Here is a 288,358-nt window from a genome sequence, read left to right on the forward strand (position 1 = left end):
GGCAAAATGCCCATGTGCTATCTTAACTGAAACGCACCAAAGAGCTAGGTACAAACTAAGAATCTACTGGGTCCAAGGGCCTGTCTGGTTGAAATGATATTAACCCCAAAAAAAAAACTGCAAACAAAGTGTATAGCGACACCAGCTATACAGCTCTGCCAACTTCCCAATGACCCCAGGAGTGAGAGCACAGAGAGAAGGGGGGAGGGAGGACAACAGGACTGGACGGCAATGCATCGTAACGACGTAGGTGTTACGACGCTAACAAACTACTGAAGTGCCAAATATAGAGCTCAATAACGATATAGGAACTGGAATGGAACAAGGAAAGTCAAAAAAATGTTTTGAGCTAAAATAATAATAAACCCAGTCCAGGCTGTCAGAACTCGACTGCAGGTGGTTTGAAATTAGTAGGGTCATATTAGATTGGTCTGAATACATAATGCATACCCATCAATCAAGAAATAGGACAGAGATGAGGCTTTGATTTGCTTACATAGAAGGAAGGTTTTACCTACTTCTACGTCAAGAATGTGGGCTGGGCTCCTGGCAAAACAAAATAAAACGTTTCTCCTTTGGGTGGTAGTGTATGTCTTTGCATGAGTTTTGTTTTCATTTTCAACAGGACTAATGTGATGTATCAAAGGCGGCAGGATGTTCTGGAACTCAAAAATGTGATTTGGTGTTTATTAGCCCTTTAAACATTTGTGTATTCCAACTTTTGCTTATCTGAAGATGATATGAGCAGATACTTTTCTATGTTAATACAGCCCCTTTTAGCTTTTTACAATGGCAACAATTGTCACAAGTTTCATGACAGGAATGAGTTTTGGTGTGTCAAAAGCTCAGCTTTTTGTTCTGCTAACTGAACTCAATGTCAGTTAGCAGAATCACCTGTACTTTTAATTGCTGTCATTCACTCCTGCCGTGGGAAAATGCACCTCTTGCAGGAGTTTGACCAGTGATGTAGGCCTATGGCTAGCAGGCGATATCAGAAAATACTATGGGTCGGTGAACGACACCACATTAAAATCTCATTACAGTTCAATTCAGCACAGTGGTGAAAATCCATTGGTAGTGATTTAATGAATTAATGAAAATAAATACATTTGTTATTTGGAGAACATTTTCAATTCCCTTCATTATTCATGGTAAGGCACTGCATACCGTGCATACTGCAAGTCTTTGGTTTGTGTATGTATATGTGTGTGTGTTTGTGGGTGTCTGTGTGCGTCTGCGCATATGCATGTTGTGCATTGCCAATGGCTCTATGTTAAATGAAATTGATTACTACCAGGCCTGCTGACATGTTTGGCCGATGACGTAAACAACACGCTATTATCATGGATTCAGAAGCCCCTCTCCAAGACGCTGTTAGACTTTGAGTGGTGGCTGAGTCACTTACTTATATTAGAGAAGACCAGAGAGCCAGCTGAAGCTAGCGCCAGCACTTTGCTCCTGCCGCTAGCACATTAGCCGCTGACAATCACCCTGGCCATCTCATTAGCTCTTCCGGCTGGGCGGTGACTCTGTCAGGCACACCGACGTGATGTAGCTTATAGCACGTTAATGCTGAAAACCCCATTGCGCCCTCCAAATAAACACACACACACAAACACACACACACATTTTTTAAGTGATTCATAACATTAAGTGAGACTAAATCTGCTTCACTTCAGATGCGAACGGGACCCACACAAATTGCGCATCTGTAATCCCGTTGTTTCAAGTGACAGTGCATCTTGTGTTAAAATGGGTGTGGGAATTCAAAAGGGTACAGAGGATGGCTTCCAGCTGTTGAAGGCTTAATTGCAACAAAAAAAGCTGTAAATTAATAATAAGGTCTCGCAGTAGTGGGCCTCTGGTAGTCACACAGACTCATCCGTCTGGGCTCTTAGTGACTGCGGCTGTTTTCACACTCTTTGCTGCAGTATACACTCACCGAGCACTTTATTAGGTATTTATTAGTCTTATTTTTACTGCTGCAGCCTATCCATTTAGAGTTATGATGTGTTGTGCGTTCAGAGATACTCTTCTTCATACCACTGTTGTAATGTGTGGTTATTTGCGTTACTGTCACCTTCCTGTCAGTTTTAACCAGTCTGGCCATTCTCCTCTGACGTCTCTCATTAACAAGGCATTTATGTGTGCAGAACTGCTGCTCAGTGGGTTTTCTTTAGTTTTTTACACCATTCTTTGCAAACTCTAGAGACTAGTGTGCGTGAGATCAGCAGTTGTCTGCCACCAACAATCATGCAAAAAAAAAAAAAAAAAAAAAAAAACTGCACTTATGATGACGACTATATGTTTAGAACAGCAGTCCAGGTGTATTTTTCTAGTTCTGGATGTGATGCTTTGACTTGTGGTAGAACCTATGCACTTGTAAGTCGCTTTGGATTAAAAGCGTCTGCCAAATGACTAAAATGTAATGTAAAAAAATGTAAAAATGCCATGGTCAAAGTCACTTAGATCACATTTTTTCCCCCTTCTGATGGTTGATGTGAACATTAACTGAAGCTCCTGGCTCGTATCTACATGGCTTTATGCATTGCACTGCTGCCACACAATTGTCTGATTAGATAATCGCACAAATAAGTTGGTGTAATTAAGTAAAAAGTTCCTAATAAAGTGCTTGGTGATTATTATTATAACATACAGATTTATTGAGACCCAGCATGTACTACTGCTGAGAGAGAGATAGAGTGAGAGAGAGAGAGAGAGAGAGAGAGAGAGAGAGAGAGAGAGAGAGGGAGAGAGTGAGTGAGAGAGAGAGAGAGAGAGAGAGAGAGAGAGAGAGAGAGAGAGAGGGAGAGAGAGATTTGCCTCAGGAAATAGGAGGACATAAAGACAGTGAGCAAAGGTTATTCTGTTTTGTTCCTCTTTCTTCAATTTAGGCAGAACTTGGAGATATCCAATAAGGTAATTAAAATTAAACACTTCACTCTTCAGCACAAGGTCAGATGTGGCAGTAACACTTATTTCTCCGAAGCAGAGCTCCCCAGTGAGATAAAAATACAGAATACGCCCATTCTCAACCTCTAATTTGGACAATGAAAGCACATTTGAAGGAAATGATAATAACAATGAACTAAGTTCTGGCTAGAGTACAGTGCAGAGTGGAAGACATATCATCGTTTACTAGAACTGTAACGCCTGATAACTAAAACAGTTTATCTGAACATTTTACCCACATCAGCAAATATACTGTAAGTATATCCCATGCAAAATGTCCAGCTAAGATAACACCCTGTGAGCAAAAGCTAAAATCTAGACACCTAGGGGTGAAATTCTAAGCTGAGAGACATTTTGACATAAACGGACTAGGTTAACCCTAAAATAGCTCAGGTTTTAGTTAGCCAGATATAGCTAGATTCTAGATGGCTAGAACATTTTTACTTTCAACAAGATGTAGCCAGGTTTTCACCTTAATGCCAACACAGCTTCTTTTGTATTTATTTCATTCAAACGGCTCACATTGAAATGTATCGGTGGGGATGTAATGTGTGTAGTGTGTGTAATCCGTAGGGTGCCATTTTTCTCCACCAGTGGGTGAACGCTTTTGTGAAGCTGGGGATTAAATCCCCTGCCATGACACTTTCAGTCGTGTGATCCCATCTCTGTCTGTAACTGTCTGCTCTTGTCTTTATTGACTGAATAATGTGATGTTACATCCCAGTGTATTATAAGGTTAGATCTAGGGATGTAATTTTAAGGGTACTGTTTGGAGTTTTTGGCTGGGTATTGCCGCGTGCTGGTTTTTCCCTATACAGGTAGGAGTGCATCCTGTTGCCGGGTGACCTGCCTTGGTGGATGCCCATGACGACCGTCGCGGAGGAACCACCTGGCCATGCAGATGCTGCGGAGACCAGGATGCCTTTACGCCGCCCGGAGACGAGGGATCGCGGCGCGACGTGGGATTAAAAGATGCACGACTATATAACGGCTGGACGTCGTCATCTCATGGGAATCGCCATTTGAATAATCTTCTTGAGACTCATCTACTTTGAGCCATATTCTCTTCTCGCTCTCCCTTTTGGTTATTTAGGTTTACCACTTTTAGCTATTAATTATCAAGACTATAGGATACTTTATTTGGTCTCACAAGCCCAGCGTTTTCGGTTCTTCTTTTGGACTTACAAGAACCGACCATCGGACGACCTTGGACCGCTGTATGGACTGCCTGGTGAGGCTCTGTAAATAGTTTATAGTTTAGAGTTATAGGTTTAAGCTTAGGATTAAGACGATCATTAACTTGTAAATATTAAATGATTATCTAACCGATAAATCCCGTGTTTCGTTTCAGTCACGCCTTTACATATTACTGTGGTTGTGTGTTAAATGTTACGAACTTTTACACCCATTTGTCTTTGTTACATTGTTGGGTTTCCGTTTCGTAACAGATGGGGGCTCGTCAAACTTTGAACCCGACACTCCAATGAGCTATATTGGGTTTTGAATTGTTTAGGATTTTACCACGGAGTACAGACTTTGTTCTGTTCTCTTTCGCGCTGTTAGGCTACTCTGGGAATTAACGGTGTTACTTTACTTGGTAGCTACGTTTTTCGGTCCCGTGGGGATTTTCGGTAGTACCAGCTTTGGGTTTTGCAACACTGTTATTTTGCTGAGGCAACATTACGTCCCGTCGGTAGTAAACAGTTTTGGTATATCCTTTTGAAATTCGCTACTTCTCTCTGTAGCGATAGTTGCCACAACCACGATAGTAATTGTTTGTTGACGTTTCCGTGACAACCGCGTCTGTGGGAGAGCTTGATTCTTTTCTTGACTTTCGAATTTAGCATTAGTTATAACAACAGTTGCCATGGAGTTCGATCTCGAGGCGTTTGTAGACGCTCCTACGTTGGAACAGCTGGACAGCTTCAGAAAAGCTGACCTCTTGTCGGTTGCGGACTACTTCGGTATAGATGTGACCCGCTCTGGTAGGAAGCAGGCAATTAAGGACAAGGTGTTGGAGGTGTTACAGGAGCAGCAGGTGCTACCTGTGGGTGCTGACACCGGGGAATCGATACCTTATAAGGTCGAGTTGCCCACGGTTAAGACCGAGTGCTCCGTCACTGCCTCCCAACACCAGTTTGAGCTGGAAATGAAACGTTTAGAGCTAGATGCTAAAGCGAAAGAGAGAGAGCTAGATGCTAAAGCGAAAGAGAGAGAGCTAGATGATAAAGCGAAAGAGAGGGAGCTTGAGGCTCAGATACGCTTGAGGGAGAGGGAGATGGAGATGAATGTGCGTTTGAGGGAGCTAGAGCTGGAAACCGTTCGTGTTAACGGTGGCTGCAAGACGCAGCGGGCCGAATTCGATGTAACCAGGTATATTAAAATGGTTCCTCCTTTTCGTGAGGCAGAAGTGGAAAAATATTTTCCCATGTTTGAGCGGGTGGCTATCACGCTCAAGTGGCCCAAAGACGCCTGGTCACTGTTGTTACAGTGCGTGCTTGTGGGTAAAGCTCAGGACGCCTATTCGTCGCTGCCCTTAGAGCAAAGCCTCGATTACGAGGAAGCTAAGGCTGCTGTGCTCAGGGCTTATGAGCTGGTGCCAGAAGCTTATCGACAGAAGTTTCGGCGCTTTCAGAAGGTCGACAGACAGACTTTTGTCGAGTTCGCTCGCGAGAAGGAGAGTTTGTTCGACCGCTGGTGTGCTGCACAAGGGGTAAAAACTTTCGAAACACTCCGTGCTCTTGTGATCATGGAAGAGTTTAAAAGTTGTTTGCCTGAACGTGTCACCACCTACTTGAACGAGCAGAAAGTGACTCAGGTCGCTCAGGCTGCTGTTCTGGCCGACGAATTTTCTCTTACGCATTCAAACGCGTATGTTGGGAAACCTCCGGCACGTCATAATGACGTCACCCCTCGGAGGGAGTTCCCTCCTAGCTCGGCCGGGCCGCCAAAGGCCAGTGCTTCTGTTTCTGGTGCGGAACAGGATTCGTCGGGGAACAAGGCAAAAGTGTTATGCCATTTTTGTAAAAAGCCTGGCCATATGATGGCTAGCTGCTTCGCTTTTAAGAGGAAGAATAACCCTCCGAAAGGCGTCTCCCTGGTGAAAACCACGTCGCCTGCGTTTGCTCCCGGTGAGACTTCGCCTGTGTCTGGGCTTGGCGAGACTTCACCACTAGAGCAGAGTAGTGCTCTTCAGGATTATGCTCCATTCATTATGGATGGTATCGTGTTTTTAACTGGTGAGCCCAGTTCTCAGAGGCCAGTTAAAATATTGAGGGATACTGGTGCTGCACAGTCTTTCATTTTGGAGGACGTCTTGCCCCTATCCGAAAAATCCTCCTTACATACCAGTGTCCTTGTACAGGGTTTTGCGATGGGTTATACTAATGTGCCACTGCATGCTGTCTTCTTAAAGTCTGACCTAGTGACTGGTCGCGTCGTAGTGGGCGTGCGACCCAGTCTTCCGGTCGACGGAGTTTCTTTCATTCTGGGGAATGATTTAGCTGGTGGCCGTGTTTTAGTTAGCCCTGAGGTGACGCCAGTCCCTATTGTTGATCGCCCTGATGAACTAGCACAAAAATACCCTGATGTATTTATTGTCTTAAGGGTGGGGGTGTTACATCCCAGTGTATTATAAGGTTAGATCTAGGGATGTAATTTTAAGGGTACTGTTTGGAGTTTTTGGCTGGGTATTGCCGCGTGCTGGTTTTTCCCTATACAGGTAGGAGTGCATCCTGTTGCCGGGTGACCTGCCTTGGTGGATGCCCATGACGACCGTCGCGGAGGAACCACCTGGCCATGCAGATGCTGCGGAGACCAGGATGCCTTTACGCCGCCCGGAGACGAGGGATCGCGGCGCGACGTGGGATTAAAAGATGCACGACTATATAACGGCTGGACGTCGTCATCTCATGGGAATCGCCATTTGAATAATCTTCTTGAGACTCATCTACTTTGAGCCATATTCTCTTCTCGCTCTCCCTTTTGGTTATTTAGGTTTACCACTTTTAGCTATTAATTATCAAGACTATAGGATACTTTATTTGGTCTCACAAGCCCAGCGTTTTCGGTTCTTCTTTTGGACTTACAAGAACCGACCATCGGACGACCTTGGACCGCTGTATGGACTGCCTGGTGAGGCTCTGTAAATAGTTTATAGTTTAGAGTTATAGGTTTAAGCTTAGGATTAAGACGATCATTAACTTGTAAATATTAAATGATTATCTAACCGATAAATCCCGTGTTTCGTTTCAGTCACGCCTTTACATATTACTGTGGTTGTGTGTTAAATGTTACGAACTTTTACACCCATTTGTCTTTGTTACATTGTTGGGTTTCCGTTTCGTAACAGTGAACAAAAATATATAGGGCAGGCAGACAATTCACTCACTTTTAAAAAAAGAAAAAGAAAATGTCGGTGACAGGCACACAGATTCCTTGGGCAGAAGTAGGGTGTGAACCTCAGGCTTCACTGAGATATGATATAATGTAGATTCTTCAGGTGAAGGTTTAAGATTTGGCAATTTCACAAATTTTGCCACAATACTACGCACAACAATCCAGTATAGTAAGTATATGATCCTGTTTGAAAGTACACATACAACCAAAATGAGGATGAGTTCAGAGAGCAGATTATGGACATTTAAATAAGTATTTTATTATGATCTATAACGATACAGATCGATTTCTGCACGTTGTATTGACTGGATCTGATCGTTATCCTTTGAACCGATACAACGATTGGGATGGATTTATCATTACAGCCCTAAACAGACGCTCCTCTTCTTCAGTCTCTGTTATATACATATATATATATATATATATATATATATATATTAGACTTAATTGTTGATGCTGATGCTGTAGCATCTACTGAAGAGGTTTGACGCGTTGTGTGTACAGAGATGCTCTTCTGCATGCCACTGTTGTAATGTGTGGTTATTTGCATTACTGTCACCTTCCTGTCAGCTTTGACCAGTCTGGCCATTCTCCACTGAGCTCTCTCATTAACAAGGCGTTTTTGCCTGCAGAACTGCTGCTCACTGGATGTTTTTTGTTTTTCGCACCATTCTCTGCAAACTCTAGAGACGAGTGTCAGTAGATCCCAGGAGATCGGCAGTTTCTGAGATACTCAAACCACCCTGTCTGCCACCAACAATCATTCCACGGTCAAAGTCACTTAGATATAATTTCTTCCCCATTCTGATGGTTGATGTGAACATTAACTGAAGCTCCTGACCTGTATCTACATGATTGTATGCATTGCACTGCTGCCACACAATTGGCAGATTAGATAATCGCGTGAATAAGTTGGTGTAATAAAGTAAAAATGTTCCGTGACTGTATAAGGTGATTTCTAAAAGGAAAAAGGATAATAGATAGTATTCTCTGAAGTGTGGACAGAGTAAATGTTTACATTTTCATTATTATGTCAAATCTCAATTGTTAGGAGAGTTCTCACTTATTTTCTAATTGCACCATGTTCTGTGGCTCATTTACAAGACTTCCCAATCAATGACAACAATCAATGAAGACTTGCCAATCAATTCTCTGTCAAGTGTGTACAATTTGTGAAGATTTGTTGGTGTGTAGATCCTCACATGGAAGAAAAAATGCACAAAATGCTCAATTTTAGAGGACAATTTTTCTGTCTTCTCCCAGGAGAGGAGGCCACTGGACAGTCTGGCCTCAGCCCAGGACAGTTACAAATCCAGTCAACACCCCTATTATGCACAATTACTGGATGTTGTAAAACAGTTTGAATAGGTTGGTGTGCCCTTCATGAGAACACTCCTGTCAAAAGGTTTCTGCATGCTCTTGTTCAGCCTGGACACTGCACATAACGAGCCACAAGTTTCCCTATTACCCAAAGAACACAAAACAAATCTTTATGTGAATAAAGCTCAACCTTAGCATTATTCTGTTTTAGTCCCATTCAGGTGGCTTTGCTCTGTTTGTAAAATCCAGACCTCTTTTCCTAACTTCAGTGTATCCCAAGGGCTTCAGTAAGAACCTTGGCTGAAGAACGTTCCAAGCCAAGAAAAACAAGGCCTCTGCTTCACCCAGATAAAGTTCATAAAATCAAGACAACATCTAAACAGTTACCTGAATTGAATTTATATCTTTACTTTGTACATTAGCCCCAAGAAACTTCAGCCCCATTAATTTCAGAGGACAGGGCATCTTGTTTAGACACATTAACCATTTACAATTATTATATATTTATTTCTTTATTTATTTTCGAGGAGCACTTAATTTTCAAACTTTGATTGCTGTGAAATGTTGCAGGCCCTCTTAATATTCTTTTAGTACAATTTGAAAAGCCATTAGGAGTGTGGCAACCTTCAGGCGACCCTCGCAATCTGAAAGGTTTCTAATCTTGCTGCCCATGTTTAAGAGCTACAGATACACTTCTAAGATGTCCTACCATTTAACCTACTCCAGTAAATTAATTCATGGGGATATCAGAAGACCAGAGTAACATTTACTGTGTCTGCATTTTTTTCAGGCTCCATAAAATGCTGCATCAATTTGATCATACAGTTATAATGTAAGATGTATATAGCCCTCTATATAAAATTTCCTGGCTCATTTTTCATTTTTATTTACAAACACTCACACCTTTGCTTTTAGTGATTCAGTTCATCTGGTTAATTACAAACGAGCACTATCTGCTCAAGGCCACAGTCATTTAGTCCTCATTTAAATTAAACCAGAAAAGTATTCAAGGGGAGAACCAAAACCAGCACTCTATTCGTTTCACACACTTCTGTTGAGAAGACGGTTTGAATATAGTTCAACAGAAACTTAAATTGACCAATGTGAATTATCTAAATAATTAGCAGTTTTACTGGAATATGTATACCTTATAGTTTCATGTTTTATGTCACACACACACACACACACACACGTCTGCCTTGCACACATATGCAATTGCCTGCTCCACACACAACTGCCTACTCCATGCTGAGAATTGACTGCTCCGTGCACAGAATTACCTATGAATTCTGGAACTGGAAGGCTATGCTCTTTAAAAACTGCCTATTCACTCTGAGAGATAGCTAAGCTATCTAGGAACAGCACACTCACTGGGAAGAGATTCTATTCAGTTTGCATGACAATGACCATTATTTTTTGTTTTGATAGAAGCCCGCAGTCATTTTTCCAATTAGTCTGAGAGAGATTGTGTATAATATTTTTGTAAATTGATCTTAGACTGCTTTATAAAAAAAGTTTTTATTTTAGACTGCTAAATATTATAAAAGCACCAAACCAGTATGAGCACATGAGCATCACACCGAACCAGTATCCTTCAATTCAAACTATAATCAATATATTATGGGTATGTATTTAGAATTAGGTTCTTGGTTAATGTCTATAGTCAACGTGCACTGATGTTTTAATGTTAGGCTACTCCCAACCTCCTAACATGCTGTTCTGGGTCTGGAAATGTTGTTAGAAGGCTAATCAGGCAAAATTGGTGAATGCATTAGACAGCCCTATCCAGAGCGACATACATTGTACTTTGTTATGCTGTAAATCCCTCTTGAAAGGACCTTCTGCTAAATAAAGGTAATGGGTAACATCAGCTGTGAAGTAAGCTACTAGCCTAGGTAGGCAGATGTCATGTTCTTTTTTAGTGATTGGAGTGTAGCTCCCAAAAAGCTGCAAGATGACGTTGCTATGTATGTGGCATTCGCCAACAGCAAATGCCGCCATTCCATTTCCAAGTCTCATGCCATTTTAGCTAGCTACTTAAAGTTAGTCTACCATTTCTCCATTAAAAAGATTCATAGCTACGACCAAAGTCTGGCAACCACCACCCAATGCAATCAGAGGTGGCCACAGTGCATGGGGGTGGGGGACAACATGTTTACCATTTGCTTGTTTATTCTTCGAATGATTGAAGCACTGCAAAGGAGTCATCCACAGGCCAGAGAACACGGTTTGAGAACCAGGCGGATCATTTTACAATAGAAGCCACGTTTCAATCCCAACCACATCATTTCAGTGTTCATTGTCTTGCAGCTGTCCCTCCAAATATGATATTGTTAGATATGAATTGGCTGTGTATGTTCTCTGTATGAGTGCGTAGCCTACATGGCTGATTAACCTTTGCAGACTATCTTTAGGATGTGTAACCTGTTAATTAACATTTATTATGGCTAATACATTTGGTCCCCTAAAATGGGTGGACTATGTATAAAAAGGGATGTCATTCCTATGGGGATTGCCGTATGACAGCAATTTAAGCTCATTCATTATTTCATATCAAGTCTGATGTGCCGGAGGGCAGAGCCAATAAATTAAAACATAAATTATAGCACTGTCCAATAACATACATTCACAATACTGTTTGGTCATATAGGTCAAGTGGCTAGCTAGATGATTTCAAAACTTAAATTTCAAAAGTTGACACTGTACAACACACATATGTTAGCTACATGTTGCCATTTTGAATGTTAACATCAGCTATGTTTGCTGGCTTAGACAGCAAGCTAGCTAGATAGCCAATTCTCTTTGAACGAAGATTTGAATCTTAAAACATCTGCCCAGTCATGATACAGAACATTTTATTTCCTGCTCTTTGAGGCTTTTGACAAATGCAAACATTTACCTTAAAACATCGTTTTTCTTTCTGGAAAGACAAAACACGGTAGCTCACGTTAAGAGAAATGCCTAGCTATGTAGTTTGAGGCATCAACTGTAACAACTAAGGTGTAATTTCAAGGGGAGGCATCTTATATAAGGAAGAGAAAGTGATCGTCCTATCATTATCATGTCAGGCATATGCCATCGTGTAGCTGCTAGCCTATAATTTTCAGTCATTCGTTGTGGCATTTCCTGACTAATGCTGTATCAATCAGGTTGAGGAGCGGTATCATTAATTTAGGTTTCAAACTTTCAGCTTGTGAGGACCTGGAGACAACAGAAGCCCCGGTCAGGCCTGGCCTCACCAGGCTTACCTCTTCAGCACAGCACCCTGTGAGGCTGGAAGTAGGGTTGCCAGGTCCGTGGAAAGTCATTAACGTGGTAATGAAAATGACATGCTGTGAGTCACGTTTTTTTGTGGCTATTATTTAGCAAGTGTGTGTAAGCAAGAAGGCGGCAGCACAGTGAAGAGGAGCAGATGTATGGTACTTGCGTCATCTGAAACATTTAACATATTCTGAACAGATTATATGACGGTAATGCATAAGGACAACTACGTGAAATGCAACAGCTTTGTGTGCTGTTCCTGCTCACACATTTTGTGTTTTGTCATGTTTCTCACCTTAGCGCTTTTCTCATTGCCCCAGTAATAGCCTATAAAAAACTTGAGAAATAAAAATGTGGAAAAGTTTTGTGACATTTGGTTTCATAGTCTATTACAATAATTCTAGTGTTCAATAACATAATGCATGGCAAATACGATTAGTCTTTTCTCTTTTGAAAAAGAAAGATAATGGTGGCATTATCATCTTTTGAAAGGAGGCTGGATCCATAGTCTGCAGTGCATTATGCCGAAACTTGACAACAAACAAGACCTTTGTGCTGGATGCATTTTCCTTGCACTAAAGGTCAGTGTTTTCAATTGAAATCTTTAAGGAAATGTTCACGGTTTCACAGATCATTTTGTCAATCCTGTAATCGTCTTATTTTGGCAGACAACTGGAACTCGAGGAAATGTATACATTTTTCATAGATCTGTCAAGATTCCTGTGAGAAAAACGTGATTTGTTTTTAGCTTTCATTACGATTTTTTGGGAAGAGGCTTTTCTAGAAGGAAAAAAAGCAAAACTGCACATCTAACTTACGGAAATGTTTTGGTGACAAAGAAAGGCTGTACCTTGAGTGTAATTCCATAACATTTTTGTTTCAAGGGATGTAGCTTGGGAATTTGTGAGTAAATATGTTCATGCACTGTGTGTACATGTTGCGAAGCCAACGGACTGATTTTCAGAAAATGTTTTCTCGACATGGACCATGTCTTTGTACAAATTATGTTTATCGTAAATCCAGGGGAGGTCAGTGCTTGTTCACTTGTAATTAATCAATATTTCAGATAATTTTATGTTATTTAATTTGTGGACAAAGAACATCCCCGTCGCATATATTTGAGTTATGATGCTGGTACTCGATGGTGATGCAGCATGGATAAGCCTCATCCCATTGTGTTGCAACGTTAGACAATAGGACTGATATCAAAATGGAGTCCTAACATGGCTTGGAAAGAGGTGCAGAGACATGGAAACAATACAAAAGAGGTGTGGATGAAACAAGTATGCAGTCTGTTCATTGCAGGGTGGTGCTATGCCTGCTAGAACAGTGTGTGATAAGTCAGTTACACAGGCGGACAATGAAAGGACAATTCTTTATAATTACCTGTGCTAGTGCCATTGCCAAGAATGCATTGGGACCAAACCACTCATCTTAATGGACAGATGAGCATCTGTTGTGTGAGTCTGGCTTTCAAAAATATATAGTAATAATGAAAAAAAAAATTAACAACTGAAATTACGCACAGCCACATTTTATAAAAAAGTAAAATATAATAGAAATAGACTAAAATGAATGTCAGGCACGTTTATGAAATGCACCATGTTTGTTCAAGCAAGAGCTTACAGTGTGTTCATTCATGTCTCCCGCGAATCATCTTCCAATTTGCGCTTTAATTTATCTTCTAAAAGGAGAGAAATGTTTGCTGTTACGAATTCTCCAAATACTCTCTTAATTTGAATATCAATCACTTCAAATGATATCAATTAGCATGCGCTGCTTCAGATGTAGCAAAAAATATTGGGTATTCTCCGAGGGGCTAATGTGTTTGAGCGAAGAATCATCATTAAAAAAAAAAAACGTGGATTATTTGGTGTAATTAATGCACAGACATCTGTTATACAACAGCAAACACATAAGTGCAGTATCATCTTGCGTGATTTGTTGTGCAGTTAACAGGACTGTTTGAGCTTAGACATGCGACAGAACTTTAATTAGAATGACTGCCGGTAGGAAGCCATGGAAACAACACTCTGCTGTGTGTACATTCATTCGGTACACATGGAATGGCTCTTAAAATAGCTCTGAACATTTCCTGACTGTTTCAGCTGCAGGGAGGGATGGAGGGAGAGAGAGAGACAGAGAGGGGGAGAGAGATTTTCTTTAGAAATAAGGAGATAATCAGTAAGGATGCATATTCTGTTTTCTTCTTCTGTTTTCAATATAGAGGTAATGCAGGAGAGAGAGAGAGAGAGAGAGAGAGAGAGAGAGAGACTGCTGTTAGGATGAAGAAACTGGCAGCACTTTTTACTGTATCAGCGATGTAAGCTTGAGGAACAGGGATTTAATACTTCATGATATCCTCTGAGTTGTCAAAAACAAAGAAATATACTGCATGGCCTTAAACAGTAATGTGTCTGATGGGGAGAGAAAAATATGGTTGCTTTGCTACACAATCTGCAACATATAATACATAATACACACACTTGTACATTTACACTAGGATGCTGTAAGTCACACACACACACACCCACATCTGTTTTGAAAAAGAAAGTGTTCGTCCTTGTTATTTTCCAAATTTAAGGTGTAAATAAATGTCTGAAATGCATCCTATCCTATTCCCTTAAGCAGATTAAGGGAGAAAAAAAAATCCCCCATACTGGAAGGGTAAATGAATACATAAACAACTGCTGTTAGGTTTCAAATTCTACTGAAGTTGCTCACCAGCCAGAGAAAAGCCTTCTGTAGAGGAGGCAAAATGAACAATACGTTTATAATACGATTAGCTGGAGAGTCAGTCAATGTCTACCCAAACCAAACTCAGTACAGGTGCTGTCATTCAATCTGCAGTTAACAACATTACAGTTATGACTGCAAAGTCCTGATATTCGCTGCTACCAATTAACACATTCAAAATTTGTTTTCTTGGACAATTTCTGCAGTTGTTCAAGGCTTGATGTCTAATATACAAGTAGGGGGGATGGGATGTGAACATACAAATCCAAAAATGTCTTATGCCCTGTAATGTCAATGAACAGTATGGCAATAATAAATCCACATGACAACTTAATATGGCCAAGTAGATCATAAATGAAACAAAACCTGACAAATGAAACCCCCCATGTGCTGAACAATATTAATATTTTCAAAATGATCAGCTGCTTTCACATTTAGGAACAGTGGATTATGGTTAACCTAAGCAATACTTCATGACCAAAATGTTACTGTTTAGCTTGGCGACTTTGCTCACATCAAAAACACAATTATTGAGATGCACGGCAGTCAACTTACAGTATAACGCTAAGGCTAGCATCGGAGCTCTTCAGAAACCCTGCACCAATCCCCCTGGACAAGTGCTTTGTCAACTCATCATTTGAAGGGCAACTGGTTAGCCTTGTGTTGTGCAAGATTGTCAGCAATCTCTTTCGTATTCAGCTCCCGGGCTCTAATGTTCGCAGTAGAAGTATAGCCACTCCGTTCAGTCTCTCCTGCCAAATACTGCTCCTTACAACATTCTTGATTCATTTTAATTTAGAAAAATGAGTGCTCCACTGTTGCAACTATGTCACAACAGCAGTGCATATTTCCCAGAAATCTTTGCACGTCAGAACAGAAGACACTACTACAGTGAAAGAAAGTAGTAGCGATTATTTAATTAATCGTGCTTGCAGTTCATTATCTGCATAAGTTTGACATGTTCAGAGACTATTATGAATAAAAAGTGAGGAACCACAAAGTTGGCATGTTTGTTGAATCAAGGTAAATAATACACTCGCTTTTTACAGCTTGGATATTTCCTAAGTTGCTAAAATTTTGACCATAGTCTTTGAGTTTGGTCATGTGAGAGTCCATAGAAGTAACTACAGTTCTTCTTCAGCATGTCTGTTCTTTAGCCACGAATATCCCAAATATTCGTCATTGCTGAGTCGATGGCAATTGGTGGATTATATTTTTCCAACAGATCTATGAACAAATAGCTCTTCAAATGAATATCCATTTATGATGATGACAAGAACACAAATTCAACTGGACTAAACTGGAATGAGTGCCTTGCTTATGAGAAAGCATTTATTCTCAAATGGCAGTTTTTAGATGCTAAGCCTGAGGGTAGCTCACCCCTTAGACATTCAGCAAAAGCAAGTACAGTGCGCTGAAAGGTTAAGAAGGGATTGAACAGCATATTTTGGTCTTTGTACTTTCCTTCACATCATAGTCAAAAATACATGAGGATTACATATTCCCCTTGTGGAGCTGAGAAAGTTCTGGAATAATTCAGCAGACAAAGCTAAGCCCAGAGAGGAGGAAGACAAAAAGCCAGACAGAGGACCTGCAGGCCACGGGGAAAAGGACTGAATTAAATGTAAAAAAAAAAGAAGTTTAAAAAACGAGCTAACCCAAAGGAGCCGGAGTGTGTGACTGTACCAGCGTTAAAAACAACCCCTTCGCAACACTGGTGTGGCCCCCGCTCCTTCGTTCAGGCCTAGCAACCCAAGATAATGGGCAGCCCTGACTCTGTTCACTGCACCTTCAGATCCCACATGGATGGGGTGGATGATAATATATTCTTTCCAAGAAGTCTAACTTGTGCACAAACTTCAGGAAATCTGGTCACCAATAAAGGCCCCCTCACCCATAAAAAAACATTAGAATCACTATATTATTTATTTAAGGGCCTTTCGTCTGAATTTGCTTCAGAAATTACATTATTAGGAGTCAGTGGATATTACTCTGAAGCGATTAATGAGCTGGCATACAGATTGAGGTCTCTGTGGTTTCCCTCCGTTACTCTTAATTTAAAGTGGAATATAGATTTCGGAGCATAGGTGAACGCAAGACGCATATTTTATAGTTTTATAAAATGATGTGAGTCTCAATGCAATAAATACAGCTAACTGTACTTTGTTGCTTTAATTGTTGCGTCGGTTTCAAGAGTTAGGTCAGAGGGGTCTCGAGCTTTAATTAGGCTGTGACATTCTTAACTGTTGAAATGAATGTCTGAAGAAATGTAGACCTTCATACCTGTGAAGGTGTGCTCAAAATAAACGACAGAACAGAAGGTGCCAGACAAGACATGCTATCTTTGCATGGAACTGAGAAATGGCATAGAGAGGTTGTCTAAATCTAATTTTATATAACATGGCCCAGCCAATCACAGATTAGACTAAGCCACCTATTCCCGACAGCTCCAGCTTAAAGGTGTGTCAGGTTATTTACCCCTCTTGATTTTACTTTTGTTAAAAATAGCATTTGCACCATTCCTCGTCTGCACAGTACAATAGTTCAAGAAATATGAGACACATGTGTGTCCTCCATTTTGAAAAAATTATTCTGATTATGATGATGATGATGATGATTATTATTATTATTGAAAATCCTTTGGTATCAGATGTGGGTCAAGCCATAGGACAATTTAATTTTAGCAATCAAAGAAATGTGGAACATGCTGGTAGACTATTGACTATTTAACTGTATTTTTGGCACCACAGACATTAATAACAGACGTGCTGCATTGATCATATATCAGAATGGTATTGATTATTGCACGGAGCTAAAGGTGGGGGTGGGGGGGGGGGGGGGTGTCAATGTGCTTGTCGCGCAGGCTTTGAAACCTGGGCATGAGTTTCTAATTCAGGACGGGGCCTGTCACGGATGACTTCACTTTTCATGATAAAAATATTGATCTGAAAACATGCGGTGTGGTTCAGAGCAAAGTGAGCAATGGACCGTGTGTGTCTGTGTATGTGTGTGTGTGCGCGTGTGTGTGTGTATGACTGCAGCAGTTTATTAACGTAAAAGGAGTTTTATATTTAAGGGACATCGACTGACACTCTTTTGGGTTTGAGCTTGAGTTCAAGCTGTCTAAAACCCGTCTAGAACATTCTCTGACTTCCTTGTCATTACAGGTTTTATTTGAGGTCCTTTGCTTCATTTGCACTACACAAACATGCAGCGGTTCTCCGGAAATGAAGAAGAGCCTGTTTCTTAGGTGACGCTATCTACAGGAGTCTCAGACAGTGTATGGAGATATTCTCCCTGGGAGGCACTGTGAGCAGACTGAAATGAATCACCGCAGTCCACGCATTCTCTAATAAAACTTCTGTTACATTGCGCTGAGCCCTGTCGGTACACACACACTACACACACACACACACACACACACACACACTTTATTACAGGTAGAATATAGCATCAATAAAGAATAGGACCATTATGATGTAATAACAATGACAACAATTTGTTATTTAGCTGATGCTTTTATCCAAGCAGGGGACAATCCCCCCAGGAGCAAGGCGGGGTTAAAGGCCTTGCTCAAGGGTCCAACAGCTGTGCGGATCTTATTGTGGCTACACCGTGGCTTGAACCACCAACCTTCCGAGACCCAGTTATGTGCCTTAGCAACTAGGCTACAGGCTATCTGTATGGGCATGTACCTGTAGATATGTGCATTCTGTAATTGCTTCGCTATGCCCTATTTACCATTGGTGTTGTGGGGTTTGACAATCCCACCAAGTATCCAGATGTGATGAAGCAAGCAGAGGAACCTCCAAAATGTGGATAGAAAGCACCTACAATATGTATGTGTACAGTCTATACTGTATGTACACTATATTGCAGGGGCTGGGACCAAAATAGACGAACATGCAAATGGTATGGTAAATCTATAGTTTTACAGCTGTCTTGCAACAGGGCAATACACATACTCATTTATTTATACTTCAAGACTGCTACCATCAGTGCATTATAAATCCCACACTTATCAATACGCAATCAGCTAATGCACAAGTCCGATCAATTTCTGCAGAGCGGAGCAATGTTTGGGGCCACTATGAACTCCCCCCCCCCCCCCCCAAGCCCATCAGGGATGACCTACTTAATAAGAAACATTGCTTCCAGTCAACCCCATTGCCTGTGGTGGGAAACAGGGAAAGTGTCTTGCCTAGTGGGTGAGAAGGACCTCTTTTCAATTGCCATTAGTTAATCTGATCACTTCAGTTTTACCCTTACCTCTAAGAGATGTCTAAGGCTATCGCATTATCCCCCCCTCTCTCTCTCTCTTTCGCTCTCTCTGTCTCTATGTCTCACTCTATTTCTCTCTTGCTCATATATATCTGATTCCTTCGGGTGTGGAGGTATGCCACAAACATATAACTGAATACAGTGCAATGAAAAACATCGGCCAACACATTAGTCCTTAACCACTGTGGAATATCATTGAAAAGTTGAAAAGTAGAGTTGTAAAATGTTAGAACAAAATTAATTTAAATTAATAATGTTAAATGGAGGAAGTTTATTTCATGAAACAATATTCACCTTCTGCATTGGGTGAGAGGCAGGAACACACAGGCTAAACCAAATCAGGGCACTCACAGTTCACTACTATTAGCTTAACCTGCATGTCTTTGGACTGGGGAGAAAACTGGAATACCCAGAGGAACCCAAAGAGCTTGTGTGGAGGACCCACACAAACATGCAAACTCTGGCTGTGAGGCGACAGTGCTTACCACTGCACTACAGTGCACCTCCATGCACACTACAGTTCCACACATTTCTGAATGACTGAACTAAACTACAGTATATTGTAGTCTGTAAGTAAGGTAATCTTATTTTTCTGTTTGAAATCTATTTTTATTTAATTTCATATGGCCACTTTTGGTTGCAATGCAGTGCATCGGAAATGTCAATAGATCAATACATTTCCTGCCAATGAAAGCGAACACAAGGACATGCATAACCACTGTCAGTACGATTATTCATGCCAATAAGCATGACCCCATTTTGTTTTGTGGATATGAGGTCAATGGGGAGAGAGGTAAGGGTGAAGTCGATAATATATTTCTGTCATGGGCTGAACGGGCACATGATTGCAAACTCACATTCATACATTCCCTGACATTTCTTCTGATATTTTTTAACACTGTTTTCATTCATTTTTTGCATGTTTCCTCTGAAGCCTTGGTGGCCCTGCCCCAGGACCAGAAAGAGCGTTCAGAACTAACGCAGCGATCCCTCTTGGAGGAAGACAGATGGCCGGAGTCTCCTCGGAAGGAACGGGAGACGGCCGGGACGGGAATTCTGCGAACCCGTCGGCAGTTATTGATGACGGATCAGAGCGGACGCGACAAGCGTCGGAAAGAGACGGTGAAAGGTCCCTGTCTGAAAATCCGGAGAGAGAAAAAAGGAGAAGACGTCGCGTGAGGGCAATGTTTAAATTTGGAGAGCGTCGTCGTCGTTGTCGTCGTCAGGCCCGGGGGGGGGGGAAGCCGGGGCTGTCAGAAGATCTGCTGACCTGGCTGATGTTATCAAACTGCGGCGACATCGGCCCCGTCGTCATGGAAATGCACGGCGGCTGAATTTCTCAAGGGGAGAGGAAAGTTACCGCGGCCGAGCCTACAGGTGTTACGCCGTCCGACCCACCGACCTCGCCTCTGACTCTTTCAAATTTTAATTTAAATGATTTATCAAATGGCATCCTGTCGACCTCGTTACAGATGGTTATCGATTTTCCCCTTTATTTTGGGACGTGTGGTGAACTCACCCGTGACTCCTGATCTAAATGACTTCTCTATATATTAATGATCGTCGATCCATAACCGGGTTACGTGTCCCTAACTTACCATTTACCGAAAATAGAGACTAAAAGTACAGAAATAGGAGATGGAGATAAGTGTATTTGGCCCAGTTGCTCCTGAGTGTGCTTAGGGCAGCTGCCCTGAAACGGGGTATAAAAGTGCTGGACTGTAATTTCTTTATTACTTTAGAGGCTGCGGTCCAAAACAGGATTAGGTTTAATGTGCTAGCAATAAGCCAGTGACAATCACAGCAATTGCAATCCTTCACTATTAAGAAGGAGGGGATTTGCATTTTTGAATCAGTGAATCACATAGCATAGCAAATGGTAACCACACCGAATACTGATGATGATAATATTATTATTAGCATTATTATTATTATTATTAATAATAATGATAATAGTTAATATCGTCAACGTCATTATCATGATTAGGGTACTGGAATTGAACTCAAAGGCAGTGGGTTTGTTTCCCAGCTGTGGAGCTGCTTGTCACACCCTTGGTGCAAGGCACTTAACCTGAACTGCTTCAGAAAAACATGCAGCTGCATGTTTTTTTTTTTTTTTTTTGTAAAAATGCAATCTGTGTAATTTACTCCAGAAGAGTGCCTGCTGAGATGTAAATACCGATCATAGTTTCATAATTGCCTGCATATTTTCTTTATTTTTCAGCAGTAGGGAGGCGACTTCTCGAAATCTAATCTTGAAGTTTCTGGAAATCTATTTGCGTCGCTTAGCGGTACAGGAGGCCTGACCGGGAGGGACAGGGCCGATGTCCTTGAGGACTGTGCTGTTCTGTGCTCAGCACGTGGGCGATAATGCCTCCTCGTCTCGCTCCAGTGTGATTTGCAGGCCCCTGCTCATCCTGTCATTGACCTGTCATTGATTGTAGTGGTTAAGGTACATGACTGGGACCCGCAAGGTCGCTGGTTCTAATTCCGGTGTAGCCACAATAAGATCCGCACAGCCATTGGGCCCTTAAGCAAGGCCCTTAACCCTGCATTGCTCCAGGGGAGGATTGTCTCCTGCTTAGTCTAATCAACTGTACGTCGCTCTGGATAAGAGCGTCTGCCAAATGTCGTTAATGTAATATGTAATGTAATGTAAATGAAATGGTGTGACAACAGGCTCAACATCAAAGGGGCGACATTTACTCAGGCGGTAAGAGCAGTCGTCTGGGAGTCGGAGGGTTGCTGATTTGATCCCGTCCTGGGTGTGTCGAAGTGTCCCTGAGCAAGACCCCCAAATGCTCCTGACGAGCTGGTTGGTACCTTGCATGGCAACCAATCGCCATTGGTGTATGAGTGTGTATATGAATGGGTGAATGAGAAGCATCAATTGTACAGCGCTTCGGATAAAGGTGCTATATAAATGCCAACCATTTACCATTTACAACAGGGGGATAACAGAAAGAAGGCCTCACTCTGAGAAAGGCCCTGGTAAGGCTGCCCTACAAACGAAACGCCGTTGGGTTACGTTTCGAGAGGAAGTGTAAGCAGATGACCCGTTTAATGGGAAGGTGTCCAACATTCCACTTCTGTGATATCGATCCCGAGGAAAATGGAAACTGGATCGCTATTCCCGATATGCTTTGAGCAGAGTAACGGTTTCTGATTATTCTTTTTGACTTTGGAGAACAGCCAAGGGAAATTGCGATCTCACGCAGGTTCATTGATAAAAGAGGAGCTCCAGTCCCATGGTGCAACAGGTGTCGCTCCACGGTCTCGCCTGCATGTGGTAACCTAGGGATTGGAGTAATGAGATGAGGGGGAGGGGGGCTGATGAACACCTGAATATCTATATTCACCCGAAGGCAGGTCTCCCGTGGTGACACGCTGAGGATTTTAACAATGATGTGAAAGGAAATAGTGATGATTATCCTTCAGCAACTGGTCACCTGTTTCATGACTAAATCTGCTGCCTTAGGCTTTATTTAGAGGCAAATATGAACAACTTCTATGATGACCATTTAAAAAATGGAGTTAATTATCAAGAAAATAATAATAATAATATAACAAGATATTTTTTTGTCTGGCAAGTAATGGCAAACTCAGTCATCAGTACTCTCAGAGGTAAATGTATAAAAAATGCTAAAAAGGTACTAATTCTTGTCGCTGGGGCGGTACCCTATAGGTGTTTAAAATTGTACCCCTATTCAGCAATATATAACTAATTTTTACCTTTTTTGCTAGAAAAATGTACTCATTTGTATGCAAAGAGAACATGACTGTACTTTCAGGGTACATTTGATCCTTAAAGAACAAAACTTTACTCCACTGTCACTTTATTTCTGTGAAGACTGCAATCCTTAAAATAAAATAGTTAAAAATAGGCTTCTTGCTTTACATGGTTTGTCATTTTTGAAAGCCCTTCTATACATGCTTTCACATAAGGTGATGTGAATGAGGTCAACGCTTCACACACCGTCAGTACCCTTGAAACAAAATCGTAAACGCTCAGAGCCCTGAAGAGGCAAACGTGTTTTCCCCAAACCTTTTTATAAAGGTCACAATCTCTCAAATTCTGGAAGCAGCCCAGACATATGTCCCATCCGTTACGGGGAAAAATTGTGAGTGCAGGCAGGATAGTATAGCTGCAGGCTCCACAACACTACACTGCAATTAGATGCACAGTTTGAAAATCTAAACACAATTTCATTTCCTGCTGTCTAAAATAAAAATGAGAGTTGTTCGGTACCGCCAAAAAAAGTGGGGGAAATGACAGTCGTGGGTGCCACAAAACTAGCAAGGTTTTTCCTACTGTCTTGCTTTTTAATGTGTCACGTTGTGTGGAGGGGGGAAAAATGGGAAAGGTTTAATAATTGTCACCTGGGGTATGGGAATTAGAGTGACAATTACAGAAGCATGATGCGAGATAATTATGATTAGCAGGTGAGGACATGCACAAACTAACAAAGAAATGCCACATTTCAGTGAGGGGGGATTTTGAAGAAAAGAATAGACCACTTGTAGGGGTCCCCTATTGAGTAGTTGATTGTTTTGGAGTGATATCCTTACATGATAATACTTCAGCATAAAATAATCCCAGCAGCTGTTGATGGCAGCATATGTGTAAGTCATTTTTAACTAAGAATGGCAAGAGAGAGCATTTGTGTATGGATGCTAGGAGTGTGCAGAGACACCACTATTTGTATCGGTGTCTGTATTTGTTGAACTGATAAAAGTATTTCTATTTGTATTTGGACATAAACTGGACGAGGGCATAGTCTAACCATAAACTGGTAGCGGTGCTTGTCCGCTAACAATGGACAGACATTTGAAAATTCAAAGATAGATTACATGGGCACATTGTGTCTGTATCTGCATGCTACTCTGAGCAGGTTAGTTTCAATTTAGCTGATGAAGAGGTGATGTGTATGAACGCAACACCCGCTAGCTGTCTCCAAGTCACCTACAGGCTAGGCAAAGGCCTAAATACCTGTTCTTGTTATTCAGGCTAAAATATAATTGACAGCAATTATATTACAACTGTCTGAGAAACAAGGCTACCTTGTTACTTGAGGTAGCTGGAGACCAACCAGACATGGATAGCCCACACAGAAAACTTTCACAGAGACAACTTTTCCCTGCATGGACATATACACATGCAATAGCTGTGGCTCTCTTTCTCTCTCCCACCTCCTAATCTTGTCAGCTTGTGCTGTGGCAGCTCCAAAAATTTGATTAAAACAGAAACAACATAGAAACTGTATAACAAAGGAATCTGATCTGAATAGTTGTATTAATATTTACACATATTTATTATTTGTTACAATGTCATTACTTATGCATTTTCAAATAATGTATTCATATTTGGCCACACCCCTATGTAAATACTGAGAACTGATATCATATTAAGATCAAGTCTGATTCCATGGTAACAAATCAAAGTCAAATTTTCACAAATTCAAAAGTTTTTTTTTCTGTTCTTTGTACAGGATGACGGTCTCCAAGTTTGAGAGCAATTCCAGTCAGTCAATTCTAAGAAATGAAATTCATGAATGGAAAAAAATCCATTCTTCAATTAATTTAGCTAACCGGAACTGAAATGGAATTGACCCCATAGAAATTAATATGTTTTTTTAATCTAATGCAATAATTGTTTTGGTTTCATTCTCAATGTCATTTTGTCCTCAGCATTGGCTATATATGCAGTGGGCTCCATAATTATTGGGACCCTAATAAATAATGTAGATAATGATCTATATTTGTTCAAACATACGGGAAAACTATACATATTTTATTTCAATACATTTACTTATTTCAATGTTTTTTATTTAGTGATCTAATTTCTTCTGAAAGCCACATACGCGACCACACAAAATTATTGGCATCCCTAGCATTATTGGCAAACAAAGTGAAATTGCCAATACATTTTTTCCTTATTAACCCTTTCCACTTTGCCCCCCTAGAGGGCAATTTTGTACTAGTTAAGTATAAAGTATACAGTATAAAAGTGTATACTATAAAAAAAAAATCTATTTACTGCACACACATGGTTAAAGACTTATATTAAAGGAGAGGCTTGTTCCATTCAGAAAATGAATGGTGAGACAGAAGAAATTTATGTAAGAGCATCTAAATACAGTGTACACAAAACATTAAAATTAAAAATGGCATATGCTTTTATAGTTTAGCACTGAATATCTCAATTTCTAAGTCAAGGAACAACCCAGAACTACTTATATATTTGTGCACAGATTGTATGTGAACCTGCGTAAAACAAGGAGATTGACAGACATTCAAGAGTTTTCCCAAAACTGCACCAAATGTGTAAAACACCAGCATATATTTTTGTAGAGACACATGAATGATCAGAAAAGCTTATTTTTCTATTGACAGATTTTTTGATACAAATGTAAAGAAAATTAACCTTCACGTATTCACATATGAGAGTATGTTTTTATAAAGCATGTCCAAAGTGTCCAACAAGGAAATATGTTGGCCGGACGTGCAATGAAAGTGAGCTAATAAAAAATAAAAACAATGTATTTATCCAAGCAACTACTTAATTGTGTATTATATTTTGTTCTTACAATGGAACATGCCTTTTATAGTCTGTGGCGAGGTCAGGGTTGTAAACCGTGAGCATGACAAGAGGGAGGCTGGAGTTTTATTGTCTTGTTCTGCGAATGATAAGCATTTAAACTGCTGTTCTCGCTAACGATCTGGCTTCACCCTCATGCAGTTTTATTAAGTCACAGCTTTTATTATCTATGAAATATGAGCGCAACAATAATTACAGGACAGCAACAGCTCAATCACAAGGGGGCACAGTGGATGGGGTTAAACTCATAAGATAAGGTTAGGGTAAGTTCATGAGTTTTTATACCTATAAAAACTCAGATATTTAGACCAAAAGATGAAGCAGGGCGTAATAGGTCATTACTCCATCCAGCCCATTGGGCAGAACCTTTTGGTTGGATGGCTGATTGATGATAGGGGCGGCCTGTAGCGTAGTGGTTAAGGTACATGACTGGGACCCGTGTGGTTCGATCCCCACAATAAGATCCACACAGCCTTTGGACCCTTGAGCAAGGCCCTTAACCCAGCATTGCTCCAGGGGAGGATTGTCTCCTGCTCAGTCTAATCAACTATACGTTGCTCTGGATAAGAGCATCTACCAAATGCCATTAATGTCATGAATACTTCCTAATTTTAAAGATTTTTCTTTTGTTGTTTTATAACTCCCGAAACAGACTCACGATACATACAAATTGCTATATTTAATAATAATAAAAAAATACTTTTACTGCAAGGGTTGAGTGGGCCCTAGTGATCTTTAAATGCTTATACATGAAAACCATGGCATGTTGTAGGCAGCTCAAATGAAGAGAACATTTTCCCATCACCAAGATGCCATTGCTGTCATGGGACAGGCAGACTAGCTGATTAAAAGTAGCTGTTAAAAAAAGTATTTTTAAACCATAATTGCAGCTATTATAAGGATTTCATGTTTGAATCATTTCATAATATAATATATTATATTAGGATTGTTTTATCCACCAGATATGTGTTGTTTTAATGCAAATGAGAAAAAAGTTATTTACCTGTTTTCTAGAAGAATTTGGACAGTGTTTGTCAAGTATACCCTTGATTTACTCCATAACGTTCATCACTGCACAAAGACCATAATTATTATTGTCTAATTTTACTGTACCATTTTAACCATTGCCCTTATTTGCAGTAACCATTATTCTTATTTCTCCATTGTTTTTTACATTCCTGTGGCCCTCTCGTTCCACATATTGATTATTCTGGTAAAACTTTGGAAAGAAATGAAACCTGGCCTTCTGGCTGGTATTGACGTAGTTTCAAGGGTGATCAGTTTTTAAGCACATAAACAAAATGTCTTTTATTTGTTCTATATTAAATAAACACATGTACTAAATGTTAATAATGGATCTCCCTTGAACCTGCAGGTTCTATTTTCTACACCATTTCCTGTGTGCGCTTTGACTTCTTTTTGAGCAGCAATAGCAGGAAAACAAGAAATACATCAGACCTAAGGGTGGCTGTGATCTTCTTCTGCCTCCTGGCCCCCACCAAAATGGTCTCGCTGTTGACATCTGCCACTCAGCGCTCGATTTCATCATTTCCTGCATCGGTTCAGTGTCCCGTAATGATTCGCAGTGTTTCCAAACCTGATAATTAGCCTGGAGCGAGGGCCCACTGCAGCAGACGTAGCCATGCTTTTCTAATGAGCGCGTCAGTCGAAACAATTTCACCGCTATTTATACACCGAAGAGGAAATAAGCTGACAACACAGTTGAACGGTTGAAACTCACCTCAAAACTTTTCTCCATCATACTCCTATTGTCATTTTCAATATTAATTTTGGTCGTTGTCATATTATTAATGTAACTTCAGTGCCTGAGTGGGGTGACACAGGTGGCCTGGCACTTGACTAAGCCTCTTGACAAGTCATTATACGGATGCTGTGGCTAGTAGCCTCAGGCATGTATGAGGCTCCCCTCTTTGCCAGCCTGAAGGACCCCTAAAGTCGAGTATATCCAGGGTCAAGTATACAAGGTACAATTTAGGATATAAAAGTAAACACAGACACACCAACACACAGTTTGTACACAAAGCTGGTTATACTTCAGTTGAAAGCAGATGCTTTTTGGCAGTCCCATTTGAAACAAGTCTGTGCTCACTCAAAAAGTCTTTTTTTTTGGTGCAAGAAAGGTGCAAAACATCTTGCATCAGTTACAGTCTGCTGTTTGCTGCAAGTATAAATAACTAAGTACATGGTAAAGTAAAAAGGGGGTAAATGGCAAGAGTAATAAATATTGAATTATTGAACTATCAACGTTGAATGTTGATAGAGCCTTAAAAATAATCTGTATTGCTTAGCTTAGTATGAATGCACCCAAAACCATGGAATTAAGCTTTAATTAAGCATCTTCAAAAACACAAAAACTGCACATAAGTTGCTGCAACCCTCATCCATTGTAGGAAATAAGGCCAAACCCTGGTGGATTGTGGGTTTTTGAGTGAGAAAACCCACAACCTCCATAAAGAGGCCAGGCCTCACGTTCCCTTTGAGTATACATTTGATCACAAAAGCCAAAGATTTGTAGCCCGGCTTGAAAAAAAAAAGACGTGAATACACAGCATCCCGCCCTCCATCCTGCCCGCTCTGTCACTCCCCGGCAATGAATCTGTTCCATCCTCCCTCTCCCAGCCCTAATAAAACGGTTATCGCCCCGCTCATTTTAATCGATGTCACCGTGTCTCGTAAACGCACTTAGCGTAGTTATGCGCGTGAGCCTCCCGGTTAATAAGAGCGCTCCTGAGGGCACGCTCGCCGCGGTTATTAACTGCCGGTCTGAAGGAGTGCCGCCTTCACCCGCCTCTCCCGATCGCCCGTCAGACGCCCACCTGCCGCTGACCCCCGCAAATCAAACCAGTGCGAGAACGTGTACGGAAACGCCGTACGGAAAACCTGTGCCGATGGCCGCTGACCCTTACGGCTAAGTGACAAGCCCTGGAAAAAGATCACCTCCACGGTGATTCAGTATCTGTGCACGTAGTCGATCAACGTTTGTCCGACAGTCATTTGTCAAAGTTTCACAAATGCGATCATGCCACTCACCAGCGTTGACTAGCGTAATTACAGTATTGCATCGCATGCTGTAATCTTGTCCATTTAGAGTTCAACAGAAACGCTGAATGTCATGCAGTATCTGTCACAAGTCTCGCAAATGACATTTCTTCTTGCAATAGAACAATCTTATGAATCCTTTTGAGGAACAGTTTGATATATATTAATAAAGACTCATTTTTTGGGGGGTCCACCATGTATATATACTACACCCTTTATTCGGTACACCTTTATTGTACTGGGTAGGAGCTCCCTATGCCCCCAGAACCGCAGAATTCTTTGTGGCATGGACTCAACAAGGTGCTGGGAGCATTCATGGTCCAAGTTGATATCACGGCATCACACAGTTGCATAGTTGGTGACTGTGCAGGCCATTAGAGTACACTGAAATCATTGTCATGTTCCTGGAACGAGCTTGCGTTATCCTGCTTGAAGTAGCTATCAGAATGTAGGTAGACTGTGGCCATAAAGGCATGCACATGGTCAGCAAGAATACTCAGGTAGGCTGTGGCAAAATATTCCTCACCATTACACCACCAGCAGCAGCCAGCATACATTTCTAATTTTCCCTTTTTTAACCCCTCCCACCTGTGTTTCTGTGGTATCTTGTCTATTCCAATTGCCTGTGTGTTAGCTAGGGATATACCACCTACACCCCATCCCACGGAGGCCAGGATGGATCAGGTGATCCTGAGAATGACACGCGTTCTCCAAGCCACATCGTCCCACCCGTGACCGTGATTCCGAGGCGCCCAGGGTGCTGTTGTACCCTGCGATCTCACTAACCCCCCTTGCTGAGTCCTCCCCCCGCCCTCAGAGTGGCGAGCCAATTATGGCACTCCATGCAAGCCGGCCAAACTTAGCTTTGGCAGGACTGGGAATCGAACCCCACTCCTCTGTGTGCAAGTACAGTGAACTGATGCCTGCATCAAGGTCCGTTACTTTAGCTGTGGGGTGCTGCTGTTTTAACAGGCTATTAACTGTCAACCACATCAGACTGCGGGGAGCACTCTAACCGATCAGCTCTTTGACTAATGATTTATTGCTTTTGATTAGCCCTAGATCTCCATTTACCCTCGAGGACCAGAAAAAAATATCTTCAAGGACTTCTGGGAAAACCACAGATTCTTAAGCAGACTATGGTAGTGGATGAAAATCTTACTCCTCTCTCTCGCTCTCTCTCTCTCTCTCCCTGTTAAATACCACATTCTGGGATCTATAAGTGTATGTGTGAAACATAGCTATATACAGTATATGGACGTGGGTGTGCGCACATACATGTTCAGTTAACAAGTATGAAAATATGAATGTCTTCATTTATTTCCTCATTTTAGTCCTGAAAGCAAGGAAGTTTATACAAGGAAGCTAGGAGGGCATCTTTCAGCAGAAAAAAACATTTTGAGGTACTTGCCATTTTTCTTTTTCCCTTGAATGAAGTGAATGATATATAGAACCTATCCTTGCAGACACCAATTTCCACAAGTTTTCTTTTTTTATTTGTTTGTCTGTTTTAGTCAGAAAAGACAGCAGATGAAAGAGGCCAAGATACTCAACCTTGGCTAATATTTACACCCTGTTTCAAGAGAGGTGAACTTCAATAAACAAACAAGACAATAAAAACACAATCCATATCAAAGTTCCAAGCTGTCTGATATTTGAAAGGAAATCATATTACCATCAAAATAACTATAAAAAAAATAAACATTGAACAAATATATCATATATCCTTCAGGGATTTGAGAACTTACCTTGAAATCATTCATGAAGTTTTTTTTTTGTTTTTAATCTATAAGAGTAATGTTACCATACAAATCTGATTAATGATAGAAAAAGAGAATACGCTCCAATGACAAATGCTAATTAAATAAATAAATAATCAGAAATTGTCTCATATTGTAGCATAATATTGTCAGGAGAATAGCAATTTTACAAAGCTGCAGAATGCCTCTTTTATTTTTATTTTTTTTTACTTCTTAAATTTGCCCCTGTTCAACAATGCAATTATAAGTGCATACGGCAAGGTTTCCAGAAAACTCACTAAGCCGCCTTGTGTCTCCTAATGCCCAAGGTGTGTTATTATCTCTTCTTAGAGCACCACCTGCCTTGCCTTAATGATTAACTAATTGGCTCAGTGCGTGTCCGGAAATATTAAAGAAATTAGGAGCTTATTGATTCAGAAGCCTGTGCCTGACTCAAAAAGCATAACAGTTTCAGCAGAGAAACATTAATGGGGGCAGTCAGCCCGCGACATTCCAATTCATGGTGTTACTGCCCAAGTCCCGGTGTTAACCGACATATTAAGGATGTCCAAGTGAGGCAGAATTTAAATGTGAACGTCTCAATTTTAGAACCAATTTATGATGGGTATTGCTGAACAAGAAAGTCTCACGGATATTATGCTTCATTAAAAAAATTAAGATGCATTATATGCGCAATTACTTTACTCTGGCATGGCAACCGAATATTTTGCAGAGTTCTATTAGCTGCAGATAACCCCCAATAGGCAAAACAAAAGACACACTTTCGAAAGAGACTGCTGATCCGCCTTGATGACCAATTAAAGCCATTTAAGACAGCGAATATGATCCTTGTCATTAAATATTTTACCAGATAATGAATACCAGGCATCTTTAAGCATAAACTCATACACATAGAGGAGAGGTGGGGCAGAGAGAGGAGAGGTGGTGGACAAAGGAGAGGTGGGGCATATGGAGGAGAGGTGGGACAGAGATGGATTCTTGTTATCAATATTGTTACTTGGTCCAATATATATTTTGGAACACAAAAATGTGTGGAACAAACCATTTTAAAAAATATTTTCACATGTAAATCCTGCACCCCTATGAATACTGTTGAGGCAGCAACTACATTCTACAATTACAATCTACATTCTATATATTACATTACATTACATTAATGGCATTTGGCAGACGCTCTTATCCAGAGTGACGTACAGTTGATTAGACTAAGCAGGAGACAATCCTCCCCTGGAGCAATGCAGGGTTAAGGGCCTTGCTCAAGGCTACACCGGGGATCGAACCACTGACCTTGCAGGTCCCAGTCATGTACCTTAAATACTACACTACAGGCCGCCCAGAGCTTTATTTATTGCACAAAAGAAAAATATTTTTTTAAATAAAGGCATCTACATGTAATGGGTACAGTATAATCACTGCCAGTGTAGGTTTTAAATTGAGATTTATGAATGTACACTTACATTACATATATGGCTAATGTGTGCAATAGATACCACATATACAATACACACATACTGTATTTAGACATACTCTAATGAGATCCAGGAGTACAGTAGCAATGTTTGTGCAGTGGTCAGTTCTGTTGCTTCAAAGGTCCCAGTGCCATATGCTTTATTCACTCAAGAAATGAATTTACTAATTCAAACATAAATAAGTGAATAACAACCAGCAACATAAAAATGCATTTTGTTCTTAAACTGTTCCCGTTAGCCCTTCAGCTGTTATCATTTCCATTTCCGGGGGGGGGGGGGGGATCACCTAGTGGAGCACCTGGGCAAATGAAAGGTAATTCAACAGTAATAGATAGGAAAAAATGCATCCATCTGTCTCGTTCTCAGTTCTGCTTGCTTGCGTGCGGAGTTATAATTTGCCACAATTTTCTGATCAGAATCACATCATTCACCGATGCTCTTCTGTGCCAAGTCTCTTCAGTGAAAATTGTTTTCGGAATTCAGGGAAACCAAATTAAGTATACGGACCCTATTATCTACGTAAACTGCATTCATTTGTCAAGGTCTCTGGGTCCTTTTTCGTCATTATTCTTTGGAATACATCCCCTCAGTATGGCACTCTAGGAAGAATGGATTATTATGGACATAAAACAGTCATGGTTTTTGCTGGTTACAACCAGCCCTTAATGTCTTGGCACCGAACAGTATATCATTCTCCTCGTATTATTTGATGGTCCCTCGCACACGTTTTGATGTGCATAGAAAATATTTCCCCTTGAAATTCTCAATGTACTATACATTTGCTTTCTACCTGGGTAATATAGTAAATGTAGTGCATCATTATTTAACCATGTTCATATCAACATGCATCCTATTTACTCACTAAGAAAGATAACATGAACCGAAATACCTATTTCCCTCAACTGAACATGTTTATATGTCTGTTTTTTTCTACTTAGTTATTAACAAAATTATTGCAGAAATGTAATTATAAATAATTAAAGGATCAGGCACACTCAGTCCATTGTCTCTTCAGTGATGTCTGCTACGTGTGTGATAGCAGCATAAACAGGCACTTAGCATGCTAGTACCCACACCTCAGCTTAAAGAACCCCTCAACCCACCCACCCAAGATCTATCAGGTAGCATTTTTCAGCTGGCATTTTCCAGGGAGAGGGAGAGGGAGTTCACTGGAAGACATGAGAGGTGGGGACAGACATGCACTGTGAAAAATATTCTGTCATCAGAAAAAATGCTTCAGCAAAGTTTTGAAATGTACACACATATTTCTTTCTCTGACAAATACTGAAAAATGCAAATCCATCTGGGAGAGTTTATGTGAAACATTGGCAAAATGTGCAGTTATATGGTTCTATTACTAGTTACCAAGGGAGTAGCCAGGTGAACTAGTAGAGTAGTTACTACACAGCTCTTAGAGACAATCAATAATAATAATAATAATAATAATAATAATAATAATAATAACAATCATAACAATACTACTCATAATAATTCAATTATCACAGGATCTCATTGTTTTTCATAATGAAGGACATACTTGCACGCACACACATACCCCCTATTAAGATATTTAACTTGTCCTTTACAACAACTGAGAAAAAAATCTGTACACATGTTTTATGGCAATATAATGGGACTAGGCCCTTGCTTATTAATAATTATGACATATCAAGGCCAGAGAGTAGATATGGGGGACTGACTTGTTGTAATGTTGAATTATTTATGTAAGTGTTTGGTTATTAGCCTGGCAGACGTCTTTATCCACGATGGCCTGCATAGTACTGAAGCTCACAGATTACATTTTATGCAATTACTGCAGTGATTCCGGTTCATTACAAAAGCAGTTCACCTGGGAAACAATCCTTACGTCTCTATCTTGGACTTGGCACAATGCGGTGGCAATCCAAAGTGTCATTGCTATTTTCAGAGCGATGCAATTGTCCTTTTTCCATCTAGCGCCTGCCTTCACTGTTACAATAGCAAATGACCACGTGCCTATTTGGGAAGGTTGGTCTTTAAATGAGGTGGGGTCATGGCAATTATCGGTATATTGATGCAACTAAAAGTGATCACGTTATTACCAAATAAAACCGGGTCTTAAGTCATGTTGCAGTTCCATTGCTATTTTAACAGTGTATACCAGTAATAGTAATAGGCTACTGTGCAATGTGCGCACCCCATCCTGTCTGTTAAACAAGCAGGGACACAAATAAACATGCATTAAAATATCAAGATTACAATGTGAGAGATTATTATTGTGTATTTTTATCAAAAATAATACAAATACCACCTGTCATAATGGATGACCATAATATTGACCTGAATTAGACAATTGGTCAGTAATGACTAATAAAACTGACCAGTGACAAATTTTGATACAACAGCTATCCGTTAAAGACCTGTCTGATAACACATATATAGTGCCAGAATTCAATGGAAAACTCATGAAAACAAACAGTGTAGCCTAGAGAGGTTTCTACACTGAAAATGATTCTTTGGGCCTTTACTTAACTAAGAGGGGGGATCACATGACCTACTTCGAAGACGGTTGCCTAGGTGCTTCCGCTGTGTCCTCTCTTCTTTTATTGATTTATTATCACATACATAACCAACTTAACAGATCTCTCCCAAAAGTGTATTAGTACTATTGATCAGGATATCAGATATATCCAATTCTTCAACAAAGAGACTTTTGCCTGGGCCATATTCACCTAGAAAGGGTCACAACAAAGAAAACCGCGTGATGCTTGTGACTATCACTAAATATCCAAATGATATGGCGAGCAGCGATATTAATTTGCCGGTTTGCAAGCCAAAGTTAAAGAAGCCAAACAAGATCAGCTTCAGGCAAAAATGGCAGAACTAGAGGATAGGAACATCCGATGCAGCCTTCACATTGTTAACTTGCATGCGAATGCTGAAGGATACAATTTGGTAGGCTGGTGAAACTGGCGAGTCAACTAACCAGGAAACTGAGGAAGAAGAAGCGGGAAGACAAGACAATGGTGGAACGTATGGCGGCGTTCTGAAAGAATAGCGATACATTTCTAGGGTGATGGAAGAAGGGTAGGCAGTCGAAGTCGTTATAAGACAGTGTCGGGTTATTTTCGATGGGTGAAGAAGACGAGCCTACACATTTCTCTGAAGTATCACTGGAAAACAGCGTTGCCAGTGTACAAACGCCACGGTTGTGTCTCCCCCTCCCATTGTGAGTATTCCCTGCCACAAAACTTTCTCCGCAGCTAGCACTGGGCTCTAAGGGGAACGTATGCTGTTCGCTGGAGCAACGTTATTGTAATAGTTTTAATGAGAAGTGCTGGGGACGATAATAACATCGCGAACTAAAATACGCACTCATTAACTTCAGCCGAGTGAAATGGACGCTCCCCTTCTATTTTGAAAATGCAATACAGTCGTGACTTTTAAACTTATGAACTGTACTGAGGAACACATGGCAGTACTTAAATTAACCCTGTGCGAACAGACGTTTTGTAACTCATTCCAGTATTATTGTTAATGTGCCGACGTTGAATGTTGATGTGCTCATGTTAGCAATTTATTAGCCAAGTAATCGGTTTGATTCCTGGTGAAAACAGTTGTATCCTGTTGTAATCTGCGGTTCACGTTAGTTCTGGGGTTTTCAGTCCCGTAAAATGAGTAATTGAAGGTGGAAAGTAAAGGGATAATTAAAGGGAACATCGACTGAGATGTGAAAGTAAGTTCGATTTTGATTTATACATTTCTTCTTTTTGTATGACAGTGGGTCAGAAGTCAGTTAGGTTCTTGTGTAAGTAGACAGTTATACGACCGCTCGTGATTTAAGTTAGCCAGCGAAGCAGGTGGATCCTCCTACCCTATTTGGGATTTTAATCTTTTAATTTAAAAAAATACCAACGGTAATTGAGTATTGCTGTAAGTGATGAGAGTAGCTGAGAGTAGCTATAACTGTAATCAATTTATTTCTATCCATTTACTTTTTTTATTGCTCGTATCTGGCCTCTGTCTGGTCTCTGTGTTCCTATTTCATCTCTTAATCATTTTGTTTTTGATTCACTTGATCTTGCGTCTTCTTTCTTGACCGCCAGGGGGAGGGAGTGCGGGGGACTGCTAGGTGGGTTCACACGGACACACTCACCCACTAGGGCTGCACACTTCCTTAAGGTAACACTTCAGGTTAGGGCCGTGATATTGCAAAATCCTGAAGCTCCATCCCTCTACCCCTGTTTAGTGCAGCTTAAATCAGAAACAAATTGTGTTGGGGGGTCAGGATCCAAATCCTTGACTTTCCAGCCGTCTGGAGAAGCCTGCATTCACTACCCCTCTTCTGCAGTGCTACATACTGATGTCTACAGTTTTTTGGGTTTTAATTGGGTTTTAAATTCTCAATATCATTGTGCACACAGTGTTTATCCCTTGTGTGCATAATCCTGCTATAATAATATGCCAATTGATATGTGTACACATCTGTTGGGATGAAGTTAATGGTACATGTGGGTATGATTTGTCAACACCGATATATAGTCACTTGATACCGTGTAATGCTGTGTCTTTAGACCCATTATGACAACCATTACTTTAGTATCATGGAACATACAGGGCCTAGGCTCACCAAACGAGAACTAGATGTATGGACTTCTTATATAGGAGACATGTGGACATGGCATAGCATTTATTTATCTAACGCAGTCAGATGTTTCGCAAATAAATACTACTACGTTGAAGCTGCAGCAGCCGGTAACTCTAACCCCATATTCTCGCAGCGGTTTGGTCAAACTGTTGCTGGAAGTCATGAGCAACAAAAGTTTACCAAAAAGGTTGCTGGATCCTATTGCCGATTGGATCCTATTTAATGAATAATTACTTCCGATACACGTTTCAAAATTGTAGTTTCTCAGTTTATCATTGCTGTTACATTACAAGGAGAGCTACATAATGAGGTATCACTTGATGAGATTGAGTAAATATTTGTGGAGGTATTATTGTTTGAATTTAGCTTTTTTGTAAAACAGTTTTGTGACTACCATTGAAGGCAGGAAAAACACTTGTTTCGAACAGCAGAAGAACAAAGGGCTGTATCTCTTCATTAAAAAATTGTTTATAATAATACAAACTGTATTACGTTATCCTGCGACTTGTCATTCCAGTGACCAATAAAGTGAGATCCATCTTTCAAACTACGTATATCAATGACGAGCATGCAAAAGTTTGTGTTTATCAGAGTTTGTAAGTAGTCCCAATATTTTACAAAATGTAACATATTTACACAATTTTCTTGGTTTCTTCTTCTGCTTCTTACAACAGATTCTTTCTCTGATTCCATTGCACATGTACAAACTGAACTCCAGGCACTACTTAGAAACAGAGCCGTATTTTGAATTCATAAGGTCAGACGAAAATATTAGTTCTATGGTGCTAGACCTAGCCACTTCCTAGCTCTCAGGCTTCATCCAAATGAATGCTTTGCCCGTATAGCTTCAATTAGATCACAACAGGAGGACCTTCGAACCGAACCTCAAGAGATCAGTGCAGTTTTCTTCTTCTATGCAAAACCATACAATTCTGAAATTCACTTTGGTAAAAACCAATGTAAAAACCTCCTTTGCAATCTGAATCTCCCTGCTCTCTCTGTTGAGGACAATGCTAGCTTAAATGCCCCACTTTCTTTAAATGAATTGGAGAAAGCCCTTCAGGGGATGAAAAAGAGCAAATCACCTGGATGGGATAGCATACCTCCTGAGCATTATCTTAAATTCCGGGCTAAATCCGGTCCCTTCCTTCTTGATATGTTTAACGCAGCAATAGAATTGGGCGCATGACTCAAATTTGGCCATAATGTATTTTTAAAGAAAAATAAAGACCCCACATACTGTGCAAACTACAAGGCAGTTTATTTAATTAATTCTGATGCAAAGCTATTTGCAGGTTCTAGCGAAGCATTGAGAAATATGACTAAGCTCACAGATGACCGCAAACACATCATAACCAAACAGGTTTCATAAAATACCCACTTGCATCTGACAATATCCGAAGACTTTTGCACGTGGTTCATTCTGCCGGAGATGCCAACACCCCACGTGCGGTGCTTTCACTTGATGCCGAGAAGGCATTTGATCGGCTGGAATGGGGGTTTGGAACGCATGCGTTTTGGAACTGATCGTATTCCTATAATTAAAGCTTTGTATACCAAACCTTCTGCAATTTTAAATGCAATGGTTCTCACCAATAATATTTGGCATTTGCCATTTCCAGAGGCACTGTTTTAAGGGGAAAAAACTTAAATATTCTATTAGAATTTTTTCATTCATTCATCATCCTAACCTGCTTATCCTGAACAGGGTCACAGGGGGGCTGGAGCCTATCCCAGCATACATGTAATATAATTTTTTTCAAAATAAAAAACAATTGATCAAAATAAAAACCTCTAACCAAGACCTTTTTTGTAATGTGAATGTGTTGTTATTTTTGTATCTCTCTAAGTCAGTAAACAAATGTAATCCATAACCCAGTAATATTGATTTACAATCTTATGAAATCTTGCTATTCCACAGTTAGGACTGTCCATTGCAGTATCCCAGTTCTGCGTCGTGCAGGAAGAGTGAGAAGGAAATTGCTGAATAAATATTGAATTAGGCCTATATACACTTACTAATGGTTTAAATGTTACAGTAGTACATTGGGTGTAGCATTAACATTCATTTTGATTGCTGTTTAGTTCAGTGTGAATTACTGTATCACCATGGAGGAGAATGCTATGTGTGGATATAACTCCCTTGCATTGTACTTATTGAAGGCATCCTTCTTGCTCTTAAAACCATGTGTGTTTTGAAGTGGAAGTGGGGAGTTAAGGAAATCAGATGTTTGTTTCATGTCGAACTGCTGTCAGCCTGCATCTCATGACCGCAGAACCACTTATACTGTGTGTGTTTAAGGTTTTTATGATATAAAATATTAAGTTGGCTTTAAAAATCTAGTTAGGTTTTGTGTACTATATACACCATAATAAATATTAATTTAAAACAGAAAGTAATTAATAAAGTTATTGACTTATTGACTGCTTAGTACGTTGAATTATAATTTTCTATAATTTCCCAGACCCAATCCAATCACAGAGCAAAACCATTGTATTTTGGAACTGGCTGTGAAATTGTAGAGTAATCAAATGTCCTTCTATATACACTCAGTGAGCACTTTATTATGTATTTATCAGACTTATTTTTTAGACTTATTAAATCGTCTGCTGCTATAGCCTATCCAATTAGTGGTTTGACACTTTGTATGTTCAAAGATGTGTTCATTTCTTCCCCATTCTGATATTTGGTCTGAAAAACAACTGAACCTCTTGACCACGTCTGAATGCTTTTATCCATTTCGTTGCTGCCACATGATTGGCTGATTTAAATATGACTGAGTGTACGGCCTAGAATTTAGGAATGATCTCACATTAGATCGTCCAACTGAGCAGGAGGGAGAAAGAAGAACAGGGTATACAGCCGACCATCCACTGGGGATTAGAGGGGAATAGCAGGTTTGCTGAACACACATGAGTCCCCCCCCCCCCCCCCCCCCCCGACTCGGGCCAACTGTGATGACCTTTGCAGAGATTTAAACCTGAGGTTCAATACACAGAATTACTGACCTCTTTTGAAACTTTAGCACCTGTTCCTATGGTTATAGTGGAGCTCTTTGGTCTAGACCCGCTTTGCACTATACATTAGTAAAGATCCATTTTTCTGTGATCATTGTTGATGCTTTGAGTGATACTTTTGTCAGTGATTGTGCTAGTTTCTTTCATAATAATACTTGTGGTAGGTACTGTGCTTAGTAAGGGGAGACATTGGGTCAGGCGGTAAAAGCAGTCGCCTGGCAGTCGGAGAGTTGCTGGTCTGATCCCCCGCTCGGGCTGTGTTGAAGTGTCCCTAAGGAAGACTGAGCAACCCCTAAATGCTCCTGGCGAGCTGGTTGGTGCCTTGCATGGCAGCCAATTGCTGTTGGTGTGTGAGTGCGTGTATGAATGGGTGAACAAGAGGCATCAATCGTACAGCGCTTTGGATAAAGGTGCTATATAAATGCAGACCATTGTTATTGATTGTACTTATTTATTTTATTTTAAAAAAAATATATTTTTTAGGCCTTTTTCAGCTTTATTGGACAGTGTAGTATAGAGAGACAGGAAGAATGGGAGGGAAAGACATGCGGCAAATGTCAGACGGTCGGATTCGAACCGCCGACGTCGCGGCTCGCAATGAGCATGCGGTCAGTGCTCTACAGGCTGCGCCACTGAGACACCCATACTTATTGTACTTATGATGCCATTTTGATGCCAGGTTTTCCTGGAAGTTCATCTCACCAGTGATTTGATATTAGTGCTGGCTTGATCGAAAGACCTCAGTTTGGTTGGTTTGTTTGGAAATGACACTTCAGCTTTGGACAGGTCCTCAGTGACGTTGAGTTATTCTCAAGATAATGGCTAACACTGCCTTTGTGTAGTATCTGCTCGTAAAGTGTCTTCGGCCATTTTTATGACAAAATAGGTCGCTGGTATTGGATCCGTTTCACCTGACTGTGTAACTTCTACAATCAATTTGATTGGACAGATGGGACAGATTGCCAGGATCAGCACTGGTCTCCCTTCTGTGTCAAAATCAGAAACGATAACCCAGAGGAATAGGAAAGGAATAACAGATTTTAAAGGCCTTGCTTATGGTTCATGGCCAACTCGCATATCTTACTCGCTATGGGAAAGTAAACCATTATTATTTACAGCGATATGTTGATTCCAGGGTTTTCGACCTGATTGGTCTTCTGCTGCAGTACAACGTGTTGTGTCTGTGTTGCCAATAAGGACTTCGGGTTCCAGTTGTTTACCTTGCAAATCCTCCAAATCCTGACTTTGATCCGTGCACCTATGGCTCAAACCTGAATGGCAGTACTGTGCTATCAGGATCAGTAATGGATAAAGGATCTTCTACACATTCATCAGAGTCATCAGGGTTATTGATACTGCCCATTGTATGTCGGAATATGTAGATGCTGTCGATTTCTGTCATATTTTAAACCTAAAGTATGTTACCAGAGCTGCTTGTGTTCACAATGTGACAACACAGACCAGGCCAATTTTCCAGCCTGACTTCTGTCAGCAGCGGCCATTTTCTCAGACTTCTTTTACCATACTAACAACAATTGAAGAACCTCTGTAATAAAAAGAATTGGTCAAATATCTGTGGGGTGTGCCATTATGTGGTGCTTACCCTTTAAGCTCTGGGCCTGCATATTTGTTTTACATAACAATTTTTCAGGTACAGGTCTAAAGTGTGATAACCTAGTTTTTAGCCAAAGGATGTTTCACCTTGAAGCTAATAAATGTGCTGTGTTGGATAAACCACTATTGACAGCGTTTCTCTGTCATGTGCTTCAGAATTGACCACTGGTTCCCATTCCACCACTGGCAGAAATAAATAAATAAATAAGAAATACTCCTGCTGTTTTCCCTCTCCTGAGAATAAGAAGAATAATGCTTTCATTTGCTCCCGGGCTCCACGCTGTTGCAGCCACAGACACTGTTTTTATAGCAGTAGTATTTCTGATTGGCTTCTCACGACTTCCATTTGAATTATTTAATAGAAACCCTGTTTACCTTGTGAAAAAAGATGCGTGTGTGTGTGTGTGTGTGAGAGCGAGGGAAAAAAAGCGAGAGTGAGTGAGAGGATGAGTGATAACGAGAGAGGGGAGGATGAGAGTGGAGGAGAGCATTCTGTTTTCTTATTTGTTGTTCTGTTCTCATCTCCACAGCTAAAAAGCTCTATTTTGAAAACCCTAATACCCTTCCAAATCCATTTCTGGGGCCCTGCTGTTTGAAAAACAGAGGTCAAGACAGTGGCATTTTTGGCAAAGAAATTCTGGTGGGGCACCGACTACTTGTTAAACCTAGCAGTGACTGTTGTGAGCTTCAACCTTGCTAGGTTGACACAGTGATGAAACCCTTATAACACACTATCACTAGCTGCTCACTTGCAAAATACAAGAAAGTACCCTACCTGAGGAGCGCAGATAAATGACGTAAATTCGGGAGGAACATTAAATACACAATTTGTTCACAGTTAGGCACGATCATTGCCAATTCAATATTTGATCACACATGAAGGTAATCAGGGGAGCCGGCATAATTAACTGTTCGTCAAGTTAGCTGGTATAATTATCTTTTTATATTGTGGGGAACCTGATCTGCAACTGCTCCATGCTGTGAGTAAAAGGTGAAATAAAACGTGGACAATTAAAACAGCGCGCTTCATTACAGTCAAACTAGGCTACCACACAGAAGAGCAGCATGTTAGTCGTTAAATAGGCGAAAAATACCCCTGTTATGTGTAGGCTATGCCAACTATTTCCTAATTTCACAATAATGCAGCAAACATTAACACAACAATCACAGAATGATTCAATGAAAACGGGTCCAGCAGAAGGGGTGGTGCAAGCAATCTTAATTGTTTTATTGTTTTCTTTTTTCAATTTTCTCAATTTATCTTTCTGTACTGAAATTTAGAAAAGCACCACCTGTCGCTAGTCTAGCTAAAATGTAAAATTTGTCATTTAACCAAACGTAGACCACTATACTTACAGCAAGAGCGTTTTTTTGCACTGATAGCCAGTGTTTCTTCTGGAACAACACCAGATTAAAAAAGTGTTTTTTATCCTTTTCAGCTTGGGTGATGCTAATATCTTAATATTTCTGGATGGTGGGGTCCAAACCTTTTGATCGGCAGTTTCACTTCAAAAGGTAGAGAACTGAATTTGGTGGCTAAGAGGTTTTCAACCGCATTCATGGTGATAACTAAATATAAATATAGCTCTTCTATAATGCAGCTTGTAATTATAACACAATCTCACATTAATATAATGTGATCGTAACGAGACAGCTTTTACAACTAATATCGACAGCTAGCTTGCCAATTGACGCATAGCTATAATTTCTGTGCCCTGAACTTGACCTTTATGTTGGTATTAACAGACCTGGGGCTCAGACGATTGGGCTCCACAGGCCAACATAGAGAAAACCCGTTATGACATTAGGGGTTCCCTGTCATACTGCCAGGGCTATGGGTCATGGGGCCAGCCCCACTGACAGATAATCGCCAGCATCAAGTGCCGTACATTGCATAAACAATTCTTTATTTTTGAATTATGGATAATATCTATCAAAGATTGAGTTATTTGAGACTAATTTGCTTAATTGAGCTGAAGGTCTTGATATAAGAAAGTCAATGAGAGATGAGAACTAGCGGCAGGCCCGGCCCCACGGGCCCCTAATGTAGAGACGCCCTGGGTCGAGACCAAGCCAGATGAAAGGACTGGGCTGTGCATGTTAGTATTTCTGATCATTTCCTCTTATGCCACACTATGCGAATAGCTAAGTGTATTGTATTTTTTGGATTTGCACAACATTTATCTTCTATACCCCTGAGCACCCTTCAGCTGCATAATTCCCTCTGCGATGGGTCAAAGGAATAAAAACTATTTTTCAAAGGCTGAAGAGATTGAGCCTATGCTGTAGTTTATGGATATAAATATATGTGAAGAACAATGTACTAAAATGACAAAAGGAGAATCCTTCATTACCTGCTATATACTGTAGGCCCTAATGGGTGGGACACCATGTTTCACATTCCACTCCAATAAATGGCTTAATTAGCCCAATAATTAATGTGGTCTGACATTTATAGTACATTTATACAGTACTGTGAGAAAAGCACCCTAGATTTTTTTTAAATATAAATTAGTCTTAGATGGTTCTCTCTTTGGTGTCCGCATTAGTGCATCAGTAGAAAAGAGCACGTCTGACAATTAATTAAATGTTACACAGAAACTGTTGTATTTTCATTTCAAGTACTATACTACTTTTCAGATAAACTTGATTGAGGTTGTGTGGGATTACCTGGCGAGCCAGAATCAAGCGAGGCAGCCAAAGACGAACTGTGGCAAGTCCTCCAGTATGTTTGGAACGACCTACCAGCCGATTTCTTTATAAAACTACGGAGCCCCCCTGGAGACCCAAGGAGAAAAAAAATGTCAACTTGGAAATCTCTACTGTCGGTTTTGCAATTCGTGCCTTTGGTTTGCCTTGCAAAACCGAGGGTACAGAAATATTACTGCAATCCAGGTTATGAGTATACCTGCACTGGGTTATACGACTAATTGACTACATGACTGTTGTATAATTGGTGGTAAGAATGGCCACCATAGGCGTGATCCCAGTTTAATCATCAGTTTAATCACTTAAGAAATAGAAAGAAAGAGAGATGGCATTATTCAGATGCATAAACATCTGTGATAATGTTCAGGTCTGCATCTGCACCGTGTTAGCACACCTCCCACTAGGGACAGAATAATGAATAATTGCTGCATATATTAAAAAAGCATCTACTTTACTTACACATGTACAGTGCATCTAGCATACTATACAGAAAATATGCATCCCTGGTGCACATTTTTTAGGGAATCTGGCCCCCAGGAAAAGTAGTTAAATAATTCTGCCATACAATACAGACCTTATTTTAAAAAGATAGCTAGCCGATTCATTATGTGAATGTGTGTGTGGTTGTACAACATGCATTGTGTGTCAGGGTCCTGTATATTCTGCACAACTTGCTGTCATTTCAGAAAGCTCTGGCCCAGCAGCACCTGCCCTTTTGGGACACATAAAGTAATGTAAAATAAAAAAAACCTACTCATCGTCCTTTCGTTAATGTCTGTTCAATGGTAGTTTTTCTCCTGAGGAATGTGGTTTATGATTATGGTTGCTTATTGACTATCTCAGACACTAAAACGCGGGTTGATTTGAATTGAACCAATAATTATAGAGAAAACGATAAGTAACTGCTCAATGTCCTTGTGTTTGGAAGACTGTGTTAGCTCCTGATGGTCCGAACTCTGGTTAGCAACAGCTTCCTAGCCAAAATGTCACAGTGGAGCATTAATACCATGTCACCATATGCTGAAATGGATTGCGTATGTGACTCGTACCAAGTCTTTATGAAAACGAAAATAATTATTCTTTTCACACACACAAAAACCAAAGCTGGAAGTCATTTTTAGCTATTCATCATGTAAGTTGCACATGCTGTGGGAACGTTACATCGCATTTGCCTGAACTGAATTAACGGACTAGTCTTCCTCTTGACCAACGGTGGGCATTTCTATTCCTGCAGAGTCAATGTCCATGCAGATCTTAATTATCACCAATCACACTGGCCAAATGATCTAATTAGCTGAATAAACTTAAGATGGTTTAACCATAGATTAGACCTACTTGCTCTCCCCTGCTCTTGAGGAAAGTGTAGGATGTCTGAGGCAGGTCTGCAGCCCATCTACGTATATTATTATAATATTTATAATATTTATTTATGAGGCAGGATGTAAAGTGCCGGTATTCAGGATCTAGGGTGATGATATTCATTCAGGGTCGAAGCCGGCCGCATTCAGCATTCCTGCTCTAAGTTAGCAGTCTCAGTCTCTCGTCCTTGGAGAGGCACAGACCAGCTGTTCTTTGTTTTTTCCGTTATGCAAACCGGTTCAGAGCCGGTTCAAACCCAGCTACCACATCAGACCCAAGAGACCAGGTGAGGCAAGCTAACCGCATTATCCACCGCTGTGATTGAGCACTATGACATCCTGCCTCTCCTGCACTTCTCAGAGCCAACACGCATCTCGCACCCATTTTTCATGCCCTGGAGATCGGTTCACGTACATAGAGTCCTGGATAAGTGCTACCCCATTGCCATCCTGCAATTGCAAGCAGAAATAATATAATAGATATAAAATAGATGTATTTAAACATAATGGTTATGGTTAGGGTTAGGATTAAGATGTAGCATTAACAATATTAATTGAGCATAGAGACACAAAAATGCACATGCTCGAGTGCCTGAGTTTTGGTTGGGGAATTAAATGTACGTAATTAGTACTATTAACTTCACCCGCTAGGGGCAGATGTTCAGATTTCGGAACACGGAGGCCGATTTCAGCGGTCAGAACATTCGGTCTTATTAGTGAGACCCGGCTGTCTGAGCATAAGAGTGGATAGCACTGCTCCAGGTGGTGGTGTTGCCCTCTGCAGCAGGCAACTTTGTGCTCACTCATCCCTCTAACCTTTACCGTGTATAAATAAAAAACATCGCCATGGAAACAAGATGACTAAGTGCTTTATTGAACTTAAGCAATCAAAAATGAATTTCCTGGAATTGTATTACTGCTATTCCAAATTAGATGAGAAGGAAATAATAACAGGAAAAAAAACTGACAAAGAAAATGTATACAGGAAATTGAGAGTTATGTGTGCTGTTGGGTAAAGCACTGGATTAATGTTTGTGTGTTGCACTTATTGTAAATGACCACTAAATCATTGTCATTGTTATTTCGCCATTTATTTCTGTACAACATTCCAGATACTTGCAGGATACCTAGCCTTGAGAATAGCATACACCCTCAGAAAAAAAAGGACTCTGGCTTGGCTTTTAGTTCTTTATGGAACCCTGCATGGACAGTGTGAGAATTGTGAAAGATCTCAAATAAGCAGTTTTTTTTCTTGACCTAAATATGGTTTTTCTGTGTTTACACAGAAGAGCCTTTTAGAACCCTTTCTACTGAGACTGGAGTGAAGGAGGGTGAGGGTGTGTTGCAAGTATCACCTTTATTGTTAAGAGTGAACTTTTTCATTAGAGTTTTATGTGTCACAACTAAAAGCCCCCAAAGTTGGGCAATAACCCCAGGAGCCGCCTTCGCCTAGCACTGTAACAACCAAGGAGTTCACACAAAAACAAAAACAAACTGCTACAAAATGGAGCCAGCAAAGCCAAATATATTCATTTCACAAAACACAAAAGAATGCAACACCAAGGATTGGTAGTGTAAACGGACAAAATAAAATAACACAGAACTGCAGAAGAAGACAAACTCTAACTAACTCAGACTCTGAAAATAAGAAACAATGAAAATGAAGTTTTCCGCAGCCTAACGTCCCTACAGGACCATGACCAAAAAAAAAAAAGAAAAAAAAAAAGTTCTATAATGCAAATACAATGCTTTCACACATACATTTTTTTACTGGAACTGAAGGGAGGGAAGACCAGTAGCCCGTAACAAGAGGTATTCACTGACTAACCTGGCCGCCACCCCTAAATGCATGCATCCTTTATGGGACATCTGATTTGGAGATCATTAACACCATTGCAATTCTGACCTTGTATCAGTTGGCTTGCTAAAATGTAAAAAAATAAAATGAACAAAACAAGAAACATCATTGTCTATGTTTGTTTTATGAAGACTGATTAAACTTGTACTGGTACTACTTCATAGCCAGACATTTACGGAAAAATTATGTACACGAATCAGAATTGGGTATCCAACCAAGCCCTTGTATAATCAAAATTAAACTGACCAGGATTCAGAGCTGCCACACAGCCGCTCCTACTTACTAAGTTACTAAAAAGTTACTGCATAGTTGTGCAATTTCCTTTTTGCTGTGAGCTGTGAACGGCTTTGCTTAACTCATGACCAATTGATTCCACATGACTTCATATTTATTCCCTGTACCCGAGTTAATGTTTCAGAAAGTTCTTTAACTAAAATGTGTCTTTTTGTTGTACTCCAATACCATATCCTCGAACCTGAACAGTTCATTCATGAGTTGTTTTATTAATGTATTTCTTGGTTTTAGTGGGTAATGACTACATTTTAACAGGCAGGTTTTTTGTGAATTTTTTCTGAGTAACTATGCACTTTTTTTGTGCATAGTCACTCATAACTATTGTCATGATTGCCTCGCTTTGTCGAGCTGTAACTCTTGGGATTACGAGAGGGTGTGCCTGACACATTCATGTTTCCCTCGTGCAGCCAGGATCGCTGATTGCAGGAGGTAATCGCAAACAGGTGTTAGTGATGTATATAAGGTTTTTTTTTGTTTTTCTTACTTCTAAGCCTGCCGCTTTTGTGTTGCATTGCTCATCCTTTCATTCACAAAGCCGGTAAAGAGTGAGTAGGGAGACCCATTTAAAATTATTCCGGGACTTTCCCTAGGGCTAGGGCTGGGTATCGTTCAAAAAAATTTGATACCGGTACCGATACCGGTACCTGAGTTTCGATACCGGTACCAAAACGATACTTTTTTCGATACATTTCGTAATGCAATAGCCTGAAAATGTTTTTACTATTATGCAAGTCTTTTTACATTAGTTTTTCCAAATAGAGTCCAAATGTTATTCATTTTAAGGGTGAAATGTTTATTGTTTCTTTTTCACTTGAACAACTATTAAACGACTAAATTAACTATTAAATATTTAATTAGAACTGCAAAACATGCACAAGTGCAAGTGCAAAATGACTTGTAAATAAACAAAGTATGTGCATTTATGCAGTTTAAAAATAAAAAAGGCAATAGAAAGTACTTTAAATTAAATAAAACCAATGTGCAAAATACAATGTTAAATAGAAAATAAAATTACTATAAAATGGATATTGTAAAACCAAAACAGTGAAGTCTCAGGTTAATGCCGTGCACGATTAAATGCTTCATTAAATTGGAAGTGTTGCCTGTCTTGGCAGCTACTTTCTTATTGCAAATATTGCAATATTGCAATATTGCACTTCCGTTTTTGTGAAATGTAGCCAGACCTTGGACCGTTGTTGTGACATTTTTTCACTCCGTTAAGTTTACCTCAGATGCGGTCCCGTGATGTGTACATTAGCTGAAGTGTCGCATGGATGCATTTGTTTTTCCACCCTCAGTCACTCGCTACCTAGCGATCCAATCAGCGGCCACGTTCGATTTTAGAACAGATATGGTGATTGGATGAGAGACAAATTAAAACCTCATGGCAACAAAGGGCAACCAATCAGCAAGCCGGATCAACGAGCATTAGGGGAGTGTCTTTTCCTTGTTTTAAATGCCACAGGCACACATGGTTTTCACCTCGCGTATCCGAGAATACACTCTCTCGTGCGTTGCTCGATGCGAATGGTTGGCAAATGCTCACTTTCGCCCTCTACTGGTTCAAGATATATACTTTACATATAAAAAAAAAAAGAAAGGAACCGAAAGTTGGCACCGAATGTTTTGACATATTTCGGTGCTCGGTAGTACCGAAGTGATTCGGTCGGTGCCAAACAAGTACCGACCTTCGATACCCAGCCCTAGTTAGGGCTGATGCAGATTTTGGGGAACCTGTTTAGGAGTTTCTTGCTGCCTAACACTTTGGCAGTTTGAGATCTCTCTCTGAAATTTCCTCTTGCCTGGGTTATCAGCTTGTTTAGTGTTAGCAGAGCTGAAGGCGAGGTGGTTTGTGAATGGACTCTGTATCACTGCTTAGTTACACAATATGTCAGGTATACGGTAGTGGAAAGACGAATCCCGGTCCTTCCTGTAGCTAGGTAATCAAGTCTATGGCGTTCTTTGCCATGTTTGGGTGGTTACTAGCCTGGAGGCCCACCACTTGACATGTATTGTTAGCGTTTCTGCTGCATTTGTAGTAATCATTGTAGTGTGTGTATATGAAACCTGTTTGCTTGAGACGATATTGTTATAGTTACAAAAGCGATCATTCTAGTCTGAAGGTAGCCCACCTTAAAACTGTTTCAGGAAGCAGCACGCGCTGGCCAGTGAACAGAGACAACTACCATAGCAGGGAGGAAAAACATTTGTTTCCAACAGCAGAAGAACAAATGGCCGTATCTCTTCATTAACAACAACAATAAGTAATAATAACTGTACTACATTATACTGCGACTTGTCATTCTAGAGACCGATAAAGTGTGATATCATTCGAAACATATCAATGACAAACTTGTATGTACACGCAAAACATTGCTGTGAGTCTATTTGTTGCATTAATCAGAGCTTGGAGGACCAAGTAGTCCCAACAAAATTTTACCCATTTACACAACAGTTTGAATTTTGAAATGTAGGTGAATGGTAGATGATTAACCCCCCCCCCCCCCCAAAAAAAAAAAAAGTAATATTGTGCTGTCCTTCCTGTCATTAGCATGCAAACCACTGTCAGCCCCATGACAGATAGGCAAATCCCCAATGCAGTTTGCAAAGTATGCTAAAGAGAATAAAGAAAATAAAAACTATGCAATAAAACTGAAGAACACTCCCAACGTTTCCACTACATTTTCATTTCTGAAACTTTTACCGAAAGTTGTCCAGCCCTTTTCTGTCACACAGTCTATTTCCAAGTCGTCAGCTCGTCCTGGGTGTTCAGGATCGTCGTACAATGCCATGTGCATTTGGGGCAGACTTCTGCTTTTCCTGGAGATGAGTATTTAACCGTCCTCATCTAATGCAATCACCGTCTCAACAATGACAGGGTAAGGTAGCGCTCCTCTCTTTCCCCTGTTTATATGGAAAGGCGGGAAAGGTAATTTTGGGATGGGTTAAGTTGCTGGGTCGCGTATTGCCTTCAGGACATTTCGGTTTCTGTAGGAGAGATCCTGAGGACATTGGACAGGAAGTAGGTTGTGGTGCGTGTGGGGGGGGGGGGAGGGATTGAGGGATGATGTCAGCAGTACATTTCTGTACATTTTTGTACATTTAAATACTGAATTTCTGGCCAAGGTAAACTGAATTTATCTCAACAGTAGAACAAGCGTGGATGAGTGCAGGAGATCGTAACTTCTGAACTGAACAATGCCCAATCAATTAAGTGGGCCAAAAGCTTATATTCGGAAATAGTTTTGGATATGGAACACTGAGCATTTGTAAGACAGGCCAAAAATATAGACAATGTATGTGCACGTTAACCACATTTGGTTTAGGAATTTGATTGCAATAGGAAATTGTGTAATGCAGAGCCAAATAAAGAACAAAATATGTCTTTATCCCAGGAGATATGGAGCACACTATATAAACATCAGCATTTATCAGGGTTAATAAACTCCCAACCTGTGTATATAATCTGCACAACTGCCCCTGAGCTGGTCTATCTTCGGGATGACACTGAGCTGCATTCACACTTCCTCAAGCAGCGGAGCATTTAAATGGCACGCGTGTGCTGGTAAAAGACACGCGTGTGCCGGGAAGCAGCTCCAACGTGCGAAACAACAGCAGACTGAGTAAACATTTGGGTTGAGAACTGAGTGTTGCAGAAAGCCAGACTTGCGCACTGGAGGTCCCAAAACGGTTGTATTCAAACCGCAGAGTGTCTGTGAGGCGGTGCGAGTATTCGGTTTTCAATTTTCAGCCCATAACTTATCCTTGTGAATGAGTTCTAATTTAATTTCACAGTGGGCAGTTTAATTCCCACTGCGTACAATAAATAGGATGCAAAAATGGGGAAAGGTGGGGCCTGAGAGACCATATACTGTATCTGTTAAAAATTAGTTTTATTAAGTAATATATAATGCAGTACTATTTCAGCTTTGTCATCATGTTACAACCATTGCCTGTGTAAGCTGTATACACAATGAGCAATTTATTAGGTACACCTACATTGTACACTGCGATTATCGAATCAGTCTAAAATGCCTAAAAGTGCTCAGTGAATGTACAAAATGTGCAAATTGTCTTCGTATGAAGGATGAGTGAGTTTGAACCTCTCTCCTTTCCTGTAACAAACCACTCTCCTTATTACCTGGAGCTCATGAATGTCTGTTCAGGAACTCTGTGTTCCATAAAATATTGCAGAGTATTAAAAAAATGACAGTGGGGAAAAAAAACCATAATGGTGATAAAACAAAGCTGTCAAACACTCATAATTATGGGTGAATTTAAAATTAATTTTTACCTCCCTCCATGAAATGAGTCATCAACACTTGTTATTCTAACATTCTGCTAGGAATCCTCAATTATCACTCCCGTTGTTTATGCCATTGAATGAATATTCAACAAGTCGACTGATTTATAAAATACCTTGCTCTCCGATTTGTAAAAAAGAATTTAAGGAATATATGAGCAAGGCTGTACAAAATAAACAAGATGTGTAATGAGTTAAATTGTGACATTTACGTTTGACCATTCACTTTTGAATAATCAATTATTTTGTTGCACCCCAAAAGTGAGTGAAATACAACTTTTTTTCCAAGTGAATATTTCTCACCTTCTTTCCTACTCTTTCTCTCCTCAGGAGCCATATCAAATCATAATAATGCTCTGCTCAACATTTGTTTTTTACTTTTTTATATTTTCCTAGATACAAAAATATACAAGGCAAAACCTACAAAAACAATTGGCAATGACCTTTGTAAAGTGCTTGCTGTTTAATTTCTTGCTGAAAACTGTTCTGAGGTTCCGTGTGGTATCGCTTTCAGTGATTGACATGACGTATGTCCAATCCCATTTATGGACCGCCATTCCACTGTGGTGCCATCTTGCATACACTCAGCCATGCTTCAGTCGCTGAACACATGGAAATACTTCGAAATATTGCATTTTATTGTCATTATTATCAGGAGTTGTGTTCTATTCCTGAGCTTTAGAACACCACTAAAGAGCCCCCTTTTTGAGAAAGAAGAGGGTGACGTTAGAGCGAAATATGGCTACTTCATTATACTTTCAGCAACAAGAGAGTGCCCTGCTTATTTGGGCTGCTTCCCGCTGCTCCACTGTCACTGTGACAAACTGGGGTGCTACTACAGACTGCATGAAAATTGTTGAAATTGTTGACTTATTATTATGTATCAGTGAAATGAAGTTGTGTTCTATGGTTTCATGTTATCTGTTATCCTCCTGAGAGTAGAAAATTACGAGAAATGTCACTTTACAAGTGGATACTTGAAAAGAATCGCTAAGCAACGCACACCTATAGTTAGTTCATGAAGAAGAATAAAGTTGAACTGTGGGAATTTGATATGCTCAGACCAACGTTTGGTGCCACATTTATGAAAATATATAAATAAACTTTGTTTCCTTTTTAGCCTTAAAGGTACAATCGGTCATTTAGGACTTCTAACGGTCAAGAGAGGAATTGCAGCAACAAACAGCCTCAAACCACAACTCAGTTCATCCCTCCCCCCTCCATCCCTCTGTGAATGCGCTGATGTTGAAAACCCACCACGCCATTGACTGTGGAAATTAGAACCAGTTTTCAACCAATGAGCTTGAATTATTGTACATTTATACAATGTTTTGGTACAGAGTGTCGGTATATTTTGAAACCGGAATTTAAGGACTATAAACACAGGCAGAGGGTGAGTCCCCATGTCAGTGAGCCTTTTTCAATGATAGGATGGGATTTAGAATGGTCTTGTAACAATGTTTTAGCACAAAAATCTTACCTATTTTTAATGTACTTCTACTGTATAAAAGGGAATGTCGTGTGACATTCTCCCCTTACAAATGAGTGAAAAATGAGACACCATTTTAATCCCACACTGAAAGAGAAAATCAGACCAGTGCACAGTACTCTTTCTCCTCCTGACCCCCTCTGCACACCTGATGTAACGGCAACACCATGGTGTGGAGGGACCTGATCCCACGGGCAAGCACGTTTCACATTACAAACCCTGTCGGGCACAAAACGACGTCAATAAACATGTACCGGTGTCACTTTCTCACTTACTTATTTATGTATGTATCTGTTTATTTGTTTATTTATTTATTCATGATGCATTGAATGTTTTCATATTTTTTTTTTTTTTTTTTTTTTTTTGTTGTTGCTGGTGGGAAGACTGTTGCTTTCCCTAAGCCTTATTTTCAGTCTGCCACACGATAAGAGGCACAGGCGTGAAAAGATGGATATGCAAGTGATTGCTGTCTGTTGTTGTTGAGATATTCATGAGCTGGAAGATTGTTTCTGTGCCTAAATATGAAAATATGCAAAGTCGTCATTTTCAAACACATCAGCTGCGTTTGGCTGCTTCTGAATCCGGTGTAAATTCTCTATATAGAATAGACTCCTAAAGAAATGTCATTTTCAGATTTTTTAAATTATTATTATTTTTTAAGATTTAATTATATTTCTGACTTTCATCATAATAACAAGGAATAACCCTGATTAATCAAATCTTCTGTATTCCTACTGCGCAATGAGATGGATAATGCACAGTACACAGTGAAAATTAGTGTTAATTCAACTCTAACAAAGTGCATATGAATGAGTTCAATAGGGAACATACATATGTACTCTGTAAGAGTTCATTTTACACTGAACATTTTATGACCGCTGTTATCTAAAAGTCTGTAAGACATTTCAGCACAAGCACACTTAACCAGACTTTAAACTTAAGAATCAAAGCATACGTTTAGGACCTTTGGGATGGTACACATTTATAGTGTAGAATAATTTCATAGATAATGAATAGTTCCTAAAATGAAACTCCGTGTACTATACAAGAATATGCATTTTCAAGTATATTAGATTACACACCACTGGCTTTGCAAAGATGCGTATAAAATGTAAGGATCATAAAATGTTTGATGAAAAAAAAAAAAAAAAAAAAAATTTAGTTTCACAGAAATTTTCTATCGATTTGAACAAAATGAACATGTTCTTGGAGAAAATGGCTCTCGTCCCCACACGACCAGATGAACTTGGTGCTTCGAGAGAGGTCTCTGTGAAGGACGTCCGTGCGAAACGGGGAAAGACTCCCTGATAAATAGAATGCGCTTAAAAGAGAGGCTAGCGGGTAATATCGCATTCCAAAAGTAGGGTTTAAAGTCCCATGCTCTTATCTCCCCTGGGCCAAATTTGCAGAATGGGGTCATTCAGAATTTTTTTTTCTGCAGTTTTATTCATCCATCAAAAAGCCACTTCTCTTTCCCAGAGGATTCTCCTGTAATGTAAATTGGGGTTTTTCGACATGGTGGGTTTTTAGAAATGCATTTCGGCGTGCCCCCCCCCCATCCTTATCTGGTCTGCGTTTATCTGAAGCCAAGGTTAAGCACATGTGTGCTGATCGCACATGATGCAGAAAGCGGGTAGCGGACGCCCAGGGTGGTTTTGGGGTAGGGGGGAGGTCAGAGCTCCTGATCTCCTCGAAATGTCCTGCCGTATCCCAGAGGTCACCGGTGCTCCTGGGCCACGCAAAACATCTCCTCATATTCCTGACTTCTTACAGTTTATTTTTTCTACGATATGCTTTTTATTTGCAAGCAACTCTCCATGATACTGCAGCTCCTGAATGTTAATCAGAATAAAATTATTGATGTTTGTCTGAACTTTGCAACTGGCCTCTCTAACATTTATTTTTTATTTAAAGACATTCCATATAGCATTTTCTTGTGCATTCTAGGAATGAGGTTTATATTTATGGTTTATGGTTTATGGCTTTACTGGATTTCTTCCTTCATCTTCTTCCTTCTTTTTCTACAGTTTATTAAGTTATAATTTGTTGTTCAATATGTTGTGCAGATATACACAAGACCTCTGGGAAGAAATTGTAATCACATGGGCTGCCTGTAGCCTAGTGGCTACAGTGAATGACTGGGACCCAGAAGTTTGGTGGTTTAAGCCCCAGTGTAGCCACCATAAGATCCTCACAGCTTTTGGGCCTTTGAGCAACCCCACAATCCGGGGGGGATTGTCCCCTGCTTAGTCTAATCAACTATAAGTCACTGTGAATAAATATATATAAATTATTACAAGAGGGGGATGTCTTTGGCCTGATGTCTGAGACGTTTAATTCAAGATGGAAACCCTGGGCAGTGTGAGTTCCCCTCTGCTACAAGCCCTTTAAAGGCTAAGATTTATACACAGCTGTGTGTGTGATCATGAACCCTGTGAGTGTGTGCGCGTGTGTGTGTGTGTATGTGCGAGCGTGTGTGTGTGTGTATATGAGAGAGCGCATGTGTGTGTGTGTAAGTGTGTGTGAGTGAGAGAGCGCGCGTGTGTGAGCGCGCGTGTGTGAGCGCGCGTGTGTGAGCGCGCGTGTGTGAGCGAGAGTGTGTATGTGTGAGAGTGTGTATGTGTGAGAGCGCGAGTGAGAGCGCGTGTGTGAGTGAGAGCGCGTGTGTGAGTGAGAGGGCGCGCGCGTGAGAGGGCGCGCGCGTGTGTGTGTGTAGAGAGACAGAGAGAGGTGCACAACTCAAGCAAGGGAGGGATTACAGCATTTCATCTCCGTAATGCTCCCCATTGGTCAACTGAGTGACCACAAGTCCACCTGTTCAGTCTTCCTGCAAATGTCCAACTTGCAGACAATAGTGTGTTTTAAAAACAACAATATTGTTTCCTCCAATCCTCCTCTACTTCCCCACCTCCACATCCCCCTTTAACCGCCCATCCAAATTCTCTTCTCTGTCTGCTTCTCTCCTTAATTCTTCCTCCTTACTGCCATCTCTCCTGCATAGCACATTCCGTCCCTTCCACCCACTCCGATCCAACGATAGCGTTAATTACTCCTGTGTGTAACATTATCCCCTCAGATACTATCACTTAATGCTTTAAATTACGGGTGACAAGGGTCACCATGAGTCAGAGCACTAGCTGAGAAATTACCCTGTCATTACGATGGGTATATAGAGAGAGATTGAATGGAAGAAATTGTTTTTTCTTTTATATTTGTTCGGTCTCTGCTGAAGTATATCACACAGAAGACGCCACTGAGAGCACTGGTGATATTAAGAATAGAGTCGTTGTTGTCCCGGTGTCAAGGATCAGGAAGTTTCGACTTCTTTCCACACTAGATATTAAACCTACCATTGTGTGCTGGGCATACTTTATTCCACTGGTTTAAAGACTGAAATTCAAGTGGCTTTAAAAAATGCACCAGTGAACATTCAAATTTTTGCAAGACTGATTCCACTCTATCATTATATCCATTGTATGTGGAAGTGTGCGGCATTGGAAAAAATATAACTCTAGTCTTGCCACATTAAAGTAATCCAATACATTAGTTCTTTACAAGATGGAAGGGTTACATATTTTATTTTATACCAGGTCATTATGGAGCAATAACTGATGGCAGCAGCAGGTGAATCAATGGACATAAGGGTCTGTGAGCATCACTGTGGTCTCTCTCTCTCTCTCTCTCTCTCTCTCTCTCTCTCTCTCTCTCTCTCTCTCTCTCTCTCTCTCTCTCTCTCTCTCTCTCTCTCTCTCTCTCCCCCTCTCCCCCCTCCCCCCCCTCTCCCTCTCCCTCTCCCTCTCAGGACAACACAACAAATGACTCCCTTTATTTTTAGCCTACAAACACGCGTCCTGTTTCCAGCATCTTTCAGTCATTCGTTTTGCAGACACAGTCCAGCTCATTATCCGCCTCTGAGCGCTGACCACCGTCTCCATTTAGAGTCAGAGATCATTTGCATGTGATCTAACCCAGTCCTGGCACTGGCACAAAAAAGGCCATTCATTAATGAAATGATCTGGATGAACTCAAATGGCAGGAGTCGAGGGCAGAAGAGGTAGTCTTTGCCACTTTTCAAGAAGGAATCTTTTTCTTGACCATCTGGAAATGGTGATTAACCCTTAACCACACATCACGTGTTTGGCAGAGGCAAAGGACGGACATGAATACCTAGCTGCACATTTTTTGAAATTATTTTTACACTGAGAAGTTCTTCATAATCTAGCAGTGGCCTAGTCAAAGTCTTCACTTGAACTCAATAGAGATTCTGCGGCAGGGCTTGAAAATTTCTAAAACAACCAGTTTTTCTGAATTAACCTTTGTGTAGTCTTAACATTCTGTATGCTCCCCTTGTCCTAAGGGTAAAAAATTACCCATTTCCACTAAACCCCTAAAATAAAGCAGCTTAATTTAATTTTAATTAATTGAATTCTATTTTGTATGATGAAACAACCTGTCACTCATCACAAACTTTGTTATTTCAAGTTGAAAAAAGACCCTTAACACAAAGGTTAAAGCAGTTCTGTAAAGAAGTGTTCTAAAATTCCTCAACAGTGATGCGAAAGACTGATACCAAATTACAGGAAGTGTTTACTTGTAATTATTTATGCTAAAGGTAGTGCAACCTGTTACTTTTTCACAGGGTTGTGTGATGTGGGTGTGTGATTCAAAAACAAAATCATAATTGAAAAAATGTGGTTGTCTTTACTCAGGTCCCCTTTATCTAAAGTTACACCAGGCAAGATCGATCGAGCATGTCAAAGTAATGACAATTACACATTTGACCCAGGTCTGGTGTGCATACCTAATTTTATCTGCAAGTTTTTGTGAGCATGCAAGTTCAGATGTGAAATGCTGTGCGGGAAGATTGTCAGAGAGAATTTTCACTTTTATTAGATGTTCATTGAGGTCTGGTCACATCTGCTATCCAAACAACAGAGCCTAATGCATCTTTATAGATGAGAAATTTGTTTTTATTATGCGAGAGCCTGCAAAGGGTAAAGCGATGTGTTCTCCCTATCTTGACTGACACCGCAGTTATGAGCCATGATGGCTGTCGAGGTTGATATGCAGCATCTAAATGAACTGACACCAGGAGTGTGAAGACATGGCGCTCTGACAGACTTATTAGTTTCAAAGGCTCATATCATACGACTGGATCAGAAATCAATGGGACTGAAGTATCGCAGGTGGAAGGACGTTTCATCACGTGTTGTCGGTCGATTGGAAAGGCCCTTCCAAAAGTCAATGTTTAACACGTAAGCTAAGTTAAATATTTAGACGACGATCTTAATTATTGACGTTACATTACATTGTATTTACCACACCTTTATCCAAAGCAACGTACAAAAACAAATCACATATCAGGGCCATTGGCGCAACAGGCTAAGACGCAGCAGACTTGCGGTTGCAGTTTGCTGCAGTTGCACACCGGGGACCGGGGTTCGATTCTCGGTCCTGCCAAAAGCCAAGTTTGGCCGGCTCACGTGGGGCAGCAATAATTGGCTCGCTGCTCCAGAGGGAGGGACTTGGCAGGGTTATTAGATCGCCGCACAATAAGCACCTCGGGCGCCTCGGAATCACGGCAACGGGCACGAGACGAGACGGCTTGAAGAAGGCGTGTCGCTCTCATTCGGGGTACGGGCGGTACATCTAATACGACTACCTCCAATTGAATCAGACGAGGTACAATTGGCTACCAAATTGGGAGAAAAAGGGAAAAATCTGAAAAAAAAAGAAAAAAAAGAAGGATTTATAGCTGTTGGGTGGCTCATCAAGTCCTTGTTCATGTGGATGGATGGACTCCACGGCCTGATATCGCACTCTGTGCAAATGCTGACTATAGCCTACATCCTATATATGAATAATAATTTGTTATTTATAATAAATAACTTATATTATAACAACATACAGTTGATTAGACAAAGCAGTGGACAATCCCTCCTGGAGCAATGAGGGGTTAAGGCTTGCCCAAGGACCCAAAAGCTGTGCGAATTTTGTTGTGGCTACCCCGGGTCCCAGTGATGTACCTTAGCCACAAGGCTACAGGCTGTGGCCAACAGGAGTGTTGTGCATTATGCTGTGCATAATTAAGTAAACAGGAAGTTGAACAGTAATGTGGAACTGTGCACAGCTGACTCATTTTTCCTATCAAACGCATTCACACACACACATCTCTCTCTCTCTCTCTCTCTCTCTCTCTCTCTCTCTCTCTCTCTCTCTCTCTCTCTCTCTCTCTCTCTCTCTCTCTCTCTCTCTCTCTCTCTCTCTCTCTCTCTCTCTCTCTCTCTCCATATACACACACACACACACACACACACACACACGCTTATGCTGAATTCCAGATGAGAAGGTTGTGTAAACATGTCCATTCATGTGTTTCAGTGAACCGTTTCTGAAAACGAATGATACAAAGATAGAACCGAGTTGCCAGCTTTCCCTTGTCGTTTTAGATTCGAAACGGCCCATCTGTCTATTGTCAAGCCAAGGCCCACGCAGTCACTCATTTTCTGATACATTTAATTCCCCATATGTCTGTTACAACTGTTACAGCTTTCAAATATGCCATTGGAATGGTCTTTTGTGAAACCTGCCTTGCTTATGCTTAATATGTGCTTTGACCAGCAGAGCTGTAACATAGCATTTTCTAACTGAGACACAGGAGTTCCAGCAGCTGGTGATGTGGTTATATATTTATATATAAAAAAATAAAAGTTACTGAGTGCCTTTGTCCCGATAAATTCAATTACCGTGTCGGTAATAGAAAACTCAAGAGGAAGGATATCTCCGGAATTCAGAAATAATTGAGCATGTCTCCAAAAAAACAAATGAACTGCAGGTAAAAAAATAATTCACGTGCTGACACACACGTACACACAAACTCACATTATCTATTTTGTAAACTGTATTTTTGGGTAAAGTTAAATAAAAAAAGGTAATTTATTGCCAGAATATTACATAAAGCTCAGCCAAGGCCTATTTGAACAGATTGTGTGTAAACATATTCAGGAACCTTTACATAACAATAATAATAATGGATTTGAACTTCACTACTTCATGAATGTCTTTAGCATTGCAAATGACCATAGGTACAGTAATGGTATATGCATAGGCAATGGGTGAGTTTCCACATGGTTTCACAAGGGAAGGTTACCGCATCTTTCTGAGAATCTTTTACAGAACTGCTTTGAAATAAATTAATGCTAATTGCATTTGAAAGAGAAATGGCAAGTGAGAAAAAAAATATATATATATACTTTTTTGTATGACGTGTGTCAGAAAATCACAGCACTTATGTACTCGCCGATGCTGTACATATGGCAGAGGTCCTGAGAAAAGTGCTCAGAAAATTACGGTAAATATTTAAATGTAGTGTCACACACTTAGCACTGCCAATCAAACGAGTGAAAGAAGTAACAGATTAAGGAAAAAAAAGAACCATGGTCAATATGCTGGTAAACAAAATAAGAAAAGCAAATTATTCAATTGTTTGTGTTACCTTGAATTGATTTGATTGATTTCTGATTGAATATCAGTAATCATTTATCTGCTAGAACTATAACTTGTATTTGATAGAGACATCCCTATGGCAGTTGCTTGCTTAGATATGCCAGTATAGCATGCCCTGAAGCCCACCCAGAGCCCCCTAATGGTGGGTTCTAAAGAATTTTGGCATTATCTCAGTTTACTCAGTCTTATCAGATGTTTATCCACCAATATAGGTGTTTGGCGCAAACTTCTTGCTGGAAAAAGGGAAGTACTTTTACAAGTACTCAAAATCAGGTATGGAACTTTAAAATACAGTAGGCTCTTGAATAGAAATATACACACACTGTACACGACCATACACACACATGTATGTGGATGAAGGAAAAAAGGTTTTGACACACAGAAAATAATAGCTTAAATATTTATGTGTATCATTAACTATATGCACTGGAAATATTAGGTTTACACCATTGATTGATTCTCAGCATTTTCTGCACACACTGTTGTAATTATTATTGTTACCATGATGCTAATTGCCAGGCATTAGTTCCCTCGTGGAGAAAAAAAGGTCCCAATGGTTATTTGCGATTGAATGACAGTCTCAGTCCAGTTTATTCATCTGACCACCTCAATGGCCAGTTGTCTGTTTACATGCCGCATGTATTATTCAAAATCGGGCCTAGTCCTTATTTGTAAGCGCATTGAATATCAATACAAATATTCTCTGAATATATTTAGACGCTCACCAATATAAAATGGTGAGCAATAAAATCACGTCCTTCACTGACCATGCCCTTGGCTGTGGAGTAACACTGTCTTCACTTTCCTCCTCAAAAATATTTGAGGCATTTCCTCCAGCTTCCAGCAATCCTTCCATGGAAAAAGTCACTGAGATCACGTTTCTGACCTTTGGTCTGAACTGCAACGGAACCTCTTGACCATGACTGCTTGCCTTCATGCATTTAGTCGCTGCCACATGATTGGCTGAATAAATATCTGCATTAACAAGCTGGAGTAAAGGTCTACATAATAAATTGCTAACTGAGTGTAGTGGTTAAGGTAAATGACTGGGACACACAACGGCGGTGGTTCTAATCCCGGTGTAGCCACAATAACATCCGCACAGCCGTTGGGCCCTTGAGCAAGGCCCCTAACCCTGCACTGCTCCAGGGGAGGATTGTCTCCTGCTTAGTCTAATCAACTGTACGTCGCTCTGGATAAGAGCGTCTGCCAAATGCCAATAATGTAATGTAATGTAATGTAATGTAATGTAGTGGTGAAGGTACATGACTGGGACCTGCAAGGTCGGTGGTTCGATCCCCGGTGTAGCCACAATAAGATCCGCACAGCTGTTGAGCCCTTGAGCATGGCCTTTAACCCTGCATTGCTCCAGAGTTGGATTGTCTCCTGCTTAGTCTAATCAACTGTACGTCACTCTGGATAAAAGTGTCTGCCAAATGGCATTAATGTAATGTAATGTAATCTAATCAAATCTATGTCTGGTTGATTAGTGCAGTTTTCATTCAGCAGTTAGAGTTTTCAAGGCCCAAAGTCATTGAACAACAATAGAGAGTGACACTGTATGGAGTCTGCAAGTGTCCTGACCTTGAATGTCAAGCATCAGCTCCACAGCTATCATACCTATCCTTGTTCATTGAGAGCGACTGTATGCCTTCATTGTGTTAATAGATGTTAATGCAATAAAAAAGCAAAAAGAATCGGCGCTGTATTGCAGTATTATTGACGGCTTATTATTTATAACCTTTTTTGTTTTCAAACAAATTGCCATAATGATTGTCATAACAGTTGTGCGATTGTTTTGCCAAGCTTTTGTTTTAACCTTTTTTTTTTCGGAAGCAGGATATGATTCATTGCCATGCCATGGAAAAAAAACAAGAAAATCTGAATTTTATAGAAAAGAGACTGAGAGAGAGCCTGTCGTCAGGAATAAGGAGGCCAGACTTGTAGTGAGAGGTTATTTTGTTTTGTTCTTCCATCTTAGGTTTAGAAGTATTTTAGAGAGAGAGAGGGAGAGCAGTGTGATTCAAAACGTTGTTTGGATGAAGAAACTGGCAGTGTTTTTTCCTGTATCAGCAATGTACAGTAAGCTTGTGGGACTCAGGCTTCTGGGCTATGGATTTTATACTTTATGAGTTGTCGGGGTGGGGTGGGGGGTTGGGGGGGGTAGGAGTGGGGGAGCTGTAGGGGTAACATGCGTGGTAACATGGTTTCGCCTATTGAGTGGGTTAGGCGTAAGCGTCTTTGTTGTCTTAATTCCGGCGCGAACCGTTTGCAATTCTCTTTCTCTTTCTTCTCTGGCACCGCCAACCCTGATGACGGCACGTACTGGCCACCTGTTTATCAAACCCACTCCACCCAATACCCCCCCCCCCCCCCCACCTGTTTCCTCACACAAACACCACCGCCATCGCTGCCCGCGCTATCCCACCCCCACATGGCTCAATTTACCAACCATATGCTGCAGTCACAGCTATCGGAGACCGAAGCTACCGCTCATGAATAAGTCATTCAATTGATATTCTTTCGCGGATAGTTCATGCAAAACATCAATCATGTTTAAACCAGGGTGAAACATATTTACACCCCCCCCCCCCTCCACCCCCCCACGCTATATTCCCCTGACAGCCGCACAGATGCCGCTCCCGTTTGGGAATTCCCGTAGGTACCGGGAATGGGAAGGCGCGACAGAACGGAAGCGGGAACGGGAATAATTGCCGCTCCGCGTTTGCCCGCGGATGACGGTGTCATCTGCGTTGCGCGGCGTAGCGGAGATCACCCTCCTCGGTTACATTCCGTGGTGTTAGTCGGACTCGTGAGGCGTAACGCAGCTCTTTTAGGAGGTCCTAATCGGATGGATGCGGGTCTGAATCCCAGAGAAAGTAAAAAAAAGTTTTAGACCGTAGATCGCGGGGAACCCGACGGCTACCTGCCTTGGTCTTTTGTGGCTTTCTACGGACCTACTTTGCATGTTGTTAGAGTCGTGCCTTCTGGTGGTAGCTTACATTGCCTTCTGCCATCTTCTACCTCCACTTCTAATGTTACTCATTTCACACGGACTTGTGATTGTGACTATACATACATCTATGCCCACTGAAAAAGACTTCTATGTTCGAATGCATCCAGTACTGCCCACTCACCAAAAAAGCAGTAGGTTTTCAGGACTTGAATATTACATTGTAGTTGTATGTATACACTTGGTCACTTGAAAAAATTTGGTTAATCTAAAATGCACCTAATTATCTCTCTCTCACCCTCCCACACATATACAAACACACACACACACACGCACATGTACACAAGTACACTCAGTCTGTCATCAACAGAAAACAATATATGGGCATTTAACCAGAGTTATTACCACCAAACACATGCTAAGTGTGCAACACTTATGTCCTCTGTATTTTGCACTCACTTTAAACTCAATGCAAAAGTGTTAAGCGAGCTTTTTCCCCCCCACACTTAATAGGTTCTTACCAAGGCTTTAAATAAGTTTATATATAGTACATATGCTGAGTAGATAGTCGTGTCATTTTGCAGCACAGTAAAAAAGAACAGTAGCGGAAAGGGAAATAGTCTTTATAACCATTTGTCAAGTTCTGCTGCGTCTCATCCATTTGTTTTCCTCAGTGAAAACACACATGACTAAGAGAGACTGCCCCACAAATATGAATTGCTTACTAGTCACTGCAAAAGGTTGATGGTGTCAGCAGATTAATGCTGAGGTGCTCACTTGCATTACCTCATCCCAGGTGATCCAGTTTCCTGGTCTCTGAGGGATTTCTCGGGCGCAAGGGGAAGATGAAAACCAACGCGACTATTATTATTATTTCTTAAAGTTCAATTTCCGATTCTAGAACAGCGAGGACGTCCGCTGCATACTCAGACGCGGCTCCCGTGTCGACATAAAAAGGCCGTGGCTCTGGAGCCTAAGGGGGTACGGTTTAAATCAATGTCGGAAAATCGTTGCGCTTTCCTAATTGTGCCGACGCTGTGATTTCTTTTCCCTTCCTCCTTCTTCTGCCCAGCTCAGCGTCCGGCTACATCAATGAGAGAATGAAGGACTGTGTGGAGAGGTGCATTAGTGCGCAGGGTTCGGGCACAGTTCACCGTAGAAGGGCTTCAGAAGCCGATTGGCCGATAGCCACCTTTAGCGGAGCCTCCCCTTTATCCTCTGCCTTTCTCATGCGAGCGGACCTCGGATTCCGCACACGCTCTGTTCTGTCCTACAGGGCCCGTAGCCTGGAGGTTGCGGGCTCGATTCCAAGATGGGGAGGGCACGGCTTCAGTGCCCTTGAGCAAGGTTAACCCAGAAGGCTTCAGGTAATACAGTAGGCTACTGTATGAATGACAAATTCATTTTAAACGTAAGCTTCGTGGAGTACAGTGCATGGGCCCGGACTTGCGGGCATCCGATAAGCAAATCAAACAGAAGCGAAGTAAATAAATGTGCTGAACAGCCTGGATGAAGTGTTGACTGAACACCCTTAAGGGACGGTGTGAAAGACTGATAGAGTGGGAGGCCCTGCCGGCCTTGAAAAGCTGATTGATTCAGATGGCCGAATTCTGACAGGAAAACGCACAGTTGCAGGAAACAGCAGCGAAAATAAAATAGATTTTTTTCTTTTTTTAATAAGAAAAGCAGATCGAATTCCTCAATGAATAGGCCCGTTCAGCTTCTTAGGAACTGACCGTTGCGCTAACTGGCAACAGCTCTTCGCAACTGTGAGCACCGGCATGTGCAAAAAGCGCCGGAGCGGTGATGCGGCAATGGAGGCAAGGACCGAGAAGCGCACACTGCAAGAGAAATGAGAACTACGCTTCCCATGCCAAGTTCCGCACAATGGCGGGGATGAAATGACATCATCTTCATAAGACGATTAGGCGGTTAAATGAGAAGCTGCAATACTCGTAAGCGCATAATCCAAGGATCTCCACAGACATGTAAATAGACCAGATGCCTGAGCCTGTGTCAGTTCTTCTCTTGCAGGAGGACTGGAAGAAAAGAAATGATGGGGATTAACCATCTCTACCTTCACCAAAAATCTCTATTTTCCATATGTTTGATATACTGTTTGGTGCTTGCCAGGTTCATATTACCTTCCACAGCTTTTATTGGTGGCTATGTGGATAGGGTGCTATGTGCATTGACATCAATGTTGTCGCACAGTTGCTTGGAAACCTCAAGATACAAGTGTCCATCAGCCTAGTCCTGATCTGTGTATCATGAAGTGGGGGAGGTGTTGTGTGGATCATAGAGTGTATATAGGAATTGGAGAGGATAGTAGGGGCCAGGCAGTGAAGCCTAGGATTTAGCAGGAACCTGGCCTCTACTGCAGTGTTTCTCAACTCCAGTCCTCGGGACCCAGAAGGAACTCACACACCTGAAATAATGACTGAACCAATCAAACCACCAACAATGCCCTTGATTAGTCAAATCAGGAGTGAGTTCCTGGTTACAACAAAAAACTTCTGGTAGGTGGGTCCCGAAACACTGCTCTACTGTGCATGCTTAAGAGTTTGCTTCTCAGTGAATTCAATGTAGAAAACTAAGGTGATTTAACAACCAAGGAAAACGAAGTCAGTCAATGTTTTGCCGTCATCAAAGTTTTATTATGTAGTAATTTGTGATTGCAATGGTTGTTTTGGTCCAGTCTCTGACTGTTTATTTCTCAGCCTCAATATGGCTTCCTTGACTTTCATTGGCAAAACCCTGGGCCTCATATTGACAAACATCAAAAACAGACTGCAAAGGCAATCAGAAGCCTAGAATGAAGATGAGATACTGAGAGCTTTATTATACCCGCACTAAGGAAGAGATCGAATGCAGCTGACTATTCAGAAGCAGCTGAGAAGCCAACCGTCCAATTGCATTTGGTCTCCTACTGGATATGGATGTAAATACCCTCAAATTAAAAGGGACGGTCTGCCCTTTAACCTCACATTTATTGTTTCTTTACAAATCCAATCCAAATCTCCTGAGGAATGTGGTTTATGATTATGGTTGAACACATATCACGATGTTCCAAACGGCACAACCATTATAGTTTTGCACTCTGTTATGCAGGCAAATCTCTATTAAACCTTTATCTGGTCAATCTTAACATTAATGAAAAGCTGATATCGTATATATAAAACAATGTGTGTACGTGCGTGAACAATTTTACAAGGAACACTTGCATATCATAAGACACTTGCATATGACTCTGCATCACTTTGCTTGAGCAAAATTCAGAGCTGTAGGCTACCACCTGCTCGTTCAGTAGCCTAGGTGCTTTCTTCTTATAGGAAGAAAATGCAATCAGTGAGCACTTTATTCTGTATTTATACCACGGCACTGAAATAACTGGCCACCTAGGGTAAATACCTCATTCTGATTGGCTGAGACATGTCATTTGGATGTGCAAATAATGTGTATTATTTTCATATAACCCATATTACCGATGAAACAGGTGTGCAGAATTTTTTCACTCCTAAAATATCCAACAAAATCAATGCGCACAATATACACTACACAACATACACAGCATTTCAAATTCAGGCAAGTAATTTGGTTATAGCCGACCTGGTGACAAGTATGTTATGGATACAGTAGAATGTCAGTATTACCAACCTCAGAAGGTCAGGCTGACTGGTCAGCAGTAGTGTATAAAAGCTGAAATATACACAATTGTGCATTAAAATACCTTACAGGTATACTAAAATACAAGAAACAGTCAACTAAAAAAAAATTGAAATTTGACAATGGAGTGTAGATAAGCATGCAATAGCACTGAGGAGTGATATCAAAAAGAGTAGGTCATTCATTCATTTGGGAAAAAAAAAAATGAATTCCAAATTTCTAATGATCTGATCATTGGTAGGATCTCAAACTAGGGATAACACTGTGCATAATGTAAAGTCTAAATCAATCCCAACCAATGACAGATTTAAATTCTTAAAAATTGGTGCATTTTTATGTAACTTTCAAAAGGGATGTTTCTGGAAGACCACTGTTCCTGATGTGTTCATATCTCGGAAAAGACCTCCAGCAGTCTGAAATCCCACCGACGGCAAGCCCAAGAGAATACCTTTTTCCTGAAATCTAATGTTGTTTCACACTTTCCTACTTTTCTATTCCTCATGCATGGACTGGCACCGCTCTCCTGGGATGGCAGATGACAGTTTGCAGTTGTTATGTGAGAGGCCAATCTTTCCAAGTCTGAAGGAGCTGTTGACACGAAAGCATCAGCTCTATGCAGTGGCAGCAGCGGCTCTGTGCAAACAACGGAGCCCGGCTCCGTGTCCCAAATGGGAAGAGCCAGCCCTTGTCTCGTTTGCAAAAAATGGAAGAAAGAAAAGGGGAAAAGAACAAGCTTTGTTTGCTCCTCTCTTTCCTGTTATTCCCAAGCTGGGCGTTGAGAGTGGATGGACCGAAACAGAATCCCTTTCCTCAAGAGTAAAACCCAAATCTTGGGTCCCCGAGTGGCTGGTGCTGACGGCATATCCAATGCGTGTGTGCGTGTGTGCGTGTGTGCGTGTGTGCGTGTGTGCGAGTGTGCGAGTGTGCGAGTGTGCGAGTGTGCGTGTGTGCGAGTGCGAGTGTGCGAGTGTGCGAGTGTGCGAGTGTGCGTGTGTGCGTGTGTGCGTGTGTGCGAGTGTGCGAGTGTGCGAGTGTGCGAGTGTGCGAGTGTGCGAGTGTGCGAGTGTGCGAGCATTCCCAGTGTGTGTGGCTAACCATATTAAATCAGACTGCATAGCAATTCAGGCTAATATAACGGTGCTCCTCATTACTGACCTCTAGTCCGCAGTGTATTACAGTCATTTTACTTGGTTTTAGGGTCTTTTATAATCCCACCCCACAACATATTTTATTTCTTCCCTTTTAGATCAAAACGGACAATAATTGTTTTTGTTTTGATTTTTTTTTTACAAATAATCTTGTAAAGAGTGTATTATTTAATCAGTACTAGAATAATGTTAACAAAAACAAATAAAACATAATAACAAAATGTATAATAATATTGATAATAATAACAATACTACTAATAATAATAATGTTGTTTATAGTAGTAGTAGTAGTGGTAGTAGTGGTAGTAGTAGTAGTGGTAGTAGTGTTTTTATAATAAATGTAATGTGTTAATAAACTAATAATGTGTTAATATTTCACTGTCCTTTTGTATGAATCTGTCATCAAGCAATGTAATACAGAACTTAAATATAAAGTGTGATTCTATGCGTACATTAGTTAAACTGCTTAATTTGAGTACATTAATAGTTGGCACAGGACCTCTGAATAACTTGGAGAGTGTATTAAGTTCACGGGCAATGCATTCAAATTTGTGAAAGCCTAGCTAACAATTGGATCAGTGTTTCCTTTTTGATTTCGTTGAAAGTGTTCCTGTTTCCTGTGCATGACTGATGTTTGAAATGTGCTTTTGAAGTGGCTCTGAGCTCTTAGCCTTCTGGTTTGAGTCCTTAGCAGATGACAGGTTGTCACAGATAATAAGTTTTAATTCCCAGCGTGGGACTGGAACTCACTTTCCTTGTAATGTTCACCATAATTCTATTCCCTTTCATGCCCTGAAATGCAAATTGGGTAAATGTCAGTAATAAAAGCGATAAACCTAGATGTTCATTAAATAATGTCTCTTTTTTTTTTTCTCTTTTTCCTATGCTTAACATTGACTTTTAAATAAAGGCTGTAGAAAGATATTAGAAAAAAGCAAAGCCAGTTCCCTTTTTATCTTTGACTAGTTAGCTTAGATTAGACAGACTCTTCTTGAGGAACTTGTTGTGCCTTATTAATTCATATGTTAGCATTTAAGCCATTCAAATAATTTCATTATTAATCTCCTCAGCAGAACCTACCTAGGGCAAACTACAGTGCTTAAAATGTCCCCAGTCTGCAATGCATTTATGCAGCTGCATTTTGAGTGCGGTGATTGAAGTGCAGAACATTGCTCTCGGGTACAACAAATCCCAACCAAGAATCTGAGTCTCTATCCACTATATTACGAATCGCCCACATCTTTTTTTCCTTTTCATTTTCTGATTCTATGTGCATTGCTTTGTATGGTAGCACTGACTACTGTGCATTGTCTAAATATAATAGACTAGCCAGGCATTTCCTTTGCAGAAAAACTCCACACTATCGCACTAAAGGTAAATCACAGGTAAATTGTAATTTGTCTGTGACAATATTGTATGAATTGTCACACATCCAACATAAATGTGCCAGGACTTTTAAAAGTCTACGTTGACAAAGCCTTTTTCACTGCAGTTGTTTGTGTAATGGTTGTTGTTTGATTTATTTACAGTATGTCTTCTTTCTCTGAGAATAATAACGTTTTTGACAAAATCCTTCCGGCATCATAAACCGAAGCAGATTTCTCTGCTATGCAGGCCTTTTGTCAGGTAGCGCTCCCTTGCTCAGAGTTTTGGGATCACAAAATGGGATTTTTTGGGATTTCAGGCTCACCCAACCTTGGGCACTCCGAACACCACCGTCACCGGACGAACTGCCGCTTTGGAATGCGTGTATTTTCCAGCACCTTTCCTCGAAATGTATTCTAAAAATATGAAAGCTTCTGCTGTCTGCCTTTCGCTGCAGACATCTGTGTGAGTTCGGCCTTGTTTCGCCTCTTGATTTCCTCCAGAAGGTGTCTGTCGCCATGTTTAACCACCCAAGCTGCCTGTTTCTCTGAGAAATAAAAAAAGGGGGTAGGGGGTAGATGGGAGGTTGAGGGGGGGGCGGGGGGTGGGGGGGGGGGGGGGGGGTTAGGACTGGATTCTTATTTTAGATAAAGAAAACAACACGACTCAATAATAATGCCGGGGCTGAATTTTTCAGATTCAGCCAGTCTCTGCACATTTCCGGGGAAAGGCAGAATATTTCTCCTTGCTGTTAATAGCATTAGAAGCCAGATGCAATTAGCTGACACTCTTAACCTGTCAGAAGGTGAATGATTGCTAATATTGATTAGGTTGGGTAATCAAAGTAACATGGTTCAAAAACTTTTCCCGTCATCTAAATAACAGCATGGCCGAGCAGTGCCCATTAAAATTCAAAATTCCAACAGCTTCTGCCTCTCAATTGTTTTGGACAGTGAAAAAAAAAAAAAAAAAATGTATATATATATTTTTTAAAGACACGTAGCGTAATTACTGGCAAAAGCCCATGTGTGTGATTTGTGGCTAAAGCAGAGCACCCTTTTTAGCAGAGTGATTGTGTTTATTCTCCGTCCTCCTGGAGTGGGGACTCGTCTCTGGGAATATGGTAATGACTTATGAAAGGGCGCGTGTTGCATGTTCCCTCCAGCATTCCCCGAAGGCTACACTGCAATTGAAACTGAGATCATGGATTTCTGTGTTTGTCTTTTATTATTATTCTTGAGGGACGCAAAAAAACAGCTGATTTAAAGCGAAAAATGGTCTGATCATATATCTTAACTGTCACGGACATACGGTGGCAGCCAATTGCCGGATTATATGTAATTTATTCACGATGCCTGTTATTTTCAGTCTATTTGTATTTTTCTATAATAATGCTCTCTCGCTCTCTCTCTCTTTCTCTCTCTAAACTTCATGTTAAGAATATGATGTCTGGCTTGATATCTAGCCTAGCTTTTATGCACCAAATGTTAGCTGGATTCTGATTTTATTGCTTAGCAGCTTTGCTAACTCACTTAACATTTGTGCTTGGTTTTGGTGAAATTATCCCATTTTAAACTTTCAGTAATTGAAGAATTACACTTTTTAGATATGTGTTTCACACCAATGACTAAACCAGGGTAAAATTGGTTCTCTTTTGTGTTTCTATTTATTTTTCATCATCTGTATTTGATTCATGATCTTTTACCATTGTGGTTTCTTTGAATATAACAAGATAAAGATGAAAAATGATTGACAATGTCAGTTCAAAACAATAACTAATAACCCATTGAATGAAAACATTATTTTGCACATAAACATGATGTATACCCCAATGTCTTCATTATAGTGGAGTGGAAATCACATTTTTATCACATAAATTAATTACATATTCATTGTCAATTATGATCAAGCAGAGGTAATGACCATGACCATTCATTATTTTTGGATTGATATACAAATTATTATTTTTTTGACTCTGAAATCCACAATATAAAAATTTGTAATCCAACAATCCACATGCATTTCGGTTTCAATGTGTAAATATTACATTACATTTTATACATAGCCCCCTATTTCAGGGTGCCATAAAATTTGGGGTAAATGGCTTCACTGGTGTTCCTGAACAATTCAATTGTTTCCTTTGTGCAGTTATAAGAGAGCTTTCAGTAGCTAGTCTTGATTCTAGGCTTTTGATTGGATTGCCATTGGAGTCTGTTCTTGGTGTTTGTCAACATGAGTAATGTAATGTAATGTAATGTGCCAATGAAAGTCAAGGAAGCTATTAAGAGGATGAGAAATAAGAACCAAAACAGTCTGAGATATAGGCCAAACAAAAGGCTTACCAAAATATACTGTGTGTAACATCATTAAGAAGCAAGAGAGTTTAACCTTTAACTTCATATTCATTAGAAATTAGAAACATTATACTTTGTAATCCCAATGATCAGTTTACTTTTCAAAACTGTTTAATAGCCACAAGCCACATGCCACTCTGATTAATAGATTTTCCCCAAAAAAAAAAAAAAAAAGTATAATAAATAATAACATCAAGACACAGGTATAATGCAACAGTCTCATTTATTACATTGTTGTTTCTGTTGTCGTAAATCGGTCAACAATTATGTTGTTGGCATAGGACACAAAACTTGGTACTTGTAGACAGCGGGCTTGAGCCAAAATGTACTGTATGTGTGAAGACTTGCATCAAAATGGGAAAACAAAACTGTTAACTCGTAGCATATGCAAAGTGGTCCAACATCCTGATACTGATGGTATTCTTTTGTCAGAGGCATGGTGCAAAAATAGATTTTGTTTGCTGCAGTGTGAAATGGCTCCAAATGGATTGGAAGCCCATCAGTGAGTGTTAGTTTTTGGCTGATTAGAATGCTGTATTGGGCCAGAGATAGGTGAAATTTGGTTAGTGTTCAAGGGGATAGCAGAGTATGTAACCACCCCACACAATCTTGGGCACTCGGGAATGTTCAGTGACTTTTGTCCTTAACATTGACAACTATTTATTAATTCATTTTCTTAGTTACTTTGCAAGGACAGTTTGTGAGATTAGTGTGTTTGTGAAGATAAAAATATAATCAATAACATGATGCTACAATTAATGAGCAAAAACTTAAGGACAGACTTTACAATTACATTATTGGCATTTGGCAGACGCTCTAATCCAGAGCGACGTACAGTTGACTAGACTAAGTAGGAGACAATCCCCCCTGGAGCAATGCAGGGTTCAGGGCCTTGCTGAAGGGCCCAATGGTTGTCTTATTGCGGCTACACTGGGAATCGAACCGCCGACCTTGCGGGTCCCAGTCATGTACCTTAACCACTACGCTACAGGCCGCCCCTATACATAGCCGGGATCGGTATATGATCTCCTCGGCTCAACAACCTGCTCGGGGACAGGGCGTAGTATATCGCTTGCATAAAGACACATGGCTCACATGTCACATTCTGATTGCTGATTGTTTTTTTTCTGAGAGCAAGAGCATTGCTGAATACAAGTGGTTGTGAGAAAACACGAAGAAAAAAAATGTAGCTCCAGTTTTCAAGATGTGGGTCGGGTGGATTTTCATGTGATCATCCACTTCACCCACTCTTCTTGCATTGGACACAAACTGCTGCCAAAATAGCAATGGGGTCACAATGAATAGCAATGGAGCAATGGGCTCCATACACCGGCGTAAACTAGCCATGGAAAATGAATGGGTGACATCATCAACACATTTTCTCTGCCGTCTATGGGCTGAGTGCAAAAGGAAAACAGAAAAAAAAAGGTGATGAAAGTAAACGCCCCCACACACTCTGTTACAGGGAAAACCCCACGGATGATATGATATGAATTCTGAAATCCGAAAATGAGAGTGGGCTGCAAGTCGAGCCGACCTGCTGATTTTCCCAAATGGGATATGCCATATACATATGATTATATGTGCATTTCTAATGCAGCCTATATCAGGTTCAATATAGCATATACTCGGGAGGGCAACCGGAAAAAAAAAACATGAATATTGTGATTCAAATATCAGTTTAACGGGTTGTGGACAATAATTATCCATATGTGGAATTTTGATGCGATACATTTTCGTTTTTGTGGCTTTTAAAAATACATTTTACCAGCGTTCCATCAATGATAAGAGTAGGACCCTGATGGCACTGAAAAACACAGATTTCAATGAATATTCTATTGTGTTCATTTATGGGGGTTGGGAACAGGCATACTAATGGCTCTCACTGGTTGATTTTACATGCTGGTATATGGCAGTTGGTGGCAGTTAGAATTCTCAGAATTCTGACTGATAGCCAGGTCAATATTTTCACTGAACACTGGATATATCCTGCCTTATATATCCGTCCCAGCTGATTAGTAGTTTAATAGTCAATAGTTTAAATGGATTTTTGATAAGAGATATATCAGGCTCTGAATGTAAACTTGAATTTACGTAGGAAAAGTGCACTCAGATCACACTGCTTCACTCACAGTGGCCAAGAGAAATCGATGACGATTCAGAAAATATATACATTTTAAAGCTCGATTTAAAAAAAAAAAGTAATACAGTGATCAATAAAGCTGAACAACTCACAAGCCCTTACTTTTTGTAAGTTGCATCACCACTGCTGTGAAAAGTGGAAAAGCTATGTTTCTTGTAAGAAATGTATTGAGTTTGTGAACACACTTCAGTCTACGTTCTGAAGCTCCATTTTGCCCTCTCTCCATATACAGTATCGCCTGCTGCATTGTGCTCCCAGCTACTCCCTCCCACCACCCTTGGCCTGCGCTGTGCCAGGCTGTAATGGCAACCAGCCAGCGGGGAGCCTGCAGGGGCTGAAACCGCAGGGCGTCCTGTGGGCTGTGCGCTGGGTGACGGAGCTCGCCCGATGAGTCAGCCACGGGTTTGTGGGCCGCGGGAGGCACGGTCGCCAAGACCCGTGCACGCGTGCGGCCGTCTTCTAAACGCAGATCCCCCGCGTACCTGTTCGAGTGTTTCCGTGAGGACGGCGGCGAACTGGGCCCGGACCGAGTGGAGGTAGGCGGTTTGAATCGGTGGCGGCACGCAACCGCGGCATTGCATACGGGGGAATGGGTGTCAGCCAAAGTGTAATGAAAGCAGATGGAAGCTGCTAAGTCTGAAGGCTATGTGTGGAAGCATGTTGCATCTTCCCCAATACTCCAGTTATCTACGTGTTGAGGTGGCCAGCACTGTTCTGAAGAGCTAACATGCAGTTGCATTCAATACCTTTAAGTTCCTTGGATATTGCTGGAATAGCAGATGGATATTACCAACTAATGTATAGGTTTCAGGTTATGAGTAAATGAGCAGAAATGTAGGCCCATGTGAAGTATAATTGTTTGGTTCGTTAATTTTTTCATTAGAGACTAATTAGGGATTTGGAGGACCCTTATTTCTGATTCTGCATCCGAGACTCTTTGAGCTGATCTGCTCTGCGTCTTCTCATGGATGCGTTGTGTTCAACTGCCATTTCGTAGTAACGCCAATGGAAACCGCCGTCAATAAGCGCCGATCAGCAGGTCCAACCAGCAATGTTTATCTCTTCTTCTCTTGTCACAGAATAATGAAAAACAGGGCTAAGAGTGTGGCTTAGCCAAGGCACTGATCCAGTATCCAGGGTGTTTGAGCAAAGACTGCTTTACCCAGCACATGTTTGATTGTAGTGGATTTATTTCGAAGCATATGACGAACTGAAAAAGGAACTAAGATGTGATTGGCACATCTGATTTCACCCGAAGGAGACTACGTTTTGGGGGGGGGGGGTAAGTGGACAGGGCAATTATATTGAAGGGCTGGAAAAAGCTCCGCAATGTTGAGTATCATTTTACCATGGATACATACAGTTTGCTACTGTACGTCATGTAGAAAATGACAACCAAATGGAAATCATGAGAAACAGAAGCTGGAAGTGAATTCGGAAACAGGCCAGCCCTTGTTGTCCACCCCTGGCCGAGAGATAGGGTGGACTTCCGCCCTGTCCCCCGCATTTAAAGTAATTGCAGCATGGGATAAACACTGTCTAATGTACTCTGCAAAAGCCAGAAATCCCCTAATAGCTGCCAGAAGTGAATGAAGCTTTTTCAATGCTTGTGTTGTGGCAGTACTGTTTGATCTAATTTTGACATGAACCGGCCTCAGGCAAAAGAATTAAGGAGATTTAGATTTCTGGTGATGTTATGTCTGAATTACATTTCCCCCCCTAAAATGTCTTCTATTTATCACGAGCCTGCCTGTTTATCTGCCTAGCAATTGTTCCACAGGTGTCTAAATATTTATTTATGTATGTGTCCGCTCAATTCCTTAATGAAAATGCATTTTACAGCCGGAATCAAGAGCGATTTTACATTTCCTAAGAAACGTTTATTTTTTTCCTAAACCTCAGCGTGTTTGATATCCGTTTCACCCGAAATGATGGAATCGAATGAAGGGCACGACCATTTAAATGCATTACCCTGAAAATGTATTACTGATCTGGGGGCAGTATTTGGCATCTCCCTGATGTGTTGTGCTCATCAATTGATTTTACATCAACGCAGGGGCCCTGCTAATCCCGTGTTGTCTTAGTACAGAGCGCGGCTCTGTTATTACCTGGCTTTGCTAGGGCAGAAGATGATTCCCTGGGGATGGGTAAAGGGTAAAGCGTGTTTGTGGCTGACTGTAAATGATAGTACACCAGGCGATGCTTCTCCTGGTGTCACCGTGCCTCCCCTGCATAATGTTTATGAATGAGGCTTGGAGCTCCCTTTGGCCGTAGCCACACTTTCCTCCCAGAACATTCCTCTTCTGTGACAAAGCTGGATTAAATCTTCCTTTTCACTGTCTTCGATTCAGTTTTGTGCTTCTTATGCATTCAACACTATGAAATTGTCCCACACCCTATTACAATCTCTGGTGGCTTTTTTTGTGTACAATCTGCTTTTGACGCTCTTTCACATAAAGATGTATGGTAAATATTTTCCATTAGGATGTGGTTTCATGATACACTTGTGACCATTTTATTAAGTAGACCTGTGCACCTTGTTAATGCAAATATTTAATTAGCCAGTCATGCGGCAGCAACTGAATGCATAAAAGCATGCTGACATGGTCAAGAGGTTCAGCTGTTTCAGACCAAATGTCAGAACGGGGAAGAAATGTGATCATATGTCTTTGAGCTTGGAATGATTGTTGGTGCCAGACAGGGTGGTTTGAGTATCTCAGAAACTGCTGATCTCCTGGGATTTTCACAGCCAACAGTCTCTAGAGTTTGCCGAAAAAAACATCTAGTAGCAGTTCTGTAGGCAAACACATTGTTAATGAGAGAGGTCAGTGGAGAATGGCCAGACTGGTCAAAGCTGACAGGAAGGTGACAGTAATACAAATAGCCACACATTACAACAGTGGTATGCAGATGAGCATTTCTGAACATGCAACATGCCAAACCTCTAGTGGATAGGCTACAGCAGCAGAAGACCAATAAGTCTCAAAAATAGTCCAATAGATACCTAATAAAATGCTCACTGGGTGTATATATCATTTGCTGTAATTAAGAAAATATGAAAAATGTAATTGTATATTTCCATTTTACATTTTATTCCAATTTGTCAGTCTCTGCATTTTAGTATGAGTTCGACTCATTTTGATGACTTGCGAACTAATCAGTAACTGAAAATATTTAAAAGGTTAGAACACGGGAAATGTTGTTTGGAGAAAAGTTATCTTCTCTAGCTCTCTCTACCGCTCTTTCTCTCACACACTCTCACCAATATTCCCAGAGAAAGTTCTCAGTGGAAACATGATTCGTTCATTTTAATGAGCGAAGATGAGGCTGAGTGACACTAATGGGGAGGCATAAAAAATGGTGTCAATCTGGTGAGATGGCGGTTCACTGAACAACACATTAGCGATTAAATAAAAAAAGGTATTCCAAGTCTTTAAGTACGCCTTTCTTCTCAGAGCCCGTAAGAGAAGGAAGAGGGAGTAAGAGGTGATTTAAAAATGATATTCATTTTTAATAACTAGGATGACATGCACAATCATTTGAACTGGGCAGTCCTTGGGTAAGAGGTGAATAATGTCTTCGTCATCTTTAACTGAAGATGGTAATGCAAACACATTTACCATTTATTCAAGATACCCCCCTGTTTTATTCAGAGGTAAATGCATAAAAACCGAAGAATTTCAAACAGGGAGGAGACATTGATGGCTGGCTAAGTGGCAATCCATGAAATGCCATGGCCTCGTTGACACTGAGACAGAGCGAGCAAGGAATCAGATGGCAGTTCTAAAGATAGAGTTCACTGGTTAAAAAATCACAGACAAGTAATGATCCATTTTCTGTCTGTTATTAACTATTCAGGCTAACAATTAGAGGCAATTATGTAGAATGGAAGTACTGCAACTTCACTTTCAAAACAAAAAAAAAACTTCACTGAAAGGAATAATAATAATAATCATAATAATAATAATCATCATCATGAATATACAGCGCAGTCCATAAGTATTTGGACAGTGGTACAATTTCTGTTGGCTCTGTACTCCAGCAAATTGGATTTGAAATTAAACGAATATCAGGTTAAAGTGCAGACTGTCATTTTCAATTTGAGGATATTTGCATTCATATTGGGTGGCCAGTGGAACTACATCCCTTTTCATAGTCCCCCTATTTTAAGGGACCAAAAGTAATTGGACAGTTGGCTGCTCAGTTGTTTCTGGTTAGTCAGTAGGTGTATTCAATTGCTTCCAAGTATAAGAACTTTCAGTATCGAGTCTTGATTCTCGGCTTTTGATTGCCTTTGGAGTCTGTTATTGCTGTTTATGTTGGCGGCATCATGGACAGAGTTGTGACACTGAAAGTCAAGGAATTATGAGAAATAAGAAAAAAGAAACAGTATAGGTGAAACAATAGGTTTACCGAAAAAAACATGGATTATGAGAAATAAGAAAAAGAAACAATATAGATGAAACAATAGGTTTACCGAAAACAACATGGAACATCATTAAGAAGAAAGAGAGTGCTGGTGTAGGTTTAGGATCATTGCCTTGCTGTAGGATGAAGCACCATCCAATGGGCCTCATTTATCAAACAGAATTGAGCATAAATCCTCCGGAAATGCATTTACACAAATAATGTGGGATTTATGTTTTTGGATGTCAGTTTTTTAGTAGGATCTGAAACTGACTTCATGAGTACTCTCAGCTATAAAGTTTGTTTTATGCTTTTATTATTCCATTAATTCATATTTTATTTTAGTAAGCCAATCTAATATTATCATTATTCATATAATATAAAAACATGCAGCTGGATTGCTATGGCTGAACTCTTATTTCAGAGAGAGCGCGTCTTCAAAGCCGACCAGATTTCTTTGGTGAGTCAGTTCCAACCATAGACCATATAAAAATGGCTCTACCCCGACACCTCCTGCTGAGTTTATTCAATGCGCTTGAGCCAGAAGATCCACACGTCATTCCTGTCCAATTCCAGAACATGTTTAGCCACTTTCCGTCCTCAGCTTCTTGGGGAATTGCAGGGAAACATATAGCAGTCGCCCTCCTGGGTAATTCCAGGCAGCAACATCTCTCATATGATTTTAGAATTTTGCTTCCAGTTTAATGTCAAACCGTTTTTGTTTTAACTGTTCCATAATACGTGGAACTCGAGACTCGAGTTTAAAACAACAGCAATACGTTCCCCGGCCCTGAAATTCCACTGCTTACCCCCATTTTACTCAACTCCGGAGCCATGCTGTGTAAACAGATTAATCAATACTATTATGTGCTATATCAATTTAATCAGAAATATTAGGTTATATTTATTCAATAATAATACTTGTAAGCTGTTGCTCTTGTTTTGTGGTTTATACCTACACTCAGTGAGCAATTTATTAGGTACACCTGTACACCAGCTTGTTAATTCAAATATTGAATCAGCCAATCATGTGACAGCAACGAAGTACATAATGTATGCAGATGTGGTCGACAGAATCAGCTGTTGTTCAGTCCAAATGTCAGAATGGGTATTGAAATAGGATTTAAGTGACTTAGACCGTGGAATGATTGTTGGTGCCAGACAGTATGAGTATCTCAGAAACAGCTGATTTATAATTGATTAGTATTTATCAACATACGCACGATAAAACAAAATCAGTTATTCAGATTTTAGCCAAAAATGTTGACGTTTTACAACAACAAATGTATTTTGCGATGCCTACATCTAAACAGAGGACTTCCTTTGGAGGACTTCCAAGGAATCTCTCATCTCATTAATCCCTCAAGTACTTGTGAGTGAATAAGTCTGAGGAAGACCGTGAAAACACATTTGGTGTTCTTCTCGACCTGTCACTGTCTGAGGAAAGCACAAGGAGAGGGAGAGGTAGGGGGAGGGTTACAGGTGGGGCGAAGTGGAAACGCTTTTTTTCAGGATATACTTAAGTAAGCAAAATACAGTATGTCATAAAACTCATAATATAATTTGTTTTCCATGCGTGCTCCTGGAGTCTCCAAATATAGAAAAACTATGCAGAATGCTCATTTATGGAGATATTGTCATCACATATGAAAAAGGGGATTTTTATTTTGGATGTGGCTCCATTGTATTTCTAAGAGCACCAGGCACCGCCACAATAATCTGTATGCATTCAAAAACGTTAAATATTTTCAGTGAGAAAATAAATATTCCACTTCCACTGTGTTTGAGCATTTGTAACTTTGTTTTAATAATATTTAGTGTAAGTCTGTTGGAATTACTTGGAATTACTCTTGGAAAACAAACCCCAAAGAGTAACCTTTCAGGCGACACCTGAGTTATGCCTGTAGTCAAAAGGGTTCAAGAATAGTAACCATTTTATTTTGGGTATGTGTCAATCTTGTGTCAAGAAAAGGGGTGATACTTAAGGGTCTGTGTCCACCATGATTCTTTTCTGGCAGAGCGCTGGGAAACGCTGGGAGGACGCGCTTTAAAAAAACGGTTCGGTCCGCTGAGAAAAAAAATCTCTGCACGTGGGTTATGAATCTATGACAACATCTCACCTAAACATTATAACGTATACCATCCATCCATTGCAGAATATATCGCTTGTTGTTGTTATTTTGTGTATTTATTTAGTTTGAGTTTTTGGATACTAGCGACACCACTAAAACATGCTTCCCCTCCATATTTTTGCCGTTGTATTTGAAACAATATTACAAAGTCGGGTAACGTCGGGTAGTTGTTAGGTCGCTTTTAAGTCCCGCCCCATCTAAGCTGTGATTGGTCGGGTCATGAAAAGCCTCTCCTGGAAGGTCTGAGAGTGTCGCAGAATGTGTCACCTGCTTGATGACATTATTATTATTTTTTTTCCTGAGTTCAGATCTCTGAGGTGCTACTATAGTAGCATATTTATTTATCTCTCTGTCGATCTATATGCATCTATCTATCTGTCTATCTATCTTGTTTTATACATGCCATAGCCCATAGAGATATTTGTACTAATGGACAAGACATCAAGCTCGTATCAGCGTTACCCAGTGTTATCATGTTCAGCTTGAAAGGACTGCCTGTTCTGATTGTTTCAATATAGACCTGAGCTGACTATAGACACGGTACCCAGCTCCTTGTCATCTGATCACATAACATGTAATAAACAGAGGTCAGAAAAGTCAAGCGGATCAGCTCTATCTGAGCCCAAAGAGTGTCATCTAAAGATAGACGGCTACTCCTTTCTACAGCTGGATATTACTGCCAAATAAGTCAACATGTTCTCCTTTGATGAAATGTCATATTTCAGGCTGTAAATTTCCTGTGAAATACTATCCTGATGAATATCTTGCAGAGGCCGTCAATACAATTAAACTGCTAATAGCTGACCACAACAGCCAATTTAAAATCAGACATCAACCTAAGGACTGAGAATAAGTAAATGGAATAATAATATACAGAAAAAAAGAAAATATCTGGGAGGGTTACTTAATTCAAAAATAGCTCTGGAAATTTCTCAAACATATGACTGATGCCGCCCATGATTTAATAAAAGTGTCAAGCCGTACAAATCTATCACAAGAAAAAATTAATAATTCAAACCTTGAGAGCTCAGCTGAAAATAAAGACCTAGGAGTCATGACAGGGGCTGATTCCATGCCTGTACAAGTCTACACACACACACACACACACACACACACGCACACACTCCCTGAGCAATTTATTAGGTAGACCTGTACACCAGCTTGTTAATGCAAATATTTAATTTGACAATCATGAGGCAGCAACTGAATGCATAAATGCATGCAGACGTGGTCAAGAGGTTTAGCTGTTGTTCAGACCATATATCAGAAATGTGAACTTTGGCCGTGGAATGACTGTTGATGGGTGGTTTGAGTATGTATATGCTGATCTCTTGTGATTTTCAACAGCCTCTAGAGTTTGCAGAGAATGACAAAAAGCATCCATTGAGCAGCAGTTCTGCAGGCAAAAATGACTGAAAAAAAAAACCAGACTGGTCAAAGCTCACAGGAAGGTGACAGTAACGCAAATAAGCGCTTATTACAACAGTGATTTGCAGAAGAGAATCTTTGAACACATAAACACGTCAAACCTCTAAGTAAGGTACAGCAGCAGAAGACCAATAAATAAAATAAGTCCGATAAATACCTAATAAGTGCTCACTGAGTGTATGTACACATACACACACAAAAACATCCATATGTAACATACATTTATTGTGTTGTAGATTGTGTTGCGATCAATAACCCAAAATGATAAAGTCAAAACATGTTTTTAGATTATTTTGCAAATGTATAGAAAATCATGAGATGAGATCACTTATTTACTTAAGTCCCTTTTCTGTGGCACTCCAAATTGCAGTCAGGTGCATCAAGAATGCTTTAATTAGCATTGAGATGTGTCTAGAACTTGGAACCCACCTATGGTAAATTGAATTGATTGTACATAGTTTAGAAAGGCACACACAAGATATAAGGTCACAGAATTCACATTGCATGTCAGGACAAAAACCTTTGAATTGATTGTACATAGTTTAGAAAGGCACACACAAGATATAAGGTCACAGAATTCACATTGCATGTCAGGACAAAAGACCTCAGCAATAAAATTGTGGCGAGGCATAGATCAGGGCAAGGGTATAAAACCATTTTTAAAGCTTGGAGTGCTCCCATGAACACAGTGGGCTCAATAATTGTGAAATAGAAGAAGTTTGGAACCACCAGGACTCTTCCTAGAGTAAGGAACCGGGCAAGAAGGGCCTTGGTCAGGGAGGTGACCAAGAACCCAATGGTCACTCTATTAGAGCTTCGGAAATCCCCTGCCAAGATGGAAGAACATGCCGGAAGAAAAACCATCTCAGCAGAACTCCATCAATCAGGCCTTGAAGGTAGAGTGGCTAGACGGAAGCCACTCTTGAGTAAAAGGCATATGACAGCCCTGGGGACTTTGAGAGCATGAGAAAATATTCTGTGGTCTGATGTAACTCCTTTGGCAGAACTCCAAGCACTATGTCTGGCGAACACCAAGCACTACTCATCACCTGGTTAATACCATCCCCACGGTGAAGCATGGTGGTGGCGGCATCATGCTATGGGGCTGCTTCTCAGTGGCAGGGACAGGGAGACTTGTCAGAATTGAGGGAAGATGAATGCAGCCCAAATACAGAGAGGTCCTTGAAGATAACCTGCTCCAGAGTGCACGCAACCTCAGGCTGGGATGACGATTCACCTTTCGGCACAACAATGACCTGAAGAATACAGCCAACAGGCTTTGAGTGGCTTTAGGACAAGTCTCAGAATTAAACCCCATAGAACATCTGTGGAGAGCCCTGAAGATGGCTATTTACAGACGCTTCCTATCCATGGAGCTTGAGAGGATATGCCAGGAATAATGAGATTTTCTGCCAAAGGGGCTTCTACAATGTACTGAATTAAGGGGCTGAATACTTATAAATTAGCGATTTCAGTTTTAGATTTTGTACCTTTTTCTCCCAACTTGGTTGCCAATTGTACCCTATCTATACCAATTGCTCATGAATACACTGCATACATACAACCATGTCCCCCGGCAGCACGAATGGATCTAACAATCTGGAGAGCGGCACGCCTTCTCAAAGCCACATCGTCTCCAACTGCGACTGTGACTCCGAGGCGATCGGGGCACTGTTGTTGTATGCGGCGAGCCTCCCCCTGCTAAGTCCTCCCCCCTCCCACGGGGTGGCTAGCCAATTATGCCACTCCACGTGAGCCGGCTAAACTCAGCCTTTGGCAGGACCGGGAATCGAACCCCGGTCCTCGGTGAGCAACTGCAACAAACTGAACAGCAAGGTTTGCTGCATCTTAGCCTCAAAAATTCTAAAAACATGTTTTCACTTTGGGTTTCATCATGGGTTATTGAGTGTAGACTGAAGGTCAAAAATGGCAATTTTATCCATTTAAAATTAAATCTACAAAACAATAAAGTGTGACCAAAGTGAAGGGGTTTCTGAAGCCATTATATGTATGTACAGACATACAAACATACAGTCTGAACACATGCCGGATAAACATAAGCATATGCACACAATTGTTTAGCCTAATCCCAAATTAAAAAATAAATTAAAAAAATAAATTAAAAATATTTATGTGAGGTGGTACTTATTCATTCAAGACAAAAATACAGTTATATTATTTCTGTTTTTAGTAGTTAACAAAAGTACTTTTGAATTATTGACACCATGAAAATTACAGTACACGTCCTATTTGTCTGACATCCTGGAGAAGGAATTTCCATATTGTGTAGCTGATACTTCAACACAAATCATACCAGCTTTTACCCAGCAAAACTGTCTCTGCCTTGTGCCCCTTTACTTTTTGCTAGAGACAAAAGAGGACTTTGCCCGTGTCTCAGCACCACCAAACAAACTTTGAAACAAGTCAATAAGTGAGCCAAATAAATTGCTTTCTCTCGAACAAAGAAGCTGAGGCTCCTGGGGGTTCTTAAATTTGACCTGACCTCCGCATTTCCCTGATGCAGAGAGTAGTAATTTGTTTGTTTAATGTCGTATTCTCGTCCCTGTTCTTTAATGTTCTTGTTCCTAATTTGCTTTGTCCGTCACACCTGTGCCCTTTCTGGCGTGGGTCTCAGGGGCCTCTGCTCTCTCTGAGGGGCTGAGGCGACAGCGGCCATTCCGGCTCTGGTTGCATTTGCTGCTGTTCCACACTCTCTGAAGCCATGCTGAGGCGCTGGGTTTTCGGCTCTGGTGATGGCACAAACCCACACTGTGGCTGCGTCCAAAACCAGTTGGTCGACTTGATGCCTCTGTCCTTCAATGGCGACTTGGAGGTGCCTTTGCATGAGAAGCGCTTTGAAGGCAGAAAGACCTCGTGATTACGTAACGTGATTACGTAATGTGTAATTACAAGCAGTTTAGCTGGCTCACAGAGGCTTAAAACATTAAATACGTTATTTCAGTGTGTTAAGTAAATGCAGTTTTGTTCAAAAAGTATAACTAAAACAATATATCAAGCTCGCTGTGTACTTTAACTTATGGACGAACTTCACCACTGTCAATTTAACGGAAGTAAGAAGCGAAAAGCTAATCGCAAAAAGGATTGTGGGATATCATGTCCACAAAGGATACATCTGCCTTCAAAATTAGTCAAATGAAGGCACCATTTCTTCCACACTTTGGATTTGGATGGCACTTGATGCCTCCCGCCTTAGAATCTTGCCTAAGAAGGCAGCATTTCTGCAGTTTTGGACGCAGCTTGTGATTCTTGCCAGATTTTGCTGGCTTGCCCTCAGATTTAGGATCTCTCCTGAGCGTATCTTGATGCACTATATTTTATTATTATAACTTTATTTGTAGAGTGATATTCAGGCCGCAGGTTAAAATATATTTCCATCCATCCATTCTTTATCTAACCCATTTATTCCTGGTCAGGGTTATAGGAGGTTTCCAGAGACGATCCCAGCATGCATTGGGCACAATGCAGGAATACACCCTGGATAGGTCGGCAAAAATATATTTCCAGTAACACAATAAAAATAATATACGCATAATCAAATCATACAGGGAAAAGCATTTCTCACACACCATGCAAATTGCTGTCTGTGTACATACTAATATATCAGTTTCACATACTCTGCGGTTTTCTGTTTTGGCATTTCTGTTAGCTGTTCTGTGCTTGTGTCTTTTGTCCATCAGCTCATTCCGTAGTCCTCCCGTTCATTCATTAATTTCACCTGTGTTTTTATACCCCTCTATTTCCTGCATTCCTTTGCCAGATTATTGTGTGTTTACCTCTGACTTTCCAGTATTTTTCTGATCGATTTACCTGTATTCCAATCCATTTTCTGTACCCCGACTTTTGTTTTCTGGTTTATGATTCTGTCGCCGTTTTTGATCTGCTGTTTACGATTTCGGATTGAACATTGTGATTACGATTCCTGGATTCTCCTTTGTCCTGCTGCATGGCCGGACTGCTTTCTGGTGAACAAACTTTTGCTTGTGACATCGACTCTGTTTTGGATTATCCTTACTGCATCAGTTCGCTGGCGATTGACCCGTGCTTGTTTAACTTGCTTGGAAATGAATAAAACCTGCTATTCTGCACATTTCCTGGGTGAAATTGGTTCTTCAGCCCTGGTGCCTGACAAGTTTTCATTTCATCTGCTATTCAAGTATCAGAAAATGACAAACTGGGAACACTCTGTGTCACATACAGTAGTAAAAATAAATAGAATAGAATGAATAGCTGTTGTTCAAGCAGCCACTGCATACCCTTTTGACTTCTCCCTACCCTTACAAAGGCCTGCAGACTGTCGCAGATTTGAGCATTCCCCTGCTTAGTGAATGCTGACTGAGTAAAGTAACACAACGCATTCATACAGTCCCTTTCAGACAGCCTTCTTTCCTTTCAACGGCTTACGCCCTTAAGCGCAGCAGCTCCTCGGCGGCCATTTTGTTCACCTGGGGGTGGAAAGAGCAGGATTTATACAGGTAATTAAAGCAGCAGATGATTAGAAGGCCTGCGTGGGAATATGACCGGTGAGCTTGGCGGCCCTCCCCAACCCCTGTGCAATGCGACCTGATTCACAGACCAGTTACTCATCTTCCTTGCACTGTTCCATGTGCTTTCTTCAAATGAATCCTCGCTTCCATTTTTTATTGGGAGACTAAGTGTAGACCTTTAGGCCTGCATCTGGTGTGATCATTTAAAATTTTGTATTATAGCACACTTTAAGTACACTTTATTACAGCGACACTTGCTCATAAGGAATAGTATTCATCAGATACAATTTAATTATGCAGTTCTGAAATGTGGGCATACAATCTTTCCTTTTCTTTTTTTTCTTTTTTTTTTACAGTCATGTTGTGCGTTTATTAACTATATTCGTATGCAGTATTTGGAGATTATCCCATGGCAGGCAACCCTGTTCTTGCATTTAAAAATGTAGTTTTTTTTTATTATCTCTCACTGCTACTGTTGTTTTTGTAGTTGTTTAATTCCAGTTTGTCTTCTGAATAGTTGTAGCTGGAAATTAATGAATGTGTGAATGTGTGTGTGCATGTATGCTTGAATGTGTATGTGTATGTCTTTATGTTTAAGCTTTACATGCATGGCGCAACTGGAAAAGTGGTTGCTAAATTAACTGGGCCATCCCTGTTAATGAATAGTGTTTAATGAAGCATTGCTACATCGATGTGAGCTGACATTTTGGACGATTCTCAGCTCCCGGGCCATTGGTGTTCTCTTAAGACACTTCCCATGCCTCTCTGAAACAGTGAAACAATGGCAGTCATTTCTGTGATTCATGTTATACTAAAATCGGAAAGCCTATTTTTATTTTTATTTCCTTCTGCTGTCTATTTGTCAGTCTCCGGCATGTTCCATTAAATATATATCATAAGTTATGTTTATTCTTCTGAAAATGCACTCTACACACCAGTGTCAGTTTCTCCCTTACAGTGCACTAGGTAAGACTGCAGTAAGCAACTTGCTCAATGGCTACAATGTTGTGAAAACATTTTGAAAACCATAACACGTGCTGGCTTGGCACACAGAAAAATAAATATACCCACCTTCACCACACACTTTGTTGTGAATGTGCATCAACATTTATAGCTATGACTCATATTCCTAGCTATGATATTAAAATGACAGCTCAGTAAAATGACAGAAAAACAACATAATATTTTTAGTTATTGCAGAACTTTTCATAAAAGCATTTTGTATGTAGCCAATAAGTTAAGAAGTTAGTTAATGAAGTAATGGATTTGCTCACTAGTTCACTAGTTAATCTAAATTTAGCTATCTACCTGATGGTTTATGAACGTTCACAAAATATATTTTCTATATATGTTGCAGTGCCAGGAAGGTTGAGTAAATAAAAGGCTTTAAGCCAACCTTTGCTTTGAGTTGTGCTGTCTGTTCACCACTTCAGCATTGGCCACCCCAGTCCTGCATCACAATGTAAATTGTTATACAAGGTTACCCTACATCCCACACTAACATCTACCTAAATGTGCACCTGGCCCTAATTCAGATGTTTTGCCATAGCACCTTCTGATAGAAAGTTCCTTTTTGAAAGCAGAGTACTGACTTGGAGCTACGATAAACCCAAGGCTTTCTGACAGACAATGCATTTTTGTTGGTTAGTAGCTACGTTGTCTACTTACTCTAAAGTAACTTCAAGTCACGCTAATTTAATCACATAATAGGCTGCTACTTCATACAGTTATGTGGTGGGGAAGCCAACATTTATTCTAGTTTTAGAGTGAGCTCTATCCAATTTTCTATTCTTCTTTTTTGACATTACAGAGCACCAGCAAAACAGGAGCAGGTCGTTACCAACTGGTTCTATTGGTGAAACTCTCTTTCTCTGTGCATCTGCGTTTTGTGAATGCACAAGGTCAATCTCATTGTTCACTCGTTCAAAACAAGACCTGGCCTCTCTCTTTGATTAGTTCACATTGTAGACCACTTTGCATCGAAAAACAAAAACTCAGGTCGAACCTCAGGTTTGAGAATGCAGAATTTTTTTTGGTATAAATGCAATGTATTGTGCTGTATTTCTCTTGCAGCAGTTCTTTCTATGACTGCTACTAATAAAGCCGGAATGTTCCCCAATGTCTTTCTAAGACATCCGCACAGCACTCAAATAGACCCAATATTTGAATTTCTCATTTATTATTGCCAAAAGTGAAACATGAAAAAGTGCTTTGTGCACTTAAAAGCAGTGATGGAAATTATTTATATTTTATTTATATATATTCCGAGTTAATGATGGCTAAATCACATTATGTATCTTTGACCTTACACCTTAGTGACTTTGGTTACAGACAGCGAACAAAAGCATAGGTGGTGTCAATTATCTTCAATTAGAATACTTCAGATTTTCATCTTCATTGGTTTTTTGATAAAACCGAGCAAATCTTTAAAATTGTCTCAGCGAATCTTTAAAATTGTCCCTACAGAGGTATCATTCCACTCTTTATTTCTGAAATGAAGAAGTAGAATAGAATATAAAAATCCAAACCACGCTGAATTTAAACTGGTGTGACAGACTCAAGAACGCACTACAGTGTTCATCAGCGTCAAAGCTTTGCATGCTTTGATTAAACATCCGCTCTGCCCTTTCTTCTTCCCCACATGGAGAGTGATGGGTTGATTGCAATGGAAGGGTTTGGAGCTCGAATGCGTGTTCTCTTCCGGAAAACATGCTAACCCCACTGAAGACCATTATGTCGACAGCGGTCCTCAAAAATGCCCCAACTCAAACATGAAAGCACTCCGTAGAGATTTGCCGAAGGCAAGACTTTTCATAGTGTAGGTATTTTGTACAACTGACAGCTGATTTAACTTGGGTGATTCCAACTGACAGGCGATTGCCCTATATAGCCATAATCAGTCCCAACAATGCTTATTCTAAAAGATCACAGACAAGCTGTATTTTGACAGTCTGCGAAGATGGGTGCTGACCGACACATATCCAGTTTTAATATACAGTGCACTGTAAGCTTAATTGCAAAGAATATACAGTCCATAATGTTTGGGATAAAGACCCATCATTTGTTTATTTGCCTCTGTACTCCAAAATTTAAGATTTGTAATAAACCATTGCCCACCGTCAGATTTTAACACTTTGGAAATTATAGAAATTTCAGGGCACCATAATTTTTGGGACACAGCAATGTTATGTAAATGAAAGTAGTCCTGTTTAGGGCACATAGGGCATGCAATGACTGTCTGTATCACCCGTATCTTCTCTGTTGATGTTTTCCCAGGCCTGTACTGCAGCCATCTTCAGCTCCTGCTGGTTGCCGTTACATTTTCTCTTGATCAAATGAAATGTATGTTCAGTTGGATTCAGATGGAATGACAGACATAGCCATAGATCTTTCAGTTTTTGGTTTTTGAAATACTCCTCTGTTGCTTTAGCAGTGTGTCTGTGATGAGAATGTCTTGCTGTGGAATGAAGCACCATGTGTTTGGAGGCAATTGGTTGAACTTGATCAGATAAGAAAGTCTCTGTACATTTCAGATTTCATTTTGCTGCTGCCATCAGCAGTCACGCCATCAATGACAACAACTAAGCCAGTACCTGTGGCAGCCAACCTATAACACCCCCACCACCATGTTTCACAGATGAGGTTGGGTGCATTGAATCTTGGGCAGTTATTTTTGGCCTCCACACTTTGATGCTCTTGCCATCACCCTGAGTGACGTTTGGCCTCATCTGTCCACAATAACTCTAGAAGTATGGAGGGACGTTTAGGTACTTCTTAGCAAACTGTAACCTGGTCATTCTGTTATTGCAGCTAACTAGTGGTTTGCTAGCTGGTGTACCCTCTGTAGTTCTGTTTCTCTAGTCCTCTACTGACAGTGACTGTACACATTATTTTTTTTATATGCAGTCCCTCCATTGCAGGGCACCATAATGTTGAATTTTAAATGGATAAAATTTCCATTTTTGGGCATCAGTCTACACTCAGCAACCCATAATGAAAACATGTTTTTAGTTTTTTTTGCAAATGTATTACAAATAAAAAATTAAGTCTCTCTCTACTTCTTGGGAAAGATTGTCCGCTAAAAACCTATCGCATCTGCTGCCTGCAGGTCTGCTTATTAACACTAATAATCATTTAATAAATAGCAATGTATTCATTTAAAATGTTCTAACAGGCATAATTGTGTGCCTTTTTATGCCGAAGTAAAGGATTAATTAATTTCAGAAAATAACTGTAAAATGTGTTCCCTGAAATCTGGCCGTTTGCTTCCGAACAGGTTGGATAATGTGGACATTAGAGAAGCATTGCGATTTTAGTTTTATTATTTATCCAAAAAGTGCAATCGTATTTGTGTCCTACCGGTCATGCTAACCAGCTGTTGAGTCGTCATGAATTGCACATATATTGTTTATATCCATGCACTCTCAGAAATAAAGGTTATAGTGGAGGTACTTTTGTTCTTTAAGGAACGTTTCTCTAATGTACCCTAGAAGTACAATGATGTTCTGTTTGGGTACTAATGAGGACCTTTTACAAACAAAAAAGGTACAAATGAATGATGTGCTGTTTATGTACCGATAGGGAACTACCCAATTTAGAAGCATTTTGACCCTTTTTGACTGTTTCCAAGTATTGTGCTTTAAGATGTGAGATATGCACACTTAATTTTGAGTACATTCATCTAGGGATTGGTCTTTTTTTAAAGGGAGTGGAAAGTGAATTCACAATGTCAGTTTGCTTTAAGATTTGACTCGTTTGATTCCCCTCAAGGTTGGCATCATTTCAGATTTTTTTAGTTGTGTTTTTTCTGTTCTTGTTTTTTTTTGGCAAGACTTGGCTTCATCGTCAGTGGATACACACCTGACTCGCTGATGATATTCGTCCTGTTCCAGATGAACACCTTTCACGACACAAGCCCTAACCGCATTCTTGACAGGTTTCTCCCGTCGTGTTTAAAAGCAGTTTTGACACGGGATTTCAACCGCAATGCACACGCCACCGCTTCTTTAAATGTTTTATATCTTTGTTTTCAAGAAACTAGGTCCTACTTTTCTTCGCTTTCGATTAAGGTGTCTACGGCAGTGCCGATGTAGTTGCCTGCACTTCAGAGCCTGAAAGAATTAAGGGGATTTTCACAACGTTCAAAGGTGACTTCATGACGTATTAATTCTATTGGTACAGCTCGTCTGCAAATATACTAAATGAACACATTTGGATGGAAGGGACAGAATTGGCTGTATTGGTGGTAATTATCACTTCCTGTTATTTTGGACCAGCGGGGTATCTGTGCCAGCAGTTCCCATGCTGTTAGATTTAGATTAGATTTGGCATTTGATTTATGGCAAAGAAAAGTGTCTGTGAGTTATTGAATTGTGTCGTTTATCCTGTGATTTAGAAAATAAGAATAAAAAACTGATTTGGATGAACAATGCCAATCACCCTACACTCTCACTGTCTATCTCTTATTGAAAAGCTTATGTACAGATATGTGCACACACATACTCAACCACGCACACGCACACGCACACCCACACATGCCTTTTTTTCACAAATGACCACTGCAAGCCGTTCTGTTTGAGTAGTATCCAAAAGCACCAAACATCTCCACAGAGTGTGCATCCCTTTATCTTCTGAGATTAATTCGTATCAGTCACTTACAAGCTCATCTGAGGAATGGAACCAACAGCTGTGGAGATTGTTCCAGAATCAGTGTTTACTAGTCAAACAGCACTTTAAAGAGAAGCTGAGACTTTGTTTTTCTCTGCATTTTGAATCTGCTCTTTTTGACTTTAATCAAAGTGCGCTCTGTCTGCCTCTGCAGGGAGAGTATTAAACGTTCACCGTAATTGAAGGAATGTGATCTCGTCACTCTGATCTTCAGAAACTCACCGCCACATATCTTGTTAATACAACCGATTATAGTATATTTGGGGAAACCAACAACAGTACAAAAAAACTCAGAAAGAGAAAATACTTTTATTTCCAATAGTAGGTACAGTCATTTTTTAGTTTTCTCTGAAGCACTTTCTCTAACTGGAGAATGCAGGAGGGTATATACATGTGTGTGTACAAACTGTCACATTCTGTATCAAATCTTTTCCCTAGCACTTATGTGTCATGTAGGCCCTCCACACCTGTCTCTGCCCCTCTGTCTGAAACACGAGCTGAACTGACTCCGTTGTGGGCAGCCTCTTCACTTCCTCCACCTCGGCCCCGGTCCCGGCGAGTCGGGCTGTCAGCCGCTCCCGCCAGAAACGAGGCGACGGAGCGAGCCGGCGCGGCCCTTGGAGCGCAGGGGAGAGCACGCTCCGCGAAAAAACAGCGGTTCCGCCGCCGGGTTCTTCTGTTCCCGAGCGGACCCGGGGAGGACCCAGAAGTGCGTTACGCCCGTGCGAGTGTGAAAGAGCGGCGCGGAGGCCGCGTCTCCCTGCCCACGCTCCGTGCCGCGCTCCCGACCGCCGGGGGTCTCCATGGAGACCGGCCAGCTCGCCGACTCCACCGTGGCGGACACCTCGCCCGTTTTAATCTTCTTAGCTGAAAGCGCTGGACGGATGGATACTTTAGCCACTCGGAATAGAGGAATTAAATTAATTCTGCGGCATGCTTATTAACACACTGTGTGTTCAGATGAAGATTCGGTGAGGAAATTATGTTTTGGGACAGAGAGACAGAGAGACAGAGAGACAGAAACGGAGAGAGACAGAGAGAGATGAGAGAGAGCACTTTGTTTTTGTGAAGAGCTGTGCCTATATCTGTATGGGTTCTATTACTAGGTACTACAGGGCAGGGGGAAAAGTGACAGGAAGTGAGAGATTGAGGGAAGGACAAGGGGAGAGAGAATATGACGGATAGAAAAATACACCTAGAGAGAGGGATACAGAGAGTTGGGGGGAAATAAGAAAGATTTTATGCGTATCAATGCATGCTCTTGACTATGTGCTCATTATCTTCACAGTTTTCACCACCTGTCCATGTGCAGGTTCCTATCCTCTATAACTGGTGGCATTTAACAAGTTAATCATTTTTCTTTGAAACTTCATATGCAGCCATTTCCAGGCTTAGTGATCCCATAATTCATTGCAGCCATTGCATGTCTGTGAGATGTTGGTGAAATGCTTGATGGGAATCATATTGCAATACTAAATCAAAAGGCCAGACTTATGTGAAATGACAAATATAATTTAGAGAACTGAAAAGACAGAAACATTAACAAAGTTGTATTCGCTTCGATTAACGATTTTCTTACTATAAGCATTAGTAACTTCATACAAATAGAGCTATGCGGGGTGGAGTATTCTTCAAAACCTAAACAGAAACGAAACCAGCTCTAAGTACCTGGTATAACCGAGGAGGGGTACGGACACTAAAACACTATTAAACTGCTCGGGAGAAAGTGCTTCCAGGCTGAGAGTCTGAACTGGGAGCAACACATGGAATGCAGCCCAGACTTTGAAGAAAAGATGGCATTGCGCGGCTGTGAAGGGGGTATCTCGCTGGTCGCGGGGTATCTCGCTGGTCGCGGGCGTGCGCCGCGCGGCTAATGCGACTTCGCTTCTCTGAGGTCTCCCTCCACGTAAGCCCTCCTGTGAAGCCCTCCTGAGCTCACTGTGTGGTGACCTTGCTTGAGCCCAGCTCGTGTTTTGCACGGAACCCGATCTGCCCCGGAGGCTTGCCTTCATGTTTCGGCAACGGCAACGTCAAGGTCAAATTTGCCATTTATTTATTACATGTATTTATTTATTTATATTTTTTTGTGCTTTGATTGCTTCAGCCATTCAATCAGGTCTGATTTAATGACTGAACCCATCAAACTACAAAAAATGCCCTTGATTAGCTCGATCAGGCGTGTGAGTTCCTGGTTACAACAAAAACGTTCTGGCAAGTGGGTCCCCGGGACTGGAGTTGAGAAACACCGGTCTAGTGGACTACGGACTCATTCCGAGACCCACTTCATACACTCCCTAGCATAGCTTAAGAAACACAGCCCTACAGAGATGAGTTTCTTCACCTGGGCAGGGGCACCTCTGAGCTGAAGATTAGACTGAGATAATGTAACTGTTTTCGAAACAAAAAGAAAGCTGTCAGCCACCGCTTGCTGCTCTCTCTCCTCCATTTCATTATTTTCAGTGAAACACTTTGAAATTTGTACCTCCAAGCAGATTTCACACAGTCGGCACAATTCTTACAATTACATATTTGCACATTTATATATTTAGATATTCTGTGAATTTATGTAGCGGCATTGGAGGTGAAAATTGGCAGTGTCTGTTCTAGCATTATTTTTATTTCTATCTATATATATATATTATAACATTTTAATAGATTTACCATATAGTCATTTGTCAGAAACAAAATAATAATAATAGTGATAATAAAAAAAAGATTATTTGGCATAAAAGTGTCTTGGATGACAAAAATATATTGCAGTAAAAATATTTTCAGGAATATTATTTATTTTATTTTTATTGAATGTCCCTTGTAATGTATTCATGGTTCTTCATATTAGGACCAGAGACTCACATCCCCAACAGGAGACAAGATTGTCAGTTGTTAAGAGGATATATATATATCGGTACATTCATTTAAGTATGTCAGTCATAAATATTTTATCCATGATAATAGTGAAAAAATGGATTTAGTATTTCCACCTTAAATTAATGAATAAATACAAATAATGGGATTGGCAGTGTTTTTATTTCCTTGACATGTGAAAAAAATCCCCATCCGGTGATATTCAGAGATGTAAAATAAATTCGACCTGACAACTGCTGTGTTCATTTAGAGAGATTGTTTATTTCAAGGGAGGCAAGAAATTGAATGATTTCAGCAAAACCGTGAACACTTGTACAAAAAGTGCAGCTGTGGCTCTGGGCTGTTTTGTCTGATGTATGTGGCATACCGCAACGTACTCTACGTAAGGCATCTCCCTTATCTTATTGGAATAGTCACCTTAAATATTTCTGCAAACCCCCAGCTTATGAATTACAAATCAATGTGAAACAGGATTGGAATTCACGTGAGGGAAGGCAAAGGAGACACGGCCACTGGTGAAATAACCTTCACATTCTGACGACGATTCCCGGAAGCAGACACCTCTCAGGACTGTACGCAAACTCTTGGCCTTGGTCGTTGTATGTAAAACGGCAACGCTAAATCAATGCGCCATCATCGTTTTTGCTTTATGTTCGATTTCACGGAAGGAAAGCGTGTAGATATCTGCTTGCGGGGGGCTGAAATCCCTCCGGTTTTTCTGCATTTAAGAGCAAATATGGAATACAGCTGTTTCTGAATAAATTAGCATGTTCATTATGGTTATCTTTCTATTTCTGAAAACCGTTAAATGATCAAAAGAATTGTTTTTGTTTGAAGGAAAACTCTGCATATTTTAGGCTAACAAGAACGGAGCCGTTTGCGCGTCTGTGCGTTTGCCTATTCTTTCGAGCATTAATCCAAACATCATCGTCAGCATTTCTTTCTGTTTTTGTTCAGCTGGCTTGTTTCCCTCTCTGCTGCGCGTTGGCATGTGTTTTCTCTTCGCAAATGTCTGCGCCGTTCTCCGTGACTGACACTAAAACTCACCCCGCACAGCAGGTCTAAAACTCTATCCTCAACTCCATCTGAAAAATGCAAATCCGAACCCAATCCGAAAATGTAAACAAAAGTTTACATCAACTCAAACAAACTTTCACTAGCTAGCAGTTAGCAGTTGTTGACGGACATTGACGGACTGCAGTTATCGTTCATGCAGTTCCGCTGCCCTCCCCAGGGGGCGCCATTCCTCCTCTTGCTGTGTCAAGCCATGGAAATAACTGAAATGATCCACTAACTGACCTCCCGTAAACCCATGGCCTCTGATGTCAGAACGCCATTTTGTGGTGCGGGTCTGGTGTAGTCAGTCTCTCTCTCTCTCTCTCTCTCTCTCTCTCTCTCTCTCTCTCTCTCTCTCTCTCTCTCTCTCTCTCTCTCTCTCTCTCTCTCTCTCTCTCTCTCTCTCTCTCTCTCTCTCTGGTGAAAAGTAGAAGAAGACCCGCGCCTCCTTGCGCGCCTCCTCACACCCCTGTTGATATCTAAACGCATTTAATCAATATCTGTCCGACACCTTTGTCAGAATGCTTAGGGATGATTAAACTGGATTGGGAGTAGCGGCAGCTGCCGGGATGGCAGAACAAAGTGGGGTTGCGTGCCCTGCGATCGGTGCGTTCCTGATGCGTGCCCGCATGCCAGTCCCGGCGTTATAAATCACGCCGCATTAAAACGCATTTACATCCCGGGGAAAGCCCCGCTGTTTCCCCGCGACGGGAGTTACGTTCGTGAGAGGAAAAATAAAAAAGCACGATTATCCTTCATTAATGTTGTAAATTCCTCCTGAGCACTACAACCTTAATAAGCACTTTATAGACATTCATAAATGCAGTTTCAATAGCCCATATCTCACTGGTGACATGACACATCATATGCCTGCTATGCACTTGTGATTTCTGGTGTAGCTCATGAAGATGCTGATGAAGATGATTGTTGGTGCCAGACAGGGTGATTATCTCAGAAGCTGTTCTCAGAATCTCCTGGGATTTTGATAGTTTGAAGAGAATGTTACGAAAGAAAAAAAAAAGAATCCAGTGAACAGCAGTTCTGTGGGCAAAAATGCCTTGTTAATGAGAGAGGTCAGAGGAGAAGGGCTAGACTGGTCCTGCAGAAGAGCAAATCTGAACACATAACATGTCAAACCTCTTAAGTGGGTAGGTTACAGCATCAGAAGACCAATAACTCTAATAAAAAAAGTGCTCACTGAGTGTATAGTAGCTACATTAATAAAAAAGTACACCAATACACAAATAAATTGCATTACATTCAGAGCTTTTCTAAGAACAGATGAGTAAATTGCATTTTCATGCATGCGTCAGGCACTAGTACAGTACACAGCAGTACAGTCTTAATTAGGGCCCAAGCACATCCCTGCAATGGTCATTACTAAATCTCAGTTATTTATTTCCTGAATATTATAGCCATGTCATTGAGTTAAGGAATACAACTGTTATTGGGCTGAAAAATGTCTGTTCTGTTCTGCAGTCTAGACCTTCACAAATCAAGCTACAAGACACGCTCCGGTGCTCATTATGCCACACCAGACAGATGTGGTGCATTATGGGACATGCATTTGACATGCAATTGTGCAGTAGAGGCAAAAACAAATTTGACTGTTTTGAAAGGTGTGATCCTTAATATGCAACGGTGTCTGAAAGGCACTTTTTGTTTCGGGGAGGAGGCTAATATGACAGTTGACTTAGCCCACAGCAGGTTAAGATTGTCCATGACCTTTTCCAAGAGTGTCGAGGCGGCGCAGGGGCATCTGCAGTTGTCCTTTTGAGTTCCCGTCCCTGCATTTGAAGCGATCGCCCAACTTTATCGACCGCCCCCCCCCCCCCCCAACCCCAACCCCAACCCCGTTGCCTGGGGACGCTCACTGCTCCGGCGGTTCAATTTAGAGTTCATCCCACGACCACAGAGGTTTTCTCCTCTTTATTTCCCTTTTCTCCCCTCCCCCCTGTCTCCTCCAGGCGTGCGCTAATTCCTCCACTTCCTCTTGGGGCATTCGGCGGGATTATGTTCCCCGACCGCAGAAATGCGTTTAGTACATCTGCCCAGCTTTCCGAGGAAGGTAGAGGACTCTGCCGGGCAACGTTACAGTATCTCTCCCCTTCCTCCTGCCCCTTTCCCTCACCCCGCTCTCCGCGTTTGCACTTCGGGGCTAATGATCTGGCCATGGATCCCAGTCTCGTTGTGCACAAAGAACATATCAGCAGTTTTGGGGAGAAACTTGTTAAAGTGTAAAAGTGTAAAGTCACAGCAGTAATTAATATGACCTCATAAAGAGCTTTAGGGAAAAGTGTTTAATAGAGGACATGCAATTAGAGGGCCAACTGTTTCCCGCTTCCAGAAGTACTGCTTCAGACATACAGTTACACAACCGCAATCTGCACTTGTATAAACATTATGAGAGATGTTAAATGTACGCAATTTCATTGTTACTACTACACAGCTACGTATTCTTTGATGGGATGAGCTATGTAAACAACGTACAGCTGTTACACTGTATCAACTGTAACATGGTACGGTGTAATAACGCAGGTGTGTGTCATGTAATATGATAACAAAACATGGCCTCATTTTCTCAAGCTAGGCTTTTTTAATTCCTGTTATTCCTGAATCTCGTGTATTTAGTTGTATCCTTTTTAAAAATAAGCAAACACCAACCAACAAGTTAATGATCACACATTGCGCTGGCCCGCACACACATTCCAGATTCCCCTCTGCTTTGAGTTTCCGGATGACACAATTGTTTCTTTTTTTTTTTTTTTTTTGCTGTCACATGACTGTCAATATCCTTTTTTTCTCTGTCACTTCTCCACCCTTGCCTGTCCTTACATGTAGAAAGCACTGGCAGCTTTATCTTGTTTCTATTCCCGAGGGTCTGAAGTAACTCACTGAATAATGTAATGCTCAGCCTTACAGTCACTGTTTATCTTAATCCCGAGGTGTGAAATATGGGGCTCTAAAACCCTGTATTGTATAGAAGTAACCACTTTCTTCCTGGGGTCCAAAGATGAATCTCCCCATTAATGTGGTTTGTGCTGATAAATAATTCAGCGGACGAGCCGATGACTGAGACCTATAGAGTTATAAATATCATCAATGGGGCTGAGGAGATGGGATGCAATGGGATCCGTAGGGCTGCATTCCTCGGATTCATCAGAGGAAGCGGCGGAAATGGTCGTGAGGTATTGCGTTCCGCCGCGTCTAAATAAAACCCCCGGTTCTGTCGGCGCGGAAGTTCTTTGTCACGTCCCTGTAACGGCAGCCATTTTGGAGAGAAAGCTTCTTCCCTCGACTCGGCCAGAAAGCTGGTGAAACGGCCGTAAATGAATCATGCTGGAGTTGGAGTTTTGCTGGTTTAAACACAATGGGTGAGCTGGGACTGTACCTTTACGGGAGTTGGTTCGACGCTAGGGAAGTAGTGTGTAAAAAAGGGTGGTTAAAATCACCACATGTTGCCACCATAAGTGGAATATTCTGGTCCTGGAGGGTCAATGTGTACGCAGGTTTTTTTCCACCAATTAGCCAGGCTAAATGAGGTACTTGGCCGTATACAAAAACACCGGTTCACAAGATAACAGTAAAATGTTTTATATACGAACACAAGAACAGGCTTTGGCTGTCATTCGTGCATGCGCTTATCAAGAAATAAAGATAAAATGACAGATGGCATACATGTTAGGGCTAATTACGGCCAGCAGTTGGCATGGAAACCAGAAACAGATTTGGCCCTCATTGCCCACCTCTGTTTTATACTCTAGGCATGTTTTGTTAAGTTAAAGGGCAAAAACTCAGTGCTGCCTGGCCGGTATGAAATATCAGTTCAGAATGACAATTTTATGTTGTAGTCAAACATTCTTTGATGGGTATATGGGTACAGCTTTATTTAACACAGAACCGAAGGTTTATTTGTCACCGTTCATCTCTGGAGAAGGCGTGGGTCAAACTCTTAAGTACCGTCATGGACGTTTTTTTTTTCTCTCTTTTACCCAGCAACACAATTAATATGTCTGCTTTAGGGCTGTCTTGTTGGATCTTTTGGTAGCTGTAAAAGTGCAAGAGCTGCAAACAGGGAGGAAATGTGATCTTAGCCAGGGGACAAGCGGCTCAGAGTGGAGTTTACCTCGGGCTGTCCTCCAGCCATTTTACCTACAGTTGGTTAAAATACTGAGGTGAAGTCTGTGAATTTAAACCGCATGTCAGCCCTCCCCAACCACTACCTCCCCACCCCAGAGACACACACACACACACACACACGTTCTGTCCATCACATATTTCGGTTAAAGCTAAGGAACAAACCTCCGTTTCAGAATCTGCTAACAATTCCCATAATCCCGAATGGCACAGCATCAGCTCGGCTAAACAATTTGTCTACAGATTGTTTTTGGGGGAAATAAATGGATATATTGATATATAAATAAATTAAAATGAAATCACTTATCTGTAATCATATGCGCTGTTTCTCTCTTGTAGCAAACAAGAAATCACGGTTTAACTTGCGAAATCTGATTATGTTTGACATGTAAAATAGATGACGGGTGACACCACGTCTTGTTCTGTTTATAAATCGTTGGCGGCCAGTCTTGTTTATTGTGGTGGAATCTGGACTGATATAAGGGATAGGGAAGCGACTCCGACCATGTGATATGTTGAACATTAACGATGAAGTCAATCAGGTTCTGCAAAAATACAAGATCTTTTTGCAGTATCTCAGTAAAATCGCTTTGCCGTAATCCCAGTCAGGATTGAACAGGGTGCCACCATAATTCCTTATTTACTTTATTGGTTATCTACCTAATCTGAGACATTACAGTAACATTAAGAAAAGATTATGTCCCTTATGATTTGCCTGGTGATGTGGCATAACCTGTGATAGTTTATGTCAATTTCCTAAGGACTTTAACATTTGCATTTAGTGAACACTTGTCAACCCAGAAGTTGTGTGCTATGCAGTTCATATGAAACCTCTGTGGAGTTGATAAGTAAAACTCTTCACAGCAAGTTTTTCTGATTATTTTGCAAGGGTGGGTTTACTAACTGGGAGCTTTGGGGCAGATCCATTTTCATATGGAGGTCAAAATCAGAGATGCGCATCGCTTAGTCACGTGCCAACACAATGAAGTGCTCCTTGCGATTCCTGTCTCGGCTCATGTGGCGGTACTATCCTGTTAACCACACAATGCAAGCCACAACAGGGGATGTAGAGCACAGCCATATCCAAAGCTAGTCTTGTTCCAATTGACACAGAGATAACAACGACAATCCAGTAAAATTCTCTTTCCAAGGACTTTACCTGTGAATGAAGAGTCTGAATGCTATTTGGAGGTGTAGTCCATGCACTTTTTTCGAGCACTATGTCACCTTATTTATGTGGGAATTTGTGTTTATTTTCCTGGGGTTTTTACAAGGAACACTACGCTCTTTACGATGTGTGCAATTCAGTTCGGTTCAACAAAATGCCATGAATCACCAGAACGGCTCACTCGAGGTTGTCCTTCAAAGTTAAGGATGAAGCTCCATTTCGGTAAAAAAAAAAAAATCACACACAAGCACGTAGTACCAGTGATGTGTTATGGCAATCATTATGACTGTCTTATTGAAAACAAAGAAGTTATAAATAATACGCTGTCAATAATACTCCAATACAGCACAGATTGATTTTTCTTTTGCTACGTTATTTCAATTAACATATTCAGTATTAACACACTGAAATCATACATTTGCTCTGTCAATATAATCTCTCTCAGTTAAGGAGAGGTATGATAGCTGTGGAGCTGATGTTTGATGTTCTAGATCGGGAGACCAGACAGTGTCACCCTCTATTGCTGTGCCAAAGACTTCGGGCCTTAAAAAAATCTAACTGCTAAATTAAGTTATTGATTTATAGAGTTACGGGGTTATACGTTTTTCACAATATTTTTCTGAAACATGAAAGACTTCATTTTGACACACGCACACACATATAGACAGGCACACACTCGCCATTCAGTCACCCCCCCCCCCCCCCCAAACACACACACATACACTCACCCCCCCCACCACACACACAAACAGTCAAACTCACACACACAGTCAAACTCTCACACACACACACAGGCACACATACACGCACACACACACACAAACACCCTCTAAACCAGCACTTTACTTTCTCTGTTCTGCGCACCGTGCCCAGAAGGTTGACCCACAGAGGGTTGCCTTGTGCTGACTGCGGCCGTTCTGTGAAAAACTCTGACAATGGGCACTTGGCCGGGCTCTCTCTCGCCGCAGAGATAACAGTGCGCTCTGGGATTGATTTGTAGGGCCCAGGTGCTCGTTTCTGCCTCGGCTCAACTGCCAGGGCACGTAATTACTTTCTAATGTTTCGTACAAGAGCCAAAAACAAAGTGAGCAAAACTGTTGCGATAAACCACGGTGGACCGTTTCAGGGAGCGCGGACCGGCGATTGGCGAGGCGCTCCAGACGACGTATCGCCGTCGGAGCAGGGACACACTCGCGTTCGGCGTGGATGATGGATTCCGACTTCTCCGAGCCGAATGGGATTGAAGTATCTGGACAACACCGCTCCTCCAGTCCTCGAGGGCTTACGGCGTTAGTCCTTAGTTATTTTCTTGCCCCCCGCCCCCTCCGAGGAAAATTCATCACAACTGTGCCGTACAGTAGCGGGTACGCGTGAAAATAAATTATCTGTGCGCAAACGTGTCCGAGTGCCGTTCCAGGAGCGAGCTCCGCTCTCGGGCTGCGCGTCTGAGACGGTACGAGAGCGCGCGATAAAAGACCCCACCCGCACGGCTACATTGAGGTTCCTTCCTGCCGTTTATATGCGTTTTTGGCTGGAGACGCCAATGCTGGCTGTGACAAGCGGCGTGTGAGATAAACGTATGTCCCACGAGCTGACCATCTGACTGGCTGACTGAGCAGCATTAAGAACGTGCCAGAAGCGCCTCCATTCTACTGCTGTGGTGAACGGATGCTAATAAAAGGACATGGAAAACTAGTCACAGTCCCCGAACAGGAACTTCTTTTTGCACACAGTTAGTCAGTGATTCAACCTTTACTCAATTAAATATGCACTATCTAATCATCTTTTGCTTTGCTCCTCCCAGCAGTTATACCTGATTATTTAAGAAGGTAGAATTAGGGGTAAAAAGAAGCCAGTACATTTTCTCTGCTAGAGAAATTTGAAAAGCTTCATACTGCATTTCACCATCAGCCAGTCCTGCTTTGAATTATCAGGGAAAGCACAAAAACTGTACTCTGAAGTCTTTGAACTTGCAGGTGCCATTGGAATAGTGCGCTTTATTAATGGTTCAATGGAATCAACCAAATGTCATACAATTCTAAAATAAAAAATGTATTTCCCCAAAAAACAGGTTCCACAATTACTGGGGGGGGGGGCTTCACAAAACCAAACAACCACTATCGGGCTTAACCGGTACTGCGAAGGTGCTTAAGAACTTGTTAAGTGAAGACGGGCTTTGTTAACCAAGAGCTGTGCGCGTTCCCTGTAAAAGTGGCGGTGTATGCAAAAATGATATAGCAGTACAGCTTGGGCCGGAGGCTACTTGAGTGCCATATTTCTCACCTGAGGATAAAACTGATATAACGGTCGGATACGAAGAAGTTAGAACATGAAACGCTCATGGGTGAATAGCAAAAAGTAACACCGATTCCTCCTAATAAATAAACGTATTTAGGATATTGTACCACTCTTAATCTACAATAAATAGATTGTTAATAAATCTACAATCTCACAAATTCTCCCACAGTTTACTTCTGCTGTGGAAATTGGCTACACCTTCAAGAACTTTTCAAACTTAACTTGATAGAAGATATTTAAAATTATTATGCCTGAAGCTAAGAAGGCAGTCTTGAACCCACACCAAAGTTTATTTAATTAAAAGTAAAATTGTATTGCCAATTTCATTTTTTTTGGTTTGATCAACAATAATTGTTAGGGGTGCCAATAATTTTGGCACCTGTGGTTTTCATAGATTAAATATAGATCATTATCCATGTTGTTTATTATATGCAGCCTTTTTTCTCCATTTCTATTAAGGGTGCCAATAATTATGAAGCCCACTGTATATTTGATATGAATGTCTTATAATGAGCTATATAATTACATAAATGCATTGCAGGATATCACAGTGTCACAGTGGGCAGATATATCATTGTGATCATATCACCACTGCGGGGTTATTAGTTTTAATCTAGCTCTGTCTTTTCCGGAAACCGTTGACACGTGGACCAGCGTCATAGCCGACAAAGTCAGCCTCCTGACTTTGGGACCCTGCTAGGCTGAAACTTAAAGCTACCACGGGCAAAATAAAAAATCGTTTCGGTGAAACACATGTCCATACATTTAGCAAATCCTTCAAACATTTACAGCTTACCCATTATACATTTTTCTTGGAGCATACAAATGCAAAATACCATACCACAGTTCATTTATACATTCCTTTATTGCTAATATAAGCTAAACAAGTGACAGCCTAGCATATGAGGTAAAACATACAGTATTTTATTACCCTCCGTCCCCCGTTCGTGGGAGTGGGTTTGGAGTTGGAGGGGGTTTGAAAGAAAGAAAGAAAGAAAGAGAGAAAAAGAGAGAAAGAAGAGGCGTGCGCCTCCAACTCCATCATCCGCGCGGACTGTGGCGGTTCTGCTTGGTCAGCGAAGGCAGGGCGACGTTTTGACGTGTGATTTAGACGCGTTCTCAGGTGCTCCCGAAAAAAAAAAAACCCTCGCCTGTCCGCCTGCCAGAACATCCGTAATGACCCCCGGGGCCTCAGGGAGAGGCAGAGCGGACTCCAGCTCCGGCAACAGCACCGCCGGTCCGGCCGGGGGGCCGCGACGGCGGGCGGGCGGTCGGGGGGGGTTGGTTGTGGTTGTATCGTGACAATACTTCTGTCGAGCGCGCTTCAAAGGCAGAGCGTAAGCAGCCACCTCCCTCCCGCCCTCCCCGGGGGCTCGCTGTCCAAACCCGCCCAGGTTCCGTAATGTCACACTCGTCTCCTCGGTAATGAACACCCCCGGGGCCTCGCAGGCAGCGGCAGAGGCGCGTCTCTCCTCCCCGAGAAGCGCGGATCCGTGGGAGTGAGAAGCGCCGGGACACTCAGGCTGTTTAAAAAGAGCTTCTCACCCTTAACGGCGCTACCAGCTATTTTACGCCATTAGCCGTATTTATTTTTTCTTTTTTTTTTTTCGCCCGCCATTCGAGTGGGATGGCAGCGGGTGGGTGAGCCACTGTAATGGAGCTGAAAGAACCGCGCCGGCCGCCACGGAACGAGGCGCTGAGAAAATAAATAAATAAAGCAGCCGAATTCGCCAATTTGCGGTGATGAAATTTTAATTTGCCCCGCGTTAATGCGCGACAGAGAGCCGAAGATATATGCGACGGCGTTGTGTTGCTGTTATAGTTTGCGAGTGGAGCTCTTCTGAGGAATTATTCTTGGAAAGTGTCACCGTAATGTTTTTGAAAAACGCAGCGCTTCGTCCTTAAGCGTACGCTCAGCCACCTATAATTTTCTGATACCTGCCTTACGAGCTGTTTGATGGTCAGTGAAATCGATGGTAAATGGCATAAGAATAACAGAATTGATTTCTTGCTTACATTTTCTACGTACGAAAGGCTTTGTAGGGACCAGAGTAAAGACAGGAAGCTGCTCTGTATTTACATCGTGTTAAATTATGTTTTTATATGACATGAGGAGGAAATTGTGGGATGTTTATTGACCACTGTTTGTATTTTCATGGCGGATAGTTATCATGCGCAAAAAGACTGGAGATGTCCACACATTCTTTAGGTGAGAAATTAAACCGAGAAATATCCATCTGAAACACAAATCTCAGCCTATTTGCATGCAAATGTCTTAACACAAAGGCTACTTATTTATGAAGAGTCGGGAAAATATGTCTCTGTCATCATATCAAACAGCAGACAAACATATTTTTGCATAGCCCAAGAGTTATGCATATCAGTGTAGATGTTATCGATTCTACAAAACATTCTCTGGGAAATTAATTTATTTCAATAAATGGTCCGGGCAGGAAAGCAACGTTCATCCTTTCATTGTCTCATTCATCGGTTTGTTCCTTTCTCACTTTTTAATAATGATTTAAACATTTAGCAGAAGTTCTATCGCAACCGAAAGCAAATCAATCGTGAGACGGACTGCTTCCCTCTAGCCAGATGCTTGTGTCTCAGTATTGAATACAGTCTATTGGTAAGCTGACTAAAAGTAGCCTTCACTCTGTTCGCAAGCCTGGTCCATTCGTCACTAGAAAAGGTCACTCTTTCGACAGTGTGAAGCTTTCTGGTCAAACTTTGCCACAGTTTTTTTCACGCCAATGTCACATACGGACAATAGTGTCAGAAAACCTTTCCCTCCTGAATTCCAGTTTCATGAAATTAGTCACAGTCCAACTTCCATTTACCCATAACAAATAATATTATTTCCTTCAAGTGACCATGCACAATAGTTTATGGAGCCAACTGTTGAAATGGATAAATTGGAATTTCTTCTTATAAATGATTGAGTCAATTATTCAATTTCTGGTTTACTAATACAATTTGTTGCTGATAATCAGATAGGGTGCAATGTAGAACTTGCAGGAATTAGATATGAAATGTCATAACAGTACATTTCATGAAGATGTGCTGCAGGGATGGACTAGGAGGAACTAGGATGTTCCATACAGAGGGAGAGTTACAATGAAAGGTCTGAGCACTTGAAATTATCCACACAGTAGAGGAAACTTCCCAACAGCCACTCTGTCACTGTTAAATGACGACAACTTGTTCCTGATGATGAAAGTGGGATGTGCCCTAAAATTAAAATAAATGCTATGTGTATGCTTCAGCTAGCTAGCTAGCTTAACAATTATTTAAAGGTACAATAGGTAATTTTGGACTTCTAACGGTCAAGAGAGGAATTGCAGCTACACAACACTGTTTATCCCACCCCTTCCCTGTGAACGTGCTGACATTGACACCCCCTCCCCCTTCCCCACACACCATTGGCCAATTGGAACCAATTTTCAACCAATGAGCTTGAATACAGCTGTACAATGTTTTGTTAGTGTCAGGCCGTCAACTGTATAGACTATAAACACAGGCAGAGGGTGAGTCAACATGTCAGTGAGCCTTTTTCAATGATAGGAAGGGATTTACAATGGTCTTGTAACAATGTGATAACACAAAAATCCTACCTATTGTACCTTTAACTGCCATTGAAATATGTTCCATTCATGCCACCAAACTGAAAACGAAAGAATCAAGAATCTGGCATCTATACTGATTCCCTTCTTGCTCATTCTAGCATTTTTAGGCACAATGCAAGACAGAAAAATAGTTTGAGCCCATCCGGAACCAGAATGCTGGGTTCATCAAAACAGATATGGCGCAAAACAGAAAAGTTGCCATGGCACTGAAGCAAACGGTGTCACACTTTTCAAAAAAGTAGCTCACCTAAATCTGAAACCTAGTAACAATGAACACCGAAAGGTTTCTTACATCTTCCCTATTTCCCTCCTCTTCTATTTATCATCGTTGCTGTGGGATTCTATATTTTTCCCCCACTTTTATTCCTGGAAAAGATAAAAGATTATAGAAATAAGCAGGAAGCACTGGGTCCGGAACAGGAAACATTTCTGAGTGCCAATTAATGACTCAGATCAATCTGAGCCTGAAAGCAAATAATATGAACAATAACATGCTTGCACTCAAAACGTAATGCACAAAAGTGCACAAGATGACATGTGCGCTATTTTGAGAGCATTAAAATGACAGAACCTCCGAACATTAAGTGGCCCACCTTCCTTTCTGAACCTATTAAAAGAGGCCCCTTTTGGTGGCGAGCCGTATCAAGCCATGGGCCTGCATAAGGAGATCTGGAACTTGAGTAATTACCAGGAGCATGTGATTAGAATGTCACATCGTGACACTGGCAAATTAAATACGCCCTTTCTCATCACGGACACCGCCGGGGACTGCCGGCACAGAAACGTCACAGGCGAGAGGCCCCTTAATAATCCGGGCCTCTGTGCCACTTTTTCATGTACTTACATAACCTGAAACATTAATGTCGCGTCAGATGATCTCTCGCAGACCTGGAGCCCGTCTCGTATGCATGATAACCCCGGTCCTTTATATCCTTAAAGGCAGAGCCGGGATCCTTGTTAATCATCCGGAGTCCTGCAGAGCCGAGATTCAAATTATGATCCACGGTTCCCATTACTGATAGTCGCTGACAGCGTGTGCCTAGGCTGCATTCAAAAACCTCGGTGCTGCAGGTGTCTGTGTTGAATAGTGTATTGTCGAATAAAATCACATTTGTTTTCGGTGCGTTTTCGCGAAACGTTTGTCGTTATTCGCTTCACAGTGTAGCCGGCCCGAAAAAAACCACACCAAGCAAACCGTGGACAGTGGTGGCGAAGAACTCCCTAGTTGCACATATCAGGAAGAAACCACAGAACAAGACTCAGGAGGAACCCGTCATAATGAACAACGTAGTCAATCAGTCAGTTTTCTATTTTGATATAAAATTTGTTCAGAACTGGCCAGACCTGGGGTACTGTAAATATGTGCATTACTGTATGTAATTATTTTGGATTTAAATACTTTTCTATGCTTTACTGAGCAAGTCTGTTGTATTGGAACCAATGAAGTACTCTCAAAAACCCAACCCTCCGGTCCTCTAGGTTGGCTCAATTGCACCAGGCAAGATCAATCGAGCCCAGACAAGTATTTGAATCCAAATAATTACGTATTTGATCCAGGTCTGGAACGGACTGAGTGTGCTGATTTAGGTGCCGATGTTTATGGTGGCAATGTTTATTGCCAAAGGGTTACAGTGTGACAGAACATGTCTCATTCTAGTAGATAAAACAAGCCACCATATCTGTTGTGGGTACAGATCACATTACCCAGTACAAGGCTAATCTATTACCCAGTTTAGTATGTCCATTAATAGTATAAGCACCCTGCCGTAATGCAGTAGCCTCTTAAAGCGTATTTATTTACTTAAGGGAATAGGAAAATCCCTGTGTCACCATGGTGCAATCTACCAAAAGTGAGACTCTTAATAACAGGTAGATGGATCACTTCAAAATGCTGTTCAGGGACCTATTGTTATACGACTTGAAAGAGGGGAAAAAAACAAACAAACGCAAGCTGTGATGGATTTCGGGGTGTCGGCGGATGTTTCCGGAAACAGATGTCATTTGCCCAGTAATTTATTTGCAAATGTTGTTATGCAAAGACCACTGAATCTCCAGCAGCCCTGGTGCATCTGTCCTTGGTGGAAAATCAATTACGGCATGAACAATACCTCTCGATGTTTTCCCTGTCTCGCCGTTAGCACTGTGCCGGATAAATGCAGAGAACGCAGCTGTAAGTGAGCTGAAGGAATATGCAGGATCCTCAAATTTGCACTGCTTATTTTTCATTTATTACCTGACATTCAAACCATCTACTCTCTGCAACACTGTAAATCTTTTACCCTTTAAGATATCCTTTGGATTTTTTGTAAAAAAAAATAAAAAAAAGATGTGGTGTTATTACATGCCTGAAGCCAGCTTGGCTGTCTGTTAGAGAGCAGATAATTAGTGATCTACACGGATTCTCCATCGAGTGGCGCAGGGTTTCGTCTCAAGGACGCGTGCCCCGTCGCAGATCAGAGACAGGCATGACCTTTGCTGTGTTGCCACTTTTGTATGTTAACAGCGCTAAAGGTGGCAAAGCGCAGGCGATACGAATCCGCTTCTGAAGCTTGTGATTGGTGATGATGCGGAGAAGGTGGCAGGACTGGCCAATCAGCAGGCTTTTCTTAACAGAGCAGTGGTGTCATGCATTATTTTCTCTTTTTTTTCTCTCTTTCCCTCTCCACACATACAGCGTATGACTAATGTTTTCAATAGCACTTAATTGCTCATTTCAGTTACTAATTGGTCTAAATGTGTCTAATTAATAGTTATTTCTCGCAGTTTGTTCTCCAAGTGAAGTGATGGTTGTATTTTAATGCGCACTCTGCACTGTCCATCGGAAATTGAACACTGAAAATTTTAAGTTTGTCCTCAACACGGCGGCCATGCGTCATGCTATACGTTCAGCCTCGCGTTCGGAAGGTCATCCCGGAAGCCCCCCGCCAAGCCGGACTCGGCAAACGCGATCCGAAACTCCCACGAAACGGACCGGAATGAACTCCGCCGGGTTGGGTGCGGCTGAGCGATGCGGCTGTCAGCCTCACGAAGACAGGTACGCCGTCGTGACACGGCGGGTTTCGGGCTCCGCTACAGCTGGCAGACGCGACACATCTCAGAAACCACTCATCAAGGGACCGGGGAGCTTGTTACTGTTAAGCCTTTGTTGTGTTGAAATGTGACAGCTCCCAGATCGGAGATTTAAACCTGCCCATTGGACGGCGCCGGTGACATCTCCGCTTGATTCACGGGCAGTGCCCCGTTCCCCCGAACAATTTAAAGAGTGAATGGTATGTAAAGATAATGGGAATGTTTACTCTTGTTTCGCTGGATGTGGAAAGTATATCAGAGGTTGTGACACTGCTAATGGCCTTGTTGTCTGCCTGGTGTGACTGAAGGCCTACACAGATGCGATTGAATTATTGATTTGTGCGGGGCAGGAACGCCTGATCTGATGCAGGGTTGGGCTTGCTTCTATTTATGTTCCATTCATTCCGCAAAAAAGGAATTTAAATAAATTGTATGAATTAGAAAATTCAATTTGTGAATTTAAATGTTGTTAAATTAATTAATTGATTGAATTCAAGCTCACAATCGCAACCCTAACCGAATGACATAATAGGTATTTCATTATCATGTTGTGCTGTTTGGGCACTTGATATTGGATTGTATGTTTGTCTATGAACCGAATATAAAATATAAAACAGTTGTTATAAACTGTATCAATGATTTTCTATTTTTCCCCCTATTTTTAATTAACCTGTATTTGATATAAATGTATACTTTATTTTTAGTTTGTCCTCATTATAACCAGGTTTCTACTTATTTATTGGTGCATGATCCTGACTGCACTAAAATGGGCTTCTGTTGATAAACACAAAAAATGTAATAGTGCGATGTGTTCGTGCCAACCTACACTCGATAGATACAGTCGGCAAAGCATCATGGGCATGTAGGCGGGGCCTTCCGAGGGGGGAAACAAACCTGCGTCTGCCATTGTTATGTATAAGGAGCCATTGTAGATAATTACCATTTCAGTATTTTAATAAATAATGTCAGCAAATTGCATTCAATCGTTATATTTAAAGGGAAGCAGAGGTATTTTTGCTCAAATAAACCCAACAGGAATGCTGAGCTTATGCAGTTACAGAGTGAGCAGATTATCCAACTCATTTGCCTGAGATTATCACTCCCTGACATATTTTCTGTCTTATTAAACCCCACGTCAACTACATTTATGATCCATAACCATGAAAAGTCGACTAACTAACTAACCATACTACCTAGTTGATCATAACCGTTCGGTTTCACATTTAGCATCACGTTGCAGAAACAATTTCATTTTATCGCCTAATGGTGTTAGCTGTTGTTAGCCACAGGCTTCTTGGCAATTAAATAAAAGTGTGAATCCAGGTTTTAAACCTGTTTTCTGTGCGGTAACCGCACGTTCGTTTCCTGTGCAAACTCCGCCAAACTTTCCCACTCGGTGTTTGAGCCTAAAGAGATTATGACATTTTTGTGGGCGTATCCGCTCATACTGACCGGATCTATGGATCCGGCCCGCGTTCCACCCAAACCAAGGGCTAAGAAAAAGCACAAAATGAAAATAGCTAATTTAAATGACAAAGCTGTCACAACAGCCCTTCCATTACATACATTACAGTGCAGTCACTCAGCAGACACTCTTAGCTGAGCAGCAGGGGTTAGTCTCAGGGGTGAAAAAGTGCTGCAGAATACATATCATATCAACTCGCTATCCTGTCGCCTTTGTTCTACGCGCAGGTAAGTTTCCCCTTCCTAGTACAGCCTGAGGTCTTCATCAGCTGATGGGCAGTCAGATCATCTGTCTGTCAGTTTTTTGTTGTTTTATTTTCCTTCCTAAGAAGTTAACTTCTGGGGGAAAAAAGCTGTGTCTGGTTGAGCTGGCAGGAATGTGGCCCCGACCTCAGTCAACAAAGCTGGCTGGTGTGGCACTGAATGAATCAGCGCTTCAGACCTGGGTCAAATAAATATGTAATTGTTTCGGATTCAAATACCTTCCTACGCTTTACCCAGCTTGTCCGATTGCTGAGCTTCATTGAGCTTGTCTTTTATTGGAACTCATGAAACACTTATCAAAAATGGCGAACTCCGCCCTCTGGTCCTCTCGGTTGGCTGAATTGCACCGGGCAAGATCAATCGAGCACAGAAAAGTATTTGAATCCAATTCCGTGTTTGATACGAGGTCTGTATCACTCCTCAACCCCACCCCCAGCACACAGGCGTTTAGCGGTATTTTCATTTGTGCAGGCTGTCTACTGTTCAGCGCTGTGCATTCCCGCGTATGTATATTTTTTCGGCATTATGCCTCAGAACTGTGGCTGGCATCTGCTACGCCATCAGGGAAGACATTTGGTTGTGATGTCTTTAAAATGAGTTAAGGGTCACTTCTATTGTGGCACTTGTTTTCACAGCGGTTTCTCTTTATTTTTTCTGTTTTATGAATGTGTTTTCTACCTTGTCGAGGTCACAGTCGAGGAAACATTATCTCTGTCACTGTGCTCAGACATCCTTTTCTGCCTCCCGGGACCTCATTTATCAACCTCGTGCACACACAAGTTTAAATGTTTGTGCGTTTCTGGTATAATATACCATCTTATTATTATTGATAAGAAGAGCAGCGCAGTTGTTTTTTTTCACATACTATAATGAACAGTGAACATAAGAAGTGGGAAAACGAAATTGTATACATTTGCATATGTATTTTCATGCGCTCATATTTACTTAGTCGTTTGCAAATATTTGGGCACCCCTGGTCAAAAAGCCTTTTACAATTAATATCTAGGTGAACAGAAGCGAACCTGGGCTCTAAATGGTGCAATGGTATACACTATGCAATTCACACATTTTCTTGGAGGAAGTGTATTTTTCTTGATAGAAACTGCATTGTTCCCTCAAGCACACAGTCTCGGGATAAATATGAATAGTTACAGAAGTGGTTTTTCATTTTTTTATTTAGAATTTTTAGCTCAAAGCTTGCTGACATGCTCTCTTCCAAGAAGATCAATCTCATGTACCTAATTTGTAACCTAATGTACACAAGATGGACACATTCAATTGCCTGGACCAATCAACACCAGCATGGAACCCCCACCTTTGCAGATAGTTCTTATTGCCTTATAGTTGTGGCCCTTCCAACCCATATGTCCTGTTTAGAGACTAAAATCATTGCGCCAAACTTCATGTGCTTGTAATGCTGAATTAAGCTCCATCTCATCTCTGCCTGTCTTTTCTGTCCTGCCCTAACCCACACCACCCACAATAAATACATAAATAAATACATAAATAAATAAATAAATCAGAAATGTAAACCTAAACTTGAAATGGACGGCAGTTTCACACATTTCATCTGCAGCTCAGTGTAGCTCGGAAGGTTTAGCCTCCTCCCTCAGCTGTCGCTGAGCTGTCGCTGTGTTTTTATTTTTTTCCAATCTCTTTTTTGTCTTTTGTCATCATTTCCTGTTGCCATTGGGAGAGCTCATAGGGTGATCAGAGCACCTGTCATTTTATACGATGGTGCAGTACCTGCCACATAGATTTGCTGACATGGTGGAAACCGAAAGTGCTAGAAAGTTCTACACTTGTTGGGAGTCAAATCAATCGAATCATTGATCCATCTGTCAGGTCATCGTCTGTTTTGCCTGTTTATTGAATGTACTAATATTTAGACATTACTGTCCGGCTGTAATGGTAGCAATGTCTGTGTAAAAGCAGGCCTCTCAAAAGTGACCGCATGGCTCAACGGGGAGTCACACACGAGGTGGCAATTTTATAATTTTGAAGAACAATGGAGGCGAATCTGGGCCCATAAAAGCCAACTCTGATTAATGTTTAATTATCAGCTCCCTGGAACAGCCAGCTCCGTACTCACAAATTATTTTATTTTTCCACAAAGACAATTATCGGGACGTCCTTGGGCTCTCTCGCATGTACTGACCCAAGACATCCTCGCGCTGAGCCGCCTTGTCAAAATTTCATCCGCGTCTTGAGGTACGGCTGGGAGGTGATACGGAAACCGGGCTAAAAATGGCGCAGTTTAAGCTTTCTCAAAGTCACTCATCTCCCCTTACGGCCTCCGTTCGTCCTCCCGTGCATCGGTCCGTCACTCTACGAAACAGAAACACGGATACGGAAAGGCTACGCATCAGAGCCCAGATGTGAAACACTGACTACGCATGGCGTCCATTCAAAGGAAATCAGATGCCTGAACAGCGGCCTCTAGTGTCCGTCTTCGCATTTACATGCGGAGAGGGAGGCTGTGCAGAAACTTTTATCCACAAAAAAGGCTAAATCCAACCCTACACTGCAGGAATAAACGGCAGCAAGCTGTCATTTAATCTCTCTCTTCCTCTCTCTCTCCCTCTCCCTCTCTCTCTCTCTCTCTCTCCCTTTGAACCTTTCTGTTCGTTCCGTTTCAATCTTGTGTAATAAGCAGGCTGGATTGCTGGCACGTTTTATAGAGACCTCCAGATTGCGGAAGCTGGCAATTATGCCACCCATCAATGAGGCAATGCTTTTATGTTTGCTGGTTGATTGTGTTTTATGTCGCGTTTTAAATGGGAACAAATGAACTTCACATATCAAGACACCGCATACAGTATGGGACCGGATAGATAGCCTCTCTGCGATCAACACGCCACATGATTTACAATGCTGTCACCGGCTCTGGTGGCCGAGGGTTCAAATCTTTGGTCAGATGTAGCCTTTGTAGCCTTTAGTGATGTTGTTCTTTTAAACACCGGAACAAACCCATGAATGGCTTGGATATCGTCAAAAGGATTTTTTTAAGCGCCATAAATTGCCTTAATTGAGAGCATTTGCTGAGTAAATTACCGCATGTTCTAAAATAACAAATGGCCATGAATGCTTTCAAGATTTACAAAATTATAGGGCTGATTTCCACTTCCTGATATCTATTCAGATGCTATCCTTATGCTATCCTAATACTTTTAAATCACTTTAAATCACCATACATCTCAAAGGTATTGTAGAATACGCATTTATGAATCTGTATTGTACAATGTGAATAGGAATCTAGTCATCATAAACATGAAATCTGCTTCATGACAGCAGTCACAATGTGCATCAGGGAAACCGGTTAGATAGGCAATAGCAATGCCTTTGCTGAGTTAGAGTTTTGGTGGTTGTAACAAAACTTGACGTATTGTGAATTCCTTTGTAATGTCATCTTTTTAAATGTTTTTCCAAACTGTCACGTTTTTTTATCTTAAGCAGTTTTTGAGGCTTTCTTTTGCTATTCCTTCTGCCACACTATTATCATTATAAATGTGCTCGTCAGCTCATTTTGGAGACATGAAGTTCATTATTATCATTATTACTATTATTATTATTATTATTAATAAATAATTTATCATGATGAGATCCATGCTTCATCTGAACTGTCCTATAACAGTGTGAAATGAATATGAATGATAAATAAAGATGAAGGTTGCTGTCTCTCTGTTTCTGTCTCTCAAATTCAAATTCAGATATGCTTTGCTGACATTAGCATACAGAGGCAAAGCATTCCCAAAGCATTATTGGCATAAAATGTAAATGAACAGAAACAACAATATAAAAAATAATATTTCCTTCTTATTTTTTAACTGAGGAAATAATGAGTTAATTTGCATAGCATATTCCACGCCGTGAAGCACAAAGTAATTTACAGACAAATACAAAAGTGAAAAAAAAAAAAAAAGGTCATACTTATTCTTAAAAATGCAAATTCAATATTAATACGAATAGGCTCCCTAATTTCCCTAAGTTATTGCAAATATGTCAGACAGAATTTTGTCAGACAGATCTTTAGACAAAATGTAATATTAGACAAAGTAAACACATTTTTAAAAATGTAAAATAATACATTTTTTTAAATGACTATGTAATTTACGTATTCAATGAAAAAAAGTTTAAAAAGTCCTAAATGAATTGCCCCCTTAAACTTAACTGGTTGAACCACCTTCATCAGATTGCAACAAAGCATGTGTGTATGTGTGTATGTGTGTGTGTGTGTGTGTGTGTGTGTGTGTGTGTGTACTGTTAAGCCCCGAATCAAGCATTATTGGTATTGCTGACACTAATACTGCTATGCTGAAAACAAAAAAATTCGAAATTGGAAATAAACAAATTCCATTTCATGCTGTCTATCACAAACACATTTCGCAGCAGTGATATGAATTAGGATGAGATGAGGGTGTTTTTTTTGTTGTGTTTTCAGTACTGGAATGTCGCCGATACTACCTCCCTTTATTACCCTCATTTAATTCCATTCATTACATTCACTCTGTCAAATGCGCGTTCCAGATAAAAGCCGCTGAATCGTGTTACTCCCATAATGGGTTTACTGAGATCTGACACTGAACCCAGTCTGTGATGTCGACTGTGGCTTTGAGTTTACCAAACAGAACGGCGCTTTGAGCCTCGGTCAGGTGGGACAGCCGGAGGAGGGGTTGCTCTCCCTGTCGATCAGTAGCGTGGCCTCTTCTAAGCCCCCAAGGAAAAAATCTCCTATGGAGTGACTGGACCGTTGGAGAGGGCTGCCGGCACAGACACTCCATCCAGTTGTTTAGTGCCGCGCATTCAAGTTTTAACCCTTGTGTTGTCTTCAGGGTAAAAAAATTACCCGCCACTATGTTCAACAGCAGAGAAAATGATATTTTTTCAACTTGATTGACAAAGTTTGTGATGAGTGACAGGTTGTTTCTTCATGCAAAATAGTACGGTTTAGTACTCTTGAAGACAATTCAATTAGGAAAATGACCATAAACACATAGATACATTTCAATGATTTATTCAAATTAAGCAGGGGAACTACTCTCATTCTTTTTCCTTCCAAACAGTTTGTTTCGGTTATGTTGTGACGCTATAACTGTTTTGTTTTTATTTCTCAGCCACATAATGGCTTCCTTGACTTTCATTGGTGCAACTCTGGTTGAAAAATGCCAATAACAGACTCCCAGACAACCAAAAGCCAAGGACCAAGATGATACTGAAAGTTTTCTGAAATCTGCACTAAGGAAGTGATTTAATACACCTGACTAAGAAGCCAACTGTCCAATTACTTTTGTTCCCCTAAAATGGGGCGACTGTATAAAAGGGGATGCAATTCCTACATTTATCATCTGATATGGATTGAAATACCCTCAAATTAACCGTGACCGTGCACTTTAACCTCATACTGATCGATTCAACAGACAACAGACAAGCTTGTGTCTGCAAAAGCTGCTGAAGGGATGCTAACTACTTTCAACGGTCCTAACTAGCTTTTCATTGTAGTTAGCATCGTAGAGGCTTTAAAAGCTTCAAAGCTATATTTGTATTATACTCAGATTTTGATTGGGAATTTATTCATAATGTGGTATCACATAAGGTTTATTTAGTCAACCTATTTTGCTGACGACCTTGCAATACCTTATCTTTTACACAGCACTCCTGCTTCCCGACTAGACTCACTAGCTTCATTATAGATCGCTTACGCTAGTTAACATTACAAAACAGAGGCAGCATCCAGCTCTACCCGACTAATTAAAGTAGTACATGTAGGGACAGCAAAATGAGAAATGGGTTTATAAAATGGTTTCACAGAAAACGTATAACCTGTCATTCAAAATGAATGGTAGGCACAATTAAACAGTTGCCCAAAAGTGGTAGGGGCATGTCCCCACTGTCCCACTAGGCTATAGGCTGCCCCAGGCTGTAATTTATGTCTTGTGTGGCAAGTAGTTTGCCAGAGGATGATTGCTTCCACACACTATATATAAATATTACACTGAGCGTAGAACCCATGTCACTGAGGCGTCCTGTGGTGTAGCGCAGCGGGTAGATCGATGGACCCCTGAGTAGCGGATGCGGTAAATGCACTGCGGTCTAGAGAACGGCCCACTTTGAGGGTGGATCTGCTTCAGGCTAGATTTACGTGCACGAATCTCACAGCACAAAAAGGCGGCCTGACGAGGGCGTATCGGTGCGGTCGCAGTCTGCCTGAAACAAACGTCTTATTTACGAAGGCTACAGCTCATTACGCAATCAGTGAATGGGACTGCCTACAAACCCATTTGAGTGAAAGTGGCAGATCTTAAACAGCACAGTTAAAACAGGTGTTTAGTGCATTGAATATCTTCACTGCGTGTGGCGATATCCGTGTATCGGCTGCCACGTAAAACGCAAATCCAGTGCAGGACAAACTGTGTACATATTCCAGCTGTGGCGGCTATTGGCGTTTGAATTAAATATGAGATAGAACGTTGCAATGACTATTGCCATGATAAAATGCAAACGTTGTGTTGGAGATTCCATCCATCCATCCATTATCTGAACCCGCTTATCCTGAACAGGGTCGCAGGGGGGTTGGAGCCTATCCCAGCATACATTGGGTGAAAGGCAGGAATACACCCTGGACAGGTTGCCAGTCCATCGCAGGGCACACACACTATTCGCTCACACATTCATACCCACGGGCAATTTAGACTCTCCAATCAGCCTAACCTGCATGTCTTTGGACTGTGGGAAGAAACCGGAGTACCCAGCGGAAACCCACACAAACACGGGGAGAACATGCAAACTCCACACAGAGAGGCCCCGGCCGACCGGGATTCGAACCCAGGACCTCCTTGCTGTGAGGCAGCAGCGCTACCCACTGCACCATCCGTGCCGCCTGTGTCAGAGATTCCATGATATAATTTATTTCTCCCATAAGCGTAATTATTTATAAGGCTGATTGTTTGTCAGGAAAGTCTTTGCCTGCTTATTTTCTGTGATTGTTTTGGAGGATAACTAATACAAACAAACACACAACGCTGTTTTTACTATTTTAGCAATGCCAGTTGAGCATGCTCTGTGTCAAACAATGTTCCGTTAAAGGCAAAAAGCATGTCTTTCCGTGATGGACAAAAGTGATTAAAAGCAGCATTTCAATGCTTCCAGCCTACTTATAATTTGTACAAGTGGCAATGATTGTTTGAGACTTTAAACACTTGTTACTGGCACTATAGTTGAGCATGTTATTTCACTCACTGCTTCGCATATTGGTTAATCTAATACATTATTTTCTAAATATTTTCTGTGACAAACACCCAGCCTTATTTAATGCGTGGCTGCAATCATTAATTCATATTCAATATTAATAATCAGTTTGATGATTTCTTGGAGTTGAAATAGTGTAATTTTTTTTGCAAAGATTATTAACTTATTTCAAGATTCAGAGCCTGAGTCTTGCTTGCTCCTAGTTTCATGCCTGCTATTTAGAGGTGGATACATTTCGCACACAAACCGACCCTTGGTAATTGCGTGAACTTTACTGAATTCAATGGAATACATAATTTGCCACACTTATAATATCTCCGCCTGTTATTTGCCCGATCCACCATTAAATGCATATGCATTAAGGAGAAAAGCACAGCTTGCCTAGACTCTCCTAGATCACTCTGTGGTTCCAGTACCGCATGTTTCCTGGGCAGAATGCGTCATATGTGCTCTGAAAATCATCGCAAAAGTCTTAATACATCTGGCCCATAGTCTATAGCTGCAGACTGCTGAGGTATCCTTGGTGATTTATTCATCTAGTGTGATTTAGGACTGAACCAGGATTTGTGTATGTCACTGTTTAGAAAATTAAGCCAGGGTAGTTGAGTGAGCGTGGGGAGAGAAGTCTCTCGCAGTCAGAGACAATGAGAGAATGGGTTTGTATATACCGTTGAGTCAGGTATCAGTCAGAGTGACAAAGTGGGTTTGTATATACAGAGCCATGTCTCTCAGTCAGAGTGAGACAGTGGGTTTGTATATGCAGAGGCAGTTCTCTCAGTCAGAGACAGTGAGACAGGGGGCTTGTACTGTATATACAGTCCGGTCTCAGTCAGAGTGAGACAGTGGCTTTGTGAGCCAGGTCTCTCTCAGTCAAAGACAGTAAGAGAGTGGGTTTGTATATGCAGTCTGGTCTCAGTCAGAGTGAAACGGTGGGTTTGTGAGCCGGGTCTCTCTCAGTCAGAGACAGTGAGAGAGTGGGTTTGTATATATAGAGTCAGGCCTCTCTTAGACAGTGACAGTTGGTAGAGAGGAAGTGAAATGGGTGTGGATGGAGGTAGAGAGAGACAGAGGAGAGATGGATGGCAAAGGGGGTGGACATCAACAGACATAAATCATTCACTGGGGTCTGGTAAATAATAAGTGTGTGTGTGTGTGTGTGTGTGTGTGTGTGTGTGTGTGTGTGTGTGTGTGTGTGTGTGTGTGTGTGTGTGTGTGTGTGTGTGTGTGTGTGTGTGTGTGTGTGTGTGTGTGAGAGAGATGTGTGCACGCTTATCACACTTATCTGTAGGAACATGTGTGCATGCATGTGTAAGTGTGAGTGCATGTAGATGTTTCTGTGTGTGTGTCTCTGCGTGGGTGCAGAGAGAGAGAGAGAGAGAGAGAGAGAGAGAGAGAGAGAGAGAGAGAGAGAGAGAGAGAGAGAGAGAGAGAGAGAGAGAGAGAGAGAGAGAGAGAGAGAGAGAGAGAGAGAGAGAGAGAGAGAGAGAGAGACTTGGGTAGGAGTTGCGGATGAATGGGACGTAGGTCCAGGCAGGGAGCTGCAGACGGAGATAACACAGTGCGCTGTAGATATATGGCACCGGGTGTAGGCCAAAGACGAGGTGACTGAAAAGAAAATGTATTTGGTAATTATCTGGAGAGACCGGCAGAAATAATGCTGGATACGTCATGGAGAATGCCTAAAACCTGGGAAAACACAAAATGTAACACATAACACGGCTCTGGCTGTTCACAGGGAAAAGCATTTGGAAAAGGAAAGTTTATTGTTCTTGTAATCGGAATGAAGCCGGTGTGTTTAATCATTTCACCAGTACTCTATCCTTGGTTTTTCCCCATTCCCATGTCATTCCAGGTGCCTGCCAGTTGAATTATCTCTTCCAAGGCTTTATGAATAAATGAGAAGCGAAGAGGGGGTGGGTTGGGGCAAGGGAGCAGCTGCAGTTCTGTAGTCCAGGTTTTCTCTCCAGAACATTAACTGGCTAGACAAGGCTTTCTTCCATTCTCCATAGGCTAGCAGGCATAAGCCTCTTCAGTCTGGCTTCTTTTAACCACCCTGCTTGTGCACTGTAATGTCATGCATGAGTCTCATTCTCCTTCTCCTTCTTTTCCTTCTTTTTGAGAAGTACACACAAATGCGTAAATATGAGAAAAGGCCATTCAGACCACCTAGGCTTACCATTGACAAACGGCCTAGACCAGGACCTTGATGGCCCTATTGGATATTAGCTAATCAACAACTAAAATAATGTACGAAATCCAACACAACAGTTAAAACTCACCAAAAACCAGAAGATGGGGCGACATGGCTCAGGCAATAAGGTTGTCTGGCCGTCGGAGGGTTGCCGGTTCGATCCCCCGCCCGGGCTGTGTCCCTGAGCAAGACACCTAACCCCCAAATGCTCCTGACGAGCTGGTCGGGGCCTTGCATGGCAGCCAATCGCCGTCGGTGTGTGAGTATGTGTATGAATGGGTGAATGGAGAAGCATCAATTGTACAGCGCTTTGGATAAAGGCGCTATATAAATGCCTGCCATTTACCATTTACCAAGATGTTGTGGCCCTGCAGGACTGGATTCTGAAACCTGTGTCTCGACAGTTTTTTGTTGGTATATGTATTTTGTATTACAAAGTAAGTTTCACAGCGCCAGACTGTGAGTGAATGGTCGCAGTTGGCGGACATTTTAATTGGCTCTGCCAGTAATTTTTTTTTTTTTTATACAGGTCCCACCAGTGCGACTATAAACTTTTAAAGTTTTGGTCAGATTGTCCCAAGATCAAAGTCTCTACTTTCATCTGTCAGACTTGTTAGCCAACAGTCGCTGGTAGCTATAAGAATGATTTACCACAAGTGGTAGTGAAGATGCTCTTGGTCTCTGACTTAAATAACTGCATTATATGCTGTCGCTGTTTTTATGTCGGGTGAGTGCCATTAGGAGTTATTCTCGTTACCAGGTGACATAAAGTGTCACAGGTCACAGAAAGTGTGCCGCGCTAGATACTGACCATGTCGACATTTGCTTCTGTCAGCTTGCAAATTTGTAAATAAAATGGGCTGTGTTGGATTTCAGAAACTTCTTAGGAACCTCTTTAATTGGTTCTTACGTTCACTGTTATAATATGGGTTTCCAAGCACATTTGTAATGAAAGTGTCTTGTTAGTTAGCATTAACAGCATATGGTCATACTGGTATTACAGCACTAGAGTCGTCTCTGAAGCATATGGTCACACCGGTGTGATTAGAATACAAGATTAGAATGTCTATTTATGAATGAAGTCGCATTTAAACCTTGTTCTTTCTCAGAATAAATGCTGCACCAACTAAACTCTTTACAATGTCAGTCTTTATATCCTCAATAAAAGCATTAATTTGTTTATTCAGAGGTTCGCATGCTCAGAAGTAGCAACAGTCGGGAGTCTTAATAAATATAGGCTTACTCTCCAGTCAGCTGGTTAAAGCTGTCAAAATAGCTAATAATCATCTTACCGTACCATCCAAGTGTTTCTGCCTTCGACTTTCACTGTCCTCAAACACTCAAGGTACAGGGGGCAATGCCTGGTCAATATTCCTTAATCTATCACACCAACATGACAAAAAAATATACAATCGCCAAGATTGCTATATGGCAGGGATCCTAAAAATCTAAAATGTAGAGTGGTTTCGTGTTTCATTTAGCGGTTTGCTTCTTTTGCAAGAATAATACTTGGGATATTCCAACAGTAGGGGGTAGCTGCTTTGCATTTCAGCGTGTAACAGGTGGAGCAGTGATTTGTAGCAAGATTACTCAAAATCCATGGTTTAGGGTGTGTTTTTGCATACCCACCACTAGGAGGCAGATGTGAGCACTCTACTTCACAGCTAAAGAAGATAATTTTGTAGTGCATGTTATTGATTCCTTTTGTTTTTGTTATTTAATTGCCTAACATTAAAACCCCTTTCTTGAAATATTTTGGTTTCAGTGAAATTATTGTCAATGTATACATAGTAGTACAGTAGCTGACCTAAATGTGACAAGGGTGTTAGCCATGTATTTTACGCACAAATTTACAAAATCATTTAAAAAAACTACACAACAGAGCTGTGTTCCATTCAAAGTCCCAGTTGAAAATTCCAACTTCCGACCTCCAAGCATTACAGGTGCACAACACAAAAAGCATTGTTATTTTTAATGTTTTCCTAATCACTTGTACAGCGAAGATAACTTTCAGAGATAACTTGCCCTAACCAGCTAATTAATAACATTGGTGACATTTGACATCCATTTACACGCAGAACATGTTTTACTAGCCTATATGATAGGTCCCTGTATCATTCATTTGTTTCACAAAACAAACTTTAACCTATCTATAGGTTAAGTTGGATTGAGGTCTGCTTTGAATAGTATTCAATAATGTTAACTGTTAACTTTAACTGTTAACTTTAAATTACCTAAATCAACTCATCTGGTGGAAATTAATGACCTAACATGCTTTAAGTAACATTGTAAGTTTGATGGAAATAAGATAAGTATATACTGCTGAATATTTGCCTTTGAAGAGAACATCACATAGTCATTGCAGTTTTATTTGCGATTCGCAAGGCATGCATTTTCATGAAATATGTTTTGATCAGACATTGCAATTTGCGAGTGAAAATCCTTGCAAATCGCTGATGTCAAATGAGCATAGTTATTTGTGAAATTAATTACTACACAGAATATTTATAAATATTTCTAGTTACTATATTTTTAGATGGTAGGCTAGTTTTGGAAGAATTCATGGGCTGTTCTTGAAACTGTTGCACCCTACTGTTGGACATTGCATTGTTTTTCAGACAGCGACGCATTAGAGTGCCCACATTTGCCACCTGGTGGTGGTTGTGTGAACAACAAGTAGTTACTGTGGAAAAACAAAAAAATGTATGCAAATTTGCCGCCACCCGGCAGATCTTCCAAGACTGAAGCACCAAATGAAATGCCAAACCATTGTACAACCAATTTCTGTCGACCCATCTGTAATGGGCCTCAGCAATTCTCAAGATAAGAAAGATTTACTATGCACACTCTCATCCACGATCATCCATTATCTGGTGCTTTCACTTTTAGGAACAGAGCATGTGGATTATTCATTCATTCATTCATTATCCTAACCCACTTTTCCTGAACAGGGTCGCATGGCAGGTGGAGCCTATCTCAGCATACATTGGGTGAAAGTTACACCCTGGACAGGTCGCCAGTCCATCGCAGTCCACACACACCATTCACACACACACACACTCATACCTACGGGCAATTTAGACTCTCCAATCAGCCTAACTTGCATGTCTTTGGACTGTGGGAGGAAACCGGAGTACCCAGAGGAAACCTACGCAAACATGGGGAGAACATGCAAACTCCACACCTAATTAATCTTTAATTTTAAATTTTTTTTGCCATGATTTACTATTTAGCATGATGGCTTTGCTACACAAATGTAAAACATATTTATACCCACACCTACTGTGGGCAAACTCAAATTAGGCTATGCAGGCTGGCACAGTGGCCCATGAGAAACCCCTCAGAAATCCCTTTGAAAAGCACCTTGGGTGTTTCTCAATATCTGTTCTTGTCCGTTCTTGTGTTCTCATCAACTCGTTTCACGACACCTTTCATAACCCAAGTGTGGTTCCAATGCTCAAGAGTGTTAGCAGTGTTAGCAGGCAAGAACAGATAAAAAATGCCCGGATCCGCTGCTTTTATTGGATGCAAATGAAGAAAAAACCCAAGAACATATCAACACATATCTGACTACAAAGGCAAATTCGATCTTTTTGAAGATAATTAGGCTACTCATTGTTATGCAACAACATTATGCATTTATTTGCGCGAATAAATCATGTGCTGGTGCCACCAACCGGCAAACTTAGTCGCACAAGCGCCACAAATAGGAAATGTGAATCTGGAGGCCGGAAGATGAATATTGAAATAATTCATATGAAGAGCTACTGTAGATCCAATCAGCACGTATTCCTGATGTTGACTGACAGTGAAATGCAGGTGTTTGTTTTCATCTTCAACATCACAGTTTGACAAGTTCAGCAATCACCAAAATTAGTCTGTCACCAACTGTGTTTATGAAGAAAAAGCACTCGTCTTTATTTGCGATTCAAAGTTAAGGGTGAATTTTGAGTGACTCAAAGCCTGTGTAATTCCGGAGAGCAGATAAACAGTGTTACACCGGGGTTGCTTACAACCGTCACACAGCCTTTCCCATTAACTCAATTTAACAGCTCCTCTAATAATCACTAAATACCTTCAAGAAAATCTGGAATAAGGAATCAAAATATACTTCTCCAACCGTAAATATGAGCCCCAAAGAGAACTTTGTACTTTTTTATGGACGTTTCACAATTTTATTACTTCACTCTGTAAGTACCAAAATCAGCTTCTTTTTCCAGAAAATGTACAGTAAGTTGAAAATGTATTCTTCTACTGTGCACTGTATTTAGCACATGTTGATCTTTGTAATAATCATTTAATCCTAAATTAAATGATAACGACTAGCATAAATATATCCCCCTTGGATATTTTTCCACACTTAACGATATAAAATGGATGTAAATTAATTTGTGGCTGATGCATGCATTTTCATGCTCTGTTCAGTTCATGTTCATAACCCGAGGTACAGGAAAATAACCATCTGCTCCACTAGCAGCATTACCTTCTCAGAATTGGCTCTCAAACACAGAGTATACATGTTGCTCATACAACTGAGGCAATGAACTGTCTTTTATTGAAGTGCAGTGCAATTAATTTTAGCTACTGCAGTGCGACAATTATATTAAATAAATATCTACAGGAATTATCAGGGGATCAAATAACAGAACGCGGGAGAAAGGAGGAAAGTGCTCTGCTTCAGTGATAGTGTAAAATAAGTTTGCGGTTTGATGATTATGGAAATGTATTATTTATGCATTATTTTAATGTTGGGGGGGGGGGGGGGGGGGTCTGCAATTGTGTGAGTCAGGGTGGCTTGTATGTTAAATAAATATATTGCTAATCTGCGGAAATCCCATGTCGTTTCCCATTTAGGTGACCTTTACTGGGGATTCAAATGATTACATTTTAATCTTTATTTCCTATCAGTAAAAATGTATTAACAATACCCCCGCCCACACAGGGGAATGTACAGAGACTTAATTGCGCTAATTTTAAAATAGTACTTTCCTTTTCAGCCTGTTCAAATTGAATGATGAAACCGTTATAGGGTGATGGTAGTGAGAGGAAAACAAATAACAAATAACAGTTGAAAAAATGAAAATAATGATAATCATTCAGCTTTGGCTGCTTTGCTGTGGGTGAAGCAGTAGACGTTAAAGCCCAGAGCTCAGCAGTGCGGCATCTGTGCAGATAACACTCAGGAGCAGGTACTCTGAGGGCTGCAGGGTCAAATTCTACATTCTGATGATGCTTTCACGCCCTAAAGCAAGGTATTTAAGTTTAAGGGGGCAATTACTTTTTCACAGGGGTGATTTGGGTATTTGATAACTTTTTTTTCAGGATGGCACTTATTTACTTATACACATCCTTCCCTTGACATAAGCTATCCATTTCTTCAGTACTATATAAGCAATTATGGTTAAAGGTACAATAGGTAAGATTTTTTTTTTTGAATTTTTTTTTTTTTTCCAGATTTTTCCCTTTTTCTCCCAATTTGGTAGCCAATTGTACCTCGTCTGATTCAATTGGAGGTAGTCGTATTATATGTACCGCCCGTACGCCTTCTTCATGCCGTCTCGTCTCGTGCCCGTTGCCGTGATTCCGAGGCGCCCGAGGTGCTTATTGTGCGGCGATCTAATAACCCTGCCAAGTCCCTCCCTCTGGAGCAGCGAGCCAATTATTGCTGCCCCACGTAAGCCGGCCGAACTTAGCTTTTGGCAGGACCGAGAATCGAACCCCGGTCCCCGGTGTGCAACTGCAGCAAACTGCAACCGCAAGTCTGCTGCGTCTTAGCCTGTTGCGCCACCGCGGCTCAAGATTTTTGTTTTAAAACATTGTTACAAGACCATTGTGAATCCCGTCCTATCATTGAAAAAGGCTCACTGACATGTTGACTCACCCTCTGTGTTTATAGTCCTTACATTTGCAAAAGTTTCAAAATATACAGTTGGCGGGCTGGCGCTCTGTACCAAAACATTGTATAACTATACAATAATTCAAGCTCATTAGTTGAAAATTCTAATTGGCGTTTCAACGTCAGCGTGTTTACAGAGAAGGGGGAGGGATAAGCAGTGTTGTGGTTTGAAGGTGTTTGTTGCTGCTATTCCTCTCTTGACCGTTAGAAGTCCAAACAGTACCTTTAAGTACTGTTTTCTATTGGGCATTTGACTATGAAACCTATTGGTTATAAACTCTAGTCATTTTTTGTTTGATATCAGCATCTATTCATTATAATACGTTTAATAATACCAGTTCTGTTGGAACATTACATTTTACATTTGCTTTTTGACTTAAACAGCCATATAGAATAATGCTGGCTAGATTTGGGTTATTGATTGCTTACATTTTAACAGCACTCCATGTTTTTGCTCCTGATACTCCAAACTGATAAGCACAGAAAAAAGACTTGGGGTCCAGTTCACATTAATATTTAACTTTATATTGCAATTAAATGTATCTTTCACGTACACATTGTTTTGGGCAAATGCTGGACCTACAAGGTAGACCTGTTCAAGACCTATGTATGACGCTTTGGGGCCAAAGGTGGACCATCCATGGCAAGTCCACAGTTTATTTTAATTGTTTATTTTGGTTGTATTGACAGGCTTACAGGTTCAGAGGTGGAAATTCCCGCTCAGAACGTAAAAGTCCTCTCAGTATTTTGTTCCAATCACCTGGATTTGCTAATTAGCACAATTCCTTATCCAGGAGGCTGAAGTAATTAGTGAAATGAGCTGGCTGCGTTGATGGGCGGCAGGAGTTTTACATTCTGACCCCTAGACTTTCCACCTCTGCGCAGGTCTAACAGCCTTTCCCTTTCATGATTAATGCACCAACCTACAGGCAAAGGGAATGGAATACAATAGTCAGAATAATTGAGCAATGATTTTGAATGTTTGTATCAGTTTGTATTGACGTTACATTGGCTGCTGCTTATAGAGTTATGCCTCCCCCTCTGCTTTTTAACATGGTGGTAGCAGCAGCGTTGTTGGCTATTTGGAATATCCATCCATTGGAAGACTTCATCTTCCTCTTTAAGTGCCAAAGGATCACGTCCTTTGTATTATAGCAATACTAATGGCTTCCTCTGTGGTATTATCAAGTCTCACAATTTCCCATACAGGGACACTTCAATCTGTGAAAATGCAGACTACCAGGTATTAAACTTGAATCGATAATGCTAACATTGAAGAATGCATTTTACCCCAACAGGAATAAATCCGTAGGACACGATCTGAAGCACTTTTAATTAATACCCTACAATAATGATCCCTCTCGCTATTTGAAAAAGGGGTCATTGTAAAAGGCAGTGTTCTTGGGTTTTGGAGGGTGAAAGACAACAAAGGGGGCTAATCAGATATTGTTAAGTCTAGATGGTGTATCTCTCTGCCAAGGATATTAATTCACTTTTCAAAATCCATGAACGATGGCAGAAATATAACAAAGAAATGGATATTGATCTTTTCTCTTCCACTACAGAGCCTGTCATATAAATATAGCAATCCATATGAGGGGTGTGGTGATGCTTCTGAGTGTATTGAACTGAATGAAAAAAAAAAGAAAACTTTCAAGAAAGGAAGGAAAATTAAAATGAAATGATTAATTAACAACATACTGTATCTGTACTCTCATACTGTTTGCAATTCAAACCATAAGACATTTCGGACTCAAATAATAAACTTAATTGACATCAATTACTACCCAATAGTTTTTGAGTGGCATGCCCAGCAAAAGTACTTTCTCAATGCTGTTCAAGGCCTCCATATCTGGAGTCTTATCCTGACTACACCAGTGCTTGTTGCCCAGGCAATGAATTATTCAACTGGCACTTTTCCCTACATCAGTGCACAATAGTGACTCCTCTGGTTGATTGGGGAGTAGCAGTTTGCCAGTGCATGTGTCCAGCCAATGACCACACAGATCACTGGAGACTGAGCAGGAGAGATCGCTTGCCAGTCTGCGCCTTACCAAGTTGGTGGACCATATTGAAGCTTTGAAGCAGGCTGAAAAAATAAAACTGGGTGTTAAAAACTTGGAGATAAAAGAAAAAAACAGAGATAAAAGGATGTCAAATACAAAAAAAAAGAAACCCTTAGGTGGATAAGGAATGGGGCTGGAAAAGAAAAGACTACAGGTTTTTTTGGTTGGTTTCTTTCCAGATGGGGTGCTATATAATCTGATGACTTGTAGACTTGGCACTTATGCATGTGCCCTCAAAGGGGATCTGCCAAGCAAGTACTAGTCCTATTACTGCTATTAGTTGCTTCTTATTCATTGAATTAACATGCATGCACCAGAAAGCCTTTTAAAAAGGCTATTAAACTAAACTGAAAGTCTGGATTTATAACTTAACCCAATCAAAACTGAGTGAAAGTGCTATTCACTCAAAGATCCAAGATTAATCAGGAACTGTGAGACAATAAAATGGCTATTTCTTTCAACAGGGCTTGGAAGACATAATGTATAATCATGATATATAAAACCTATCATGTATAAAAACCTTATTCAGTTTGAAAAAAAATGTCAGTGTAATGAAGATGTTGATGCATATTATAAAGTTATTTGCATTGCAAGCAGCACCTAAGTGATTCACAAACTATTTTCAGAAGTCAAAAGTACCAAGAAAACTGTTAGGAAACCACTAGGGGTTATTATCTATCCAGGAATACACTTCTACTGAACAGAACTACTGCAGCACTAGGTCACAAATGAGACAATCAACTTTGCAGTTTTATTTCTTGACAGTGCCATGACAAGAAGCTCTTGAGAAGGTGTGAATTGGATCCAGAAGGGATATGTTTTTATTGCACATTCAGGAAATTCTGATATTGTGTAACAAAAGAAATTCCACACTTCTAACATCATGATGATCTTCTGTTCTTGGCCAATGGGGAAGGACCTTCATGCATCAACGGATTGACACATGCAAATACGGTGGTTACAAACCGAAATGGTAAGATAGACAGCACAAAAAGAATTACTGAGCTATTTTGTATGTTTGTAAAGTATGTTTTTATTCCATCTGTGCCAGTGACTTTCCATGTCTATGGAGAAATATACTGTCAAGGTTTAGAAAATGGTGTATTTCGCTCTCATTTCGCACAGTACTAATTTGCATGCAGAATGAGTTGGTGGGCTGAGTGGTGTTTTGGCAGCTTTATATCTTCAGTCAGCCTTTACTCTGTGCCAACCCCCCCCCCCCCCCCATAAAGGTTTCCCATCATCCACTCTCTGAGTTAGAAGCAAACTCTGCCCTCGGGTTCAATTAGACTTGTTTTGTGGCAATGATATCCATCAACCTGCCAGCAGATATCAACTGAATTATCTCAAAATCATTCTGAAACTTAAAACAGCCATTTAATCACTTCCATTCAATAGGCACTGTTGAGCTGACAAGGCTGGACGTGGGATTATGGTTGCGCTTCATGTTCTGTCTGAAGCATGTTCTGTCATAATCAAAACGATGATAAGGATAGCTTTTTTACAAATTAAAATCGCAGGTTTTTCTCAGACATTGCACAACCCATGAAGTAGATCAAAATAACACTCTTCCAGGTCTTGAAATCTTTCCCTCTTTTTAGATGTAATGTTGTTAGAAGACTGAACCGTTTGAAGGTGATAATAGGTGGCTAGGTGGGAGGGGGGTTTAGGTTTATCAGCACTCCTGCTCTGCGGGGGCTAAAACATGGGTGAAGTTTTTCACAGGACTCTTTAATGTCTTTAAAAGTTGCTCATCCGGATAACCTCGCACCACTGTGACCCACAGTCATGTCTGATTTTTCTGCTCTCTGTATTTAGAAGGAGGATTCTTCTGAATTGGGGCATTCATCCATGGGAGCTATAACACAGTGATACACTGAACATAATGATTTGTTTCCATAAATAAACATATTTCACATGTTTTTTAAAACATATTCCACGGAGAGGGCGATAGAGACTTCTGGTTTACTTCCATATTGTTGAGCCAATTGTATTAGATCCATATATGGAAGAAATGTTAGTGATGTAGTGTTGATAACAGTGGCAGTTATTGGGTTGGAAAAGTAAGGAAGCAGGACGCGGATGTTTAACCATGGGGGTCCGGGGGGGGCTCCCCTGGAATACATTTTTGGTCTAATCACAGAATTAAAAATAGTTAATTCTGGTGACTTTTGGGGAGGATACAACTTAATTCTACCATTAGTTAGGCAGCAAATTAAACTAAGTTCGTCTCAGTCTCTGCAAACATGCTCCCTTCTAAATTCTCTTACAATGATGGCACGTTCATCGAAAATCACCCCTTACAAATAGTGCATTCAATTCTGCTGCCAGTGTTATTTCACTGTATGCCTTATAGGCTATGTTCATCTAATCCAGCTAACTGAAGCTTAACGGTTTGGTTTTAAGATTATCTCTTGATTGTGAAGAGCTTTATGAAACTGAAAATCCTGGGTTTATCCCAAAACGTCAACAAACTAATTTGGTTAACTCAGTTAGCCACTTATATGAAACATGGCCCAGACTTTATTCAACTTAAAATCTTTCTAGTGAGCTGATTTAGCATTTTTCATCATGGTGACTTGTGGAGTGGGTTGTCCAGCAGTCTCTATCCTTTTGCTATGCAGTCCAAACTATGGAATGGTTGTGACAATAAATACCTCATCCATCAGGGCTCTATTGTAAAAACTAGCTAGCCTTAGTAGTTAAGTAACTTAATAGTTAGGTTGCTAAGTTAGCTACTGCTTGATGAATAAAGGATAAAAGCTCAAATTAAGTCACTCTCTGACTCATAGAACAGTCTCTGAAAAATATTCTACAGTGGTTTGTGTCCAATACAGGCCAAGACTGGGCAAATGGTTACCCTTTGTGTTGCTTCAGGGGCGGCCTGTAGCGTAGTGGTTAAGGTAAATGACTGGGACACGCAATGTCGGTGGTTCTAATCCCGGTGTAGCCACAATAAGATCCGCACAGCCGTTGGGCCCTTAACCCTGCATTGCTCCAGGGGAGGATTATCTCCTGTTTAGTCTAATCAACTGTACGTCGCTCTGGATGTCTTGGGCAACTGGACCTCGTCTGAAAGACCTGAGAGGGTCGAGTTGAAACTGAAAACACTTTAGAGGCGTGGAAACTACACTCCAGCGGTGCTGACATACCTGCAGGAGGACCAGTTGGCAAATGTACATCAAGTTGTCGTTCAGACAGGAGCCACGGAAAGGCGATATTGTGTAACAAACAATCCACCTTGAAAAGGGCACATATCACTTGGTACCAGAGCGAGTCGATCAGCCCAGTTGTTCTTCTGCCAAAATGGATGGGTCATTGAGAGTGTGCACGGTCTACCATACCGCAAACTCAACACCATCTCCCAGAATGCATACCCCATACCTCGCATCGATGACCTGCTGGAACAGATTGGGTCTGTCAACTTTATCACTGCACTTGACTTGTGTAAGGGGTATTGACAGGTACCCCCTAGAGGAAATGTCCAACACATTCACAGCTTTTAGGACACTGGTGGGGCTGTATCAATTTACAGTGATGTCATTTCGGCTTCATGGTGCCCTGGAAACATTATAAAGGCTAATGGATTGTGGGGCACGAATGATGTGAATGACTTACTTAGATGATAAAGTAATTTATAGAGAAACCTGGAAAGACCACCTTCAGCACTTTCCCCAGTCCTGGGGAAGATTGCCAATGAAGGTTTGACCTTTGACCAATCAGCATAAGTGTGGGTGGGCCAAGGCAGAGACCAGACACCTGTGATATTAGCTTGAGAGAAAGGAGGTCCAATCTCAAGATCATAAGGTGCATGCCATTAAAAACAGCCCTCGTCTTTGCACTAAAAAACAAGTCTATTTTCTAGGTCTGTTCAGTGGCATCTGTGGTTTATACTGCAGTTTTCCATGGTTGCAGATCCTATCAGACAGTAATAGGATGGCGAGGATGAGGCAGGCAGTCTAATTAGATTTCATATCTTTCCTCATTTTTCTTCTGTTCACATGGAGAATTGTGTGTATTTGCTGTGCAGTGCTAAATAATGTGTGCACTTGCTATGTGGATTCACTTATTTTGATGTGTTACCTTGTTATTGCTGTGTCACTATGAAGAAGAAGAAATCTGCTTTGTTCTGCTAGTCTTGACTCAATTGAACACCGTCTAACAGCTTCCAGGTGTAACCAAAATGGTTTGTCCTTGGTCTATGAGATGGGCTGGTTAGGAGGTAGTTACAGTGGATCCTACGATGACAACCATAGTTGAGGTTCACCACAGCAACATTGGAGGCCCGGGCCCTGGAGGAGGAACTGGCAGAGTCACTTACTGAAGTACAGAGCCATGCAGTGTGCCGTTGGAGGCCCTGATGATCCAGACGGGAAGGATGGAAAGCCTCCATTTTGAGTTCTGACGTGAGCTATCAGAACAGATTAAAATCATGGGAAACCAACTTGTGGAAGACATGCAAAGCTAGCCTCCTTACAACCCAACTCCAGCATCAGATAGACTATTCAGTCCCCGACCCCAAGATCTCTAGGCCCCCCACTGCAAGGCAGTCCACCAAACCATATGGACTATAACTAGGAAAAATGGGCTTGGATTGTGGGGCAGCAGGGCATGTCTAACGCCACTCTCCACAACACCAATGACGGGTTTATAGAACCCCCCCATTTGCTGAACATGATGAAGATCTTGGCCACACTGGTGTTCTCCAACATCAACTGTTGCACTGGGACAGCGCCCTCTAGCCATGAGCATTACAGACCGGTCCCCCCCAGCCTGTACTCTGAATAGATGCTGGACAGTCGGCATTCCACAAGAGCTCCTGCCTATGGGCAGCTCTTATTGTGCTGGTGAGGAAGAAGGATGGGTCATGCCATTTCTGCATGGATTACAGTAAGCTTAATTTGGTCACCCATAAAGACGCTTACCCACTCCTTTGGATTGATGACTTCCTTACCTGCCTTACCAAGACCCGATTGGTATTCCACTTTGGATCTGGCCAGTGGCAACGGGTAGGTTCACGACCGGGAGAAGATGCCACACCTTTGGCCTCTGCGATGTACCAGCTACATTCCAGCGACTAATGCAGCAAGGTGAATGAAACCTTGCTGATCTACTTACATGATGTGATTGTCTACTCGACTGACTTTGAAAGCCACCTCCGTGATCTAGAACAGGTCTTTGAACACCTTCATAAGCTTGGGTTGAAGTTACAGCTGTGAAAGTGGCAACTGTTCCACCGACAGGTGACTTACTTGGACTAAGACAGCTATAATTCCGGGCTGGGAGAGACAAGAGACAACCTTGTATGCTTCTTCATTGCTTTGTGGGTTATTATAGATTGTTTATTTTCCAAGATTACTGCCCCTCTACACCAGCTCCTGCAAGGCACAGCAGCCATGACCAAGAATGTTGTAGTACAGTGGATAGAAGTGTGTGAGCAGGCATTCCAGAAGTTGGAGGATGCCTTGGTAAGCGCCCCCATTCTAGCTTATGCTGATCTTACTTCGCCTTTCCGTCTGTATGGACTGGGGGGCGGTGCTGGCCCAGGTGCAGGATCAACTGGAATGGGTTATCGCTCATGCCAGCCACAAGTTGTACCCAGGGGAAAGGAATGATCAAAATTGCAGTTAATTTAAACTGGAGCTATTGGCCCTTAGGTGGGCTATGACAGAACATAGCCCACTTAAGGTTGATGTGTACACTGATAACAACCCCTTGATACACCTGGCGACAGTGAGACTCAAAAGAACAACGCTGGGTGGCTCAGCTGGCTTAATTCAAGTACACCCTCAGGTACCGCCCTGGCACTACTAACTGCAATGCTGATAACTGCAACCTAGCTACCACCTGTTGTTTGGATCTGCTTAAGGGCTAGGCCTTCAATGTTGTGTGACTCCCCTGGCGGTACAGAAGAGCAGGTCACAGAGAGATACTAAAATTTTGGGTTTTATTAGAGCCGTGCATCGGATTTTATTTGAGCTTTTGTGGAGCAGGGAAGAGAGAGCTAGAGTGTTTAAACTAAACAAAAGACTTAGCCCTTCCCCCTCACGGGTTCCAGGCAAAGATAATACATGAAAATAACAAATGCAAAAGAAAACAAACCAAACTGTAGCTTTTCAGCTCTGGAGTATCCCTCAAGCTCCATGAACACAGCCCACTGACAACAGTTCCCCTGTCTCAGATGTCTACTGTGGAAAGAAGCACACCTTTTCAAATCCCAGACTGATTCACAATGCAGTCCAGGTGTGTGCTTACTTAACCAGTAAATGTGGTCCTCAGTTTGCCCTGCTTCCCACAAACCGAACCCAGTTCCACAGATATTATTTCAGTGTGTTGTAATATTAAGTGTGCATACAAGCATGTTTACAGCTTAAAAAATTTTTTTTAAAAAAGGATCGATTGTAATTACCCTTTTAAGATGAGTTTGTTTTATACGTGTGGTTCAAAAGAGCTCCTGGTTATGTGTAGCATAGCCACTGTATGGCATTACCACATTCGGTCACCTGTGCCATATGCATGGAAAATGTGTCAAATGTTTTTTCTTTCCTGTAACCTCTCATCCATTGCACATGGCAGGTGAGGAGTGGTTTATTCTCTAAACACACAGTGCCTGAAGGTACATTCTATGCAACAAGCTACTGAGGCGGGTTCTCAACATGAAGCCTTGGGGAATTCCCCTCAGATTTTTCAGCAGAAACAGGTAATTTCGGTCTTGCCCACAACTCCGAAATAGGTTCAGACAGCTTTACACAAGTTTGTTGTCAGGTCAGAATATTTACGTTCGGAGGGTTTCAAGACAAATTCCACAGAGCTTTTTTTTTTTTAAACTGCATTTTAGGTTTGTATGTATTTATTTAATTTATTTCAGCTCCTACGGTACAGCTCATAACACACAGAGAGGGTTTAGTTTGCTCATCTGCAAAAATCAGACCGGAGACAGAAGATAATTCTAAATGATTTTCCCCTGACGCTCCGCTCTCTGTCTGTCATTGATAAAGTTGGATAATCAGACATTAACATGTGAGACACACACACACCAGTTGGGATCACTGTCTGATTGGGATTTGTGACTGGATGCACATTAAAAACAAGTCACAATCCTTTGGCAAGCGGAGGGCAAAGACGTTTTCCTCTCTACCTTCTGTAGACAATTCACTCGGATATGCACTTAATCTCTCTATAGCGCAAATGCAATAGATGCAAATGAGCTCCCATAAAGCCGTTCTTTGGAGTGCTGGCGCCTGTGATTCTTTGGATGAAAATTGCACCGTACTGTAAAGAAAGGGCTTCTGGGAGAGATGGAGAGATGGGAAAGGAAAAGAAAAAAGGAGGATCTATGAAGCACTCAGCCATTTGAGTCAATGAGGCTGTTTGAAAACCTATCAATGCTATTCTCTCTCCACAACTCCCCACTCCCTTTTCAGATGCAAAGCCCCACTGTTTCCATCTCTTATACATTTGCTGATTGTGCCAAATCAATACGTACATATACACAACAATCCTGTCAGGGGTCTGAAAAAAGTGATTGGTAGCGTGGAGTCCAAGAGCCTTAACTCCTTCTGTCTCACTGGCCCAGGGTTTTTTTTTTTTTGCATTCATTCATTTTTTTCAGGGTGCAATTTTCAATCACTATGGCAACAGGATATACAATTTGAAAGCGTTTAAACTCATCTGTATAACCTATTTTAAGATGCAATTGCTTGAGTGATAACAGTTCCTTATATTGTAACATGTGGATGGTCAGACAAATGTGGGGGGACCTCACCTTGTCTGCATTTTGGAAATCCAAATGCTACAAGAAATAAGGAAATGTCAGTGTCCTTTTCACAACAAGTGTCCAGCAGACCAAATGCATAATTGTTTCTCATTCTAAAAATGAGAAACTCAGAAAAACGTTGATAGACGTTGATTGTTTGCTTAGAATTTGTCTGGAGCAATTATCATTGTTGTCGGTTTCGCTGTTGTATACTTCTACAAAAGTACTTGTACATGGAAATGCTAATACGTTTTGTATAGGCTCTCTCGAACACAATGAGCCCAAGTACAACCGTCTCTGACCAGTATTTGTAACATAATTGCAGAGAAAATGTTTTACCCATGTCTGTGTGTAAGACAATTCAGTATAACTTCAGCTCATCAAAGAACCAATGCCCGGAACATTATAGAAGTGACAACTAAAAAGCATTTAAGATAGTGACATTACGTTTCCAATGGTGAATGTGAAATTATGGAATGTGTTGAATGTGTTTTGACGAACAAAAGCAATGGACCTTAATGAATATATACATATACAAAATGTATATAAGATCTTCTCGACCTGTTGCTGTCTGAGGATAGCTGCAAGGAGAAGGAGTTTGGGATGGAGAGGTAGGGGAGGGTGACAAGTGCTAACACTTTCCAGCATAAAAGGTGTTTAGTTAGCATAATTTAGTTAGCATAATGCAGCATTTTACACCTCAGAAGACCCATAGTATCATCTTGTTTCCATGTGTGTGTTGGAAAACTGCCTAGACATAGATTAGAAAATACAAAGCAGCATGCTTTGGGGTTAATGTCAGCATGCTTAACCCTGTTATTTATATAATCCCTGTATAAAGTGAACCCACCCCGTGTGACAATCTGCCTCAGATATTCATGTTTTTTTTTTGTGTTCAGGGCCCAATAAAATGGCAGACCCTTCATTACAAGCCTGTCAGTAAATTGAGAATTGTTGGCAAAAAAGGTGTCCAATTTGTCTGTTTTGCATTTTTTTAAAGCAGGGTGTGGCGGTGACTTACTATGAGTGCATATGAAAATATTTCAATGTCAAATATGACAAGAATGAATGAAACAAAACTAAAATGTGTAGTTCTGTCTGTGTTGTGTGTAATTAAATACAAAATTCATATATTTCTCAGTTGAATGGAAGTCGACATTGAAATAAAGGGACGGTATTTTTATTCACATAAAAATATATAATTTTTTACACAAAATAAAAGTAGTATCAGGTGTATAATGAAAGAAAAACAACACACCTGGCTTCCACACCGACAGACATGCATGTGTATGTATTGATATGACTGCTTCTGCGTGACTCTGCATGCCTGGCTGCCTGGATATCCACACAGCAGCTGAAGCTCAACCTGGGGAAGATAGAACTCCAGTAAAAAGGCTCCCTCTACGATTAAATCACTGTCAATCCTCCTGCACTGTCAGTCGCACTGCAGTGTCTCCCTCTCTCTCAGCTGAAAACCTTGTTGTGATGCTGGATGATCAGCTAGGCGTGCTGGGACGCAGTACAGCGGCGACCCCGTCCTGTTGGTTCTCCCTTCGCAACATCAGGGGGTTATTTCACGAAGCAGGATTACCGAGTTAGCGGGATAACTGCACTGAGCAAAAGTCAGAACCCTTCTAAATCTGGAACATGTTACAAGCAGGTTTTGCTCAGTGCAGATATACAGCTAACTTAATAATCCTGCGTCATGAAATACCCCCAGGAGAACCTGCCCTTTCCTCACCCAAGAGGCTACACCGCTACATGTGGAAGCCCTTGTAATCCCTCATCTGGACTACTGTAGCATTTTGATGGCTGGCCTACCAGCCTGTGCCAACAGAGCACTGCAGTTGTTTCAGAATGCTGCATGGTCTTCAACTTGCCAAAATTTGCACGTGCCACACCATTGTGAAGTACCCTTCACTGACTTCCGGAGGCTGCCTGCATTCAATTCAAATCTCTCACGTTGGCACACCAAGCTGTGAATGGCACTGCCCCTTCCTATCTTCACACAATGGTCACACCACACACTCCAACCAGATCTCTCCACTCCCTATCCTCTCACCAGCTGGCTATCCCTTCTCTTCGAGCAGCTGGCATCTGCTTCTCAGAGCTCTGAATCTCCTCTCTTTGAAGAAGAAAGAGATATACACTCATTGAGCACATTATTAGGTATTTATTAGACTTATTTTCTGGACTCATTAAGTGTTCTGCTGCTGTAGCCTATCCACTTTGAAGTTTGTCAGAGATGCTCTTATGCATACCACTGTTGTAATGTGTGGTTATTCCTGTCAGCTTCGTCCAGTCTGGCTATTCTCCTCTGACCTTTCTCATTAACAATACGTTTCTGCCTGCACTGGATGGATTTTTTTGTTTGTTTTTCACATCATTCTCTGCAAACTCTAGAAACTGTTGTGCATGAAAATCCTTGGAGAACAGCAGTTTCTGAGATACTCAAACCACCCTGTCTGGCACCAATAACAATTCCACAGTCAGAGAGATTAAATATTTGCATGAACAAGCTGGTGTGCAGGTCTACCTAATAAAGCGATCACTGATTGTACTTTATTGAACTCCGTGGGGTAATTTGTCCTCTGTGTTTGACCCATCCTAGGGCTGCCACCGTGCAGCACCCGGGGTGCAATGTGGGGTAGTGCCTTGCCCAGGGGTGCAATGGCTGTGTGGATCTTATTGTGGCTACACCAGGGCTTCAACCACGAACCTTCCAGGTCCCAGTCATGTACCTCAACCACTACGCTACAGGCTGCCCCATTCTCATCCCTCTACGTTGGAACATCTTCGCTCAATCAAACAGGAAGGTAAATTCGTTTGCACCCACAATTCATTTTCACCGCATCTCCCACAAATGTAAAAAAAAAACTTACATTCTTCAAGCTACATCTCAATGATTCTCAAAATCAAACCTCCTCGCTCCCTTTATCTTATAGGTCTTAAGGCATTTACCTTGGCAGTGACACTTACATGATTGTAACTTTTTGTATCACCAGCTTTTCTTTGTATCTCCAGCCGGCTTGCCATGTGAAATTAATGTTTGTAAGCTGCTTTTGCCAAAGGTGTCTGCTCAATGATAAAATTGTAAATTGTCATTTCTCCTCCCCCTCCGGCACTGCCTCTTCACTCTCTGGTATCCCTACTCCATCACTTCATCATAGCACCCCCGCCCCCCCGCCCCCACCACTGACCTGAACTAGATTCACCTTACTTTGTGTTGGTTGACTACAGTCATATAGCCTTGTTTATACTGTATTAGAAACCTGGAGGAGGGAGGCTAGATTATGTAGGATGATGTGACAGGCGTAGGTGTCTGACAGTTTCAAAGTTGGCCTTAAAACAATCTGTGCAAATCACAAGGAAATAACTATGCATGCTAAATAAGATATTTGTCACAAGAAACCACTTGCAATATACAAAGGGATGAACTTGTACTACACACGAAAGAAAATTTTAATTATAAATTAGCGCTCATTGAGTGTATAGACAAGGCATTAATTAATAAAAGAATGAATACTCCCACAGGTGCTAGAGACAAGATGACCAAAGAGACAGCTTGGATAATGGGGGAAGTGAAAGAATGTGTCTTTTTCTTTTTGTCTCCATTACTGCTAGCATAAGAGGTATACGTTTTATATTGCAACCAACCAAAGCAGATTACCAAATAAGATCAATCAGAAAATGTAATAAGTAAGGAATTATGTACACCTCATGCCCAAAAATCTTAGGCAAACAAGACATGTAATGTGATTGGATTCCTTGAAACCTTTTTTTTCCGCACTAGTCATCCAATTTGCTCACATCATTCTTCAGAATGAACCCCATGTCTATTTCGATAGCAGCCATAGAGTTGCTGGAGATAATAGCTTATCTGGATGCAGAGTTTGTGCATTTTAAAGGGAAAATGGGGCATTCTCATCTTGCCGTTAGAAGACGCAGCCTGATGAACACTTTGCTAGAATTGAGATCTGATACCTGGTAGCAAGGTGTGGGCAATTTGCAAATGAATGCGATTCATTTAATAAGTGAAAGCAGTCAGAATGCTGGATGGACCTTGTCAGGTCCTGCCTTGCACAGGAAATCATACGGGTCCTGTCTTATACACACACACACGCAGACATATACACAGCTGGGGGCAGCAGGCCCCTATGCCTCATTAATGAGATATTCACAACACTCATTGCAATTTAAACTTAGAAGGAAAATTCCTTCAGAATCACTGAAAAATATCCCCAAAAATATAACCATTCCTTCAGAACAGAAAGTTCAAATCACTTGCATGCTGGCTGCTCAACACGGTGACCTGCAGGTTTACTGAAATGGTTGATTAATGATTCCACTTTCCCACCCCATCATCATTTAAAATAAGCCACATAATAAAAGGTCCACATTTTGGTGTGTAATTAAAAGTGTAGTATGTGTGTATGCAATTAAAATTAAGCATGTGTGTGTGTGTGTGTGTGTGGGTGTGTGTGTAAGTAAAATGTGTAGTTTAAATGGCAAAAGCAATTTTTCATTCATTAATTTATTTTAATGTTACGAGGTAGCGCTCAACTCATACACACAAAGCCAGACTTGCAGTGCAGTTTTTGAATGTAATTAAGAAGAATCTTGGGTTGACTTATGTGGAAACCACAGGATTTAATTATACACCTGGCTCAGGATTTCATAACCTGACAAATTCTGTTCTGTGTGCTGAGGGGAGGGAGGGGAAAAAGTTTTATTTTTATTTATTTATTTTTTGTCGGGAGTGCTGTTTTTCTTTTTTCCGCTTTGTGCCATTGCATAATTGTGTTTTGCTGCAGTGTCAAGAATCTAACCAAGCATGAACGACACTGCTGTAGTGGAGAAAAGGTGCAGCCGGCTCCTCTGCTGACTTTGACACTGGTCAGGCAGAGGCCTGCGCTACCTAGCTCCCAACACTGCTGTTCGGCACAAAACAGAGTCAATGACATCACCGACAGAAGGACAGCTAACGCTAACACTTTCTGTTAGCGCTCCTTCATAAGACCTCTATAGCTCTTTGATAAAAGTGGTAGCACAACAGCTAATTGCTTACCTGGAGGACATCCTCAGCTTGGATTTAGACCTCAACAGAATTGAAAGATCCCCTTGATAAAGGAAATGCACCGGTTGCAGTATTTTTATGTCTTGAGGATGACCGGTCTTATGGTGTGTGTCAGTAAATGTGTTGTGATAATGTCAGTTTTTGCATTGGTCTTGATATAACACACTGTATGTCCATCTGTGGTTACTGAGATAAGCATTTCTGGATTTAGGTATTTGAAATCTTATGAACAAGCATTTATTGAAAGCGTTATCAGTGAAGCAAGCAGGGCTTGCCCAGCACTGAACACACGTGCTGCTTGTCTGATATACTTTTATCTTTTTCAAATCTGCAAATACTCATTTGCCTTAACAGCATATTGTTTAAGTTATATTTCACAGAATTGCTCATCATAATTAATCATTAGTATTGTTATTTTTATATATCTACAATTTACCCGTTGATATAAATAATTCTTTTCAAAATCGCAATGGAAAAAGGATTGCGGCATAAACAATCACACAGCTTAAAATCCAATACAGCACAAGACAGTACAAACAACAGCAATAAAACAAGACGAGTCTTAATGAAGCTAATCTTTCTTAACTGAACAGGATCCTATCTGTCAACGAAGGACATATCTTTTTTAATTTGCGCTAAACTCTTAAAGTGGCTAAAAGGATGAAGTCTTGCTTGTTTCAGTGCATGTTTCAACAAAATCTAGCACAGAAACGAAAAAAGCCATCTTCCCAAATTCAGAGGAAAGGCACAGTGAATAACAGCAGGTCATTAGAGTGGAGATCGTAGGTACATGAATTCTAGGTAAAACGACTGCCAAGATAAACGGGAAGTTTCCCTGGAATTGCTTTATAAGTAAAAATGTGCCAATGGATCCATCTGTAGTTGCCTAATGAGGTCAAGCCCGCTTACGCATGCAGTTGTCAACAAGATATTTTTTCATCAGCGAAAGCATGCAAGGCACCACAATAAAGTTTTTGTTGTTGTTGTTGCTGTCGCTTCATTGCTGTTTTTCTACCTTTGACATTTTCCATTTGACACACTATCCATTTTTTTTTCCAGGAGTTTTGTTTCTGATTATGGCCTGCCAGTGACAGCAGAGGATTTTGGCGGTGGACTGGCAGTCAGAGATTTCGCAATCTAGCGGGAGGCAGGATTTGTAGAAGTGAGTGAAGGGAGAATTGTTCGCGAGAAGGCCCTGCTTGGGCCTCCGCTCGACAGATCCCGAGGCCGTCCCCTGATTGGTTACCCCAGGAGAGCGGCTTGCACGCCCACAGGCACATCTCCCGCTAGTCAGACTTGTAATTCTCATATCACTGACGCGCTGAATCCGAGGCGGACAGGTGCGCGTGCAGACACTTATTCGACGAAGAAAAGGCGGATTGGGAAGAGGATAGAAATTAAGGAGCCATCCTGCGGCGCAGCCCTGCCTTCTCGTGCATTAAAATGTAGCCGATCTTAGAATCTGCTTTTAGTTTGATTTCATTGTAATTAGACTGCCACTGTTTCATAAACCAGGCTGAAACTGCAAAAAGAGCAGTTCATTTGTAATACGTAATATGCAGTTTCGTCTCTAATATGATACAATGGAGTGTGAAAACAATATAAAGCAGGGTGCATTTCATTTAAAAAATACACTCAGCGAGCGCTTTATTCGGTATTTATTTGTCTTACTGTTTAGACTTATGAAGTCTTCTACTGCTGTAGCTTAGTAACAGGTCTATCTAATAAAGTGCTCACTGAGTGTATAGGTTTTACATAAGATCGGCTTTGAAAAGGCACTGCGAATGTGATTCAGTCACTCAGTGAGACAGACGTAAGACTGGAGCATTTCTTAATTTGGGTGACATGACTGGCCATTCCCCCAAAAAGAGCTATAGTGAGCGATTATTGATTATTGATTGAAGGGGTTAATTTGGCATTTCACAGCGGGGTCAAGTTCCATTATAAAGGTGCAACGCTATGGCTTTGAATCCCCAGAAGATGGTGTAAAGCCAGATAAAATGAAGCATGTCAATCATAACCACAGACAGAAGTGACAAAAAAATAATCTAAAGCCCGACCTCAAAAGATCCGGATGGCCATTGCAGCCCTTATGGGACACAGGAATTATGGCCTAATTGAAGGTTGCTATGGAGGAAATTGATAACCTGCACAGCTTCATTCATTTCTGGGCGTGATGCTACATTTACAAAAGCCTGATTTAAAGGAATAGGATTATTTCAAATCTGTTTGTCACACTGTCAGCAGTGGAAGAATAGCATGATCGTGCCCCTGTGATGTCATATGGGAGAGCACAAAGGCAGGAAAATGTAGCTAATGGGTATTTTCTGGGGCACCGCTCAATTTTGAATTCCCGGCATCGGGTGCCGTTTCTCAATTTCGCAGAGAATCAATGAAAGTCGGTTAGAATTTGAAATGGGCTTCCTCGCTCGTATACATATCCTCAATCCAAATCAGCAGAAACTAAAGGAAAGCCAACTGTAGTTAGTTTTCTCTCTTTGCTGTGGTGGAAATAACAAACAAAGCAGAGAAAAGCAATTGGGGGAAAAAAACTAAACTGCCTGTAGGAAAAAAATAGCACGTTGAAAAGCAGATGATGTCACTTTGTTTTTCACATATCCTTTTTAAAGTCTGCAACGGATAATGCAGGACTTTTGATTTATGCAGGACGGTTGTGATTATAAAAAGCAAGTAAATTCACATCGCACAAAAACCCTCCCTCCCTGGGTTATGCCATTGCAGAATAACCCTGCTTTCAAGTGATCTCTGGTGGTAAGTTTTCTCCGAGTTGGGAATACATCACAACTCGGCCATCCGACCCCCTCATGTTCACAGGCTTAATGGTCAGACAGTTGAAAGCAAGATTATGTGTGGTAGTTCCCGTCGGAAAGTTCTAGGCTAGCAGGCAAGACTAGCTAGTTATAGCAAGCGATTTTGGGCTATTTTTGGGGGTTAAGAATGCAAATACTACAGGAAACAAAATTCCGCTGTACTATAGTTATTAAAGAATACCTGCGTGTTTTAAATTTGCTGCTGTGGTTCACTTATGAGTTTATTGTATGTATTGTATATTTTATGCTTCACGGAGGACTTCCAAGTTGGCAAGAGCGAATATATCACAACTCGCCCAATTCGTGCTGCATCTAAAATCCAGATTTTTCTCCGACTTGATCATCCCACATACTAAGGAGTTCATGTGGGGGTTTCCAGTGGGAAACTTATATAGACCACTTGATAGCAGGGTAATGCTTCACCTGGGAAACCACAGCCAAGAGTGTAAGAACACGGCTGATTGGCCGTGGGCTGATTGGCCCATCTTGGCTCATTATTTACATACTGTCTAGACAGTTTCCAGCAAGTCAAGTTATCTCCTCTGTAGACACACCTGAATTGGTCAGCAAAAACTCACTTCCATATAGGAGAAACGGGAAGCCAGAGAGGGGGAATATCATTTGTTTTTTGGGAAGATGTACAGTGCCCTCATACAGTGCCTCAATGGCTGAGTCAGGTTGAAGACTTGTTCCTGTCGCTGCCCTGATGTGCTCCACTTCGTGTCAGTAAACCTGCAGGTAAGGATCAGTAGAAAGCTACTGGAAGCCAGCAGGTTGCGACAAGGGAGGGGGGAGGGGGGAGGGAGTGTTGAGATGGAGGTGTTGGTAGGAGATGCCCTGATGCACTGCCTGCTGTAAAATCCAGCTATGCCAGCTTGACCAGCTTGGAAAATTGAGCTGATCAAGGTAGGAATAAGCTTGTCTAGCTGCCTATGAGCTGGTCATGGCCAAGCTGGTCATAAAGCTGGTCTAGTTGGGGATGATCTGGTCTACCAGCTAGTGCTGGTAGCTTGTCCCTTTATAAACATAGCATGAGCTGGTCAAACCATGTTAGCTGGGATCTGGTCTGAACTGGTCAACCAGCTACCAGCTACCAGCTGTTTCAAAAGCTAACTTTAGCAGTTTTTCTCAGCAGAGCTGGACTCAGTGGTGGACAGCTAAAACTAAGCTTTGCGACTGTCTGCCCTCCTTTTGCAGTTTTTCTATTGCTTGCAGTCTCTCTCGGTTGTTTATTTGTTTTGGAAATGAGTTATTGGCATGTTCTCAAATCTATGTGTTCCCATTCCCCTACGCCTCTCCCTCACTGCTCAGCTCCGCTACGCAATCAATCACCGGCTCACCGTTTTTTTAACACCGCATCGGCCGGCGAATCAATCCTCAGAGAACTGCCGGGACCCACATCCCGAGGCCGTGGTGGCCAAAAGACTTCTCTCTTGTAAGAGAGGGCGGATAAAAAGAAAAGTTTTGCAGCCTGTCTCCTCTACCAATGCACTCTTGGACAGCTGCCTGGTCCTACACTGGGACACGCTGAAAACGCACTCTCTGTTCATTAATAACACCATGACATCACCTAATTTACTTTCCCTCGCTGATGCCCTGAACCGGGCTGAATTCTGTAGCCTTTTTTTTGACACACTATCCATTTATACGGCCGGATGTTTACTGAGGCAGTTCAGGTTAAACACTCTGCTCAAAGACACTGTGAATTACTGTCGGAGGAAGCTGAACGTGCACCTTTCTTTAACAAGCCCAGTTCACTGCCCAATGTGGTGCACCAAATTAATTTGAGTAGATTTTCTATCTGTGACACAAAAAAGAGAAGCATTACATTATTTAAGCTGATGCTTTTATCCAGAGTGACTTACAGGTGATTAGACTAAGCAGGGGCCAGTCCCCCCCTGCAGCAATGTGGGGATAGGGGCCTTGCTCAAGGGGCCATCAGCTGTGGCTACACTGGGGCTTGAACCACCAATCTAATGGGTCCCAGTCAAGCAACTTAGCCACTCGGCGATAGGCTGAGATTTAACATGAGTATAAAAAGAGTTATACAAAGCACTTGAAGGGTCATAAAATTCATATGAAACTATCATCACTGACTATAAATTTGTCCATATACGGTATACTGCTTCACCTACTCTTAGCAATCATACAATAAAAAGAGAAAATAATACATTTAAATTGTGTAATTCATAGGAAAATTAATAATAAATTATAAAAGATAAAATAGCAAATTTTAGTCTCCAAAGTTGTGAAATACTAGAGACACTGGCTACAATAAAATATGACCTGCAGCTGAGGGAAGATCTACCAAAGCTTAATCATTAATTCACTGTTACTGTATTCGCTATTTCATTAATTAGTTACAGTTATTTTAGTAGATCATTAGCTCATTGCTGTTATTCTCCACTTTCATGCCTATGTGTCAATGTCTGTAAGCATACCTGTGCTTTAGCAATGCAAGTCGTGCCAATAAAGATATTTAATTTAAATCCTACAGCAAAGTTTCTCTCCATATTTCGTTCTCTGGCTTCTTCTGGCATATGGCTCATTCAATTTTGCAGTACAGATGAGATCTAAGCATCAGAATCCTCCACTGTGCTGTCTCTTCTAAAATCAATAGCGAGATGTGCTTTTCATAATGGTTGCAGTGTACATTGTGCTTATGTGCTGGCTGTGGATGTTCTCATTTGAATAATTACTTGTAGTAAATACACTCTTGAATCAATTACTTGGCTGATTTTTTTCACAACAGTCAACTGGCAGCAGACTCACCCCCGCTGTAACTGTCAGTCGTCCCAGACTACAGCATGAGCATTCAGGGGAAAAAAAAAACATTCATTTCATTATAAGTTCACTACTGTCAAAATAGTTTGGCTCCACCTGTAAACACCTGTGTCTGTATTTGACAGTTTTGGCAAGGAAAGAAAATTCTAAATAAAATAAATAGGTAAACAAAGAACATAAATCAAAGTTGAGAGAATGAGCAGATTAATGGCACCGTGTCAAATATGTTGGAGGAAATTGGAGCTGCCTGCGGTGCATTTCCATCTATAAGATGAGATTCCATCGACTGTTCTGGCCCACAGTGAACAGCCAGATTGAATTCACAGGAAAGGGAATTTTTAGTTTATAGTAGGCTAAGCCCATTATTTTAGCAGGATGATTTTTGCCATTTAGTCTGCAAGGCAGAAACTTGCTCATATGGCATTGTGGTTTCTATGTTTTTGTCCAACATATTGAGGTAAATGGCTATGATTTAACAAGTATTTTGATCGGCTTGTACTCTATACCGGCCCTGAACACCACCAGGTTCATTTTAAAACATGAATTTAACAAGGTCACTATTGTACTTATAACTGTACTTATAATTGTGTGCCCTCTTACTGTGTTGCTTTAACAATTAGTTCATTATTTTAAAAGTACAAGGCAAGACACTTTACTGGTTATATTTCTGCTTTTTATTTATCTCCAAATGTTTTTGCTGGAGGATATTTTTTTCTTCTTCTGTGGTAATAGCATCTGTTTTCCCCTGTGCATGTTGTAATTCTAGATAACTTCATATTAACTCATACATGCTATCCATGCATTGTTACTGTTACCAGGGAGCAGACAGGAGTTTTCTGAATCATTGGCTCATTAAGGTTCCTGACCTTTGCCTTCTCAGCCACTGTGTAGCATTATAATTGTGTTTTGGTTCCTTATGGTTGTTTTTTTATTTTGTGACACATCCATCCCTGAATTTGTGCTTAACCAATATTGCATTAATCTGATCCCTTGATAAATTTTTTCTTAAAAAGCTCAATTAAATGAAATGCATGCAAATTCTATATGGAGAGTTTTTGGCAACACCAACCACATGGGAGAATAGCCTCCTATGGTCCAATACTGGTAGACCAGACTGAATCTACACTAGAGAACCCTGGCAAAAATATTCACCATTAAATTCAGAAATTATCTAAGGAATAATCCACAATGAGGTGGTCATTACACGGTTTTAACACACTCAGAGGCGTTAAAACTGTGTCATCACCACCTCGGAGTGGATTATTCCACTTTTACCAAATATAAAAATATAACTCGCGGTCGTCAATATTGTTTGGCCAATTCACCCTCAATATAAAACTTTTTTTGCTGGCACTAACTGCTTCAGGTCATTAAGGTGGCTACTGTTTCAGCATGTTACTATGGCTACATATGTTGGTTTCATGGTCCACTTTTTTTTCTTTCTCTTAGTTAAATTTAAGGTCATAAACAAGGCTTAAATTGGTTTCTTATTCGGCACTTCATATTCGTAATTCCCGGTCGACCTTAAATTATTTTCACCAGTGTTGTAACTGCCTATGCACAATTTCCACAGAAAACTTTGAAACGCTCATATCGTCTTGAGCTATACATTACACAACTAGCTATATCACACAATTTAGCCAACATAGCCAGCTTCTCTGTTTTGTGCTGACGATAGCTAGGCACTTTAGGAAAAGATTATAGATAATTGTTCGAGCTACAAACAACCATTTCAGAATGTCACATAGCTAGTAACGTTAGCTAGCAAACTAGAAAAACGGCTATTAATATCTATGTTACATGACTGTACTTCACAAAATCATTTCACAATTTTTAAATGCAAGTGGCTTTATTGGCATGACAATGACGTAGTCAATGAAATACATTTTAAACTAGTATCACACTGATGGGTCTCTCCTTAAATTGCTGCAAAATGCAGGCAGTGTATTAATTTAGAACGGTGATTGGGCTTGACCAGGACTACCTGCCAAACATTTAATGATTATGTGAAAATAACTACCACCTAGCATCCAATCAGAATCGAGTTTTCACCAAGATCGTAGTATATTTAAGCGGTATGGAACGAGAAACCCGTGGTATATCGTGGATATTGGCACAGCTAGCAGGGTGGTTAGGCACTACGCGAAGCAGGGTGGTTAGCCACAATAATATCCACACAGCAAGGCCCTTAACCCTGCATTGCTCCAGGGGGGATTGTCTCCTGCTTAGTCTAATCAACTGTACATTGCTCTGGATAAGGGCGTCTGCCAAATTCCATTAATGTAATGTAATGTTATGTAATGTGAATTAATGAGATGATGATAACTTTAAGTTACATTCATTTTGATTACAAAGTAGATAACGGTAATCTGCAAATGCAGAGTAATTTTAAAAGATGTGTGAACATTCCATTTAACCGTATATCGTAGATATTGGCATGGTTGGAACGCAAACTGACCAATAGAGACAATGGACTGGTCCTATCCGTTAAAACAAAAACAAAAAATAACCTTCTTTTTCCTGAGGGTAAAGAATAAATAATAATTTATACTATGAGACAACTATGGATGTCTATGAATGTGTTATGCAGCACTTGGGATGACCTAGCATAGTCATTTCGTATGGTTTTCTGTAAATAACTGCATTAATGAAGAGCCCAGGAAAGCAATTACGTAGTGCAATTCAAAATGGAGGCCAATTCCACAAGAAGCAGGACAAAATCTCCTAAAGAGTGTCTGTACTGAGATGCCCCTAAGTCTGATAGGCAGTTATTGACTAAGAGGGAAATTGAACATTAAAAGGCATTAAATAGAGATTATGAATGTCTCAGTGTGAAAGCTCTCACAGTGACAGGTTGTTTGTATGGGCTGAGATCAGAGGATCTGTATAAGCATGCCGTATGCACATGTTTTTTTAAAGCCATTTCAAGATTCAGCAACTGCCACCTGCTTTGCCGGGATACAAATAGTATAATAAATGAGGGATCTGTGAAGCGAAATCAACATTAAAGGTTGCTTATATAAAATCATGTCTGTTCTCTGTTCATGACAACTGCCATTTTGTAGGATGGACTTTCTTTTTTGACTGACGGTTTCTGTAGGCAGCATGACAAACAATCAAATGGACGAATAAATAAATAAACAACAATGTTTCTCTAGCATAGCCGACTCAAAACAGAAACAGAGCAACAATGACAGCAACAACGGAAAGGTTGTGGCTGGATTATTTGTGGTCATGATTCCAGTCAGGGAGAGGGCGCCATTGAAAAAGCAGGGCTTAAATGCAGAGCTGCTTAATACTCCCATTTGGTCCGGAACAGCTGAATAGAACTGAGATTCATGTGCGCGCACTCGGCCCACTGCATTCCGTTTCCAATTTTATGATTTCAAAACTGTCAGCAGTTTCTTTTATACATGGAGCCTGAATGGAGACATTATGCTGCCTGTAACCCGGTTTCCATTCAAAGGACTGTCAATGTTTTAGTGCCTTGTTAGTTGTATGGATATTTCTCATAGGATAAACTACGACCGCTCCTACAGTCTGATTGGCTGAGCACATCCACAAAGTTTCTAATAGCATACACTTGTCTGTGCGCGTGTAATAAAGTCACAGTTAATGGCATGAAAAAGAGAAGGTACTTTGTAACCAAGGCAACCAGAAAAAAATATTTAAAGCAGCACAGCTCCAGAGGATGCCGGATGAAAAAATAAACAAGGCAGAGAAAAGAGCGAATGGAAAAATGTTGCTCTTTCATAGCCGCTGGAGGGGTTACTCAGATTTAGGCGTGTAATGTTAGGTATGTTACTTTACTTGCCTTTATTCATGAGAGAAAATGTCAATATGTATTTCTTTATTTCATTATTTATGGCAACTTCCAGCCTTTTTTATCATTTCATTTTAATCACAAACTTTACCACATTAACACACATGCACACACATGCACGCAAACACACACACACACACACACACACAAGTGCACACACAAACGCATACACACCCATTTCACTTCTACATTCACATGCAAAAATGGGCCCCAATTCTTTTCAGACATTGAGGATATTAATTATTAGACATTATAAATGTACAGTCCTCCTGTCCTTAAATGATAGATTTCACATTTCGATAGTGAAATTACAAAGGCATCTCAAAACACATATTCAGGGATATAATAACATTTGTGATTACTAAACACGCAAGTGTGTGTGTGTGTGTGTGTGTGTGTTACTGCCTTGTTGTATTTCAGAAATATGTCTGAATAAAGCTTAATTTGTACAAGGTCATATTTTTAGAATTTAGATATGGAATGAAATGATGAAGCAAGATTAGAACAATCAATAAACTTGAACGAAATGTCAAAAAGTCAAATTGATATTAATTTCAAACACGCATGCTTCACTGGGCTTCATCTGCAGTCACCCCGTTTTACAGCTAGCTTTTGACTTATTTCATATATTTCACTTTTTATCCCGCATTAAATAGGTCATTCCATATCCAACTTGTTGCCTGATAAAGCAAATGTGTTTTATCTGCTGAGAAAAGAAAAGCCTCCGGAGAAATCTTTTACTGGGGGAAAAAACAATATGGAGAAACTGCGAGTATTCTTCTGAAAGGCATTGGAAGGACAGACGCGGGAGAGCGAATTTCAACACACTTCAATAAATGCAGGAATGAACATGATGCAGATGTATACTCAGTGAGCACTTTATTGGGAATTTATTAGACTTATTTTTTTTACTTCTGCTGCTGTAGCCTATCCACTGAGAGTTATGCGTTGTGTGTTCAGAGATGTTCTTCTGCATACCACTGTTGTAATGTGTGGTTATTTGTGTTGCTGTCACCTTCCTGTCAGCTTTGACCAGTCTGGCCATTCTCCTCTGACGTCTCTCATTAGCAGGGCATTTCTGTCTGCAGAACTGCTGCTCACTGCATTTTTTTGTTGTTTTTTGCACCACTCTTTGCAAATTCTAGAGACTAGTGTGTGTGGAAATCCCAGGAGATCAGCAGTTTCTGAGACACTCAAACCACCCTGTCTGCCACCAACAATCATGTCACGGTCAAAGTCACTTTGATCACATTTTTTTGCCCTTCTGATGATTTATGTGAATATTAACTGGCAAAAGCTCCTGACCCGTATCTACATGATTGTATACATTGCACCACTGCCACACAATTGGCTGATTAGATAATCGCATGAATACGTAGGTGTAATAAAGTGTTCGGTAAGTGTATATCTTATGTCATCATCATCAATGGTATTTAACATTTGTATGCCTGTGTGTGTGTGTGTGTGTGTGTGTAAGACTGAAGTCATCAAATCACTGATATAGGGTAGCTGTCCTCAGATTATTCCCTCTGTCTTTTTTTTTTTTTTTTCAAGTATAACATGTTTTTTTTATTTGTGTGTTCATGTACGGAGTTAGAGACTAGCCGTTAGCCTAGCGTTGCACATGCCCAGTAGTTAAAATAATTGCTGGATGTGGTTCTGCAGAGAGGTGTGAAGACCTATAGTGCTTCTGGCACCTCATGATACTGTAGAATGTTGAGAGGAAAATTGAATGAACACAGTGCCCCAGGAGACTAATAGCATTATGGATCTCAGATCCAGACTCCTCTGATGAAACGGAACAGAGAATGTTGACTGAGAAAATGATGAGCTGTGTTCCTGTGGGATTCTGCTCAATCCCAGAGGATTTCAGCCGCAATATGACGTGTTCGCATTTTATTTCTAAAAAAAAATTGATGGGTGGGGAGTGGAGTGGCTAATGTCAAAACACCAAACCTCACAGTGATTGGCTGCTAATGCCGAAAGGTAGTTTGAGCTGGGTCTTGTCATCACTATCCTGGCATGAAGGGTTTGTCATTGTCATTCACATTTGGTGAAATACAAGAAACAGATGAATGTTTATTGCTTTTTGTATTCTGAAAAAAAAATAGGGATCAGAAAAAATGGATGGAAACTTGTTTTTTCTCATTAATATTATGTTTATATCAGGGTCAGATCAATGCTAAGCTTGCTGCCTTCTCTCATTGGTCTTTGTAACGAAGAAGCTGCAAATTAGGCAAAACCTGAAGGCCTTTGGCAACTGATTAAAACAATGTGTACAGCCCGGAGAATAGCATCGATTTGGCCTGCGTGGGCTTCTGAAACGCTATCCATTAGTGAGAGCTGTGATGTTTGGAGTTTCGTTTGCTTAAATGACATCTTTGGTGATTCACACAGACAGGAGAAAGATGCTATGGTCATTATAACACATCTTCAGGCAACTCTTGCTCTCATGTTAATGCTTTCCAAAAGAATATATATATAGAAATATATAAAATGTAAAAAATCAATAAAAAGTGTTCACATATCAAATGATTACAAAAGTTGTGTTTCATGCCTGTTTCTTCATGATTCTTTTCAAAAGTGGAATGGTTTGGGAACTGAAACGTCCCACCTCTCCTGGAAGGACCGTGAGTCTCCTGGAATTTGTCACCTTCTCACTGATACCCATGGGTGGGCAGAAATCTCCCACAAATCAGCAATGTGCAAGACAGGCAGAGGTGAAATTTAGAAATGTGCATTATCCTGTTGTTAAGTGACGAGCAGTTGCGAATTAAAGGTACAGTAGGACAGGTAATTTCGGACTCCTCACAGTCAAGAGAGGAATTGCAGCAACAACCTTAAACACCCCTTCTCTGTGAATGCACTGACGTTGAAATGCAAATGGCTGTGGCAATTAGAACCAATTTTCAACCAACGTGCTTGAATTATTGTACACAATGTTTTGGTACAGAGTGCCGGCCCGTCAACTGTATATTTTGAAACCCGAATTATACACACAGGCAGAGGGTGAGTCAACATGTCAGTGAGCCTTTTTCAATGATAGGAAAGGATTTACAATGGTCTTGTAACAATGTTTTTACACAAACATCTTACCTATTGTATCTTTAAGGAACCGAAAAATGTGGGGCAATAGGTTTCCAGGAAATAATTTTGGCAAGAGTGCGATGTCTGGGAAAATGGACTAACAACTGAAAGGTTATGAGTGCAATTCCCAGTTGGGGGGTGCAATTATACCTGTGAGCAACACTGTCTATACTCTTAAGCTGAACTGCCTTGTACAGGTTTGGAGGTTTAAAAGAGAAAATGTAACTCCAGTTACTCTTGATACTGTAATGGTCTGGTAAATGTAAGAATGTATTCATAATTTTCTAATAACCTGGCAATAGACCTGCCTTGATTCAGACAACATTTGTCCTTAATTAGAGTGGAAAACAGCTTGGCTAGTTCATTTTGGTGGTACTGTCGATGAACTCACCAAATGTGAATATTATTTAAATAAAAACTAGAGACAAAAAGTTCTCACACATTCTGAATCCAGGCCTGTCTGTCGGTCCTCGCGGTGATTAAATTCAATCATCCCCGGTTTCCTCTGGGCTCCGACTGCATGTGCCAAGCAGAGTTAGAGGCATTTTTGTTATATCAGGTACACTCGAGATCCATTCCACAGAGCCCCAGCATCCAAAGCACAATTTCTTTGTTTCTTTTTTCTTCTTTCTCTCATTGTTATCAGCGTGATCCAGCCAGTGCTGAGAGAAAGCAGAGATGGAGAGAGAGAGTACCAGGAGAAGCAGGAGCAACATTAGTGTGACTTACACAGGGCTAAACATAGCTGTTAGCAGGAGAAATGAAAGCTGTTACATCCCACTGAGTATTTAGAAGAGGTGCATTGATGTTTACTTCATGGCCTGGTGCCTCAACAAATTCAATATTTAATATTGTTCACAGAAAAATCTACTGTATATTTGCTGATGCATTTGTTCATGTTTATGTGTACAGAGGGTACTGATTGAATATCCCTGTGGTTTAAAACCAATGTTTCTCAGACAACTTTTGTTGGTCGGTTTGGGTTGATGGTCGCTCAGTTTCATAGAAAATGAACAGGATTCCAGCGACTGGCAAATACATTTTTTAAATGTGGTAAGCTATACTGATAGCTTAAGCTATTAATAGCTTCACATGCGCTTTATTTCTTACTTTTTTTTTACTGTGAGTGATTTTGATCTTTATGTGTGTGAGATATGTGTGTATATGTGTGTATGTATAAGCTACTGGATGCCTAAAATTTCCCTCGGGATGAATAAAGTATCTATCTATCTATCTAGTTTAAAATAGTAAGCTATAGTTTTTTTTTTTCCCTAGAAACAGCCATGCTTGTTCCATTCGTGGCTATGTAGCAGCACCTCTGGAACTTCCAGATAACTCTGATTAGATCCATCTGTAATAGCTAGCCTATGTGTCTCACAGAAAGTAAATAAAACAACTAATCATTGCAATATTCTGATGTACTGTAATAGGGAGATACTCCACTTCAGGCTAATCTGATACAAACATAGCACTGACAGGCCTCCAAAACCTTTGCTGCATGACTATCCACCTAATTTTTAGCTAGCAGGAACCCCATGAAAATATGTGGCACTTCATAATAAACCTTGCAAACTCCAACACTCGCATAACTCAGAGTGCACCCCAAATAAAATAAATAAATAAAAAGCTGAAAAGATAAAAAAAGGCTTTCAAGAGTTTCAAATTGAGCCTGGCCAAACATGTCACTAGATCTCTGGGTAATGCATGTATCAATGCTGTCAATGGAGTGTGGGCTGTTGCCATGGCATTCATGGCATCCAAACATAATGTATAAACACAAGTCACACAATACTATGGATGGATGGATGGATGGATGGATGGATAGATAGATAGATACAGATGTGCTGGGTAATTTAAGAAGCTGTTCACATCCAACTGGGCTCTAAACAATGCATCTTGGCAGAGGAAAGCCATTTGCAGCTATTTCATAGAGAAAACAAGCAGCTTCTGATTTTCTATTCAAACCCAGCATCTGGAGGAGTCATTGTTATAAGACGCAAAACAAATTAACAATGAGAGATCTGGAATAGAGTACAGGCTTCTCACAAAGCCTCACAAATCTCTCTCTCTCTCTCTCTCTCTCTCTCTCTCTCTCTCTCTCTCTCTCTCTCTCTCTCTCTCTCTCTCTCTCTCTCTCTCTCTCTCTCTCTCTCTCTCTCTCTCTCTCTCTCTCTCTCTCTCTCTCTCTCTGTAGCTCCCCCTCTCTCTCTCCCTCTCTCTCTTTCTCTCTCTGTGGCTCTCTCTCTCTCCCTATTCTTTTTTTTTCACAATATTTAAAAAAATACTGTTTTCCCTCCCAACTAACCTACAACTGACTACACAGGCACATATAAACATATGTTGTAATAATACAATTTTTTTTAAACTTTAAACCACTAAGTCAGTGGTAGCACATGGTAGCTCCATTTATGGTCTCATGCAACTTCTCTGCTATTTCTAAACACAAAAATCATAATCATAATATTAATAATTATAATAATAATAATAACAATATACTTGTCTGTTGTGGAATTCACTGTGCAGAAAATCATGCACAGTAACTGTCCCGGGAAGGCATTTTGGTCTTAAACATTGGCTTCCAATGAATACAGTCAACGCAATGCTGACACATCACAGTGTGTCATTAAGCAAACCTTGCTTAATGAATAACTATCTCCTTTCCTGTCATATGCAAATAACCCTCAAAAGCAAAAGAAAAAAATACTTCCAAATTCTCTAGAGGGGCTTTGCCAACTGTAATATGATGATGCCATCCTTAAAGATGACTAGTTCTAATCCCATTGATCTTGTAAAGGGTTATTAAGCATGGTGATGAGTACGAAAGGGAAGAATGTTCTCTAAGTTAGTTTAAGAAGAGATAGACCTTTTTCCCCAAGGGATGGCATCAAATGCACTCAACAAATATTTTCAGCTTTAATGAAGAACAGAAGGAATGGAACACAAAGCGGTTTCGCTCATGCATAATTACTCCATTCCTGTCACCTTGTCAAGACAGTCACGTAAAACATTTTACTCACACTTAAAAACATGTTATTAAAAAAGAGAACCCTTCTTCTTTTCCTGCTGTGATGGAAAGAAAGAGTTTAGAAGACAGGTTCTTTGATTGCCTGTCCCCCTACCCTCTCCTCTCTCCCTCTCTGTATCTCTGTATCGCACACACACACACACACACACACACACACACACACACACACACACACACACACACAAATTACATTCAGCCTGATTAAACCCTGTAAGCAGAAGCTATCAAGTTAAGCGCCTGTTTTGAGTGGATATAGCGAGCTATAGCGAGTGGGTTGGAGCTCATCTGCTTTGACGGGAGCTGTGGGTGAAAACGTGGAAAATCTGAGATGGCTGTTCATGTCACAAATGGTGCCTGAAGCCTGTGGCTCTCCAGGTCATGGGAAAAGCACATTTCTGGTTTGAAGTGATGTTGGTGGTCCCCTAGGGAGACGTCCCTATGTCAATTCAAGGGCACGCACCTTTTTAAATAGCAAAATAAATCCATTTTCCTTCAACACATCTCTAAAGCTTTAACAGCTACCCCTAGTTTCTGTGAAGTGTTTTGAGATCCATGAAAGACACTATCGATGCAAATCATTCACTCATCTTTCCATTATATTGTATCTGTTTTATAATGTTTTATGTAAAGTAAATGTTTCAGTGTGATGTCGCTGTGAAATTGTGATGGAGAGTGTCAAGTACCTTTTGCATACAGTATGTGACCTGGGAGATATTCAACCTCAAGATATTCAGCTACCAATACCACAATATTTGAAGGATCGGTTATTGGGTAAAACACACCTGATCTCAATCTGATTCTCTCTGATACTACAACGCTTAATATGTCAGTGCATATGAATTATCTCCTGTAGCAAAGCGTCACCTCTATAAGTTCTGACAAACTAACTAATGAGGATAATATAATGTTTCTCTGTCTTACTGATAAATTTTTTCAGGGTTAAGTTAGCTATAAATGGAGATAAATGTACATTTTCAGATACAACAAGTTGTAATTTGATTTATTTTTGTTATGACATAGGCTTAACACAACTCACCAACTGCCGTCTATCTACATGTGGCCATCTGATGTGTTACAGTCGCTAGTTATTATACAGTATTCTAGGTTATATTTTTTATTCTATAAACCTTAAAATAACATTTAATTTACGTATAAGGCAATAGAAATGTTGAAAATACAAAAATAAACATACAGCCTACTAGTATTCAAACAATGCAAACACAATGGGGTAGGCCCCACAAAATTACTTTGTAGATGCAGATTTGTATTCTAGTCCAGCACTAAAACACCTGATTCAACAAATTAGATGTTGATTAAAGACCATGATTTGTTCATTAGTTGAATTGTCTTGAACAAAAGCGTGCACCGAAACATCTTGGATAAGATTGGCTACTTCTGTGGTGAGTGATCAATTGATTAATTGATTATGGTATTACAATGTATCATTTCATCAACAAGTGACAGTAGAAAGTCCTGTTGCACCCTGGAGGATGGAACTGCAAGTAATAAACAGAACTGCATTACAAATTGAATGGCAAACCCATATATCATAGATTTGGATAGCTGCTTCAGCTGTAATGTAGTACTGCAGTATAGATAAGCATGCTGCAATTAACCCCATGGCTCTATACATGGCCTTCTTAGCAGTGACTCAGGAGGTAAGAGCAGTCGCCTGGCATTCGGAGGGTTGCCAGGTCGATCCCTGGGTGTATTGAAGTGTTCCTGAGCTAGACACCTAGCCCCCAATTGCTCCTGATGAACTGGTTGGTATCTCGCATGGCAGCCAATCGCTGTTGGTGTGTGAGTGTGTGTGAATGGGCGAATGAGAGTGTCAATTGTTCAGTGCTTTGGATAACGGCACGATATACATGTAGACCATTTACATTCTCAGTGTCCCCCTTGTGGCTTCTGTGAATTGGGGTATATCATGGATCCTGTATGGGCCTCATGAGGTGTTATTATCCTCCGATGCAATCTTAGATCATTGCTCTGCTGAAGCGTGTGGCGTTCCCTACAGAATTCAGCGGCGATAGCACATCATGTAATGACATGGGTAGATTGTAATGCTTTCACCAAGGACCTCGTTATTCTTTCAAAAAGATGCTGAGATTTCTGTGTTTTACTGATTGCTATCTTATATGATGACACTGGAATTGTCATGGTTAAAATAATACTGGGATGTCATCTTTCAAACAAGAATGAGGTTATTGTATTTCAAAAAAGATGTGTATTGCCATATTAGACTGTGATTTTCATCTTTCTAATGAGACGGGAACTGTCATTTCTAAAACAAAGTAGGGGTTTGCAATAAAAAAGTATTACTGCACGACCACTGTCATTTAGATGAGCCTGGGATTGCCATATTTCTAATGACATTTTTTAAATAAGGATGGGATTAGTATGCTTCTAATGGCACTAATAATGTTCTATTTCAGATGTTTCCGGAAATGAGCAGGTGTGTGTCAAGTCCTAAAGGGGATTATCGAGATATACAAGGGAAAGGATCTTTCAAACTTGACATGGAGGGTTTGAAAATGAAAATGAAAAACAGAAAAAGAGAAAGAAAGTGCTTCAGTAGTTAAAGGTGTAAGGAGTTGGAAAATGACATGGAAATGACACTAAATTGCATTAAAGGTGAACTCAATTACTGTACCCAGCAAACTGGGGGATATTAAGAAGGTTGTTATAGAAACAGGATGAATGTAGACTCCTATGGAAATTCATCTGTTTAATTTGACATATTTAGAGAGGTGGTGCTATTTGCCAGTAGGCCAAAATCTTTTCTATAGACCAAAGAAGATGTTTTAATTCTCCTTGAAGCTCTATTTTTGGTTTAATTTCATTTTAATTTCCACAACAAGCGCTTCAGGGCGAATGAAAATTTAAAATGGCAAACTTATGTTTTAGCTTTCATTATTCAGTTTTACCTTGATGGATGCACAGCGGTGATGTTTTGGCTGTCTAGCTGGTCCTGCAGAGACGGGTTTCATTTAGTCAAATTACTGCCTGGATGGTAAATGGGGGCTGCTGTGTTCTTTAGAGCCCGTGATTTCATTGAAAATGAGGAGGGGCCTCCATTATTGAATATAATAACTGGCGCTATTGAGTGGCTGTATGTCTTCCTGTTCGGTGCTTGTTTACTGCACTGATGAGTGAGAGAGGAGCTGAACACGGTTTATCCCCCTATCGCGTGCCCGCCTGCTTGCTCATCAAAAGTGCTCAGTCCTGGTGAGCTGATTGATAATTGTCACATCCGCACCCAAGTCGTTAATCTCATGAGAACACATCCGATTCAAAATTAATTCCACATTCGCGGCGCGGCAAGGCAAGGCAATGGCGGTACCTGCATTCTGCATTCATAGCAAGACACGCCATGCAAAATGAATTTTTTTTTTTTTTTTTTTTCTTTTTTACCCAAGATCCCCTTCACATAAACCAGGGTGTGCTGAATACAGAGAGGTCCGTAAGTTTTTGGACAGTTTTGGCTCTGTACTTGGCACATTGGATTTAGAAATGAAGCAATGATTATGAGGATAAAGTGCAGACTGTCACCTTTAATTCGAGAGTATTTACTGTGCATGAATATAGGGGGATCCGTGTAGCAATTGCATTATTTTCATACCTCCCTCCTATTTATGGGTCCAAAAGTAATCAGACAGTGGCTTCTCAGATGTCTCTGGTGTATTCAGTCGCTTACTTAGTGCAGGTATAAGAAAGCTTTCAGTATCTACTCTTGATTCGAGGCTTGTGATTGCCTTTGGCATCTGTTATTGGCATTTGTCAACATGAGAACCAAGGTTCTGCCAAGAACAGTCAAGGAAGCAATGTAATCAGAGGCGTAGGCCAAATCTTAATCAATTCAGAAATAGCTCAGAAGGCAATTGTCCAATTGCTTTTGGTCCCCTAAAATGGGGGACTATATAGATTATATAGATTAAGGGATGTAATTCCTACATGGATCACCCAGTATGAAAGGTGACAATTTGCATTTTAACTTAATATTAATTGTTTCATTTCAAATCTAATGTGCTGAAGTATAGAGCCAAAAGAACAGGTTACAGGTACTTTTAACTACTCATCCTTGTGTATTTTTTATCCTATTCCAAAAAAATCTGCCTTTACCCCTATATCTTCTTTGAGGATTAGTTTTCACTGGCCTATTGCTTGCTTATTTACAGAGCCAATAAACACTGACTAGCATTAAACAAATCAGTCCTAGGATGCTTTGCTTGAAAATGCAGGGGCCTTTTTATGTTTGTACTTTTATCCATGCAGTAGCTAATGTCTCACTCATTGCGATACAAGATAATTCACTCAAGTCTCTCATATTTAATAAGATAATTGCAGAGAAACAAAACCATTAGCAGACGTTACATTTCCCAAGTCCCAAGGGGCAGCTCAGTTAAAATAATGATTTTATGTTTTATTAAAAAAAAAACAACAACTCAAACACAAATGCCTCATTTATGACCTCGACACCACTGGGACTCGTTAGAGATTCTCAATAGGAAATTCCCATATCTGTCTTTAAATGAAACACTCTATGCTAACTTTCAAATTAAAATGTACCGTTTCAGATGATTGCTCGTTATTTATTTATTTATGCAACAGTTTGCTTCAGTTTCTAGGTCCATCGCATTACCCGTCTTGGATATGGTTTTAATTGTTTTATTCACTTCTAAATTCACTTTGAAATTGTTTTCGATTGTTTCAGTTAGTTCCATTGTTTTTCATTGTAAATTATTTCTTCATTGATAGGATGAAAAAAATCATGAATTTGGTAATAGAACTGATTAAAATGTGCCAATACAGGTTGCGTTTAAGGGCCTACTCTCATTATAGTAATGTTCATATTTAGAGGTTGAAATTAGTAGAATTATATAGAATTACTTATGACTATTATTCAAATATTAATTTCTATCCATGCCCAAACACTTGTCTTTTTTTATGAAAATGTGTCAATGCCCACATCTTGACTCAAGAATACTTCTGCTTGTTATGGAGTTAATTTGCCCCTACAGTAACACCCACTTAGCCTTTTCAACCTCTAAAAGCAAGTCAATGACTTGATGGTCAGATGCTTTTCATCAGTATTATTATATAAAGCCCATAATCATGTTTTGGAGATGAAAAATGATCCAATCTAGCCCATCCAGCCTTTTTAGTTGAAAGAAAATCTTGGTTGAAATAGTTGGATCATTTCTGATTCTGTCCAGACGATATGATAACAGTTTAATTGGGTGCAGAGAAAGGAGACAGGCCTTGGTAGTCAAAGACATCACCAATTAGGCTGTACTGAAACAGATTAAAAATGTTGGCAGAAAGCAGACCCGCTGCAATTGAAACAGCATTCCTGTTACAGCAACCCTTAAGAGAATTTATTCTCAGCATGGAAGGAAATGGACGCAATACAAACCAGGTCGTATTTCTAAAAAATGTAATTTGATTGGGTTTCGTAGTTTGATTCTTTCGGCATTCATGTCGAATGTCCTGTTAATGTAATGTCATGGGGTCCAAGCCCCAGTATAGATGTATTGGAGATGTTACCAGGGAAGATATTCGTTTACAGAATTTGGACTGACCCATTATTAAACAGAAAGTCTTGATTTTTTTCTGATTGAAAGGACCCATTCAATCAGAAAGTGAACTTACCTTTAGCTCAGAGATTAAATATACAATGTTTGTTGTCTCTGTGTTTTCAGTAGCAAACATAACAAAGTTCAGTTTCCTCCACGGTCATTTAAAAAAAAAAAAAGAATATATTCTAGATGAAACATAAAAGCTTGCTTTCATTCATTAATTTGATTAAGACATGAACCACCCTTCAACACGGATGCTGATATATTCCAGTACATTGTAGCTCAGAGGTGCACTTTCATCTGTTGTGACTTGGTGGCTTTGAACCGAACTACAACTTACATACAAAAAATTCTAGTAAGCACAATACAGCTTGTGTTTTTATAAAATAAAAAAATACAAATGTGTCCAAAATAAGTGAATAATATCAGCATTACATATACATTAGGGATATACTAGACAATGTTAATGATTTGCTCCTAGTTCCTCCCTTTTCAAAAATAGGAAATTGAGAAAAAAAATTTACTCAGTGGATTGCATTGTAGGACAACATCTCTACCAATGTGCACTAGCCATTAAATTGCCATTTTGTTGACACTTTTATCCAAAGCGACTTCCAGTTGATTAGACAAAGCAGGGCACAATCCCCCCTCTTGAGCAATGTGGGGTTAAGGGCCATACTCAGGGGCCCAACAGCTGCACAACTCTTAACTAGCCATAAACTAAAAACTCTTAAAAGGCCATGTGTGACATCAGAGCTGACCGATAGCTTTGAATATGGGATGGACTCTGTTCCCCATCAGCACTTGTTGACCAAGGGGATATACTAGGACACGGCTTCTCACACTTCTCTCCTCTCTTCAATATTTTTCGCCTCTCTCCGAAAGAATGCTTTGCAGCTGTCTTGCTTCCTTCCGGAACAGAATCCAAGGCCCTGGGCCAAGCCTGGCCTGGCTCTTGTGATGAGATCATCATAAGAGTCATTGTTGAATAGGCTGGGACTCAACTCTTCACTCCATTACTCCTGAGGGAACTGGAGTGTCGAGACATTTGTTTCGGTGAGAAATCCAACAGGCCTTTGCCAGAGAAGCCAGGAGGAAGAACCAACCTGTGAGTTCTTGTGCAGTCCAAAGACGCCATCTTATGATGCAGCCTTTCCACACCAGGCAAAGGACGTCACCACAGACCAGCTGGAGTCTTCACCGGCAATGAGACAGGCTGAGTAGAGTATAATGACCTCAAATCATGAGAGACTTGAGAGTATTAGATAACTATTGTCTATTGAGTGAATGAAATATTATCTACCCTATTAATAGTTTCATGTATGTCTTTTGTTAATTATTTGCAAATAAATGTTTTGTGTTACAAATTGTGTTATCTCTTTATTATAATAAGTGGGGGCTACTGATAAAACAGACTGAAATTAAAAGCGCTGCTAGGTTCTTCCTAAATTATTAATTATTTACTGTTAATGTGAAATTCATTAGCTGGTGCTCTGTGAAAGGAGGAAAACCTTGATCCGCCTCTGAGGTAGATAACTCAGATAACTCAGATGGGTGATGCAATTATAAATACCCAATATCATTACACTGAACTGAAAAGAGCCTTTTCATCCTGTGCTCAGTCGATTTAACTATTTCAGAACTGAACAGGGCAGGTCAGAACCACCTCTGAAATATGACAATGTGGGCTATATTGGAACCTTCAATTACCATTGGGAACTGCTACAAGATGCAGGCAAGGGAGAAACGCATTACTGAATACCTCATCAAGTAAGTACAGTATCGGTGGATGTATCAAAGAATAGCACTGGCTCTCTGAAACTTTAATTATGGAGAAGTAGCAGAAAGTTCAGATGGGCTTCAGAGATTCAAAGAGAAGAGATATGGAGGTAGATAGATAGTCTGGCAGTCCTGTGGCCCAGGTAGAAGCCAGGACTCTGTAACATTCTGGGTAAATATCCACAAAAGGTCAGGGAAAGTTGTATGTATATCTAAAAATGAATTTTAAAACAAACTGTACGCACAAAAAAGGAAAGGTCAGGAGGAGAAGAAAATCATTTCACAACAAGAAAGTGAGTAAAAGAACCAGCGAGCAGGAATGCTTGAACCTGCATCAGAACATACTGTTCGTGCAACTGTGACTTTGACTGCACCTGTCAAGAAAGAGAAAACACATTTCATTCTGAGGTTCAGTTTCGGCATTAATGCTGATTTAATTTTTGAACAAATGTTTTTCTCATCTGAACATCATTCACACCCTGTAGGGCAAGGGTCTCCATCACACTGATATAGAACATTTACATGTAATTTGCAAGATGTTACAGACAAGACCAAAAACAAGAGCTGAATAAAAACTTAAACCCTGTATAATATATACAATTTAGTTTCTCTAGCTAAGTTAGCTTTAAGTTCACCAGCTGTCATTCAGAGAAAGCATTTCTAAAACAGAATTTTAATTTTAACTCATCACATCTGCAAATCACTGATTTCTACATAACAAACTGTTATGTGGTTTCTAGTATGTATACCACTTAAGACATTACATGGCAAACCCACCTGAATTATAGTATAAAAGTATACAGAATATGTGACCTGTTCTATCATAATCAGTTTTAAGTTGCAATGGCCAATTTCACATAAATCGATGTTAATGTAAATATGTACATTTTTGGGTGTTTTAGGCTTTCTACTTTGTAGAATAATATCTTGGCTTTCATAATCTGCATGTCTCAATGCCGAATTCAGAGTAAAAATATAGTTTTTATGCTTTTAAATGATGAAAAGTAAAAGTAACATGAAAGTAACACTGGAGTTCTGCATTGTTTGGAGGCTAGCCAGCTTGTCACCATTCACCAATCACAAACAACCACATCAGCTGTGTTTGTGGCTACATGTTAATGTATTTGCTTCCATGATCCGTATGTCTTAATGTCAAGAATGAATGTTCAGAGTAAAGTAAAGTTAAAGAGTAAAGTTTTAAAGGGTTTATATAGAAGTTGAGCCCCAGAGTTTTGTTAGCCCAATGTCGGTAGTCTCCCAGGCTCACGAAACTCTCGCAACAAAACTTTGAAGCCATTTTTCTCAAAAACATGGTTCGGTGGCACCTAAAATGAAACGGGACACATCTCTCTTGATATCTGGAGTACAGAGATAACATTGGTATCGTTAGAAAGCTTACATTCTCTTAGTTTCTAAAATCAGACTATTAATTGCAGAACATAAATATTGGTGCTATAACATTTCAATTGAAAAAAAGATATCTGAGGAAAAATAAAGACTTATAACTAAGGAGTTATACATGTTTGCATCAAGGAAGTAGCCTCAAAATCCCAGTGGAAATGAGCTGGGTGTATTATGATCTACGCATTTAAAATGCCTGTAAAACTCAAACAATAAGCAGGAAAGAAAGTCCTCCTGCAGACATTCACTTTTACAGTTTCAGCCCGGCAAAGGGAAATCTAATTCACAAGGGGCACAGTTGCACAGTTTTATTAAAAGTTTGACCAACTCTTAAATGAAAACCTATCTTTTTTCAATCTACAGTTAGATATTGGCTGGAAAATATTGATTTACTCCCTGCAAAGCTGTCATCTCACTCTTCCTCATGCAGAGATTTCTTCCTCATCAGTGAAAATCCTTCTCAATTCGTTGATCACACTTTTTTCTTTTTTAACTCAGTAAAAAACAAGCATTTTCTTGCAGGAATGTCACATTCATGAGAAAAGTATGAAACCCCAATGAACAAAAATGGTATACCTGAGTGTATTGAAAATGTCATTGAAGTATACAAAAATGTTTCAAATATACAGTACTTATAGTTTTCTGTACTCCATTTAATATATGCTTAACATATAAATGGCATTAAGTTCTGCTTCAGTGTACTTACAACTACAAGTATATGTGATATACTTAGTTTATTTGAGTTTACTTATACAAAGTATACTATGATTTAAAGGAGCGCTGTCATGCTTTTTTCAGTTGAGCTTATTTGGATTAAATACTTAAATTATGTGTGTAGGCATTTTTAAAATCATCGTCAGTGTAGCAGTTTCCTAAATATGGGGCAAAACTTCTAAGGGCAAACACGTCCAGTGACGTCAGGTAATCTCCAGTCTGTGTTTCCCAGAAGGTAACAGGTGCTCAAACTCCACCCTTGAAAGCAGAGACAGGTTTATGGGCGGCAACCCATCCAGAAGATTGCATGTCACTCCCACAAAAATATGGTAATGCTGGCATTCAGATATCATGGAACCTAATTTGGCTAGCCTGAACAATGTGGCAGGCAGCTCTGACTTCAGCAACCAAATACGACCTTACAGTTTTGAACCAGAATTTACAGAGGATGAATTGCGTGAGCAAGAGAGACAGGCAGCGGTGGAACACAAAGTTTGAATCACTGCCGTCACTTAGGATGTGAAGTTTAGAAATTGGAATTATCCTGTCAGAAATTAGCATTGCTAATTGATGAACCGCAAAGTGTTTGGCTATCCATGCACATCGCGATTGTGTAAAAATAACAATAACGATCTCAAAGTAAAGCACTTCAAAAGGAAAATGTTTATTTAAAATTGTGTCAAAAGTGTCGGAATGCCACTCTTATCTTGTTCTTATTCCGACATCCAGATTTCATTCATCATCTTTGTTTTGATATCAGCGTTTTTGTAATTGAGCTGATCACCATGGAAAAGTCATCGCTCACTCCGTTAAGATATTGAAAGTAATAGTTAGCTAACATTTTTCCAAGTAAACTATGATTAACTCCCTCAGAGGCACTGTCATAACCACAGTTAGGCAACCTGAAACAGTAACAAAGGTTGAAAGCTAGGCAAAATTGTTGCCCATGGTACCAAGATGCCAGTATCAGATGTTAAAAATGGCAGTTACCATAATTCAAGGATGTACTTAGTTACCATCCATGTCATTTCTGTTGATTATCAACCAGAATAACTGAGTCGGCCCTTAAATATGAAGATGTTTGAATGTCATTTTGTTGATCGTGCAAGGAAAGGGATTTCTCCAGGTACAGTATGTTTTGAAAACGAACCCTGTACACCGCTAAAACAAGGTTTTATGAAACGTTTTTGATCCTACTGCTGAGGGGTTCTAAATTCAAATGTTTTTTTTAACCCTGATAGTGAGGATTTGATGATTTTAAGGAACCTGAACAGTTTTTGAAATGGGGTTTAATGCTTGGGTGTACATGGCCTAAATTTGAGTTTAATCTGATCCAGTAAATCTTTAACAGTTCAATTTGATCCAGTAAGCCTGTAGCATTCCAATTTGATCCAGTAAATCTCTAACGTTTAAATCCGATACTGTACTGTTATTCTGTAACATTCAAATGTATCTGATAAATATTTAACAGTTCAATCCGACCCAGTAAGTCTGTAACATTCTAAATTGAATCAGTAAATCTGTAACAGTTGGCTGAGAAGCTTGCCTGGCTTAGTCTTATTTCTCTTGCAATATAATCTTCCCTTACTTTTTAGTTTTCCTTTTTCCAAAAGAGAGCCTTGATTCAGTCTTTAATTGTGATATATTTCAGGCATGTCATCCTTATTTATTATTTTACATTTCATCTATTATTTTACATTTCATTTATTTTATTTATTTACAGGTTATTTTTAGAATGTTTTTCCCATCGTAAAACTTCTATCTTGTATGTTGTGAAGTGTTGTGTTTTATTTCTATGAATATTTTATTGATCATGTGTCTTAATTCCAATGTGATCACAAATGGCAAATAGACTCTTGACTCTTGAAATGCACTTGCTTGTTTGTTCGTCTTCACAACCATAGTTTGGTGAGATAATTTTCGTGATTTATAACTCTCTGAACTGTGTTCAATTTCAAAAAGTGAAGTTTTCAAAGTGAAAGAAAATGTAAATACAGGCCAGAATGGGCAATGTGGTTAATGCTAGTTCACAAAATGTTTGTAATAGCAACTTAGAGACTGGGATCAACAGACTTTCAACTGAATGAAACGTATTAACTAAAACTCACATATGAAATGTAAAACATGAATGTTAATGTCATCTCATTTCTTTAGATTAGATGATTTGAAAACTCTGCTGAAGGCCATCGCTGTAGTACTTCCAGGGTGGTAGACTGATCTTCTGTTGAAATATACTTCACTCTGGCAAATAATACTTGTGTTATTTGTGAGGGTGCATTTGACATAATATTGATGAAGGAATAAATGGAATCATATAAAGATGTATTTCATCCAGGCAGACCCTGACGTTCGGCTTTTGCACATGAAAACTCTCCATCACTGCTGTTCGGCTGGTAATGTGTGAATCGACCAAAATGGTAATAAATTGTGGAATGAATTTACTCGGCCATCTAGAACAGCCCGTGCGGAGATATTAAGAGCTTAGGCTGAGATTTTTATTTTTTATTTCTTTTCATGGGACTTTTCACGATTCCGCATGCACAAACCTGTTTTAATGTATACGTTTGCCCACATATGACTGAGCTCAGGCGGTTCAAAGTGAATACATTGAAACAAATTAATGTTTGTCTTGTAGCAAGCGATGTACCTGCCAAGATAATGAGAAATATATAGCATGTATAATGTTTTGCGACCTAGAACCCATAAAATTTCAGTGGCACGTGTGTATAAATTATGTATGCTCCTATACATATCAAGGATCTGTATCTGTAATCCCCTCCAATATTTCCCTGCCACTTTACCTAAGTGACGGACCAAAACAAATACATGTGATTTTGAGATGCCAAAGGTTACGCAGACGTATTGTCCCTGGCCAGAAAAGGCATGGATATTTCCTGCGAAATGATTAACCCTGTTCTGTCATATCACAATCCTGCTGCGCAATCTCCCTTGCAGAGTAAGTAAACCTCTGTGTTTTTGTGACGGCGGTGACTTTAATAAACTCCGACAGAATCCTCTCATGTCTACAAACTCTGCCGGTGCAAAGTCTGATTCCTCAGTCTGGGAGTGACGGCATTCCGGGGCTTGGAGAACACATGAAACGCTGGTAATCTGGAGATACTTAAGGAGATACCGCTACTAAAACATGATCTGAAGAGATTTTTAAAATGCATAATTGAACAGTTTGCACCCAGCTTGATAGCTAGAAATCCTCGCTATTAATCAACGCCTGCCGAGCCGCAGTGTCTTGAGAAAAAGGCTCCTGCCACACTATATTATAATAAAGAGGGGTGGATATTTCAAAAGCGTTTCGCTTATCCGAAAGTAAGGGGTCCTTAATGGTGGAGAACAGTTATTGATTTCCACCTGTCTACCCCCACCTCCCTACCCCCAGCTCCTTCTACAGCCCCATCAAACAGATGAAAAGTAATATTTTTAGATTGTCAGTATTAATGATGCTCCACTGCGTGGCTTTGAGAAGGTTCTAGAAGGTGATACCTGTATATTAGGCGGATATTGGTACATGTATGACAGTGGTGAAGCAAAGGCTTTCAAAAATGCATGGATATCCTTTCTCTCCATTACCCTGACTTCTTGGACACGACCTTGAAATAGCTTATTGTGAATCCAGGTAAGGCCGTTATACTGTGTATGAACATTAAATAACTACCTCAGTGAGACTATTAATGTGATTTCATCCAGATTCACACTCTGACATTCTAAATGCACTGGGGTGAGGTTCCCAATAGTGGTGTGTCTTGAAAATGCACAACATCCTTCACACACAACTTCAAGACAGCTCTTGAAAATTTAACGAGTGTTTCCGAAAAGTTGTTGTGAAAATAATTTTTCATGAGTTACTTCAAAAAGTATGTGAGTTAACTCGCCCACCGGCATTGGCAGTGGGTGAGTTTCTCACTCCTGAAGGTCTTTTGGATAATCTTTTAGAGAGCCACTTTCAAATAGGTGAATACTAATGTCTTTTTAAAGAGAAATTACGGAAGAGGGAGACAAGTGAGACTAAAATAATAATGATTTATTTTTATTTAGCATGGCCATGAATCGCTTGCAAGTAGTATTTCAATGAGTCAAAAAGTGCCCTTTTTTGGCTGGTGTTAATTGTAAAAAAATATATATTTATTTGTAATTGAAATGGTATCAAATTCAAAGAGGGAAGTATATAGTAGTCTCCACAAAAAAAATACACCTTAAAAAGTACTCCGCTCTTGTTTTATTATGATTCATCGATGGTCGTAACACTATGCCATGAATAGATGCATGCATTATTTTATTTTTTTAAATCTTTTTTTACATAAAGCCTGTATAGTCTTGGAGACTTTCTTCCTGCTGGACTATTATAATGCACCAGCTTGGAGCTAATTATATTTTGCCTTCTGTTGCATCCGATCATATTCATAAGCCAAAAATGTAGGTTTGGATACCATCTAGGATATATCCAATACATTGACACTATGGAATCTAATTAGGTTATCCATGTTCTTTTCCAGGTGGCACAGGTGGTGCAGTGGGTATCCTCACAGTAGCCTCACAGCAAGGAGGTCCTGGGTTCGAATCCCCGTCGGCTGGGGCCTCTCTGTGCGGAGTTTGCATATTCTCCTTGGGTCTGCGTGGGTTTCCTCCAGGTACTCCGGTTTCCTCCCACAGACTAAAGATATGCAGGTTAGGCTGATTGGAGAGTTTAAATTTCCCATAGGTGTGAGTGAATGGTGTGTGTGCCCTGCGATGGACTGGTGACCTGTCCAGGGTGTATTCCTGCCTTTTCGCCCAATGTATGCTGGGATAGGCTCCAGCCCCACTGCGACCCTGTTCAGGATAAGCGGGTTAGGATAATGAATGAATGAAATATTATTTTCCATTCTCTCTCTCTCTCTCTCTCTCTCTCTCTCTCTCTCTCTCTCTCTCTCTCCACTTACTCTCTTTATCTTGGCAAGTACCCAGCCTCTGAACTGTTTCAAGCCAATACCTTCGCTGGCCTAACCCTGTCCTAAACTTGGGAGGACATTCGAATTTCCGTCCTGTAGCCAAGTGTTAATGGGGGTTGACAGAAACAAACACCCTTAACAGATTTATAAACAAGTGAGAAATCACAGTGCAAAAAAGGAAAACAAACTGTTCAAATATGCCAAGGAATTACAAAAGGAATACTCTTAACATAGAATTGCTATAAGAAAAGTACATATTTTATTCCGCATCATCTATAGCAACACAGTAATGAGAGTTTATTTCTCAAACTGTTTGAATTTGTTGAACAAAATGTGCTCTTTCATTCTTTCTCTCTCTCAGATGTAGCTGGCGGTCAACAAAGGTGAACAGTAGTCTATGCTGACTAGGGTATGTATTGTTGCCATGGCAGCAATGCTTGTGGTAAACTAATGGAAAATGCACCTTATAAAACTGAACCCACAACATGATTATAACTTTTAAATGTTTACTGTGCCTGTAACTTTGTTATGTGCTCTTCCATGATAAATAATTTGAAAATGAGCAATGAGTCCAATGAGCTAAGTTATTTACTTGAATAACTACCCATATATTTACTATATATATATTTCCTTGGGGGGTAAGGCTTATTAATTACATCTTGCGACATATTAACAGTTAGTTGCCGTTAGTCTCTTTGTGGAGACTCTGCAAGACATTACACAGGCACTGTGCTCTAAAATAACTCCCTCTGAAACCATTTGCATGCACAAGTTCAGTAAGAAATGTGTAGGCATAAATACAGAGCCCAAATGGAGGAATGAAGCCAGGCCATTGTTAGGGATTTTTCCGCTATGAGAACCACTGACAGAACAGTGCCTCCTGAGGACTGAAGAGGAAAGCAGAGAATGGAACAAAGAGGGTGTTGAAATCAGCTTCTGCAATAAGCTACAATGTATAAACAAATATATAAATCAACAGCAAGACTTGGGGCAGCTGACTCGCATGCCATGCGTGACTCATCCCCCCCCACAACCTCTGCCCTTGGCCCACTCGCCACCCCCCAGGTGGTTGAGGGTTCAGTGCCCTGCCCTGGCACCTTCTAAGCTGTGATCCCTTCTCTACCGGTTGTCCTCTCTGGTTTCTGCCAGTCTGACTAAAGCTAAATACATTAAATGAATAAATATGAAAGGAGGGCAGACTGTCTGCTCTCTCTCTCTCCCTCTCTTTGAAATGTATAAATCAATACACAACTGAACTGAATAAAGATTTTTTTCTTCAATCATGCAAGCATCTGAGCTGCAAGCCATTTTGTTGGAAATTGGATTGATAAAAAACATATTCAAAATGTATAAACTCAATATCCTGCTTTTGGTTTCATGTTAACACTTTAATGCTCACATATATCTCAGTGCAAATGTTAAATTAGTAATAGCACTAAACCAAATAACTGCAGCCTAAAGCCATGGATCACAGTATCTCCAACAGCTATTCACAGATCAGTGTGTGTGTGTGTGTGTGTGTGTGTGCGCCAACATACATGCATAGTATGTGTGTGTGACAGTATTTGTGCTTGCTTGCATGTGTGTGTGTGTGTGTGCAGGCATGCAAGTAGAATACAATGACAGTAGCATCTTACTTAAGGGGCAATTCACCCAAAAATGTTACTTGATCTGTCCATCCAGATAATTTCACTGAGATGTGACAAATTTTCTATATTTGACAACTTTTTTAGATGCAGTTACAATGATATATTGGAGCTCAATGGAAAGTCGTTTTCTGCCAATTAATGCGCCCGAAATGTACATTCGAAAAACTCAACAGCAATGTCTCTTTCCAAATATAATGCCACAGTTACTTGCAAACATGAACAGAGCTCAAAGATTCACATTTGAATTGAGAACAATTTTTTTTATACTGCTGGGACTCACTAACTGTATCTGCGTGAGCAGACATTTCTGCCAAAGCACACCAGTATTCAGAAGAAAGTGTCAATTGTATCGATCAGTGTTTTAGCCAGCTGTGTGCTGTGCTTGGCTGCATCACGTTGAGAACTTCAGTTAGTTCAGTTTAGTTCAGTTGTGCCGATATTGGAACTCATTTACTCATTTACCAATGTCAGACTATAAATAAGACATGGACACTTTGGTCCAGAATACTGGTGTGCTTGGGTGAAAACTCATGCTTGGACAAAGTTGGCGAGTTCCAGCAGTATGAGAAATAGTTCTTGACTAAATTGAGCTCAGCTGATTTTCGCAGGTAACTGTAGCATTATTTCTGGAAAGAGATTGTTGTTGATTTCCTATAATGTAAATGTTTGGCAAAAATGTTTTGTGCTTACTCAGCTTCTGTTCGTCTAATATTATATTTTGTTGAAAAATCTGAAACCATTCAGTGTGACAAATATGCAATAGTAGAGGACATAAGGAAAATCCCCCTCCATTTGCATTACATTCATTTGCGATGAAATGTAAGCAGTGCTACGTGTTCAGTTGGTCACAGGAGAATCAGTAGGGAGAACAGGAAATTGCACACTGCTTGGGTCAGCATTGTCCCGAATGTGTTTTGTTCAATCCAGTTCTCATTGGGAGGGTAATAAAAAAAAAACCCATCATTGTGAATGGAGTCAACCTGTTCCTGTTCTTTCCAGGCAGTCTGTGTAGTAATTCCATCCCTGCTTTTTATAGAGATATAGATCTCAAAAGCAGGATTATTCTATTTCCAATTCTTGCAAGTTGCATGCTTATCCTCCACACAGTATACCATGTTTTTCAGATGCAATAACTGCCTTAAAAATCATACAGTATAAGACAGTTTTATTTCAATGTGCACTTAAGAAGTTCATTTAAGATACAGGAGTAGAGGGATTATGCTAGGGGCAGTATATCAATGACATTCTGGACCTCCTTTGGGGATTGTCAGATCTGAACAGCAGGTTCATACTGTTCTAAAGAGTAGTATGTTTACCTTATTTATGTATCTTATTTGACCAGATAGGTCTACATGGTAAATAATAAATGGTTGGAATTTATATAGCGCCTTTATCCAAAGTGCTGTACAATCGATGCTTCTCATTCACCCATTCATACATGCACTCACACACCAACGGCGATTGGCTGCCATGCAAGGCACCAACCAGTTGAGAGAGAGTACATAGAACACCAACCAGTTGAGAAAGAGTACATACAACACAGTTCTTTCGCCACGATGACCTGGCGAGTCAAAGTGTGGAGGGAGTCCAAGGGATAAGAAGAGTCAAGGATTGAGGGACCAAACATTCTGGACTTTCATTGTTCTTTATTTATCTTTGACAAAATGAAATTTGAAGAGGAATAAGTAATTTCCTTTTCAAATCACCTCCTTGTTTACCAGCCACTGATGCAGTTCAAGTCAGAAATGAATGCATAACCCAATAAATAAAAGCTCCTTCATCATGCATTATACATGAACATATTCTTCTCTTATATGAGCAGGAGAAAGAGCACTTATTCAAATAAGCTGCCAAGACAATTTAGCAACACGCCTGGACTCGTCGCAAAGAGCATGTACGTAAAGAGCACATTTGTTTGTGTTTAGGTATGTCTGTACGTGTGTGCATCTCTTGGGGAACATGGTGGTCTTCCCACTCCTAGTGAACAGACATGGATGTGTGGAGTTATGGGGGTAATATTCCTCTCTGAATGGCTCTTCGTACGGGCAGAGCGGCCCTATTGAGTGAGTCATTTATCATGATGGAGTGGCTAGCACAAACACATTCACTGAACCTGGCTTGGTTGGAAAACGACCATATTTGTGGAGGTCCTCACACAACATCTCTCTCTCTCTCTCTCTCTCTCTCTCTCTCTCTCTCTCTCTCTCTCTCTCTCTCTCTCTCTCTCTCTCTCTCTCTCTCTCTCTCTCTCTCTCTCTCTCTCACAATCAAATTCAAATTCAAATTCAAAGTGCTCTATTAGTATGACAAGTACTGGCAGTTCTATTGCCAAAGCAGATGCCACAAGAGTGCGCATGTACAGGGAGGGAAACCGAAACCACCACAACCAAAACTACAAGTGTATTTCTTAACACCAGATATATATGTATCTAAAAAGATCTGAATGTGATGTTAAAATGTTATTTATAATGTTAAGAGACAATTTGCTTGCGGCACTTTATGTTTTTTTTACAGAGTGAATTACAGATAGTAAACGGGATCATCCTCTCCTCATTTGTGTGTTATAAGTTCTGTTATTATTACTGCCTAAGTTAAAACGCTTGGTTACATTATGTTTGAAACATCTCCAATGGTTTTCTTTCCGACAGTGTAATGTGTAACTCAATGCAATGTAGCTTACAGTGACCAACACATTTTTGTCACCAGGTCCCTCCTGATTTCCCCTGCCCCCCTTTCTGATATCCCTATCCCTCTTGTCTAACCCCCCCCCCCCCCCCCAAAAAAAACAACAAATAAAATTAAAATAAAGAAATTGCACTTATGATGACACTTCATGTGTATATGTGTATATTTTTGGATCAAAAGTGTCTTCTAAATGACAAAAATTTAAAATGTAAATGGCTATGACCAGACTACTTGCATGAATCCATTGTGCATGATGTTGCGGTTATACTAAAATAAAACACATCTACGTAACATGTCTCGGCCAATCAGAATGCCGTATTTTCCCTTGGTGGTCAGTTATTTGTCAGTGCCATGGTATAATGACAAACATATTATTCAATCAATCAATCAGGTTGCTTGGGATCTGAAGTTCTGAGGATTCCGAGATTCTCACTTACATGAAAAGAAAACATATGAAGGGAAAAGTGGAATGAGCTAATAGTCTACATGTCCAAATACATACTTACCTGGCCTACATACTATGTTACAAATCGGCTTATCTTCACATACATCATACATAGATGGCAATAGTGACCAGCTTGACCAGTAATGGCTTGAATATATTCATGATACAAATGCAAAGCAGCAGTAGGTCAATGACACAACACGATCAAATAGATCACGCTCAAGCAATGGCAATACATAAATACAGTAGGACAAAATAAATCAACTGAGCAAGAGAACCCACATAATATATTCAAATATGCTTATAGATATGGACTTAAATCTAGCAACTGCACTTTACTGTATTTAAATGCCAGCGAAGCATTGTAATAGTCATTATCAGAGGGAGCGCATTTGCCTGTCCCACAGCCTTTCAGATGCAATTGCATGCTGGGATTGCTCGTCAGTCAGAGCTGAGTAGGTGAGAATGGCACCAAAGCCATTTTTTGATACTATCTTTGAAATAAAACAATAGGGAGAGAAACTGTTAATGTACTGAAGTCACAGAATGATGAGTACATACAAAGATAGCCAGAGAATGAGGAGAGTCAAAAAAGTATCACAATTTACCACTAAATTCATGTTTTAACTTGAATATTATTGTTTTATTTACATTTTTAATTAATTCATTACGAATGAACATTCAAAATGAACTTACTGAGAGAGAAAAGCGCTATCAAAATATTTCCTTTCAAAGCAACAAGTCCTTTTCTAAAGGTGGATTTTGTGCTGAGAATGTATGCAAAAGTTAAAAAAAACATGATTTCTCAGAACTTTATTTTACAAAAGCATAATGTTCAATCATTATGGCCAAAGTATAATAAATGATGTGTTATTTTATGCAAGCCTAACAAACTATAAAAATAATGGCCAGGTTACAGTTTAGAGACCAAGGTTGACTTGGATGAGAGTGATGGCAAGAACAAAGTGTGGAGAAGAACTGCCCTAGAACCAAAGCACCATCCTCATCTGTGAAACATGGTGGTTGGGATGTTATAGTTTGGGTGTGTGTGGCTGCCACAGGTGTTGGCACACTTGACTTTATTGATAATCTAACTGTTGATATCATCAGCAGAATGAATTCTGAAGTTCACTCAAATGCTTCCAAACTCATTGGGCTTCATTTTTGAATTTTTTCATAAAACCATATTTAAATTGATGCGTAATTGGAAACAAATGAAAAAAAAAATAGATCTATCTGCCAGATGTATCAAACATCCATACATTATCTGAACCCGCTTATCTCGATCAGGGTCGCAGGGGGGCTGGAGCCTATCCCAGCATACATTGGGCGAAAGGCAGGAATACACCCTGGACAGGTCGCCAGTCCATCGCAGGGCACACGCACCATTCACTCACACACTCATGCCTACGGGCAATTTAGACTCTCCAATCGGCCTAACCTGCATGTCTTTGGACTGTGGGAGGAAACCGGAGTACCCGGAGGAAACCCACGCAGACACGGGGAGAACATGCAAACTCCGCACAGAGACGGGGATTCGAACCCAGGACCTCCTTGCTGTGAGGCGGCAGTGCTACCCACTGCACCATCCGTGCCGCCGTGTATCAAACATGTCAAACACATTTATCAAACAAATCAGTTATTGGCACATCAATTATTGGCAACCCTAACATTACAAATAAAACCAAACAAGTGAAATTGACAATACAATTTCACTTTAATATAGTTAAGCTCCATCTAAAGAAACTTTATTGTTTCATTCCACTTCCTGTTTCACTACAGTGAAAAATGAGGTATCAAGCATGCAAAATCCCTTTGTCAACCATCAGCATGGGAAAAGCCAAAAAACGATCAATTCAGAATTGTAATTGATCATCACAGGTCGGGTAATGTGTACAAAAACATACATAAACAGTTAAATATACCACTTAGCACTATAAGGGCAATAATATGGTGGTAGGATGGTAAGGAAGATGGTGAGGGAGGTGAGAAGTAACCCAAGGATTGCAGAATTGCAGTGATTGGTTGTGTCTTAGGGTCACCAAGTCTTAGAAAAACAAAAAAACTTAGAACGGCATCTACATACTACCAAACTATTTGGAAGGGTGGCACGAAGACAGCCCTCACTGAGCACCGTAAACAAAACCAACCATCTTGAGTTTGCCTAACTTCACTGGAATTATGACGAGAAGAGAGTCCTATGGTCACACGAGACCAAAATGTAACTATGTTTCCAACATAGTAGGCTGCAAAATTAAATGCATGATTCTGCATGATTTTATGCATTGCACTGCCGCCACATGATTGGCTGATTAGATAATTGCATGAATAAGTAGGTATAGTATAATACATATATAATAAAGTGCTCAGTGAGTGTGTATATATATATATATATATATATATATATATATATATATATATATATGAGAGAGAGAATAGGGTAGGTAGATTATTTAGGTTATTTTGTTGTCAATTGTTATGCCACATTTGTTCCCTGTATAGATTGATTTAATGACATCATGGGATTTATTCCCAACATCATTTTCAAACTCCTTGATGCCAAATCTTGATGCCAATCCTTGAATGAAATGCTTTTCTAAAATCATTGAAGCAAGCAAATGTTTTTACTTTTATTATTTTGGTCATACTCAAATAAATGTTTCTGAAGTAGTGTGTAAATATGATGGAGATTTGGTAAGAATCCAATCTAACTTGTACTGAAGACATTGTGCTTAATAAGGAACATTAAAAGTGCAGAATTTATGATACTACAAACCACCTTCCCAAGATTACTATTCGCACAGATGCCTCAGTAATTGTTTGGGTCGAATTTATGTCCATTTTTGAATATCGGTGTTGTAAGTCTATGGTTCCAGATGTCAGCAAAGTAAGCTACACTCAACAACTTTCATTTTCTCCCTCTCCCTCTCCCTCTCCCTCTCCCTCTCTCTCTCTCTCTCTCTCTCTCTCTCTCTCTCTCTCTCTCCCTCTCTCTCGCTCTCTCGCTCTCTCTCTCACACACACACACACAAACTGTCTTTCTCTATCTCTCCCTCTCATTCTCACCGCTGTGCTATCAGCCGCACTACAGCCTGGACTATCAGTTTGCTGCTGAAAGCTCCAGGGCTTGATCATCAGAGCCACAGACCAATGTCTGGCCTATCTATGCCCTTAGGATAGGGCTGTGTTGTGGGGCAGGGGGGATGGGTGGAGTGGGGGGTTCAAGTCGGGGAAAATCCAACTCAATGCCACCCCCCGGACTTTAATACGAAAGAGGCAAGCTTGATGATGCCCGAGATCCCTACCTCTGTGTGAGTGTTTGAGCGAGGATATTTTGGAATGGAGGAAGGTTTTGCCGCTTATATCAGCTAATAGCAGAAGGGGAAGCTTCCTCCTCATTAGAGGGATAATCCAAAACTTTGATTAAACTCTACCATCAATCACAAAATGGTAGATGGGGTATTTGAGCTAATTATAACTGTAACTGTACCTCTTTTGCTTCCAAATAAATAATAATAAATAAATGTTTTGAAATTACCATTTCCAGGCATATTGAAGGGGATTACTATTATTATTACTTAATAATAATATTGTATTATTATTGTGAACTATGATTTTGCTAAAGAACATTTTGGAGTGACCTTGGGAGAGGTGTTAGATGGCTGGGAACCTATGAACAGATTGCACATAAGCCTTACGTCTGCTGTCAACTGGTAGAAGATGACAAACAAAAGTACAGGAATGAAGAATTAGGCATGTACCTACAGTTATATTAATTCCAGATGACCGTCCGAAGACTCCTCGATCTCACCTATGTGCAGGTGGAGACACCCCCCATAAATACTCAAGTCATCTACACACCTGTTCCTGCAAAATCTTCTTGCAAGTCTCCTGGCCATCACAGGACAGTGCTTAAAAGGAAACTTATCCAACTTGTAGTGTTGGCCAACAGCGTCAAGTCCCATACAGACACTGGTGTGGTTTGAGGCGGATTCTGCCATCTGTCTGGTTACCCTCTTTGGCATGATGAGCTGAAATGCTAGCCACATGCACCCTATTGTAGAGGTAGACTTATCATTTAGCCTGGGACTGCAAAAACTGCAATATTACTGACACTGAACATCACTATATGACTCACACCAAGATGCAGCTATTTCTACCTGTTCGCATATAATGAATGGGTGGATGGTGCCCAAGAGTTCAGCATGGTCTGAACACCTGCCTTGGCGACCTGGGTCTGGATGGCATATGCAACCATCGAGTTGTTCGCCGGAAAGCGCCACAGCATCAAGGAGTCTGAACAGCACAGGAAACCAGTTTGGAGCCACCAGCAGTGTTTGCTTTACTGAACCTTGCCTCAGGTCGGAAGGAGTAGGGGACTTGGTGGAAATAAATACAGAATGTCGTTTGGCCATGCTAGAGCATCCTGACTAAGGAAAGCCACAAGGGAACACGTGCTGTGAGGGAACTTGTAATTAATTGTAAGGCTGGTCACCCAGAGGACTGTTACTGATCTGGCTTCTAATGGTACAAGGGCTGGCCCTGGTGAAACTACAAGAGAGACAAAATGGAAGAACTTGAATTGATACATTTGGCTCATGACGGTATACGCAGAAACATTTGGAATGCATTGCAATGGGAACATGAAAATATGCCTCATCTAGGCTTAAGAATGTGAACCAGTCCCCCTGCATGAGACACTGGAGCATGTTACATTACATTACATTACATTACATTCATGGCATTTGGCAGACGCTCTTACCCAGAGCGAGGTACAGTTGATTAGACTGGAGACAATCCTCCCCTGGAGCAATGCAGGGTTAAGGGCCTTGCTCAAGTGCCCAACAGCTGTGCGGATCTTATTGTGGCTACACCGGGGATCGAGCCACCGACCTTGCGGGTCCCAGTCATGGGCCTTAACCACTACGCTACAGGCCACCCTGGGTGTAGCATATGAAATGGCAGGAAATTTGCCTTCCCTTCTTGGATTTGAAGAGTATGTTGAGTAGAACCCACTGCTGTGTGTGAGGTTCTACTCCCTCATCCTTCTCCATGAGTCCAAATTGTAGATGGTAACCCTGGTACAGTGTACAGATTCCCAGTAACTGAAGTGATGCTGGGAGAGCCATCCAATGGTCTCAGGTCACACCCCAATGGCTTTTGCAGCCTGTGCACATGCTGAGACCTGACGGCGTAGATTAGGTTATGCTTTTGAAGCTCAGTTGATGAGCAGGTGGGTATGGGATAAGGTTAGAATAAGGTGGGACACAGAATTGTCTTTACTAATCAGGGCTGCGACTGTATGTTATAACTCCTTATGAGGTCACCTGTCATACGGCCTTATGGACAGGGACCCCGGGCCTCTGCTAGGGGGGCATCATCAGGGGAAAGTATGAGGGAGGACTCAACATGGCTCAACATCAGAAAACTCAGAAGACAAGGCATCTACCTCACCGGTTAGCGCCTCTATATTGGTGGTTTTGTTTTTATAAATCTGCTTCTGATTTTTTCTCCTAATTTTCCCAATTGCACCCTGTTTATTTCAAACGGCCATGTATTTTTGAGGAAACACTGCTACAACCTTTGGCCCCTGGTGGTTGGAAAAAGAATGACGCGCCTTCTTCAAGCCCCAGACCGTGACTCCAGAGCAACCAGGGGCACTCGTATGCAGCAAACCTACCGCCAAGTGACTGCCCCCCCCCCACCCTCAGAGCGGCAGCCCAATTAGGCCACTCCCTCATGCTCTGGCCATACTTGGATCTGATAGGGCCGGGGCACAAACCCTGGTCCTCAGTGTGCAACTGCATCAAACAAAAGTAGCTTTGTACTACCTGGGTGTTCTTAAGTACCACAGTTGCCTTCATATGCTTCCTAGTAGCTGTGAACACACCAGAAAGGGAGGGGGGGGCTTTTCTGGGCATGAAACATGTATTCCACTTCCACCAGCCTCCACAGCTTAGCTGAATGAGGCAGAATGCTGCAGTTGATGGATTGTGTGTCAGACAATGCCTTTCTGAGGTGGTCCACGCCAAGGTATGCAGGACACTGATCATGACCATCCGCTGCATACAGTGACACAGTGTTAACACAAATTTTACGCAAGAAAAATTCTCATTATGCACCGCATTGGTAGCCGACTGACCTTTAAGCCGCAATGGAACTGTGGCTGGCACATGAGGTGTTATCATCTAATCAGAGGAAGTAGCGATTTCAGTAACACATTGACAGTAGCGCTATCATAAGTGAATAGTAACAAGACTACCACTCACCCGATAGCTATAGATGGTACACCACGGGGGGCGACATGGCTCAGGCAGTAAGAGCAGTTGTCTGGCAGTCGGAGGGTTGCCGGTTCGATCCCCCGCCCGGGCTGTGTCGAAGAGTCCCTGAGCAAGACACCTAACCCCCATTTGCTCCTGACGAGCTGGTCGGTGTCTTGCATGGCAGCCAATCGCCGTTGGTGTGTGAGTGTGTGTATGAATGGGTGAATGAGAAGCATCAATTGTACAGCGCTTTGGATAAAGGCGCTATATAAATGGCAACCATTTAACCATTCTATAGTTAGCTATGGTGTTGTGGGTGACATGTCAATTAGGTGAACAAAACACTGCTTGAAATTCTTGAGATTTAGTGCTTTTAAGCACAGTCCTCTGACAGTCAGGATAAATGAAATATGACTAATGTTTCATCTTCTGTTGTGCTGTTGCTGTAGCTGGTGTTATACTGTCGTAATTGTCTGGAACAATTGTTGCTTTTATTATTATTATTATTATTATTATTATTATTATTATTATTATTAATATTACATTTTCTATTTTCACAGTACTCATGGGCTATTTGGACAGTACCAAAATAAAGACTAATGGAGATTGGGAACAGTGTGTGTAAATAATGTCTCCTGAAGGCTTATGGACTATTAGGTTTATCCACTTTCAATACTGAGGGATTCTGTAATTGCCAAGGTAATTGCATTTTTGACAGTTCCATTTTAGGTGATCAATAATCGCTAATGTCTTTCCAAAGTGGCAATCAGGTCTACATGTTATCAATTATATGCAGGTGAAATGCCCATAACCTTCATTTAGATGCCTTTCAACATTCTCGTGGCTGTATTATATTATCTTTGTTGTATTGTATTTGTATGCAGGGCGTAGGGCGGCCTGTAGTGTAGTGGTTAAGGTAAATGACTGGGACACGCAAGGTCGGTGGTTCTAATCCCGGTGTAGCCACAATAAGATCCGCTCAGCCGTTGGGCCCTTGAGCAAGGCCCTTAACCCTGCATTGCTCCAGGGGAGGATTGTCTCCTGCTTAGTCTAATCAACTGTACGTCGCTCTGGATAAGAGCGTTTGCTAAATGCCAATAATGTATGCATGTTTTTATTTTCTCTATTTACCTAATGTGGGTCCAGAATTATTGGCACCCTTAATAAAAATGTAGAAAAAAGGCTGCATATAATTGTGAGGTTGAGGAGGTGCGGACAGCCAGGTGCGACTAAGGGGTAATCCCTTGTAAGCGGACACACAAACGTGCCCGCCACTAAGACCCCGGGGGGTAGAGGAGACAGCACTGAACACGGAGACAACTCCGCACAAATAAAAGGAAAAGCCCCAAATAACAGCTCTGAAAATAAAAACTACCCTACAAAACCAGGGCGAAAATCACAACCAAAAATGAGTGCGTAAAGGCTAGCACTCCTACCCCGGACCGGGGAAAACCCAAAATAAAAGTACAACCCAGTATAAAAGACTGGGCGAACAAAAATAAAGATTCAGGAGTCCCAGCTCCGAAAAAACACACAAATCAAAATACAAAATACCGGGGACAACGTCCCTCACCCACGGACTCACACGAGCCAAAAATAAAAAGAAACAAAGAACAAAAGAACCAAAAGGAAGGCGGTCGCAGTGTACACACACTAGCACGCAGACCCCTTCCTTACCTTTTCTGAACACAATGCGAATCTAGAACCAGCACAATACCTGACTCGTTAGATGCTGAGTCTACCATGTGCTAAATACCGGCTTAGGTGGCAGAGCGAACAGTGACACCGAAGCGAAGACTGAGGGGAAATGAGGGCTTTAAATACCTTCAGGAGGTAGACATCAAGTAAACACTAATGACCACCAGGTGAAAGTAATAAGCCACATCCAGTACTACCTCCAACCCTGACAATAATAAACAACCTGGATAATGACCTGCATTTTATGTACGAACATACGGGAAAACAATATACTTTTAATTCAATACATTTACTCTCAGGTTTCAATGGTTTTATTGAGTAATCACATTTTTGTCAAAAGTATAACAATTATTGTCAATAAAATCAAAGTGAAATTGGCAATACCATTTTACTTTCATTTAATTAATCTCAGACTAAAGAAACTAGATTATATTTGGGAAAAGTAATCTTCTCTATATTTATCTTCTGGTTTGAAAGTGTCTGACTGCCTATTCTGACAGAATTTGTCTGTACTAGGGCCTCTAACTAGGGAGGGCAAGGGAAAATGGGTGGAGCTCGATGATCATCCATCACCAACTGACTCACAGTGAGTCAATTATTAGGTTAATCTTTAGAGAACAGTACATTGATTTCTTACAAAATCATAGCAATTGACAGCAAAGTGTTTGCTGTTCATGAACATCATCTGTATGCTGCTACACTCAAAACATTTCTCCAATGAAGCCACTAGAAAACCGTTTTCTTTTCCTTGCCTTGTGTTTTTTTTAATTTTGTTTTTCATTTTACAGAGATGTCGAGACTTGAGTAATAATAACAGTTTGGTATTTGCCCTTTTCTGTTGCATTTCATAATATACACTCACTTATTAGGTAAACCTGTACACCAGCCAAATTTTTAATCAGCCAATCATGTGGCAACAACTAAATGCATAAAAGCATGCAGATGTGATCAAGAGGTTCAGTTGTTTTTCAGACCGAATGTGAATAATTGGGGAAGAAATGTGATCAAAGTGACTACGACCATATAATTATTGTTGGTGCCGGACAGGGTGGTTTGAGTATCTCAGAAACTTCTGATCTCCTGGAATTTTCGAACACAACAGTCTCTAGGGTTTTCAGTGAAGAACAAAAAACATCCAGTGAGCAGTGGTTCTGCGGGAAGAAACGCGTTGTTAATGAGAGAAGTCAGAGGAGAAGGATCAGACTGGTCAACGCTGACAGGAAGGTGACAGTAACGCAAATAACCGCACATTACAACAGTGGTATGCAGAAGAGCATCTCTGAACTCTGATGTCTGAGCATCTCTATGTGGATAAGAACAGCAGCAGAAGACTTAACTCTAAAAAAATAATAAATATCTCATAAACTGCTCACAGAGTGAATATTTATTGAAAAATAAATTGCAGCAATACTCATTTTTCAAAAAACGATATGATGGCAATACCAATAACAGAGCACATCCTAAGCGCATTTATTGTGTATCTAATCATATAATTGTACAAAACAGCTTTAATCTAGATTTAATCTTGCACAGGAGGATTCAGGGCAGGGATTTTATTCATGTTGTATTTTATTCATCTCTTTTCTTGGATCCTCTGTGCATGTCAAAGCTGGCCATGTGCTGTGAAACGAACCGGTGTGCATCCAGCCTTCATTCGTCTGACAGTTGAGTTTTGAAAATTAAACACTAATGCATTACTTGAATGTCAAACATGTCAGGTAATCAGTTTGATCTAGCTGGAACCTTGATCCATCATTAAGCACAGGTTCACCATGGAGAACAGACGAAGACACGAAGCAGGGAAGATGAACACAAAGCGAACAGCCAGCAGGAAAACAGCTCTTATTTCTGAGCAGAGATCCAGTCGAATTTTTATTTATTTTGTCTGAAGCCGGGTTGAGCACACAGGATGGAATTTTTAAACAGGAGTAAATCCTGTGTGAGCCTTCTGCCCTTGAGTTTATTTATCCTTGATATAGTCAATATGATACTTTGGGTTATGCATGGATGGCAGAGAGGCGATTTTGTCAATATTGAATGTTGCTAAGGGTGGCTACGGGGTTTTTCAGGCTTCGTGGGTTTGTTAGTTTGGTGTCGAAGGAACATGCAGGCTACCTTTCATCCTGCTGCCATTGTACTGCATGGGTACAGTACAAGTGTAGCATTATGAACACAAAATACTCCCTCTCTCCCTCTCTCTCACTTTCTCTCTCTCTCTCAAGCATATGTCATATTGTATCTGCACAATCACATTGTAATCAGCAGAGGCTTGTTTACAGAACTGAGGCTTTACGCATGGCGTCAGCTTGCTTGTTTCCCACGCAGCAGTCAGCCCGCACGTTTGCTTCGCGTGTGTTTTCACTGTAGACGTTGTGTCGAGCACAAATGAACAATTCATCACTTTGGCTGGAGCTCTTGGGCCTTTTGATGAATATGGGCTCAGTTAATTGAAACACCAGTCATGATGTCTGCGGTCTGACATGTCCCCTGGGCTGAAAGACAGACTGGAGCAGACTCTCTGTGCATGAATATTCCATAGAGTCAGATAACTTAACACTGTCCTGAAGTGTCACCAAGTTCTGTGCTGCCGGAACTCCTAATGCTTGAAAGTTGAGGGTTGAGCAGCAAGGGGAAATGAGCGTGGAGTCTTTGTTTGACCTTGATGGACTCATAGGCGAGAACTTTGGATGGATGGATGGACGGACGGACGGACAGATTGATGGACAGACTGAATGGGGGTGGCCAGAAAATAACATAAATCTTTTATAAAACAGAAATGTCAAATCCAGCAACCGAAAACATCCACTGGCAAAGACGACAAAATAAGTCCACAACAAAACTGAAACAGCCTCAGTCACAACCAGTCATGGGACCACAACCAGAGGGAAAAGCTCTCTGATTAGGCCTGAGAGATTCAGAGAATACTCATATTAGACAATGAATAGCAACTGTTGTGACTACAGTGTGGCAGAATTCTTGCTTTACCTGTGAGTAGGGCCTCTTGGTGGACCAGGCCATTCACACACACACTCACACACCAACAGTGATTGGCTGCCATGCAAGGCATCAGGACCAATCGGGGGTTAGATGTCTCGCGCAGGGGCACTTCGACACAAATAGCTGGATTGAACAAGCGACCCTCCGACTGCCAGACGACTGCTCTTACCCCCTCAGCCAACGTCGGCCCAAGTCCTAGTCCTCTTGCTTGGCTCATTTGCACCAGGCAAGATCGGTTCAGCACAGAAAAGTATTTTGAATCCAAAATATCCAGGTCTGCGGTGGACAGCACCCCATCTCCTCCATTATTGTACAGCTATTTCACTAACTACGCTCATTTGTGTGGTGTGGTTAGGCCCATTGAGCCCTCTCCGTATGATGGTCCTGTTTCTGTGCCTCAGAAAAGTGCCAGACAGAGACATGCAGCTGGTAACATTTTTCAACAACCTCGGGAGCTATAAACGCAGTTAGAAAAATGTGCAGCTCATACTGTACCGGCTTTTTATTTATTTCCTTTATTATTTATTTTAACTATTGAACACCGCCAAACATCATTCGTGGGTTTGAAATGTCAAAGTGTTTATGCTAATGCAATATTCTGGTCCCCCTGCCAGCTCAGTGACGGACAAACCTGTTAATTTCCTCAGTTCCAGCGCTGACTCTTTTTCTCTCTTTTTTTTCCCCAGTCGGCCTTTTTTCCGAGAAGCCCAATTTTACATAACGAGTTACTGTTGAAAGTAAATGGCAAAAGTTCACTCTTATAAAAGATGCAACTGGGAAGCCCATCTCTGTCAGCATTAGCTGTTGCCTTTCCTCCTTTTTCACCGTCACGACCAAAGCTGCATTTTACCTGTCAGAACATTTCATGCCACCGCGAGTCATGAGCATTAGTTTCCAGCCCTCCGTGCTTATTAGGACCGGGAGGGTGGTAATGCCGCTGGTGGTAAGTGGGGAGGGAGGGGGGTTCATATAATGGACGCTTCCTCAGGAATGGAAAACTGAAAAACCCGATTGAAAAGCAGCCAAACAATGTATTTTCGATGTACAGTAGGTGGAAGTGAGGCAGAGGGTAATGGATTTAGTGATGCTTGCCTTGAATAAATTGTACTGCTGTATGCACTTTGAATCTAGAGGTCACAACATTAAAGGTTCTGGGGTGGCCTTGTGCCTGTTTAGGCTATGGCAGATGACAGTTTGAAATTCCCATCTGGGTAATCATAATGTATATCCAACTGAAGAGTGTTTGATTCCCATTAGTTAATCGCCTAACCCTAAACTGACTTTAAATTGGCCGTAAAATTTATAACAGCATACATATACAATATGTTGTTCTATCCGTAATGCCAGAACAATACCAGCACAAAGTATGTCTGTGCAAATAATAGGGACAAATGTTGATAGATTTTATTGTGCTTCATAAAATAAAGTTGTTACATTTCAAAAGCCTCTCGCCGTTGAAAGACTTGTCTCAAATGTGCATTTGTTAAAATTGCAGTCATTTTTATTATTTGAACACAGCCCGATTGGTAAAGTGTCCTCCAAACAGGACCCTATGGATCAGTTTTGAATAAGATTTTTAAAAACTCTGGCATTTATCCTACTCTAAAGGTAAAGTGTACTCTAAACATGGTTATCTGGATCAGCTTTGAGTAAATAATATAAAACACCCTGATATGTATCCCCGTCTGAAGGTAAAGTATGCACAAAAATGGCCCTGTGGATCACTTTTGAATAAATAATATTAAAATCATTGGTATTTATCCTCCTTTGAAGGCAAAGTATACACAAAAATGGCACTATGGATCTGTTTTGAATAGATTTGAAATAACCTCACATGTATTCCCCTAAGGCAGGGATACTGTACTTTCTCCCTTGATACCAGCAGTACTGCTGGTTTCTACTACTCCTAAACTCCGCCTAATCAGAGTGGGATCTAATGATTTTATTCATGTAGAAATCAAAGAGCACTTTTGGCCTTGAAGGCCAGAATTGAGTATCTTGGCCCTGGGTATATAGTGTACATTCAGAGTAATATAATAAACAGTAATGCAGTAATGCTAAGATTTTTTTTTCTGGAACATGCATTGTTATTATTATGGATCTTGTAAGATGAGATGATTGAATCATGCTTTTATATTACAGTGCATTTGCACCAATGCAGAAGCATATTTATTGGGTGTCAATATTATTTAATAACTGTTTTAACACATGGAGTTAACTTAGGTCTGTGAAAGGTGGTTGAGCTGAGCTTCTATAGAAAGAGTGGGACACGTGCACACGCACGCACAGATACACACATGTACACACACATTGGCACACACATACACTCTCAGGGGAATCTGAACCAGGGCATCCTGGAAAAATGTTTACAAGAATAATACTTATAAAGGCTATTAAAATACATATATCCCATGGGATTCCTGAAAAAAAGATAGGGCTTCTCAGTATACTTAGAGCAGGGCTAGGGTGGACCTCACCTCTCACCCATCCAGGACAGTGACACAGGCAAGCACCAGAGCATGGGGAATACAGGAAAGTGCTAAAATATGTGCCGTCATAACATATTTATCAGTCTGGTGTGGTTATGTTACCTTTGGTAAGTGAAATGATGAATCCGGTCCTCGAAAAGGTTTATTCTGAGTGATTTTTAAGAATGGCAGACCGTATATGTTAAAGTGGAATCTTACTCCTGGTAAGTGGATTGTTATGACAAGCGCTGTACTTTTTAACAGATATATTTTTAGGCTACAGAAGCTTCTTGGAGACATAGATCAGGTTCTGCACTAATAATTCATTGAATTGAGGGTCACATATAAAGAAACGTGTGGAGGAAATGTCTGAATTTCAATAACTTAGCCCTTTAATTTCCATAAAGACCCGCTGCCCCTCCCCCGTTTCTCCGATAGCCAATGGGACGGACATCGCACGCCACCCGTCACTCACATAGATTTACCGCAGTGCATTTTCTGGAATCCGCCCTTGCCCAATCACATCAGATCAGATCGGGCTAATGAAAATTAAACATTTGTTCTTCAATCCCTCAAAGGCGGACCAGCTTGCTCTTTTCAGCGGCTAAAGACTGGAGGTTGGTGATTGATGTCCTGAGGGGGAGCAGGGAGAGGGAGAGGGGGGCTGGGTGCTGCTAAGTTTAGACCTTAATGGTTTAAAATATGCTTGCACTGCTTTTTCATGGTTAGGGCAAATGATCTCTCACGTCAATTTATCACATAGAATCAGCACCTGTAGGGGAGACAAAATGGCCGTTGCCTTTTAATGCACTTGATAGATTTTTTCCTTTTTCCTCTTTTATTCCAAGTCCTACAGCGAGTCCAGTTTATAGAAAAAGTGTGTAAGACATTAGACAAGAGCTGCCAGAAAGAACAGTATGATTCCTTATCAGACATCTTATCATTTTGGATAATTTTTTCTCAGAAAAAAAAGATGAAAATGTTTTAATGTCATTTTTAAATGGGTCTTGAATCTGGATTTCTCCAAAACCAAGGCCTTGGACCCAGATAATGCTCTTGTGCCAAATTTGGCTCATGAAGGTTTGTTATGTACAGTATCTGCAGTCTACATAGCATCCACGACTGCAACAAGCCAGGTCCTGAAGACCTCAAGGGCTTCTGTTTCGACTGTGACCTCTCAAACTGTTCTATGTACAAATCCACTTTCTGAACATGTAAACCACAGTTTTATAATCACTGCCATTAATTTGACATTGTTTGTGGTGATGCAATGAGCTCTATGTTATATTAGAGTAAATAAACATGATAGCTTGTTGCCATCCTATACATTTATGTGATGACTGGAGAGAACTCTGTGAACAATCGTAGAATACTCAACCTGCAGAATCAGGAGGGATGTCCCCAGTATCTTTGTGTTTTCGATCAAAAATAAAAAGTTCCAGAAGGACTTTTTTCCATTGTGTACATTCTGCAGTCCTGATGGGATTGACAATGATTTGTTGGAAATTCTAGAAGTGTTGATTGTATACGCGAGGCGGTCCTTTAGAAGGTATGAGTTTGTGTGAAATACTGCCAACCAGGTAAAATTTGTTCAGATCAGCCTTGGATTTACAATAAAAACCTCAGCTGCTTGCAGAAGCATTGCCTTTCAGGAAATCACTTTAAGGGCATCTTCGTGTTGAACAAAACCTTTTTCCAAAAGTCTCTTCTACTTCGGTAAGGAATAATGTTCTGTCAAGACTTCTGTTACTGTGCAGTAGCATACACCGCAGTAGTGATCACTTTATTAGGTACAGCTGTACACTAGCTTGTTAATGCAAATATTTAATCAGCCAATCATGCGACAGCAACTAAATGCATAAAAGCATGCAGGTCAAGTGGTTCAGCTGTTTTTCAGAACCAAATATCAGAATGGGGAAGAAATGTGATCTAAGTGACTGGATTGTTGGTGCCAGAGAGGGTGGTTTGAGTGTCTCAGAAATTGCTGATTTCCTGGGATTTTCACGCATAACAATCTCTAGAGTCTGCAGATATTGGTGGGAAAAACATCCAGTGAGCAACGTCTCTAATAACTACCTAATAAAGTGATCACTGTATATATTGTTAATAAGCGTTACAGAAAGGTCTCTAAAGTGCCAGCATAATGTCTTGGAATGCAGCTAAGGGTCTATTATGCAAATAAATAAATAAATACATAAATAAATAAACATGAAAAAAAATTCTCAAAGCTTTAGATAAGGTGGATTGTATTTACAAAGAAAGAAAAAATGCAACGGCACACAATTTAAAACACATTAGAGATCTTATTTCACGGTCCCCTTTTTCCATGCCTTCCGTTATATTCCGAAGAATGACCTTCATTTTGTGGCTTTTCGTGTTTGTTCTTGGCGCCTGTTCTTACTCAACAGGCAATCTCATTTTGACAGCAATTTCTATGTAAAGCGAAGAAGCTGTCCAGTATGACTGGCATCCACGTCTCCTTCCGCTGGTACCCACTGATACAGCTCCCTCTTTATAGAACAGCCGGAAAAACACCCACTTTGTGGATTAACTTCACCCCTCTCCGTCACTTCTTAGATGTTTTTTTATTTGTATTTTTCTTTTCAAAAAGCCATTTTTCAAGCAAAGGCCTTGGTTTCATTTTTTACCATTATGCCTGTACCGCCCTCCTTTTTATGTCTTTAATAATTTATTTGTTTTTGTCGCTAATTTCTGGCTTTTAAGTATGCGGTTGCACAAAGAAAAATGAAATGGCTGATTTTCTCACAGGGAATGGTTTTCAGTGGGGGGATATTTATGACAGCAGCATGCTGAAGGCTACTCCGGGTTCATATGGTATTTAAGATGCATTGCTTTCGGGCAGGCGGGAGATTATTTCTCAGGCTCGGGAAGTACGTCACTCCTGGACATCAATTAAAAAAAGCAGGCAGTCCTTTCCCCCAGCCTCCAACCAATCAGCATTCCCCCCCCCCCAAAAAAAAGGGGGGGAAAAGGAGATTATTTTTAGTTTATCCATATTCTCCCAGGATCTTCAGCCTGACATGGGGTCTTTTTGCATGCATTCTACATGTGCTCTTGATATCTTAATGGAATCAGTTTCCAACTTAATTGGCTTAAATTACCATTTGTTGGCAAGGTTGGAGCCCATGCATATTTAAAGTACCTCTGTCAGCCCCCCCCCCCCCCCACACACACACCGCGGATCACCGACAGGTCCTTCCCTCAAACGTGACCCCGAGCGACCTGGTTTTCTCCATTACTCTTTTGTCAAACATCAGCTGTCTGTCACGTATTTAAAGGGTACCCCAATTGAGTATATGCCTAGATCAGTTCAATATATCATGAAAATAATTTTTCCCATTCTCGTACGCTAAATAAGTCACGCATTACGGCATATTGAATTTATTTTATCGGGCTACGTTGGTCCCGTGATATTTCATTGAGCAGACGTATTGCCGAATACTTGACAAAGGTCAATGTCATTGCGACGTCAAGTCGTTGCGAGCCAGGAGCCAATGTGAGCTGTTTACTTTATTGTCGGGCAGTCAGGACAAGAAAAAAGTAACAATTAGATATCTATTTAAACCACGGAATTAGATCAGATAGCTTGCGTAAGTTAGGGCCTAAAGCCTGATTTATACTTCTGTGTCGAATCGACGTGGAGGCTACAGCATAGCCTATGCGTAGCCCCTAAGCCGTTGAGAGCATTTATACTTGTGCGTTGGGGTGTCTGCGTCGCCTTGCAATCACACCACCAAAACGCTAGTTTTCGTCGTCATTATATCCCATAATCATTTGCAATTAAATGTATGGCTCTTACTTCTGTTAAATTAACAGCAGCTGAAAACAGCGGCGGAGTTCACAAAGTTCAAACTGTAAAAGAGCTTGTCTACAAGTGCAAGTATACAACAAGCTCAACATTTTGATTTAGTTATACTTTATAAACAACATTTTAATTGCTTAACTTATTTAACGGTTTAAGCCTCCGTGAGCTAGCCAGCTAAATTGCTTGTAATTAAGCATCACGTAATCACTTTACTTTCACTCTGACAACGATCCTTGCGAGCTAGAGACTGTGCTGGTGTGCCATAATGTCATCATCTGAATCGTCGCTTTCTCCGCCTGAGTATACTAAATGGGGATAATCCTTCTTCAGTGGTTCATACAAATAACCAGCTGAAGTTTCTGAATACTTTTCGCCAATTGTAATGATGCCTAGATGGAAAATATTCTCTGCATAATTTTTGCTGTACTCTACTGTGTTTACATTGCACTTAGCAGTTTCTGCTTTGAGCTGTCAACGACAGAGCCCACACTAAAAGCTATGCACTGTGTGTAAAAAAATGTCTCTCGAGCACTTTAATGTCCAATAATAGGATATGAGGCATCAAAATAGGCCTTTGTGCGCGGTCACTGCAGGTACCCTTTAACTGACAGGACACGGATGCAATCGTGTGAGCTTTTTATTCTTAAAACCGGCAATACTTTGTGACGTCGGCTGAAATTGACAAGTCGTGCTTGGAGGAGTGTTTTTTTATTTATTTATTTATTTATTTACTTTTTGTGTGTGCGCACATGCGTGCATGTTTGAGAGAGAGAGAGAGAGAGAGAGAGATGGAGGTAGAGATGTATAGACAGTATAATTACCTCTATAAATAGAGAGAGAATGTGTGCTTGTCTCTGTGCGGTTTTGTCTGCATGTGGATACATTAAGACCCACGTCTCCATGCTGCATCTTGGTTCCACTCTGGTCCCAAACCCTTAACATACTGTAGAGTAGGCTATTCAATTTTTTAAGGTTTTATGCTTTTATTCTGAGGTTTGTTATGGATATAATCTGCATGTTTCCACAATTTATATATTGAAGCTGGCTAGTTAATTTGCATTAGTGCATTAGTGATGTTGCATGTACAGTGGTTGTTATCAATGTCTGGCACTACTCAGCTAAATCAGCTAAAATTCTACACTGTAAGTCATTGTGGATAAGAGCTTTGGCTAAATGAATATACAAAGTACATTTTAACATGGATCCTGTAAGCTAATACAAAGTTTGAACCTGTAACTTTTCCACAGTTTGCTCCCGCTAACGATAAAAAAATGGCGTAATGATGTTATGTTCCAAAAAGAGAAGCAATTACCGCATGTGACATTTCAAGAGAAGGTCTAAGTCATTTGCTTTCATCCCCAGGGATTGATTATGTCTTTTTTCTCTGTTTAGGATTATCTCCTAATATCCAGCATCCAGCCACCGATCATAGCTCTGTCCCATCACAAGCTTACAAACAAGTCACATTATTTGTAAGCTTTGGAAAAACTGACACAAATTTTTTGGGATTTGCATTGTACTCAGGTTCCAATGAAATCATGTAGAAATAAAAGGATGGGAATGTTTAATACCCCACTGAAATTATCTACAGACGAACATGGCCTTTGTTTTCCTTTCTCAACCGCACCAAGCCAATTACAAGTCATTAAATGATGACATGAAACAAATACGAAACAAAATAACTCAATATTTGATATGACCTTAGGGGAAATCAAACTGAAATCATATGAGGACTCTTTCATTTCTGTCTTATCAATAATTTACCCTAGATGGGTGTAGCTAATGACTGATAAATTACTTTTTAAAGTACAAAAATCAGCCTGTGAGATGAAGCAATAGCCAATAGCCATTTTCACTTGTTTCACTTCATTTGTCTATGCCAAACTTGAATAAAATGGAAATATGAAATGGTTATGTAATGAACTTAGAACATTGTCGTTTGTTGCATCCCAATTCTTTTGTGCAGGATTTATTTAGTTTGGGGGATTATTATTTGGTTTGTCACATTTGTCACCTTATAGACCAGGGGTGTCAAACTCCAGTCCTGGAGGGCCGCAGTGACTGCAGGTATTTGTGGTTACCTTTCAATCAGTAGCCAATTAAAGCCTTGAGAACAAGGTGTGTGGACTCTTTAGCCAATGAAAGACTTTCAAATGTATCTCTCGTGCTGAAACACACCAAAAACCTGCAGAGACTGCGGCCCTACAGGACTGGAGTTTGACACCCCTGTTATAGACCATCCCATTTATCATCATACAATGATAGCTCAGAGCCCATCAGGATTCCTAAGTACTGGTTAGCATTTTTGAGCTATGCGCCTTCGGATTTGTATATAAAAAACAACTATTTTCTTGTGCAGCTATATCTTAATTGGCTTTAGATTATTTACCTTTGCAAGTGGCATTTGGTTGGACATCACGCACAAAGTGTAATTTGTCCAACATTTGGTGTGAGATCACCACTCATATTGCTTCTGGGAAAACTCCTCTTGGCCTCGAGCATCATGGATACACACACTGATTGTGATGGATAGTTTTATTTATTCTCCCGCCACCTTGATTTCAGCAAAACAAGGATGCGAAAGAGGCAGGGCACCTACAAGCTTTTTAGCAGTAATGGTAATGTTGCCAAATACCTCGGCTTGACTGCAGTACCACAGACTATCCATCTCATCTGGTTATAGAATCAAAGACAGCATCCATCTGATCTCTGCTGTGCAATCATGATGTCCAGTTCACTCGGACCTCGGTAACCGAGACAACACTTATCTCAGTTAAACAGCCCACCGTCCGTATTTCTCCTGAGCTGTTCCATCATTTGCGGCTTCCATCTGACCTGGCTGTGAAACAGATCAGCTGGCCTTAAAACACTTGCAGTTCTCCTATTTCATTTATCTGGTGTTTATGCATCTCATTATTTCCAAGACACCGTGTCCCTCAGCTGCTCAATTCTTCTCAGTTGTAAAATGGCAGAAGCCCGTACAGGCAAAACCCTCCAACCATCTCCACCGCCGATAATACATAAGTATGTACTGTAACCGGGCCTATGCGGCAGGAGACGTTCCAATCAAACTGCAAATCGACTGACCGAGTGATTGATTGAAGGAGTCATGGCATCGGTGTTAAATGGTGGCCTCGCTCAAAGCTTACCACAGTCCCTTCTCTCCAGCTCACCGCAGGCTTCTGTTCCTATTCATCTGCGGGTCCTGGCAGAGTTATGGGCAGGGCCTGAGAATTAGCAACGGCACGTGAGCATCGTTCAACCCCCTCCCCTTCACGCCGGTTTCTTTTGCAGAATTTACAGTTCCTTGATTTATGGAAATGCCAGCTCTCCGTGTTGGGCCTTTTCACGTTTCACCGGGGACAGAGGCAGATTTATTTTTGGGGGAAATTGTTTTAATCTTACAGCTTATGAAAGAGGAGTATTTCACTGGTCATACCTGACTGGGAGAAATACAGATGGATGCTCGCTGAGTTCATGCTGCATGTCTGTTTATATTCCTATATTATGTTAAAACGTAAACCTGTTTTATTCCTCCCACGCTGAAACTGGAAGTGGGTAATATCCTGGTATAGTTTACTGGTCCCTCTTTGGTGGTAATTTCAAATTAATATCTGGTTTAATGTCTTCTTTAAGTTAATAAGTAGGGCGCTCACATTCATTAGTGAGTGTTTGATTTATATGTTTTATTCTAATTGCCATATATTTGTAATTGAATACATATTTCTGGAAATTATTATGATTGTTTTTTATGATTTTTTTTTATTTAAGCAATGAAGTGGTTTATTACATGTATGGCATTTAGGAGTTCTGTTTTCTTGGGTTATTGTTCAGAGGGGTAACCTATTAAGATCGGATAATTGATAGAATTCAGTGCTGCCAGACCTTAACCCTATCCACTCTGTGGTTGAGTCGTCAAATTATTGTTGCGTTCATATTTATAGAATACAAAAAACTGCAACGTAATAAAACTGCAAAATGGCAAAGCCAGATTGTCCACAAGCCAGAACAGCAGGTTGCATTACATTACATTATTGGCATTTGGCAGACGCTCTTATCCAGAGTGACGTACAGTTGATTAGACTGAGCAGGAGACAATCCTCCCCTGGAGCAATGCAGGGTTAAGGGCATTGCTCAATGGCCTAACGGCTGTGCGGATCTTATTGTGGCTACACCGGGATTAGAACCACTGACCTTGCGTGTCCTAGTCATTTACCTTAACCACTACGCTACAGGCCACCCCGGTAGATGCTTATCAGTATCAGAATGAATAAGCAGACATACATAAACATGCAGATTGCTATAGATAAACCTTTAAAAAAAGAAGAGTTAATTGTACTTGCTGACAGGGCTGAGGTGGCTCTGATTAACTAAACTTTGAAATCAAGTTCCATTTTATATGTGATGCAGCTTGGTTAGAAACATTTGGGTGAGTAATAATTTTTGGAGAGCTTTTTGGACACTTTGGGCATGCTTTATAAAAACATACTCTCATATACAGTGGGGTCCAAAAGTCTGAGACCTGAGATCATGTCATCCTGGAAATAAAAAGAAAGTTTTAGGATTTAGTAAAATGTAAAACTTCAACTAAAGAACTACTTGAAGACCAAAGAAGAGCAAGGAGTGTTGCACAATCACCTGACCTCAACCACAACATTGAACATTTATGGGGACACAGAAGACAGATAAAAGCCAAGAATTTAGTAACATCACAAGATACTCTTTGGAACATTGTCAAATAATGCTGGGATAACATGAATCATCAGGTTTTGCACAAATCTGTGGAGTACATGTTGCCGTCAAAGCAAAAGGGGGACATACCAAATACTAAGAAATTCTTAAATTTATGGAAAATTTTGCTGAAATATTTACGCTGATAATATTATTTGTCATGAAAAAGTTGAAAAGAATACAAAATAGAAGCACATGTGAAGGTAAATTTTCTTCTAAAAATCTGTTTTAATAGAAAAATAAGCTTTTCTGATCGTTCATTTGTTCGGACAAATAGATATGCAGATTTGGAAAAACTCAGAATTTGAATGCCTTTGGGTTGGTCCTTGACTTAGAAATTGTGATATTCAGTGCTAAACTATAAAAACATGAGGATTTGTATTTTATTTTTTGTAACCAGGGATGTCATACACCACGCGGTGCATTTCAGCAACCGAGTGAAAGGAAATCACAAAAACTTGCAGATGAGTTTGACATTGCTGCTTTAAGCTGTGACAAATTACTACTTTCCCTACAAATGTGCTTTGCATTTCACATGGCTTGAACCTTTTAACAGGCAGTCATCTGTCAGCCTTGCCTCACACTCAGTAGCCCTCTGTTTAAACTGCGCACAATGTTCTCGCCTAGCATATTGGCCTCAACAAGCAAGTCTACGTGATTCTCTTTCAGACACATAGAGACAGGAGCTCACAGAGTCACTGTAAATATCTAGCTCAGAACTGATGGTTCTGCGTCTCAGAACCTTCCCCCGAGCTCCTTCTTCTCAAAGAGTCCGTTCGCAGATAAAAGTTATGTACCCCTTCAAAAGATGTCACAGAGCATCTAACCTGCGCTGCATAGTGGCATGAGCCCAAGCGCTCCCCGTCTCCTCACTCTTTTTTGGGAGAGTAACAGTGGGACCGCATGTATAATGCATGCAGGTCTGAAGGCTCTGAGTGAGTGAGTGAGCGAGCGCGTGGCCGCTAGCCGGAGAAGGAGTGTGCTGTTCTGTACATCCAAACAGGCACAGGTGGTGAGTGGATGTGCAATGTATCCTTCCTGACCTTTTTTATCACTGCGTGGACAGCTAATCTTCTCACCTCCTACCCTCTAACACACACGCGCGCGCGCGCACACACACACACACACACACACACAAATGAAATAAGGCCTTTCCTCATTGTCAGCTTCCTGTAAAATCAGAGCTGACATGAATCATTTCTATGTATACATTAGGGCGCCACTATAGTGTGATGGTAATTATAATGGCACTATGGTTTCAAGAATGTATTCTCTATTTTGACAATTAACGACTTAAAACGAGTATTATTTTTTTAAATAAAGCCAAACTGAGCTTCTGAAGAAAAGCTGTAACAAGGACAAATATTGACCAAATCTTGAGTTAAATACTTGATTCCCAGTCAAGACAGCCTTTGTCCGAAGCGCAAGTTATTTTTTAACCTATTTATTAGTTTCACTTTTTGATATGACTAGATACACACTTAATTCTGGACTGGATAAAATAAGGACTGAACAAAGATATGCAGGAATCAAACTAAAAACAAAAACAAAGCAAAGTGAAACACAAACAGTAGCATTTATGATCCTTGAATTTATAACTAAATTTTCCATTATTTAGAAGGCATTGCTGCTCATAAAAATAAGTGTAGTGGACACAGGCCCTTCGCAAAATAATGTCGTAATGCGTCAGAATAAAACGCAATTCACGCACAGCAACACACCTCACTAGCGCTGGTATTCCTTGAGTGTGCGGATAGCCCCAAGCATTTGCATGGTGGTTGTAGTCATGCTGGAAGGGTGGGTTGATATCTTTGTAGTAGATTAATTAATTGGCAAAGAACATTGAGCTCTGAAAATGCTCTGTGGGTGTTAATGAGTGGACAGTGGGCAGACTGTCTTTAACTGCTGGGAGGACACTGGGGAATCTATAGCCATAACCATGGTTCTGCCGGCTGTCTGTTCATCTCTATACCCCCACCCCTTTTGGTAATTGGTGGTAAATGCCAGTGTTGGGTTCATGTTCAGTATGTTATACAAAATACATGTAATATCCATAAACAATATGAATCCATAACACAACATGAAAAAAAATGTACTTCAATGTTGTGATACCTGCTAATTTTATGTAGATTTGACTGTAATTTGTCTAATGGATACATACAGTGCATGAACAATGTGATTTATACCTACATGTTTTTCCAACAGTGTGGATGAAATCAAAATGGGGTTCTCACATTTCGAGAGGAGGGAGACAGCCCACATTAGATGGCTGGTGTAGAACAGTACCAATGAACACTACTCATGTGCGCCCTGAGAGCTGCATGTTTGGCCAGTATTTATCTTTTTAAATAACGAGTAGGAAGTTATTTTTCAAATCCAATCAACTGAATTAGCTATAAAAGGAGTCCTGCTATCGCATTCTGTGTGATACTAACCAAATTCCTTAATGCCCATGTTGTCTTACAGAAATTATGTATTTCCTCATAATTTATACTTTTCATTTTTCAGTTTTACCACCCTCAGTTTTACATTTAAGTTTAACTCTAAATGTAATTATGCATTGTTATTTTACAGTATTGAGTGTATAAAAAAATAATAAAAAGACTTCATATTAAAAGGATGAAAAGTGTTGCGTTTCTTGCTTATAGATTGATAGAAATAATTTCACAGATTCCTTATAACCATCTGTGTGTGTGTGCGTGGGGGGGGGGGTGTTGTTCATATAAAACGGTTTCAAAAGCAAGCCTAGTTATACAGTGATTGATCAAACAGTGTGGTGATTGATTTGTGGAAAATGCAAACCTCTTTCAAAGGAAACACTCAAGGCAGGAGAACCCACAACACAATTAGCAACACAAGTAGCAACGTGGGAAGAGTGAGTCTGTAAAAATCTGATAAAGACTATATTGTATATTTAATACCACACAAAATACAATTCTCATTTTCTCTCTAACCGCAAGAATATGACTCAAGGTTAGGGCCAGAGGGGACAGTTTTTTGCTATATCATTCTTCTGTAATGTACTGTAGGGGTTGTCTACTGTACTTGATAAATGGTTGCGACCCTTTCGCTCGCCATTCTATAGCTGACCGGTTTAAAGGCATAAGTGGATCAAATCTACCTCATTAAATTAATGGAATAGTGGCTTCTGCTGATTTGCCACAATCCAGAATCATCCCTTGTTCCAAAAACAATTTTAACCGTCCTTTCCCATACACACAAACGAGGACACATCGCCTGATTGTTGAAGCGGGGTGTCACAGATGACAATTTGTAAGCAGCTCAATTATATCCTTTTAAAGGCTGCCGCCGCCATTTTGGATAAATATCAAACGCCCGTCGCTTCATGACAGCCGTCCAAGTGTTATTTGTTTCCGTGTTGTTTTTGGGAAGGAAGGAGGGGAGGGGGAGGGGGGGATCTTGCTTGAAGGCAAAAATGTTTTCTTTTTTTCAATCCAAACCTCAGAAAGAAGGCAGAGTGAGAAAGAGGCACTGCCGGAGTTGTTAATGAAGTCTTCTAAAAACAGAGTCTGCGAGTTGGCCCAGGAATGCAGGCATGACTGGGGTACGGGCCAGTGTTCATCACAAACAGACGCCATCCAGAGCAGGCAAGCTGCTCGCACCTAAATCAGGCAGTGATTTGTGAAACAGTGATAGCTTTTCAATACAGCGGCTCTGCTCTGATATGCAGATCTTTCGCCGTCGACGGCAGCCAAAGGAACGTTCTCCACAGCACCGACGCCGCAATCCAACTGCGCTTCTCTGCACAAAAGAAAAATGAAGAAATATCGTGTTTTTGTTTTTTGTTGCTTCGCCTTGTTTACATTGTACTTGTTTTAACACTATGCCATTTGCGCATTGCACCTCTTCTATATCACCCGTCCATGTTTGTACACAAACCTGTATATGTTAATATATTCATAAATCTTTCCCTTTCTTTGTTTAACTGGGATGCTTGCTAAGAAGAGAAAATAAACGAACAAAAAAAAAACAGCCTACCCATCGTGCGGTTAGTCGGAAAGCTCCGGAATGTGCCAATTCGCTACATTTCTAAATCTCATAACGACTAAATAAACTTCAATGTCTTGCTGAGCTTCCTAACAATTTGCGGGATTATGAAAAGGTTACACTTTTCTCATTTCTGACATCTTATGTAGGCCTTAGACTGGCTTAGGGAGAGTGAATCGCAGGCTCGGGGAGGTTGGTGAAACAGATGAATCCCCTGAAGAGCAATAAATTGGATGATCTTCTATAAGGGAATACCAATGATGCGCTAAGGTCAGGAAAGACTGCCCAAATTCTTTTTCTGTTTCACATTATTTTCACCTTGTTAGCCGGCCGCGGAGGCAAAGCCTCGGCGCACAGACTCGCCGGGTGATCAATATTGCAGACAGTCTAAAAAGAACTGAAGCGTGGCTCCAAACAGAAATGAGAGAGAGAGAGAGAGAGAGAGGGAGAGAGAAGGGAGAAGGAGAGAGACAGAGAGGGGGGAGAGAGAGAGACAGGGGTTTAAAGTAATTTGCCCTATCTCATCTCGGTGTGTTGCGGCGGCTAGAACAAGGCCATCAAGGAAGGCCTTGTTAAATAATTAATGTGTGCGTCCATGTTGCCGTGTTCAATCTGTTCAGCTACCAAGCCGTAGGAAAGCAACCAATCAGGTGAACCCATTCCATAAAAAATAGAATACGGAGGCAGGATGGTCATTTGGTCATTTTAAAAAAGGAAAAGAAGAAAATGTACAGTTTATCGTGGAATCCTGTCTGGCATACATTCAGTGATAAATAAATAAATCTCCTGCCTGAATTCAAATTAAGGCAGTCACCGGCATTACAAGTAGCATGAGCTGTAATCAAATTTTACCCCAAATAAAATATAATATTCTCAAAACCTCCAGTGAAGGAATGTGATAGGAGAAGAGTATTGGTCCACAAACAACCGAAATATTTTGCCTTGACACATCGGTATGGCAAAGTCAAAGTCTATACTTTTTTAAGAAAATAATTATATGAGAGCGAGAGAGAGAGAGAGAGAGAGAGAGAGAGGGAAAGAGACGGTGAGAGAGAGAGAGGGAGGGAGAGAGAGAGGCATTTAGATGTGTCTGTTTGCAGCTGAATGTAAAAACTCATTTTTGTCATTGAGATGTGCTGTGTATTCATTTGAAAGCCTTTGCAAAGTGAAAATGAAAAGGGGAACGATGCAGTAGGCTGGGGATTATTGCACAATTGTCTTTTTTTCCATTTTAACAAATCATAAGCTACTGCCTGAGAGCCAGGGAACTCATCACAATTTGGCCTGTGAACATACAGTATTTAAAGTGGTAAATATACAAAAATGTATATTCTTCTTCTTCTTATTATTATTATTAATAATAATAATAAACATAACTAGAGCTGTGAAGCTAATACTTGCCAGTCTCACTGCCATAACGAATGGTCCTTATGTTATTGTGGTGGCATAGTTAGCAAGAAGCCAAGATGTCTCCTTGAGTATTTTCTGAATTATTCTCCGGTTTAACTCATTTCGGTAAATGAGTCGAAGCACCCGGGGAGTTGGGGACGCAGGAGCACAACCAGATGGGCTCTACATCTGTATCCTGCATTGTGATTTGGCCACCGCATTTAACGGGGACCTTCGCGGCTGATTAACAGAATCCACCGCTGCAGATCGCTAACGGTAATGTCAAATGTCTGTGGAGAACTACCGCTGAGAAGGTCTGGAGACCCCAGTCTGGGTGTGAAACTGAACTGTGCAGGCCTTCCCACCGCTAAACCGCTAAACCACCAAATTAAACTCAATGCTGCATGAGCATAGTGGTTTCTTAAATTTCGGAAAAGTCCCAGATGGCCTTATTCTTCAGGGTCATAACTACGAGAAATAACTTCTCTCATGAGTGTAACCCCAACATTGGGGTTACACTCATGAGCAATGTGCCATGAGCATTGGCAATGTGCTTTTGTAATCAATAGGTCGGTTAATATTTCTGATGGAGCTTGAACACAATGTCGAAGTGTCAACGTACTGAGATGAAGTAGCCTTGCATCAGCAGTTCTTCTCATCACCAACAGATGGCGATGCTTCTCGATGCTCTAAATTTCCCCGGTGGGAGTGAAAACGAGGACAGGGATGGGGTTGTTTTTATCTTCTTTTTTCAAAATGTAGTGAATGCCACCCTGTACTCAAACACTGCCCATGAGGGGGACACCATTTTGAGATCATTCCAGGCCTCTGGATAACGCACAAGGCTGAAGGGAAATCTCCGATCCGTTGGTGGGAGCGTCGGGTTGGGCCGGGCTGGGTACGTTCGGGTTGACTTGACCGGTGGGCGGCCCACGTGCGGCAACTTGCGTCGACCGTAAAGCACCCGGCGGCAAAACCGCAGTTTCTCCCTCAACGCACTCTGCTGGGCCATAAATCTGCGGGTAGGGAGGAACCTGCCTTTTCATCTCTGACCAGCTGCAATTCATTAAGGGAGCATATGCCTCCCCCTCTCTGCTGTCCTAGCTCCTGCACCCTACCCTGCTGCTGGTTCTAAGCTGCACAGTGGCATTTAGTAGAGGAGTGTGCTTCCACAAACATTGTAGATCAGCGTTACTCAACTCCACGTCCTGCGGGCCACAGTGTCAGTCGTTTTGTGCCACACCACCTGATTTCGCTAATTAGCTTACCTGCTTGGTTCAGATAATAAGCTAATTAGTGAAATAAGGTTATGTAGCGCGCGGTTGAAGCAAACGCCTGCAGACACTGCGGCCCGCAGGACGTGGAGTTGAGTAGTGTCGTTGCAGACAAAGGTCAACACTGTATTCTTAATGGTAATTTCTGCCTCCGTTATATTTCCGAAAAAAATTACTAATGTGATACATCTTCTGGAAATGCGTTAAGCGCGATACCGTTTCAGAAGCGCTGGGAGCTTGTTACGAACCAGAACCTTGTGTAGTTTTAAAAAGGAAATTGCGAGGGACACGCAGCCAGGGGAGGGGTGGGGGCGGCTGTTGTCGTGTGATTAGGATAACCGTTTATTTGAGCCAGTTTCAGATGTTGATATGGGTCCATGTTCAGGCCTTCCTCCTCTGTTCGACATGGCCTCGTGCGGACATGGAGGTTAACTAGTTTTCTCCAAGGCGCCGATAACACCGTCACCCTCCCGCGCTGCCGCTGATTGGTTTACAGGGATATTCGACCCAAAGATTTATGGAGCCATTCGTCAGTCCACGTTAGAATTGTTTTTCTCCAGACAGCTGTGCCGTTGTTCACTCTTCAAAAACAAAACAGCGCAAATATTTTAAAAACAAAAAATACCGTTATGTGCAAGTTTGTGTTTTTTTTTTTCTTTATTTCCGTGTACAATTTTTGGATTCTGTTAAACAGGCCTCTCTGTGGTACAGTGAGAGTTTGCTCCAATGTGCGAGGCGCAGAGAAGTGTCATGTCGGCGAAATCACAAAGAGGAGGCAGGCTGAAAGCTAGGCCCAGATGAAAAGGCAGAGCCAGGTGGCGTGCTTAAAGGAAAAAAAAAAAACTGCTGCCACGTTTTGTTTTACCAATTTTTAGAAGCCGCCAGGCAGGGGCCTTTGAAGTGTAAGGCATTCAGTTGCTGAGCTTGCTTGTGTTATAAAGGCAGGGAGGTACACGGGAACCCAGAGTCGGGGGATACACCACTCTGAGGGCACTGCAGAATGTGGGCCAAGACAGGCGAGAGTTAGCATTAGCGCTCAGTGTTGAGTGAAGCTCCTGATACCGGCTACGCCTTACAAATAGTTTACTGTGTTTCTGTATACCCTGATTGACTCTCTCTGTGTCTCTAAATAGTCATGACATTTCATATTGCACACTCCATCTGAACTGAGTAATTGTCAGTAATTTTTGTGGTACTGTATGTGACAATGTTTTCCTTAAACACAATTCACTGTGGTCTAAACCCATACCCGAAATAGAACACAACTGAAATTGTGTTTAACTATTTTCATTAAGGCATATGCAAGGGAAATAAAATATGCATGATTTACAGATTTGCAGAATACTTGTATATTTATTTGCGAAAAATACACTGTCATCACGCTGTGGTGCATGGATAAGGCTTGCGGCTGATTGAATCAGGGCTGGCTCCGTGCCAACTGTGGCCTGTAGCACCATAGGATAACGCACAGTTGACGAGTGTGTCTTTCTGGGAACGGGAGGGTTTGGTTGGATGGCATTCCTTGCGGATTGTGAGCTAGCAAGCCCTGCTGGTCACCTGTGGATTGCAAAGCTGCATATGAAAGGTCTTCCTCTGACTCCACCCTATGCCAGGTTAAGACTCGTTCATACTCTACTAACGAAAATAGATACGTCCATTTTAAATGTTGTAACTATCACTGGCCACACACTTCCATGCGTCCTTCACATCGGTATGGATGTTAAGCAATACATCCACTAGAGGGCAGCATCAAAAGTTTCCAACTGGCAACGACAATCATGGCGACGGTGAAGGAGGTTGTGATAATGTACCTCCTAAGAAAGACGCAAAAGCGGAGGCAGCATTGACGGTCTATAAGGCCATTAAATACATCGCTACATGTGGACGGAGAATTATTTTCACTGATATTAGTGGAGTTCCGCCATTCGTCATTCCTGTTGTCGTGTCTTGCTTTAACTATTGCCTATACTGCCCCCATGATTTCCAGTGGTACTACTCCATTTCGTTTGTATCCGCAAGCTTTTAGAAAACATGCCCAAATACCGACAAAATCTAATGTTGAGCATAAATTAACCTTAAATGAATATGAATAGTAAATGAATAAAGCATGGGTTAGGAACGTGACACAGAATCCGGTATACAGGAGACGCAAAGCTAATTACAAGACAGACCGAGTTGGTATTCACTGTTTAGGAAGGTGCACATTCCTACACAGCTTAGCCAACTAAGTAATTTAAAACTGTTCCTTCCTGTCATTACCTGATAAACCTAATTATTTTGGCAGATGATTGGATAGGGTGGGAATTAGACATTCTCAGGCCTGCGTTTAAAAAAAAAGAAAAATCATAAAAACGCATTTAAAATACACTGCTCTGTAATATGTTTTTGCTCCTCATTTACAATGTTGTGCAGTGCATTTCATTTCCCGGAGGGAAGTCAACAGTATGGACTGCGAGCAATAATATTTTCAGTTGCAAGCTCAAACCGCAAGGGCCACAAAGCCAAGGAGTTACGGAGCATCGCCGGTGCAGAACTCGCAGGAGACGTTCGGGCCACGGCTCACGGAGAGAGCGAGGTCCCCTGGTTATGACATCAGATTCTGATTTCGAGTCAGTCATTTCTGCCCACAGCAACACTCCTTGATACGCAATCCCCAGCCGGTTATTGCATCTAGGCGAGCTCGGCTTTCAGAAGCTGCAAGAGAAGCAGTCTGCTGCAGTGGTTAATGGGACACTGCTGTAGCGTGTAGGCAGCGAGACTGTAGTTTTAGTTTTGTTGTACCCTTGAGCAAGGCACTTAACCTGAATTGGCTCAATAAAAACATCCAGCTGTAAAAATGGATATCATGCAAAAATAAAACAACATAAAATGTGCTGCCTCATATAAGGGTCTCAGGAAATGAAATATAAAGTACCTATAAATCACAGCATGAATTCTGATTCACAAGTTCCTCCTTCAAAGGTGCTTTTATACAATTTTTATATTTTATTCAAAAGGTATTTTTTTCCCCAGTAAATACTGTGAACGAAAGTATAGAAAAGAATAATAACAAACATTGGAGGACGAACTTGTGAATCGAAATACTGGCCTGGATTCAACCGAGTTTTTTTTCATGCCATTGTATGACTGATGCAAACGTTACCCCTTTTCTCTATAGAATTTTGGTGATTGCTGGGAGAAAAAACATCCAGTAATGCGTGCGTCTGTGAGTGAATTAAGGACAAGGGTTGATTAAATACTGCCCAGTGTCCCTAGTAGGGGAACATTATACGCAGCAATTAAATATCGTCCTTAAGCACTGAGCACTGCCGCTGTCAGCACAGAGGAAAAGGCAGAACGGTTTCTCTTTTTTTTTTAAGCCATAAAAAATCTATTTAACAAAGACTTATAAAGCTGTGCCGGCTTATTGGGGAATTGATACATGGTGCTTAAACACCATTTCTGCCTACTCCAGCATTTCCAGGCATTTTTTATCTATTTCTTATAGATGTCGGCGATCGTTCCAGCTCCCAGCAGAGAGAGGCTGAGAGAGACAGCGGGAGAGGCTGAGAGAGAGAGAGAGAGAGTGAGACAGACAGACAGAGAGAAAGAGAGAGATGGAGGAGGATCAGGGCTGTGGAGGAAGGGTGTTTTTTTCCCCCTCTCCTTTCCGTCTCTGAGTTGAGGAACAGAGAGCCCCGAGCTGTTTTGTGTGCAGACTCTAGCAGCAGACAGCAGAGAGGAGACAGAGAGAAGATTTTCACAGAAGAGAGCCACTGGGAGAAGCAATGGGGAAAAAAATGAGTGCTGTACTTCCAGAATCAGCGCCTTTCGCACAACCGTTCTGACTCAGACACGTAAAGCAGATTGGATCATCCCTGCAAACAAACGAAAGGGTTTTCTTTTTCTCCCCTGAGTGGCCAAAACACATTTTTAACATGCATGCCTACTGAGCCAAAAGCCATACTGGAGAACGAGAGGCTGAAACTTCTAGTCATCCCCTCTAGTCAGTAGAAACACGCTGGTATGGGTTCGTGTACTGGGCTCCCTGGGTCTTTTGGCATATCTGGCTGAATATTCCAGAAAAGCCTACATTCCTTGTCCTGTAACAGCTACTGTATGTACACAGATGCATATACACAACTTTCATTCATTCTCCTTTACACAAAAAAGGCTTTTTCAGAGAACCATTATCAGACAGCACAAAGTAAGCAGGAATACGAAGAATTAAAACGTGATTTTATTTGACAGACCAGGGCTGCATTGTCCAGGCTGTAGCAGGTGCAAATGCACAAGATTACCAATGCTACAGATTCACTGCATGTATCTACCCTATGTGCTGCCTTGAATATATATTCGAAAGCAAGGGTTCCCCAACCCTGATATTGGAGATCCACAGAGGCTGATGGATAAGCAGTTGATTAAAGATTTAACACCTCACCACACTTATTGGTTATGAAATACTTTCAGAAAAGTGAAAATAAGAAGCTAGACGACACATCAGATATTCTCCTGAGCCAGGGCTGGGTACATCTCTTTTGTTTAGGGAAGGGGTGTCTATTTATATCCCAAAAGGGTTGATGTAGGTGCTGGTTTTTGTTTTAGCCCAACCCTAAGGTGTCAGAGCCCTGTTTCACAAAGCAGGATTACTGAGTTAGCTGGGTAACTGTGCTGAGTCAAACCCAGAGTCCACCCCCAATCTGACTGAAGTAAAAATAGCTGTTCCGGGTTTTACTCGGTGCAGATATCCAGCTAACTCAGGAATCCTGCAACGTGAAACAGGAAACAGGGCCCTGATTCTAACTAATCTTGATTGAATTGATTGTTGATTAGTATAATCAGGTGTCATCGTGCTGGACAAAAAATGAAACTTTTTGGATGAGATTTGAACACTCGGAATGAACTTCAGAATAAAACCGTAACGTAAAGCGCTTTTCTCTGGAAGCAGCCCGACTCTTTAGGTTTAGGTTTTGAGTGTATTTATTTGTGTTGTTGATGGTGTTATTGTTGGTGCGATGACCTGTGTCAGCGCAGCCTGCTAGCACTACTGGTGCTGGTCTGTTCATCAGGGGAGCTGTGGGCGGCGGGCAGCCATGCTGCTTCTGTTGGTGTCAGTGTTAAAAACCTGCGGAGGAAATAAAAACCCAGAAGGCTGGATGGAGCCACCGCTGATCAAAGCAAACAACCAGAAATAGATATGGAAGCGTTCTTTAGTTTTAATTATTTATTTATTCGCTTGTTTACTTTGTTTAGTTTGTTTCGGATGACATCAGCCTAAGGCCTGGACTCGATCAACATATGTCCTTAACTTTTGACTAGTAAACAAACGCAAGTGTAACTTTTGTTCTTTTCCAACGCAGTTTGCTATTCGGGGCTGTGTATGGGCCTTTTGAGGGGCAGAGGCTTGGGCTGAAAAAACAGCTTTGAATACAGTACTCTCTTCAAATCGCAATTCACCATAGACACCCTGCATGCACATGCTATAATTCAATTCCATATGAGATTGCCATTCCATTATTGTGCTTGTGCCTATTACTGCTTTTGTCCAACTTTTAGTTTTAGACATGAACACACCAACAGTTGGTTTTAAAATTAAAGGTACAATAGGTAATTTTGGACTTCAAATGGTCAAAAGAGGAATAGCTGCAACAAACACCTTTGAACCACAACACTGTTTTCCCCCCGCCGATGGCTGTGGCAATTTTCAACCAATGAGCTTGAGTTATTGTACAGTTATGTTATTGTAATGTTTTGGTACAGAGTGTCGAGTCGTCAACTGTACATTTTGAAACCCGAATTTAAGACTATAAACACAGGCAGAGGGTGATAGGAAGTTTCAATGGTTCAATGGTTTCAATGATAGGAAGTCATTTCCAATGGTCTTGTAACAATGTTTCAACACAAAAATATTACCTATTGTACCTTTAAGTATTGCTTTAATGCAGGCCATTGGTTTAATGAGTCTAGGCAGTCTAGTTACATTATTAGTATTATTATTGATATTATTGTTATTAATATTAACTACCATCAATATCACTTAGAGAATGTTCTCTAGGATAACATTTAATTCAATTCCTGGAAGACCAGTGGTTTTCATGTGCACCCCAAAGTGATGAACTGCGGTTTCACAGCTGTAAAACAATGGCTGAGCAAAAATATTGATATTCTTTTTTTTCCCCCCATTCATTCCTAAATTCATAAATAGTAATACAGTGTATTGAACATGGAATATTAGCCTATTCATATGTTGTAGCGCATTCTCCTCGCCATCAAAAATGGAAGCGGGGTGGAGGGTCCCCTCATTAATCTCATCCAAAATGGTGTCTCCCGCCTAATCAGCACCATTAGTGGAAAATAACCTCCTTCCTACCCAGAGATTTCATGTAGCATAAAGTAACTCATCATTGAGGGAGGCAGAGCTATCTAAAAAAAAAAAACTTTAAAAAACAAATAATTGGCTATAAGTAGGGCGAGCGTGTTAGTTTTTTTACTTTTATTTTTTCCGAAAACACCTGGGTTCCTTACCTCCGCTGCGAGGAAAGCTCATAAAATATACATTTGAAGGCGAATACATCACTGATTTTTGCCTGTGTGTCATTTTTCAAATGTGGTGTCCAATTACCGTTGAAAAACAAATCTTTGCTCCTGTCATTTAGTCTCACCACCCACAGGGATAGGGAAACGTGAAACTATGTCATCACTGTGCAATCAAAAGTAATTAAAGGAAATTATCCTATCCTCTGTGCGGTAGTTAATAAGTGTGTGCACTTTGATGACCCCTCTTCACAAGGCCCAGAGAAGAAAAAGCACACGTTGAAAGAACCATAATGAGCGTTAACTGACTAAAATTGAGGATATGTGATGAGGTCTGAAAGATTGTCCAAAAGCAAATGAATTGATAAACTAATTGCAGGGTATATATCAGTTTCTCATTTTAGGTTTATACTATAATAATAGAAATGGACATTTTGATAATAGCCAGCTTGAAGCAAATTAACTCCTGCAACCCTTAATTTTATATTGACAATCCTTGTGATTCAAAATGAGATTCTATAGCAGTTGGTATTGCTAATGTAGTCATCAAAAGTATAACCAGCCCAAAGGCTAACAGGGTTAGAGGTAAGGGAGTATACATCTAAAGTATACACTCATTGAGCACTTTATTAGGTATTTATTATACTTTTATTTTTGCTTATTAAATCTTCTACTGCTGTAACCTACCCACAGTTATGATGTGTTGTGTACTCAGAGCTCTTCTGCATACCACTGTTGGTTATTCATGTTACTGTCACCTTCCTGTCAGCTTTGACCAGTCTGGCCATTCTCCTCATTAACAAGGCGTTTCTTCCCACAGAACTGCTGCTCACTGGATTTATTTTCATTTTTTGCACTATTCTTTGCACACTCTAGAGACTAGTGTGCGTGAAAACCCCAGGAGATACTGAAATACTCAAACTACCCTATCCGCCACCAACAATCATTCCACGGTCAAAGTCACTTAGATAAAAATTTTTCTCCATTCTGATGGTTGATGTGAACATTAACTGAAGCTCCTGAGCCGTATCTACATGATTGTATGCATTGCGCCGCTGCCGCACAATTGGCTGATTAGATAATCGCATGAATAAGTAGGTGTAATAAAGTAAAAATATTCCCAATGAAGTGATCGGTGAGTGTATATTTTGATATGTTGATGTTTCATATGCCATTCTATTACATGGTTTCTTTATTCTGCTGGTTTTAATTAACCCTGAACTGGCTGGCACTTCCACAATATTAGCCTCGCTCACAGCTTTCAGTTCATATCAGCAGTTTCTGAAATTATTGCAGGTTATGAATGACTCACCTTATTTCTCCTTCTTCTCCCTCCTTCTAAGGTTTTACTGGGTTGCAGGGTAATGAGAATCAACACGGAATAAGGTTCGTTTGTGAGACATCTATAGAACAGCCTAAGAGTTAGCAGGTGAGTCATATGAAAATATCTGGCATGGTATAAATAATAGGCATGATTCTTCACTGGAGCAACAGAAACGGAGACCAAAAACCAAGCATTCTTCAACTGAATCACTGTATATTGCCCCATGTGTACTGTTCTGATGCTTCGACTAAGTCCTGTCCTGGTTGGGAACAGGGTCTGCAGGTTGGTTTCCTTTCAATCGGCTGCAAATTTAGGCCGTGTGACTTCTTAGCCGATCAGTGACTTTATGTTCTGGAACACACCAAAAACCAGCTGATATTGTGACCTTCCTGGACTGCCTGAACCAAAGTATTTTCAGTCTCCAATATACTCTCGCAGAGAGCACAAATTGTAGAGTCATGGTAACAAGGTTCTTTGCTTGCTGTGGAAGCAAATGTATGCAGAGACAATGCCATCGGTGTGAACAAAATGGAGCTGGACAGAGCCAAGATGGCTGCTGGCAGAGGATTAAAAAAAAGTTTCCTGCAAACTAACAGTCCAAGATTATTGTTTAGTAGGCAAAGGAGACAGCACAAAATGTATTCAGCTCAAGCGTCTACAGAATCAGTGCGTTATTATTCACTGTATGAAGCAAATTGTATTAAACAGATTTATGTCTGAATATTTTGTTTCAGCTGTAATTAAAGTTGCTATGTATGGCACGCAATATGAATTGCAAGTAAAATAGTTTATTCCCCTGTAAGGAAACTGTTTGTTATGCAGAACCTGCAGTTAAAAGCGTGATGTGCTAATACAACACAGTCAAAGGTGACTGGCATTTTGATTTAACTCTTGGAAGATAGTATTTGCTAAATAAAATAACAGAAATAACATATTTGTGCAGTATTTAATCAGCTGCTGTATGCTTTATGTTAATGCTGCATTTCTATCCAATGAATAAGACATGCGGGGGGAGACATCAGGAGAAGTCTGAAATAAGTAATTTATGATAATGCTCATATTCATTGCAGGGATTTACACTTTTTAATCAACAGTTTATGCCGCAGAAGTTTTAAACCTGTGAAATGTAATGCAATTACTGCGAGCAAATGAAATGCTCCTAATCCTAGATTAAAAACAAATTGTATAATTTAAAATATAATAATAATAAAGTGAGGATAACTGCAACCATTTTTCCTTTATGCTGTCACCCACCTGCATTGCAAATAGACCTAAATAGTTTTGTATTTACATGAAACAGAAACAAAAGCACATTAAAAGGTTATTGATTTGTCTATTTACTTTAACTACCACCCTCTAAAATTGTCATTATAATTAAATGTATTCTTATCACTGTATTAAGCGCACAAAATAGCAATAGTAATTTTTTTAAATGTCTTCTCATGACTGAAACTGAAGTTGGTGAATCCCAAGGCAAAAATGCAACTGTAAATTTACATTTTTACTGCGTTTATAACTGAAAGAAAATGCAAAGAATTAAGGACTTTTATTAATTATTTATAGAGGGAGAGAAGATTCAGGTTCAGACTGATCTGAAATGTCCCACACCTAATGCGTATTGCTATCTCAGTTTTGTAGCGCTGCCCTTGTACACTATGAAGTAGCACTGTATGCCCTCTTTCCCATAATCCCTCTGTATATCCGTGGGGGATCGATGACGTGAATGATGTCATCACTACAGCTGTTCCTTCAGTCCCACGTTTTGCAGGGCAGGTCAGTACTCCAATAGTTATCCCGCTGAATTATGGAGCTTTAACACAGGGTGTCTTCCCTCCCTCAGGAATCCATTAAAACTGCCAATTTCTATTGATTTGACAAGCCAAGCATCGATGGAGTTACACAGGGATTATTTCACAGGGCTGCTGACAAAACAGGGCTCCGCAACAAAAGCACTTCCTGGCTCCTTACCATCTCTCTCTGTGACCTGGACAGTGTAGGCTAATTAAGAGCTGCCGCGCATCAAACAAAACTGCGTCACAGCACCAAACCAGAGAATACACCTAAAATGGTAGCCATTTATATAGTCCCTTTATCCAAAGCGCTATAGAATTGATGCTTCTCATTCACCCACTCATACTCACACACCAATGGTGATTGGCTGCCATGGCACCGACCAGCTGGTCAGGAGCATTCGGGGGTTAGGAGTCTTGCCCAGGGACACATCTACACGCCCAGGACGGGATTGAACCAGCAACCCTCCGACAGACAGACGACAGCTCTTTCCACCTGAGCTATTGCAGCTCACACGGTTTGCCTGTTTAAGGCAGAATAAAACATGCTGCGTGTATCCTATTCATGTAACAACTTCAATAAAATAACACTGAGAAATATTGCTTTTGTGTTTGAAAAATAGAAATAAGAACAATACTAGGCCTACTTCTACAGTGGATCTACGGTATACCACTCTAACAATCGTGTGTATTATTCTGCCAACCCAGGCATCCATTTTATCTTGTATACATTTTATATTTCAGCTTATGTGAGTGTGAGGCATTGAAATTATTCAATAGGCGTTTTATTTATGACTGTCACACAATTACTGTCGGAGTCCTACTGAGGTTTCTTTTAACAAGCTTCCTGTCCTAGCTTTGGAATCTGAATGTGCATATGTAACGACATCATTTTTTTCCCCTCCAAGGTCAACACTTAAGATAAATTTTGGGGTCCACATTCAAAGCCTTGTGTTTGCTACCCAGTCAGTGCATATGAAAAGTTATTTCAGCGAATGAATTAATGGCTAAGCGACCGTGCGTGCGAAAGTACAATACGCTCGGTTCACTGACTGATGAGATCCATTACTCTTAAAATTAAGTTTAATGTTCTTTTCAGCAGCAGGTAATTGTGTGTGTGTGTGTGTGTGTGTGTGTGTGTGTGTGTGTGTGCTCGTGTGTGCATGTGTGTGTGCGTGCGTGCATGTGTGCATGCTTGTGTGTGTGTGTGTGTGAGTGTGTGTGAGTACACCTGTACATGCTGAAGGATCCATCTCCCAGTAGTATTTACACACATTAGCAGTAGCGAAGACATTAAACCCAAATGTTTAATTCAATATTTAAAAACACTGAGATTCTCCTCAAGAGACTTACATCTCTGTCAATTCTCCAGATGTTAATATTTTACACATTACAATTCAAGATGGTCGATGACTATCTCTAGAGAAGACTCTCTCGCTCTCTATCTCCAGGATCCCAGTAATTCCATACCATAATACACAAGTAATCCTTTTGAATTTTGGACTTTATTATGCATTTCCTGTTCATCATATGCTTAGAATGAATCTATTCTCCATATCCTTGAGCTGTCCTTTGCTACCTACAGATCTGAAACAGGATGCAGTGGAAAAGTTTCAGAGGAAATTTGAGAGAGTAAAGAGTAACGGATCCATGGGGATTTTTAACAGTGCCTTGAAGAGAAGAGGTCCAGTAAGATCATACCAGCATTTGATTATGAAAGGGAGAGCCCTGGGCAAAAAAATACTTATGCTAACTGGTCACTTTTCCCTTCTAAACTGCCTCCTTGCTTCCTCATTGCTGGAGACTACTAAATGACTCTTTACTTTTGAATAAGATGGCTTCTTTGAATGCTGATTGCCCAATGAATATAGGATATATTGGAGTGAATGCATATTTTAGGCCGCATTTTATGAACTGTACATTTGTGGATATGGATAGTACGGCAAGTGGGACACATACACTCACAGGGCACTTTATTAGGAACACCTGTTCACCTACTTATTCATGCGGTTATCTAATTAGCCAATTGTGTGGCAGCAGTGTAATGCATAAAATCATGCAGATATGGGTCAGAAACTTCAGTTAATTTTCAACCATCAGACCATCAGAATGGGAAAAAAAGTGATCTCAATGATTTTGATCAGGGCATGATTGTTGGTGCCAGACGGGCTTTTTGATGAGAGAGGTCGACAGTCAACACAAAAGGCCAGACTGATCAGACTGACAGGAAGATAACAGTAACAGAAATAACCACGTGTTACAACAGCGGTATGTGGAAAAACATCTCTGAACACGTAAAGCGTCAAACCTCTAAGTGGATAGACAGCAGGAGAAGACCAATAAGTCTAAAAAATAAGTCTAAAAAATAAGTCTAATAAATACCTAATAAACTTCTTCACCGAGTGTATACTCACATAAACACAGACATTGTAGTTCTATTAATGTCAAGTCGTACTGTACATCTCTCCCAAAGAGACTTACCTTTCAGCGAGGAGGCCTCTGAACTGGAGGAATATGAGTGCACACGGGGCTCCAGCTCTCCTGGTGACATTCTAATAACCTGGTCAATGTGACCAGCACAGCCTGCGGGACCGTGGGGAGGCTAGAGCCACACGTCTCGATGAGCTGCCTCACAAAGGAAACTAAAATATGACTGAAGGCTTGTGTTTGTGTCTGTGTGTGTGTGCGTGAGTGCGTGTGTGCGTGCGTGTGTGTGTGTGTGTGTGCATGTGTGTTTGTGTGTGTGTGTGTGTGTGTGTGTGTGTGTGTGTGTGTGTGAGTGTGCCTGTGTGTGCGCGCGTGTGTGTGTATGTGTGTGCGTGTGTGTGTGTGTGTGTGTGTGTATGTGTATGTGTACAGTAGCTTTCTGCTCCTCAAGTGAAGGACATCATACAGCAACTAAAAATATATTTGGGCCCTGATAATATATTTTATAAATGCAGACCTGTGTGTGTGCATGTCATGTATATGAATGATTTAGATGTATGAATGAAGGGAAATTAAAGCAGGGAGACACAATTAAAGCAGCACTGCTAGCACCAGAGAGAAACATACACATGATCATAAATGATTCACATGATTTCAAGATAACTATTAAGGGTGTAATTGTAAATGATGCATGTGGTTAGGATGCCATTCAAGGGTGCTGCACACCCACATTTTAGTGCCTAGGACTGTATTTAGAAACACTGGGGGTCATGCAAGAGCCAGAAATACAGACCTGTTCTTAAATAGCTCATATAAGTGATTTAAGAGAACAATTTTCTCCTATTCAGAATTTTTTCTGAACAAAATTTACGAGTGGTCCTGACCCGTTTTAGGAATCATGTACACCAGGGGTCACCAACCCTGTTCCTGAAGATCCTGTCCTGTTGGTTTTCACTCCACCCTCAGCAAAGCACACCTCACTCAACAGCTAAAGAGACTATGAGCTACTAATTAGTAGAATCGAGCCAAATGTGCCAAATTTGGCATGCAACGAAAACCTACAGGGCGGTAGATCTCCAGGAACAGGGTTGGTGATCACTGACGTACACTTAGCATGCCGTTTACATGGATGGTATATGTACAGTGTTTTCAGTTTGAATATACATGTACATTGCCATGAAAAAGTATTTGCCCCTTCCTGAGTTCTTCCATTATCACATATTTGTTGCATTTGTTTCAGATCTTTAGACAAAATATAATATTAGAAACTGAGTAAACACAAAGCACACTTTTGGAAATGGTTGATTTAATGAAAAAAGTTACCAAACACCCATATCACCCCTGCCTCCTTAAACTTATTAACTGGTTTCACTACCTTTAGCATACATACAAACATACAGACACTACTACATGCTGAATTCACCTAACTGTAGTATTTCTTATTGCTTAATCTGATCATATACTGTACCACTATATTCATATATTGGTGGATGTTGCATCTGTTTTCTCTCAAGACCAAATGTCAATTCTCCCGTTTTTATTATTTTGGAATATTGCACCTTCAATTCCAGTGTGAAGTCACCTACTTGCTTTTCCTTCAAAAGTCTGGATATTTTTCGACAGTTGGGAAGTGGGGTCCACTCTGCAGACGGAATTAACCTGGAAGCACGGGCACTCATGGAGCTCATTAAGACAGACTCCAGCGAGGATCGGCAGCGTCATTTAACAGACCCCCTCTAAGGGCTGCTCTGAGATACTGGAATAAGGTTATGACTTTACTTAAAGAGGGAAGAAACAGCGTTAAAGAGACCTCGGGGAATAGCCGAAGAATAATAAAACAAGGACAGAGCAGAGAGGAGCCCCAGCTGGGGAGAGAGGGAGAGACGGAGAGGGAGAGAGAGAGAGAGAAAGAGAGAGAGGGAGAGAAAGAGAGAGATAGAGTGAGTGAGTGAGTGAGTGAGTGAGTGAGTGTGAGAGAGAGAGACTTGTGTCCAGTGCCCTTCACTCCAGCCGTGCGTTTGAGGGAGATGAGCCAGGTTTTCCGGAAGGTTCCGCCAATGGACTATCCCACCCAGAGGGGCAGAATTCCATGCCGCTGGTCCTTTTCCACACAGGATTGGCATGAATAATTCCATCTTCGCTCCAGCGCCCCACCTAGTATCTATTATTAATGGCTGCCAGTCTGATGTCACATGCAAAAGAGAAGAAAAAAAGAAATGTTCAAATTTGACAGAAAACCCTAAAAGAACAGAGGACATGGGCTGGCACGTACGGGCTGGCGCTCACATAAAGTCACAACTTTCCGCATTATCCGATAAAAGGCAACAGCGTGACAGAGCAGAAAACTTTCAAAGAGCTGACCTTGAAACGCTGACTTTGCCATGATAAAGCTAAACTCCGTGGTCCATTGCAAACAGAGAGCTACAGGGGTGACGCCAGGTACAATCTCACCAAAATCCTCTTCTTATTGTTACCCATTGTAGGTGCCAAGGAGATAGTGAGATGTTGTATTCTTCACTGACATCCCCCCAAGAACTAATTTGGCCGGCCTGGGTTTCCAACTCTATGATTTATTGTTATTTACTTCCTAAGGACTCTTGTGAAGAGCAACTCGTTTTGTTTTTCATTTTATTAATGTTTCTATTTATTTCATGTTTATGTCTGTGTTTCAAAGGAGCGTGGTTAAGGTAAACTGTTTGACACAATGAGCCAACGTTAATATAATTACCGCCTTTTAAACACTTAAGTGCAAGACAAATGGATCTGATAGGTCTGAATCGGTGTTCTTTAGGGAAAGAGGCCTTGCATAACTGAATTGGTGAGTTAAAGAGCCAATGGAAGCTGTCAGTGCTTGAGTTCCTCATCGCAACATCATAGGGAGTCTGTCCCTGGGAGTCTACAGCTAAGGATAGATTGTGAGCTTCCTCACTGGCAGCTTCACTGCAGGGAGGAATGGCCGCAGTGTGCATACCGTACTAAACTAAACTGAAAAATAATACCGTTTTTGACTGAAGAGGAGTGCAGTATCCAAAGGAAAAGGAATACAGTTTTAGACAGAATCGGAATTCAGTATGACACCGAAGAGGAATGCAGTTTAAGAGTGAAGAGCAATACTGTATCATACTGACTGAATAGGAACACAGTGTGATATTGAAGAGTAATCTAATATGTATAACATTATGCTTAGTTATGTATAAAAGTAAATAACACAAATTAACAAAACGATGACGGACAAGCCTGTTATACCGATACCCTGGATGCCCTAAGAAAATATTCCCTCTCTGCCTATGTAATAAAATCTACATGGTTGCTCTTATCATGGTGCATATCCCTGGACAGGGCATGTCCTGTGGCAAAATGCAAACACAGACCTGGAATTCCCTTTTTCTAGATGTTTACAGACCACACAAAGAGCGGCATACAAGCATCAGGGTCTGATGGAAATGAGACCAGGATCCAATATAAGTGTATGATACCTACAAAGTAAAAGAGGATCATTAAAGTTTGCTTCGTATTTACAAGAAGACATTTAACATGTGCTCTTACTCAAAGCAACTTACACATGCTAGGTTGTCAAATCCCAAAAGATAGTAATCGTGAAATATATGTATAGTCGTGTAACCTAAGACTATGATGTATGCATCATAATGTGGGGTCTCATATACAGTAATGTGAGTCAGACACCATGGAATGTGCACACAGGAGTTGCCATATCAGACCAGGATTAAGAAGCGAATTGTTTCGTGAATAGAGTGCTATATTTAGCGTAGGTAAGCCAATGCACAATTCTGAGACATCAGCATTACCTAAGTGCTAACCTAATGCTAATCTCTTTCCATACTGTGTATGCATTCTTTTTCATCAAGTCAAATCTAGGTTGTTTACGGAAAAAAAATGTGTTACTAATGCCATGAGCGATGCCAGCCCACACTGTATGTATATATGTATATTTCGAAGGCATGGGCCAAATATTCTGTGATTTATGACATTACCATTTTTATTTGATTTAAAACCAGTTTTCACGGAGAACTCGATAAAAACAAAACCACCCATGCAGGAAACAAAACAGAGAAAATGAAGTAGGCACAGCCCTCTGGGGTTATATCCAGTATTATCAGCATGCGATGGACTGCGGAGCAGTTTGTTTTCTCCCTAATAAAATAATGCAATACAACTTGCCTTTAAACTATATAGCTTACTGTTCAAATTCCTTTTTTTATCTTGTACCTTTCAGATGAAATGGATGTTTACATTCTATTTGCTTACAGATGCTGGGGGTGACTTATGCAGTTTGCATTTTACCTAGTTACTCATATGGATATTTTTCGCTGAGGGAATTGATATTATGTACCCGGCAAGATTCCAGATACACAAATTGCAGGTGTTTCCTTCTGGGGGTTAGTACAAATTGTACACGGAGCGCTTTTACCCTCAGAGCGACACTGAGCACCAACCGATATAGATGCAATAGCCACCAGGTGTCTTGTACGTGATTGCAACCAAACCACCCCTCAGATGCAATAACAGGCTATTGACTGATAGCTATCCAATTGACTGATTAGCATTGACTGCGCGAGGAAAGAAGTGGACAGTCATTGATGTCTCTGAAGCTTATGGGCTGTCGTTCTCTTTCATTTTTCCGAATGGTTAACATGACAAGTGTTGGAAAACATTTGCTTTTGAAGTTCTGCCCAGTGCCCCCTGGAGGCTATATGGCAAGCCCACCGCCACGTTGTTTCTGCACCAGCCCCACTGGCACCCAGTCATTGAGCTCCCGGCATGCAGACGAGCATACAGATTAATTTCCACGTTCCTATTGAGCGGCGGTGTTTAGCCTCCACGGCTGAATGTGGTTTGCGTCGCTATACAGACAGGTGTAGAGCTCCCTAAGTGTGCATTACATTTCTGTGATCCACAGCAGCCTGGTAGCTGGTAACCAGGGCAGGGCGAGAGCGTCTGAAGGGAGGTTAATTAAACTGGCTAACCCACAGATGGCCATTGGCTTGGGCAGAAGCGCTGTGGTGGGGGGCAGGTGAAAGGTCGGAGGAACCCGTGTAGGAGGAATCTGGCTGAGGAAACCTTGCGATGGGGGTTTCGGTGGCCAACAGGGGCCCGGTCAGATGTCAGTGCGAGCTCCTGTTATCCCACGATGCCCCCAGCCACGGACACCTCCATGAAAGGTAGCAGGGGACGTCTTCTCACGCGGTGCCCCATCCAGGGCACGACGACAGGGCCCCAATCAGTGTGGACTGTGGTGGTGTTTGTTCCTCCCCATCATTCTCTGTGGAAGGTCACCTGGGAAGGGCAATTAGCCCTTGTCCAAAAAACAAACAAAAAAAGAAGAAACCTTTAACTGAACAGGATTGGGACATGGATTGTATAGTCAGCAACATTGCTATCTCTCCTGTGATTGGTTCTAGCTTTGGTGTGATTGATGCTATCTGTGCTGTGATTGGTGCTGGCCTTGTTGTAATTGGTTCTAGCTCTTCTGTGGTTGGTAGAGGCACTCTTGTGATGAGTGCTAGCTGTGTTGTGATTGCTGCTAGCTGTGTTGTGATTGGGTCTAGTCTTGTTGTGATTGCTGCTAGCTGTCCTGTGATTGTTCTAGCTCTCCTGTGATTGGTTCTAGTCTTGTTACGATTGATGCTATCTTTGCTGTGATAGATGCTAGCCTTGTTTGAATGGTTCTTGCTCTCCTGTGGTTGGTGGAGGCTCTCTTGTGATAAGCGCTAGCTCTGATATGACTGCTGCTAGCTCTCCTGTGATTGGCGGTGGCTCTCCTGCGACTGGTGCAAGCCGTCCTGTGATTGGATCTAGCTCTCCTGCGATTGGTGCTAGTTCTGCTCAGCTGACTTGTGGAGAAGACACATGCTCATGAGCAAATGCTCGTGAGTGAGTGCCCCTTGCCTAGGGGCTGATGGCATGGCTGTAAATTTACAGGTACATCCATAAAATTCCAAAATGCCCAAAATCACCATAGGGGGCAGATTAAACCACTCCCTAAGTAAATAAATAAATAAAATATGAAATGAAATACGCTTGAAGTATGCTTATTTTACACAAGCTGTTGACCTTGATCTCCCTAAATTACATTTTAATCAAGTGTTATGAACCTTGCTTAATTTCAGACGTTGACCTCATTATAGCAGCGAGCGGGCATTCACTTCTGGACAGGCATTTGAAAAGGGCAGCAGCCCACCCCATCTTCCCTCGCAGCCATCGAAAAAGCCCTGCACCCCCGCCCCCCCCCCCCCCCCCCCCCCGGCATCCGAAAGGGTGGGGCGACGTTTCCGAAAAGGCGGTGAGAATGCCACGCGGACGGAGAGCCGAGCCAACTCATTACTGACTCGGCAGAAGTCCGAGACCATTTGACGTGGCAGGGATCAGCCGTTAATTGCATTTCCTGGACAGGGCCCAAGGAAGTGTTCATCATCGCACTGCGAGAGAAGTCCCTCCTGGGCTCAGGAATCATCGCGGTTCAGTTTCATAAAGACCTTGGTTTCAAGGGCAGATCCCACTGCAGTTCCCTCTCTTCTTTGGCTGCCAAAACTCCCGCACCATCCCCTAAGCTACGATTCCACTCACGCTTTACAGGAACTTCCCAACTGGCAAAAAAATAAAAAATAAAAGTCAGAAAGCAGAAAAGGTGCAGGCAGAGCACTGCAGCAGCAGAACAGGCTGACGGTCAGGTGCGCTTTTCTGCATCCTCCCTTTTTAAACAATATTTAAAAATTGCCGGCACAGCTAAAGTGCTAATGTTAAAGGCTGCCATCCATTATTTGCTCTGTCAGGAGAGGAAATTCAAGCTGAGTTGTTTTCATTTTGGTGACAAACTTTGCATTGATGGGCGCAGTTATATCTTGTATGGTTTACTTATTTATTTTGGTTTGTTTATTTCTGAGTGGCTGAAAGAATTATTAATTTACAAAAATATGCTGCATCTTTGAAATGTTTGAGAAAATAAATTCAGGGGCGGGCGAAATGGACTCTCTTCTTCCACTGCTTGCCTGTGTATTTCATAAAAATGGGCCGTTTGTTGAGTGTGCTGCTCGGCTGAGTCTCCTGAAATGACCTTCCAGAGAATTCGCCATTGCAGGAGAATATTCCACAGGGACATCTGATAGGCATGATGACAGAGCGGTGTGGCATCATTTCCTGTCCCTTTATTTGCCGATGATGGAAGTGGTGCACTGTGGGGAGGACAGAACAGTATTGCATTGGGCACAAGACAGTGTACTTGAACATGTGGCCATTTAAAATGTAACTTTCTTAGCATGCATTAATGTATTTGTTTCTTTTTCAGACAACACTGTACGTTGTACATTCCGGTGTGAATTCAGATTTTGATGCCTATACATGCCCTATTGTTTATGCTTCTTCTATCATTAGTAGTACTAGTAGTAGTAGTGGTAGTAGTAGTAGTAGTAGTAGTAGTAGTAGGAGCAGTAGCAGTAGTCGTAGTAGTAGTAGTAGTAGTAGTAGTAGTAGCACCCCTGTATTCATTATCGATCCATGCACTTAGACCTGTACATTTTTGCTGAGGTACATGCAGTTCCTGGTTCCAGAGCGTGGCTGTCCCTGCTCATAGTGCATATTGTGTTTGTAGGTTCTGGCAGCAGCGGGATTAAATTCTCCAGAGAAGCATTGTAGGTCATTTCTAGGTCGCGGCTCAGACTCACTCAACCCCAGCGACTGGATTAGGTTTGCATATGATTTTTGTCTGAGAAATGTTAATACCTGCCAAAAGGCCAAGGTGTGGGAAACCTAGCGTATAGTGTCTGTTTTGAGAACATACACCCCCCCCCCCCAACCCCCCTTACCCCCACCTTACCCCCTGGCCTTCTTTCAGCTGACAGGACTTTTCTTACACTGTCTGCATGTCATCTTAACATGTTAAATGTGTTACTTGTGTGTGTGTGTGTGTGTGTGTGTGTGCGTGCGTGTGTGTGTGTGTGTGTATGTATCTACTGTAGGTACGTATGTGTGTGTTTGTGCATTATATGTGTCTTTTATGAACTGAGTAAAACTGAAAGCATAACAGTTCTTTTCTCACCTCTAAAATTAGATCAAAAAGAAGTGCATTTTTTTGTTCTGTAGATCAAACTGCACATCATTCAATTATGAATAGGGCATATGGAACTGAACCAAGTTGTATTAGCTACTAAGAAGAAGGGGAATGCTGCCAAAAAATTAATTCAATGTTTTTATTTTTTTTCTTGAAAATGGATGGTGAGAAATACACCACAAAAAAAAAAGCATGGAAAATTATTATGTGAATGATAGCTGTCACTAAAACAAAGGATAACGCCTCTATCAAATTTATATTTATTTATATAATTATAAATATAAGCTACTGTGCTTGGGAATGTGATATGATGTTAAGTGTCAGCATTATTTTCTTTGATGTTGGAAAATAAAATAAAACCAGTGACAGTAAATAGACAAGCTTGAGAGGAGGGACACATACATTTTTAAATTTAATTATTTGATGAATAATCATAATTCCGTGAAAAAGCACACTTAATATTGGTAATTCATCCCAAACCGGTTTTAGTGAGCCAAAGCTAACTTTGATATGCTTGTACAGAAATACACTCGACAGGAACCATTTGTCTATCCTAATGCCATATGCTTAACTTATTCCATGTTACAGAAAGACATTTTTGCAACCTTGTCACTTTTCCACAAACCCAATGTTACGTACCCTCAGGTACACTTTCCCACAGTTTCAAAACTAGATTACATTTTTAAACTGAACTGGGAATTCTGTGTCTACTCCTGTCATCTAACTCTGTCTCCTACACTCTCAGAAATAAAGGTGCAAAAACTGCCTAAAAACGTACAAATGCTCGTCACTGGGGCGATACCCTGTAGGTGCATAAAAGTGTACCCCTAACCAGCAATATAAAACTAACTTGTGCCTTTTTTGCAAATAAAATGCAGTCATTTGTACCCAAAGTGAACAATACTGTACCTTCAGGCTATCTTTGGGAAATTTGTACCTCTACTGTGACTTTATTTCTGAGTGTATACCTCTATTTGGCTTCAAAATATTTTTTGTTAATTTTACTGAAACACCTGGATACAGTTAACTGCTTATGCATTCTAAAGGCAATGCATTATTAATATGTATTTGTATTATTACTTGTATTTATTTATTATACATTATGGACATGACCACTGGTGTACCATACACCCCCGCAGGCCGTGCTGAGAGGGCTTAACTGCAGTCTGGAAAAAAGAGACTTTGAGATTTGACTGTAATGTGGGCAGTCAAGCAGGGGGCCCCTATTGGCTACGAGGCAAATAAACCACCAAATTGAATTAGTTTTATAAATCATCTGCACAAACGACTGCACACTTTAAAAGGGAAAGTAAGTGATTAATTAATAAAAAATGTAAAAACTGAAATGTCTTGATTGTATAAGTGTACATACCCATTGATTCAACAACTCTTAAATTGCTCTGGTGAAACAAAGGAAATAAACTAAGGAAACAGTCGCCACTCAAAAACATTCGTTCTATTGCGGCTTGTTTGCAGTTGCTGATACCGATATATTGACAATCGATTTACTAAGATTATTACTAATTACTCAGGGGAATAAAGTAAACAGGCGGCACGGATGGTGCAGTGGGTAGCACTGCCGCCTCACAGCAAGGAGGTAATGGGATCCCGGTTGGCCGGGGCCTCTCTGTGTGGAGTTTGCATGTTCTCGTGTTTGCGTGGGTTCCCTCCGGGCACTCCGGTTTCCTACCACAGTCCAAAGACATGCAGGTTAGGCTGATTGGAGAGTCTAAATTGCCTGTAGGTATGAGTGTGTGAGTGAATGGTGTGTGTGCCCTGCGATGGACTGGCGACCTATCCAGGGTGTATTCCTGTCTTTCCAGGCATTACCTTTTAGTGCCGCTAGAGGGCATTGCATTTCAGCCAATTTGGTAATTAATTTCACTTTGGCAATTAACCGCGAGGTAGTCAATTCCCTTGTGATGACAACTGAATCCAATTGTCTTCCGCATGTGGTTTGATTACCAATTAATGTCAGCTGTGTGTCTTTCTATATAAGCCCAGTATTTCTTAGACTCTGGGCTTGTTTGTTGAATTCTACATTGCACGTTGGTTCATTTGCGCTCTATGTGAGGTATGTGGCTGACAATTCTCACTTACCTGTTGTGGTGGTGTTTATGGGAGCTGAACATGCAGCAATTCTCCGTCACCTTAGGGTAGTGAGGACTGTCTGGCACACTTTCACCTGCAAATGTTGTTTTATGCACAAATATCAGACACGATGGTTTGAAGACAGGATTCCTCTGGGAATTTGAGATCTTGTTAGCTGCTTCCCTCTGTCTTAGCCAAGTGTTGGAGTTTTGTGTTTATTGCAACCTTTTTCGCATTCTTGCTCTAATTTGCTGTTAGTCTAGTTTCTTTATTTCCGCCTTGTTCAGTTGCATGGCACTGAAGTCTGGAATACAGCATAAAGTGTCTATGAATTGCTGACTATTATTTTGCAAGCTAACATTAGTTAGAAGGCTAATGTATTTCCTTTTGGTGATAGTGTGCTAGTGAACGTAGAGTGATGCAGTTGGCTTTTAGTTGCATCAAACAATTTGTGAAGATTTCTCAGCAAACGGACGCTTTTTTTTTTCTCCCATTCTGTTTCAATTAATAGATTTGTTTCTAAACTAAAAATTAATTAACCATAACCACAACTACTTTGGCAGGTTAGCCATGGCATAAGCAGAATAATACATTATGAACCAGTCAGTTATGAGGAAATAATTGCCCAACAGGCACCCTGAAAGGCAATTATTTCCTCATAACTGACTCGTTTATAGGGTATTATCCCTTACTTTGTTGTATGTAACAATGCAATATAATGTATATTCATTCATAAATCAATATGTTGTTCCTGCACCCGTATTTACCATTTTCATTACAAATACTACACCATTACTTTACCTCTGTAGAGAAAGCAAAGGAAGCTGCTTTTGTTAAGCACAGCTGTGAAACACACAATTGGCAGGCAGATCTAAATGCATTCAATCCTCTGTCCAGCTGTTTTATGCTTTATATACTCTAGCAGGCAATGGGTCCCAAAGAAGAGTTGCACTGAACAAATAGTTGGAAGGGCTTTGTGACATTTATTGTCAAAACACTTGCCTTTACTGCAGTCTTGAACCAGCCTGCAGAGCTAGCGGTGTGCAGCTTAATTCAAAAGGGGGAACAAAGCAGGGGTGTACGAACAGAGAACCATTATGGTTTCCCCTATAACATCAAAAACAAAATCACACAAACAAATGTCATGAAATGAAACCGCATAACTCACACAACACAATGTACAGAATGACAATGGGTATTTGAAATATTTACAATAGAAAAGCCCATTGTCAACAGTGCCAGGAGTGGGTGATGCATAGGGATGTGTGCCAGTCCTTCCGGTGTGTTCCATCCGCTCTTCAGGGAATCCAGCAAACCATTTCAGTCACTTGTCTGTTTGCGGTGGTTGAGGTGCTCTGGTCAGGGACCGCATACATATCGGGTCAGTAGTCCATGAGTATGTAACGGTTCCCAGAGTCTGTAACGGGGAAGGGGCCCAGGACATGCACCCCCACACACTCCATGAGGGCCCCCACCACATACTGCTGCAGAGGGGCATGTTATTGTCCGGTGGGTCCTTTCTCGGCAGTGCAGACATCACAACAGTAGACAAACCACATCTACTGTCCTATCAGCACCCCGCCCAGTAAAATCTCTGTTTGCTACCCAAAAATGGCCTGCCACCATTGAACCGTGGACAGCCCACAGGAATTGTGGATGCAGTGAGCTGGGCACCAGTAGCTGCCAGAGGTCAGTTCCCCACCCTGGGGCCCTCCACACATGGTAGGGAAGTCCATTACGCTGAGCCATTGTGGGCCACTGGGAGTGGCAGGCCTTGAGTTCTACTCCCAGAGTAGATGCCTCCTGCCATTCTGGTCATTCCCCAGCTTCAAGCTACCTCGCCAGCGTGGCCAGACAGGGGTCGTCCTCTCGGGCATCTCCAGTGCCGGCTGTGGGGTGGCGGGTTTGATGGCCAGCAGTACTGCCTCTGCTCTCTCCGCTCCTGCCAGGGCTTCGGCCGGTGAGCACAGTGCAACTGGCTTGAAGTGCTGGAGCAGTCGGTCAGGCGTGAGGGCATGAAGCGTTGGTTCTTCTCGTTCATCGAGCACTGAAAGGAGGGTACCCGGGACGGGCCAGAAACCGCACACGAGCCGCAAAAGGCACCCAACGACTCACCTTCGCCCCTGTGCCGGCCGGTCAGCCGGTCGCCGTGTGTTCAGTTGAAGTCCGTCGCCCAAAGCGCTGCTCAAGGGCTGCTGTCAAGGCTGCAAAGTCCTGTCTTTCAGTGGGGGCGAGGTCGAGGAGAACTTGGAGAGCCTTTTCCTCTAAGGGAAAGTCACTTGAGGCCCCCATTGGTTGTGCCACGCAGCCAATTAGACTTGAGCGAGGTAGGGCTCCAGTGTCTCCGCTCCGCTCTTAGTTTGATCATACTGGCCTTGTGGTTACTGTTGCCCGCTTCAGTGCCAGTCCTCCTGCCCTGGGTAGCCATAGTCCTCATCATCACTTCGGCACCGTCCACCACTGCCGTCTTAGTTCGCGGTCTGGCGCCTTGGCGTGTCACTGCACCTTCCGCTCCCCGGTATAGTTTTTGGTTTAATTATGATTTCCCCTAAAAAATCTACAAAAACCATGAACAAATGACACATGAAATGAAACCGCGTAACTCACGTAACACAATACACACAATCACACAACGGAGTAACAATGGGTATAGGCCTAGGCATGTTCAGCATGCATGACATCGAATGAATAATAAAAATCAATCAATATGAAATATGTACAGTAGAAAAGTCCATTGTCAATAGTGCAATGCTTTGTGGGAACCATCACCTAAGCTTCAGGAGCAGCGCCTCAATATATAAATATATAAACTTAATTTAGAATACCGCGCAGCTGAATTCCCAGTGTGAAATCGGCTCTAATGGAGTCTATGTGCTTCAAATAAGAATTACATGCACTCCGTTTTAGTTGTACTCCAGTACACTGAACTTCTGTTTCCCCGTATGCTTAGTGAGAGCGGAAACTCAAGCTGCCAATCCCCGAGGCCTCAAAATGTTTCAATGGTCCACTCAAGATGATAATACAATAGGTGAGCTCATCTGCAAGTCTTGGAAGGGAAAGGAAGTAGGGGGTTGCTGCGTTTCCACAGTAACGCCTGAAGCTGGTCCACCCGCATTTAGGGGTCCATTGTAACTGGATAATTTCAATCATGCAATATTGTGGACTGCATAAAAGAACAGACAATTTTAGCTCTTATTGTGCCTTCGAAGCAGCAGGAAATTGGGAAGGCTTGACACCGTGGATCAGTTATTGTTGCCAAGTCATGAATACAGAGAGGCTTTATATCCGATGTTTTTTATTTGTATTTTTTCCTCATTATATTTTAATTAGCTGCAACACTGTGCTCCCGTTAAAGCAAACGGATTACTTTAAGTTATGCCCGATATACAGCATTACAGAAGAGACACAGAATCACTGTAGCAGTTTCTCCTCAAAGCCAGTATGTTTTCCAAGCAAATGTCAAATGTTAGGGAGCCACACATCAAATTGAATTTTTTATAATAATTTTTATTAACGATGTAAAGTTTGACTCAATGAACTCTAATTTTGCCTCGAGGAGCTTGGAATAAACGTGCTTGTTACAAAGGCAGGCTCCTCTGATTTTTGACCATAATAATGTTATGTTTTGTAATTGCTCCTCACTAGATAAATAGATGGACAGACTCTTTGATATTATTATGTCTGTATAAAGGGTCCTGTGACACAAGCCAAATCATATTAGTAATAGGTGATATCTAAGACAGCCACCTCATTAGCATGTGGGATCTGCACCTGATAATGTTACTATTTAAGGAATAATACCTCTCTGGGACCTGTGAAAATTAATGCCATTTTATTTATGGGCTCCATCCTTAGCTTCTTTTAAAATACTGTCCCATATGGATCGATTTAAAAAGGGAAGCAATTTGTTCATTTAAAATATGATTCCCTGCAAATGAGGTGGGATACGCTGTTTTAGCAGTAAAAGTTTAGAGCAGCTATTCCCAGGAGAAGGAGAGAAATATTATGCAGGGAGTCTGACGACACATTTAGGGCAGTCAGCACAGCCGCTCTGTGGATTCCCACTGCACTTCAGGGCCCTCTGTCTGGCAGAGCTTCCACTAGCCTCTTCTAATGCGCACGTTCAGCCAGATCTATATTACGGCCAGTGGGTTTTCCATTATAATGTGGATAGCTTCTATATTAATAAAGAAATAATAAAGTACACCAGACGTCTCCATCTTATTGGTTAGCAGGCCAATGTCCCCACTAATATGTAAAAACAGACACACACACACACACACACACACACACACAGATGGAGAGGAAGAGACAGAGAATATTTTCTCTTCACAGGTTCATGGGTGTGTAGCATTCTGCAGTGCCAGTCTTGAATCCCCTTCTGAAGTCGCTCATTAAAGTCCAGTAAGCTGTTTTGCCACAGCGGGTGGCGCTGGATACGGGTTTGCTTGTTTGGTTTGTTGGCCGTAAACGTACTGCCGCTAAGTGCAATGCTTTCTAGGGCTGGTGGGAAAAGCGCCCTGGGGCTAAGCTGAAGATGAAGGGCCATCGTTCTGCCCTGAGAGCCTTTCCTGCCCATTCTGGGGGCAGAGGAGTGTTGCTGTGGCAGTGAATAGCATAGTTGAGATTTATCCAAAAGGCACTGTGCTGCAGGTGAGAGAGCAAGGTAATGTACATTCCTTGGCATCTCCTACTCCAGGTTACAGTCAAGACTGATGCTTTTGTAATTGTTTGGGTCAAATTCATTGCCATTTGTGAAAAGGTGTTCATGCCTGTATTTACCGATGTCAGAGAATTGACCTACACTCACTTATCTGGGAACTGAACCTTCAGCTCTCTCTCTCTCTCTCTCTCTCTCTCTCTCTCTCTCTCTCTCTCTCTCCTCTCTCTCTCTCTCTCTCTCTCTCTCTCTCTCTCTCTCTCTCTCTCTCTCAAAAAGTAGGTCCTGTGTACAGTAATGGGGAATAAGAGCTGAAGGTCAGAATTGATTACTTTTTTTCTGGTATGGTCTCTTTCTCGTGGTTTTGGATTGCTGCAGAGTGATTAAGACTGTGTGACTAATAAAAATGTGGGGTTCTCTCTCTCTGCATTGATATGTCTTTCCTTTGCCCCTTCATTCCCTGCTGAAAAAAAACAGCTCAAGCTAGGCTTTGAAACAGCTGGTAGATGGTTGACCAGTTCAGACCATCTCCATACTCAACATGGTCTGACCAGCTCAAGATATGTTTTGAGACGGCCTCATCTCAAGATGGTCATAGTTGGATTTTACACCAGGGTTCCCCCTACTCTATGTTTCCACCATCTCTTTCCTGTCGGCAGTATATCAAGAAAGACGGTTGTTATTTCTGACATTCCCCTTCGGACAATGTCCCTTTCTCTGGTTTTCTCAGTATTCAATCTTGTTTTTTGGTCATTTTATAAGAATTGTTTCTTCCCAGTCTGGCGTGTTCCTCTTGCATTCTGTTTAATTTGTACCTGGGTGTTTGGATATTTCTATGGTTCATTCACAGAGCTGAAAGAGCAGTGCTCTTCATTAGAAGACATTGTTTATTTTGGAAAAACCCTCCGCCAGTGGTATAGTTCCCATAAATGAAGGAGGCAAGTCACGTAACAACTGCCTTTCATTCTGATTGGATAATTCTGACCCCATGACCTAATGATCAATTCCTGCTCCATGATCAAACACAACATCCAGATGATTTATTCTACATGTTCATTAGACCTGCTGTAAGAGAGTATGTTCCGGTTTCAGGAGGGGTTTTTTTTTCCCTTGCTGAAGAGTTCTTAAAAGGCACCAATTACCTCTCTACCTGGAGTCCTGACATCTCGGACGTTCAAAAGAACAAAAGAAGTGAAGGAGTACAAAGTATAATGTAGTGAACAGGCTATTCAGCATGGATCATCATTTGTCCGCACTCTCAACCAAATCCATCACCGTGTCGGTTTTGGTCTCTCAGGATTGCACAGTTTCAGACTGCACTACAAATCCTAACAAATTATTCCATAACCCGCTCTCTGTGAAACGCTTGTTTTTTTTTTTTACTGTCTGTGTTAAATTTACACCTGACTAATATACAACTGTGACTGCTGGCTTTATTCACATAGTCAAATATGAAAAATTCAGGCAATGCTATACTGTAAAATATATATATATATATATATATATATATATATATACTCTGTGAGCAATTTATTAGGTAGACCTGTACATCAGCTTGTTAATGCAAATATGAAATCAGCCGATCATGTGGCAGCTGCAGATGTGGTGAAGAGGTTCAGCTGTTTCAGACCAAATGTCAGAATGGGAAAGAAATGTGATCTACGTGACTTTGACCGTGTAATGATGGTTGGTGCCAGACTGAGTGGTTTGAGTATCTCAGAAATGGCTGATCTCCTTGGATTTTCATGCACAACAGTCTCTAGAGTTTGCAGAGAATGGTGCGAAAAACAAAAAAACATCCAGTAAGCAGAAGATCTGCGGGCAAAAACATGTTGTTAATGAGAGAGGTCAGAGGAGAAGGGACAGGAAGGTGACAGTAATACAAATAACCACACATTACAACAGTGGTATGCAGAAGAGAATCTCTGAACACACAAGGCATCAAACCTCTAAGTGGATAGGCTACAGCAGCAGAACACCAATAAGTCTAAAAAATAAGTAATACCTAAAACTGATTACTGAGTGTATATATATGATAACTGAAAAGTAATTAATGAAGGGAAAACACAGAATATATACTGTTAATTAAGTATAAAAACGGGTTTAAAAAAAATTACAAATATTAAATCATGCAGGTACAAACATTTTACTGTACTGGAACCTACACTGGCCATGCAATGGTATCATACTGCAAAAACGGAGCAAAAAAAAACAAACAAAAAAACAATGGATCTCTGAAGTGCATCACTCTGTCAGGAGCAAGGCCTCGGTAACCACAGCAGACAGGGCTCTTCAAAGTGCTGTTGCTTGGCATTGGCTAAGATGAAAAGTTCCAGTGATCTTTCATTCCCTCGAAGGACTGAAATATTGAGCTATACCATCTACTGAAAGGTGAAAAGGGTCAATCCCTGGAACTCAGGCATGCATGTCTGCAGCTCCACCAGGCATCCATCCCTCACTGTGGGTCCGTCAGCAGCTTTCCCGCAGTACGGAGAAGGGAGGGTTTGGACCGGGGGAGGATCCCCTTTAACACTCCCTGCTTGCCAAGCTTGAAAGCTGAGCTGGTAAAGCTGGTCTTGCTGGGTGTGAGCTGGCCAACCGGTATTGCCAAGCTGGTCATGAAGCTGGTTTGACTGGGTATGAGGTGGTCAACCAGCTAGTGCTGGTAGCTTGTCCAAGCTGGTTCCATTCAAAGCATAGCTTGAGCTGGTCAAACCATGTCAAGCTGAGAGCTGGCCTGAACTGGTCAACCAGCAAAGCCAGGCGTGTCAAACTCCAGTCCTGGCAAACTCCAGTCCTGGAGGGCTGCAGTGTCTGTTGGTATTTGTGGTTTCCTAGCTGCCAATTAAGGCCTTGAGAACAACGTGTGGACTCTTTAGCCAATGAAAGGCTTTGAAATATATCTCTTGTGCTGAAACATACCAAAATCCAGACACTGCGGTCCTACTGGATTGGAGTTTGACACCCCTGAGCTAAACCATGTCGAGCTGGGAGCTGGTCTAAACCGGTCAACCAGCTGCCAGCTGTTTTCAAAACCAAGCTTGAGCTGTTTCTTTCAGCAGGTAAACTCCAAACCCTCAAAAACCGCAAGCAAATGTCCTGCCTTTCTCTCCGAATGCCACTGTCACAGACTGCTTTGGATAAGCACACAGCTGTGGGAGCTGGAAATGTCAAAACCACAGATAGGGGGAGATGGCCACAGATTGGAGCTTTTCCTAATAATAGGGAGTTTATAGAGAGACAGAGGGAGAGGGAAACAAACAAATGGCAGTGCGACCATACTTCTCGCAGAGCGATTCAATCCCCTGCCAATGTTTTTTTTTTTTTTTTCAGACCCGTAGCTCAGTTTTGACTCACCGCCCTTGCTTAGTGACAATGTCCAAACCGAGACAAAATGGGCAAACGCACAGGAGAGGAGGCGCTGGGAAAGGAGGGGTGCTACAAAGGCGAGAAGCCAAATGCCACAGTCTTTCCATCTGGAATGGCAAAGAGGCGGAATTGCAAAATCTCCCGGCTTGCGCTTTTCTCTCGTCCGCCCGGGCCGGGGGTGAAAGTTTTCCGGACTGAAGTGGCCCATAAAGGAATCTCCGCGGAGAGGCAGCGGGAGGCCTGAATCAGACCTTTAAAATCCCATTTGTGCTTCCTTTCCCCAGCCTGCTATTGCTGGAGTGGGCACCAGGGGTAGACCACAGAATGCCTGTGTGACGGTCGCCTCCTAGTGAATAATTCAGACGCTCCGTTTGCGGACATAATTCACAGTCATTTACACCTGAACTCGGTGGAGGGAGAATCTCTCCCGCGCTTTAAAGGGGAGATGGAAAAAAATTAACTGGGCGGGGTATGGGTGAGGAGGGTAAGGTTGTTCCTTACACTTCCTACCTTCCTACCCCCCACTGCCCCACACACAGGCACGCACACACACACGTACACCCATGCAAGGCCTCCGTCATGTGTCATCGCCTGTCGCGCTGTTCGTGAGCAAAGTGTCACCCAGTCCAACTCGCCGTCAAAGCTGCTCTGCTCTCTCACTGCCCCGGCATACCCGACAACAAAATCTGCATCTGCCAATCACGCGTCACAATGTTTAGAATTTTTTTACACCCTCTGACAGCCGATTAACTGATTTGGTAAACGATAGTGCTTTTCTCATCTTTTCAGTCTCACCCTTTCCTGTCCTGCTGACACCGTCGGCCTGTTTAATCACTGGCTCCCAGATTGCATTCACCAGGGGATATTGCATCAGTTACCTCTGATACACTCTGCTATTTTATTATGCACTTAGCTATTTTGGTGCTAGATTTATCAGGAACTATTCCAGGTACATTTGTCAATTGACAAATAACTGTATGTCTTTCCAATTACGAATACTGGGGCATTCAGATAAGTCTTGAATGCTCTTCCTGTGAGAGTCTCAATAGTGATTGCAGAGTTTAAAGGTCTCTGTGTTGTACATATCTTGGGTTATTGGATTCCATATCCTCTTGCTGAGATTTGAAATTGGGTTTTCAACAAAGTCCTTGCATTCCGGGTTGCCCTGCCTGCACATGTTATGTATTTTGTTCTTCACCCAGCTACACTGATAAAATCCACATCTCTTGAAGGATACTCTGCACTTGACTTATAAAAATTTTAGTTCTAGTGTTGAGTTTACCATCCTTGTCTGGACAGGTTGAACTTCATCCATCCATCCATTATCTGAACCCGCTTATCCTGAACAGGGTCGCAGGGGGGCTGGAGCCTATCCCAGCATACATTGGGCGAAAGGCAGGAATACACCCTGGACAGGTCGCCAGTCCATCGCAGGGCACACACACCATTCACTCACACACTCATACCTATGGGCAATTTAGACTCTCCAATCAGCCTAACCTGCATGTCTTTGGACTGTGGGAGGAAACCGGAGTACCCGGAGGAAACCCACGCAGACACGGGGAGAACATGCAAACTCCGCACAGAGAGGCCCCGGCCGACGGGGATTCGAACCCAGGACCTCCTTGCTGTGAGGCGACAGTGCTACCCACTGCACCATCCGTGCCGCCGGTTGAACTTCATGCCACAAGAAAATTTTGAGATAGGCCATCATCGTTTGGGTGATTTTTGCATGAATATATGTATGTATTATTACATCACAAGCTCATGGACCAATCAAATAGCTGCTGACTGTACCTACTGCAGATTCACTGACCTATAATCTAGGTGGATTGGTTGATATGTTGGGTGCACTGAATACAATGAGTAGTCCAGGTGATGTATTAATCAGCTAATGATGCTCTGTTGACACGCGGCAGTCATACACCAACATTTGGGGAAATGTGCCTTTTTTCCTGCCCATGTATTTCAAATGCACATGATACCTCATGTAAATAAGACCATTTAGGAGTTGCTGTAAGGTGTATTTCTTTGAAGGAGGTAGGCTACTGACTCAAGTCTTTATGCTAAGCTAAAGTCTTTATGCTAAGCTAACACGTTATGCTAACATGGAAACCGAGCCAGCAAATGCACAAAAATGAAAATGAAATCAAACATCTTGTCTAAGTCTGGGTAAGTCGGAAAAAAAGGTATATTTCCCAAAATGTCGGTCCATTCCTTTAAGACAGTCCTTGAAAATGTTAAAATCATCCTTTGCATGTTCTGGGGATTGCTCCCAAGTTCCAGATGATATTCATGTGAGCGCAGTATTTGGCTTGACAGTACCATAGACAATATACCTGCTTTGAGTGCAACTTTTAGAGAAATGTGTAATAGTTATTTTTTTTCCTTCTCAAAGGCCCAAGGATTTGAAGAGTATGAACGTGGGGAATTTTGAGCTGTCAGGATAGCACTAAAGTGGATAAGAGGAGGTTTTCTGGTATTTAACCTCTTTCTTTGAAGCTTATCTCAGAAACCATCAGCAACAGTGCCACTCAGAACACGGTAGGGATCTCACAAGAGACCGAATAATTCTTAGATGGCTGCCATAGCATTACCAATTATAAAATTTGTTTGCTACGGAAATCATTCACTCTCTCTAATTTAATCAAATTCCCCTCTTGATTCCACCAGAGCTTTACTTATCAGGGATAAACTCAGTGTAGGCTGCTTTCAGATGTATTAATGCACAGAAACACAACTCCATATTATAGGCCCACAATGGCCCAAGAGATAATGAATGTATTAATACAATTTGGGTTAATTAATTAAACATGTAATGTACTGTACGAGTGATACTGAAAAGGAAAATTCACAAATTGTTCTGGAAAATGTGTATGTGTGTGGTTAGATACGTAGTATATCACACAAGTACCTACATTCAATACAGGCTACAGTATTGATTTGAACAAATAGGCTAGATTTTACATTTTTTTCTCTCATTTCTCAATGACATCACAACCCAGTTCACCAAACTGCAGCTGACACTCAATGCAGGAACAGGACTTTTTTCTCATTTTCTCATATTTTCTGTGTGCAGTTGACAAAAGGCCCTTTCCCACCAAGAATGATAACCATGACAATAAACTATAAATCACTCCATGCCAGAGAACATTTTTATTGTTGTACACACCTGTCGGTAACCCCCAACCGCCACCCCCAACCCCCACAAACACACACACACACGTACACAAACACACTTCCTGCAGGCACAGAAAGTGATTTGTGACACGTTTCATCACTCTAACAGCGAGCGGAATGATCGCTCCCGTTATCATTTGAGCCCGTTTTTGTAGTTATCGTTTTACTGTAGACAATTTCATTCATGAACTGGAACATTTGTGTACCTTTATTGCTACTGTTATAAGCACTGTCATCATTTACAGTGGAAACAGACCTCTAGGGTAAAGTACGGATCTATATGTCTCTTTTATACTGACAGATCAAAATGTCACTATTGTATTTCGGAAAGAAATGTTTTTGTTTTTTTGTCACTGGCCAGAAGGGATTGTAACTGTATATATGTGTAATATATGGGCTTTGAAGTAAATATCCAGGTTTAGCCTCTGCTCCACTGCCGACACGTTTACTACCTTGGAAGGCTACTTTTATTATAGAAAAACCACACGTTCTTCACTGCCAATCACAACCAAAGATTAGCTCACAGCCACTGAGGGTAAGCGCTTTAACCTCTGATTCATTGTGTTAAAATAGCTTAGGTGAACTGTATGAGTTCTAAAACTAGATAGATTGCACTGGTCAATTATGTCAACTGACCACATCAAATCTGAAGTGTATCATATTCATTCTCGTGATCTGAAATATTGTTGTAATGGAGAAACCCAGATCTGCTCCATGGCCGTTCTGCCGAGTGTTAAAAGAAAGAGCAGGAAATATGAGGCAGGACTTAAAGGTGAAATTTTTTGGGGGAAAAAGGTAGACAGCTAACAGGCTCGCCAAGTCTGTGAGTTATGGAATGCACACAGACACAAAATTCAGCATGTGAGACACCGCACAGGAAAATAAATGGACCTGCCGTTTTTCTAGGGCGGCTAATAAGGGGAAATTTTTCATGGAAGCTCGGAGAAATAAAAGATGCAGTTTTCATTCCGTAATATTTAAGATTCAACAGTTCTGTTCAATCAGATTTCAACATATTCCTATGGCAGTAAGAAAGAAGAAGATGGTTGAGTCTGAGTATTCATGATTTCACCAACATAGCAAGATGTTTTTTTGTAAAACAAATAGATAGGGAACTTTGTACTTTAATAGAGTCCACATGGCCTCTATTGCACTCAAATAAACTCTGTTTGAGATTATTTAACTCTGAGAATTTGCTAAGAATAGGCACTGGGCTTTGCAGACTTCTTGTCATGGTAGCATTGTGCTTCATATACCTCATCACTGGTACTGCGAATTACTGACAGATCCAGCCCAAATATTTTCGTCTGTAAGACTCAAAACGGTGTTACTGGCTGAGTTACCAGAAATTTAGGGAAATTTACCAGATATTTCTATTTAATGAAAACTGGCAGAGTATATTTTACTCCGAATGCATTTGATCCCTCTTTGACTCATTAAAGTTGTTAAAGTTAAATTAACACTGAGTAATTTAATGTGTACGATCCATGTTCCCGGGAAGACTCTGTCTACCTTTTTGTAGAACACTACCTTTGAATGTGATTCTTCAAGCTGCTCCACTTATAATTCAGCTATATATCTTAATAACAGGGTCACACTATATTTTAAGAGCCTTTTTATAGTGTTACAAAACTGCTGATGAATACATTTACTTTGTTACTTCCTTTTTGTCCGTAGCTAGCACATTAACTAAGCTATTATGTTTCAACAGAAACGTGAAATATTTTTGTAATCACTGCTAGAGTGCAGTGGCATATTCAGAATTGGCGCTTTAATTTGATGTGTAATTTTAGCATTAGTATCTACTGTTAAATAAAGTGTGGTTGCTTTTGCAAAATGGTGAGTATTACTTCTGCTCGCTGTGGAGGATGATTTGCAGGATCTGTCTGCTTTCTCTTCCGATTCCAGCAATGACTGTTTTATAATGTTGACGCACCTGAACACCTGTGCTGTAAAAAAAAAAAAACGGAAGAAAATCAAAAAAGCAGGTGGTGGTATTGTAAACACCACAGATGAACGCCACTTTTCAGGTGTGAAATATGATGAACGAGCTTTGCCCGGGGAGGGGGATATGAAACAAATGGTGGTGGTGGTGGGGGGGGGGGGGGGGCAGGGTTGGATAATGCAGCCGTTTGAGGTGCAAATGAGAGGCGGGGAAAAGTCATCCACTGCCGCAAGCGCTCATTGACTCTCCCTCCCCCCTTTGTAGGGCAGGTTCCTTTCACCGTAACCTTCCTGCACCCCGCCGCCCGTTAGCCTTCCGCAAACGGACATTTTAAAAACGCCCGCTACCCACATTATTTCACACTGCTTTTCTTCTTTTTTTTCAGGGCACATTAAAGACATGGTTTGAAATGTAAAAAGAGTGAATAATGATTAGAGGTCAAGAGAACGGCGTAAAAATATTCAAAAGGCGGTTACGCGGGCAGAAAGTAAAGTAGCTGACATAACTGACCAAGTTCAAGTTCACTAGGTTTGGATGCATTCATTACATAAATTCACCTATTTCTTTTATTTTTAATGTGAATATTTCGGTTAATTCTGATTGATGGACCCGCGCCACGGTGGTATTGCTGTATTCTGCATTTTTAGCGCATACTGCACGCTCCATGAGGTGTGTGTATCCAATCTGATTGCAGGCCTCTTATTAATTGATGACAGGGAAGTGTAAGGCTGCAGCTTGATGGATTTGTTTGTTGCATGGATGTTAGCATTCGGGGGAGTTCGCCCTTGGGAGAGTGGGGCGGGTCTGCTGGGGGATATACATTGGAGGAAATGAGATTTGGCATGGGAGAAATTCTCCTTCTGCGCCTCAGTAATGTGTCAGCAGGTGAGATGTGACCTGGATGAGGCCACTAGCTTATCAACACGCTATGCGAGTTTTACTCAAGACTGCCCAAGGTCAGTCCAACAACTTAAAAAAACCCTCCCAATAAACAAACACACACACCCACACACCCACACAGACAAACTTTGTGTGTGTAATCTTGCTCGCCTTCTGTTTTGTCTGTGAGAATAGAAAATGTATTAGGGACTAGACTGCTGTTGGTATCTTACCATGCAGCTCATGAGTAGGCTTGCTGCTGTTTGCTATTTATGGAGTGTGGCGGAATTGGCCAGTTAGGGAAAGGGGTTTGTGACTATAAGCTTATCCCATACATTCCCGAGTGTCGCTGACTGCGGATGAAAGCGGTGCTTAATTTGTAAATCACATGGTGCCGGGCTCAAAGCAAACAGGAGCGATGTGTTCCACGGCTGCACCGGTGCAGGACAGCTTGTGTGTGATGTCATTCACATAGCTAGCAATTAATTCACTCGACTTTTTAAACCCACCGCTACACAAAACATAACAAATGTACAAATTAGTACCGAGAATAAATTGCCGATGTGTTAAACTGTACATTGAATGTAATGGGACTGTGTTCGCTGTTGCTGCTGTGTTTTTTTTCGTTCACAAACATTCCCATATGACTATTGTGAATATTTTTTTAAACAAGCAAAGCGTATGCATATTACAGTATTCACATTATGATAAAGGGACCGGTCCTTAGCTCAGTGGTCCCAGGGCTCAGGCAAGCACAGTTGTGCAGGTGCAGGAGTCCGTTCTGATCCGGTACAAAGTATAGGCATGAAAGGATCATCTGTAGAATCATTGCTATATTGGATTTTATGGATATGGATGGCTTATGTACAGAGAGCCATCCATAATAATGCAAAAAAGCACTGGTGATAGGATTAAAACGTGATTTGCTTCTACTGAGTATATAAAATATAGTACAGTACAGTACATTTGTAAAGCTAAGAGTTTGCTATTCCTGGCTAACCTTGCTTGGTCAATGAGACACATAGAGCACCTACCTTAAGCATATAGCTGTCAAATTATCAGCTGTTGAAAAAATGTTGACCTCTGTGAGACATTCCATGGAATTCTCTAATATTTTACATTGAAAAACCACCACAGGCAAACGTTCAATGAGAATGTCCTCGCAAAAACGCCTGAAAAATAAGAACGAGGCAACCGAAATGCACGAATGTGGGAAAAAGCCATCGGAGATTTGATTATAATAATGGGAGGCAATTACGATGCGGCAAGGTGACATGCCTTCATAAAAAAATTATAAACCGACAATGCACATGACAAAGGCTATCCTTTGACATGACGGCTCAAGGTAGAATATGTGTTGAATTGAGCTGTCCTGTTGAACATGGATGCTGCCCAAGAGTTCATTTTAAGTAATAGAAATTCTGCTGCATGCTGTCAGTCACCTGGAGTAGCATCACCCCACAGTTCCAGGGTCCTGGTTCATATGGAGCGTGGATGTTGTCTTCCTGTCATAGAGTGTCTTCACCGTGGTTACCATGGTTTCCTCCCACAGTCCAAACACACTCTGTGTATGTTGGCTATCCTCTTTTAATAGGCCCCATTGCAATTACCATGGTTCACATTGACTTTGAATTCTCCCCACTCAGTTGCGGTCACACTGTGGTCGCTGTGTGGGTGAACCATTTCCCAGGTGAGTTTGAAATGGAGCATCCTAAACTGGCATCTGTTACACGTTTGGACATTTATCGGCAAAAACAAATTAATGTGATAGACGTTATGAAATGGCAGCTGGATAATCAGCTTATGTCAAATATATGTGTAAATATATGTTTTATATCATAAATTATATTATAAATCACACAAAAATAAACTAATCTACTATAAATGCTAGTATATAGTAAACTGTATACTGTAAATGCAATAAATGCAATATAATTAATTGAAAATATTAAATAGATTATAGTTTTATATATTATATGATTCGTCAGTGTGTACATAATTTGTGAATATAGCCAAAAGAATATTTGGACTTAAAATAAATATTTCAAACATAACTCTCAGTGACAGCTTAAATGCATTTTGACAACTTTAGAAGATTGTGCTATGCACACTGCAATATTCAACTTTTTTCTTTCTTCTTCTTTGAGAGAGAGCAGTTCTAAAGTGCCCTAAAATGCTTTCCTTTTCATTTTTGCATAAAAAAAACCTTTGCAGGTGTTGTTAGTTTGTTTTATACCATGAAAAACAGGAATATGACTTTTCCATAGCAAAAGGTTTTCTGATTCAAATGAAATAACACCTGGGGCTGTATTACAGAGCGAAAGCGCTAATGGTACACAAAATGAGATAATAAGCAGTTTGGTTATTCTTCAAGATACAACATTTGTCTCAAGGTTTAAACTACTCACAAACATTACATTACATTGTTGGCATTTGGCAGACGCTCTTATCCAGAGCAACATACAGTTGATTAGACGAAGCAGGAGACAATCCTCCCCTGGAGCAATGTGGGGTTAAGGGCCTTGCTCAAGGGCCCAACAGCTGTGTGGATCTTAATGTGGCTACACCGGGATTAGAACCACTGACCTTGCGTGTCCCAGTCGTTTACCTTAACCACTACGCTACAGGCCACCCCTAACAGTGGCACAAGGCCAGGTGCCAAAGCTTAGCACTAACCGGGAGAAGCTGCTGTCAACGCGAGAGTCAGGAGAGTAGAGAGGCAAAAGAGAGCCCAACGCGTTTTTAGGCTGATACATTTTTAGGGTGTCACATGAACTGATTCATAACGATTCCACCACTCCTTAAAAATCACTGACAAGCAGTGCAGCTGGAGACAATAAACTGGGAGAGGAACCAATTACCAGTGGGTGACACGATGGTGGCTCGGGGCTTTCAATATGTCATTATCTCAGAATCGACACTTCCAAGAAGTCCTGACAGGCCATCTCGGCGTCTCTGCTAAGGCACCGTGATAAACCGTCAGTAACAAGAGAAGCGGGGGGGGGCGTATGGATCCATCCGTAGCCCTCCTCAGCGTTAACCTTAACGCATTTGAATTTCCTGCGAGATTTTTCTTTCTCGTTGCCAAAGCTCCGGTAAGATTATTCCCTTAAATCTGAAATGGTAATTATATTTCTCTAATCTAATCCTGTAGAAGCCCCATACTTCCTCTGCAAACTGCCCTGAAGCAATTATACAAATGTCAATGAATTAAGTAATAGCTTGGTGGGTTGCCAGTGGAGTCATGGAGGATCGGCGCTGGCAACCCAAACACATTTGTCACTGGCGGCGTAGACGCGTGGCCTCGGAGTGCTACATTGTGTCTGCGCAAACACCCCCGCGGAAATCAAAATGGCGGGGGGTGGATTTGCGTAAAAGCGACCCCCGGACCCCGTTAGTCTGCAGCTTCTAGATGTGTGATTTTCTGTCACACAGCCTTACACATGTGCCAGGAAACATAAAGCAGGGGCACAATGGAAGAAAAAAAACAAGAAGAAGAGAAGGAAAGGCCTATGTGGAGGGTTCTGTATATTAAATGACAAAAACGTTTTAATGTTATGGGTTGTGCAGAATGATGTGAAGATTTTAAACAGTCAGTGCCCAGTTTTATTAGGCAGACCTGTACACCAGCTTGTTAATGCTAATATCCAATCAGCCAATCATGTGGCAGCAACTCAATGCATAAAAGCATGCAGACATGGCCAGAGACTGAACATCAGAAGACATCTAAATGACTTTGACCATGGAATGATTGTTGGTGCCGGATGGGGTTGTTTGTACCTCAGGAACTGCTGACAGGAAGGATGCAGTCACAAATATTACAACAGTGGTTTGCAGAAACGCATCTCTGAACATAAAACACGTAGAACCTTCAATCGGATGGGCTACAGCAGCAGAAGATCAAGATCAAGGCAACAAAAGTAAAAAAATAAATAAAATAAAAATAATAATAATAATAATAATAATAATAATAATAATAATAAAGTAATCACTGAGTGAATATAACTTTTCACTGTTCACTCTTTAAACAAAAACATTTCAAGGGCAACCAATAGCAAAGCATTTTTAGAGCATTTTGGACAAATTAGGAAATGAGATCGAGGGGACTGCTGACCTGAACACTGCCTGTCTATATACTGTGCGTATAAACCTATCAATCATTCAGTCCACCATTTGACCTACTGAACCATTACTTGATCTTTGCGCTGAGCTATCAGTTCATCAGTGTATTGGGATATTGATTGATCTGTTATGTTATAGATCTTAAAGGTTGATACATTGATCCATTTTTTTATGTGGTTAAAACACATGTTTGTTTCTTTGTAGATATTCTGAATTTTGTCTTATTTTACTTTATATTGACTTGAATAATATTTACGGACAGGTAGCAGAAACCTCCCAGCTAAAACATTTCCGTTTCAAAACTAAAACCACTGATGTGTACGAGGCCTTAGAGGACTAGGATATTATTCAGTACTTATGTATTTGTGTGTGTGTGTGTGTGTGTGTGTGAGTATGTATCTATCTATGTATGTATGTTCAGAGGCACCTACAAATCTACTCTGCTGTAAATCAACTGATATGCCTTACATTACACTGTAGACTTAAATGTAAATGTTATATGGTAATGGATCAATGCTAACTGTGCTGTTTAATGGCAGTTGAAGACGAGGGTCTTAATGATCTGCCCCCTTCCAGTTGTTATTGTTTGTGAAAACATTTTAAATATGTATGACACAGATTTTACACCCCCATACCGCACAGATTGGGGTTTCACAGTGGCAAGATGTGTACTGCAAACAAATTATTTCACGGCAAAGGTTGGGCATGGGACAGGCACTGCATTCTCTATTTTTTCGTAGAATGGAGGAGACAGTTTTTCATTATCTTTTCTCATGCTTTCCCAACTGTGACCTTGAAAATGCATTCAGAGACTTGCTGTAGGCAGTGGGTTTTCAAAGATAGCTTTTGTACAAGAAATAATATATGTTAAAGCAAATAAATTCAAGTGTTGCCAAGTTAACTTTCTTATCAGATCGAGCAGGTCTGCAGTGTGGGACAGTAGGAAAACCAAAGAACGGTGGAAAAGAACTGGTGACATTTCTGTTATATATGCAGTGCTGGCTCCTTTTGTGTCCCTGATATATCTGTACAGTATAGTATCTCTATAAGTTAATTATAAACTCAAAGGCTTAGGGACTGCACAAGAAGTGTACTGTATTTATTTCACATACACACATACACACACACACACACACACACATACACATACGTACGCACACACACACACACACACACACACATATTTCCTGTGAATTGTTAGACGTACTGTTAAATGTCAGGTACAATATGTGAAGAACTGTGTTTCTGTCAAATATGTCTGTCCATCCTCCTGTCTGTTCAGCCACGGTGTGTCTCCTCTCTGTCTCTTTCTGCCTCTCTTTGACCTTGTCTTTCCACATCTCAGCAGAATGTACACTCATCAGTTTTATAATTATGCCATAGTTTAACTGTGGACATAGTGTCGATTCAGCTTTTCGATGCAAAATCACTTTTTACTCCACTTCACCCTGCGTGCCCTGCTCAACGTTGTTACAATGCTGGTGATCAGGATACTCTAAATGGTGGGGGGGGGGGGGGGGGGGGAATACAATCAATTTTACTTACATGCATTATTGACCATCACCAAAGGACAGTTCATGATTATGAAGGATGACTGACAACAGTTCATGAATATGAAAGATGTTGGGTTTGATCAACATAAAAAAATAAATACATAAATAAGCGTATGTTTCATCACCAAAATGCTTACTGTGAAGAATTATATGACAACCTGTAAATTGCTGCCAGCCAAAAATAAGGATTCAATGACAGATTGTATGTGTACTAAGGTCAGGACTTTTATTTCAAAATATAATTCATATTATACATGCAATTGCTTTGCTTTTCAGTGGCCCTTAGTGTTTAGTCAGTCATGTGAGACATTTTCCTTCATTCCTCATATTAAATATAAAATACTCAACAAAGCATTTTCATTAAAGATAGCCACTTGACTTAATATCAACCATCTGACCTCAATGTACTTTTCCAAATTATTTTTATGAGAATATTATTTTGTGATAAGATGTGATATATGCATAATACATTTTATGGATAGTTGTGTATGAAATTAGCAAATACAGCATTATATTCTTATTTTCTAGTATTGATTTTCCATGAGAATATGATTTGACATAACTCCAAAAATGCTGACTGAAAATGTCAAATATTAACAATAGCAAATTGAATACCTTTAGAAATCACCCACATTCTCCATTTGATTGAGTTCCCGCAAAAGGAATGATGGAGTCATTTATAAAATCAATTTATGTATTTATTTTATTAATCTAGCTATTGTCCTAATGCTGAACTCTCATAAAGATATTGTATTTTCCTAGTAAAATATACCGTTTATAGCATCTCACTCGGAAAGTTCTCAGATAAATGTATGTACTTTTAATGTTATTTTAACTTCTGAAATCATGCTACTGTCTTTTGTTATTCTCCTAGAACCCATTTCCTCAAATCACAGCACGCAAGCCCTGAGAACCGCTGGTTTTCCACCCTCCCATTGCTAGGGAGTCAGGTGTGAAGACAGTATGGCCAATCAATAGCACCAACTGTTCAGCGAATTACCTGGGAAGAAAGAGAACCAGGGCCGGATTTGGATTTGAGGGCCAGATTTGACTATGCGTGCCCTAGATTAGTGATTCTCAAATTCGGTTCTGGGCCGCTCTGTGTATGCTGGTTTTTGTTCCAACACAATTGTAATCCAAGAATTCTAACAAGCTGTTAACTTTTTTAATTACCCTTCATGTGAGGGATTCTTTACCCTATTAAGCCACATTATATTAGAAATAGCTATGCCATGAAGAATAAACGCCCAGTATTCACATTGTGCTTGAAACCAATTACCAATTACAAAAAGTGAGGCAAAAAAGTTTGAATTGGTCAAATTAATGGCTGAGGTGAATCAGTAGGCCTCTAATTGGTAAAAGCATGGACACTAAAATTAATCATCTGGAAAAAATGAAGCATTTAAAGACAAAGTAAATTATAACAACTCAGACCTGGCCTGTGATAATGCATTTAAGGAAAAATATTATGCAAGAACACTTGTTGAACAACCTATGCATACACAGGGTGGCCCTAGGACCAAAATTGAGAACCACTGACCTGGGTCGGCAACCCTGGTTCTAGAGAGCCAGGGTGTGCTGGTTTTTGTGTTCACCTTAAAATAAGCAACTAATTCAGACCCAAGAAACAAGGCGATGTGAGTTAAGTGTGTACTCAACTCTTTTCATTGATCAATGAAGTGCTGAGGAACAAAAAAAGGCAGCACACCCTGCGGCTCTCCAGAACCAGGGTTGCCAACCCCTGCCCTAGATAGTTGAGTTGCGTTTATATACAAGACGGGTCCAATCCTATCCAACAAGGGCCAGTGTGGGTGCAGGTTTTTGTTTTATCCCAACACTACGACACCTGATTCAACTAAAGAACTAATCATGGTTTTCAATCAAGACCTTGATAAGTAGAATCCGGCGTGTTAGCGCGAGGCTATTACAAAAGCCTGCACCCACACCGGCCCTTTCCTGATAAGATTGGACACCCCCCTGCACTAGAGTTTGTGGCGATACATCAAAAGTCAACACACAGGTGTTTCCAGATACTGCCTCCGTCGAGGTGAGATGGACAGCCAGTTTCCTATCCAGTGGACCTCCGTGTGTGAAATTGAGTTACTGAACAGGTAAAAAAGACTCACTGTTGTCACGGTGCCAGAAAATAAACATAAGCTGTGAGTTTCCCGTGACACCAGTCAGTTTCCGGAAAAAAGGAAACGCATCAAAAAGAAACAAACTGAAGAGGAAATTGTTTATTTGAACGTTTATTTTGTTGAAATGTGTGCCTATTGGCCACTTGCAGGTGGAAAACACAAAACGATATCTCGTTTTACCACAGGAAATTTAATCTCGCTTCAGAATGATCTCTTCTGCTCTTTCTTAGACCATTTTGAGCCAATCATTCTCTTTTGCTAAGGCAATGAAGGTCGGTTTATTCAGGTGGGGGCGGACTGTAATCCCTCTTTTATTAATCTCTTTTTCATTCTACATTTCTTTGCCTCTGTCTGTCTCCCCAGATGTCTTCAGACAGAGTACAGCAGGTGTAAGTGTACCCTTTCTCTGTAGACCTGATTTGTCAGTGTTTCACAAGGAGGTTATGCCCCCCTGATACACAGACACCTCTCCCCATATACACAGAAACACCACTTGCCCACCCGACCCAAAATGTATATATTTATTAGGTTTTTTATTTATTAGACTTCTTTTTTTAGACTTCTACTGGTGAAGCCTATCCACTTAGAGTTATGATGTGTTGTGTGTTCAGAGATGCTCTTCTGCATACCATTGCTGTAATGTGTGGTTATTTGCGTTATGCCACCTTCCTGTCAGCTTTGACCAGTCTGGCCTTTCTCCTCTGACGTCTCTCATTAACAAGGCGTTTCCGTCTGCAGAACTACTGCTCACTGCTCGCTGTTTTTTGCACCATTCTTTCCAAACTCTAGAGACTAGTGTGTGTGAAAATCCCAGGAGATCAGCAGTTTCTGAGATACTCAAACCACCCTGTCAGTTGAAAGTATGGACCATCACAATGATGGTTGATGAGAACATTAACTGAAGCTCCTGACCTGCATGATCTACATGATTATATGCATTGCACTGCTGCCACACAATTGACTGATTAAGATAATCCCATGAATAAGTAGGTGTAATAAAGTAAAATGTAGCTAATAAAGTGCTCGGTGAGTGTATATAAATAAAAACACAAGCAAATAAATAAATACATGCAAACATAAATCTGCAAATCAATCTTTCAACAAAATAACCAATGTGCACATGGGTAAATAAATCTCAACTTCATTCCCGACTTGCTGATATCTTTGGATTTTTAAAGATTGTTAAGGGAAGAATAAGAACAAGAAGAAGAGAAAGAAAAAAACAGTCTGCGTTCTTTTATTTTCAAGACTGTCAGGCATGTTTAAGTATCACCAAGGTTATTCCGGATGGCTGAGTCGCTGTCTCCGTCATCAAAGCCCTATCCCTCTCTGTTTGAAATGTGGATTTAAAAGCCGTCATGGAGAATCTTTAGGGGGAGAAAGGCCAGTGTAGTGATCAGGCTGAGATGCTGGGATGTACTGTATGCCTCTTTGTAACACCACACAGTCTCACCAACAGCTCCCACACAGTCACAGAAGCCTAATATAGGACAGGCCACTTATACACAAGGCTGCAAGAGTCATTTTTGCCAGGGAGCGATAAACTAATAACCAACTGATTGTACAATATTTTTTGCATCAACTTGAAGTTGTCCCGTACACTGGCTGTGGTGTGGGCGGCCTGTAGCGTAGTGGTTAAGGTAAATGACTGGGACCCGCAAGGTCGGTGGTTCTAATCCCGGTGTAGCCACAATAAGATCCGCACAGCCGTTGGGCCCTTGACCAAGGCCCTTCTCCTGATTTGTCTAATCAAGTGTATGTTGCTCTGGATAAGAGTGTCTACCAAATGCCAATAATGTAATGTAATGTTCATGTCATGAATCGGCAATGGCTGATGGTTTGCTGTAATGTAAACTGGGGCCTGTTGGATGGCTCATCCTGTAAAGGCACTGTTTCAGTGTGTGGAAGGGCCCCATGGTCTGAAGTTAAATCTGGAGTAGCCAGCAGCCCTGTGGACAAAATACCAAATTAGCTTCAGATAGGGAGGGAAGGGAGGATTCAGTCAGCTGGGATGGTTCAGCGATGACCCCCCCACTGGCCAATCATTCTTTGGCAGTTTTGGAGATTTTCAATTGGACTTCCTGGTAAAATAAAGGCAAAATAAATACAATAAAAATTGTGTGATGACTGTGATTGGGTGTTCCGGAGTGTGATTGGGCGTTCCGAAGGGTGACTAGGCATTCCAGAGTGTGTTTGGGTTTTCCTGAGAGTGATTTGACATTCTAGAGTGTGATTGGGTGTTCCTGAGGCTGATTTGGCATTCCCAAGGGTGACTAGGCATTCCCGAGTGTGATTGACTGTTCCCAATGATTCCCGAGGATGATTGGGGATACTTGAGTACAAATTAATACTCTTAATATGGACAAAAAGTGGGGGAAATACAATAAGTGAACTACAAACACAGTAATACAATTAAAACACACACACAGAAAGTGTGTTTTTGTGTGTGTGTGTGTGTGTGTGTGTGTGTGTGTGAGAGAGAGAGAGAGAGAGAGAGAGAGAGAGAGAGAGAGAGATCTGCAGGTTCAGTTCCCAGATAAGTGACATGAGTTTGTTTCAGAAAATATGGGTATAAAATGACAACATATCAAATTTATGCTATGTAATTTAGCTCGGATGAAGATGCCTGCTAAGCAGAAACACTAAAATAAATGAAACATTGCTCAATGTGACTGGGGTCAGTAACACAGAATATATCCAGTATCAGAGCATTTGGGACCAAAACTGAACACAACATCAGTGAAATTAACCTCAAGGTGTCAAACAAAAATCCAACACTTCTTTACCTTCCATCAAAACTCAATCAATTGCTCAACAGTTGCTTTTTAAATCATTTTGTTTTGTATGTTAGACTAGGAGACCTGGACAAAATTATGATGGAAGGGACAAGACAGTCCATGGGTCATTCTTAAAGATTGCTCTGATTCTGTACACTTCATTGATTCCCAGCACTTATGTGAAGTCTTTATCACCTTATGTTGTCTTCTTGGCACTAATGGTAGTCTGTGTTGTTCCTTTTCTGTAAATGTTTAAAAAGTAATAAAAAGGCAATGTTCGCTAAAATGTGTCACACAACGTCAGGGGTGAAATGGAATACAAAACTAAATCCTACCTCAACAGAACTGGAAATGGACAAAAAAAATTTTTTTACTGACTTGAGCCTGTACAGCTCAATGTCAGTGGGAGAAAATGTAAAATTGTAAAAGTGTAGAATTGAGCATTGTAAAACTAAAATAGAAAGAAGATTAAAGCAGAAAAGAGAACATTGTGTCTTTTTTCATCACTGACTGAGCGAGTCAAGTTGGCAAGCTGACAGGGCTCTCTACCAAGCTGTCCAGGCTAGTTATCTTGCTAGTCGGCTGGCATATAATAAAACAACAAAGTTCCAGGCAAGAAGATTTGGTTGAGTCATTTTTTTTGCGGTGTGCAATTTCATTAATCCCATTTAGCCTATGAAATCCATGCAACTAATTTGTTTGATTGAAATGCTAATTTCAAGCTGAGACAAACTTGCCTGTCTAGTCTACTGACTGGTGAAAACATTTGATGGTGGAATTTGTTTAGAGCAGGGGTCTAAAGCTCCAGTCCTGGAGGACTGCAGTCTCCGCTAGTTTTTTTATGATCTCATTTCAATCCGCGGCCAAGTTTGGCCTTGGAAACAAGTTGTGTGAGTCGTTAGCCAATAATTTACATAAATTCAGTCACCATTGAAAATTGTGTGGTAGCTTCCCTGTGATCTGTATTGACTATTGGGACTATTGTGCCCAGTCCGAAAGACAAACTCAGCTGTTATTATTTTGCATTTTCATTGGTTTAATTTTTCATGAGGCAGCTGTGACAGACAGCATTTCTCATTTGCACAGTTTAAAGCCAATCCTCACAAGCAGTATGTAAGATGTGAGGACACATCGATATGTATTCTGCACACCACCTCCCCAGTTCTGTCTGTCTACTCTCTGTTGTTTTGCCGTCTTATAAACAAACAAGATGAGCAGGGTACAAAACTTAACCATAAGAAAGTTTAGCCTGAGGAAGTCTGTACATCCACCTCGGAAAGCAGCACTGGGACTGTGGCTAACTGCATCTGTTATGTTCAGGATTCACCTGTTTCATGGCAGCTTTCCGTAACTGAATACTTAATCCCATTTTATTTGTTTATTTCTTTTTATATGATACTTCAGAGTGTTAATTTGTGGTTTGGAGGGAAAATGAGGGCTCAGCTGTAAATGACAGCTTTCTGCTGTGTGGCTTTTAGCTTTTCCACTGCCCTGGAAGGTTGAAGGTTATCTGAGCCACATCACATCCAATATTTTGGGAAACGGTGCCAATGGATTGTCTGCATTGGACAGGCACGCTCCGTATTTTGTCTCAATTGTGCAATTACAATGTTTTCAAGAGGGGATTCTGCTCCCCACCGCCCCCCAGGGGAACATCTCTGCACAGCACCAGCATAACAGAGATACTGGACTCGACAGTAAAGGACGTCCAAGGATCAGAACTCCAATTACAGCCTGTTTTAATGACCTTTTTGTACTGTCAAGGGTTACACTTTTACATGAAGGGACTCCATACATGATTGTCCCAGCCACTAAGATTCGCTGATGGTGCACTATAAATACCAATTCTTGTTGTTCAAGCATACATATCTGATTCCCTGGATTTTACACCAGGGAAAGAAGCCATTATGAGACTGAGAAACAAGAATTAAATGGTTAGGGACATTAGCCAAACCTTAGACTTAACAAAATCAACTGTTTGGAGCATAATTAAGAAGAAAGAGCACTGGTGAGCCTGAGAGGCCAAGGAGGAACTCCTCAGCTGATGACAGAAGAATTATCTCCATAAATATCCTGTCATGTCCAACAGATCAGAGTCAGGTGTGGATTTGTCAGTGACCACTATCACAGAAGAATTCATGAACATAAATTCATGCCATTAATGTAATAAATTACTTGTAATCTAATAAATTAATAATAATTAATAATAATAATAATAATAATAATAACAATAATTAAAAATTAATAATAATTTAATAAAATTTAATCAATTCTGAGGATACTCTGCAAGATACAAAGCACTGGTTAGCCACAAAAACAGGATGGCCAGATTGCAGTTCACGAAGAAGTACTTAAAAGAGCAACCACAGTTCTGAACAGATGAGATGAAAATTAACTTAAATCAGAGTGATTGCAAGAGGAAAGTATGGAGAAGAGAATTAACTTCCCAAGATCAAAAGCATACCACCTCATCTGTGAAACATGGCCTGGGCATGGTATGGCCAGGGCATGTATGACTGCCGAAGGTATTGGCTCACTTACCCTCATTGATGATATAACTGCTGATGTTAGTATCAAAATTAATTCTGAAGTGTAAAGACACATCCTATCTGCTCAAGGTCAAGTGAATGCCTCAAAACTCATTGGCTGGTGGTTCATTCTTCAGCAAGACAACAATCCCAAACATACGAAAGCAACAAAGGAGTTTTTCAAAGCAGTCACCCGATCTGAACCCAATTAACCATGCCTTTCATAAACTGAAGTGAAAACTTAAGGGGACTAGCCCCTGAAACAAGCATGAGCTAAAGATGGCTGCAATACAGACCTGGCAGAGCACCGGAGAAGACACCCAGCAACTGGTGATGGCCATGTATCGCAGATTTAGCAGTCATTGGATATGCAAAGCATATGCAACAAAATACTAAACATGACTACTTTCATTTACGTAACATTGTTGTCTCCCAAACGTTATGGTGCCCTGAAATGGGGGAGGGGGGCACTATTTATAAACACTGCTTTAATTGAATTTGTACTAAAAGTATAAAAATGCCGGTATAAGTAAGTATAAAAAATTGGACAATGTGCACTTTAACCACGTGATCTTTCTATTACAAATCTCAAAATGTGGAGTGCAGAGCCAAACAAATAAATAATGGGTCCTTGTCCCACACATTATGGAGGGCACTGTACTTGTATGCATTCTGTAGAACTAAGAAAGATACTTGGTTCCTGTCATTGAGAAATAATTCATCTTTGCTGAACTGAGCATTCCATAGTACTCAAGCTGGACAAGATGTGGAGGGTTTGTATTGATTGCCAGTCATAGGTACAATTTCCAGGCAGGCCTCTGTCACCCTGCCCTTGAATATGGCACTTAACCCAAATTGCTCCAGTAATCCAATTTGATTGAATCAGCTGTTGAATATAATTTTTGCGAATTGATCTAATTAAGTATCCCGAACCAATGAGAAATCATTGTTCGGGCTTGCATTGTCTGGCTGCTTGTACGTGCAAAGCATAGCAGGAAACAACACACTATGATGTTCTTTTTCTCTTGCGTCGTTTTAACACATTCACCACAGCTGGTATTGTTCCTCTCTTTGTTTTAACACATTCTCTACAGCTCATTTTTATCCTTTCTTTGTTTTAACGCTTTCTCTACCGTCGATGTAACCCGTTCTGGGACAAAATATGCCCGCTGTTACGCCGTGTTTTGAGCCTCTGGATTAGGGCCGTGAGTGCTAACAGGACCTCGCTCGGAGAGGCCTAATGACAGCTCTTGAGGAGTTTAAAGGATGAGAGGGGGCCAGCGGAAGCGGAGGGTCCTCTCGCTCGCCGCAGAAAAGGCGGGACCTTGCCATGGTAAGCGAAGCGTCGCCACGGCGTCCAAGGTCGAGGGCTTGATAACTCATCGCCGGCGGCGCGGACGCGTGGCGGGGGAAAAGCCCGCGGGCGACGTGAGAGGGACGTTTCAATTAGCCACCGCCAAGTCCTGTCATCTCCCCCGCCATTGATCTTTCTCAGGGTCCCTTTCCAGCTGTAGCTCCCCGCAACGAGAGGCAGGATGTAAAAAGCACTTACGCTTTAAAAATGCAGAAAATCACAGCGTGAGTGGGTTTTCTTTTTTTAACAACACTCCAGTTATCCAGAACTTTGGCAGTTTCCTTGTTCACTTTCCCTTTTCAACGTGATGTTTCTTTTTGTTTTTTTGTTTCATGTTTTTTTTTTAAGTACACCCCTCCTGCCTAGAGGGGAGTAGAGAAGTTGCTATTTCAGGGGGCCAGATTGATTCGTTTTTATTAATTGATTAAAAAACTTTGCCCTCTTGATCCTGTATCCATAAGTAAGCACTGTGCATTTTGGGCCCGTCTTTTTGTTTTCTTTACACAGCAAAATATACAGTGTAAATTTGACTCTAACAGAGTACATACAAAACAGATTCAACATTTTACCGTGTAGTAACTTTATAACTTTCTGCCTCTAGCTGCTCTGAAGGAGGACCTCAGGTATGAAAAATGGCTTGAAGCAGGCAAGCTAGCAACTGCTGCAAATTCTCCGGCGCTCATTTACAAAAAAAAGGTATGAAATATGCGAACAAATGAAGGAAATAAATGAATAATGCAGACAGACTGACAGATGGAAAGATGGATGAAAGGAAAATGGAACGACTGCGGGGGGAAACTTCGCCGGACATCAGACACACCGTTTTCGAAGAAATGAAAATTATAGCATTTAAATGATTTTCATCTTTCACCGGCAGTGAGGGCCGGGGCTGCCATTTTGCCCAGTCCCATCAGTTTAGATCAGACCCGCTTAAATTCCGTTTCATTACCGCGCGGACCGTGAGAGGCCTGCGAGCTAGCGGCCCCACGCTTCCACGCTCGTGAAATTCGCGAACCTCTAATCTGCTCAGCTCCTTTGTGATGCGACCCGCGGAATACAATATATTTGACTTTGAAAAATCAAATTACATATGCTTCTGATATACATATACATCCGCGGCTGCACAGAGCAGGAATGATTCATTTACATTTTTTTCTGTATCGATTTTTGCGCCCACCCCCCCCCACCCCACCAGCTCTCCCAACCCCCGGTTCTGGCAGAACATCGCCCTGTACTCCTCTCTTCCAACGCATACCATTTCAGGAGAGATTTCTCTTTTTTTTTCTCCGCTTTGAAATATGCCACTTTTTCATCCAGCCGGCATGTGAAATTCAATAGTTTGGAGTGAATCGTTCTCTCTGGTCATTTTTCTCCAGCTGTAATTGCTTTAGAGCTATTAGGTGCCTAGATTAGCCTGTTGATGCATTATTCATATCACTTTTTTCAATGCATTGTGCACACTTTCATAGGCCCCGACTGCAGCATATGTTTCTAATTGTAATTGTTGCAGTTCCACAGATGAATAGGCCAAACCTCTTCCGTGCTGAGAACTGTCACGCAGTGGAAAAAAAATAAAAGAAATCACAGCACTGAAACACAATTCATGTTGAGATAAAAGAGAAGCATTTAAAGCATAAAACAATTACAAAAAAAAGAATGACAAATATAAGATAAATTATGAGAATTATTATAAATGAATCAAATATGAAAATAATAATAATAAATGGTATTGTCCGTAAGTTATTCAAATTTGTGTTGTTTTACCTGAGTGCGTGTTATTGTCACCGGAAGCCAGAGATCTACATTAATAATGGCAATAATAATAATTATTATTAAATTAAAGCTGACAACTCCACCAGAAATGATTAATCACTAATGAGATCCAGCTCCCTTGAGTTCTGAGCTTCCTGAGCGCCGGGTAGCGTTTTAGGTTGCTGTTAAAATATTCAGGTGAAGAGTGCCTGTTATCAGTGCCCTCATGAATATTGATGTGCATTCAGCCCTGCCACATACTTTAATTCTGATTGAGTGGCAGTTGCAAATAAATAAACAAATACATATTATTGATTTGAAGACGTGGCAGTTCTTCGGCAGTGCATAAGCAGTTCTTTAAAATTCAGCCCATAAAGGGCTGTTATTACTAACACCTTTGAAAGACTGGCTACATGATGCACTGGATTACTGGTTAAGTATCTGTCAGCACATTGTGTGTTAGACATGGCCATTCCAATCAGGCATAGCTGATAGGGAAATTATGTACAATTCGTGAGGTAAGTTACATGGAAAGATGGAGAACGATGCAAACAACCGTCAGTTATGCAAAACATGAGCTGGCTGTCGGGGGCGTCCTACCCTGGGAACAGTTTGGGTTCTATTTAATCCCGTTTCAAGGACAAAGGCCACGTAAGCCCCACCCCCTCAGATTAACCAACCAATCAGAATGGCCATTACTCACACCTATCACTATAAACAACCAGCCAGGTACTGCTACGCGCGTGGAGGAAAAAGCCAGCTCTAACCCTCAGGACCCTGCTGCAGGAACCTGTGTAAAACAAGCATCCGTACACTTGCAATTCAGAAGGCGCCCTGGGACCAGATCAATCTCCAAGTGATTATTTTGTTTTGAAGCAAAATCAAGGGATTTTCGGTTTGATCTACCCTTCCACTCAGCTCCTGAGCACGAGCCCCCAGAGCTCATCCTGGCTCTTTTGTAGTGCGCCGACTGCATTTCCTTCCGCTAAACAAAAACCAACGGTGGCTGATTATACACGCAATGAAGACGTACTTGTCTCTGTTGCGGGTTTATCGGTGACTTCCCTGTCATGACAGAAGCCAGGGAAGTGTGGAGAGTTGTCTTTGTTATTGGTAGTAACACCTGAAGCTAAGAAGGAATATATACAAAAATATACGATGGAGGTAGTGTGAATTCCATGAATGCTGAGATTGGATTGAATAAAACTTTAAAGAAATGGTGTTACGTTATACTGAAAAGATCACTTTCTGTGTATTGGTATGTTTAAGGATTCTAAGGAGTGAGAGTATCAATGTAACCATTTATGTGGGAAGGTCATACCAGCAAGCTCAATGTTATAATGGTATGGTATGGTATATGGTATGTGAGGAATAAGTTCATTTATACATACATACCAGGCCTGGGTCAAATTCGTAATTGGATCCAAATACTTTTCTGTGGTCGATTCATCTTGCCTGATGCATTTGTGCCAATGAAGAGGACCAGAAGGGTTTTCATTTATTGAGAGTATTTCATAAGCTCCAATTCACCAGATAAGTTCAGTACAGGGAAGAACATTCTTTGAATCCAAAACAATTAAATATTTGACCCAAGTCTGAATACTATACATATTTCCAGGAACTTGAAGAGAAGAGATTAATTCAGTCTTAGATGCAAGAGGATAAATTCAGTTTGGTGACATTAATTGCCATTAGACCAATGACGGGGTGTGTAATTGCCATTAAACACCACTGACAGAGGCATGTGTTGTTTTTGCCAGACGTCAAAGAGAAATGTAGCGTTAAATGTGATGCATACGGCAGCCAAATTCTGTGGGGGCAAAAGCACGATCTTTCAGTTACTCTGTGATTAGCCAGCTCTCATTTTCATGCCAAAACCAAAGGACACGCAGGTCGTGTGGCATGTGACTGAGCTTTAGTCTTTTCTGCATAATGACTGTAAACCCAGAGGGACAGAGGGGTCACGGGTATAAGTCTTGTTCCCTTTTTTACATGCATGCGGTTAAAGTCTCTCCTCTCCTATTAAATAATTGATCGATCAATCAGATTTTTACTGAATATAAGCCCTCAGAAAGGAACTGGAACAAAGCCCTTCGTGGACATCCATGCATTGAGGTTTTTACAGTTATCTTGGACTCATGCCCTCCTGGAACCCAAGGTTTTAACATAAATGCCATTAATGGTGGTTTTTCTCTTTGGTTTTGATCATTTTCTATGATAGCTTAACATTGTTCTGAAAAACTGTGTATAAAGACGGTTGTTTTAATTCAGAAGTCAAGGACAAAGCCATTGGATGTGGGTTTATGTTTGTTTGCATATTTCAGTACAGGTATTTGCTAAAAACATAAGCTCATGGGGATAATTTGGTAAATGGTGATAACTAATGAAACAGGGAAAACAAAATAAGTGTTGTCACCAGGAGAAGCACTGCAGAAATCGACAACTTGCCAACAGGTATTTAAGTATGCAGAAATGGTGTGGGGGTACAGACCAAGTAAACCTAAAATACAGCACAAAAGTATTTATTTGTTGTTCATGTATGTTTTGTGAAGGAATAATTCTGAATAAAAGCATTTGTAATTCCCTGTTTTTCATTGTAAACATGGTAAATTGTGCAATGGTGTTAACCTCATCATCAGAAAGGGTTTGAGGAAATGGTTTTGGAAGCTCTCTTCTAAAAAGAATTTGATGCCTGGTTTTGATTCTTTGTTGCTTGGTTTCTGGTGCCTCGCATTTGAGGGCCGGCCACACCTGAGAAAAAAGGCGAGAAGATAGATGATGGCTCCTTTGGTCTTTTAAGACCCTTTAAACCTTCAGGCAACCAATCTCCTTCCAAGGTCATGGCCAGTGATGGGTTGGAGTTTTGAAGATTCTCCATATCAGTTTGCGTATGTGTGTGTCGGTCTGTGCGTGTGCGGATTTGAGAGCTCTCCCTCATACCAAAGTAGCCAGACACAACTTCACACTTCTCGGTTGTAAATCCACGGATTATCGGCGCGGCTCAGATAAAGTGGTGGTTTGGGCCCGGCGCGGCGCTGAGACTAAACAGAGCCGTACGCTTCAGAAAGTGAAAGCAGCGGGCCCGCGATACGCCTCCTGAGCCGAACACACCTTTCGCCAGCGACGGGATGACGGGAGAGCGGAACCGGGCGAGGGGAAGCTGTGTGTGTGTGTGTGTGTGTGTGTGTGTTACACCTGCTACCGCGCTTTCTGCCGAGCAGCTGCGAGTCCTGTACAGACCTGCGTTAAATTAGCCTGAGCCGCGGGACGTTTCGGAGATAGGCAGTCTATCCTCCGGCACGCAAGCTCACGCCGCCCTGTCAGGCCTAACAGCGCTTCGTAAGGAGACAGATGCAACACCGCAACACCCCCATCCCCTCCCCTCACACCCTCTGCCCCCCCCCCCCTCCCGAACCCCCCCCCCCCCCCCCCCCCCAACTACTTGCCTCACTACTTCAGAATGGAAGGAGCGCCATCGGCCAGTGCCATCAATTTGAGCACGCTGATTCTGAGAAATGGCCGCGTTTTTTTTTTCTTTTCTTTTTTTTTTTTTTTTTTACAACGGCCCCCTTGACTGTTCCTTGTTCTCGCTCGAGTCGTTTATGGCCCTTCAGGAGTTGCGGAGCCTATCGATCCTCTTCGGTTTCTCTGGCACCGTTTTGATAAACAAGCCGAGGACCCCAATGCGACTGCGGGCGGACCTTTATCTGAGCCTAGGGTGCAATCCAGACGATTGCCATGCGCTGCATGCCGGTATATATTTCAATTCCAAGGTTTCGGAGACCCGACCGGAGTCGCTTACCTCCGGACTGTCGCCGAAAGACTGCGAAAGCGATTATCAGCATGAGCCGCTCATTAAAAAACGTTCGTACATTTCTAATTACACTTAGGTTGTTCAAGAACCTTTTTCAAAATGCCATAGCATCAAGTTCTTCTCAGCAGGAGTCTGTGGGTGACTGCAACCTACTCTGCAACAACCCAAGGTTACGTAACAGTAGCCAGCTTGAAAGCTCCACTTCAAACACTTATGGCAAGCGCTGAAACAATGATTCACATTTGGTAGCAATTAAAAATGTAATGTAAAGCAAATTAGGTTGGCGACCATTTTCAACTGGCATCAGGACTATTCCCTACACCGAGTATGAATGCAAAACAACACGCTGCGACAAGGCAAATATGCACAACAGGAATTATCACTCAATCAAACTTGCTGAAAATGTAAAATAGAAGACTCATTTGAGGTTTACATCTTGTAATTAGTTTAATTTGTTTTGTTAGTGTGGGCATGTTGACCTGCTAATAAGCAGCAGTTGTGGGAGTTACTAATGAATGGTAATGCCTGTTATTTTTTGGGCAGGCATCCATCTTTGCAATCAGTTCTTCAAAAATTAATTCTAAATCAGCTGAATTTGTTTGTCGCATTTCATGTGGATCATTCCCGGTACAAGAAAAACGTTTAATCCAATAAATGATACATTGTAAATTAACTTTTTTTATAGAATGGCACACTTGTGTGTTCACTTGCAATAATCTAAATCATAAAAGATGGATTCGATTGCTCTACCACCTATATAATGAGATTATAACAAATAATCACACACTTATAAAAATATAACTCCAATACCATTTCAGTTCAGTGAAATCAATAGTTTGCATTTTGTTCCTGTTTAATAAATAGACATGCTTCTGGACAAATTTTTTATGTGAACAATTTTAGCCATGTTGTAACCCTTTAGCATAAACTATAAAAGCCTTTGCTTCCTACAGTATTACCATCAAATAAAAATGAAGCTAACATTTCCGCAGTGAAAGAGCTTAATGCCGTATTTTGTTTTTAACAGGGTAGTGGCACAGTGGGGAATCAAATCCCCCTGGGGAACAGGGGTGTGGTTGGGGCAGCATTTGTACAGTGCAGTCCATAAGTAATTGGACAGTGGTACAATTTATCTTGTATTTATTTTGTATTAATTGATCTTGAAATTAAACAATTAATATGAGCTTAAAGTAGACAGTCCCTTTTAATCTGAGGTTATTTATATCCATGTCGAGTAATTCTTGTGGGAATTACATCCACTTTTATACATTTTAGGGAACCAAAAATAATTTAACAATTGGCTCCACAGCTGTTTAGCTGATTGGTCAGGTGTACTCCTTCACTTTCATAGTGCCAGTATAAGAAAACTTTCAGTATCTAGTCTTGATTCTAGGCGTCTGGGCCAACTGTCCAATTACTTTTGGTCCCCTAAAACGGGGGACTGCATATAAAAAGATGTAATCCCTACACAGATTGGATGTAAATTATAGCTGACAGTCTGCACTTTTACCTCATAGTCATTGTTTCATTTAAAATTCCGGTGTGCAGGAGTACGGAGCCAACAAAAATAGTGTGACTGTCCGCATACTTAAGGACTGCACTGTACATGGGTTGAGAATTGGTCTCTACACAGTCTACATGGTCCCGCCAAAGACTCAGTGCTGTTTGAATGAGCTTGCACGCACCTGCATTCCAGCCCCTCAGTTTAAAGCTGCTAGAACACAAAGCTCCTCCCCGTCCTTCACCCCAGAGGAACAAGATACGTACAAGAGTCATAAATGTGAATCCGGACTGTGCTTTTCCACTTGGCAAGTGTAAATTATGGAAAATCAGCTTAGAGTAATCCGGGCATGTTGTGTGGGATCAGCCGCAGAATCCTGACACTATTGTGCACTTGAAAATGATGTGCTTGTTAGTTGGAGTCACAAAGCGTACATACTGTCACTGTGACTAGCCCCCGCCCCAGCATGGCTGTTTCTTATTATTTATCACCACCAGCCCCACACACACACACACACACACACACACACACAGAGACACAGACACACACACACCTTACATCTGTTGTTAAGGTGGCTGTTTTTGGACACTTCACAAATGAAATGTTTATCTGTTCTGCATTCGCATACCTGGTGAAGGATGAACAACAGCAATTCTTTCTCTCACTGTTACTGTTCTTTTGATTAAAATGTTATGTGAGCATCCCGGCAATGTTCACGGATGTGATTTCAGTCATTTGTTGACAGAAGTGTAGCAAGTTCAATTTTAAATCTGCCCTTCTAATTGAATATGGAAATTTAATAAAATATTTGTTGTACGGGCAAGTTTATACATTTATTGTAAAGTTTGAATGATGGATTCCATAATTCATCTTTATATTTCATTGAGGGCATGAGTGCAATAGTAAAATAGTACGCATTGCTCAAATACATAATTCAGCAATGTAGATTCTTCATGCCCTAGCAAGATATATTGGTGAATTCACATATTAAAAAAAGCAATTACATTTTAATCACTATGTAATTAAGGCTGCATATGTAATTCATGTAACATGTCTAATCAATGTTTCAGGCATGTAATCATTTAACTTAAGATTCTAGTTTGATAACACAAAATGAAACTAAATTAAACACTTATCAACTTTCTTACAGTTTTACCAACAATTTCACCTTTAAAATATTATAAAACATACATGCTCAGTAATTTCTATGATACACTGGCAACCTGTGTCTGTGTTCAGTTACCGTGCTCATCTACTTGTATTTGTTATTCCAAAAACTCCTCTGGTCTCTACTGGGCGTGGCCTTTTTTATTTCTGTGCTGTATCTGAAAAGCATGTATCCAATACTATGAACTCATATGCTCTATGATCCAATCGAAGGAAGGGGAGGGGGGGAGAGGAGACGATTGGTACTACTGGTGAGCTGGGTTTACGAATCATATCAGAGCACGGTTTTTCAGCTCATTGCTATCATGGCAACAGAGAGGCAGGGTTGAGAATGGGGCACGTACCTTTTTCATGTTTGAAGACAAGAGTGAGAAATTTTCCATAGTCCGCCTTTAATGAACTGAGCTGGGCACCAGAAGGTTGCATGCTCCAATCCCAGTGGCATTGTTGTTTTCTTTACCCTAGTACAAGCCTCTCAACTTAGTTATTACTTGGTACAAACCATAAAAGCTGAGATATATTATTGTGATGACACATAAGGTGCTGTTGACCTATAAGATGATTAGGACTTTCTGTTTTATGGTTGTTCTTGTATTGTACTGCACTCGTTTGTATTTTATGTTGTGTTTTTCAGCCTCTCGGCCAGTGCTCCCTTGAAAGAAAGATTTCTCTCTCAATGGGACACAGCTAGTTCAAATAAGGAATAAGTAGTTTAAAATAAATATCTTATTAAAATACCAAGCTGTGTGAATATGTAAAAATTTAAGCTTTGTAAGCTGTCCTATGCAAAGTATTAATCAGCAAACAATAAGGGTGAGCAGGAAAAAGCTTAATCAAAATGTAAAAGTTAAGCATTTTGTAGTCTCCTTGATACACACGGATGCATTTTAATCTAAATGCAATAAAATTTTATAAAATGGCTCTAATAATTAAACATATGTTGGGCTATGATGAATTGCCAGCAATTCATCACCCTTTTGTTCGCTATCTGGATAGGACTCCTGAATGTCCAAACAGTCTGGATCGTTATGTGCACAGGGCCACTATTCCTTCTAAGGAGTCATCATGCAAAACCAGGTGAGCCTGGTTGATTGATTCGCCCTTCGTTGCCATGGCTCCCAGCAGAGCTTTGATCTCCGACCAAAGACAGGAAGACATTTCACGAAGGGGGCACTCAAAGTTCTTAAAGTTTATTACGTTCAGTTGAACGCACACACTTTCATCACCGTCAGGATTGTGTTCCGGCAGAAGGAAGGGTTATATAACAAAAAGTATTGTTTACCTTTTCAAACAATGGAGATACCAAAGCGAACGATCCCGGAATATTCCCCAAACACCACTGCAAAGCTTTCTGTCTCAAGCGCCGCAGTTCCTGTTTAAACATGAAATACAAAGTAGGTGATAGTTTTGTGCTTTTCATTTTAAATGTATCTCTTTACACTTGCTCAACCTCCTCAGAAAGCCTCTGGCCAATATTCTGAATGCTTCCAGGAGTAGGGTTGGCAGATGCTGGGTTTTTGGCAGGGATGTCTTTTTTTTGTTTCATATTACTTGTACAAGTGCGGTTTGTGGTCCCGGCCTTGCATGAGTAATTGATTTAGAAAAAAAAATACCGTTAGTTTGTAATGAATATGCATCTCCACCAACTTCCGGTCTGTGAAAGGTTCCCATTGTAATAGTGATAGCAACCAACTCCTCCTTGAGAGGCTTGGTGAACATGAACCCCCTGTGTTCTGCGGATGCAATCTGAGAGGGGACAGGTCTCTTTCCTTTTGAGCTAGATTGATGTGTGGTAATTATAGTAGATGCATAGTAATTACTGCCCTATAAGGCTGCTTGAGAAACTGTGACCTTTTCCTTTAGACAGGCCCCTGCCAAACCCCAGGCAGTTGGGTTTATTGGCAGAGATGGCGATAACATCATCTTCCTGGAGGAAGGTGTGAATTGCCGGTCAAACTGGTTGTGGACTAATGTGAGTGTGCCAATCATACAAACAAGTCAAACCAACTGAGTGACAAATTCTACACCCATAGGCATCATTAACGGGTGATGTGGTTACATCATGTAAAGTATTATCTATTGGCAGATGGTGTTAAATATGTATTTTGTAAAGTTAGAAATCACCTCCATGTGGAAACATAGTTTTCTTTACTTCTCTGTGTATCGCACATACAGTATTTGTGTCCACACATGTCAGCGTATGAGTAGTTGTGTGTGTGTACAGTATGTGTGAATGTGTTTATGTGCATAGTGGGGTGTAGAACGTTGGGCACCCCAGGTTTAAATGTCCGTTGCAATGAATCTGTATTTGATCAAAAACAAACCTAGTTTGATTTTAAAAGCTTTTTATTTTCCTTTTTTACTGTACATAAAGAAGGAAAAGGGCCCTGTGCAAAAGTTTGGGAACCCTTTTGGATTATTGTTTTTTTACTAAAATGATGTTAGTAATCCTCTTAGTGAAAGATGATTACTAAGGCCCAGACCCAGGTGATTTACTTGCTCGGGCTTCAATGAGTCAGGTGAGTATAATACCAGGAACGTTTGACCTCCATTTCTTTTAGAGTATCCAACTGCAGTGTTTGTTATGTCTGGTGTCAACAACCATGAGTTCCTCTGAACAGTTATCCAGAATGAAGAATGTTTATTTCCATCAAGAAGGAGTAGACTACAAAAACTCCCTCCACTCCACTGTCAGAAACATTATTAGAAAATGGAAGATAAATGGAACAGTTGAAGTCAAGGCAAGGTCTGGAAGACCAATACAGATTTTGACCAGTAAAGATTTGACCACGGTTAAGATTTTTGTACAGTACTATATACAGTATATGTGTGTGTGTGTGTGTGTGTGTGTGTGTGTCTCTGTGTGTATGTGAGTGTGTGTGTGTGTGTGTGTGTGTGCATGTGCACGTTTGTTTATGTGTCTGTGTGTCCATGGATCTATTTGCCTCTGTCTACATGTATCTGCATGTTTTTGTGCACACACATGCATCTGTCCGCAAGTTTAAACGGGCAAGGTTTATTTGTATGTGTTTGTATATGTGTGCATCTGTCTGCATGTGTTTGTGCATGCATGACTGTGTGTGTGCATTTGCACGTGTGTGCGCCTGTACATTTCAGCTTCTCCACCGCAGTGCACGGCCGACTCTGCCAGCTCTGATCTATTACCCGCTGTTTACGGGGCACAGACCACTTCTCTGGTCCAGAAGCACTTGCCGCTGCAGTGATATATCTGACTAATGGGACCGAACCTACCCTGGCCAGGGACCGGCTCTCATATTTCTGCGGGTCTGAGGGATTGCCTCTGTGGGGCCGGGGGAAGCTGGAACGCCCGGAGGTAAAGTATGGGCAAGGCGGCGGTTTGGATGGCGGGAGGTTTGGCCCGACGCTGGCCGCATTAGCGCCCTGGCTCTTCGTCTCCGCGCGCGATTGATATCTATCGTGTCCGCCGGGGGGGGGGAGGCTTCCGGAACGGCGAGGAACTCGGGGCTCAGTCGCGAGAGATGAAACGCGTGTGGCAGAAACATTAAGCTCCTGAACTATTAGATGGGGGAATGTAATTAAACAGCCTGTGCGGATCGACTCCAGCTCTTCCCCGAGTGTTTATTTCCTGCGGGATTTCTTTTTAATGTTTCTTATTGTTGTTGTTGGTTTTTTTTTTAGTCAAGTTAGCTTTGTTGTTCGATGTTCCGATGACTCCTCTGCATTGGTTAACGGGGTGAAGTATCTTTATTTTTGTTTTTCTTATCCTTTGTTTTTGCTTTTCTTTTATTGTTAGTCTGTGAATCTCTGTATCTCAGCCATCGGTTTCTGCACCTACAGTAAGAAAGCGAACAATGGCTCATGCACTTTGTGTTTTATACGCACAGCGAAACATTTTATCAAAGGACCTTCGCTGCAAAAAATAAAAATAAAAAACTTTATTTTCTCAGCATAAAATTAGTTAACTTGCAATAATGTTGACATTGCAATAATATGTCTCGCCACAGAGCAGTGGTTTTCAAACTCGTTCCTGGGGACCCCTTGTGTATGCTGGTTTTTGTTGCAATCACAATTGCAATTCCAGAATTTTAAGCTGTTGATTTTTCTAAATTAGGTACTTTTGAGGGACTATTTACCCACTTAAGCCACATTATGTCAGAAATAACTATGCATGCCCTAAAGAATAAAAGTCCCATATTCATATTGTGCTGTAGAGCAAACAATAACAAGATGTACCCTGAAGCCACACATCCTGCAATGATGTTGCATCACACTGCGTATTCACTTCAAGTATTCAAGAAAATGATAATGAGCCAAACATGCATTGTTTCAATAAGTTGATAGGACAAATTATGAAACTTAAACACCTAGGTTTAATTAGCTTAACATGAGAAAGGCCAGCGTTTATTCCAACTCATAACCGTCAAGCCTGACACCCAGTGACATCAGGCTTGTCCAGCATTACAGCACTTATTTTTCCACCCACCGCAGTCTAAATGCATATTACGAAAGCAAATGTTGCAAACCCTATTTTCTTGAAATAACCTAAAGGACACAACTGAATCGATTTCAACTATTTTATTAACATTTTTACGATGGCCTTGCAGTTTTATTTTATTATATAGGCTAAGGCATATATGTCAAGGCAGATTAGTGTACAGGCACACTGAGAAATGCGCTAAACCATGGAAAACGAGAGAAAACACAAAATGGAGAACTTCCTCACTCATTCAGCATGCTTCCCTATTCCTCTGCTTCTCCATTCTGCACTTTAACACACGCTGTCTCTCTCCTCTTGGACACCGCTTCCACAGAGAATGCACAGCTTTGCTTGTTTGTGTGCATGTCATGCAGTTGTCACATTGTCTACTTAGTTTACTCGAAGTTTCCGTTTCAGTTAAAAAGGGTTTCACCTCAAAAATATATTGGAGGTGTTTTCTTAGCGCAGTTATATCTTTTCTAGTATTACATTGTCCACAGGTACCAATCCCACCCTAAATACTCTATCAACTTCATCACACAATTGCAATGAATTAATTTAACTTCCAATTGTTTAGTCAGTTTAATTTAATTAAATTAGTTTAATTAACTTTATTCATGACCAGGGATGAAATGAGTGCTTTAGAGTACCATCAGATTAATGGACTGGTATTTCTTTCACTAAAAGATTCTGTTATTCATTTTGGCCAGGACTCATTTTGGCCATTTTGACTTGTAAAAGAGATGTAAATCTCAATGGGAGAATTTACTTCATCGACAATTTGGTTGTCATGGGTGTTGTCAGTTACCAGATTTAGACTAATTTAATTTGGATTCAATATTTTAGGAAGTCTAGTGTTAATAGCATACATTAGCATGTACTTGTTAATGCAGCATTTTGAATGTAGGCCTACTTGATGACTGTTGATTAAATTATTTTTCAGTCATAAAGGTTGTTTTTCTGTAACTCTATTAACACTGATGTCAGTAGAGCTGCTGCCAAGGTTAAATTGAAAGTGTTTGAGTCAGTACGGCCTGTACATAATTTTGATTCAGTCTGAGCACTGCCCCAAGAGCTCCTTCCCCAGCAATGTCCCAGAATCCCTCTTGACAAGTGAAGCGCTGCTATCTGTCAAAATCTCAAATCTGGTATGAGAAAGGCTGACTCTGCCTTTTCCTAGAACCCCACCTAATGCTAAACCGGCAAAAGACCCTTTGGATTACATTCTGGATTTATTTTGCTCTAATACCCATGAAAGGCAGAAAAATGTATTCTATATCTCATTTTTCACACAGCGCCCCCTTTGCCAGGAAGTAGAATTGCTTGCCACAGCATTTCTGTCAAAATGTGAATTATGGCATATTCAGGCTTGCTGACTCTCAAAAATGGGTGGAGCTTTCGTGTTTGAACCAATCATGTTGTTTGAGCCAGCCATACTTCTGGAGGCTAATACTTTCTGAGATTTGCATATTTCCATAGTTCTGTCAGCTGAACAAGGGGAATGGGTGGAAAGTAGGTCAATGTATATTTGACACTAGTAACAAAAAGTATTTTTGAAAAAATTTTTCAATGTGTGGAGCTGCTTTTGCATTAGAAGCAGACACCCATGAGGTCTTCGAGTTCAGGTTTGACATAATGTTGGATACCCTCAAGGCAACACAGTAGGTACTAGACAAGCCGATATTGGCTGAATGGCCTATCCTGAACATCGAATTCTCTTTATATTCGTGTATAGTTTTTCTGTGGAGAAGTACAAAATTACATTTTGATTTGATTGATTCAGACAAGACAATGCCTGCTTCAGACAAGAACTTCAATGCAGCTTCACCCGTTATGGGGTTAACGAAGCCCCCCAATCCCACGGTAAGCAAACAGGCTGACCCATGCAAGACTCAACAGTATGCTTAACGCCTGAGGCTGGTGAAGCGAAAAGGACTCCAAATCCTGTCCAAGCGCCGCAGCTAAAAATAACACCGCTTCTCCCCAGCGCCCCCTGGAGGTCGGACGACAAAACACGCCGCGGAGTCGCCTCCGCACCGCAGTCGTAGAGCTCCCGACCTGTCATTTGCAGCGGTCAGATACGGGACGCGAATGAGTGCGCGGATTCGTTTTCACGTTTGCCGGTTTTAAAAAGCTCGGGGGTGAGGCTTGCCGCCCGCGGGAGCGCGACGCCGGAGCTCGGCGTTAGACGCGGCCGTTACGCGGGGGCCGGGGAGGGAGAGTGAGCCAGACGCTCTGACATCCTGTCTGAGAACAACGCCGCTGTCACGCACTGTCACATCCTGCTGGAAGGCACGGCTCTGCACCGGAACATGCCGGGCGATTGTCACTGAGCCTCCTTTCTCCATGCCTCTAATGCGTTCGGTGACAGGGTATCACCTTCTTTAGGGATCCTTAAGATGTGAATTAACTGGTCATTTTGAGTGTTTGTGCCATGTCTGTGAGACTGTGTGTGTGGCGTGGTGTTTTTGTAAGTGTGTGTGTCTCTGTTTGTCTGTGAGGTGTGGTGTTTTTGTGTGTGTGAGCACATGGGTCAATTAGAAGTGGTGTTTGTGTATGTGTGGGTGTCTGTGAGACTTGGTGGTTGTGTATGTGTCTGTGTCTGTGTGTGTGTGTCAGTGAGGCGTGGTTTTTTGTGTGTGTGAGCACATGGGTCAATGATAAGTGGTGCTTTTGTATGTGTGTGTGTCTGTGTGTGTCTGTGAGGCATGGTTTTTTTGTGTGTGTGTGAGCACATGGGTCTGTGAGAAGTGTGTGTGTGTGTATGTGTGCCTGTGTGTGTCTGTGAGACTTGGTGGTTTTGTATGTGTCTGTGTCTGTGTGTGTGTGTCAGTGAGGCGTGGTTTTTTGTGTGTGTGAGCACATGGGTCAATGATAAGTGGTGTTTGTGTATGTGTGTGTGTCTGTGAGACTTGCTGGTTGTGTATGTGTCTGTGTGTGTGTGTGTCATTGGGGGATGACAACATCTATGAATTGTGTAATGAAAGAAAAAAGTAAGCGTATTTACACGCCATCAATCAAGGATACGTCTGGCAATTATGATGGGCTTTAATTCGAATATGACCACACCTCACAAGAAATTCTACTCCCATTTCAGAAAGGAAATCATGACAAACAGATGATCATTATTTAACAACGCGAAAGCAATCACGTCTCCGAAAGACAGATTGCTCTCTTAAGGTTCGCTGTAATTGAATATCCTATTTCTTTCCCCTTTTTCGGGGACAAGAGGACTGTGGGGTGGGGTGGGGGGGGGGGGGGGGTGGGTGGGTGGTGGCGGTGTAAGTCAAACCGACTTCTTTAAAATCTATTAAATTATGATGTGTCATAAAAGTAATTCTCCCTTGGGAATATGAATCACATGGCATATCCTTCACTTGCCCTGGCTGACACTTTGTATGCACATTTCAGAATGATAGATTAAAATTTGCCTCCATTTCTTAAATTATTGACCTCTTGTCCTCCTTTTCTCCTCCCTTTGCAATCACTTTAACTGAAAAGAGGAGAGAGGAGCAAGAGGAAAGCGATGCCTTTCCCCTGTCATTTTCTCAGGTCAGTCACCATTTCTTTTTCAACAGAAAAAGTTAGGGAGACTGAGAACATGTAAAAAAAAAGTACAAAAAAGAGACAGAACTGCATTACTGTACCTGCTCATATTTGATACTGTTCATTTGCCTGTCCATAAATTTCGTCCATTAAATCCATTTTTAATACCACAATACATTATTAATCCAGTCATATAAAACATTTACATGTTAATCGTGTTAAGATTGAGTAACATACTGCATTATGGAAGTATCACATGCCTTTCTGTTGGAACTAAACATTGAATAATGTCCCATTATATTTAAATCAACCATATATTCAATTTCAATATAAGTGCTTAATTTCTTCGACTTCTTTGAAAAGTATTTTGTATATTACACTTTAGAATAAGTTATATACTGTTTAGGGGTGAGGGGTATGTTTAATTGCTAGTAGGTATGTACAAGTGTGTATGTATGTGTTTGTTTTAGTCTTCCTAAACTCCATCAATGCTGCCTTTGGAGTCGGCTTGTCACTATACTTTACAATTCCTCCCCCTCCTGTAAAACATGGTTTTACGTGGGTCATTACATTTACACGTTTACACAGCTGTGAAACAAAAACAGGCTTTTTACATAGATTCCCGGTGGATTTTTCATGAGTCCCACAACAGCTTCAAATGGCTATGGCTTTTACCACTGTCATCACTCCAACTTCAAACCTCCTTGTATGGCAGTAAAGAGTGACTTTTTTTTAACCTCAGATCTGGCTCTACAGCATTGTTACGGCGCTTGTCATAGCTGTGAACATCTCTTTTCACTGTATCCTCATGCCTGACAGCAGAGTCGGATCAGAATTTAACCCTTTGAAGAGTCGTTTTTGGAATAAGATAAGATACACTTTATTGAACCCTGTGGGGTAAATTGTCCTCTGCATTTGACCCATCCTAGTTAATCAGCAGCAGTGGGCAGCCAGAGTGCAGCGCCCGGGGACCAACTCCAATTGTGAGGCCAGTCACTTGGTCAAGCGCAATGGCAACCTAACCTGACATGCATGTCTTTCAATCTGGGAGGAAACTGGAGTACCCGGAGTAAAGAACATGAAAACTCCACACACATCTTGCTGACCGGGATTCAAACCTAGAACTACCTTGCCGTGAAGCAACAGTGTTAACAATGCTAACCACTATGACACCATGCTGTGTGTTTTTCAACATCCTAAGTCAGTGTCCTAGCACGCCGTTAATTTCCATTACCAGAATCGATTGTTACTTCAGCATTAGAAAGCTCAGTTGAGAACATTCTAATCAGATATTTGTTAGTCATTGCGGTTTTTGCGTTTGTCACCGGGATGTTGCAATGCTTTCACCTATTCATCATCGTTTCTAATGAATAAACGGTTGAGAAGGAAAACGTTTGAGTGACAGCAGAGTTAGGGACTGCTGTCCGACCAGCTGACTCCTGACGAGTTTGACGATGCGCAGCTGCGATGAGTGACAGGTCACTTTGAAGGTGACGTGCAGATGTCTGCAGAGGTGTATCTATTCATGCATAGCATGTGTGTGCCAGTGTATAAGCCTGCGAAAATCTTTAAATGTTTTTGATGATACTATTCCATCAATATTAAACATGGGGAACTCCCAGTACTAAGAAGGATCTGAGTCTGACCTTTAACCCCTTAAGTGGGCCGGTGAGGGTTTTTTGCATTCATTCAGCCTGTGATTTTCACCATCACTATGGTAACAGGATATACCGTTTGAAAGCGTTAAAACTTGCGGTTCTCTCTGTATAACCTATTTTAATGTGCCATTGCTTTAGAAACAGTTCCTTATTTTGTACCGTGGGTGTATCCCAACAGTGTATAATTTGTTAGGCTGGCATAAAACAACACAGCATTTTTTTGCCTGTGTAACGATACAGTAGCATTTTCAATACACACAGAGTCTGTTGCGTTTCGGCAAAACAGTTCTTGAGATTTTATGAAGAAGGTTGACGTTTTACAACAAAAATGTATTTTGCGATGCCTACGTCTAAATAGATGACTTCCTTCCAAGGAATCTCTCGTCTAAGGAAAACAGTGAACACCATTGACAACACAGGAGCGGGCTTTTTCAGTGACAAGACCCCATTTTATATTGGTGAGCATCTAAATACATTCTCAAAATATTTTATTATTATTCAGTATGCTTATAAATAAGGGGCCAGCCTGCTTTTGAATAATAAATAACATGTGAAATTATGGAATGTGTTTTTTTCTTGTTGATGGGGGTTGGGTGTTTGACAAAAACATCAATCAATGGACCTCAGTGAATATATTAGTGTACAAGATAGTATTACTGTGATTATTACACGGTTTATGATCTTCTCGACCTGTCTGAGGATAGCTACAAGGAGAGGGAGTTTGGGACATGTTTAGGGGAGGGTGACAGGTGGGGGTAAGTCCAAACACCTTTTTTCAAGATAAAAAGTGTTGTATAGTTTAGTAAGAAAAAGAACGCATTTTATTCCCATAATATCATTCAGATTCCATGTCTCCTTTTCAATAAATCAATTGAATTAACGAAAAAGGCACCTCACCCCCAGTGAATGCTGATTATTACCGTTACCAGTGTTTTCTATTTTGTGTGGTTGTGTGATGTTGTAGTGACACATGCCAGTATCACGGTTTCACAGGGTGATGGAACACAATCCACTTTTTCAAAGATCTTTAGACAAAATGCAATATTCAACAAAGGGTACCCGGGTAAACGGATCTTTAACATTATTATTCAATTTATTTAATGAATAAATAAAAAAGTAATTGACTCCTTAAGCAGAAATAAAGGTGCTATCAAACACCCATATCTCCCATGTGAAACGCTACCTATAATTTGATGTCAGTCTTTCACATAGCTGTGCAGGAATGTAAGTGCACGCTTCTTTGCACAATTTTTTTAATTCAACTTGTTAGTGTTCTTGCATTAACTGCTTATTCCAGCGATACCATCTCTATTGGGTTCAAGTCTGGACAAGGCCACTCCAAAACTTGTCTCAGCTTCATTGTCTTGATGCGTAATCCAATTATGCTTCAGTTTGAGCTCATGGACAGATCATCAGACATTCACTTCAAGAATTTTCTGGAACAGAGCAGAATTTATGGTTCCTGAATGACAAGGCGACCGAGTTCCTGAGACAGGAAAGCATCAACACTATCATAGTACCACTACCATCTTTAACGGTTGGCATGTTCTTCCTCTGAATTACTGTATTTGTCTAAATATCTAAAACCTTTCAGTGTGACAAATATGCAATAATAGAGGAAATCAGGAAGGGGGCAAATACTTTTCCATGTCACTGTATATATGAATGGGCATAAGTACCTCAGCAATATCAACACTGTTTTATTCCATTAAACAAACTGGCATTTCATTTGAACAGCCTTCCACCCTCTAAAAGCATATTATGAACTGCTGCTGATGGAGCAGTATTATCAGGTAGTCTGTCCTCCATACTGTGCAAGTTTTGCAAACAGCCAGGTTTCTGCTAAATTTAATCCCAAAACCCCTTTTTTGGGAGGATGTCGCCAGGAAGAGATGGAAGCCTTATCAGCAGCACATTCCCTGTCTTCCTTGCTTCCAAGAGCCCTTCCCAATATTTCCCATTGGCTGCGGCAGTCCTACCTTAGCAGTTTCATCCCTTTTCCATGTACAGGCAAGCCTCCTAGTCTTACCGCTGAATATTTTAAATTACGTTTTAAAGCTTGCTTTTTTTCCCCCCTTAGTGCCTGACCTAAATATGTGAATTTGATCGTTTGTATTAATACTCATTCCCCAAAATAAAGACGTAATACCTGTTGTCAGGGTAACAGACTTATGTTGCTGTCTGGGAGTGTGTGCATATGTGAGGGCTCCAGAACTATTGGCACACTTGATAAATATGCTGTAAACTACAAAGTAATACTGTTTTTGACAAGTTTTATTTCCCAACATGTTTCCAACATTCTATGGAATAATAAAATAAAAAATATATTTCCCCAAAAACAGGTTCTACAATTACTGGCACCCTTGGTTTAATACTTTGTGCAAACACCCCTGGCAAATAATCTTTTTCTAGAATTTGATTGTTAAATTGAAGGTTAGAGAATACATTTGGAGGGATCTTTGAACATTTCTCCATGCAGAACTTTACAGAACCATTGACATCCTTGGGATACCCCCTGCATTTCTTAAACTGTGATCCTTAGGTGACTTATGGCCTCCCTCACCATCTTCTTTACCATCCGTGGGGATAAAATGTGCATGCGTCTTCTTCCTAGCAAATATGCAACCATTCCATATGTTTTATGTGTTTTAAGATTGACCTTGCAGTGCTAAGTGGTCTGTTTAACCGTTTATGTATTGTTTTTGTACCCATTACCCGACTTGTCTTTAGATTTTCCCATGCTGATGGTTGACATTTTGGTTGGATTTTGCATGCTTGTTACCCAATTTTTATACTCTAGATAAAATGGAAGTGACGGAATGACACAAAATAGTTAATTTAGACTGAGATGGACTAAATTAAGTAAAATTATATTTCCAATTCACTTTGTTTGGTTTTATTTTCAATAATTGTTAGGGGTGCACATTTTGGCCTCTTTGGTTTTCAGAAAAAATGAGATGACTAAATAAAAATAATTGAAAAGTAATTGTGAGTAATGTATTGAAATACGAATATAGTTTGTTTGAATATAAAATATGTATCATTATCCATGTTGTTTATTATATGCAGCCTTTTTTCACCATTTGTATTAAGGGTGCCAATAATTCTGGAGCCCACTGTATATGAGTCAAACAAACAGTATTGAACCAGGACACAGGGTTCCTTTTTCTTTAGTTGTAGGGTTGAACAATTAATCCAGATGCATGGATGTATCAATATATTTCAGACTCATTAAAACTAAATGGGGAAAAATACTCACTAATAATGAAGAGCTTGTGCAGTGATATTATCTTCAGGGAATTATGCTCGTGCATGTATGTTGCAATAACGACACCAAGCTATTTCAAAATAATGGAAGCATTATATTACACTATTATTGCTCCCATTTTGTCACTGCTTATCTCAGGAGTCAGTACATCATTATGTGGGCATGTGGGTCGGCAAAAGGTCAAGATGAGAAATGTTCCCGAGGACGTACCTCGCCTGTATATAGATTTAACACACGCACACATACTCTCACACGCACACACAAATGAATGACACTTACTTATTGGGTACAATGGAAGCAGTATATACACTCAGTGAGCCCATATTTAGGTATTTATTAGACGTATTGGTCTTCTACTGCAGTAGCCTATCCACTTAGAAATTTGACGCATTGTGTGTTCAGAGATGCTCTGCATACCACCTTCCTGTCAGTTTTGACCATTACATTACGTTACATTAATGGCATTTGGCAGACGCTCTTATCCATAGCGACGTACAACAACGTGCAAAGTGCATACCCATAACCAGGGATAAGTGTGCTGAAAGACCCTAGAGGGAAGTAAAATTTCAACTGCTAAGACCAGTCACCAGACAACATGTTTTGGCCCGCAGAACTTCTACTCACTGAATGTTTTTTGCACCATTCTTTGCAAAGAATAGTAGTAATAGTAATAGCAGAATCTGAGATACTCAAACCACCTTGTCTGGCACCAACAATCAGTCAAAGTCAATTAGATCACATTTTCCCCATTCTGACATTTGGTCTGAACAACAGCTGAACCTCTTGACCACATCTGCATGCTTTTATGCATTAAGTTGCTGCCACATGATTTGCTGATTATATATTTGCATTAACAAGCTGGTGTACAAGGCGGCACGGATGGTGCAGTGGGTAGCACTGCCGCCTCACAGCAAGGAGGTCCTGGGTTTGAATCCCCGTCGGCCAGGGCCTCTCTGTGTGGAGTTTGCATGTTCTCCCCGTGTCTGCGTGGGTTTCCTCCTGGTACTCAGGCATGCAGGTTCGGCTGATTGGAGAGTCTAAATTGCCCGTAGGTATGAGTGTGTGAGTGAATGGTGTGTGTGCCCTGCGATGGACTGGTGACCTGTCCAGTGTGTATTCCTGCATTTCGCCCAATGTATGCTGGGATAGGCTCCAGCTCCCCTGCGACCCTGTTCAGGATAAGCGGGTTAGGATAATGAATTAATTAATGAAGCTGGTGTACAGGTCTACCTAATAAATTGCTCACTGTATGTATGCCATTAGAGATACCAATGGAAAAGTGTGCTGAGATTATTTACTATTTATTTATTTTCTGGGGCTTTTATCTCCTTGACAAGCACCTTGCTCCAGGAATTTTGAAATAAATCACCCATAATGCACCAGTGTACACAGTCTTCAGGCAAGACTATGTACACTGCATCTATATAGCTGCACAATGAGCTATGTTTTGGGGCAAAAAGTCTGTCTGATGTCAGCACTGCATACAGATGTAGAAGCCAAGGAGCTTGGAACCCTTGACTGCATTAAGGCATACATATAGACGACATTTGTGTGTCATACAGTGTCATGTATTATGAAAAGTTATGCTGTGTTGGGTTGCTTGCTGTACCAGGTTAAGAGCAACAGTAATTTCCAAGCATTATAAGAAAGCCACATCTCAGGAACCAGATTCATCAGATACATTTACCGGCAAACATAGAAGCACTTTAGGACATGTCATTCCATATCAGGGCATTACGGATTAATTCAAGTGTTTAAGACACGGGGGAATGAATTGCCTCTGTGCTATAGTGGTTCCGTATCAAGGGAGTTATAAAATGCATATTTAGGAGTTGGCAAGAGGATGTTTTCTTGTTTAGTAGGTGGTGTTCTTTTTGATCCTGTCCTTATAGAGTTGCTCAGGGGTACAGGACTTTAAAGCAGCAATTTTGCACACAATGTTGATGTTTTTGTTTAGAAAAGCTTTGAATTGCTGATTATTATGTACCTGCCTAGCAGACATGCTCACCTAGAGACACTTTTACAGCTCTTTTTTTGCATACTAAACATTTTATAGTATAAAAATGCCATATTTTGGAAGCGGTTTTGCTTAAGCACCTTGTCTAAGACTACAACCGTAGTGCATCACCTGGGAATAAAATGTGTGACCTACAAGGTACAAGTAATGTTACTGTCTATCATGCTGCACACATTGTTCCCCCCTAAAAATAAAATGTTAGGACCTCTTGGATAAAGATTTGCATTCCAAACACTTTACTCAGCAAAAAGACAAAGAATTTTTGACTGTTACAGTGCAAGCATACAGATCACACATACCTACAACATGTGTACATATGTAACAGGTTAGAGATTTATCCAAGGTGGGATTTGAACCCAGGCCTCTCACTCACCCAAAGACCCTAAGGCCAATGAATACAGTAAAGGCACCTCGGTATTTGGAATGTGAGGGTTGTATCTCCAGAGGGTAATCACGGTAACCTGTAATGAGGCCTTCACTTTATCACACTTCACTAGGCTTACTGGCAAACTAGCCAAGCTACACCCACTACACACACACACACACACACATCCCAACTGTGTAGTGACACTGACCCATTGTGCAGCCATTTATTCTTTTCAATGCAATTCAATTGCAAGGTTAAGCACCTCGCTGCAGGGGGGGGATACCTCACCCGGGAATCAAACCTGCAAACTCCTGGTTACAAGGGCCCAGGTCATTAACTACGGCGCCGCGCGGCCACTGGGAAAACGCTGCCAGGAGCTTACCTGCGGTGTGTTGCTGGTCGCGTGGTCGCCTGCAGAGATACTCTCATCACTATGTTCATAGAATATAAACACTTCATGCCTGCTCCATGCCAGGAAACTGACAATGACAAATACTCTTTATCCTCGTAAACAGCTTCTTTTTATTCCCCACACAGCATTTTCAGGTTCACTACCCTGCATATTTCATTTTCACAACATACAGTATCTAGGTTACTCACATTCACGTGAACATGCAAGCCAACCTACATATAGTGCAACTACGTCTGGTTAATAGGGAGGAATAAGACATTTCAGGGAGGAAATATGTCATGCCTATTACCATACAAACAGCCATTTACAAACATTTCCAGTAAAGTTTTCATGATAATAGCTCAGCTATTAATGACATAAACTCCCTATACTGTATATGTGGCTCTTTTTTAATGTAAGACTATTGGCACTGTAGGCTATTTTTGTTCGCAATACCAATAGCTGCCGAGTAAACAAAGACCATTCAGAAATTGTAATGTCCCAGGAGCCATTTCTGGATGTTCTTTTCCTGTAAATAACATCAGAAAATAAACCACAGAAGAAGTGAGAAGCAATGGCTGCATCTCCATTATCAATAATTTTAGCCACACAATGATTTTAATTCCAGATTCTTTAATGTCTCTCTGCCGGACTGAGTACTGTGGGAATAAAATTAATGTTTCTTTCATGTGTTTTTTAAATGCTTGACCTTTGCTTGTTTGCTTAGTGAACTGTTTGGAGAAAATGTTAAATAATTGGTTTAATTATGCAATAAGATAAATAGTGAAAGTTAAAATCCCCAGAAAATGTATCCCACACCTTGACTGCGTTATTAAAGGCATAGTTCACTTTCTGGGTTGTTTCAATATTACTTCAATTTTACAGGGATGTTTTCAAATTGGCATCATTTATGTGCAATTAAGGTTTCTGACCTGCTGGCTTTGTAATGGCTGAAAGTGGGGAATTGGGAGTTTGTGGACTAAAGCAATAAAACAAACAAACAGTTTGTACTGTACATATCAAAAATAGTGTAAATATAAAAGAATTCCCCTTTACCCACATTTGAAAAAAATATTTTAAAACCCCAGAAAGTGACTAATAGCCCTCAGTGACCAAAATATGTGAGGTTTACTCCAATCAGTGGAGACAAGCTTCCCTCCTCGGCCATTCGGAAACACCTGACTTTTCACATTCTGTGATAAACTTAGCTAATGCCAGCAAGGTGAGCACTCAGCTAAATGCTAATTTTGGACCACGGTGGACAAAGATAAATGCCTGTGTCAATAATTGCAAATCGGCGTGTGGTGCAAGTAACCTTACCATGCCATGCTGCATGTCACACAATATGTCTACGTGTAGGGTAATGCCAATTAGGTACTATGTCGTCATTAGATAGTTCTCATGAAGGGCTACTGTTATCAATATCCAGGCAGCTACAATCACTGAGCACTTTATTAGGAACATTTTTACTTCATCACATGAAAAAGTGGGTGTAATAATCTAATCAGCCAATTGTGCTGCTGCAGTGCAATTCATAACATCATGTAGATACAGGTCAGGAGCTTCAGTTAATGTTCACATCAACCATCAGAATGGGGAAAAAATGTGATCTAAGTAACTTTGACTGAGGAATGATTGTGGTGGCAGACAGGGTGGTTTGAGTATCTCAGAAACTGCTGATCCCCAGGGATTTTCATGCACAATAGTCTCTAGAGTTTTCAAAGAATGTAAAAAAAAAGTCAGAGGAGAATGGCCAGAATGACTGGTCTAAGCTGACAGGAAGGTGACAGTAACGCAAATAACCACACATTACAACAGTGGTATGCAGATGAGCATCTCTGAACATGGATAGGATACAGCAGTCTAATAAATACCTAATAAAGTGCTCACTGAGTGTATATTTGTACCAACAGCAGCTAAACAAGGCCGCAGGAAGACAGAATGATAAGTGGAAGCTGTCACGGATTCAGCGTTGAACACGGGCCAGCGCTGAACTCATGCTACCTCCTGTTAGCCAACACAATAGACAGCAATGCAGGGGTGTGTGGCAGTCCTGAATACCCGTAACCACTTAAAAGGGCACAGACTTATTCTGACTGATGACCACCTTGCCATACAGATCACCTGCTTTACCAAAAAAAAGAAAACTCTTAATTAAATTCAAAATGTTCTCCTTATTGGCTAGCAGCTGCGAAAGGTTACATGAATGTCCTCGTTAAGTAAGTTCAGAGGTCACAGGCGCTGTTTGGTTACTGAATTTGCAATTGTCCATCAATTTGTGGCGGGATAATGCACGTTCACTTCTGCCTGTGGTGCAGATCGTCGATTTATGGGAGAATTCTGCCCACTCGCAGGTCTTTCTGGGGTGGGCAGACAACCCTTTTGGGTGGGCACTGCCACGCCCTTGTCTTCTTCAGTAGAAAAAGAAGGCACTTTACGTTTTGGCAGAAGGATGGAAAACACTAAATAAACAAGAAGACCCAGGTTACTATTGACATGCCAGGCTCCCTCTCTGCCAACAAGCGTTCTAGAGATTTTTACTTGCAACCAACAACAATGGGCTTACATCTTCCTTTCGTTCTTTCTTCCTTATGTGCCCTGAGAAGTAAATATCACCTGCAGTATCACTATCCTACTGCAGGGAAGGCATCTGACACTTTTATGGAGATTTTATAGACTCAGATCCTTGTACATATTTGGTTTTACATGGATACCTTCACAAATAATAGGTATCACTCCACCGAAGGCCTTAGGGGAAAAAGTGTTAACCTTGATCAGCGAGTCTCACTGCTCAAACAAGTGCTTTTGAAATTGATAAGGTATGCCTTTAAAAGAGAAGATTCCAGAGAGACATTTTATTGCATTGTGCCACAGAAAACAAGAGGTTTTAAAACATTTATGCATCAACACAAGTCACTAATCCCGCAGCAGTGTGGAGAAAAACACAGCAGGTGCTGGTACTGTGAAGCAGCTTAAGACTTGGATTTCAAAAAAGGGTCTTCTATTTTGTTTTTACGTTGGTTTTATACATCCCACACAGTATATACAGTGGCCTCCAGAATTATTTGCACCCTTGATAAATTTGAATACTGAAGAATATTGTAAACCAAAAAAAAATTATTGACATTTTTTTCCGACATATGCAAAGTAGTGCAGTTTATTCATGATTGAAATGGAATCAACCAAAGTCTTACTTTTTTCAAATAAAATAAATATTTCCCCAAAAATAAAACAGTATGTATAATATAATGTAAGTATTTTTTATACATATTTCCCCCATTCTAGAGAGCAAAATGTAATTGGACAGTTGGCTTCTCATATGTATTCAATTGCTTTCTTAGTGCAGGTATAAGAAAGCTTTGAGTGTCTAAATTTCATTCCATGCTTTTGACTGCCTTTGGAGACAGTTATTGGTGTTTGCCAACATGAGGACCAGAGTTGTGCCAATCACAGTGAAAGAAGCCATTATGACGCTGAGACATACAAAACAAACAGTTGCAGACATAGGCCGAAGCATGAAGGCACGACATGCTTAAATAAATATAACTTAAAATAAGGACCTCTTTGACCTTGAAATGTTAAAACTCCTTCAGTTAGGAAAAAAATAAATAAAAAAATAAAGAATTGAAAGTAGAACCAGCTAAGAATAAGCCCGCATTGCTACTTCACACAATCACATCCTTCAGGTAATGGAGAGGAACCAGCATGCAGTAGGAGCCTTTGATCTCACATCTCACTCATGGCTACCAATCATTTAAAAATGTGTGTGTGTGTGTGTGTGTGTGTGTGTGTGTGTGTGTGTGTGTGGTGGGGGTAGCCCTTTCACTGAAAGAATTTATATGTGCACCAGGGAAAGAAATCCATTTGGTTAGAAAGCAGCTTCAATCCTATTGGTTGTGATAAATTAAAGAGCAGTGGAGCTCCAGCACGCCCGGTACCCATTAGCCAGTCTCCGTGCCAGGAGCCTGCTCCCCTAATGAAATCAAAGTGCTCTATATATATATATATATATATATATATATATATATATATATATATATGCGCTTTGTGTCGGCAAGGAATAGAATATTTCTTATGCTTAATACGTAATGCATGTAAACGTGGAACAAGGACTAGCAGCAGGTGGTGGTGGGGGGCGGGGGACACCTTTTTATATATACATTCAGTGCCAGAATTATTGGCAACCTTGATGGAGATGATGAAAAAAAGCCTGCTACACAACACAGATAATAATTTATGTCTTCAAACATATGTGAAAATGAAATACTTATATTTTAATCAATTTACTCATGTTTTTCACTAGGTAATCTAATTTAAGCAAAGTTGAATTGCCAATAAAATGTTTACTAAACTTCATTTATCTCAGCGTAAAGGAACAATATTGTGTCATTAAATACCCTCCTGTTTCACTACAGTATATAAAAGCACGCAGAATTTGTCATCCATCAGCATGTGAAAAGCCACAGAATGAGAGACAGATGATAATTCTGGTAATGTCTGGTAATGGGTACAAAAACATACATAAACGGTTAAACATACCACATTAGCACAGGCAAAAATAAAAAACAGGACAGAACATTGAATATTACACAATAAGTAATTGTACAGTATTATTCTTCTCTACCTATTTTATTATTCTGAAGTACGCTCTACTCTTTTTGTGTGTCAGTTTTCAGCTTGTTTTGTTTTTTACCACCCTATATTCTGCCTGAAGTTAGATGCGAAAACATGATTACTCCAGCATAACAGAAGTGATGCTTTAGAGGATGGAGATACTGTATGTGATAAAAAAATTTTTTTAAAACCTGACAAATGAAAAGGGAGATTACTGGCTTCAATAGCTGTGAATCTGTGGTGCTGGTTTGTCAAGGGGGGCTTTGAATGAGTACATTTGAATCTCGTTATACGGTGCTGTTCCTTACCGATTATAATTGTAATGATGATGATGATGATGATGATGATGGTGGTGTTGATAGTGATGATGAGGACAATGATGCTGAAACATTTGAGTGGTTTGTCTCAAAATCCACAGGCAAAGTATACCCTCGCATTATATTCTTTTCCTTGAATCTCCCTTCCCTGAAATATTACACACATTTTGTCAAATTCTTACATCTGTAATCCCAAAAATATAATAATAATATAATAGTATTACACATGTATTACACATTTTCTAAAAGTATCTTGGCTAATCCATTCCAAATTAGCTATCTTAGCTAAGTGTTAATGGGAATATACTACCTCCAGCTTCTATATTTCATATATTCCTGTTGAAATGCAGTCAGCATATGGATTGAACTATAGAGGTGTAAATTAAAAACACCAGCTCGTTCTACCTGTACAACATCTCTACCTTTTCTCATCGAACCTGACATAAAATATCCAGAACATAATTAGGGCTGTATTTCATATCCAACCTGTGATCCCTTAAGAATCACTGCCCTGTAATGAGAAATCATTTTACAACAGGAAGCCTGCGAGTTATATACCCATGGGGCTATATCATACCTGTGGCCATTAATTATGTGTTAATGAAATACAAACTAGCCTAAGGTAATATCTGACTGGCAGCCAGCTTTTTACAAAAGATTAAAGTCCCTTACATACATGTGCACCATGCATAGCAATAAACTGCAGGTAATTACCTGCTGCTATCTGCTAAACAGGAAGCCGAAGAGTGTGTCAGTGTTCTCGACGGGCAAAATGGCCTTTTTTTTTTCTATTTCAGGGTTTCAGCCGCCGTGAAAGGCAAGGCTTGCAAATCCGGCAATGTGATTTAAGAGTAAAGAGGAGGGAAAAAAAGTGCTAGCCCTGAAGTTTTTTGAAAAGCATGCAGAAGGTATTAAAAGCAGCCAAAGTAAAAATTCGCTTAGCAGGTGCTTCTGTGGGAGCGAAATGAAGAGACCGATCACAGCATCTGAACGGGCGTGTCCAACAACCCCTCCCCTGTCGGTGACGGACTAAGCCGGCAGCAAATCGAACTTTGGAGAACACGCCTCGGCCACCCTCGTTCACAGCCGTGTCCAATCGGGCTCAGTTTCTAAATTCGGGCCCCGCTTGTGTCCGCTAGTGGAGCGGGGCCATACCTGAAATGGGGGAATCGTGAGGGCCCTGCTGTGTTGGTTTATACAGAACAAAGGAATTGAATGTGTGTGCGTGAGTATGTGTCTGCGAGTGCGTGTGTCCATGCTTGTGTGTGCGTGTATGTGTGTGAAAGGGTCTATAGAGGAAACACTTTGCATCCCTTACCGTTAATTTTTGTAATGAACATAGACCGTCATGTTGTGTTCTCGGAAGCACTTCTAAACTCCTTTTATGATGTACTGTCCTTGAGCAGGTCCATTTATAGCCCAGGCAATAAAAATTAAACATGGTGCAAATGTGTGTGCGGACTATATGGTGAATATGAATGTGCGAACACTGGGGTTGTGTGCTTTGGCAAGGCTCTTAACGAGAGTCACTTCAGCAGACATCCAGTTTATAAATCCATAATGAGGTTATCTGTTCAGCATGCAAATAATTTAATAAAGCAGGACAATGGTACTGCTAAATGCAGTACGGTCAACCCTGTTCACTCACGGGGCTAATGTGATGGTGTGAACAACTTCCTCAATTTACACTGGAGTGTTTCTGTTATTATTTTTCGGGCACTGGAGGAGGAGGGGGGGGGAGTGTGAGGTCAGAGATTAATCACAGAGGAAGTGCGTTTCATCCCCACTTCCTGTACTGGGTGATGCCGGAGACATAGTCTCTTAGGTGGATGAACACCCACGAGGCGATGGAACATAATTACAAGGCCCAAGCCAAGGGGGTGGGCAGGGGGTGGGCAGAAACGGTTGGAACATCGAGCAAGAAAATGAAGCTTCGGGGCACCCTTTTTTTTTTTACAGAAGGATGTGGTGATTACAACTGCAGGGCGTATGACGATACAAAAAAATCCAAATACATTTTTCAGAAATGGGATGAATCACATTTTAAAGTAATTTAATGCCGGTTTGGACCATTTTTCATGCTTTTGAAACATTAGCTAATTTAGCCAAATGACATATGGGAAGGGGTGCCAAGAAGCCAAAACTCCAAACCAAGAGAAAGGGAGTAATTAACAAGAGCTGACAGCCCATCGTACACTTATGCCTCCGTTCAAAATTAATTGCTACCTTGTCAGTTCTGCCCAAAAAAATAAGAAGTCTTTAACTCGTAGTTAAGACACGCATGGATTCACAGAAGGTTAGTGGAATTTAATGTCAAATGCCTGTGATAAGCCAAGAGTTTATTTTGAATGAGCACAATATTGCCTTCCCAGAATTAACAATATTTGTTCTCCAATCATTTTTTTCCCTCCTATTGAGCACGCTCTGTGTTGACCAAGGGTCCTTCTTATTTAGAGTTTCTAAATGGGTGCATTAATTGTTTCTAATCTTTTTGTTTTGTTTCATAAAAAAGAGGTGAACTGATAATTAATCAAAAAGGGATGAAACAACTCATCTGAGAATAGAACCATGGCGGAAAACAAACCGCTATCAGAACCAAAGGTGAGTGGCGCAAATTGAACAATTAAAAAGTTTTTGTTTTTCTTTGTGAAACTCATCAAAAGTTTCCCTGAACAGAAACATATTTGTCCTCTTTTTCTCGGTGGGGGTGGGGGAGGATTAAAACAAACACAGAGGCCAGGGCAATTCATGATATGCACTCATTGTGTACAGGGATGACACTACCTTCTACCACATATGTGTACCTGTTCAACTAC

The 288,358-nt window shown here is 40.9% G+C and overlaps 1 long non-coding RNA gene across 1 annotated transcript; it reads left to right on the forward strand.

Annotated features, from left to right (window-relative positions):
• Positions 1 to 34,482: 34,482 nt before the first annotated feature.
• LOC133134600 (uncharacterized) lies at positions 34,483 to 172,201 on the forward strand. Its single transcript, XR_009709307.1, has 3 exons — positions 34,483 to 35,043; positions 140,092 to 140,296; positions 172,089 to 172,201. It is a non-coding gene; the product is annotated as an uncharacterized LOC133134600 (long non-coding RNA).
• Positions 172,202 to 288,358: the final 116,157 nt, after the last annotated feature.

Source organism: Conger conger, chromosome 8, assembly GCF_963514075.1.
Source record: "Conger conger chromosome 8, fConCon1.1, whole genome shotgun sequence".
NCBI lineage: Eukaryota > Metazoa > Chordata > Actinopteri > Anguilliformes > Congridae > Conger > Conger conger.